We start from the raw sequence: 288,358 nt of genomic DNA, 5'->3' as shown, positions 1-288,358 counted from the left end.
ACCATATTTGAGCCCACAACACTGTCCATGTCTCTGACCTGTTCTGGATCAACATGTGACGCCAGATCTTCAGCGTTGTGTTTCTCACCGACTTGTTGTGTCTGTACATGTGAATCCAGAACCACAGGACTTCGTGACCACTGACAACTCTGTCTGTGCACGTGATTCCAGATCCACAACACTGTACCAACTATTAACCTGGTCTGTCTCTCCAGTGATAACAGTCTCACAGAACTGTATTTGCAACTATTTTGTGTTCTTTAGTTCAGTCCGGCAACAGCTGTGTATTAACCACTCACCTGCTCTCGACCTACCCGTGATTCCAGACCGACAACATTGTGGGCATCATTGATTAGGTCTCTCTTCACGTATGTCTGTGGACCCACACACAGTGGTTACCCATGTCCAGCTCTCTATCTGTACGTGATTCTTGAAAAAAAAAACAACTCTGTGCTTACCACTGACCTACTGTGCCTTTGCATGCCAGTCAAGGCCAACATCACTGTGATTAACACTGACTTGATATGGGTCTTTTGGTGACTCCAGACCAAAGTGCCATGTTTACCATTGACAAGTTCCATCTCTCCGTCTCTACGTAGAACTCATGACAAAGGCAGGAAAAGGGATTGGGATGTAAGGTAGGAATTCAATGAGCCAGGGTGGAAGCTTTTCAGAAACCGACAGAAAATTCCCAACAGGGTATGACTTGTTTGTTAACCGTTACAAGTGCAGTTGAGGAGAAGAATAGAAAGAGAGAGCTTAGTTGAACAATTACAGAAAGCCACTGTGCAGGAGAAATGAATTCAGACACTTCGATAATTGGAAGTCATACTGGTGGAGGTGGTATTTCTACAAACACATGATATACACCTAAACCACAGTGGCACCAGTATCCTTGGGTTGGGGTGGGGGGGGGGGGGCGGCGGTGGATTCGCAAATGGTCTTCGGAGGGTTTAAATCAATTCAACAGACGTTTGAGATCAGAGTCGATAGGTGCGATGCTGGATTCCACAGGTCAGGCAGCACCGGATAAGAAAGTGTCCACGTTCCGAACATCAGCTCTTCAACAGGAATGATGGGTGGCCTAAGGGCTGAGACATAAAAGGGTGCGTAAAGGGGCCGAGGGAAGATCGCCTGGAATGCGATAAGTACATGGACGTGGGGGGTGATGGTGATATTACAGGAGGATGGAGTCTAGATTAGAGTGGTGCTGAAAGAGCACAGCAAGTCAGACAGCATACGAGTAACAGAAAAATCGACGTTTCAGGCCAGAGCCCTTCATCAGGAATGGAGGATGGAGTGGCTAGGTGGGAAATAAGATGGACAAGGACAATTAAAGACAGCGGAAACACGTTGGAAGTTTGGATCTTGAATAGGATGGTCGGAGGTAAAATTGAGAAACTTGTGAAGTCTCCATTGATCCCGTGTGTCTGCAGAGTCTCATCGCGGAAAAGGAGGTGCTCTTCCGCCGGGCGTCTGGTGGCTAAAGGTTTGTGCTGGAGGAAGTCCAGGATTTCCATGTCCTTGGCGGAGTGGGAGGGCGTGTCAAAATGTTTGGCCACAGTGAGGTCATTGGTGGATATGTCGAAGAGGTAAGGATGGACAAATAAATTTGCGGACGATACGAAAGACAATGGAAATGTGGACAATACGTAAGGATGTTGCATTTTTAAGAGGGCCATAGGTAAGCTGGGCTGAGAGGTGGCAAATGCAGTTTAATGTGGAAAAGTGTGAGATGATTCACTTTGGAAGGATTAAAAGGAATAGAGCGTACTGGGTTCATGATAGCATTGACGAGCACAGAGATCTCGGTGTCCATGCGAATAGTTCCCTTCAAAGTTGACACCCAGGTTGATAGAGTTGGCAAAAAAGTGTACCGTGTGGTGCGTTTTATTGGTAGTGGTATTGTGTTTCGAAGCCACGAGGTCATATTGCAGCTGTACAAATCTCTGGTGCGAGCTGAAAACGTGTTGCTGGAAAAGCGCAGCAGGTCAGGCAGCATCCAAGGAGCAGGAGAATTGACGTTTCGGGCATGAACCCTTCTTCAGGAATGAAGAAAGTGTGCCAAGCAGGCGAAGATAAAAGGTAGGGAGGAGGGACTTGGGGGAGGGGCATTGGAAATGCGACAGGTGGAAGGAGGTAAAGGTGAGGGAGATAATGTGAGGGTGATAGGCCGGAGTGGGGGTGGGACGGAGAGGTCAGGAAGAAGATTGCAGGTTAGGAAGGTGGTGCTGAGTTCGAGGGTTGGGACTGAGACAAGGTGGGGGGAGGGGAAGTGATGAAACTGGAGAAATCTGAGTTCAGCCCTTGTGGTTACAGGGTTCCGAGGTGGAAGATGAGGCGCTCTTCCTCCAGCCGTCGTGTTGCTATGGTCTGGCAATGGAGGAGTCCAAGGATCTGTTTGTCCTTGGCGAAGTGGGAGTGGGAGTTGAAGTGTTGAGCGACAGGGTGGTTGGGTTGGTTGGTCCGGGTGTCCCAGAGGTGTTCCCTGAAATGTTCCGCAAATAGGCAGCCTGTCTCCCCAATATAGAGGAGACCACATCGGGTGCAGCAGATACAGAAAATGATGTGTGCGGAGGTGCAGGTGAATTTGTGGCAGATATGGAAGGATTCCTTGGGGCCTTGGAGAGAAGTAAGTGGGAAGGTGTGGGCGCAAGTTTTGCATTTCTTGCTGTTGCAGGGAAAGGTGCCAGGAGTGGAGGTTGGGTTGGTGAGGGGTATGAACCTGACAAGGGAGTCACGGAGGGAGTGGTCTTTTCGGAATGCTGATAGGGGAGGGGAGGGAAATATATGCCTGGGGGTGGGGTCCGTTTGGAGGTGGCGGAAATAACGACGGATGATACAATATATATGGAGGTTCTTCGAGTGGTAGGTGAGGACCAGTGGGGTTCTGTACTGGCGGCGATTGGAGAGGCGGGGCTCAAGGGAGGAGGAGCGAGAAGTGGAGGAGATGTGGTGGAGAGCATCGTCGATCACGTTTGGGGGAAATTGCGGTCTTTGAAGAAGGAGGTCATCTGGGTTGTTAGGTATTGGAACTGGTCCTCCTGGGAGCAAATGCGGCGGAGATGAAGGAATTGGGAATATGGGATGGCGTTTTTGCGGGGGCAGGGTGGGAGGAGTTGTAATCTAGGTAGCTGTGGGAGTCGGTCAGTTTATAGTAAATGTCCGTGTTGATTCGGTCGCCCGAGATAGAAATGGAGAGGTCTAGGAAGGGGAGGGAGGCGTCTGAGACGGTCCAGGTAAATTTGAGGTCGGTGTGGAAGGTGTTGGTAAAGTGGATGAACTGTTCAACCTCCTTTTGGGAGCACGAGGCAGCGCCGATTCTGGTGCGGCCGCATTTGCAAATTGCATACAGTTCTGGTTGCCACGTTATGCGAAGGATGGAGAAGCAATAAAAGCGTTGCAGTCGACGTTTACCAGATGTTGAAAAACTCCACGGAGAACGTCTGGCTGCTGCTTCAACCAATGCCTGCTGACGGAATACGAACACCCTTTTAGTGTGTTCTGCCCCTCAATGGTTCATTCACCTCCTGATGCAAGTCAACCCTGCTGTTAAGTGTCCTCCTTGTTTGCACAACGTGGATAGAATTGACACAAATTTTGTTTCTTTTTTGTGTTCCGCCAGCATGCAGGATAAATTTTGTCTCCTGATCGGAGCAAGTGTGACTCCCAATTTCCATCCCTGTCTTCGAGCTCAGAACGCGAAAAAACGGTGATTCTCAGTGTGATTAAACAGGGTGATGCCTAATTCCCCTCTGAGCGAAACATCACGTCTCCTAATCCTTCTCCAAAGAAAGGCTGCAGAATGATTAAGCGACTATGCCTACAGGCTGTGGTTTGTGTGTGATCGACCATAGAGTCAAAGAATGTAGGCGAGGCACTTCAGCCTAATTGAGTCGGCACCGTGGCATGCAAAACAAAAGCTACACTTGTCACACATTCCAAAACTTAACGCTTAGCGTTCAATGTTCGGGCACTTCATATGGTTGATGCAAGAGCTTTTCAAAGATCGCGAGGTTTCCCAGCTGAACGACACACCCAGCCAAATAATTCTAGATCCCACAATACTCCCGTTGAAGCATTTTCCCCTCAACGCCCTTCCAAAACTTTTGCCTTTCAATTTCAAATTATGCCACCTCGTTATTGACCTTCCGACTGAGGGGAGCTGCTTATTACTGCTCACTCTGTCCGTGGCCGTCAGAATCTTGCTCACCTCAAACATTTCTCCCCGCTCCCTTCTCTGCTTCAAAGCAAACAACCCGAGCAGATCTTGCTTTCCTTTGTTGCTCAACTGTTCCATAGAATATAAAACCGCACCGGGAGTACTCCTTCTGCCCATCATACAATTTTAACTAATTCTATCTGCCTGCACGAGGTTTGTATCCCTCTATACACTGTCCGTTCATGTGTCAATCTAAAAGCATGTTAAGCTTTGCTATGGTATCCATTTCTGTCACCTCCCATGGCAGTATGGTCCAATGACCTGCAGCTCTCATTTGAAAGAAAACAACTTTCCTCACATATTTCCATAAATTCCATTCACGTCACCTTAAATCTATTTACACCGGTATTTGACATATCCGCCCTTGTGGAAAAACATCTCCACCTGGCAAACTATCTTCACTTTTTTTTGGCATCTGACACGTCGTCCCTCCTCCTCCCATACTCTCACAGAAACGACCTAATTTTTTGCAGTCACTCATTGCAGCTAAATCTCTCCTATCCTGCCACACCTCTTTTGTAGCCTCCCCAAAGTATCAATATAATTCCTACGCTGTGGTCATCGGGACTGGACATAATCTTCCGATGGCTGTGTAACCAAAGGCCTGCACAGCAGCAAAGCTACGACAGTGACAATGCCATCGCGCTGTCGTGCCTTTTTTGTGAACGCTGCCCTCCTCACTGTCTCTATGTTAAATGAATGACCTGAATGGGAAACGAGCCTTGGAAATTCATTTTTCCTGCTGTCATTCAGTTTAATTCACGAGTCTGAGAAAGCAGTTTGCCAGGGCTCATTGGATTCACACCATGAAATGAAGCCTGAATTGAAAAGGTGACGGATCACTCCAATCGGAAACTCAAATATTTTCCAGCGTTGTTATTTTGTATCTTCTTCATCTCTGGCAAAAAAGGCATGCAGCACACTTGCAAGTGTGAGCATGCTCCTTCATTCCTTACTGAAACAATTTTAACCAAAGGGTACTTTACAGCAGTAACTTCTCTCTAAAACACATGGAATGATTGGATCGGGGAGACAGAAGAAAAGAGAAAAATATTTTTAATGTGGCCATTCGAGTTAGGAAGGTATCATCCATTGGGCTCACTGAGAGTCACAAAGCGAGAATAATACAGATTGATGTCTCTCGTTTCAAAGTGGATTTTTTTGGGGTCGCGACAGTGCACATTGCATGAAATGGTTCCTACTAATTGTTTGTGAAGACCAGACCTGTGTTTACTGCTGCGGCTCTGGCCTGATATTCATATACCGGTTTAGAACTAATCAGTTTGATCACACTGTGCAGATATTTAGGAAGAGGGACTGCAATGCTCCCGTGCGTTTGCCTCAGGAAGTGAGACGCGATCGGAAACTTTCATTGGCATAAAGGTGAACAGATCCGCTGGTCCGTAACTCAGTGACTTCATTATTCAGAGAGCTGTTGCAATTTGCAAACCGATGCCAGGGACAGAGGTGCAGGCAGATTCGATAGTAGGATTCAAAAGGGACTTCTATATTCATTTGAAGGGTATGAATTGAGAGGGATGTGGAGGCAGATTCGGAGAATAGTGCTAACTGTGCAGGTCTTACAGAAGCCGGGCCCGAAACAATAGATCGAATGGTCGCGCTGTGACCTGGAAAATTGTATGATTCTTATATGATGGACAGCTGACCAAGCCTTGTTCAAAGAGGGGTGGTTCAGACCAATCTCAAAGAAAGAGATAGACGTGGTTAATGTTCAGCAGTTTAGGGTGCAACAGACATCTTGAGGCGTGGCCAAGAGAGACAGATTTATTAATACAACATAGATCAACGAAGACTGGACTTAGAGGAATGCAATATCATGAAGTTTTCAAACTGCAACCACTGCAGATATCAGACCAAAAGACGGAGGAGCAGACGTAGGCTGTTCAGGCCATCGAATCTGTTCTGCCATTCACTGAGATCATGAGTGATCTCATCGTCCACAAATCCAATTTCCTGCCTTATCTCAATACTTCATCGATTCCACTGCGGATTGAAAAGTCTGTCTATCTCATCTTTGAACATACTGAATTTTTCAAGCTCGACAGCACTCTTGCGTAAAGAATTCCCTGGATTTGCAAGAATCCGATTGAAGAAACTCGGCCTCAACACTGTTTTAAATCGTTGCCACTTTGTTCTGAGATGAGGCCCTCTGATCCTAAACTCTGCGACAAGGGCAATCAAACTCACATCAGTTTAACAGTAAAGTCCTTCAAGAGTCATTCATTCTTCAATAAGCTCGCTTCGTACGCTTCGAAACCCCATCGTGATATCATCCAAAATAATGAACCTCTCCTGTGAAGTCAGTCCCTCCATAACTGGCATCAGTCCAATGAACTTTCAGTGGTCTGCTTTTGTTCAGATAACGTAATCGAGACTGTTCACAATATTCCAATTGTGCTGACTAGTGTTTTGTTCTTCCTTTAATGAAGCATCCTACTTTTTTTAAATCCAATGCATTTGAAATTAAAGTCCGGCAAACCCATGTATATAATAAAGCAAATCTGGTGAAGTGTTTGCAAATCCATCTGCTACAGAGATGTTATTGTGGTTCTGTTCGCCGAGCTGGAAATGTTTGCTGCAACGTTTCGTCCCCTGTCTAGGTGACATCCTCAGTGCTTGGGAGCCTCCTGTGAAGCGCTTCTGTGGTGTTTCCTCCGGTATTTATCGTGGCCAGTCCCTGCCGCTTCCGGTTGTCAGTTTCAGCTGTCCGTTTAGTGGCCGGTGTATTGGGTCCAGGTCGATGTGTTTGTTGGTGGAGTTTGTGGATGAGTTCCATGCATCTAGGAATTCCCTGCCTGTTCTTTGTTTGGCTTGCCCTATAATGGTAGTGTTGTCCCAGTCGAATTCATGTTGCTTGTCGTCTGCGTGTGTGGCTACTAAGGATAGCTGGTCGTTGCGTTTCGTGGCTAGTTGATGTTCATGGATGCGGATCGTTAGCTGTCTTCCTGTTTGCCCTATATAGTGTTTTGTGCAGTCCTTGCATGGGATTTTGTACACTACATTAGTTTTGCTCATGCTGGGTATCGGGTCCTTCGTTCTGGTGAGTTGTTGTCTGAGGGTGGCTGTTGGTTTGTGTGCTGTTATAAGTTCTAGTGGTCACAGTAGTCTGGCTGTCAGAGATGTTATAACACAACTTTGGAGCAGGTAGAATTTGAACCCTCCCTTGCACCACGACATCCCACGATCTCTGCATTGTCACGTTACAATCACAAATCTGAGAGGCCAGGGAATATCTCCTTGGCGATCAATATTTGCAATAAGAAAGAATGCATGCGTACAAATGTTTGGACAGACTGGGAATTACGAATGGTATCTTCCTGTGTGCATTAATATTTCGCTTCCATGATTACAGAAAAACGAAGGAATGATGTTGATGTGAATGAACACTCATGATCAACCCGAACGGCAGCAAAGAGTATAATGGCCACCGTTGAAAACAGTGTTTCGCTCGTTTGCTCACGAGAAGCTGTGCGAATTGCTGCAAGTCAGATTAACTGGAGTACTTGCAATTATCGTGATTTTCACAAACACTATGTTTCCACGCATTAAAAGCAGTGTAGCCCACATCATCACTACAGTTGTGAGAGGAAGGATGAAAAGATGGAAGCACAGATCCTCATTTTATGGTTTGAAAGACTGCGCTGCTGGTTTTCATCACTGACAGAATGATGACTGTCTCCTATTAGAATTCATTTTAAAATTAGATCACTAACTGACACAGGGAGTGAGGAATGGAAGCTTAAAACTGTCTCCTTCAAGTTTACAGTATATACCAAGCAGAGTTATTGGCCTGAGTAATTAGTGAGGTGAAGAAGATCAAAATAATTTAGTCATAGGAATTCAGGAACATAATTAGGCCATTTAGATTCGCGAACCTGCTCAGCCGTTCGTATAACCATATGCTATCCGTGGGATAATAACATATATTTGCCTTTAACCCATACGCCTTGACACTATTGCTCAATAAAAACGCGTCTATCTCAGATTTAAAAGTAACAATTGAATTATTATTCACCACCATTTGAGCACGAGCGTTCCTGAGGGCCACTACGCTTTGAATGCAGAAGAGCTTTCTATTATCTCTCCCGAATAACTTCACACTAATTTACAAAATGCTGTGGTCATCGCTAAGTGGAACCAGCAATTATTGCCTATTATTATTTGCCCTCACGAGAAGGTGGTGGAGAGCTGCATTCTTGATCTTTTGCAGTCTCTGTGCTGTTGGTTGACCCACAATACCCTCAGGAGGGAATTCTGTGATTCGTCCAAGCACATTCTTTACTTTTAATTCAACTGTGGATATAATTCCATATTCCGTCTGTGGTCAGCAAAGTTTTGGAAAGAATTCTGAGGGATAACATGTATGACTATTTTGCAAAGCATAGTGTGGTTAAAAGCAGTCAGCATGGTTTTGTGAGGGGCAGGTCATGCCTCACAAACATTACTGAGTTATTTGAGGAGGTGACGAGACAGGTTGTCGAACAGTGGATGTGGTGTAAATGGACTTCAGCAAGGCATTTGATAGGGTTCCACAGAGTTGGCTCGTTCAAAAGTCAGGAAGTATGGGATAAAGGGAAATGTGGATATCTGGATTCAGAATTGGCTGGCTGGCAGAAGATAGAGAATGTTTGTAGATGGAAGTATTCTCCCTGGAGGTCAGTGTTGTTTGGCGTCCCGCAGGTCTCTGTTCATGGGCCTTTGCCCTTTGCAGTTTTTGTAAATGACTTGAATGAGAAGGTTGAGAGGTGGGTTAGTAAATTTGCAGATGACACAAAGGTTGGAGGTGCTGTCGATAATATGGAGTACTACTGCAGGCTGCAGTAGACAGGATGCAGAGCTTGGCTGAAAAAGGGAAGTTGGAGTTCAACCTGGAAAAATGCGAAGTGATCATTTTGGAAGTTCGAACTCGAATACTGAATATAGGATTAAAGACAGGATTCTTGGCAGTGTGGTGGAGCAGAGGGATCTGGGTGTTCAAGTACGTAGATCCCTCAACATTACCACCCAAGTTGATAGGGTCGTTAAGAAAGCGTATGGTGTTTTGGCTTTCATAATCGGGGTATCGAGTTTAAGAGCCAAAAGGTTTTGCTGCAGCTCGACAAGTCCCTGGTGAGAACACACTTGGAATATTGTGTCCAGTTCTGGTCGCCCTACTATAGGAAAAATACAGATACTTTGGAGAGGGTGCAAAGAAGTTTTACCAGGATGTTGCCTGGACTGGAGGACTTGCCTTATGAAGAAAGTTTGAATAGGTTCGTACTTTTCTCTCTGGAGAGAAGTAGGAAGAGAGGAGACCAGATCGAGGTGTACAGCATAGCGAGTGGCATTTATAGAGTCAATAGCAAGAGACTGTTCCCCAGTGCAGGATTGACTGGTACGAGGAGTCATCGTTTAAAGGTATTAGAAGGAAGATATAAATGAGACGTTAGAGGTAGGTTCTTTGTGCAGACGGTTGTGAATGCATGGAATGCCTTGCCAGCTGTGGTGGTGGAAGCAGAGTCATGGGGACATTTAAGCGATGCTGGACATGCACGTGGATATCCGTGAGTTGATGGGTGTGTATGATAAGTTACTATATTTTACATTAGGATTAAATCTCGTCACAACATCGTGGTGAAAGGGCCTGTTCTGTACTGTACTTTTCTATGTTCTGTTTTCTATGTTCTATGTTATAGGTTACGTTTATCTCCCTGCCTTTCCCTGTCGACGCCCGGAAGACCTTGATTAGACCAGCTGTTCAACTTCAGGATTCGAAAGATTAAACACCGAATGTGTCTAATCACTTCTTTTGCCCTTGTAATGATCCCCTTCCAGGTCCTTGGTCTCCTTCCCGATGTCTTTGCAGAGTGAATGATTTTTTAGTTGGGGGTACTCCCAGAGATTTGGAGATCGGGTGCTATCCCTCGTAGCTAACTCTGTCAATGGATAACAGAAGCAAATCTAGAATGACAGAAGCCCTACTGTGTGGAAGCAGGCGATTCGGCCATCGTTTCCACAGCGACTGTCTGGAGACCATCCCATCCAGACCCACCACCATACTTTGTTCCTGTCACCTTGCATTCCCTACAGCCAATCCACATATCCTGAATAATTTTGGAGTGTGAGAAGAAAGTGAAATCCCCAGAGGCAACACACGCCAATGCAGGGTAAACGTTCAAACGGCCAGGCTCCCATGGGTGGAATCAAAACAAGTTTGTTGGCACTGTGAAGCCGCAGGGTTAGCCATTGATCAACTGTGCCACGCAATAACCTTGCACAGTTTATTGCACAAATATTTGGGAAAATAACAAAAATCTCCACAAGAGCAGAACAATGGAAGAATTCGAAATTATTGAATATAATTTGGAAATGTACACCTTGATGAATGTTTGTGAGGGGCAGATGATGATTCAACAGCCTTATGGAATTATTTGAGCAAGTGACAAAACACATTAATTGGGGATAGCAGTTGATGTCGAAATGAATTTTAGCATGGAGCTTGCTAATTCAGAAAGTAATGACACATGGGCTACAGGAAAATCTGGCTGCCGGAATACAGTTTTGGCTGTCCCACTAAAGAAATAGAGTGGTAGCAGATAGAAGGGTACAACATCAGTACAATATTGAGGTTCGAAGGGCCTGCACTGCGCTTTACTATTCTGACCTATGTTATATGTATAACGTTAAATGAAAGTGATGCAGGCTTGATAGCTGAAAAGTATCATTTCTTGTCTGTTCCTGAAAATACAGACACAAAGGTTATGTTTCCTACTTCAGTCATTTCTCTCACTCTCTCTCTTTCTCTCTCTCTCGGTTTCTGTCTCCCTGTCCCTTCATGAGGTAATATCAATCAGACTGGGTGAAGCATATGTTTACTTTCTGCCTTCCGTTATTAATGAGCTGTCAACGTAATACACACAAGATGCAGCCAACCACTTTTCATGACGTGTCCTTATTACTGACGGTGTACCTCTTGATCTTATAAGCTTGCGAACTGACTTTGGCCCGGAGATGTGAGACAGTCAGTGGAGAATGTCGAAGGCACCACTCTTGGCACTCGGTGTACTGATGCTTGAACAGTCCATTGCTTCTGACGCATTTTTCGAATCTCCTGAATTCGAAGTTCAGTATTTTTCCTCCCATTGCACCATTCGTAGGTATATGAGAAGGTCATTCATTCCCTCCATGCCGACATCACAGCAAACTGTTTCAGCAGTGAGTCATGGCCAAAACTCATTTCTTTCGTTGAAACATCATTCACTTTCACCAAATAAGATCAATGCTTTCCTGTTGTATCAGAATGATTTTCGCAATTTATTCATTAACAATCTTCTGCTGGTGCCAATTCCTGTCAGTCCTCCACACATCGATCATTGCCATCTCCTGACCACATCGACTCCCTCTTCTGTGTGTGATCACCTGGGCCATCCCCTTACTTTGACACTAGGCTTTTCAATATTCCAACTCTTAACCCTTCTATCAGAAATCTAAAGTTTGAATCCCAAAGATACGAGACTTGTTCCGGCATAGAATGCGACCATTTAGCTTTGATCTAATACCAGATCAAATGTTGATAGTACTTCGGACCATGGAATAATTAGTTCTTTGAAATTTATTCTTAAAGGAATCTACTACAAAAGAAGTAATTGTTTCGGCAACCGTAGAAGATATCAGTAAGTCTGCCGTTTGAATATGCTGGACAGTTTTGATCGCCTGACTTGAGAAGGTATACAATTGTTTAGGAGGCAATTCAGAGGAAGTTCAGTCAATTGAGACAAGGAGTGAAGATTTTGCTCATGAAGAAGATTGAAGCAGTTAAACCTCTCATCTCCCAGTAGTTAGAAGAATGGGTGGAGAGGAATTCGGAATCTGCAAAACAATAATTACGATTGATAAAATTGACGTAGAACGGATGAGTCTTCAGATCCGCTTATGAAGAAAGTTAAAACATTTAGAGCCTCTAATCTCCCAGTAGTTAGAAGAATGAGCAGAGATTAAATCGGAGTTTGAAAAATGCTAAGTACGATTGATAAAGTCGATGTAGAACAGATGGTTCTTCAGATCGGGCAATGTAGAAGGACGGGTACACGTTTTACAATGAAGGGTATAGATTGAAAGCAGAGATGAGGAAAAGTCACTTTTCTCAAGGTGTCCTCACTGACGCCGAATGCAGTTTATGTCGGGACATTAAGTAAAGATAAAGAGGATAGGACAGTTTTTCTTTACTGACAACGGGTTGAAGGGAGATTACTGGAATGTGGAGTTGGGGTTGAGGTAAGTTCACCCATGATTGCATTAAATTTGCGCAGGCTTGAGGGATTGACTACCTTTCTCCTTTTCCTAGTTCTTCTCCTCTCAAACAATATAGTTAACGCTGGGATCGATTTTTATAATGAGACACTGACATAATCCCTGCACCCTTCTCTCCAGCAACACCACTCTGTAGCATCCACAATACAGAAATGATTCAAACTGTTCCCTGAATGCTGTATCTAATTGGATCGCCTATGCCAAGTAGTACTCACAGATTTGATCATGTTTTTCTGTGTATATTCGAGCAATGTCCGAATTTTAAAAGCATTTATTTTTGAGTTATTTGATGGCAGCCTACCATCTCCCTCCCTTTCAGCACTACCAGACTTCCAAATGTCCAGTGCCTCTGTTTTCCACCAATTGCAGCTGGTTAAAACATTGGCTTAGGAACAATGAAGGTGAAAAGTTGTAAAAAGGTATTTCGATGATTTCAACGCAATTGGGGAAAAGAAAAATATGGTTTGTTGAAGCATCATGTTTTAAGGAAGCTGTTTGAGTTAATTGACAACATGAGTTGTAGACAAAGGGCAACCCCTGGACGTGGTTTAATTAAATTTCAAGAGGGCTTTATACAAGGTGTTCCACCGCGTAAATAGGATGTACATGTGCAAGGGCGGCATGGAGAGAAGAATGACGTGTTTGGTAGGAAGTAGACAGGAGCTAACTTGGGATTGGTTCAGCTTGAGACAGAAGGTTACAGGCTGGAACCTGAAATGTTTACTGTATTTCTAAATCGTTCAGACACAGAAATTGTGTGGACGGCAGAAAGATAGCCCGACAGAATAATACCTCAATAATCCAACTCTTCACATGAGTTAAGAATTGCGTTGAACCTAAATAAGTTTAGGAAACGCACTTTGGAAGAAGAATCAAGACAGGAGTGTAGTCGTGACTGCTGGGTCATGACGAGGCTCAAAGGAATAGATGTATGTTCGCATCCTTGTCCATATGTTTACAGTATAATTAAGAACGACCGTTTCCATTATCATTCGGGGCATAGACTTTAAAAGCAGAAGAATATGTTGGACCTGCACAGAATTTTAGTTTGGGAACAGCTGAAATTTTGCTTGTACGTCTGGTTACCACAATACAGGAAGGATGTGTTTTGTCTGGAGAAAAAGAGAACCTGGCAAGTTAAATTAAGTCTCGAGTTTCCACACGAGCAATTTCCCTACATCTGTGTTTTAATTCAGCAGTCCCTTATTCTCAAACTATGGCCTCCCGTTGTAGATACCGACGACGTGAGGAAACATCAGCTCGATCTTAACTTTGTCTTTCTTTTAGGCAGCTCACACAGACTCACAGAGTCATACACTTTAGTGAATTTTGTTTTGTGAACGTAGAAATAAATGCAAGAGGAGATATTCGATGCTTCAGTGTGACAGGGCATTGTTGATACGACATCTGGAGTGCAGAGCAGTAAACAAATTCAAATATGCAGATGACTCGAAACTTGGGAGAAATGAAAACTATGGGGAGAATATTGCAGAGATCCAAAAATACACTGGCAAATTGATGGAGTTTGCAGGGAAGAGGTTGATACATTTCAATACATGGAAGTGTGAGGTGATTCACTTAGTTGGAAGAATACTAAATGGTAAAATAAAAAGTGGGAGTGGGTGGTCGGAAGTTAAAGAGGGCCAGGCGCAAATGAACATGCTTGCATCTGCGGGCAAATAAAAGACCCAGGCTGGACAGAGGGTGCGAACGGCAAACAAAGAATAAATTAGGTAGGACTGCCCTCATTGCAGAGAAGACGGATGAGAGGATATCAGACGGATGGTTTCAAAATCATGACATAACACTAAATGGAGTACGTCGGGAGAAGGCTTTACTATTTATAAAAAGAACAAGAATGAGAGGGGCGTACAGTTAAAGTGGTGTGCAAATGAAACAGTACTGAAGTAAGGAAATTTTGTATTCACCCTGCGACGCTTAGGGGTCTGGAATGCATGGCTTGGAAGAAAAGGCAAGGCAGCTTCAATTAAAACCTTCAAGATGGAAGTTGGTTGTTTGTTGGGAAGGAAATAAATTGCAGATTTCTGAGGAAATAGCCTAAACATTTGCAACAGGTGACAGAACAGAACTGTAAACTGCGGGCCATATAGCATCGGGGGCGGCCTAAATAATATGGGGGATTCCGTGACATTGGAATTCGACCTTCTCCCTCTGGCTTCCACCGACCAGAGAGAGATATAAAAGACTCCATACTTCTTTACAGGGTATAAAAACGACTGTAAAAAAGCTGGTGGAAGGTGCTTGGTCAATGTGTGCACAGCACTTCAAGTGGAATCTGTCATGAGGCTGTGCCCGTTTGAACAACGCTGTTGGAAGAATCGGCGATCTCAGAGAAGCCATGGGGACCCTGACTTCATTTGATGATTGCGTTGACTGCGAAGGCTGTGTGGGGTCGGACTCCGAAACACCTTGTTCCTTGAGAGTTGTAAATTAAAACCAGCTGAATTGTAAACTACACCTTGTTCATGTCCCATTTGTTGCCACATGGACACGCCCGGGAAACGTCAGGACGTCTGGAAGTTGCAACATAGAGAGAGAAGGAAGTAGAGTTAACATTTTGAGTCTGGTTGAACTTCTATGTAGAGAGAAACGCAACTGTTCTTCCAGCAAATATGGACAGAGAGAAGAAGAGTGAGCAAGAGAGAGCGAGGGGGAGAGAGAGAGGGAGAGACAGAGACATAGACAGACACAGAGAGGGAAAACACAGAGGGAGAGGCATTGTTCAAATCAGGGGATGAAAAATAATCGCGAGTGCAGAGGAATGAGGTTGGTTTGAAATCAGTCATGATGGGGATTTCATTCAAAGTTACAGAACATTGAGAGACTTGTATAGAATGAACATGGCGATGACGTATCCGTGAGTAGGAGAGGCTGGGATGCTAGGGCACAGCTTGAAAGTAACAGTTCAACTCTCTTGATTTAAGACAGACTGTCTTCATCTAGAGGATGGTGACTCCGTAAATTCATTGCCTCAGAAGGCCGTGGAAGCCAGGTCATTGAGCGCATTTCAGTCAGGAATCGATAGGTTCTTGGTTGGTAAGACGATCAACGGTTATGTGGTCGGGGAGGGCTAGGTGGACGGCAGAAGCCAGGTGTTGAGAAATCTATCAGCTTTGATCAAATTTTGGAGCAGATTCAGGGGCAAAATGGTTACATTCTGTATCTATGTTTCACAAGCTTGTGATTTTGTGGAATAGAGCAGCAGGCTTGAATGGCCAAGTCGCTGATACTATCCCTTATGCCTGTATGTGCGGCTCGTCAATACAGACGCAGCTCAACGTTGTCAACTGTCAATGCTAATAAAAGGGTGCGAGTTGAGGATGAACAGCAAGAGAGTACCACACTGTTCGAGAGCTCACGCTGAGAAACGATCTCACTGTCAGCGGCTTTAAATAGTGGGAGCGCCGTTCTATCGGAGAGTCAGTGTAACGTGGATGGAACGGAGAGTCAAGAGGAATGACAATCCGCCATGAGCTGACATTACACTAAATACAGAAATATTAATTAGTCAGTAATGAAAGAGCACCAATCACTCTCTCGGAAAGGTTGCACTGACGTCTGCACTCACAACTGGAAAGACAGATCTGGTGGGGCACCGCACTGTGGCAGACTCAGTCCTGATGCAATCCTGAACTAACACACAGTCAGTCGAACGTGAGCGCTACGTGCAGGTGCGTTAGTCTGGAACAAACATTGCAGGGTCAGAAGCAGGAATTTGGGGATGGGCTGCTCTGCACCCCTCTCTGAGAAAAAAATTGGGAAGTGAGCAAGCGGTTGATCCTCAGGAGAAAAGGGCTCTGTACATCTCGCACAATGCTGCAGCCTTTGAATACATGTGAATAACTGTGTGTATGTGTGTGTGCGTGTGTGTGTGTGTGTGTGTGTTAGTGTGTGTGTGTTAGTGTGTGTGTGTGTGTGTGTGTGAGCGTTTAGAATAAAATGCTGTCCAAACATTTTATTAAAAGTCGATCAGAAATCCGTTTTAATGCACGGAGACGTTAGGGACATATATTATTTGATTTTATTTACTCGTCACATGTCGGCAAATCTGGCTGTCCAGCGTGTATTGCCCACCACTAGTTTCCACCCTAACACGGTGGCTGTGAATGTTTTCTTGAACAGCTGCTGTCCATGTTCTCGCGGTAGACTCACAGTGCTGTTTGGAAGGCCGTTCAGGAATGAGATCCAGTGACACAGAAGGAACGGTCTCATTGGATTGGGGCATCGTCACTCAGCTACCCATCAGATTATGGCCTCGTTTTAAACATAGACATAATAACTGAATTGCAGAAGTGACGGGACAGTGACATTTTATAACATCGAGATCGCTTTCGACCGATCATGAGCAAAACTGGAATAAATGGGAATCAAGAGGAAAATGCTCCCGTGGTTGGGCTCATACCTTGAAGACAGGCCAAGTGACGATGTTGTTGCAGGGCAGTAATCTCAGTTCCAGAACACCACGACATCTTTTCCTCATGATAGTGCCCATGGCTAAATTATCTTCTGGCACTCTATCATAATGACTTTAGTGGGGGAGTTGCTGATGCGTGTGCAATGTCCATCAACATTTGCATCCACGTAGGTACAGAAACAGTCCATTTTTAATTACAAGATCTGTACGATGCCGAGGCTAGGCTGACAAGAGGCAGCGCGAATGTGAGCACTGCTGATGCTGGAGATTAGAGACGAGAGTGGGTTTCTAGAAAAGCACAACGGGCCAGACAGCATCCGAGGAACAGGAAATTCGACGTTTCGAACAAAAGCCCTTCATTAGGAAGGGCCTTTGCATGAAAGTCTATTTTCATGCTCTTCGGATGTCGCCTGGACTACTGTGCTTTTACAGCAGCACATTCTCCACTGATAAATTGCAAGTCATATCCACGTCATACAAATGTCAAGTTATGAACCCTACCAAGAGCAGACAATCTAGTAATTGCCCCTTCTCATCCAATGGTGTTACAATCAATGAGTCACCACTATAACCATCCTGGGATTTACATTTGGCAAGGAACTAAACTGGTTTCACCACGTAAACACATTAGAATAGCAACAGGTCAGAGACTTGGAATGCTGTGCCGAATGCTGTGACGAAAACAACTCTACATAATCTCAAATTTACATGTCATGAGCTTTATGGATTACCGCCCACTTGTATGGATTATTGCAGCTGCAACAATACTTAAGAAGGTTTGCATCATTTAGGAAAAAGCACACTGCATGAATGGTATTATATTCCCAACGTTCCAATCGCTCCAACGCCCACACTCAGAAGCTTCACTGTGTACTTTATTCAGGATACCGTGGCGAAATTCTGCAGGGTTCCATCAGATCGCACTATGAAAACTCAGACCACTTTGCCCTCGAAGGAAAAGTCAGCAGATACATGGGAAAGCTTTACCTGCAAGTTCTCCTGCAAGCCACTCACATCCTGACTTCGAACATGAACAAAAAAAAGAAGTATACCACAGGCACAGGTCCGAAGCCCTCCAAATCGTTTCTGCACATTACGCCACAAATTAAACTAAATTTCATGCCTTCTGTCCTTAAACAGTCCGTATTCCTTTATTTCCGTAACCATCCAAATGCTTCTTAAATGTCGCCAACATGATTTTTCCATCACCTCATATGGCAGTGCGTTCCAGGCTCTGACCAATATCGCTGTGAATTTCTTCCCACGCACATCTCCATTGGTGAATACTGATACAAATTCTTCATTAAGCATCTCTCCACTTTCGGTGGCTTCATGTGTAATTTCAAACTTTATCCTTGCGTTAGTCAACTGTTTCCCTTGTTACACTCTTTCTTCTTATATATGCATGGAATGACTTGGGATTCTCTTTGGCTTTGCTTGATAAAGACATTTCGTGGCCCCTTTTAGACTTCCTAATACCACGTTTAGCATCGTTCCTAATTTTCTTTATATTCCCAATGTGATTCGTCAGTTTGTACCTGTATTTCCCGTATCATTGGTACCATGGCTGATCCGATGATCCCAACTTCTACTTTCCTGCCTTTCCCACGTCACCCTGGTTTCCCTGATGAATCAAAGTCTTACCATTTCTGCTGTAAATATACGTACTGACCCAGCCTCTACAGATCTCTGCTGCAAGGAATTCCCTAGGTTCACTATACTCTGAGAGAAGAACCTCCTTCGCATCTCTGTCTCCAATGGGTGAGCCCTTGTTGGGATTCTAGTTACGGATTCTCACACACGGGAAAACAAATCAGGTGGCAAAAGTAATTATTGCAGACGACAGGAAACTTTGTGGAGTTATGTACAACAGGGACCGATATGAATGGTTGTGGCAGGATACGGTTCAGTTAAAAAGGTAGGTGAAGAAAAGGCAAATAGAATTTAACTTGACATGTGTAAGATGATGCCTTTGTTTGGTCAAATGCAAGAAAGCTGTGATGCTAAGGGACAACTATATACAAAGGGAACTTGGTGCACGTCCAACGCTCCATGAAAGTGACAACAAAATTTGGTGAGGTCGGAAAGAAAGCAGCTGGCGTGTTTATCCTCATCATTCACAGGACTGAGAAGAAATATTTGCATGTCATGGTGTAATTATATGAAAGTTTTTAAAACGTTTGGCCATATTTGAAGTAGTATGTGTTGTTGACATTGCCACACGTTAGGCAGGATTTGGTGGGTTGGGAAAGCGTGCAAAAGCAGATTACCAACATGTTGCCTGTGTTTGTTGCTTTCAGAGTGTGTTTGCTATAAGGTGAGATTGAACAAACTTGGATTGTTTAGCTAGTGTCAATTGCGAAGGGATGACTGTGTAGATTTATATAAAATTCGGAGAGGCAAGAACAACGTGGATAGTCGAAATCTCTTTTTTCAGTGTAGAACAGTTAAATACAAGCGTGGACAAGAGTAGGGTGAGATGGGGCAAGTTTAAATGAGATGGGGAAGTAAGTGTTTTCTTTTTGCAACGAGGATGGAAGGTGCCTTGGTAACTAATGAAAGCAGAATTGTGAGCAAAGTCTTTAAGTGGCACCTCAGCAGAAACATGTGGATGGGGTGTACATCGAGTGGGGGTATTGATAGGGAGAACGAGAGAGAGAGAGATTGGTGAGAGTTGAGAGAGAGGGAGAGAGTGGGAGGAGGATCAAGAAAGAGCATGGGAAGGTAGAGACAGTGGGTGGGGCCAGTGAGAGACAGACAGAGAAGGAGACGGGTAGAGGGAGAGAGAGAAAGAAAGAGTGGAGAGAGGGACGGGGGTAGAGAGAGGGAGTGGGAGGGCGTTAAAGAGAGGCAGCGTTCAAGATGTGGATCGAGAGAGGGAGCAGAGAGTGAGAAGTGCGTCGAGAGAGAAATCGGGAGGGATCAGAGGGAGAGTTGGGGGTGTAGAGAGAGCGAGGGAGTGTGATATAGATATAAAGTGGGGTTATATAGACCAAGACTATGAGGGAGTAGACAGAGAGAAAGGAGAGACAATGAGGAAGTGGCGTGGAGAGAGAGGGAGTGGGGAGAGATAGTCGGGTGGGGGCAGACCGAGATTGGGTGTGGTACACAGAGACTGAGAGGTGGGTACAGAGAGAGAGCGGGGGGGGGGGGGGGGGGGGGAGGGGGGGGCTTGGGAGAGAGATTGGGGATGTTAGCATGAGAGAGAGAGAGTCGGAGTGTTTAGAGGGAGACAGTGGTAAAGTGAAAGAGAGCGCGGGATAGAGAGAGAATGCAAGGCAGTTCGAGGTAAGAGAGACAGAGAGAGAGGGATGGATGGAAACAAACAGAGTGGGAGAGAGTGGGAGAGAAGTATACAGAGAGTGGCAGAGAAGAGATAGTAGGAGGCGGGAGAGAGAGAATGAGGGTGCAGAGGGTACAGAAGCAGAGATGGGAGTGTGGTAGATAGAGGGAGACGAAGGGGAGAGAAGAGTGGGAGTTGTGTCGAGGGAGAGAGGCGAATGTACAGAGAGAGGGGGTATGGCGTAGTTGGAGAGAGAGTGGAAGGATGTACAGAGATAGAGAGTGGAAGGGGCAGAGAGACAGATAGAGAGTGGGAGGGGCTAGATCGAGAAAGAATGAGGGAGAGTCGAGTGGGAAGGTAAGCGGAAGAGAGAGAATGGGCGGGAAAAGAGGGAGAGATTGGGGTGGAGAAATAGTGAGAGAGCTGCGAGTAGATAGAGAGTGGGGAGGTGTAGAGAGAGGGAGGGAGGGGTACGGGTTTGAGAGCAAGAGCAAGCGAGAGAGACAGTAGGTTAGGGAGAGGTGAAAGGGTAGAAGAAGAGACAGAAACCTGGAGGGTTGTAAAGAGTGAAAGGGAGGAGGCAAAGAGTGAGAGTGGAAAAGCAATAGAGAGTGAGCGAAAGTGAATTACTATAGAGTCGGAGAGTGGCAAGGAGGCACAGAGAGAAAGACGCGGGTGCAGAGAGGGAGAGAAAGAGAGGAAGGTAGAAGGAGAGTGAGACAGATTGCGGGGCCTGGAGACAGTGTTCGGGCATGATAGACAGAGAGATAGATAGATTGGTAGAATGAGAGGGAGTGTCTTAGGGAGAGTATAGGAGGTGGTAGACGGAGAGAACACTGGAGGGGTTAGAGAGAGCGAGAGAGAGAGGGAAGGGTGCAGAGAGAGGAAGAGGATGGGGAAGAGAGAGAGAGAGGAAGTTAGAGTGAGTGTGGGAGAGTGGTCGAGAGAGAGTGGGTGAAGGGGAGAGATACATATTGTGGAAAGGGTGTAGAGCGAGAGTGGTGGTGTACAGAGAGAAAAGGAGGGTGCAGAGAGAGAGAGTGCAGGGAGTAGGGAGAGAGAGTGGGAGGAGAGAGAGGTAGAGGGCGAGTGGAATATCTTGCAGAGAATGAATGGGAGGTTTAGAGACAGTGAGATCGGAGAAGAGGGAGGGGTAGTGACTGAGGAGGAGCCGGTCGGGAGAAAGTGGGAGGGCAGAGAAGCGGAGAGTCTGCGAAAGTGTTATAGATAGATGGTAGAGAGAGAGAGAGCGCGAATGGGAGGGTTAAGAGAGAATTAGTCAGAGGGATGTAGAAAGATGGAGAGTGTGGCAGTGGGTACATGAAGGGAGAGTGGGACACTGATACGGGGAGGGATAGAGATAGAGTGGAGCGGTGTATAGGGAAAGAAGGAGGTAGATGGAGAGTTTAAGAGGTAGGAAGAGGGAGAGAGTGAGAGTGGGAGGGTTTAAACAGAGAGAGTGAGAAGCGGGTAGAGAGAGAGATAAAGAGTTAGTAGGGCTTAGGGTGGCATTTGACGTGGGGTAGAGAGAGAGTAGGAGGGGTATCTAAGGATAGAATGAGAGATTGGGAGGGGTGCCGAGAGAGAAGGAGGGGGTTAGAGAGAAAGAGATAGGTGGGGGGGGGGGGGGAGAAAGAAAAATAAAGGGACTTAGAGAGAGTGTGTGACGAGTATCGAGAGAGAGAGAGAGGCGAGTAGAGAGTGAGCCATAGAGAGGGAGGGGTAATGAGAGAGAGTGGGAGGGTTTGGAAGCATCGAAGGAGGGAAGTTCGAGAGAGGGGTAGATGTTAGCTAGAGGGAGGGGCTTAAGTAGAGAGCGTGAGGTGGCTAGAGACAGAGGGAGTGGAGGATTTCAGATAGAAAGTGAGAGAGAGAGAGGGAGTGAAGTCGATATAGAGACCGAGCAGGGTGTAGAGGGAGAGATTGGTGTGCATTGAGCGGGAGTGAGAGTGGGAGAGTCGAGAGAGTGGGAGGGAGAGAAAGAGAGAGAGAGTAGCAGGGGTGTACAGAGAGAATGAATGGTATTTGGCTAAAAAGAGTCAGTGGGGGCGAGGAGGGAAAATGATTGGGAGGCGGGGAGAGAGAGAGGAAGGTGGTGGAATGAGCGTGAGAGGGATTCGAATGAGAGAGTGGGACGGGGTGGAGACAGATTGAGTGGAGCACAGTGGAGAGATCGTGTGAGGGCCTAGAATGAGAGAATGGGGTTGTCGTGGGCGAATCAGAGGGAATGGTGTAGAGGGAGAAAGGGGAGACTGTGCAAGAGGTTCAGAGAAAGAGAGTGGGAGTAAGTTTGTGAGACCTAGAATGGGAGGGGTGATGAATGGTAGAGAGGGATGGGCCTACAAATAGAGGAGGGGTGAGAAAATGGGAAGGGGGTGGAGAGGGATAGAGTATGAATGGGAAACAAGAGTGTGAGGGGCGTTAACAGAGGGAGAACAAGGTAGGGAAAGAGAGACTGAGACAGTATGGGTCGGGTGAAGAGAGGGGGAAGAGACAGTGAGAGAGAGGGAAAGAGTGGGAGCAGGATAGAGAGAGACAGAGAGAGGGTGGGGAGGTAGAGACAACGAATAGTAAGGACGTAGACAGAGAGAGACAGATTGGGAGGGGGCAGAGGGAGATGGAGTGGGAGAGGGGTTGAGGGAGAGAGAGAGAGACAGGGGGATAGAGAATAGAATGGGAGTTGTTCGGAGAGACAGGGAGAGTGGGAGGGAGTTCAGTGAGAGAGTGCAAGGGAGGAGATAGAGAGGGACGGTGAGAGAGAACCTATAAGAGTGGATAGAGAGAGAGAGAGAGAGACAGTGGGATGGGTGATAGAGAGAGAGATTGACAGACATATTTGCTTACAGAGAGAGATAGTGGGAACAGGAATAGAGAGAAAAAGTTTAGGAGATGTTATAGAAAGAGAGTGGGAGGGTGAAACTGAGAGAGGGAATGATCGGAATAGTGGAGGGACAGGGAGAGTAGAAATGGTTAGAGAGACTGACAGAGTGAGCTGGGTAGAGAAAGAGGCTGATAGAATGTGGGGTACGCAGACAGTGAGGCAGAATCGGATGGGGGTACAGGGAGACAGAGAGAAAGAGGAAAATAGGAGGCTGGTAGAAAAAGAGAGTGGGAAGCTCATAGGTAGAAAGAGTGAAAGGGATTAGATAGATAGACAGAGGGACTAGAGATTGAGAGGGAATTCGAGAGAGAGTGGGGCGGCTGGAGGAAGAGAAATTGGGAATGTCGAAAGACAGAGAGAAATGGAAGAGGACAGAGAGGCAGTGGGTGTGTTGAGAGAGTAAATGTCGGGGAGCAGTGTCGAGCGAAAGAGAGTGACTGGGGCGTTGAGAGGGAGTGCATGAGAGAGTGAAGAGGGTAGACAAAGGGACAGGGAGGGGAGGAATGGGAAAGGGATCAAGTGCGATCCAGTATAAAGAGAGAGGGAAAGGTAGAGAGAGGGAATGGGAAGGAAATAGAGCGACAGAGAGCGAGTGAGAGGGGGTTAGAGAGAGGGAGAGAGAAGGAAGCAGTAAAGGGAGAGATTGGGAAGGTAGAGATTGTGGAGGGAGGCAAAGAGAGACAGACAGAGTAGGTGAAGCCTAGAGGGTGTGAGAGAGAAATAAAGATGAGTGGACGGGGGTAGAGAGAGAGTGATGGCGGGCGAGGAGTGTGGGAAGGGGAACAGAGAGAGAGAATACGCCGTTAGTGAGAGAGAGAGTGCGAGGGAGGAGACACGGAGATGGTAGGAAATAGAATCGGGAGCGTGAGGAATGAGATCTGGATAGAGATGAGAAGGAGCATGGGATGAGGGCACAGAGAGCGAAAGTGGGATGGGTAAAGAGTGAGAGAGTGGGAGAGTGGCAGAGAGTAGAGGATGGGAGTGGTTATAGAAGTAGAGTGACACAGAGTGGAGAGAGAGAAACGGTGGCGACAGAGAGATAGTGGGAGAAACAGATAGAGTGGGTTGGATCGAAAGTTAGTCAGTGGGAGGTGCAGAGTAGAGAGGGAGAGATTGAGGGAGAGGGTTAGATAGGGTGAGAGTACGTGTGTTGAGAGGAAGATTTGGAGGCGGGTTGACAGAGACAGGGAGACAGGGAGAGGTGTAGCAAGACTGAGAGAGGGAGTGGGAGGGCGAATAGGGAGAAAGGGCAACAAAGAGTTGGAGGGAGGTAGGGAGCTAGAGAGTGTGGGAGGAGGAGAGAGTCACAGAGTGGGTGAAGGGTAGAGGAATTGAGAGAGAGGTGATGGGGAGTGGACGGTGATGAGAGACAGGGAAAAGGTAGATAGATATTGACAGAAGGAGAGGAAAGTGGGAGAAAGTACAAAGGGAGATAATGCGCGGTTAGTGAGATAGTGTGTTAGGGACGAGACAGACAGAGAGAATGGACGGGGTAATGAAAGTGGGAGGGTGGTAGAGAGACAGAGAACGAGTTTGTGTTTGCAGAGAGAGAGATGGATAATGTGGGTTGATGGGGTTATAGAATGGGAAGTCAGAGAGAGAGTGGGAGAGAGGTAGAGAGAAAGACAGAAAGGCATCGGCACAGAGATAGAAATTGGGAGACAGGTAGTGGGGAGAGAGAGAGAAAGAGCAGCGTGGGACCTGGTAGATATAGAGAGAGAGGACGGGAGTACAGTGAAAGGTGTGTAGAGAGAGAGAGAGAGAGAGAGATTGGGGTTAGGGGAGAGATTGGGGTGTGTTGAAAGAGACAGAGGGGAAAATGAGGTTAGCGAGAGATAGAGTTGGGAGTAGACGAGAAAGCGTGAGCGATGTGAAAGACAGATAGGGCAGGGAGAGATAGAAAGGGGGGAATGTGGGGAGAGAGAGGGAGGGGAGGACAGAGAAACAATGGCAAGAGTCAGAAGAAAGAGACTGGCATGGATAAAGAGAGGGAATGAGACAGAGTGGGGGACAGTAAAGGCAGTGAGCGGTAAGAGAAAGAGAGAGAGTTGGACCGGGTGGACGGAAAGAGAGTGGATGAAATTATATATAGAGAGAGAGAGTCGGAGGAGATTCATTGAAAGCGTGGGGTGTGTAGAGAGACAGGGTGTAGAGAGTGAAAGTGGGAGGCGATTCGAGAGAGAGAGACAGTCAGAGATTGGGAGCGTTGTAGATTGACGGGGCGAGAGTGGTAGAGGGTATAGGGAGAGACAGGAGAGACATTGTGGGAGCGGGTTGAGAGAGAGTGGCTCTGGAGTATTTAGAGAGAGGGGAGGGAGAGAGATAGAGTGAGGGAGGTGTGCAGAGAGAGTGGAGGTTGCGAGAGCCTGGGAGGTGGGTCGAGAGAGGGAGACTGGGTGGGAGTCGGGGAGAGGGAGACAGAGAGAGTAGTATTGGAGTGAGACAAAGAGAGAGTGGTTGGTGCTGGAGGCAGATAGAGAATAGGAGGCATGGAGAGAGATAGAGAGTCGGCAGGGCAAGAGAGAGCATGAGATTTTGGGAGGGTGTTACATAGAAGGAGAGAAGAGTTCGGCGTGTACAGAGAGTGGGGAGTGGACAGAGATAGAGGGGTATAGAGGAAGACAGAGAGTGGGAGACGGTAACGTGAGTGTGAGTGGGGGTAGTGAGAAATCAAGAAAAGGAAGGAAAAGAGTTTGGGACGAGAAAGAGATGGAGAGGGAGCTGGTGGAGAGAGACTGAGGATGGGAGGTGAAAAAGAGAGAGGAGCGGGGCTGGAGAAAAAGAGGAGAAGCAGGGAGACAGAGAGTGGGCGTGGTTAGCCAGGAAGAGTGAGGATGCAGAGGGAGAATGAGTGGGAGGTAGGTAGACATAGAGATGGGTGGGCGGAGAGTGAGTGGGGGTTAGAGAGAGTAGATAGGACGGTGTGTGGAGAGAAAGTGGGACTCTTGCAGAAAGAGTGAGAGAGAGTGAGAGGCGAAAGACAGTGGGGGAGACAAAGAGACAAAGAAAGTGAGAGCTGGTGGAGAAAGACAGAGTGTGGGATGGGAGAAAGAGAGTGGGGCGGGGCTAGAGAAAAAGAGTGGGAGCAGGGAGAGAGTATGGGAAGGTTAACAGAGAGAGAGAGAGGAATGGAGTTGAGAGCGGGGTGTAGTGAGAGATTGTAAGTTAAACAGTGGGAGAGACAGAGAGAGACAGTCGGAGGAGTGTAGCGGGAGATGGGAGAGCGTAGGCGGCTGGTGTCGAGAGAGGGGAGAATGTGAGAGTGGACTATCTAGATAGAAGAGGAGAGAGGGAGCTGGGTAGGCAGAGAGTGGAGGGGTGAAGATAGAGAGCTGGGGAGGAGAGTAGAAGTTGTTCAGAGAGTGAGGGAGAGGTTTGGAGAGAGAAGAGTGGTGGGATAGAGCGAGAGTCGGACTGGGGTAGAGAAAGAATGTGGGTGCACATCGAGAGAGTGCGAGGGAGGTGAGAGAGAGAAGGGTTCGAGAGAGGAGAGATAGAGTAAATGTAGGAGGAGCAAGAGATAGACTGGAGGGTGTTGGTGTGAGAAGTGGAGTGTAGAAAGAGAGAGTGGGAGTCGAGTCGAGAAAGTGGCAGCGAGAGACATTAGGCGGGGTGCAGAGAGTCACAGCGAGAGATACGGTGGGAAAGGGACAGATAGACAGAGGCGCGAGAAAAAAACAATGGGGGGGTTGAAGACAGAGAGTGGCAAGGGTGTTTAGAAAGAGAGTTGGAGGGTTGTACAGAGAGAGGGAGAGAGACAGTGGGAAGGAGAGTGAGCGAGAGAGTTTGAGGACGATATAAAGAGACAGTGGAATGGACGCTAGTGACAGTGAGACTGGGAAGGTATCAGAGATTTAGAGATGGAGGAAGAGAGACAGAGACAGAAAGCGAGATCGGCAGAATGAGAAGAGAGTGGAACGTGGGTTGACAGAGAGAATGAGGTAGAGAAGAGTGAGGGCAGTTAAGGCGGACAGAGTGTGTGGGGTTTGAGTGCGAGATTGGTGTCAGTAGAGAGCGATTTAGGGAGAGTTAGATGGGGGAAGAGAGAGAGTGCGTGGTTGGGTACAGACAGATAGAGGGGGCAGCGTTAGATAAGAGCTGTAAATGTGTTGCTGGGAAAGCGTAACAGGTCAGGCAGCATCCAAGGAACAGGAGAATCGACGTTTCGGGCATAAGCCCTTCTTCAGGAATGAGTAAAATGTGCCCAGCAGGCTAAAATAAAAGGTAGGGAGGAGGGACTTGGGGGAGGGGCGTTGGAAATGCGATAGTTGGAAGGAGGTCAAGGTGAGGGAGATAGGCCGGAGTGGGGTGGGGGCGGAGAGGTCAGGAAGAAGATTGCAGGTGAGGAAGGTGGTGCTGAGTTCGAGGGATTTGACTGAGACGAGGTGGGGGGAGGGGAAATGTGGAAACTGGAGAAATTTGAGTTCATCCCTTGTGGTTGGAGGGTTCCTCGCTGGAAGATGAGGCGCTCTTCCTCCAACCGTCGTGTTGCTATGGTCTGGCGATAGAGGAGTACAAGGACCTGCACGTCCTTGGTGGAGTGGGAGGGGGAGTTGAAGTGTTGAGCCATGGGGTGGTTGGGTTGGTTGGTCCGGGTGTCCCAGAGAGGCGGGCAGAGTGAAGGAGTATGTGGGGAAGAGAGGAAGTGGGTGTGTAGAGAGGGAGAGTTGAAAGGGCTTGGATAGGGAGACTCGGAGGAGGCAGAGGGAGAGTGGGAGGGGGCTAGAGAGAGAGAGTGCAAATGGGTAGAAAAGAGAGAGTGGGGTCTAGAGAGGAGGGGTTCGAGACAGAGAGAGAGTGGAAATGGGTAGACAAACGGAGAGAGATTGGGATGTTGGAGAGAGAGAGTCAGTGGGGGCAAAGGGAGAATCGCAAGCAGGTAGAGAGAGTGGGAGGACGTCGACAGGGTTGATCGAAAGAGTTGAAGGATTCAGAGAAAGAGTGTGGTACGGGGCTATAGAGAGAGTGGGATGGAGATGGAGAGGGTGAGAGGGTGGTAAGGCAGAGACAAGGAGAAATAGGAGGGGGTAGAGAGAGTGTTTGGGAAGCCTTTAATGGGAGAGAGTCTGTCATGGACCAAGACAGAGTGGCAGGGAATAGATAGAGAGAAGAGAGGGAGATAGTGGGAACGGGGTAGACAGAGAGAGTCAGAGGTGGTAAAGAAAGAGATAGTGTGATGGAATACATCGAGAGAGCATTTGGGGTAGAGAGAGTGGGCGGGAGCTAAAGAGAGGAAGTGGGCGGGGTGTAGAGAGAGTGGGAGTGTGAAGAGAGAAAGAAAGCAAAAGAGAGTTCGAAGGGCTAAAAGAGAAAGAGTGAGAGATTTGGAAGAGGCTAGAGAGCGAGAGTAGGGGACTTAGAGGGTGAGAGGGGGAGAGACAGAGAGAGATGCTGGGAAGGGGTAGAGAGAGAGTTGGAGGGGTAGAGAGAGAGTGCAAAATGTGCTGAGAGAGATGGAGAGGAAGGGGCAGAGAGAGAGAGCAAGAGTGGGAAGTTGTGGAGAGAGAGATTCTGACGGGGGCAGAGAAAGAGAGAGACACTGCAAGTGTAGAGATAGAGAGAGAGTTGGAAGGGAGTAGGTAGTAAGATTCAGATATGGGGAAGAGAGAGAGAGAGATTGGGGCGTGGCTCCAGAGTGATTGGGAGGGGGTACAAAAGGAATGGGAGGGCGTAGAGAGAGAGAGAGAGAGGGAGTGTGGAAGAGTGAGATATGGCAGCGTTGTAGAAGTAGGGTGAGAGTGGGTTGCGGGTACAGAGGGGGAGTGGCAGAAATGAGAGGGAGTGCAAAGGTTGGAAAATGAGAGTGAAGAAGAAATAGGGAGGTGGGTCGAGAGCGAGGGTATGGGCGGTGCGTGGAGTGGGAGGCAAAGAGTGGAAGGGATGAGAGAGAGTGTGAAGGTACATAAGAAAGAGAGAGGGAGGTTGGTAGACAGAGGAAGTGTAGGAGGTGCATGGAGAGGAAGACAGAGAGAGTGGGAGGGAATAGAGAGAGAAAGACAGAGAGTGGAATGCAGACAGAGAGAACGAGAGAGTGATGGATTGGAGTGAGAACGAACGAGGTGCACAGAATGAGTGAGCGGTTGACCTTGGGTTTCTGAAGGGTAGAGAGGGAGTGTGTGGGTAGAGGTCGAGACAGAGAATGTCAGAGTGGGGCAGAGAGAGTGGGGGCGCGAGATAGAGAGAGTGGCAGATGGGTAGAGAGTGAGTGAGATTGCGAAGAGGTTAGAGAGAAAGAGTGAGGGTGGGGAGAGTGAGTGGGGGCGGAGAGTGACAGAGATAGAATGGGAGGGGAAGGAGAGAGTGGGAATCGTGTAGAGAGCGTGGTAAGAGTGTAGAGAAGAACAGACTGAATTTGGGAGGCAGGAGGGAGAGAGTCTGATGTTGGGAGGTTGAGGGTGATTTAATGATTTGGATCAGAATTTGGCTCGCTGAAAGAAGACAGAGCTCGGTGGTGGATGGAAAATGTTCATCCTCGACTTCAGTCACCAGTAGCGTACCGCAAGGATCTGTTTTGGGTCCACTGCTGTGTGTCATTTTTTTAAAAAACGACCTGGATTTAGAAGGATGGGTAATTAAATTCTCGGGTGACACTGAGGTCGGTGGAGATGTGGATATTCTGAAGGATATTGCAGCTTACAGAGGGACATAGTTCAGCTGAAGAGTTGGGCTGAGAGGTTGACAAAGGATTGCAATGCAGAAAAGCGTGAGATAATTCACTTGGAAGGAGCGACAGAGTGAAGAATGCAAGGCTAATGGTTCTTTTTAGTGTGGGTGAGCAAAGAGATCCCGGAAAGTTTCAACCCAAGTTTATAGGGTTGGTAAGAAGGGTCATGGTGCGTTCGCATTTATTGGCGGAAGGATTGAATTGCAGAGCCATGAAGTCATGCTGGAACTGTATAGAACTCTGGTGCCACCGCACTGAGAGTATTGCGCACAATTATGTTTATAGGGAGGATGTGGAAGTTTTGGAAATGGTTCAGAGGACATTTTACTATGATTTTGCCTGTTTTGGAGGGAAGGTCTAATGAGCAAAGGACAACAAACTTGAGGCTGTTGAGCATAAAGAGAAGGAGTTAAAGTGGTGGTTTAATTTAGACATACACGATGATCCGCAGATTAGGTATGATGGACATTGAGAGCCTTTTTTATCGGATGGTGATAGCGAGCACGAGTGCATATAGGTTTAAATTGCGAGGTGATAGATATAGGGCAGATATTGGAGATCTCTTCTTTACTCAGAGAGTAGTTGGGATATGGAACACACTGACTGCAATAGTACTAGACTCGTCAATTTCATGCGTATTTAATTGTTAATTGGATGAACATATAGATGAAAATGGAGAAGTGCAGTAAAGATAATGTTCAGATTGGTTTCACAGTTGGACACAACATTAAGGAACAAAGGGTCTGTACTGCGCTGTAATGTCTTATGTTCTACAACATACTGTGAAACAATCCCAACGCTGCTGTACTTGCAATGGCTTGTCAATCTACCGCAAGTCCGTCCTTCCAGCGAGAGCCTCCAAACAATCACCCACTCTGTTCCCCTTGCAACAGCTGTGAAACCATCCTGTCTCTGCTCTTGTCGAGATAACGCCTGTGACACTATCGCCACTCGGTTTTGCTAGCAATAGCCTGTAGCCGATCCCCAGTCTACTATCCAAGCAATGGCCTGAAAACCCATCCCACGCTGGTTCCGTAGCAATTGCCTGCGAACTCATCCTTCCTCTGTTTTCCTTGCAGCAGAATGTGAAACCCCACCCCCTGAATATTCTCCCAACAATGGCCTGTGAACACATACACACTGTTCTGCTCGAGGCAACCTGCGACCCTATTCCAACTCTATTTCCCTCAGAACGACCTCAGAAACTATTCCCACTCTGTTCCCCTAGCATTGACCTCTACTCTGTTCCCCAAGCAACGAATTATGAACGCTTATGTGAAGTCTGTTATTCCAGAAGGGGCTTTGGAGCAAACTCCCAGTGTGTTCTCCTGTCAACAGACTGTCACCCAATTCCTCCCTGTGACTCCATCGCCACTATGATTAATTTGGAACAGCCTGTCAGCCGATCGGCACGCCATTCCCCTAACAATGGCCAGTGAAACCATTCACAAGCTCATTGCAACGGACTGTGAGCTTATGCCAGAATGTTCTCCCAGCGATAGCCTGTGTATAAATCCCCATTCGCTCTTCCCAGCAATGGCCTGTGAACCCATCGTAACCCGGTTCTCCAAGGAATGACCTGTGCACTCAGCCTCGCTCTATTCCCATCTAAACGCCCATTGAACCCAGCCCAACTCTGCTCTCCGAGAAACGGACTGGTAACCTATCTTAAATCTGTTCCCCTCGCAAAAGCCTGAGAGCCCATCCCCGCCCTGATCCCCAAGCAACAGTCTTTGACACCATTTCCACTCTCTTTCCTTGGAAATGGCTTGTAAAACTTTTGCTATTTTGTTCGACAAGCAAGTGCCTGCAGACACATGCAACATCTGTTCTCCTCGCAACGGCCTGGAAATGCATCCCCAACATGTTTGACTATGAACGCTCTGTTAAAATGTTCCCACTCTGTTCTCCTAGCAACGGCCTGTGAACCCATCCACAACCTGTTCATCGAGGATCAGCCTGTGAATACATTCTCATTCTGTTCGCTTAGCAATGGGTTGTGATCCCATCCCTGCCCTTCTCACTGAGCAAGAGTATGTGACCACATTTTCGCTGTGTTCCCCTCGCAACAGGCTGTCACCCCTTCCTGGACCTGTTCCCATAGAAACAGCCTCTGAACCCATCATCACTCGATTATCCTAGCAATGACCTGTTAAATTACTACAACCACTTCTCCTGGGAACAGTGTCTCACTCCAACCCCACTCTGTTCCGTTAGTACCTCCCTGTCATCCAATCTCCAATCTATTCCACCAGCAGCGGCCTGTGAACCCCTTAGTTTGTGTTTCCCGAGCAATGGCATGAATCCTTTGCCACTATGTTCTAGCAGCAACCGTTTCTGATACATCCTCCCTCTGTTCTCCTCGCAATGGTGTGTGAACGAATCCCCACATTGTTCTTCTAAAAATAGCCTGTGGCCAAATTTCCACTCAGTTTCCGTACCTTTGGTCAATTCCAACTCTGAACGCCTAGCATTAGACTGTGAACCCATCCCCACATTGTTCACCCAGCAACATCCTGAGACCTCATTCCAACCCTGTTTCCCTGGCAACGATCTGAGAACCCAATGCCAGAAAATGAATCGAGCAAAGGGCTGTGGAACTGTTCCAACTCTGTTCTGCCGGACTTGGTTTGATAGCGTTTCGCAACTTTGCTCTCCGAGCAACGGCCACTGAACACATCCCCACTCTCTTTCCCTACCTTGCCCTGTGAACCCATCGTAACAGCATTTCCCTCGCAACACACTGAAAATCCAGTCCCATGCTGCTCTCCTTGTAATGGACTGTTCACCCGCCCCCACTCTGTTCACCCAGCAACTGTATATGAACCCAAATCCATGGAACGCTAATCAAGCATGAGGTAAGTGAGGATGAGTTTGTTTGGGAGGTAGAGAGAGAGAGCAAGAAGGAGAGTGAGTGGAGTAGATTTGGGGAGGGTGTGTAGCACCAGTGGTAAGAGCAAGAACAGAGTGAGGTAAACCCAACCCCTCAGCTCAGGCCGAGTCCCCTCCCCTTCTCTAAGTATCGAGACGGGCTGAGTCCGTCTTTCTCTTCTTCGACACAACGACAAATAAGAATATAGTTGACGCTGCTGTTTTGCCCTTTTTAATGAACATTTTATTATTTACAAATTGAAGTAATAGATACAGTCAGTGGGATGGTGTATTTCCGCACTGAATCCTGAGCTGAGCGAAACATTGAAATGTGTCCCTGTAACCCCCTGTGGGTTAAGGTTAGACAACCGAGCACTCACCTCAGTGTGTGACCATAGCGACCGTCTGCTTCATTGCAGAAGCATTGAATTGACAAGTGAGAATTCCTTAAGAATTGATGAATGAGGAAATCATATTTTTAGATGAACTTTGGGAAAGTGTTGCTGCATGGGGTAAAAAACGGCTAATTTAAACCTGTAACAGAGAAAGATTTACCCTGTGCATTATCCTGCGAAAATTCGAGAGGCCACGAACTATTTCAAAGTCACTATTTAAAGGGAAAGAATAACACATTTGCTTTTAAAATGCTAACAGAGAATAATTAATTAACAATTATTTACAGCTCCTTCCTCTAACCCATATTTTACTTTCCCTTATAAAATACTAAACCGATAAAACCCCGGAGTATCATGGACAACAAATTCCGATTTCAAAACCAGATGCGGCCGCACCAGAGTCTTATACAACTGCAACATGGCCTCAGTACTCCGGAACTCAATTCCTCTATCAATAAAAGCCAGTTCGCCATATGCCTTCTTCACCGCACTATTTACCTGGGTGGAAACTTTCAAAGCTCTGTGTACATGGACACCAAGATCCCTCTGCTCATCCACACTACCAAGTATCCGACCATTAGCCCAGTACCCCATATTTTTGTTACTCTTACCAAAGTGAATCACCTCACACTTAGCTACATTGAACTCCAATTGCCACCTTTCTGCCCAGTTCTGCAGCTTATCTATATCCCGCTGTAACCTGCCACATCCTTCCTCACTGTCTGCAACTCCTCCGACTTTCGTATCAACCGCAAACTTGCTCACCCAACCATCTAACCCCTCCTCCAGGTCATTTAGAAAAATGGCAAACAGCAATGGTCCCAAAACAGATCCTTGCGGAACACCGCTAGTGACGGCACTCCAAGATGAACCTTAGCCATCAACTACTACCCTCTGTCTTCTTCCAGCAAGCCAACTCCTAATCCAAACCTCCAACTCACCGTCAATGCCATACCTCCGTATTTTTTGCAGTAGTCTACCATGGGGAACCTTATCAAACGTCTTACTAAAATCCATATACACCACATCTACCGCTTTCCCCTCGTCCACCTCCTTAGTCACCATCTCAAATAATTCAATAAGGTTTGTGAGGCACGACCTGCCCTTCAGAAAACCATGCTGACTATCCTTGATCACATTATTGCTCTCCAGATGTTCATGAATCCTATCCCTTATAATTCTCTCTAAGATTTTGCCCACAAGAGAAGTGAGACTCAACGACCTATAGTTACTAGGGTTATCCCTACTCCCCTTCTTGAACAAGGGAACCACATTTGCTTGCCTCCAATCTTCTGGCACTACTCCTGTAGACAACGAGGACATAAAAATCAAGGGCAATGGCTCTGCAATCTCCTCCCTTGCTTCCCAGAGAATCCTAGGATAAATGCCATCAGGCCCAGGGAACTTATTTATTTTCACCATTTCCAGAATTTCCAACACCTCTTCTCTACTTACCTCAAAGCCATCCATTCTAATTAATTGTGACTCAGTATTCACATTGACAACAATGTTCTGTTCCTGATTGAATACTGACGAAAAGTATTCATTCCGTGTCTCCCCAATCTCTTCAGCCTCCCCACGCAACTTCCCACTACTATCCTTGACTGGACCTATTTCTACCCTAGTCATTCTTTTATTCCTGACATACCTATATAAGGCCTTAGGGTTTTCCCTAATCCACCAACTAAGGACATTTCATGTCCCCTCCTTGCTGCTCTCAGCTCTCTCTTCAGGTCCTTCCTGGCTACCTTATAACTCTCAATAGCCCCAATTGAACCGTCACGCCTCATCTTTACATAGGTCGCCCTCTTCCATTTAACAAGGGATTCCAATTCCTTATTAAACCACGACTCCCTCACACGACCCTTTCCTCCCTGTCTGTCGGGTCCATACTTATCAAGGACACTCAACAGTTGCTCCTTGAACAAGCTCCACATATCAATAACACCCTTGCCTTGAAGCTTACTTTTCCAAGCCACACATCCTAAGTCATGCCTCACCGCATCATAATTTCCCTGACCCCAGGTATAACTCTTGCCCTGTAGTGCACACTTATCCCTCTCCATCACTAGAGTAAAAGTCACCGAATTGTGGTCACTATCCCCAAAGTGCTCACTTACCTCTAATTCTAAAACCTGGCCTGGTTCATTACCCAGAACCAAATCCAGTATGGCCTCACCTCTTGTTGGCCTATCTACATATTGTGTCAGGAAACCCTCCTGCACACATTGGACAAACACTGACCCATCTAACGAGCTTGAGCTATAGCTTTCCCAATCAATATCAGGAAAGTTAAAGCCCCCATAACAACCACCCTATTACTTTCACTCTTCTCTTGAATCATCCTCGCAATCCTTTCTTCTACGTTTCTAGGACTATTAAGAGGCCTGTTAAAAACTCCTAACAGGGTGAGCTCACATTTCCTATTCCTAACCTCAGCCCAAACTACCTCAGATGGCGAGTCTTCATCCATCGTCCTTTCCACAGCTGTAATACTATCTTTGACAAGCAATGTCACACGTCCCCCTCTTTTACCCCCACCTCTGACCCTACTAAAACATTTAAAACCTGGGACCTGCAACAGCCAATCCTGTCCCTGTTCTACCCATGTCTCCGTAATAGCCACAACATCGAAGTCCCAGGTACCAACCCACGCTGCAAGTTCACCTACCTTATTTCGTATCCTTCTTGAATTGAAGTATACACACTTCAAGCCACTTTCCTGTTTACAGGCACCCTCCTTTGAAATTGATGCCATGTTCCTAACCTCCCTACACTCCAGGTCCTGCACCCTAAAGCTACAGTCTGGATTCCCATGTCCCTGCAGAGTTAGTTTAAACCCCCCAACAAGTGCACTCGCAAACCTCCCACCAAGGACCCTGGTGCCCCTCAGGTTCAGGTGCAGACCATCCTGTTTATAGAGGTCCCACCTTCCCCAGAAAGAACCCCAGTTATCCAAATACCGGAATTCCTCCCTCCTGCACCATTCTTGTAGCCACGCATTTAACTGTTCTCTCTCCCTATTCCTCGACTCTCTATAACAAACCAGAGACAACAACTCTGTTCGTTCTAACCTTGAGCTTCCAACCTCGCTCCCTGAAAGCCTGCCTAACACCCTCAGCGCTCCTCCTACCTATGTCATTGGTGCCAATGTGGACCACGAATTCGGGCTGCTCCCCCTCCCCCTCCCCCTTAAGGACCCGGAAAACACGATCAGAGACATCACGTACCCTTGCACCTGGGAGGCTACATACCAACGTGACTCTCTCTCGTTCCCACAAAACCGCCTATCTGTGCCCCGAACTATCGAGTCCCCAATTACTATTGCTCTGCTCTTCTCCACCCTTCCCTTCTGAGTAACGGGGACAGGCTCCGTGCCAGATGCCTGAGCCCCGTTACTTACCCCTGGTAAGTCGTCCTCCCCACAAGTATCCAAAACGGTATACTTGTTCTTGAGGGGAACGGCCGCAGGGGGTCCCTGCACTGTCTGCTTCCTCCCAGTCCCCCTCACTGTCACCCGTCTATCTGCCATCTTTGGAGATACCACTTCCCTAAAGCTCCGATCTATGACCCCCTCTGCCTCCCTAATGATCCTAAGTTCATCCAACTCCAGCTCCAGTTCCCTAACACGGTCTTGGAGGAGCTGGCGATGGGTGCACTTCCTGCAAGTGTAATCAGCAGGGACGTCCATGGCATCCCTCACCTCAAACATGTTGCAAGAGGAACATTGCACTGCCTTCACTGCCATCCCTCTGATAGTAACCTTTTTTAAAAACGAATCTTTAAGAGAGCTGTGTGTCTGGTAGTCTGTACGTGCTGATGGCTTGGCAATTTTCCCACAGCTGATCACGTTTTCCCGGTATTTTATCACTAAAGCATCAGACTATGTCACTGGTTGTTAATATTTTCAATATACTAAATTAAAACTGGATTGGTGTTTGGTATTTTGGGGATATAGATCAAATTGATTGTCCTAATTTGTATTTATTTTTTTCTCTGCAGGCAACCAGCTGCTGGACCAAAAGTTTACATTGCATCTTGTTCAGAACACTTGATGCTGTCAGATAGTTCTGCTAGTTTTTAACTTTATTAAAGATACAGTACATCAAATCTTCATAACAAAAGGGATATTTTCGCACATTCTTCAACTGCTGTCTGAACTTAGTCTGGACCATGGCATAAATCGCGATGTTTGTGCAGCAACTGAGAAGCTGCAGCGTAAAGGCCAATTCCAGCACAAAGTCATCGAAATGCACAGATTGATATCCAATATCATACAGTTTTAATGATGTATAGAATACATCATTAACATTGGCCATAACAGTATGAAATTGGCCGAGATGACAAACAGTAAAATGATGGATTTTTTTCCGATTTTTGCATTTTTCTGTCAGACTGAGATTTCCAACTGGTGTGAGCCCGGAGTCTGCTGCGGGCGCTGCTGGTCACGAAAGTGTGTTTGATGGTGAAAACATTGAGCAGCAGAATCAGGAGAAATGGGAGAGCCGGGGTTAGAATGTTATGAATGAACTCCATTGTGGCCCAGACAGGTGAGTACTTGACAGCGAGTGTTACAGCACAAAACGAGGGAGAGTTCCATAGCCAATACCGAGATGTGAACATAAAATACCAGAAAATGTCCTTTTCCCAGAACCATAGCCGCCGTTTTCTTACTGCAATATTTGTTTTTCAGCTTCTGGTAACAAATGGCCACGAATCGATCAAAGGGCAAAGAAACGGTGTACCAGACAGAACAGTCAGTGGCTGTAAAAAGCAGGACTGTTTTATTACACACGGGGATGGACCACACGAAATAAAACTGTTTCGGATAAACAATGGGAATGTGTCTCAATATCAGATCGAGGATAATGACCAATAGATCCGCCATTGCCATGGCCCCTAGGTAATGTCTGATACACGGAGACAATCCACAATCTTTATAAATCAGGACGTAGATCATCACTACATTAACTGTGAAAACGGCATACATACAAATTATACATCAACCTGGAGCCAACGTTATCAGTTTGATTGATAACGCAATGAGATGTGTCACTGCATTCAGAGATTTATTGAAATAAATGGATCTGAAATATCAAACAGGAAGGCCTGAAGTACTCACAAAAATATGAGGTGAAACGCAAGAAATCATCCCTCCCTAAACAGACACAGACACATCAATAAGAACAGAATGGTTTCCGGAACACTCCTACAGACTCGATCACTCGAGGGCAGACACAGGTCACTTCATCCCACTTCTAATACGGAAGGTGAGAATGTTGCTGTTCTGAAGTATTCTATCCCAGTTTATTGAAGGGAAACAGCGTTTGGAAATTTCTGGCTTTTCGTCTCAATTGTGGTCAATCGTTTGCCGTGAAGAAATGTAGATGCAGGGAAAACATATTCATTCCTTTACTTGACAGAGGGAATATCAAAACTGTGTTTCCTTCTCACTTGAAGGGGATCTCTTCCCTCAGGATCTTATCTTTTGTTAAATTAACCCATTTCGGAGGTTCAGAAATCTGAGCTGCCGGGAGTAAAATGTTCCAGAGAATGTCGGGTTTGGAACATTCCAAAGATTGTCATGCATGAAATGGTCCGGGGAATGTTGACTCCAGAATGCACCAGAGAATGCCGGGTGTAGAACGTTGCAGGGAATGTCGGTTATAGAATGTTCTGGGCAATGTCAATTCCAGAATGTTTCAGTGAATGCCCAGTCCAGAATGTTCCGGGGACTGATTGCCCTGGAGAATGGCAGGTATAAAATGTTCAACGGAATGTCCGGTCAAGAACGTTGCAGGGAATGTCGGATCGAGCAATGTCCGGGGAATGCCTGATATTGAATGTTTTGGAGGATGTTGGGTATAGAACGTTTCAGAAGAAGTCTACAAGGTATAGGATGTTCTGGGAATGTCAGTTAAGGAATCTTCCTGAGAATGTTGGGTATGGAATGATCCGGGAAATGCTGGCTATAGAATGTTCTGGGAAATGTTGAGGATGGAATAGTGCTGAAAATGTCACTTCTAGGATGTTCTAGAGAATGTCGGGTCTGGAATATTCCGGGGAATGTCTGCGACAGAATGTTCTGCAGAACGTTGGATATGGCATGTTCTGGAGTATGTCGGTGCTGAATGTTCTATAGGATGTCGGTTACAGAATGTTCCGGGGAATGTCGTTTACAGTATATGCTAGGAATATGAGTTATAGACTGTTATTGGAAGTGTCGGATGTAGAACGTTCTGGAGAATGACAGTTTCAGAATATTCCAGAGAAGGTTCGGTATAGAACGTTCCGGGGAGTGTCAGTTATTGATCATTGCAGAGAATGTCGGATATGGAATGTTCAGAGGAATTCCAGTTACAAATGTTTCAAGGAATGTCAAGTGTAGAAAATTCCAGAGACTGCAGTTTTTAAAATGCGCCGAAGAATATCGGGTATGCAATGATCTTGAGAATGTCAGCTGAAGAATGTTCCAGAATGTCATTTGTGGAATGTTCTGGACAATGCTGGGTATACAACGTTTCAGGCAATGCCAGTTACAGAGTGTTCTGGAGAAATTCGGGAATAGAACAATCCATGATTTTTGGGTATACAACGTTTTCGGGAAGTCAGGTGGAAAATTTTCCAGAAAATGCTGGGTATAGAATGTTCCAAGGAATGTTGGTTACAGAACGTTGCAGAGAATGTCGGGTGCACAAAGTTCTGGAGACTGTTGTTTGTCGAATGTTCTGGGTATATTTGTTTATACAATGTTCCGAACAATGTCGGGTGCAGAGGGTCCCAGTGAGTGTAGGGTATAGAATATGATAGATCTATAAATATCCATATCTCAGAAGCTCTTGTGCCCATTAATTTGGCGAGATCCGCTCAGCCGCAAGGCGGGAATCTGTCTTCAAGCTTAACTCAGCTGATAGTTTTAAACAAAATACAGTAAGATTCAGCCAATACCTTCATTATTTCATGCAACATCCTCTTGTATGGTCAGACACGAGCTATCCCTTATTCGGATAATTACCCAATCTTTGTTGTCAATTTTGTGTAACACTCCCAAATGTCTTGGACATTCAGTTCCCAATATTGGACACACTCTGGATGTAGGTTTGCTTGCTGAGCTGGCAAGTTCATTTTCATATGTTTCATCACCACACTAAGTAACGTAATCAGTGGGTCTCCGAATGAAGTACTGTTGGTGTAGCCTGCTTCGTATTTATATGTTTGGGTTTCCTTGGGTTGCTGGTGTCATTTCCTGTGGTGTTATCATTTCCTATAGAGATGTCATTTACTGTAGTTTTTTTCTCAGGAGCTAGTAAATGCGATTCAAGTCAATGTGTTCGTCCATGGAGTTCCGGTTGGAATGCCATGCTGATATGAATTCTCGTGCATGTCTCTGTTTGGCTTGTCCAAGGATGGATATGTTGTCCCAGTCGAAATGGTGTCCTTCCTCATCCGTATGTAAGGATATTAGCGACAGTGGGTCATGACTTTTTGTGGCCAATAAATGTTCACTTTGCTGGTGGCTCGTTTTCTTCCCGTTTGTCCAATGCGGTGTTTGTTACAGTTCTTACTAGGTACTTTGCAAATGGTATTAGTTTAACTTGTTGTGTGTATAGGGTCTTTCAAGTTCATTTGCGGCTGTTTTAGTGTGTTGTTGGGATTGTGGACGAACATGATGCCAAGGGGTCTGAGTCATCTGGCAGTCATTTCCGAAATGTTTTTGATGTAGGGGAGAGTGGCGAGGGTTTCTGGAGGTGTTTTTCTCTTTTCGTTTGATTTCTTCCAAATGAGGTAAAAACAATGATATCAGATGCTGGGAACCAGATTCTGGATTAGAGTGGTGCTTGTAAAGCACAGCAGTTCAGGCAGCATCCGACGAGCAGTAAAATCAACGTTTTGGGCAAAAGCACTTCATTAGGAATAAAAGGCAGATTTGCTACAGGGTGGAGAGGTATATGAGAGGAGGGTGGCAGTGGGGAGAAAGTAGCACAGAGTACAATGGATGGATAGGGATGGGGATGAAGGTGATATCTTAGAGTGGAGGATGGAGCGAATACATTGTATAGGCGTTCTTCTTCCTCTTTTTGCAGTTCTGATGTACTGCAGTGTGTTGTGGCCCTTTTGAACTGTGTCTTTTGTGTGTGTTGTGGTTGCAGACTACTGCGACTACTAGGACTCATAACAGCACACAAACCAACAGCCACTCTCAGACAACAACTCACCAGGACGAAGGACCCGATACCCAGCATGCACAAAACCAATGTAGTGTACAAAATCCAATGCAAGAACTGCACAAAACACTACATAGGACAAACAGAAAGACTGCTAACGGTCCGCAGCCATGAACATCAACTCGCCACGAAACGACATGACCAGCTATCCTTAGTAGTCACACACTCAGATAACAAGCAACATGAGGTCGACTGGGAGAACACTACTATTATAGGACAAGCCAAACCGAGAACAGCCAGGGAATTCCTAGAGGCATGGCACTCATCCATAGATTCAATCAATAAACGCATCGACCTGGACCCAATATACTGGCCACTGCAGCGGACAGCTGGAACTGACAACCGGAAGCAGCAGATTCAAATCACTGGCTGATCATCCTCAATCAGTGTCCTGTTCCTGCCTTATCTCCATAACCCTTGATTCCACTATCCTTTGAGAGCTCTTTCCAACTCCTTCTTAAACGAATCCAAAGAGTGGGCCTTCACTGCTTTCTGGGGAAGAGCATTCCAAACACCCACCACTCTCTGGGTGAAGAAGTTTCTCTTCATCTGTGTCCTAAATGGCCTACCCCTCATTTCTAAGCTGTGTCCTCTTGTTCGGGACTCACTCATCAGCGGAAACATGTTTCCTGCCTCCAGAGTGTCAAATCCTTTAATAATCTTATACGTCTCAATCAGATCCTCTCTCAGTCTCAAGGATATACAAGCCCAGTCGCTCCAATCTTTCAACATAAGATAGTTCCGCCATTCCAGGAGTTGACCTCATGAAGCTACGCTGCACTCACTCAATAGCCAGAATATCCTTCCTCAAAGTTAGAGACCAGAACTGCACACAATATTCGAGTTGCGGTCTCACCAGGGCCCCATACTGCTGCAGAAGAATCTCTTTGCTTCTATACTCAATCCCTCTTATTATGAAGGCCGGCATGCTATTCGCTTTCTTCACTACCTGCTGTACCTGCATGCTTGCCATCATTGACTGGTGTACAAGAATACCCAGATCTCTTTGTACTGCCCCTTTACCTAACTTGACACCATTTCATAACAGCCAGTGTCTCCATCCCTGCTTTCATATCAATCTGGTCAAGAGATCGATTTCTGCACCTGGCTCCTCCATTTCTCTGAATCGAAGGATGGCCACAATATCTCGCTTTTTTTTTCTGAGAGCATTTCTTTCATCTAATGCAATTTTAATATGTTTTTTTAACTATCATTGCGTCTCCTTCCTTTTTGCTGTTTGCTCTGTGGTGGGCATTTGAACAACTTATATGCCGTAGTTTTTATTTAAACAACAGATGTTGCCTCTCTTCCTTACATCTTTGTCATCTGCTTTTGCAATTCGCTGAAGTCATCTAACGCCTCAAACATTAATAGTAGACTAAAGGTCGGCTAGAAGAACACAGCAAGCCAGGCAGCATCAGAAGGTGGAGAAGTCGACGTTTTGGGTTAACTCTTCATCAGAACTGTGGGTGGGTGTAAATGGAGGTGCAGATAAAGGAGGTGGCGGGGTCAGGGTCTTAAATTGGGCAAAAAATAAGACAGGTAGAGGGTACCACATGGTTGGTCAATGGGAGAGGAAATGAAGCCTGCAGTGACTGGGAGGATTGCAGGGCATGGGAGGGGCTGGGAGCAAGTCGGGTGATGGGATGGGAGGTTATTTGAAATTGAAGAACTTGATTTTGAATCCTAAGGGCTGCAGAATGCCCAGGCGAAACATAAGGTGTTGTTCGTCCAATTTTCGTTATGGCTGCAGAAGAGGCCAAGGATCGTTGAGTCGGGAAGGGAGTGAGAAAGGGAATTAAACGTGTGGTGGCTGGGATCTTCGTCCGCCCCTGCCAGCCCAGCTGTGATGCTTGGGGAATTGTTCCCTAAGTTTACGTTTGATCTCCCGGATGGAGAGAAGACCACATCGAGAGCACCTGATGCAATTAACTTGTTCAAAAGGCATGTCAAACTCTGTTTCACATGGATGGACTGCTTGGAGTTCTGATGGAAGTGAGGAGTTGGTGTACGGGCAGGTTTTGTGTCTTGTCCGGTTGCTGGCGAAAGTCTTTGGTGATTCGGGAGGATTCATGTGCAGAGGTTTGAAAACCAATGACTGGGGAAGGGAATGATCCTTGTGGAAGGCAGAGAGGAGTGGGGAGGGGAATATGTTCTTGTTGGTGGGGTCTGATGGAAGTTGGCAAAAGGTTTTAAGGATGATGTCCTGGATGCGGTGATTGATGGATTCGTAGGTGAAGACAAGGGGTCTCTATGTTTATTGTGCTCAGAAAGTGGTGTTTCGGGCAGTGGAATGGGGAACCGAGTTGATGCAGGGAGGGCTATTACATTACAGAGGTAGAAAAAGCATGTTTTTTGAAATAAGTGGACATCTGGATTGATCGCAAGTAGAATGTCTCCTTGTCTGAGCAAATACAGCAGAGGCGGAGGATCTGGGAGAATGAGATCGAGTTCTTCCAGGATACTGGGTGGCAGAAGTTGTAATCCAAGTATTTAATGGGGGTCTGTAGGTTTGTAGTGAGCGTCCATTTAGAGATAGTCACCGAAGGTGAAAATGGAGTGGTCAAGAAAGTGGAGGGAGGTGTCCGAGATTGAACAAAAGAATTTAACGACAAGGTGGAAGTGGTGGATGAAGACGATGAACTGCTGCAGTTCTATCTGGGTGCAGGTTGCTGCGCCAATGCAATCATTGATGTAACCGCAGAAGAGCTTTGGCACAGTGCCTCTGTGTGTACTGAAGAGGGGCTGTTTGAAATACCCAACAAAGACATGCATAGCTACGTTCCAATCGAGTGCACATGGTCACCCCGTTGGATTTGGAGAAAATGGGAGGAATTGAAGGAATATTTACTGAGGGTGAGGAATAATTGGGTGGACGGAAGAGGGTATGGCTGGAGGGAGACTGGATGGTTCCTTTTGGAGAGGAAAAAATGAGTGCCTGGAGGCCATCCTAGGTAGTTTTTAACATGTATAAGGACTGCACCTCCATCATGAAGATAGTGTGCTAGGGGACGGGGAACTGGAATTCTGAAGAGATGGAGATTGTGGTGGGTGTCAAGAATTCAGGTGGGAAGTGACTGAACCAAGGCGGTGATGACAGAATCGAGACAGGACGAGATGATTTCGAAGGGACTATATAATGCTGAGACGATTGGTCAGCCAGGGCAGTTGGGCATTTGGATCTTAGGGAGCAGGTAGAACCAGGCAGTACGAGGGTGAGGCACAATGAGCTTGGAGGCGGTGGAAGGGAGATCAGCATCTGCAATAAGGGCACAAACAGGGTACGCAGGTTTGGCCTGATTGGTCAGTGTGGGATCGTGGTCAAAGGGGAGGCAGAATGTGTTATTGGAGAGTTAGCGTTCAGCCTCTGCGAAATAGAGAAACCTTCTCCAGACTACCACCTACGTTAGCATTTGTGATGGTTAACCGGGGTAATTGTGGAGCGAGTAGAGTGCTTCACGTTTGGAGGAGATGCATGTTGAGTGGATTCGGGTGGTGGAGAAAGTGAGGCTGATGTCACGTTGGACGTCTGCAAGGTAGAGTTCTGGGACAGGTACAAGGCCTTCAGGTGGTGATCAGGTGGAGAAAGAAGGTTGGAAGCGGGAGATGGGATCCTCCGAGGGAGATTCGGAGGTTTTGGCAAAGAAGAAGACATGGAAACAGAGGGCGAGAAAGAAGCGCTCCACGTCGAGACTGGTCCTGAATTCATAGAGGTGGAGGTAGGGGGTGCGAATATGAGTTTTTTCTTGAGGACAGACAGCTGGGCCACCGGGAATTCGAGGTTGTGTGGACAGCGAATTAGGTTGAGGGGCTCGCAGTGGCGTTTAGCGGGAGTCCAGGGTTTCCTGGTGGTGTGGGGGAAGGAAAAGGATGATTGCATATGGTAAGTGACTGTTGTATCTGCTGTAGTTAGGGGAGTTGGTGTGGATAGAAAAAGAGGATTGAGAGTGCGGTGGGTTGCCGAGTAGCAATGGTGCTCGGTGGATGATGTGAAGAGGGAGAAGTGGAGAGGTAAAGTGTATTGTGGGGGTGGAATGGGTGAGGAGGGAGAGCTGGTGTGCTGGCTGGCTGTAGGCAGGCTGTAGGACCCAGGCATGACACTGAGAAATGTAGACCGAGAAGTACTTGTACAGTGGGCAATGCCAGAGTTGGAGGTGGAAGCTGGAGGACCTCGAATCTGGTTGGAGTGCTGTTGTCAGCAGAATCAGGGGCAGTGTTGTTGGAGAGATCCGGAACTGAGACAGAGGTTTTGGGTGAGTATTTGGGGGTCCTAGTAAGTTGTTTGATGGCCTGGGTAACAAACCGGAAGGAGCGTCTGACCCGGAACTAGCTTTGGACTGGGCAGACCCAGTGCTGGATGGAGTCTCCACGTGGATAGTAGGCGCGGCACCAAAGTGGGGCGGGTCTGGAGGCGGCCGGAAGCAGGGCACAAATTTCGAACAGCGAGCAAGTTTTGTGAATGTAGGCGAGTGGAGCAGTGTTTCCCTAACTTCAGATTTTATTCCGATTGGAGGTGTTTGGAGCAGACATGTGGAGGACTTCTACTATATCACATTCAATGGAAAATCCACCAGTTGAACAAACGGAGGCATCTCATACATTCATGGCTCGTACGACTTCGGTTGACAACCGTAATTTCCAAAAAGAAAATCGTTTTGTATTAAGCCATCATGTAAAATTCAATGCATTATGATCACTATTTCTAAAAACTTCTTAACTGCAAGGTTTTCAAGGACTGGTAATAGAAACCGTCTCATACACGCTGATGAAAACCATTTTTAGAGCTTTAACATTCACTGAGGTTAACATCGTTTCAATATAACTTGACGCTGTCCATTATTGCTGCAAGACCCACAAACATGGTTTATCTAATTTCTTCTTTTATAATATGGCCAACATTGGTATTGCAATTTTAACTTTGACACATAACTCCCATCAACACTTGCTTCTCCTTGCTGTTTCTAAGCGCCACGTTTGCAGATTCTGTGGAACCTGAGACGTTTAATGACAGATTCAGCCAAGGTGAGGCGAATCTGGCGTTATCGGATCATCTCGTCACATTGTTCGTTCTTCTTCTGTGTCATTGTGACACTTTCACCAGATATCTCATTATACTGATGGAGTAGAGAAAGACAAAGATCTTTGTCCACTGCTATGCCTTTCTCCAGATGGCTGAGCCTGCTCTGACCTGAGTAGGAACCGAAGAGCAGGCTGGAGAAGTGTTGCTGTTGCTGTTCGGATTTTTAGTGAGATCACATACGAAGGAGTGTGCACAAATTTAGTCTCCTCACTGTAGCAAGGATATTGTTACTTCGGAAACTGCTCAGAGATTGGTCCCTCAACGCATTCCTGCAAAGAAGATGTTGGCTTACAAAGAAAGGATGATCATGTTGATCCAATAGCTGTTGGAGTTCACAAGAATGAAAGATGGTCTTAATTTTATGTGGAACACCAGAAGGAGTCAGCAACAAAAGCCAAATATACAACAAAGGTGAGAGAATCAGCAAATTAAATAATCAAGAGGAGGTGGAGAGTATTCAAGTGTACATTAACAAGTAGAGTAAATGGATAATAATTAGATACGTCTTATTTTTCAGGAAGAATGGAAGGCTGGATGTTCCTGCAATGGAGAGGGATTACAGAACTTAGTGATGCAATGTATACTTGAGAGTTCACCCTGACACGCTCAGACATCGGAAGTGTTGCTCCATTTCCCAGGTATTCTGTTCCCTGATATTCCCAGTTACCCCAATGCTCTCAGTACACACAGGATATTTTGATGTGGTTGGTTGACGGTCGGGAGTGGTGAGGGGAGCGTAGTTTGTGCTGTGTATCAAGGAAAGGGTCTCTATCTGAAATGCTGTCTTTTCATTCTACTTGGAGAGCCTAAGAAAATGGGATTGGCTGACTGCTTCTTAATGAAGAGGCTGTGGCTGCTGCCAGGACAGTGGGTATTCACCAACATGCTGGACTGTGCATGGGCACACTGTAACATGAATTGAGTGAGAGGTCATTCTGTTCCTGTACCGGGCCAAGTCTCCAGACCGCACAAGGACAAGTTGGGCTCGTCGTGTTGAAGGAGGTGACGTCGTTCTGTAATAAGCTTTACGTTAGTCAGGGTCCTCTCACAATCTGCTCCTGGATAATGTTTACCTTGGAAAGTTTTTCTTGGAAAATCCTGGGTGGATACGGCAGATCCTTTCCCCACAGACACTCAGTCCGTGGTTTCTGAGCCTCCCCTCTCTACATCCTGCCCTCCACTTTTTATTCATGTTATGGACCCAGATACTGTAACCACAGTCCCAATACAGCATCAAAAGTTGGATTTCCAAATTCTCAGGTCTACTGTAAAGTCTGAGGCAACTCATAGAACAACCTCCAGCAAACCGCCCCCAGCAGCTCCACTACAGCTGAAGGAGATAGCCCTTCAGCTGCGAGTTAGATTTATGGACATTTCCAATAGTACACGAGGGATTTCCTCGTGTTATTGGCCACGCGATCAACAAATGAGACAAACAGATGACTGGCACAGGCCAAGCTGAAACCCCCATGTCCAACATGGCATCCACGTCCTTTGGTAATGTGGCAACCCGAACTGTCCACAATATTTGAAAAGTGGTCGTACCAAAGTTTTTCCAACTCAAACATGACCTGCCAACTCTTGTACTCAATGCCCGATCCGATGAAAGACATCATGCCGTATGCCATCTTAACCACTTTGTAGAATTGAATACACAGATTCATCTGTACATCAATATTCCCAGCATTTTCCAATTCACTGTGTCGTTCAGTCTTGAACTGGATCTTCCAAAATGGATCACCTTCACTTTCCCGGATTCAACTCAATCTACCATTTGTCTGCCCAACTCTTCAATCTATTTATATTCTACTGTATTCTATGACAACCCCTTTCAATGTGCGTTACTCCTCAATCTGCAAATTGCTAATCAGACCACCGTTACCTTCCTCAAAAACATTTATGTGTATCACAAACAACAGTGTTATCAGCACGGATCCCTGTAGCACACCATTATCTCCATTTTGAGATACTACCATTCATTATTATTCTCTGTCTCCTGTTGCCCAGCAAGTTCTCTATCTATCCAGCTAGTATATTTGGGATCCCATGCGACTTCATCATCTCCATCAGCATACCATGGGGAATTTATCCAATGCCTTACAAACGTTCATGTATATTACATGCACACTCCTTTCCTCACCAATCAACTTTCTCACTTCCTCAAATAATTATATTAAGTTGGTAAGAGATTACCTTCCCTACACAAAACCATATCGCCTATCTCTGGTAAGCTTATTTTCTTCCAAATGGGAATAGATCGTAGGTCTCAGTATATTCTCCACCAGCTTTCCTACTGTTGACGTCAGGATCCCTGGATTATCCCTGCTATCCTTCTTACACAGCGGACATTAGCAATTTTCCAGTCCTTCGGGACAATGTTCAAAGATGCTGCAATAATATCTGTTTTCAAGGTCCCAGCAATTTCCTGTCTCACTTCCCTCAGGAACCTGTCATCGATACTACCCGGATCTGGGGAATTGTGCACCTTAATGGCTTTGCAAATGCAAACCAATTCCTCCATCCATATGCTAACTTGACGTAGAGTAATCAACCAGCTACTCAGGATGATACGATAGCACAGTTGTTAGTTCTGCTCCCTCGCAGCACTCGAGATCCAGATTCAATTCCCGCCTCGGGCGACTGAGTAGAGTTTGTGCATTGTCTGTGTGGGTTTTCTCCCACAGGCCAAAGATGTGCAGGTCAGGTGAATTGGCCATGCTAAATTGCCCGTAGTGTCAGGTGAAGGGATGAATGTATGGGTGGGTTGTGCTTCCGTGGGTAGGTGTGGACTTGTTGAGCCGAAGGGCCTTGCTTCCACACTGTAAGTAATCTAACCTCAACGTCCATCACGTCCCTCTCCTCGGTGAATAACAATGCCAATAATCATTTTCTCTGACTTCACGCATAGTTTTCCTCCTTTGTCCTTGAGTGGGACAACCCTTTCTCTAGATACCCTCTTGCTTCTTGTATAGGAATAAAAAATACTTCGGGATTTCCCGTAAACTTGTTTGCTAGAGATATGTTACGAGCACTTTCAACCCTCTTAATTCCAGTTTCAGGTTATTCCGACATTCCCAAAATTCTTCCAAAGCTTCACCTGTCTTGTGCTGCCTAGACTGTATGTACGCTTCCTTTTTCCGCTTAGCTTGCCTCACAATTTAACCTGTTATCCATAGTTTTTAAATGGAAAACAAAATCTCTTGAACTCTGATTCACCTCTCTTTAAAAGTCTCCCACATATCAAATGTGGATATGCTTTCAAACCGCTGAACCCAGTCAACATTCACCAGCTCCTTCTGAATGTGGTGGAGTTGGCCTTCCTTCCACTAAGCAATCTTATTTTATGACCACTCTCATCTTTTTCCATGCTTATTCCAAAACTTGGGAATTTTGATCACTTTTCCCAAAGTAATACACTAGTGAAATGTTAATCACCTAGCCAGGCACATTCAATTCCACCAGATCCAGTATGTATCATTCCCGAGTTGTACAATTAACATACTGCTCGAGAAAACCCTCCTGGATACCCCTTACAAATTCTTCTCCATCTACACTTCTAACACGAAGTGAATCCCAGTCACTGTTGGGCAAGGTAAAATCTTCCGTCACAATCTCCCTGTTGCTGCCACATCTTTCCATAATCTGTTTACATATTTGGACCTCAATATCCGCTCGCTGTTGGGAGGCCTGGAGTATAACCCGAACATTGTTACCGCACACTTCCTATTTCTGAGCTCTGCGCTTTTTGCGTTATTGTCTGAGCCGACCACATGCTCTCTTGCAGCACAGCGTGATATACTCTTTAATTAGTAATGCAAAAACTCCTCCACTTTAACTCCATCACTATCCCACCTGAGCCATCTATATCTGACGATATTTTGTTGCCAATCATGCCGTTCCCTCATCCAAGTTTCAGTGATAAGAATATCATCATACTCTCAAGTACTAATCCAAGTCCTAATTCATATGCCTTACCTACGACATTTCTTGCATTGACATAAATACACCTCAGGCCAACTTTGCGTTCCTCATCTCCTCCCTGTCTTGCATTCCACTTAGTCACTCTGACTTCATTAAGTTCCATAAAGGCTTTAGTTACTAACTCCATACTGTCCACGAATCTCCTCATTTGATTCCCATAAACAACGCCATTTTAGTTTAAACCGTCCCCAACAGCATTTGCAAAACCACCCCAAGGACATTGGTTCTCGTCCAGCCCAGGTGCAGACCGTCCAATTTGCAATTGTCGCTCCTCCCACAGAACTGGTCCCAATGATGCAAAACCTGAACTACTCCCTGCTGCACTATCCCTCAAGCCACGCATTTAACCTGCCTATTCTTTCATTTTCACTCTGAATTTGAGAAAGAGTCTTTAAGAAGTTGGCGGAGAGCTAACTTCTTTTAAAACTGCAGTCTCATCTTCAGTTGTTCTTGGTCCACCGCGTCCAATGGATGCCCAGGTTTGGAGGTATTCACTTCGTTTGAAATAACTTTTATCAGCTTCAAGCACACCACCGAACTGCCCAAAGTGCTGCCATAATAAATGTGCTCGGATCCCTAGAATGGGCAATAGATCAGACATTTCTCCCACCTGCCGTGTTTAAAGACATAGAATGAAGGGGAGAGATACATAGCGAGAGAGAGAGGGAGAGAGAGAGGGAGAGAGAGAAAAACACATGAGAGAGTGCCAGAGAGAGATGGACAATGATAGTGCAGGCTTGCAACATTGACAACACTTCAACTGGAATTCGTTTCCTGCACATTTCACTGGCACATTCCGACCCTGGGAAAGTGAGTTAGAAAATGATCTCAGCTTCCTTTCATCCCACCATTTCCTCCTCAATATCTCTTTGCGTCTCTCTCGATCAACCTTTCCAACTGTCGCCATATTTCAGGCAAAGTAGTTTCAATTTTCCAAATGACCTCTTCTGACCTGCATTATTCTTTCTTTCTATGATTCTATCTCGTCTCCCATCCTTTCTTTTATTTACTTCTGTCCCGACCGTTCTCACAATTCTATCGGTCTTTTTCTCACTTCATTCCATTCTTCTTCACCCTTCCCGTTACTCAGAAGGGAAGGGTGAAGAAGAGCAGAGCAGTAGTAATTCGGGACTCGATAGTTAGGGGCACAGATAGGCGGTTTTGTGGGAACGAGAGAGACTCACGTTTGGTATGTTGCCTCCCAGGTGCAAGGGTACGTGATGTCTCTGATCGTGTTTTCCGGGTCCTGGAGGGGGAGGGGGAGCAGCCCGCAGTCGTGGTCCATATTGGCACCAACGACATAGGTAGGAGGAGTGCCGAGGATGTTAGACAGGCTTTCAGGGAGCGAGGTTGGAAGCTCAGAGTTAGAACGAACAGAGTTGTTGTCTCTGGTTTGTAACCCGTGCCACGTGATAGAGATTCGAGGAATAGGGAAAGAGAACACTTAAATGCGTGGCTACAGGGATGGTGCAGGAGGGAGGGATTCCGGTTTTTGGATAACTGGGGTTCTTTCTGGGGACGGTGGGACCTCTATAAACAGGATGGTCTACACCTGAACCTCAGGGGCACCAGTATCCTTGGGGGGAGGTTTGCTAGTGCTCCTGGGGGGGGGGGGTGGGGGGTTTAAACTAACTCTGCAGGGGCATGGGAACCCAGATTGTAGCTTCAGGGTGCAGGGCCTGGAGTGTAGGGAGGTTAGGAACATGGCATCAATTTCCAAGGAGGGTGTCTGTAAACAGGAAAGTGGCTTGAAGTGTGTATACTTCAATGCAAGAAGTATACGAAATAAGGTAGGTGAACTTGCAGCGTGTGTTGGTACCTGGGACTTCGATGTTGTGGCTATTACGGAGACATGGGTAGAACAGGGACAGGATTGGCTATTGCAGGTTCCAGGATTTAAATGTTTTAGTAGGGTCAGAGGTGGGGGTAAAAGAGGGGGAGGTGTGGCATTGCTTGTCAATGATAGTATTACAGTGGTGGAAAGGACGATGGATGAGGACTTGCCGTCTGAGGTAGTTTGGGCTGAGGTTAGGAATAGGAAAGGTGAGGTCACCCTGTTAGGAGTCTTTTACAGGCCTTCTAATAGTCCTAGAATCATTGAAGAAAGGATAGGGAAGGTGATTCAGGAGATGAGTGACAGTAATAGGGTGGTTGTTATGGGGGACTTTAACTTTCCTGATATTGATTGGGAAAGCTATAGCTCAAGTTCGTTAGATGGGTCAGTGTTTGTTCAATGTGTGCAGGAGAGTTTCCTGACACAATATGTAGACAGGCCAACAAGAGGTGAGACCATACTGGATTTGGTTCTGGGTAACGAACCAGGCCAGGTGTTAGAATTAGAGGTAGGTGAGCACTTTGGGGATAGTGACCATAATTCGGTGATTTTTACTCTCGTGATGGAGAGGGATAAGTGTGTACTACAGGGCAAGAGTTATAGCTGGGGTCAGAGAAATTATGATGCGGTGAGGCATGACTTAGGATGTGTGGCTTGGAAAAGTAGAATCCAAGGCAAGAGTGTAAATGATATGTGGAGCTTGTTCAAGGAGCAACTATTGAGTGTCCTTGAGAATTATGTATCTGTCAGGCAGGGAGGAAAGAGTCGTGCGAGGGAGCCGTGGTTTAATAAGGAATTGGAATCCCTTGTTAAATGGAAGAGGGCGGCCTATCTCAAGATGAGACGTGAAGGTTCAATTGTGGCGATTGAGAGGTATAGGGTAGCCAGGAAGGACCTGAAGAGAGAGCTAAGAGCAGCAAGGAGGGGACATGAAAGGTCCTTAGTCGGTAGGATTAGGGAAAACCCTAAGGCTTTCTATAGGTATGTTAGGAATAAAAGAATGACTAGGGTAGGAATAGGTCCAGTCAAGGATAGTAGTGGGAAGTTGCGTGTGGAGGCGGAAGAGATTGGGGAGACACTGAATGAATACTTTTCTTCAGTATTTAATCAGGAACAGGGCATTGTCGTCGATGTGAATACTGAGTCACAAATAAGTAGAATGGATGGCTTTGAGGTATGTAGAGAAGAGGTGTTGGAAATCCTGGAAAAGATGAAAATAGATAAGTCCCCTGGGCCTGATGGCATTTATCCTAGGATTCTCTGGGAAGCAAGGGAGGAGATTGCAGAGTCATTGGCCTTGATGTTTATGTCCTCTTTGTCTACAGGAGTAGTGCCAGAAGACTGGAGGATAGCAAATGTGGTTCCCTTGTTCAAAAAGGGGAGTACGGATAACCCTAGTAATTATAGGCCGGTGAGTCTCACTTCTGTTGTGGGCAAAGTCTTAGAGAGAATTGTAAGGGATAGGATTTATGCACATCTGGATAGGAATAATGTGATCAAGGATAGTCAGCATGGTTTTGTGAAGGGCAGGTCGTGCCTCACAAACCTTATTGAATTCTTTGAAAAGGTGACGAAGGAGGTTGATGAGGGGAAAGCGGTAGATGTGGTATATATGGATTTTAGTAAGGCGTTTGATAAGGTTCCCCATGGTAGGCTACTGCAGAAAATACGGAGATATGGCATTGAGGTTGAGATGGAGGTTTGGATTAGGAATTGGCTGGATGGAAGAAGATAGAGGGTAGTAGTTGATGGCAAAGTTTCTTCATGGAGTGCCGTCACTAGCGGTGTTCCGCAAGGATCTGTTTTGGGACCATTGCTGTTTGTCATTTTTATAAATGACCTGGAAGAGGGGTTAGAAGTTTGGGTGAGCAAGTTTGCGGATGATACGAAAGTCGGAGGAGTTGTTGACAGTGAGGAAGGATGTGGCAGGTTACAGCAGGATATAGAGAAGCTGCAGAGCTGGGCAGAAAGGTGGCAAATGGAATTCAATGTAGCTAAGTGTGAGGTGATTCACTTTGGGAAGAATAACAAAAAGATGGGGTACTGGGCTAATGGTCGGATACTTGGTAGTGTGGATGAGCAGAGGGATCTTGGTGTCCATGTACACAGATCTCTGAAAGTTGCCACCCAGGTAAATAGTGCGGTGAGGAAGGCATATGGCGTACTGGCTTTTATTGGTAGAGGAATTGAGTTCCGGAGTCCTGAGGTCATGATGCAGTTGTATAAGACTCTGGTGCGGCCGCATCTGGAATATTGTGTGCAGTTTTGGTCGCCATACTATAGGAAGGATGTGGAGGCACTGGAACGGGTGCAGAGGAGGTTTACCAGGATGTTGCCTGGTATGGAAGGAAGATCGTATGAGGAAAGCCTGAGACAGTTGGGGCTGTTTTCATTAGAGAAAAGAAGGTTTAGGGGTGACTTGATTGAGGTGTACAAGATGATTAGGGGGTTAGATAGGGTTGACAGTGTGAACCTTTTCCCGCGTATGGAGTCAGGTATTACAAGGGGGCATAGCTTTAAATTAAGGGGGGGGGGTAGATATAGGACTGAAGTTAGGGGTAGGTTCTTCACTCAGTGAGTCGTAAGTTCATGGAATGCCCTGCCAGTAGCAGTGGTGGACTCTCCCTCTTTACGGGCATTTAAGCGGGCATTGGATAGGTATATGGAGGATAGTGGGTTAGTATAGGTTAGGTGGGCTTGGATCGGCGCAGCATCGAGGGCCAAAGGGCCTGTTCTGCGCTGTATTCTTCTATGTTCTATGTTCTATGTTCTCTTTGTTTCTGTCTTTCCGATCTGTCTCCATTTTTACCTCTCAATCTGTAACTCTGCCTTACTCTGATTTCACCTTCTGTCTCTTCTCACTCATTCGCTGCTTTTCTTGCATCTCTTTCTACCACTGTCTCTACATGTGTTCCAGTATTCTTTTCTATTTTTGATCTCCTTCTAATCGTTTGCGTCATTACCATTCTGTCCACTTCCTTCCCTCACTATCTTTGCCTTGCTTTATGCTCTCTCTCTGCATCTCTCTCTCACCCTGCCTGATCTATTTGTCCAGAGTGTTAAACAGTATTGATTCTTCGTTATTTTGTGGAATAAATGCTTCCAAATGGTTCTACCTTCTCGTTTCTCACCATCAGATTTTTACTTAAGTTGCAAGTAATGAGCTTTCACAGAATATGATACAGTCTGAATGGTTAAATATCCGACCACCACCAGATTATATCCTAAATATTGTAAAATAATGTGCGTTGTTTTTTCCAGATAATACCTGAAGAGAAGCTTCCCAGAGTCAAACATTGTGTCCATTATCGTTGGGAAAATGCAGACTTTTTTTCAAGCGATGTGACTGATTCTCGGTGAATCTTGCATTTGTAAAGCTACCCAGTTAACCCGGTCTTGTTCACTAGTTTGACTGTACTACAGCCTCCATCCTTTTTGTGGCATTCACTACATTTCTGGACGCTACTGTCTGAGCTCGATGTAAACACAGCGACGAGAGACATAGCGCAAAAGAGCCTTAAAAATATGCGTTCCGTGCAATAAATGCAGTTCTGAAGATCTTAAGATTTGGCACTTATCTCCTTGCACACGAAAAGGCTTTGTGGATCCAACAACACGATGGTGTAGAACAGAGGTGAAAAAGACAGTCTGTTTTCCGCTCGTAAATGAGATAGTACCATGGGGTCTGGAATCAGGCACAGATTTCCAATGACTTGTAAAGCAACATACATGAGGTGAAAAAGTTGTTTATTCCGAAAAGCACAGACTTTTGTTCTGGAATTGCTGTCTGGAATTAATGCAGAGAGAGATTGTAATAAAGTTTCTAAAAGAGGCATTTAATCGAGATTTGAACAGAATGGATATGCAAGGTGCTAGCGAAATCCAAGGAGATCGCCATTCAGTTATGAATCTCTTTTCAACAGCCAATTCAACAAGTTTTAATCAAACGCTCTCCTGCGGCACACCCAGCATTTTTGTGAGTTTGTGGACCATAGACAAAACGTACAGCAAGGCTTTGGGCTAAAAGCAGAACGTGAGAGCAACTACCCTTCACAGCATTGTGGTATTTGCCTGAGTGTGGCTTGAAGGATCACTGAAGTCAATGGAGACCATGGGACCCAATGGTTGCAATTGTATTTGTCACAGAGCAAAGCAGTAGTCACTCTGGAGCGATGATAATTTCAGCCCAGGATGTCCACAGAATGGTGCCCGCTGCAGAGTTACATTCTTATCCTTCCTCAATGATCTTGAACGCTTGATGTATAAAATGTCACACTTGCTTAAGAAAGGGTAAATCTAGCAATATCCGAGGAGCTGCAGAATCGACGTTTCAGGGAAAAGCCCTTTTGCCTGAAACGTCGATTGCCCAGCTCCTTTCATTATGCCTGAGCTGCTGTGGTATTCCAGCACCACACTCTCGACTCTAATCTCCACAGTCTGCAGTCTTCACTTTCTCCTCATCTCGCAAAATGCAGACCTGTTCGCTTGATATAAATAATGGGAAGACTGATGGGAGCCAAAGTACAAAATAAGTAAAAATATACATTATAAGGAAAATAGGTCCATACGAGAGAGTCTATATTCCTTTGCCAACGGCAGGTCATGCATGACAAAGATGATTCATATATTTGATGACGTCACATAGTCAGTATATGAGGGAGTACTGTGAATGTTGTTTCTTTGGAGTTTCAGAAAGTATTTGTTACACTGCCACGTGACATTTTTTTTTAGGAAATAACAAATATTTTGTATTGATTGTTCATTGGCAACATGAATTAAAAATTGCTAAAAGGGGGATGGGAGATGGTCGTTTGACATATCGGAGACAATCTGAAGTTACGTTCCCAGGGGATAACTTCCTGAATCCTTGTTATTTATTCTTACTTCGAAGAATCATTTAGAGATAGCTAATGAGGGTAAAATCCCCCAATTTGGAAATGACATTGATTTGGGTCAATCCTGAATTGTGACCATGCTCAGCAACTTCAGCGCGACGTTAAAATAATAAAATTCACGCAGCGTGTAAAACGTTTTTGAGGAGTTTTTTTTCGAAAATAGATTTCAAAAACTCACTTCAACATGCTGGGGTGGATACAATATTTCGTGGAAAAGTATCTGGTTGGAAAAGTAAGCGGGTCAGGCCGCATCCAAAGAGCAGGAGAGTCGACGTTTTGGGCATTAGTGCTTCAGCAGGAATTCCTGGCAAAGGCCTTATGTTCAAAACATCGACTCTCCTTCTCCTCAGATGCTTGCTTGACTGGTTTTGCTTTACGAGAACCACACTCTTCGTGTCTGCACTCCAGCATCATGCAGTCCTAACTTTCTGCTCGATACAGTATTACCAAGCACTTGTATTCAGTAACTGCAGGTACTGTGTGTTCTTATAAATGAAAAAATGGCTCTGATCATTTCAGTATCCTTTCAAGGGTATCAGTTGAAGATGTGGGGAGCACGGCTCTTGGCGCTTGTGCTTCCAGTGCTGGAACAGCCCACCGACCCTGAATGTGGATTAAGAGGACGCTTTCTTCATGGGGTAAGTAAATCTTTCAATTTCCAATCTGACGAGCCACTCCGAGAGACAGGAGGAATTGACGGACCTGAAACGTCATTTAGAGATATCTTCCAGTTTGTATCCACTTGTTTCTCGCAGTTCTCAAAGACCTCTGCATCTGAACGAAACACCCTCAGTTTGGGGTTCCTTCCAAATTTTTTTTTTACAAATCTCACTTTTGTACATTGGTTTCAGTTACCACCTTTTATCTGAAAATTTTCAAGTACATCTAAGTGTTTCTTACTAAGGGTAGTTCTGGTCAGGGTGTTCCTTGGTTATGACACACTGAGAACACAGAGATTAGTCTGTGGCTCCACCTCCCCAATCAGATCACAGGAAAATGATAGTGTACATTATCTGCCTGCATTCTTGTTCACAGACCACAGTAGACTACGGTGTACAGACCGTGTCGCTACTTCCCTTAACACATCACGCTGGAAGTACAGCGTACAGATCCGACCTCTATCTCCCCTGCTCAAACCATACTCGGAGCACAGTGCATACTTCCTGTCACATTTTCCTTTTCCCGTGCAGACTGGAAGCAACGTGCATAATGCCTGTCTACTTGCACTCTGGATTTGTTTTCCTTTCAGGGGTGACCTTTGAATGCGATAGAATTCCTGGAACCTGAAGACAGGGGTCTTGTTGGAACATGAGTACATAGTCCATAGTCCTGAAGAAGGGCTCATGCCGGAAACGTCGATTCTCCTGCTCCTTGGATGCTGCTTGACCTGCTGCGCTTTTCCAGCAACACATTTTCAGCTACATAGTCCATACCACGTGTTTCAAATTTTATAAATTTTGCATGGTCAGATGATGAGAATGGGGAATTTTCACTGTCGACTGTGACGTCACGACTCCAAAAACAGCTCCATTATTGACAGATAGTCGCAGTCTTCCAAACATGACTGTTTCTGCAAATTGTGTTAATTAAAATTACTTAATTTTTCTCTAACTGGTCTCAAAGTTTTATTCTGCCCTTTCAATAGTGGAGAGCTGTCTCTGTGCTCGCAATCAGGCAGACCCTGCTCCATCAGCACTTATTCTCCAATTGTGCCAAGACCACGCTTCCTTTGCACGGAATCTTCAATATTGCAGGAATCCCTTAGCTCTAAACCTCCAAGAGTGTGTAGCCCCCTCAGCAGTGACTCTCCAATTATCTGGCACTCGTTCAAATCTAACCCTCTGATACTTCAGAGCTCTGCCAGCACCGACATTATGAGAGGGTGGATAGGGTGTGGAGGGATTTGCTTTTGGTTGAAGTGATTACAATTTGACGAGGTAGCTGGACAGATAAGACAGGATAAACTATTTCCTGCGCGTAAATGACCAGCGAACCCGAGGATGTTGGGTCAGGCACTCAATAAAAGTGATTAGAAAATACAATGAACAGCGGCATGAGGGCTTTGGGCAGCACACTGACTCAGTTTCTAAATCTGCTGCCTCACAGCACCAGGGACCCGGGTCGGTTATTTACTTGGGGGTGACTGTCGATGTGGCGTTTGCACATTCTTCCCGTGTCTGCGTGGGTTTACTCCGGGTGCTCTGGTTTCCTCCCACAATCAAGAAGATGTGCAATTAGTTGAATTGGCCGTGCTAAATTGCCCATTGTTTTCAGGGGTAAATAGAGGATAATAGGGCAGGGGAATGGGTTTGGGTAGTTAACACTTCGGAGGCTCGCGGCGGACTTGTTGGGTTGAATGGCAAGTTTCAACACTATAGGGATCCTACTAAATAAAAGAAGTCAGAGAAAATCATTTTCTTGATAAGAGAGTTTTCTTCTGGATTGGAGTCTCATTGACTCTCGGTTGCCTTAAGATTCTCAATTCTCTAAAATAATGCCTGGCTTTGACTTTCACCTCACCTCTTGTGCTTCCCCTTATTTGTCGAAGTTTGCATCAACGCTGTCATGAATTTAAGGCTAATAACCAAGGCGAGTAATTCTGAATTGGTGACAAACTCTTACCTTCAAAGTGGTAACAGGAAATGTATCAGTTCCTGTCTACTTCTGAAGCAAGGGCCCATGACCAAGATTTCCGATCTTATATATTTTACGTAGAAGCTTCACAGTTCAATCAACACTATTTTCATTTCGGAGCAATCGTGTTAACTGGGTGGGGGTGGAAGGACACTGAGAGATAAATAAAAGTGTGGGGTTGGTACTAGGGTAACTAATTTGGAAGGTGACGCGATTGAAGCTGGGGATTTATTGTGAAATGTCGTTGGGGAGGGTGTAGTGGATAGATGGGAAGGAAGATGAACAGGAATAACATGTCAAGATGGCAGTGCTGAGTTGGAGCATTGGTTCCAGGATGAGGTGGAGGAAGGGTAACTTTGGAAACTAACGAATTCGATGTTGTTGTGTGGTTGAACGTCCCAAGGTGGAAAATGAGGCGTTCTTCTTCCGGATGTCAGGTAGTTTGTATTTCGTGGTGGAAGAGGCCCTGGGCTTGCTTGTCCTTGGAGGGGTATGAGGGGGTGTTGATGTGGTCGGCCACTGTTTGGTGGGTTTGTTTGGTGCATGTGTTCCTGAGATGTTCCCTAAAATGCTCCGGGAGATGCCGTCCTGTCACCAATTTAGTCGAGACCACATCATGAGCAATGGACAAAATAGTTGAGATGGATGGATGCGCAGGACAATCTCTGCTGGGTGTGAAAAGATCCTTTGGGTCCTTGAACGGAGTTGAGGGGGAAGGATTAACACCTCTTTTGGGGGCAAGTGAAGGTTCCACGTGTGGAGGGTGGGTTGGTGGGAGGCGACGACTTAACTTAGGAGTCACGGAAGAAATCGTCTCGTTGGAACGCAGATAGGGGCTGTTAAGGAAATATACCTCTGGAGGTGAGGTATGATTATAGGTGGCAGAGATTTAAAACTGACTAAAGATGGTTGTGTGTTTATGAAATGAGCTGTAAGAGGAAGTGATGGAGGCTGGTACAATTATAATATTTAAAACGTAACTTGATGAATACGTGAATAGGAGAGTTTGAAATGCAAATGAACCAAATGCTGGCAAATTGGATTAGATTAATTTAGTACATCTGGTTGTCATGGGCAAGTTGGAACGAAGGGACTTATTCTTTACCATACGTCTTTCTGACTCTGACTCGAAGTCTGAAGTCATTGACTTTGGAAGACAGATGCAAGAAGAATTAATACAGTAACAGGCAGGACCCTTAGGATCATTGATATGCAGACGAAACGTAGGATGCAAATCCATTGCCTGAAATTAGCAACAAAACTTATAACGAGGTAAAGAAGACATGCAAAGCGGTTGCCTTCATCAGTCAGGACGATGAAAGTAAATGTTGGCAAAGTATGCAGCAGCTGTAAAAATAAGTTACTTCCATCACACTTGATGCGTTGTGTGCAGCTTTGTTTGCTGTACCACAGGAAGGACATGGTTGCCTCTAAGAGAGTGTGCAAAAGCGTTACTAGGATGCTGCCTGGATTAGGGTGCATTTGCCATAAATAAACCTATGCCGGCTTCACGTGGGTGTCAGAGGTTAAGTCGTGACTTGATCGAGGTCGATAAAATTATGAATGGCATGAACATAGTAAATTGCACGGTCTTCTTCACGGTCTAGAAATATCAGAAACCAGGATTAAGATGAGAAGGATTAACTTTAATATGTGAAGCAAGATTATTTTTAAGTAAAGAATGATATGTGCCTTTAACACGTTGCCAGCTGGTGAGGAGGTGTTAGAAACAGACACGATAGCAACGCTTCAGAGTAATTTGGGCAGTAACATGAGTGCATAGGAAATGGAGGGTTTCTGACGCTGTTCAGATGAATGGGATCAGTTCTGAAACGCATTACATGTCTGCACAGATACGACGGGCCACGGGTCTGTTCCTTTGCAGTACTGCCTTGTGTTTGAAATCATAATGGAGGAACATGTAGATGTAAAAAGTGAGAGCGAGAATTTAAGCGGTCAATTAGAATCTGAGATGGAGGGGGGAGGAAGAAGAGACATGAAGAAAGACTGAGAGAGAGAGAGAGAGAGAGAGAGAGAGAGAGAGAAGAGTTAAAGGCTGTTTGAGAGGAAGTGATGAGAGGAGAGATGAATGATCGGTAGATCCTTTGCCAACATCTTTTAGAGTTCCAGCATCTTTTAGAGTGCAGAACACATAATGAACTGTTGGTTAACTTGCATTTACAGCTTTGCTGGAGGCGTCATGACCACATATTTGTTCATCATAAGGATGGATCAGTCTTTTATTAAATATGATAAAATAATCCTCTCTCAACTTGTCTGGAAATGAGGCAAACTCAAAATCGATACAGTATTGTTAGTAAAAACGACAGATTTGGCCCCAATAAAGTTTGCGTGGGACATTGATGTTACCCTCCTCCGATCATTTCTTTGTTTGAACCTCACTGTTAGATGTGATCAGCCATTTACATTGGCCCAAGCACATTGTGATTTGTGCCGTTCACTCCCCTCAGAGCATCCTTTATGTGGTGTTCAATTTCCACGATGTCAGATAGGTTGACCGAGGGAGGATACTAGGTGGAATGTCAGCAAGGGCCCCCGTTCCCAGGGCTGAGCGTACTTAGTGAAATCTTGCAGAGTTAGGAGTCAACAGTGAGTACGTCCACGGCCAGTCTTTTCGGACCGTGGACACCACTGCAATATCATCACTGGAGTTTGTGTCCTTCTAGTGTGGAAGGGATAGACCATGAAATGCTTCTAATCGAAGCTGCCACTTGGCGGAAAGCAATGGTTCTCCATGTTGACTGTGTTAGAGCTAAAGACATCAGTACGCTCCTGCCTTTTCCTAAAACCCCTCCTCTGCCTTTCTGTCAGTATGAACAAACACACAAATCACAACGAAAATTGAGTAACAACCAAGGGTCAGCAATCAATGTTTTAAGTTTTATTGCTGCAAGTCCGAATGTAATCATTTAACGGTGATTAAATTGATACAGTGGATCTGAACCTGAACAACAGGGAATACAGTCAGGATCAGTCGCAGGATCAGAGTGGCATAAATGTGGGACAATTCTCAATGTCTCAATCATTATTCCTTACAGCAAATTAAATCGTTGGGGCAAAACACAGTGAGGCGAACTTCTCCTGGACCACAGTGATTCTCTCTGCACACTGCGTTGTACGTTTCACAAAAGGAGTTAAAACCTGGGCAACAGAAAGTGAGACATTATTGATACAGCCATCGAGACGACCAATCCTGATGCCTGCTATCACTGATTTTCATGCAAATCAGAACGCTTTGCAATATTTCCTTTGTCTTGCTACCCAGGGGTAAGGAGAAGAGAACAATTGGATTACAGTAAATCAACGGCACAAGCCGAGAGAACTTTCATCCCAAAAGCTCTGTGCTGGTCGAAAGATAAAGTGTCCCATTCTAGCTCAACATTCCAGGACCCGGTGTGCATTGTTGCAGTTTCCAGAGTTCCTCATTCAGAATCAAATTCAATTTGTGTGCATCTCTTCTGGACTCTCTCTAGACCAATGATGCTCTCCCTGTAATGTACTAACCAGATTTCCACAACAACATCTTAACAGAACTCAGTGTTGATTCCTTACTTTCTCGACTACAACCTCGTCCAGGGAAGAACGCAATAAGAAAAATCCAGCATGTCATCTTTTCAAAGCTTATCGAACTGACCTGACACAGTCGGTTTCGGGAGTGAGGCACCATCGTCTCTGAGCAAAACATTGCAGGTTTCATAACCCACCTACAACAACCCCATCACCACCCCACAATCGCCGCCTCCCAGGCCGTGAATCCGTGTCTTTCCAAGCGACAGGTTATTATTTCTCTCCGAATTGTGTAAAATACTTTTCCCACAGCCGTGTTAGTAATGTCCAGAGATCAACAACAAAGGAAAAGGCTTTTTGGCCCAACACATCGTCCCAAACTGCATCACTATTCAACTCTAATTTTCCGGCACTTGGCCACTTTCGTTACATGAGTTTGCTTCACAAATGCACATCTGAATCCTTCTTTATGTCCTGAGGGTTTTATCTCTCCCAAACGTTGACGCAGTGATGTTCTGACCCCCACCACTCTCTGAATGAAAGCTTTTTTCCTCACATCTCCTTTAAACCTGCTGCCCGTTACCTATATCTTATGCTTCCTATTCATTGTTCCACCAATGAAGGAGTAAAGCATTTTTACTGTCTACCCTATCTCTGCCTCTCATAAATTTGCACATCTCGATCACGTCCCCTCTAAATATTCTTCTCTAAAAGGAAAAAAAAGCCGAGTCTGTCAAAACGCTACCCAATACCCAGTCCAGGCAATATTCTGAAAAATCCCCACAACCACTCGACACTCTCTTCAGTAAAATTACAAATTTTATATGATGTATATTCTCGAACCACACACGATATAATCACTCTAGACTGAACAATTATTTATGCTGTTTCAGCATCACGTTTCTTGAAGTTTGCAGTGCAGCTAATAAAGGCATTTATCATATGAAGCTTCTTAAAGACTTGATCTGCTTGTCCGGATATCTTATGAAGTCACTGAATATGTACACCAGTTTCCTTGTGATCATCAGTGCTTTCCCAGGGGCCTCACAATCTTTCTCTATTATCTTGATTTGCTGGGCCTCCCCAAATGCATCCCCTCGCACTGGTTTGATAGAATCCAATTTGTAACTAATCTGCCCATCATATCCATGTTAGTCATCGATATGAAAGGGCGTAGGTTTTGAAGAAATGAATGGCCTTTACCTGCTCTTCCATAAGCCTATTGAGATAAGCACCCACCTTGTTTTAAAGGCCTCGCAACCACGGAACCAGAAGCAATCATCGGCCCAGCCAGAATCGGAAAACACAGGAGAATAAACATTGTTCTTTGCATTTTCTCTCTGAGCTCGTCAAAGTCGCAATGAGCTGACTGGAGCACGGGTACTCTTTTTATAGAGTCAGCGGCCAATCCGCATTTCCTAACCATTAACAGAGAAAAGGGATTAATTCCACGCCCTGCATGTTAAAGTGAACGCGTGTCAAGCACTTTCATCACCACCCCGTCTATCCATAACATCATTTTCAAGGAACTGTATCCCTGAACTTGTTCAACAACAACCCCCAGATGTCCCACCACCAGTGTAGTTCCTGCCCTAACTTGGCTTACCAATATGCAATTAATTGCTTTTCCTAAATTGAGCTCCACCTGCCAAAACTAAAATTCCAAAGACCTGAAGCAGCTCTCGACCTAGTAGATGTTTATGGCTTTTTAAGGATTTTTTTGTCTTTGCTCATTGTACACCTGCTGCACAATGTGTACTGCACTGTTTGAAGAACCAATTTGATGAGATTTTGACGTTGAATATCAAAGAGTTTGACTACGGTCCCCACCAAAATAGAGTGACGTGTTGGATAATGCCCAAGGCCACCTCAGTTCCCGGAGCTCACTGAAGAGTGGCAGACAGGATGGCGACTAGAAGCAAGACTGTTCCTCTTCAGAGGTGAATGTTTAACGGAGTGTCCGTCCTCTCGATTTCGCTGTCAGTTTAGTTAGAACAAATCCCTTACATACACGACAATTTATCGATGGCAGAAATCTCTTGCTGGTCACATATGGATAGTTTTTCGCGCCACAGCAGTCACAAAGACTCAGGTACGTTCAGAGCGGAGATTGAGAAACACACTGCCTCCTCTCTTTGGCTTTCTGGTACTGGTACAGTCCATCATTGATGACGATGCAGGAGAGATTGAATCGCACTGCATTAAATCTCAGGCCATACCCAATTAGCAAACTACAGAATATTTCGTTGAAGCAGTATCAAGCCATTCTGTCTGTAAATCGGTAAAATATGGTGCTAGAGAAAGGCTCAGCAGGTCATGTCGATCTGAGGAACAAGAGATTGGACGTTATGAGTAGGAACTTATGCAGGAACCTTCGTTCTGTCTCTTCGGTCTATCCTGATTCTATATCAGATACTGGCGGCTGTGTGTCCTACCATCGTGTTTGTGTGATGATCCAAAACTCTTCCAAACGCAAAGGTGTCACTCTCATGTTTGAAGCTTTTCTGAATTTGGGTCTATGCTTTTTAACAACTTCTTTAATGGTTTACTCCAAGTATGAAACTCCTACACACCTCGCCCCGATAGGATGCCTTCTTTGTCACTTCTTATTTCACACCTTCATGATACCCTTCGCTGACATATAACTATATATGATTTCCAACTCCTCCATGGACTCGTCCTGTTTAATCTCGTTCAGTTGGCCATTCCTAAGAAATACCTGGGGTCCTTTAATTGCGGGCCTCCTGAACCACTGTGACATAATGCAGAATATAATAAGAAAGGAAAATTGAATCTTGGCTTTTACTGCAAACGGACTGCTTTATATAAAGACAAATTGTCATTACAATTATAAAGACTTCGTGAGACCAGATTTAGTGTTGTGTGTCCAAGTTCGGTTAGTTTTTTTGAAGATAGATGTGGTGGCACTGGAGGCAGTTCAGAGGCGATTCACCAGGTTGCTTCCACACTTGGGAAGGCTGTAATAAAAGGAGTGTAAGTAGTTTGGGCTTGAAATAGAACCTCATGATGGAGTTCAGAAGAATGAGTCGTAATCTGATTGAGATACTTTTAGTACAAAGGGAACTGCTAAAGTGGACATTGAACAAGATGATTCCTTTTTCGTGGTTTAGTTTCGACCAAGATACAGAGTCAAAAGATGTAGTTTTAAAAACCGAGATGAGAAATTACTGCTTCTTTCAGAGGATTGTGAGTCTGATGAGCTCACTTCCCCAAACGCAGTTGGGGGAAACTAGAATTAGAAAATATACGCGATTTATAATTGGAATTTGTTGCCAAGCGTGTTCATAGAGAAGCAAAGTGAGAATTATATAATTTCACCATTTCCAGCGCCATCTTAGATCAAGAGGTTTCTAATTATAACATCTTATATATAAAGAAGAAAAGTAAGGAAATATAATTAAAAGTTCATTACGAACGTCTTTCTTACAACAAAATACCAAAATTAACAAATAATGTCGGTAGTTCAACATTGAATTTCAAGGAGCAGTGATTACATTGTCTCTGATTGAAGGTTAGAAGTGTGGCACTGGAAAATTACAGCAGGTCAGGCAGCTTCAGAGAAGTAAGAGCGTCGATGTTCAAGGAAATAATCTTGTTCATGAATGAGACATTCCTGATGAAAGACTTATGCCTGAAACGTCGACATTTCTGTTCTTCGTTTGCGGCCTCATATGCTATGCTTTTCCATGACGACACTACTTGACTCTGATCTCCAGTATCTGCATTCCTCACTTTCTTTCTTATTGGAGGAGCTTATTTCCTGGCATTTGTGCACGGCGATTTTATCTTGCCACCTGTCAGCTCAAGCCTGTGTACTGTCCAGATTGTTTTGCGTTGAATATGGCCTGCTTCAGTAACTGAGGAGTCAGGGATGGTGCTGAACATCGTAAAATCATTGGCGAACACCAGCACTTCCGACCTCATGATGGGCGCCAACCAGGTCACAAGATTGGATCTCTGTCTCCTCTAACGAAGATGAGTTGCATTTGGGCCTGAACTCATTGGAATTTTTAAGAATAAGATAGCACTTTGTTGAAACATGAAAAATTATGAGGGACTTGAAAGCTACAAGTGGAAAGGTTAAGTTGGTTTGGGCCTGTGCTTAATAGCGGTAAGGTGAATGAGATGAATCCTTGTTGAAAAATGCAAGACTCTGAGGAGACTTGATAAGGTACATGCAGAGAGGTTGTTTTCACTTGTGGGAGAATCTGACCAGATGGTCATCATTTCAGAATAAGGACCTGATGGGCTGAAGAGCATCTTCCGCTGCTGTGTGAATATGTGAGTTTCTCCATGAGATATGAAAATAGAACAGAAATCCCGATGAATGCAAGGAGTTTCATTCACACCAATACAAAAAACTGAGTTCGAGCATCTCATTGGCAGCGATACAATCGAGGAGAAACTGCATTTCGCTGCAAGCACAGTTTCGTGCTGGTCACTTTCCCCAGTGGGATCTCACGAGTGTTGGATGCACTTCCCGTTGCATAAACCTAATTCTCTGTACACACTCTCAGTCTGGTGCTTCTGTTGTCATTGCCACAGTATAAGCGTAAACATAGGATAAGAGAGAAAATTATATTTAGAATGACAGAATGTTGTGCAATAGATAGATGCCGATTGGCCAGTTGTGCCCGCATTCCAGTTCGATTCCCTTGAATCATTCTCCTGACTTCACCTCCCAGTCCTGCCTGCAGAGCCAATCCTAATAACGACCATTCTCGCTCTTGAATGCACCCTTCAATAATGCACAGAACTTTACTTCTGAAACAGTCAGTCATAGTGATCTAAGCTACACGGAGTGGCAGGAGTGTGGGACACTCTCCTTCAACTTGACTCTCCTCCGCCGCCCGTTATGTAGAAACCAAAGCCCTGCCACGTAACAATGAAGTACATGCCATCCAGACACTGGCATGGAGGCAGAACAAAGAAGGTTCACTTGGGATGATCCCAGGTAGAGAGGGACTGTCAAATGAGATAAGGTTGAATAGTGTTCAGCCTGGTGTCATTGGAGTTTAGACTCTTAGTGACGCTTAATTGAAACGCACAATATTCCTACTGGACTTGACAATGTAAAAGTGCAGAGGTCGTTTGCCCTTTGAGGGGAGTTTGGGTTCGAGGGTATCGTCTTCGTGTAAGGAAGTTATTCATTTAAGAGAGAGATGAGAAGGGATTTCTTCAGTTAGAGGTGAGTGCGGTGTTCATTACCGCTGAAGACAATGCAGCTGGTTCATTTAAGTAGGCGTTCAATTCATAAGGGGACTAAGAATCTTGGGTAAAGAAAAGGAAGTAGTGTTAAGAATGATCAGATCAAACACGACCTATTTCAATGTTGGAGAACACTCGATCGGCTGAATGGCCTCATTCTCCCTCTGCCTCTTGCGATCTTATAGACAGAAACAGAAAAAAACAAAACGTCCTGCTTTTGCTCACATGTTAAACACAGAAATGAAATTTGATTAGTCAATGATAAATATTCAGATATTGAACTCAAGAGCACAGAGCCATGTCAAGTGTGGTTTGAAGTACAGCAGGAACGGCGATAGGAGGAATTCAGCATGAAATGTGACTGCTGAGAGCAAATCCACTTACGAAAGCTCCCATCATGTTCAGAAACTCCAGATCCTGAGGAGCAGACATGTCTAGAAGTGCTTTCAGGTAGCGACCGATTTCAGAGGTACAGAGGGGCTGATGAAACGAAGAGATATCAGTGATGTAATAAAGCCTATTAACGTAGGCAAGCATTATGGAATAGCAGCCTCATTCTTTCTCCATCGCTTCCATTTTAATCAATTCCTTGCATATACCAATACACTAAAGGCTGGATATTTTTGGTAAATATTTTGGAAATCTGAAGCAAACGCCAATGGAGAAACTGGGCAACTCTGGCAGAATCTATGGAGAGAGTTCAAGAGAGATAAAGCCAGCATTCACCTTTCATGCTAACCTGTCTTTCGTGAGAGTTACTTCAGAAATGGAACTAGAAATGTGACGAGTTTCTCTTTCACCTGGGACGCTGCCAGACCAGCTTCGGTATTTTTTTGCAACATTCTTTGCATTCTCTTTTCACATTGCAGTATATGCTCATCTCCAACCGTCATACATAGTTGCTTGTGTCTATCAGCACTGAAGCCCTCTGTGACCATCAATAACATGAATAGCAAAATAAATGTTATTACCAGCCAACACCGATCACGACCCAGTTTAAATGTGAGGCACAGGACTTCGAGAGTGGGTACTACATGAACAAACAGAAGATTAATTGTTTAATTTTAACTCAGCTACGGTGGGCATTGCCTCCCCTTCAGCGTGCTAAAGGGCCAGGCAACTGACTGTGCCAGTTGTGAATAGAGAAATGATAAATCCTTGTTACCATCTTCTTTCAAGTTATTTGTGGATCCCCCACCAAATGTCACTCACCATTACTGGCTAGGGTGGGAATCAAACTCTGAGCTCTGGTCCTGAATTTCTGCCTCACTGCATTCCAGGATCATTGGAACAGAAGATACCCCCTCAGCATGCAGTCAGCAGCCTTAACCTTGAGTACTACCTCGAACTCCTTTAGTTAACATGCTGCTATTTTTTTTCTCATTCATCAGCAGGTAGAAATAAGGATTGAGCTAATCGTCATGTGCTCCGAGAGAAACGAAACAACAATCCATACAGTGAGAGAAAGGAATGCAGTGATATTTAAATCCGTCAGATGAACAGTTCCAAATTGCTGGGCCATCTTTGTAGCAGCATGTCCATGAACGTCGAGGGCCCTCTGTTCCTGCACGGCCCTCAAATTTGTAACTTTGAGCATGTTTGTTCTATCCATCTTTCTTCCAGCGAAGTACATTACCTCACATTTCTCTGCACTCAAATTCATCCGCCAGGTCTCTGCCTATTTGAACAACTTAACAATGTCCCTCAACTGCATAGTCATAATTCACTATTCGCCTCTTGCTCGTTATCATTTCAAAATTTCAAAGTTTTGCCCTCTCACACATCTCCAAATCGTTTATTTTAATCTAGAATCCTAAAACTTATGTCTGTGGAGCAATCATTTTCAAATTCGGTCCAATATGAGAAACATCGTGTACAAAGTGCTCGAAACTACTTACAAAACTACGTTTCATACTCTCGGTCAGTACTGAGGGATCACTGCATTTCCGGGTATAGTCCTAAAGAAGAATGATGCCACCACATGGTCAAACGCAAGGTAGATGATATTGTCAGTGTATAAGCGCTGAGACAGCATCGCGTGTTCCGTACAATATGAGGCACTTATTGTCATAGCGTCACTATTGAGGGACCATCACACTTCAATCTGTTACCGCAGGAGGGGAATATTCAATCTGCGGCTTGGTGTTGAGGGCTCCCTGCATTGTCGGCAGGTCAGTCCTTCAGGAGCGGATGTTCTTGGATGGTCAGTGCTCAGGGAGTCCGAAATGTATGGAGAGTCAGCGCTCATCGAGCGCCATCCAGACAGGATTGCCTCAAGGAGGACTACACTGTCGGAGGGTCAGTACTGAGGGAATGCCGCATTGTAGAAAGAGACATTACTGTGGTGGCACCACAGTATCTGGGTTCAGCATTGAGGGAGCACCGCACAAACTCCACATTGAAAGATCCTGAAATGTCAATTGGGATAAAATGATATGTAGCAGATATTTGCAAAGATAGCACAACCCCGCCTTGGAATTTATAATTTGGTGTTGGTCTTTCTAGTCATTACAGAATGGAATATTTATGGGCATCAGCCAAGCCTGAGTGGTTTCATTTCGCAAGTGCAGTCAGAACCGCTGGTGAACTACAGAGCTTTTAATTAGCACATTTTTACGGAACGACTCAATGTCCAAATGCAGCAAGAACCGCACATACTTGAGATTTGGTCGAACGAATGGTAAAGGCTTTTTTGTGCCATGCCATCTTCAGAGTAAATTGCATCTCTAAACAGAATTTAATCAAATCACTACCCATAAGCGTTTAATGATGTTTCTATCGCTTAATGCCGCATTATCAACAGCTGGGAGGTGACAATTCATTGTGAGCTATCAGCAAGTCACAAACAAAATTCCCGGACATTCCATTGTAAAAAGAGGCTCTGTGTAATGGCAAAGCAGGACAATTCCCACAGTAACATGCAGTAGTATCACACAGCCATCCTTCTGTCAAAATAAGCTGCTTTCGCATTCTGCCGGCTTCCCATACACATTTCCACTTTATTCAATTGGTCGTTGTCCTATCGAATTAAAAAAACAATTAATCATTATTGATCTGTAGATGAAGGTTTGGTCGCTGAGAGAGAAGGTTCATTTTCAGATGTTTCATCACCATACGAGGTCACATCATCAGTGAGCCTTCGGATGAAGCACTGGTGGTGCAGCTCGATTACTATCTATATATTTGAGTTCCCTTGGATTGGTGATGCCATTTCCTGTGGTGGCGTCATTTGATATGGTGATGTCACCTCCGGTTCGATTTCTCAGTTGGTGGTAAGTGGGATCCATATCAATGTGTTTGTTAATATACTTCTGGCTAGAATGCCATGCTTCTAGGAATTCGCGTGCATGTCTCTGTTTGGCTTGTTCTAGGATGGATGTCTTATCCCAGTCGAAGTGGTGCACTTCCTCATCCATACGTAAGGATTCTAGTGAGAGTGGGTTATGTCTTTTTGTGGCTAGTTGATGTTAATGTATCCTGGTGGCAAGTTTTCTGCCTGCTTCTCAAATGTAGTGTTTGTTAGTTCTTGCAAGGTATTTTATAAATGACATTAGTTTTGCTTGTTGTCTGTACAGGGTCTTTCAAGGTCATTAGGTGCTGTTTTAGTCTGTTGTTTGGTTTGCGGGCTGCCTCGATGCCAAGGGGCCTGGGTTGTCTTGCAGTCATTTTCGAGATGTCTTTGATGTAGGGGAGCGTGGCTAAGGTTTCTGGAGGCGTTGTGTTTGCTTGTTTAGGTTTATTGCTGAGTAATAGGCGGACTGTGTTCTTTTTGAATACACTATATAAGTTATTTTCCCCTGTTGTGCGTAGTTTCTCTGTGCTGCAGTGTATGCTGGCTCGTTGAAGTAATGTTATAATCCATATCCGTTTGTGGATTTGCAATGATTGCTTCTGTAGTTCTATATTTGGTCTGTATGTGTTGCTTTCCTCTAGACGTTGGTTTGAAGTTCCCCATTGGCTGTTCGCTGTACTGCGACGTCTAGGAAAGACAGTTTATTGTTGTTTTCTTCCTATTTAGTGAATTTTATGCCAGTAAGGATATTATTGATGGTCTTGAAGTTTTCTCCAATTTGTTTTGTTTAGTGATGACAAAGGTGTCATCCAGGTAATGGACCCGAAGTTTGGGTTAGATCGTTGGCAGAGCTGTTTGTTCGATTCTCTGCATTACTGCCTCTACTAAGAACCCTGACATCGATGATCACATGGTCTTCTCTTGGTTAGTCTGTAAGTTTTGTTGTTGATTGTGAATGGCTGATAAGGCATTGGCTCACTAACTTGACGGTCCTGACCTTGCTGATGAAGCTGATGATGTTTGGTGTATGTGTCTTTGGTTGTTCGAATAATGTACTCAGTGTTTCCTTGGCCAGGTTGATGTTCCTGGATATGAACAGGGCTGTTACGTCAAAGGAAACCCTTATTTCATCATCTTTTACCTTGGTGTCTTCCGGAATTCTTGGATGGAATGGATGGAGTGACGTGGGCTACTAAGTGTTTTAGGCCAAGGTGCAGCTTCTTGGCTAATCTGTAAGTTGATCTTCCAAATAGCAAGACTATGAATGTGAGGGGCCTGAGGCTTCAACCGGAGGCTCACTAAAGATGTTATCTAGTATAGTGATGAAACGTCTGAACACGATCCTTCCAACTCAGCCAGCAAACCTACAACCAAAACCTCAACCTGAGCTGCAAATCTTCTCAGAACTCACTATTACTGGTCTGTTTTCGAGATATTTTTCATCCTAACACTGCAGAGAGACATGTTTCACACATCTTGACTTCTCATTGCTTGTGAAATAAAATGTGTACAAGTCGATATTTGATGCAAAATCAACTGAAGACAGAATCATTTTTATGGTATATGATGGTTGCTCAGCAATGTGAAAAAACAATGAGGCACCCAATGAGAAGTTGGATTTCATATACGATAAATACTTTGCATCTTCTTACTGTTTAATTCATTTGATATGAGATTAAATACATAGTTCAGCACTTTCTTCCACTGCTCTCTGAACTTAGTCTGGGTCACGTCATACATGCTAGTTTTTTGAAGCAACTCTGCAGCTGCACCACGAAGCCAATTCCATGTCCAAGAACAGGTATCTATATGGGTCTGTAAACAAAGAAATACACATGTCTCCACAGAGAGTAAAGCATCAACATTCTCCATAATAATAAACTTTTCCTGAGATGACAAGCAACAAACTGAATGAATTCCTTTAATTCTCCATCTCCGGGTATTTGGAACCCTTCTCACTGCTGCGAGCCCGAAGTATCCTGCAGTCTGTGCTGGCCACTAAGATGCTTCTGTTAGTCGAAGTGCTGTGAATTAGAATTAGAATAAAATGAACCCATGGTGATAAAATATGTTGCAGGAACTGGATTGTTGTCCATGCCAGAGAAATTATATAGCTACTTGGGACAACACAAATCAATCAATATGGAATTGACAATGAACAAGTGTGTGACAGTATAAAGTAGAACAGCGTGAATGTTGTACAGTGGGAGAGTCTTCAGCAACAGAGCATTTTCCCTATAAATGATAGGATTGGGCCTCAATATTGGATCAAAGATAATTACCAGTTTAACAGATGTTGAGATTGCCACGAGGTAGAAAGTGACATATGTCGAATTTTCCCCGAGAAAAAGAACTGGAAAAATCAAGATATTTATTTCTAGGGAGAAGGGATAATTGAGGCATCGGTATAGGATCATGGAGGGTACACAACTGTTTTAATATTTATGATTGCGCGTGGATTATTTGATGCTTTGAAAGCAATTAACCTGTTGCTCACTCGAATCATTCTCTATACAGTTGCTGTTTCGCACGAGTAGAAGTGGAGTTTGCAGATGAATTAGAGCTAGAAAGTTGTTTATGAGTAAAGATTTCGTTTGTAATAATAACTGGATATTCTGTGGAGCAGCTGTCGATCACAACCGCCTTCTGTTACCAGTAACTATATGATTAGTCATAACATGGCTGCACAGTTTGGCCCACTGAATACGCTCCACAGAAATGATCAGACCTCGGAAGCTGAGGAGCTCAACCCTTCCCTGCATTACATCCCACATTCACAAATTAAAGCAATTTATCTTCTTAGTAGCTGATGCTCTGAGTTGTGAGTTTCAATGACTAAAACAGAGACTGTCAGTAATGGGGTGCCAGACATCCTGTGCTACTTGGAGAAAGTGAGGACTGCACATGCTGGAGATCAGAGCTGAAAAATGTGTTGCTGGAAAAGTGCAGCAGGTCAGGCAGCATCCAAGGAGAAGGAGAATCGACGTTTCGGGCATAAGCCCTTCTTCAGGAATCCTGTGCTACTTGTAAACCAATAAACAAACATTATCCCAAAAAGGAAGCTCGAGAACCAACTCGTCTGATCCTATAAACCGAATTTACTGAATTGCTTTCCCAATTTTCTCATAGTTCATAACAGCCACGCTTGTTTCTTCTGTCTGAGACTGTGTGTAGCAGTGCGGCTGACATGAGAATTCTTCTTTTAATTTGAAAGTTTTAAACCAATGATTTATTATTGCTTTCCTGTAATTAGATTCTATTTACCATTAAGTACATTTTTCAGGAACATGAACCTCCTCCGTTTTGTCTGTCACCTTGGATCTAAAAAACACGATATTATCGGTATATTTTTTAAAAATCATGAACGTTTGTGGCGCACTCGGGAATGGCAAGGCTGGATTTCTCGCTCAGAAACCCAATGAAGTTTTCAAATAACTATCGAGAAAGTGGAATCTGAGGAAGGGAGTGAGGCAATGAAAAAGGAGCAAGGGGTCGGAAATTATTTGACTGAGATGAAAATTTTGAATCTCTGTTCTTTTAACTGCAGGCGTGTGCAAATCAGGAAAGTTTGCATTCAATTCAGAAAGTACCTTGTGATGTTTGATGTACCAAAGAAGCTGAAGTTGAAGCATGGACCAGGATAGTATGATGTGAATGTTTGTGTGTGGGCCAGTGTGCTATTGCATTAAAGAACAGAAAAATCCAACAACGTTTCAATTGGGGATTTCGACAGGAGGTTGGCGATAAAAGAGGTGAATATGGACATTGTTACAGAAGATTTATTAGGCAAGTTAAAAACGAGACGTCGTTGCCAGCAATTTGTGAAGCCCTGAAAGATACAGTGAGGAAGAAAACAGCATGGATTAACCAGAGATAATGAACAGGTAGAAAGATGCAGAAGGATGTGAGGGATTAAACTTTGCGAGGTCGAGCTTTCAAATTTTTAAACTTCCAAATTTCAGTATGAGTATTACAGGCTTGATAATAAGACTGTATTAACAACAAATTGCTGCGTGTCACGAAATTTCGTATCCACAAACGATGCGTAGTTGAAGCAAGTAAATTATGAGAGTATTCAATTTGTGAACAGAGTCAGTATCTTCAAGCGAACAGTTAATCAAAAATAAGAAAATCCAGAAAGAAGTGAATGTAAGTGTGAAAATTATTTAAGGGAATTGGACGCAATGCAATCCATAAAGACTGACAGAGAGAGAGAAAGAGAAAAAGAGATCGGAAGAAATTAACACTTGCACAGGAATTAACAACACTTCACACGAAGTGCATATTCGTGATTTTAATGAGAGTGTGCCATCATGGGTTGATCTGAGCATAACGGCACGATCCTATATTCGACAAGGACTGCATATCCATCAGTAGCACATCAAGGTGATACAACAGCGCATTGTTTGAATTCGAGAGTGACTGATCAGTTTTTGATGATATTCAGTTGATGGAAACTGGTATCTTTCGTGTGGCCAAGAGAGAAATGGACCAACATTTGCCAAAGACCCCCAAGGTGTTTTAAACTGCAGTAGGTTAAAGGTGAGCAGGAGATGGGCACTGTCATGGAGGTAACTGAGGGCAGGATTGGTTCAGTCATGGTCTTTGCTCGGGACTCCGTCAAGTATCAGTGGGAATGATGAGATTATATATAGTCTTGATCAGGCAAACACCCAGTGAGCAGGATCATGATATAGTAAACATGCTGCATGCTGGCCACAGCTCAGACATTTCATAGTTGTACTCAAATGCTTCCCAAAAGCACACTAACCCCTGTCAGATGCGACTGTAAATGACAAGTGTTTTCTTGCAGTGAAGCACGGTTTTCTCACTGACTGAGAAACTTACCCAGGATCCCAGTAATAGCAAGAACGGGACATTAATTTTTGTAGCATGTGACACACCTAATACACCCACAAATTTAAATGCACCCATTTATGATTCTCACAAATGTAGTTAAGGGCATAGAAAAAAAAAACGTTTTTCCAATGTTGCCACATTAGAAATAGTTGTTCAGAGGTCCTGATCGATTCCCAAAAAACCTTTGACATACCAATCGGGCCGTGCCATCTGCCGTGAGCTGCGGAATGCTGCCAGTTTAGTAGGTGACTCAGATCTCCCTGTAACATAATGACAAGACGTTTGGGAGTTATATCCTTATTGAGAGAAATAGAGAAGGCATTGGTGACATAATAAGACAGCCCACTGAGGCCGCTATTGACCTTTACCTCAGAGGGGGCAGTTTCAGTTTCAACCCCGTCATTTCTAAGCAACATTAAAAGCACTTCTGACCCAACATTTATAACAATGCACTCGGGATTCATGAAGATGTGGGATCTTGCTGCTAAAGCTGTACGGAAATGCGATCATTTAGGGAGGTGATCAAGTGATCACACATTCGTTGCTATCCATTAAGTATTTGCAGTCCATCCACATTGAAGAGATTTTTTATGCTATCAGATGAACCATTAACAGTTGTGAGATTTCGCCAAACATGCAGGTCACAGACAATATCCCTGATTGGTACATCAGCGCTGGAGCCCAGTATTTAAGCTGCATGCACAGTGTTCAGTAGTTAGTATCCAGAGGATGATCCATCGGAGACTTCTGAGTTGCTAATATAAAAAATGGTACATTTATAGTCAATTTTCTTCATATCAAATGAGATCAGCAAACCACTGAAGACATTGACAATTGGCAATCTTTGTTACAGTATCCTAAATCTAATACTTGAAACTCGTGCCTATATTGGTTCAGTACAGTTCTTGCGCCCTATACATTAATGCTGGCAGAGACAAAATCTCGGGAATACATCACGTGGGGGCAGATCAGAATAAAGCAAAGAAAAATTATAACCACTTTAGATCAGTTCCCATCTCTCACTTCGCTGCTCACCTTTCCTAACAAACAGATGCAAAATGTCATTGGCCAAGCCATTAATCCCATGCAGACACAAGTCATTGATGGTCGGATGATATCCAGACGGAGCTTTCAGATCCACGTGCAATTGGAAAATGTTGTCTGAAGATGAAGAGAATTGCACTGGTGAGGTGAGGTGAGTTGAGAATGAACACATTTCATGGAAGTTCAGTGTGTGTCTCAGAGTGACGTCAGTCATTGCTGGTCAGTGGAAATCCTTTGAAGACTCTACACTGGCTGGAAGTTCAAAGAATGTAGTCACGTTCCGTTGAAGCTAATCATCTCCCACCTCTGTTGACATCGTCCACAAATGTAAAAAGCATTGAAACTATCGGCCTAAGGAGGCTACTCAAACCTTCTAGAAGTTGCAAGATTCCATTAGACCATGGCTATCAATCCATCTCAATCTCCTTTTCCTACTATCTCACATAAGCCCTTTGATCTCAATTTCCTAAAATAGGTTACCTAAATCATTTTGTTAAATTAAAAAAGAAATATGTTTAATATTTCGGCTTCTAATGCTTTCTCTGACAGAGAATTCCACAGGCTGACCACATTCTTTGTCAAAATATTTCTCATTGTCTCAGTGCCAAATACTTAGCCAAATACCCTCAGACATTTACCTCCTGATTTTGGACTGTTCATCATTCGTAACACACTTCCTGTCCTCTTCTGTGTCCCAATAAAATTTCATAAGATTCGGTTTGATAATTCCTATGAAAGCCAGTGAACCGAGTCCTAACCAGTCAAATATTTCTTCATTTATCAGTTCTGCCATTCAATGAATCATTCTGGTAACCCTTCGTGGTACTGGTTAAGTTGCCATAACATCCTTCTCCAGATCTGGAAGAAACAACCACGCATAGCTTTCTGGAAAGGATCTCACCAAGTGTATTATGGGTGGAGTGTTTCTCACTTGGAGGGTAACTGCTGAGAAAGCTTTGGGTTGGGGGAGTGGCAGTGATGTGGGGTAACTGCATTGTTGGAATATCAGTTTTGATGGAGAGTTGCACTGTCAGAGAGTGAGTGATAAGGGAGTATTGCACTGTCGGGGGGCGTGGGGGCAGCGGGTCAGTGCTGCGGGAGCGACATAATTTCCAAAGATGAAGCAAAACAATTTTGCAAAATGGGCATGGGCAATAAAATAGATCAAACATATGACGATATTAGATAATTACTTTGGAAGAATTCGGAAATTCACTTCCTGCGGTAATGGCAACTCATGCGGAATAGCAAAAAGTTCAAAAACGGAGATTCGCAGGTGAAATGGCAGATGATAATGAGCTGGGACATTCATCAAATTTTGGCTTCCAACAACAAAATCAGTCCGTGAGGGACAGAAATTTGGGGAAAGAGAAATCCTCACGTGGTAAGGGAACAGTGGACTTCGGTTGAGATACTCAAGATAGCTTACAACCAAGTGGGATGGAAACCCATGTCGGGGAAATTGAAGTTAAAAAGCTCCGGTGTTTTCACTGCAATAAAGTCGTCGACTTGATGTCAGGAGGAAGTGCCAGATCTTTGAAAACCAATTATTTGCGAAGGTAAGGTTTACTCACATAAGTCAGGAATAACAGACAAAGAAGTTACAGTATTAAGAGATCCGGCATTATGTTAATATTTCACGTTGCGAGATGCGGAGGTATGTAATTCAGAATGATTATTGTCTGAAAATGTCACAGTAAGTTGAATTCATGGTGAGACAAAATGTGTTCCATTCTGTCTGATGAGGGTGGATTGTCCAATAAAAAATGGAGCACTGGTAACAGGCTACTGGAAAAAATCTTGACACCAGAAATACAATTTATCCTTGGTAATGATATAACTTGGTCACAGGAGGAGTGTTGCTTTTCGTTTTTGAAACACAAGTGTAAAATACGGGATCCGGTTTATTGCAGGAATTATACTCTGGGATTTATCCTGACTGTGTGGTAAAAGTCACAAAGTCACCAGTTGAAAAAGGAGGAGAAATCAAACAATACAGTTAAAAATGTTGAAACAAAATTGACAGACACCACGTTCAATCAAACGTTTGAGACAAAAATGAACCTGTGGATGACAAAGTGCATATCTTTAGCTGAGAGAATTTAACTGACTAAAGCAAAGGAAGGATGGAAATTTGAGTCAATTATCTGAAAAAGTGTGAACCGAAAAATAATCTGAATCTATCCCTGAATGTTACTGTTTTAAAATGATGCCTTGATGAGAAAATGGAGACCATCAGGTATCAGGCATATTAAAAATGAGCATAAATTCATCAAGTTGTATTACCAGTCTGTTACAGAAAGGAAGTGTTGAGGGTAGCGCATGAATTGCCAATAGAAATTCATTTTGGGATAAGGAAACTCAAGCTCAAATACAAAAGTATTTCTACTGTCCTGGATGCCAGAAGAATGCAGCTGAGACTTTGCCGTACTTTTGAAAAGCGCAAATAGTAATAATACCAGCTTTTTTTTTATATCCCCATGCCTGCAGTCATACCCATTTGAAATTATTTAACAACGGTCTTAATTGATTGTGTAATATTCCTACGTACAGCACGGATGTGCTCAATAGATTTCCTGAGAGCATTACATTGCATAAAATCGCATCTAAAAGGATTGTAGAAGAGTTGCTCAAATATTTAATGAGATACAGACTACCCACAGAGTTCTAATCTGATGAAGTGTCGGAAGTTACATGACAATTATTCAGGAAAATTTTGGACAGTTTAGGAATAAAGCAATTAAAATCCACTGCGTACTATCCAGAATAGCAGGGAGAAAGGTGACATCAGACGTGAATCACCACGTCAAAGGTTTGTACTCAACACTAGCCAGATGATTGGCACAAAAGAATTCTGTTTCTACGTTTTGCCATTGCAGATACACCAAATGAATCGACGACATTCAGTCCATTTCAAATCGTTTTTGGCATGAGATGAGAGGATGAAATAAATTAATTAAGGAGATATTGGTAAGTTAGAATTCAGAAATCACATATTTGGACTATGTGCCAATTTTAGGGAATGGTTAATTAGAGCTGTGGGGTTGGCGAGACAGCATTTGAAAATATCACCGTATATCATGAAACAGAAAGCAGACAAAAAATCAAAAACTCGCAAGTCTGCTGACGGAGATAAAGTGTTCGTGTTTCTTCCAATGATAGGTGAAAAATTAAAAACAAGTTTTAGTGGAGCTTATCAAGACGAAAGGAGATTGGGTGAGGTGAAATATTTGATAAGGGCTCCAGAGAAACCGAAATCTCCCAGTGTGTCATGTGAACATGCTCAAAAGTTATTTTGATGGGTAAGCAATGGAAAAAGAATATGTTTTACTGGATATAACAGAGGCCAGAGCCAAGTTCAGACGGTTCCGAATTTGGCATTCCGCAAATTAAATTGGACAGTGAGGAAAGTATCAAAACCCGGATTAAATTATTGAGTTACCTTGCAGAGGAAATTTGAAATGATCTGAAAGAGTTTCACTATTGCATGGGGATGTACGTGGAAATATATAGGAAATTAGTAATTTAATCATACATGATGTTGTTATAGGAAAGGCTGTTGTAAATAAGAAATATCCGAATAGTCTTAACACTCTAAAAATCTCACAGAGTGAAAACAAAATGCTTGAACATATTCTCCAAGACAACAAGATCAAAATGGTTTGCGCAGACTGGAGCTCACCTACAGTAATGGTGCAAAAACCCAGTTGGTATCCAATGGTTATTTGTGGACTACCACAAAATCCATGATTACAAAGTCTGATTCAGATCCGAATCCACGTTTGGAACATTGCATTCGTAGGATGGGAGAAGCAACTAATATTTCTTAGTTGGACTTACTCAGATGATACGCAGATAACCTTATCTGGAAGAGTGAAGAAAACGTTGGTTTGTGGAAGAGCAAGTGTTCTGTATCAATTTTAAGTGATGCCTTGTGGTATGAAAAGTGCACAAGTCACATTTCAAAGATTAATCAATGAAGCAATTCCTGGAATTTCCAGTTGTGTGGTGTATAGCGATGACCTGCTGATTTCTACTCAGACATGGAAGGATCATTTTCAGAATTTGTTGTTATTATTTGATCAACTTTGAGAGTTAGGCTTGTTGATAAGTATAGTGAAGAGTGAATTCTGCAAAGCCCAAGTTATGTTCCTGGGCTATATTAATGGACATGGACATATAGCCCGAACAAATATTGAAACAAATATTATTGGGCAGTTTCCATCGACAAAGAAAGCAGTACAACGATTTCTAGAATTGAATACGTTTTATCGGAAATTCGTACTAAATTTTAGTAGTCTGGCAATTTCAATCACGGAATTTATGAAGAAATGCGCAAAGTTTCAGTGGGCAACAGACTGTTAAAATGCATTTGGCATCCTGAAAGCTGTGTTAGCTAATTCCCAATATTAATCATCCCTAATTTTGGACTCTTCATGTGGACTGACTGGTTCCAAAGGCCCAACAAAGTCTGTTCTTTTTCAGGCAGCTGAGGAAATTTGGCATAATGGGGAATAAATGCCAACTTGTATAGGTGGATAAAAACAAGGACTGCATATGCTGAAACCAGAGTCTAAACTAGACTGGTGCTGGAAAAGCATATCAGGTCAGGCAGCATCCCTCACCTCCATCCAAGGCCCCAAAGGAGCCTTCCACATCCATCAAAGTTTTACCTGCACATCCACCAATATCATTTATTGTATCCGTTGTTCCCGATGCGGTCTCCTCTACATTGGGGAGACTGGACGCCTCCTTGCAGAGCGCTTTAGGAAACATCTCTGGGACACCCGCGCCAATCAACCACACCGCCCTGTGGCCCAACATTTCAACTCCCCCTCCCACACTGCCGAGTACATGGAGGTCCTGGGCCTCCTTCACCGCCCTCCCTCAACACCAGACGCCTGAAGGAAGAACGCCTCATCTTCCACCTCGGAGCGCTTCAACCCCAGGGCATCAATGTGGACTTCAACAGTTTCCTCATTTCCCCTTCCCCCACCTCACCCAAGATCCAACCTTCCAGCTCAGCACTGTCCCCACGACCTGCCTGTCTTCCTTTCCACCTATCCACTCTACCCTCCTCTATGACCTATTACCTTCAACCCCACCCCCATTCACCCATTGTACTCTTTGCTACCTTCCCCCATCCGTTCCTCTGACCTATACCTCCATCCCCACGCCCATTTATCCATTGTACATTATGTTACTTTCTCGCCACTCCACACCCCCTCTCATTCATCTCTCCACTCTGCAGGTACGCTGGCTCTATTCCTGATGAAGGGAGTTTGCCCGAAACGTTTAAAGTTGCATCACTGAGAGCATTCTGTCTGGAAGCATCACCATCTTGCATGGCAACTGCACCATTCAAGATCGGAGACGGTTACAGAGAGTGGTGAACTCGACCCAGGCAATCACAAAGGCCAACCTCTCAGCTATAGAATGTATCTACCAGGATAGGCCGCCAGCATTCTTAAAGATCCATCCCAACTTAGCAATTTTTTTTATATTCAACGGCTACCGTTGGGGTGAAGGTGCAGAAGCATGAACACACGCACAAGTCGGTTTCACAACAGTTTCTAACCTACTGTTGTTAGAATACCAAATGGACTCACAAACTTTTAACCTTTGCCGGTACTTGTGTTTTTTTTTTGCCGCTGTTTACCTGTTATTTACTCTCTATTCTCACTCTGTGATCTGCCTGTATTTTTCACAAGACAACGTTTTTCACTGTGACTCGGCGCTCGCGACAATAAATTGAATTCAATTCAATTCATTTTAATTCAATTTTGCAATGCCGTTCAAGAGGTCTACTGATGCAAGTGATGTAGGTTCGGGTGCTGTAATCTTACAAGACATCTCTTTGCATGTTATTCCCTCCTTCCTATAAGAATCTACATTTCAATTTTCATTTTTGCCAAGGGGTATATGGGCTGTTACTGAATTGGAAAAGGCCTTAGTTAGGTTGATGCACCAAATCGTGCAAATTTTCCTATACTTAAATTATTCTAAATTCTGCTTTTTTTCCGCTTCAAAAGTGGTAAGAGCAAAGAAAATGTCAGCACAGGAACAGGCTGCAAGCCCGTGACAATCCAGATCCTCTACCTAAACCTGTCACTTCTTTTTGAAGGATCTGCATCCCTCTGTTCTCTGCCCATTCGTATATGTATCTCGATACATCTTAAATCACACTGTCATGTCTGTCTCAACACCTCCGCTGTCACAGCGTTTCAGAAACCCTCCATGCTCTGCGTAAAGACTCTTCCACGCATAACACCCTTAACACTTTCCCTCCACCTTGAACTCGTAACCCCCAATAATTAAGGTCCCACCTCTGGGGAAGAAAAAGCTCCTTGCTCTCCACCTTCTCTATACCTATCATAATTTTGTAGACTTCAAGCAGATGCATTTAAAATAGCTCCGATGTTTTCACTGCAATAAAGTCGTCGACATTGGGTAAGGAAGAAGTGCCAGATCGTCGAAAACCATTTATGTTCAAGGTGAGGTTAACTCACATAAGTCAGGAACAGCCGATAGATGATACAGTATTAAGCGATACAGGATCAAGTTAATCTTTCATGTTGAGAGATGCTGACATGTGTAACTCAAAAGGATTATTGCCAGAAAATGTGGCAGTATGTGGAATTAATATTGAGACAAAAAAGTGTTCCAAGATGTACTGTGATGGTAGAGGGTCCAATTAAAAGTGGCAGGCGTATTGGAAAAAATCTCGACACCAGGAATACAATTCGTCCTTAGTAAGGAAATAGCTTGGTCATAGGCAGGAGTGCTACCCCCGTTGTTGAAACACCAGTGTAAAATACGACCAACAAAGGTTGTTGCAGGAAATATATTCTGGGAATTATCTGACTGTGTGGTAAAAAGGTCACAAAGTCACCAATTGAAAAATAAAACGAGGAGCAATCAAAGACTACTGATGAAGATGTTGAAATGGAATTGTCAGAAACCATGTTCGATCAAATGGTTGAGACAAAGCATGAACAGGTGTAGGACAAAGTGCATACTTTTAGCTTAGAGAATTTAACTGACTAAAATAACAGAAGGATGGAAATTTGTATTAATTATATGAAAAAAACGAAAAACACAAAACGATACTGAGTGTGTCCCTGAATGTTGCTATCTTTAAAATGATATCTGGATGAAAAAATGGAAACCATCACATGTTCAGGCATATGGATAATGGGTAGAAATTCATCAAGTTGCATAACCAGTGGGTTAGAGAAAGGAGGTGCTGTGACTATCGCATGAATTACCAGTAGAAAGTCATTTAGGGATAACCAAACTCAAACTAAAGTAGGATGGAAATATCTACTGACCTGGACGGCATAACAATGCAGTTGGATCTTGCCAGATATATCACACATTGGAAAAACGGAAATAGTAATAAAGTCAACATCTTTAATAGGGTAGCCCGCTGTCCTACCCTGTGGGGCACACTTAACAATGGTTATAATGGATTGTGTAAAATCCCTTTGTACAACAAAAAGAGGAAATTAGTATTTCTTACCAATAAGATGTGTCCACTAGATTTCCTGAGGCCATTCCATTGCACAATATCATACCTAAAAGGATGATAGAAGAATTGCTCAAATGTTTCATGACAGGCGGACTACCTACAGAGTTCCAATCAGATATACAATCACAATTATTCAGGGAAGTTATGGACAGTTTCGGAATGAAGCAATCCAGATGCAATCGTAATATGCAGAACTGCAGGGAGAAAGGTGGCATCAAAGTTGAAACAACATGTTAAAGGCGTGCACTCAACACTATCCAGATAATTGGAGCAAAAGAATTATGTCCTTTTTGCCAATACACATGCTCCAAATGAATTGAGCAATCTCAATCCAATTCTACTCGTTTTTGCCATGAGGTGAGAGGACCACTAAAGTTAATTAAGGAGAAATTTTTGAGGTAGACCACATTTTTCAACTACGTGCCAATTTTAGGATTGGTTAATTAGAGCAGTGGAATCGGCTAGACAACATTTGCAACTATCACAGTATATCATGAAACAGGAAGCAGACAAGAAATAAAAAAACTGGCAAGTTTGCTAATGGAAACAAAGTTTTAGTGTTGCTTCCGTTGTTGGGCGAACAGCAAAAAAGCAAGGATGAGTGAACGTCATCAAGTCGAAAGGAGACTGGGTGAGGTGAACTATTTGATAAGGACTCCAGACAGAACGAAACCTGTGTATCATGTGAACATGCACTGAAGTTATTTTGAAAGACAAGGAACGGAAAAACAGAATGTTTACTGAATACGGCAGAGACCAGAACCAAGTTCAGACGATTCGAAATTTGGCATTCCTCAAATTAAACTGGACAATGGGGAAGGTATCAAAAATTGGATAAAGTATTAAGTTGTCTTGCAGAGGAAAATTGAAATGATCTAAAAGAGTTATCACTAATGCACGTGGAGATACGTGGGAATAGACAGGAAAGTAGTAATTTAATGATGCATGATGTAGGTATAGGAAATGCTGCTCCAAATAAGAAACATTCTAATAGACTTAACATTCTAAAGATGTCACAGCTTGAAAAAAACGATTGAATACGTTCCCGAAGGCAACAAACTCAAAATGACTTGCAGGGACTCGAGCTTACCGACAGTAATGATATGAAAAGCTAGTTGGTATTCGCCGGTTATGTGTGGACTATCGCAAAGTCAATGATTACAAAGTCTGGACAAAAGCAAATTACTGCGGATGCTGGAATCTGAAACCAAAAGAGAAAATGCTGGAAAAACTCAGCAGGCCTGGCAGCATCTGTAAGGAGAGAAAAGAGCTGACGTCATTATTAAATATGAACTTGTGACTGCTCTTGTGTGTATTATTATTTTAATTTGTGGCTATGCATGCATATAAGTGTGTACGTTCATGTGTACTTTAAGCGATTATATTCCTAGCTGTTTCTAATACTGGAGATATACTGGACATTGTGCATTATAGGTCAAAAACAGCAACCATACATATACAAAGCTGGCTTCATTTTTAAAACCCCTTCAAAATTGGTTTATACTCCATTATACACATACACATTGCACTGACTATCCAAAAGCAAACATGAACAAATACATTCAGATTCAGTCTGTGATACTCAAACCACTGAACGTCTCTGATTATCACTCGAGTCTTGAAAATGGATCAGCGATCACGTTTTGATCGACCTGCCACATGCATAATATTGAAATTGGATGGCTGTAAGAACAAGCTGCATCTAAACACTCTGTCATTTTTGTCCTTAAATTTCTCCACAAATTTCAATGTGTTTTGATCAGTGTGTACGATTGTCTCAGGTGCATTGCTGGTACTATAAACACTGTTGTCGTGCCATTAGCAAGCTTAAAGTCTCTTGGTCAACCATCGAATATTTTGCTGATGAGCATTAAATTTGCCTGGAGAAATACCCAGTGGATCCTTCTAAACTTCTCATCATCTTCCTGCGGCAGCACAGCACTCATACCCACATCACTGGTATCCATTTGTTTCATCAGATGTGGCTAATACCATGACAGCTGTTAACAGGTTTCAGGCTGTCAAAGGCCTTCTGACCATCCGCTGTCCACTGAAACTTCTTGCCTTTCTTTCGTAATTTAGCGAGTGGAGCAGCTACACTACTAAAATTCGGCACAATGAGTGAGAATTAGAATTTGTTCCACGAGTGACTAAAAATTACGAGGTCATCAATGTACTCAACACATTTGGGTAATCCGGCAGTGACCTTATTAATTAGTCTCTGAACTGTGGCCAGAGCTCTGCAAATGATGATCCTGCTGCCGGATCTGATGTTGGTGTCCTCAATCAGCCGTTTCCTCACGCGATGGAGGTCTGCACTCGTGCACGGATGATGCCGGATCTCTTTCATCATCGACAACTCCTGAGCTATTGGTCGTGGTCAACCTTCTTTTGGGAGTCCCCTGGACCGCGCGCATCATCTGGAACTGCAGCTAATGGCACTAGTTGGCGACGTGACATGGATACGGGCATGAAATACAACATCAGCCAGCCACAAGAGATCTGCAGAGAAAATATCTACTTAACTTTGCAAGGGCATTCAGTAATGTCAAACGGGAAGCAATAACTCTTACCACGTTGGTTGCACCAGGAAGATTGTCACCATCCCTCGTCTGTTCCCGATGACATGAAAGTGGTAGCAACGTCAAATAGCTCCAATACCGACCAATTTCTTGCTTTAAACAGTGCCAGTCAAGGTTACATCATTGCTGACCACCAACCTCAGATCCGGCAGCAAGATCATCATTCGCAGAGCTATGGTTGTTTCCAGTTTCTCATATGGTTCTGAGATACTTACAACTGGAGCTGAACTACCAATGCTGTCTGATTAAGATCAAGTGAATACGCTGGGAAGAACGCCATAAGAACACCAGTATCCTCAATTCGGCCATTTTCGCCAGCATCAAGGCACTGATCACACTTGATCAGCTACAATGCTCTGGACACCTCATCCACTTGACCGACACTGGACGCCTTAAGCTGCTATTTACTTTTGGTTTCAAAACGACAGCAGTGCCACAGATGAACAGAGGAAAGGCTTCCACCATACTCTCAAGGCCTCACTAGTGAAGTGTGGTATTCCCAAAGACACTTGGGAACGCTCGGTCCAAGACTATACAAAGTGGAAGAAGTGCATCCAAACAGGCATTAAACACTTCGCTAGTGACGACTGGTGGGAGTGGAAGCCAGGTGACAACAGTCTTAATAACACACTGCCACACAAATGCCACAGCCATTCCTTGGCGTGACGATCCCAAGTGTAACAATACTGTGAAATTCTGTGCAGCCAGGTATGGACTCACCTGGAGAGTGGAAGCCAGTCATCCCCAATGGTGATGATCTACCCACCTCATTTGGATCAATGTGTGCAATGGCCATTGGTTGCTCAATCTCCCTTTTGAGAAATTTCAGAAAGATTTATGGGATTTTTTTAAAACTGGCACCAGAGAAACAGCAGATCATCCTGAAGTCTCACTCAAGCCCACATACATGCCTGTTTGTGCCCACGTCATTCACCTGGAACAATTGCTTGCTTATACTTTCTCAGTCTACTTTACTACAGAGCCAGTTGTAGTTACCCAAAACTGGCTATTGCTGCTATTTTCCCCTGGGAGGCAATCTTTGCCTGGTGGTGTCCAAAACGCTATACCTGACTGAGAGAAGGACGACACCTGTATTCCCTGCCTACTTCTTCTGACAGTCACCCAGGAATTCATTGCCTCCTGGCATTGTTAGTGAACCTATAGCTTATGGACTGCAACGTTTCAAAACGACAACCCACATCACACTCCATAGAGCACGGAGGGATGGGCCATAAATGCTGGCCAGCCAGGGTTGCCCAAATCCTGCAAATGAATTAATATTCTAACTTATTTAACTTGAGATGTGAACACTTCTTTGAAGATACTATCTATCACGCTGTCTGCCTCCCATCTACCCCTCAGCATGCACATCAGCTGTTTCAACCAGCTTGTGAGAATCTGCAAACGGGCACGCCTCCTGCAGCATAGTAGTCAGAGGCACTCGATTGCTCCTTTATCTCCCCCATCTGACAGTAGGATAATTCGGTTCAACTGCATCCAATATCTTTCCTTGGAAAATTACCAGACTCAGGAGATCTCTGATTTCGTCGCTGCTCACTCTCCTCGGTAAATCCCACTCTTCAACTAAGCCCACACTTGAGCGACCAGCAACAAGTAAGAAGAATGTTTGATTCCGCCGTTCTCCTCGCCCTGCCCTGCCAAGCTCAGTCGTATGATTCTAAAAGGCGGACTCATGCTTTAGAAAACTTGTATGCCATTTTAAATCTAAGCTCCGATATCTGCAGTCCTCACTTTCTCCTCCCCATTGTACGCTTTGACGTTGGGCATCATTTTTCCTGTTCGTCACCTGAAATTCTTTTTGGCAATTTCATTTGTGTTGCTAAATGTATGAAGTAACACCCTGTGCATATTGACCTAAACTTTACTGGATTGGGTGAAATTAAATGAAGTTAAAAAATGAGAAGAAAAAGACGAAGACTGGTAAATAAACTGTACAGCAGAATCCTTATTAAATGCCAAGTGATCGAGGCGGGAAAGTCCACAGTTCTTTGAATTTGGTAGCACAAATTGATAATGTAGACAAGAGGGTATGCGACATTATTAGTTAATCAGTCCAGGTATCGAGTACATACTTTGCAAATCATGTTGGAACTGCATACAATATTAGTTTGGCGATATTTAGAAGACGCCTTGCAAAGAGTATAGAAGCATTTTACCAGGATGTTGTCTGGTCTGCAGATATTCGTAATGAAGGAAGATTGGGCAACGTTGGTTTCTTTCACTTGAATGTCGAACGATGAATGGCAAACTGAATGAAGACAACATAATTATTAGTTACGCGAAGGGAATGGATAGTCAGTGATTTTCTTAAACACACAGGTTAGCAACATTATTTACTAGCTGGACAGGTTGAAGTAAAAAAGTGGTAAGTTTAAACGACACCTGAGAGGTTTTTTTGTTTTCCATAGACGGATGTGGAGGCAGGTACAAACGCAAAGATCCAGAGGAATATTGACAGATATATGAGCAGCGGGGAATAGAGGGATACTGACCACATAGAAGCGAAACGATGTAATGGGACAAAGAGTATTATGCTTCTGCGTAGTTTTCCTGGGTGCACAGGCCTTTTCTGTATGGACCATTCCGTGGTAATGATATGATGAGGGAAAGGATCTCTGAACATAAAACTTCTTTTGTGTTTTGTTGAAGGAAATGATAGGTGAAGAACACAGGACGTAGAACATAGAACAGCACAGCACAGTACAGGCTCTTTCGCCCACGCTGTTGCGCCTTAATTTAAGATCAAACGAAACTACATGCCCCCAATTCACTTCCATCAATGTGCTTGTTCAGCAGTCGCTTAAATATTCCTACTGTTTCTGACTCTACTACCACCGCTGGCAATCCATTCCATGCACCAAAAACTCATTGCCGAAAGAACCAACATTTGACATCTCCCCGATACCCTGTTCACATCACCTTCGAAATAGGACAGCACGTGGCAGCCATTTCTATCCGCAGGACGCGTCTCGAGCTTTCCACTCTAAGTATTCCTCTCATTACATTGCACACCTCTATCAATTCATCTCTCTTCCTTCTTCACTCAATAGTGAAAAGCCCCAGATCACTCAACTTCCCTTCAGAAGACAAGCCCTTCAATCCAGGCAGCGACCTAGTAAATCTCCGCTGCACACTCTCGATAAAACCTACATTCTTCCGATGATGAGGTGACCAGAACTGAACACAACATTCTTAATGTGGTCTAACGAAGCTTTTATAAAGCTGCAGCAAAGCCTCGCTGCTCCGAAACTCAATCCCCCTGTTAATTAAAGCCAAAACACCATAAGCCTTTTTAATGAACCTATCTGCTTGTACAGCAACATGTGTCCGTGGACCCCAAGATCCCGCTGTTCCTCCACAATGCCAAAGATTCTGTCTTTCTCCCACATTCAGCATTCAAATTCGACGTTCCAAAATTAATCACTTTACGGTCATTCCGTTGAACTCTATCTGCCACTTCTCAGCCAAGCTTTACATCTGTGAATGTCTCGTTTTCGCCTGAAACAGCCTTCAACATTATCTACAATACCAACAACGTTTGTGACATCGGCACTTACTAACGCAACCTTCAATTTCCTCATCCGAGTCATCTATAAAAATGACAAAGAGCAGAAACTCAAGAACAGATCCTTGCAGATCACCACTGGTCACCGACCTCCAAGCAGAATATCTCCCATCTACTACCAGTCGCTGCCTTCTTTTGGCCAACCAATTCTGTATCCAGACAGACACGCTTCCGTTTATCCCATACCTCCTAATTTTCTAAATGAACCTAACGTGGTAAACAATATCAAATGCCGACTGAAATACATATACAAGGCATACGCTGCTCGACATTTATGAACTTGTCTCATCACATTCTCAAAGAAATCCATAAGGCTTCTGAGGCATCATCTGCCCCTCACACGCCGTTTTGACTGTCTATAATCAAGTTCTGTTTTTCCAAGTAGTCATAAACCCTATCACACAGAATCTTATCCAGTAACCTACTTAACAGCGACGTAAGACTAATTGGTGTGTAATTCGCAGGGATTTTCCCCTTCCCTTTCTTGAATACAGGAACAAATTCGCCTCCCCCAATCATCTGGTACGATTCCCATGGAGACCGAGGATGCAAAGGTCATTACCAATGGCACCACAATCTCACATTAACCTTGGATCTACCAGGTCCGGCTCTGGGGATTAATCTACCTATATGCTTCCCAAAATATACAGCATATTCACCTTCTTAATATCAAGCCTTTTCTAACCTTCAAGCCTTCAAGCCTTCGAGTCTTGCTCCTTCAAAATGAATCACCTCACACCTTTCTCCATTAAAGTGAATTTTCCACGGCTTAGTCCAGATCTACGTTTTATCTAGGTTCCTCTGTAACCTGCAATACCCTTCACCACTATTCACCTTATCCAACGCTTTACTGAAATCCAGATACACAACATCAATCGTTTTACACTTAGGCAATTGTTTGGTCACCTTCTCAAAGAAGGCAATAAGATTTATGAGGCACTATCTACACTTCACAAGTTATTCCTTTCTACATTATTATAAATCCTATCTAAAATAATCCTGTCCAACATTTTACACGCAAACGAAGTAAGGCTTACTGGTCGATGACGATGAGGATTGTTTCTACTCCCCTTCTTGAATAGGGGACCACGTCTGCTATTTTTCCGTCTTCTAGCACTCTTCGTGGAGAAAATGATAACATAAATATCGAAGTCAAAGATTCTGCAATCTTCTCCCGTTCTTCCCAGAGAATCCTCGGATAAATATCAAACCGCCCAGGGGACTTATTTATTTTCACACTTTCCAGAAATGCTAACACCTCCTCCTTATGAACATCAATTCTAACTTGTCTGATAGCTTGTATGTCAGCATTCTCCTCGACAGCATTGTAATGTTCCAGTGTAAATACTGACGTAAAAAATTCATTTCGTGCTTCTGCTCTCTCCTCACACTCCACGCTCAACTTCCCACTAGCGTCTCTGACTGGCCCCAAAGTTAATCTAGCCATTCTTTTATTCCTGGCCTATCTCTTGGAATCGTTAGTGTTTTCCTTGATTTTACCAGCCGAAGATTCCTCATTTCCCCTCCAGGCCCTTCCTAACTCTCTGTTTTTGTCCTTGATGGCTAACTTGTAACTCTGAAGTGCCGTAACAAGCCTTCACGTCTATCTCTAGAGAAGCCTTCGTCTTCATTATGACAACACAATTTCTCTCCACGATACCTGATAGGCCTGACACTCTCTCTGGTCTTTCTGGTATTCCTCACGTAAGTGTAGAATGAAGTTGCATTTTCCCGCAATTGTCCCACCAAGGCTTGCCCGTGCCTTCTCCGAGCTCACTTCTGTCAAGTTTTGATTTCATTGCGAGGTACCCTGTAACCTTTTTAAGCTTTGCCAGTGCCTTCTTCCTCAATATTAAGTAAATTTCCTCCTTCCTCTTAACGAGAAGCTCCTCTTCACGTGCGAACCAAAGCTGAGTCACCTTACCATTCTTTGCCTGTCTCAGAAGGACAATGTTATTGAACACTCACAATAAGGGTTTCTTAAACGGTCTCCACATTTCTGTTTTGTATATCACATAGAATGTTCCTAATTAGTATTCCACAGATCCTGTCTTATAAGAGAATAATTTCACATCCCCCATTATGCTCCTTCCCATACTGTCTGCTCCTAGTCTACTCCACAGCTATTGTAAAGGCGAGTCAGTTGTGGCCACTTTCACCGAAATGCTCTGCCACCGAGAGATCTGAGACCTGGCTGGCTCGTTGCCAAGAACCAAATCCAATATGGCCACCCCTTGTCCACATATCGACACGTTGAGTCAAGAATCCTTCCAGACACACCTGCAAAAATCGGTTCCATCGAGACCATCAGCACGAAGGAGATTCCAAGCAATATTAGGGAAGTTGAAGTCACCCATAACAACAACTCTTTTTCAGCTGCATTTTTCCTGTTTCTGCTATCCAATCTCTTCTTTCATCCCTCTGGTCCCATTGGGAGGGACTGTAGAAAACACATAATAAAGTGACTGCTCCTTTCTTCTTACTGATGTCCACCCATGCTGATTCAGTCGACAACCAGCCCCAACAGCATTCTCATCTGCAATTAGCAATGCTACTTCCCTGCTATTTTACACCTCTCCTTGATTTAAAAATACTAAACCGTGCAACATCCAGCAATCATTCCCTACCCCCACTCATCAACACCCCCCCCCCCCCCCCCCCCCCCCCCGTGAAATCCATGTCTCTGTAATGGCCACAATATTGTATTTCCAAGTAATTATCCATGCCCTATTTTCATCACTCTTACTCCTGACATTCCTTGAATTGGAGCAGGCGCACTTTTACCCAGCTTTTTTTTCCCTATCAGTTGCGTATCCTTCCTAACAGACTCTCTGCATTCTATTTCTGCCCGTTCAACATCTATCCTCTCCTCTGATATGTTGCTATGATTATCATCTGCCTGCCAAACGAGTTTCAACCGTCCAGACGTTCTATGGTAAATCTCCTACCCAGGGTATTGGTGTCCCTCCAGTTTAAGGGCTACACGTCTTTGTTGTACAGGTCTAAACTTACCCAGAAGGTACTACAATCACCTACCTATCTGAAGATGTCCTTCCTGCACCAGCCCTGTAACCACTGTTCAGCTGCAGTTGCTCCCTGTTCCTCGCCTCAATAGCACGTGACACTGGTAGTAATCATGAGATTACCTTTCTGCTCCGCCTGCTTTTTAACTTCAAGCCTAACTCCCTGAAATCACTTATTAGTTCCTCATCCTTTTTTTCCGAGCTATGTCACTGGTGCCATTGTGCACCACGACCTCTGCCAGCTCAACCTCCCCGTCCAGATTCTTCTCGACTCGATCAGAGACATCCAATTTCCTGGGAGGTAGACGACAGTGAGTAATTACCGCAAACTAATAGACAGAAATACCACAATCATTGTGGAAAAGCGGAACTTTTATTTGACACAGACATAGGATACATGCTGAAAGATGGAGTTTTATTTTACTGGGCACAGTGATCAAAGTGCCCCGACGATCGTTGTTTCTGTGACAGTCCTGTGATTTTAAGAGAGATCCATTCTTTCCTGTTGCTATTGCCGCGAGGTCTTGTACAGTCGTGCTAGTTTTTTTGGTTCAGACCGTCAGTTCCTAAACGGCCTGGAGTTATCACTTGGTATTCTTCTTTTTTAAGGTTAGACAAATTGAGCAAGAGTATGAAGGGAGTGTGGACAACCTTGGTTGATCTTCTCTTGAAGGTCAAAGATGGCTGGCACACTGACAGAAGACTCAAAATTATTAGCTGCGTGAATGGAACGGATGGTCAGAGTTTCTTTTTACACCCCCATGCTCAGTTTAGAGTTGGCTTCAGTTATTGCGGAAGTTTATGCTGCTACTCAACTGAAAAACTGGCGTTCTCTGCTGGAGGAATGTCTTAAATAGCGAGGCGTCTTCTTAACAATTCAAAGGGGCTGATAGTTTCTTTCTTCTGGACTGGAGAGAGACAACACGTGGCCAACTGTGTATTTATAAGATGCTATCGAAATTGTAAAGTTGATGATTAGTATTTGAAAGTGTATTATTTGGTTCGTATTCGAATTGAGTTAAATGTATGTCATTCATTTTTTTTTTTTTGCATCGTTACTGTGTATCAAGAATTAAGGCTGTTTTATTTACAGCCTACTGTTAGTCAAATCGAATCACAATATGAACACAGCATCTTGTACTGGCCTTTATAAAATATAGAATTTTACGATCGATACTATTGTGATGGATAAGGCCAGAACCACACTAAACATTTCAAACATGTGGTCCGGAAGCTAACATTTTTAGTGGTTTTAAATAGGCGTACAGTGAATATTGCAGTTCGTCAAACCTCTCAGTTATAAGCAGAACATAATTTATTTACAGTGTTCCAAATGAAACGCAAGCAAATGAAAACAAAGTTTAGAATGACAACTATTTGCCAGGTCGAGCAACATGATATACCTTACAACTTAACAAAGAGCACATCTGATATCCTGCGAAATCAGTTTAACACATGCTTTGGCAAAGAAAAGTAAAATAAAACACAGATTCTTACAGGAGAGAGAGTTCGCAGAGAGGATCAACCAGTAACCATTAGCTGAAATATTGAGTCTCTCATTTTTTCCAGCAGCTTGTTGGGGTCCCCAGCAAAAACTAAACTAAACCAGAAAAAAGAGTAGAGCTGAAAATGTGTTGCTGGAAAAGCGCATCAGGTCAAGCAGCATCCAAGGAGCATGAGAATCGACGTTTCGGGCATGAGCCTTTCTTCAGGAATTGTACCCTCATGCCCGAAACGTCGATTATCCTGCTCCTTGGATGCTGCCTGACCTGCTGCGCTTTTCTAGCAACACATTTTCAGCTATGATCTCCAGCATCTGCAGTCCTAATTTTCTCCGAGAATAAAATGTACCCAAACCGGGATGTTTGATTTTCATTGTAAAAGCTTTGTTTTTTTTTAGAAAACGTTACAAGCATTTTCTCTTATCGTTTCCATGCACAGTATCTGTTCGGCATATTCAAAGTACGTATAATCTTTGATTCCCTTCACAGTCAAGAAATTGCCAGCCTCTGTCTTAACTGTATACAACGACGTGGTCTCCACGGCCTTCTGTATCTATGAATTCCATTGATTCACCATGCTCTGCTTATATCCGATCTGAACGGTCTTTCTTTACTCTCAGGCTGTGCCCTCGGGTACTAGTGTCTCCCGCAAATGGGAACATCCGCCCTCCATCTACTCTATTCAAGGCCTTCAGCATTCTGTAAATTTCATCGACATCCATGCTCATCCATTCAGTTTCAACCCAGAGTCGTCAAACGTGATGAAAGATATTAAGTCTTTCATTCCAGAGATTATTCTTGTAAGCCTCATCTTGATACACATCAGGGCCAAAACATCGTTCCTTACATATGAGTCTCAAAATTGCTCACAATATTCTGAACGTGGTCGGGCTCGCGCCTTTTAAAGCACGAGCAGGACATCCCTGCTTTTATATTCGAGTCATTTCGAAATAGATGCCAACATTGTACTTTCCTACCTAACCAGCCACTCAACCTTCGAGATTATCTGAATAAAAACCGCAAGAACTGCGTTCACTGTAAACCAGAAGCAAAAACAGTCATTGCTGGAAAAGCTCAGTAGGTCTGGCAGCATCTGTGAAGACACATCAGAATGAACATTTCGTGTCCGGTGATGATGCACAGAACTGATGGTAGCTTGGAAAACATAAGATAGGGTGGTATCCCGAGCAAAGAGTTAAAATTAGAGGGGACCACAGCCCACAGTGGGAGAACAGCATTTGGACAGACAAAGGAGTAGATAACGATCTTGCCAAGGAGACTGCCAGTGACATGCAGCGTGGAATGGCAGCATATATAATACCGAAGTCTGTTGTTTGGGGGAGGGAGCAAGGACATGGGAGAGATCAGACCCTAAAATTATTGAACTCGACATTGAGACTGGAGCGCTGCAAGGTCCCGAGCAGACAAATGAGGTATTTGCCTTCCAGCTTACGCCGATGTTCTCTGGAACACTACAGCAGGTCTGATTCAGTAATGTTGGTCAGGGAACAGGGTCATGAATTGAAGTGGTAGGCTATTGGAAGCTCAGGGTCTTTTTTGTGGGCAGAATGTCAGTGTTCTGTGAAACAGTCACTTAGTCTCTGTTCCATTTTCCTAATCTCTAGGAGACCACATTGAGCAGTGAGTTTGGTAAACTGGAGTAGATCTAATTTCCACCATACTTCAATTTCATCCGGTCTACCTCTGACCCCTCCCCTCTCTTCCTCGCTACCTCTGTTTCCATTTCGAAAGTAACTGTTTACTGATACGCACCGACTCCAAAAACTATCTGAACTGTACATGCTAACACCTTTCTTTCTGCAAAGACTCCACTCCATTCTCTCAGTTCCTCTGTCTCCGTCAAATATATTCCGGTGAGGCCAACTTCGACAAGTGACCCTCCCAAATGTCGACCTTCTTCCTCAAAAGAAGACTTGTTCGACATCGGCATTCAACCGGATCGAAGACATCTTCTACACTTCTGCCCTCATCCATTCTCTTCCCTCCGACAACAGGGACATGGAAGTAACTACCATCCAACCAGTATCCTCAATCAGACTCCATTTTAACTACCTCCAGTGAGATACTAACACCAGATGCATGTTCTATACCCCTTCTTTCCCAATCTACTGCAGGGACCGTTCGCTTTTGGACACGCTGGTCCACTCTTCCTTCACTCCCAACATTCTTAACACATGGTGGTATCACCAGCCTATTTACCTCCCCCTTTCTCTCCGTCCAAGGGAGAAAGTTTACTGCCCAGATGAAACAGCACTTCACCTGCACTTCAAGCAATCTAATTTACTTCATTCCACATTGGAAAATCAAAGCACAAACTGGGCGACGTCTCCACAGACCATGTACGATCTGCCCGCAAGAAAAATCACCCTTGCTTCCAGTTACTTGCCTCATGAACACAACTCGCTGTTCCTTGGCCAGCATCTCTGCCTTCAGTCTGTCGCAGTGTTCAAGTGAAGCTCAATGCAAACTGATAGAACAACACCACTTTTGGGAGCACTGCAGTGCTCCAGATTCAATATGGATTCCAATAATGATAGGGACTGAACATAGACCCCAACCCACATTTTAGGACTAACAACCAGATAGTCTGCCATTGCAAACTACGTTTTGTTAGCTACGAAATGTCTCCATTAACTGCTTTTTACTCCCCTTAGCCGAATCGATAGCTAACTCTTTGTTAGCCCCACTGCTCTTCTCTCTCTTTGGGTTCTATCACCATGTATCGTTTACTACTTGCACCATTTCTCCACACTACCGTCTGCATATAAACTGACATTTAACCTGTAACCATCAGTTTTGAGAACGGGTCACCGGACCCAAAATTATAACACTGATTCATCTTCAGAATGCTGCCAGAACTGACGAACTTTACCTGCAACGTCTGTTTTCGTACCTTAGGAGAATCCTGGACTAGTTCCTTTGCACTCAGATTTCTGAATTGTGGCCCATTTAGAAATTCGTTGATGCCTGCACTCTTCCTACCGAAGTACATGATCTCACAATTTCCCATGATGTCATCCATCTGCCACTCCAAACCTGTCTAAATCCTTCTCCAGACTCCCCGGATTCTCAATACTACCTTCCCCTCCACCTATCTCTGCATCATCTGAAACTTTAGCCAGAATGCCCACAGTTCCTTAATTGCGATCACTAATGTAGGCAATGAAAGCTCGTGTACCCAACATTGACCCTTGCAGAACCCCACCAGTCAGCGTTTGCCACGCTGAGAAGGATCCTTTCATTCCAACTCTCTGCCTTATGCCAATAACCTATCCATGTTAGTACATTGCCTGTCACCTCATGTGCTGTTGTCTCACTCTACAGCCTCCTGTGTGGTAAATTGTCAAAGTCTTTCTGGAAGCTCGAGGAGATAACAGCCATTAGCTCTCCTTTGTCTCACCTGCTCGTTATCTCCTCAATGAATTCTAGCAGCTGACTGTTCCCTAATTACCACGCACTTCCAGATATTGAGACATTTCGGCCTTCACAATGGACTCCAAAATCTTACCAACGACAAAGCTCTTGCCAAACGGCCTTATTTTGCCATCTTTTGCCTTATGCCCTTCTTAATCATGTGCATGCATTAACTATTTTGCAGATTTCTTGGACCTCCCTGAATGCAGTGACTCCTGCAAGATTACCACTTACACCGTCTCCACAGCCACCTGATGTTCGTGAAACCAAATAAACCCGCTGGACTATAACCTTGTGTTGTTTGGTTTTTAAACTTTTCAACCCCAATCCAAGACCGGCTCCTCCAAACCTTCACTTAAACCTCCATTAGCTGTTTATCTATCTTGTTCAGACTCCATGGTATAGTCCAGTTGGCCGGAAGGTTTGACCACCTTTCGACCTTTCAGTTTTTCTGGCAACTGCTACTTGATAATGGCCACTATTCCCACCTCTGCCACCGGCCCTCTGGGAATTTTGGAACGTTACTCTAATCTTCCAATGCGAAGACTGACGCAAAGAAGTTGTTCAGTTTCTCCACAATTTCTATGAACCACAACACCGTTTCTATAACGTCTTTTCCCAGCCGTTCAAAGTCCATTTCTTTCATCTTGACATGCTTTTCCTGTTTATCTTCCTTCCCACCCTATCCACTACCCCCTCTCCAACGACATTTCACAATAAATTCCCACCTGCTTCCAAATGTCGCCTTCCAACTAAGTAACCCTAGTAACAACCCCACACAATTACTTAACTCTCATTGTCTTTCCAACCCCCGCCCAGTTTACACGTTTGCTACTAAATGCAAATGATGTTGATTGAACTGTGAATTTTCTCTGTAAAATATATAAGATCGGAAATCTTGGTCATGGGCCCTTGCTTCAGAGGTAAACAGGAAGTGATACATTTCCGGTGAAAGGGTATCACTTTGAAGGTAAGAGTTTGTCATCAATTCAGAATCACTCGCCTTGGTAATTAGCCTGAAATTCATGACAGCTTTGATCCAAACATCGACAAATAAGGGGAAGCACAAGAGGTGAGGGGAAGGTCAAAGCTAGGGATCATTTTAGAGAGTTTTGGAATTGAGAATTTTAAGGCAACCGAGAGTCAATGAGACTCCAATCCAGAAGAAAACTCCGTTTTTAAGAAATGGATTCATTTCTGACTTCTGTTATTTAGTAGAATCCCTACACTGTGGAAACATGCTATTCAACCCAACATGTCCACCCCGAATTTCCGAAGTGTTACCCATCCAAACCCATTCCCCTGCCCTGTTAACGTCTTATTACCCCCGAAAACTATGGGCAATTTAGCACGGCCAATTCAACTAATTGCACACGTAGACACGGGAAGAATGTGCAAACGCCACATTGACAGTCAGCCCCAAGTAAAGAATCGACCGGGTCCCTGATGCTGTGAGGCAGCAGATTTAGAAACTGTGTCAGTGTGCTGCCCAAAGCCATCATGCCGCTGTTCATTGTATTTTCTAATCACTTTTATTGAGTGCCTGACCCAACATCCTTGAGTTCTCTGGTCATTTACGAGCAGGAAATAATTTATCCTGTCTTATCTGTCCAGCTACCTCGTCAAATTGTAATCACTTCAACCAAAAGCAAATCCCTCCACACCCTATCCACCCTCTCATAATGTCGTTGCTGGCAGAGCTCTGAAGTATCAAAGGGTCAGTTTTGAACGAGTGTCAGACTATTGAAGAGACACTGCTGAGGGATCTACACACTCTTGGAGTGTTCATGCTAAGGGTTTACTGCAATATGAGGATCCGTGCAAAGGAAGCGTCGTCTTGGTAAAATTGGAGAATCAGTGCTGAGGGAGCAGGGTCTGCCTGATTGCGAGCACAGAGACAGCTCTCCGCTATTGAAAGCCCAGAATAAAATGTTGAGACGAGTTAGAGATAAATTAAGTAATTGTAATTAACACAATTCAATGAATTCATGTTAGGAAGACTGCGACTATCTGTCAATAGGGGAGCTGTTGTTGGAGTCGTGTCGTCACAGTCGACAGTGACAATTCCCCACTCTTTCATCATCTGATAATGCAGCATTTATAAAATTTGAAAAAATTGTTATGGACTAGGTACTCATCTTCCGACAAGCCCCCTGTCTTCAGGTTCCAGGAATTCGGTCGCATCCAAAGGTCACCCCTGAAAGAAATGCAAATCCAGAGTATAAGTAGACAGGCATTATGCACGTTGCTCCCAGTCTGTTCAGGAAAAGGGAAATGTGACAGGAAGTATGCACTGTTCTCCCAGTATGGTCTGAGCAGGGGAGATAGAGATTGGGTCTGTACATTGTACTCCCAACGTGATGCGTTAAGGGAGGTAGCGACATGGTCTGTACACCGTAGTCTACTGTGGTCTGTTATCGAGAATGCAGGCAGGGAATGTACACTAACATTCTTCTGTGATCTGATTGGGGAGGTGGAGCCACAGACTCACCTCTGTGTTCTCGATGTATCATAACCAAGGAACACCCTGACCAGAACTACGCTTAGTAACAAAAGCTTAAATGTACGTGAAAAGTTTAAGATAAATGGAAAACATTCTGCGGTAACTGAAACCCATGTACAAAAGTGAGATTTTAAAAACAAATTTGGAAGGAACCCCAAACTGAGGGTGTTTCGTTCAGATGCAGAGGTCTTTGAGAACAGCGAGAAGCAAGTGGATTCAAACTGGGAGATATCTCTGAATGACGTTTCAGGCCCGTCAATTCCTCCTGTTTCTCGGAGTGGCTCGTCAGATTGGAAACTGAAAGATTTACTTACCCCATAAAGAAAGCGTCCTCTTCATCCACATTCAGGATCGGTGGGCTGTTACTGCACTGGAAGCACAAGCGCAAAAAGTCGTGCTCCCCACATCTTCAGCTGATACCCTTGGAGGGATACTGAAATTATCAGAGCCATTTTTTCATTTATAGGAACACACAGTACCTGCAGTTACTGAATACAGGTGCTTGGCAATACTCTATCGAGCAGGAAGTTAGGACTGCATGATGCTGGAGATCAGACACGAAGAGTGTGGTTCTCGAAAAGCAAAGCCAGTCAAGCAAGCATCTGAGGAGCAAGAGACTCGATGTTTCGAGCATAAGGCCTTTATCAGGAATTCCTGCGAAGGACTAATTCCCAAAACGTCGACTCTCCTCCTCCTTGGATGCGAGCTGACCCGCTTACCTTTCCAGCCATATACTTTTCGATGAAGTATTGCAACTACTCCAGCATGTTGAAGTCAGATTCCGAACTTTTTTTTAGAGAAAACTCCTCAAAAACATTTTGCACCCTGCGTGAATTTTATTATTTGAACGGCACTCTGAAGTTGCTTAGCATGCTCGCAATTCATGATTGACCCAAATCAATGTCATTTCCAAATTGAGGGATTTTACGCTCATTAGCTATCTCTAAATGATTTTTCGAAGTAAGAAAAAATAACAAGGATTCAGGAAGTTATCCCCTGGGAATGTAACTTCACATTGTCTCCAATATGCGAAACGACCACCTCCCATCCCCTCTGTTTTCAATCTTTTCGCAATTTTTAATTCATGTTGCCAATGACCAATCAATACAAAACATTTGTTATTTGCTAAACAAAATGTCACGTGGCAGTGTAACAAATACTTTCTGAAACTCCAAAGAAACAACATTCACAGTACTCCCTCATATACTGACTATGTGACGTCATCGAATACCTGAATCAGTTTTTTCAGGCATGACCTGCCGTTGGCAAAGGAATATAGACTCTCTCGTATGGACCTATTTTCCTTCCAATGTATATTTGAACTTATTTTGTACTTTGGCTCCTATCAGTCTTCCCATTATTTATATCAAGCGAACAGGTCAGCATTTTGCGAGATGAGGAGAAAGTGAAGACTGCAGACTGTGGAGATTAGAGTCGAGAGTGTGGTGCTGGAATACCACAGCAGCTCAGGCATAATCAAAGGAGCTGGAGAATCGACGTTTCAGGCAAAAGGGCTTTTCCCTGAACCGTCGATTCTCCAGCTCCTCGGAGATTGCTAGATTAACTCTTTCTTAAGCAAGTGTGATATTTTACACATCAAGCGTTCAAAGTCATTGAGGAAGGATAAGAATTCAACTGTGCAGAGGACACCATTCTGTGGACATCCTGGTCTGAAATGATCATCGCTCCAAAGTGACTATTCCTTTGCTCTGTTACAAATGCAATTGCAACCATTGGGTCCCATGTTCTCCATTGACTTCAGTGATCCTCGAAGCCACACTCAAACAAATACTACCATGCTGTGAAGGGTAATTGCTCTCACGTTCTGCTTTTAGCCCAAAGCCTTCCTGTATGTTTGGCATATGGCCCACAAACTCACAAAAATGTTGGGTGTGCCGCAGGAGGCTGCTTGATCAAAACTTTTTGAATTTGCTGTTTGAAGGAGATTCATAACTGAATGGCAACCTCCTTGGATTTCGCTAGTACCTTTCCTATCCATGCTGTTCAAATCTCCATTAAATGCCTCGTTCAAAAACTTTAATACAATCTATCTCCGCCTTAAAATCAGACAGCAATTCTAGAACAAAAGTCTATGCATTGAGGAATAAACAACGTTTTCACCTCAAATATGTTGCTTTTCAAGTCATTTGAAATCTGTGCCTGATTTACGAGCGGGAAACAGTCTGTCTTTCTCACCTCTGTTCAACATCATCGTGTGGTTGGACCCACTAAGCCTTTTCGTGAGCAATGAGAAATGTGCCACATCTTCATATCTTCAGAACTGCGTTGATTGCAAGGAGCCCATGCTTTTAAAGCTCTTTTGCGCTATGTTTCTCTTCGCTGTGTTTACATCCAGCTTAGACAGTAGCGTCCAGAAATGTAGTGAATACCACAAAAAGGATGGAGGCTGTAGTACAGTCAAACTAGTGAACAAGAGCGGGTTAACTGGGTAGCTTTACAAATGCAAGATTCACCGAGAATCAGTCACATCGCTTGAAAAAAAAAGTCTGCGGTTTCCCAACGATAACGGACACAATATTTGACTCTGGGAAGCTTCTCTTCAGGTATTATCTAGAAAAACAACACACTTTATTTTACAATATTTAGGATATAATTTGGTGATGGTCGGATATTCAACCATTCAGATCTATGTATTGTCCCCACAGATAAACAGTGAGCTGCTGCAACTTAAGTAAAAATATAATGGTGAGCAACGAGAAGGAAGAATCACTTGGAAACATGTATTCCACAAAACAACCAAGAATCAATACTGTTTAACACTCTGGACAAATAAATCAGTCAGGGTGAGAGAGAGATGCAGAGTGATAGCATGAAGCAAGCCAGAGATGGTGAGGGAAGAAAGAGGGCAGAGTGGTAATGACTCAAACGATTAGAATGAGATCAAGAAGCGAAAAGAACACTGGAGAACATATAGAGACAGTAGTAGAAAGAGATGCAGAAAGGCAGCGAATGAGTGAGAAGAGACAGAAGGTGAAATCAGAGTGAGGCGGAACTACAAATTGAGAGGTAAAAATGGAGACAGATAGAAAGGAGGGAAAGGAAGAGAGAAAAGAGTGAAGTGAGAAAAAGACAGATAGAATTGTGAGAACGGTTGGGACCGAAGTAAATAAAAGAAAGGATGAGGGACCGAGATGGAATCATAGATAGAAAAAATAATGCAGTAGGGAAGAGGCCGTTTAGAAAATCGAAACTACATTGCCTGAACTTTGGCGACAATTGGAAATGTTGATCGAGAGAGATCTTAGGGAGGAAATGGTGGGATGAAAGGAAGCTGAGATCATTTTCTATCTCACTTTCCCAGGGTCGTAATGTGCCAGTGTAATGTGCAGGCAAAGAATTCCAGTTGAAATGTAGTCAATGTTGCAAGCCTGCACTATCATTGTCCATCTCTCTCTGGCACTCCCTCATGTTTTTTTTCTCTCTCTCCCTCTCTCTCTCTCCCTCTCTCTCTCGCTCTGTATCTCTCCCCTTCATTCTATGTCTTTAAACACGGCAGATGCGAGAAATGTCTGATCTATTGCCCCATTCTAGGGATCCGAGCATATTTATTCTGGCAGCTGCTGTGCAGCACTTTGGGCAATTCGGTGGTGTTCTCGAAGCTGATAAAAGTTATTTCTAACGAAGTGAACAGCTCCAAACCTGGGCATTCATGGGACGCTGTGGACAAAGAACAACCGACGATGAGACTGCACTTTTACAAGAAGTTAGCTCACCGCCAACTTCTCAAAGACACTTCCTCAAATTCAGAGTGGACATGAAAGAATAGGCAGGTTAAATGCGTGGCTTGAGGGATAGTGCAGCAGGGAGGAGTTCAGATTTTGGGTCCTTGGGACCAGTTCTGTGGGAGGAGCGACAAATACAAACTGGACGGTCTACACCTGGGCCGGACTAGAACCAATGTCCTTGCGAGTGGTTTTGCAAATGCTGTTGGGGAGAGTTTAAATGAATGCGACATTGTTTATGGGAATCAAATGGGGAGATTCGTGGTCAGTATGGAGGTACTAACGAAACCCTGTACGGAACTGAATGAGGTCAGAGTGACTAAGTGGAATGCAAAACAGGGAGGAGATGAGGAACGCAAAGGTAGCCTGAGGTGTTTTGTTTTCAATGCAAGAAATGTTGGAAGTAAGGCATATGAACTTAGGACTTGGATTAGTACCTGGAAGTATGATGATATTCCTATAGCTGAAACTTGGTTGAGAGAAAGGCATGATTGGCAGCAAAATATCGCCAGATATAGATGGCTCAGGTGGGATAGAGATGGAGTTAAAAGGGGAGGAGTGGTTGCATTACTAATCAAAGAGTATATCACGCTGTGCTGCAAGACAGCATATGGAAGGCTCAGACAGTAACGCAAAAAAAGCAGAGCTCAGAAATATGAAGGGTGCGGTAACAATGCTCGGGTTATACTGCAGGCCTCCCAATACCGAGACTGAATAGAGGTACAAATATGTAAACAGATTATGTAAGAATGTAGTCGCGACAGGGCGATGGTGACAGGAGATATTACCTTACCCAAGATTGACTAAGATTCACTTCGTGTGAGAAGTGTAGATGGAGAAGAATTTGCAATGAGTATCCAGGAGGGTTTTCTAGAGCAATATGTAAGTTGTCCAACTCGGGTAGGGTACATACTGGATCTGGTGCTATTGAATGTGCCTGATTAGATGATCAACATTTCAGTCGTGTATTACTTTGGGAATACTGATCACGATTCCCAAGTTTTAGAATAGTCATGGAAAAAGACGAGAGTAGTTGTAAAGTAAGATTGCTAAGTGGGAGGGAGGCCAACTCCACCAAATTCAGAAGGAGCTGGTGAATATTGACTGGGTTCAGCAGTGTGAAGGCATATCCACATTTGAAATGTGGGAGACTTTTAAAGAGAGGTGGGTCAGAGTTCAGGAGATTTTTCTTTCCATTTAAAAACATGGATGACAGTTTAAATTGTGAGACAAGCTAAATGGAAAAAGGAAGCATACATATGGTCTAGGTGGCACAAGACACATGAAGCTTGGGAAGTATTTCGGCAATGTAGGAATAACCTGAAACGTGGAATTAAGAGAGCTGAAAGTGGTCATGACATATTTTTAGCAAACAGTGTTGAGTAAAACCACAAAGCATTTATTATTCCTATACAAAAAGCAAGAGGGTATCTAGAGAAAGGGTTATCCCATTCAAGGACAAAGGAGGACAATTATGCGTGAAGTCAGAGGAAATGAGTGAGGTATTTAATGAGTATTAGCATTTGTACTCACCGAGGAGAGGGATGCGATGGATGTTGAGGTTAGGGATCGATGTTTGATTACCCTACGTCAAGTTACCGTATGGATGGAGGAATTGCTGTGTATTCTCAAAGGCATTAAGAATACCTTTGAGAATCATAGATAGAATAAATAATGCAGTAGGGAAGAGGCCGTTTAGAAAATCGAAACTACATTGCCTGAACTTTGGCGACAATTGGAAATGTTGATCGAGAGAGATGCAACGAGATCTTAGGGATCAATTCCCCAGATCCGGGTAGTATCGATGACAGGTTACTGAGGGAAGTGAGAGAGGAAATTGCTGGGGCCATTTAAACAGATATTATTGCAGCATCCTTGAACAATGTCCAGAAGGACGGGAAGATTGCTAATGCTGTCCGCTGTGTAAGAAGGATAGCAGGGATAATCCAGGGATCCTGACGTCAGCAGTAGGAAAGGTGGTGGAGAAGATACTGAGACCTATGATCTATTCCCATTTGGAAGAAAATTAGCTTACCAGTGATAGGCGACATGGTTTTGAAAAGGGAAGTTCACTTAATAGAATTATTTGAGGAAGTGACAAAGTTGATCGATGAGGGAAGGGCTGTGCATGTAATAAACATGGACTTTTGTAAGGCATTGGATAAATTCACCCTGGTAGGCTGATGGAGATGATGAAGTCGCACGGGGTCCAAAGTATACTAGCTAGTTGGGCAGAGAACTTGCTGGGCAACAGAAGACAAAGTATAGTAGTGGATGGGAGTTTCTCAAAATGGAGAAAATGGTGTGCCACAGGGTTTCGTGCTGATAACACTGTTGTTTGAAATACACATAAATGTTTTGGAGGAAGGTAACGGTGGTCTGATTAGCAATTTGCAGATGACACTAAGATTGTTGGAGTAACACAAATTGAAAGGGACTGTCAGAGAATACAGCAGAATGTGGATAGATTGTAGAGTTGGGCAGGCAAATGGCAGATAGAGTTCAATCCGGGAAAGTAAAAGTCATGCATTTTGGAAGATCCAATTCAAGACTGAATTGCACACTGAATCGGAAAATGCTGGGAATATTGATGTACAGAGAAATCTGTGTGTTCAATTCTATAGAGTGGTTAAGATGGCATATGGCATGATGTCTTTCATTGGAGTAGGGCATTGAGCATAAGAGTTGGCGAGTCATGTTTAAGTTATATAAAACTTTGGTTCGACCACATTTGAAATACTATATACATTTCTGGTTGCCACATTGGCAAAGGACGTGGATGCTTTGGTGAGTGTGTAGAGGAGTTGTAGCAAGATGTTGCTGGGCATGGAGGTTGTCAGCTATGAAGTGTTTGAAGAAACCGAGATTATTTTCATCAGAAAGCAAACATTCCAAAACTACTGTGTTAAGAGCTCTCCGCAAGAGCAACAAGGAAGAACGTATCTCTCTTAATCTCACAGTACAGTCACATACCCAATGATTCTCGAGTCACTTTGGTCACTGTGCCGAGTAGAATAAAACTCCGTCTTCTGCATGTCTTCAGCGTCTATTTCAAAGAAAAGTTCACATTTTTCAGAATGATTGTAAAATTTTAGTCAATTAGTTTGAGTTAATTAGTCACTCAAGGCTGCCTCCTAGATGTCAAGAAATGGGATGTCTTGGCATGTTGGCACCAGAGACATTGCTGCAAAAAGGGATGAGGATCAAAATGGTGATTTTGGGGAATTGGGTTGGAAGCTAAAAAGCAGGATGAGTAGGATAGTCATCACAGGATAACTACCAGAGCCAGGTGCTAGTGAGGCGAGGAAGAGGGAGCGAGTGCAAATAAACACATGATTGCAGCGCTGGTGCAGGAGGGAGAGCTTGAGTTACGTTGATCATGGGAGTGCCTTCTGGGAAAGGTGAGTCCGATACACAAAGAATGGTTTGCCCTTAAACTGAATGGCAACTGAAACTAAACAATATCCTGTGCAGAAGACTTGCTGTAACACTTCGTGAGGGTTTAAACTAATTTAGCTGTGACTGGGAATCGGGGCGATGTATCAGATGAGAGGATAGTTGTTGAACGAGCCGAAATAGAATGCAGAGTGTCTGTCAGGAAGAATGCAGAATTTATAGGACAAAGAGAAGGATTTAAGTGTGTATGTTTCAATGCAAGTAGTGTTGGGAATAACAGTGATGAACTTAGAGCATGGATCAATACTTGGAACTACGATGTTGTGGCCATAACAGCGACTCGGATTTCGCAGGGCATGAATAGTTGCTGGATGTTCAAGGAGATATTTTAAAAAGAACAAAGAGAGGTGTAAAACAGATGGAGGAGTAGCATTCTTACTTAGAGTGGGCATCAGAGCTGCAGAAAAGTTGTTTCTTGAGGAGGTTTTGTATAATGAATGCTTATCGGTAGAGGTCAGTAACAGCAAAGGAGTTTTCCCTTTAATGGGTGTTTTCTGCAGACCCAAAATAGCAGAAGAGAGACGGAAGTACTGATTGGACAGCTAATCTTGGAAAGTTGCAGACGTATCAGTTATTTTTATGGGAACTTCAACTTCCTAATATCGATTGGAAACTCCTTCGTGAAGATGATCGAGATTGAGTCAATTCTGTCAGTGTCCAGGAAGGATTCCTGAATCAATGTGGCGTTAAGACAAATGGGGAGACGCCATATTGGTTTTGATTCTCAGCAACGAGCCAGGCCAGGTCTCAGGTCTCTTGTTGGGCGACCAGTTAGTTGACAGTGACCACAATTGCCTGATCTCTACGATAACCATGTGGAGGGCTAGGAACAGACAGTATTGGAAATACTAAAATTATATTCTTATTAGACAGACACTATGAAGTATAAATTAGGAGCAATTCTTCTCCGTGAAATGCACAACAGAAATGTGGAAGCATTTTACGGAACACGTGTTGCGAATGTTGGATAACATTTTCCTGCACAGACAGGCAAGGACTTGGCAGGTGAAGGAGCCTTGGGTGACTAGAAAAGAGATGCTCCTCGTCAAGGCGAATGTAGAGCTTAGTTAATGGTGAGGTAGAAAGTTCTGGCAAAGCCTTGGACAATCAAGGTGCACCTGGCAATGAAACAATTGGATAGAGGAGAGCTCAGAGGAAGCATGAAAAAGCCTTGGCGTGAAGGCTAAGGGAAATCCCAAAGGCATTGTAAACATAGGTAAGGAATAATGGAATCATCGGAGAGAGTGTAGGGATGATCAGGGATATTGGAAGGAACTTGTGTCTGGAATATCTTGTGAAGAGAATGAAGAAGGAATATGTAAACATGGGACGTGAAGACTCAGTTAGGCGCATGCTAGTTATAAGTTAGCCACAAGGACCTAACGAGAGAGCTGAGAAGAGCTAGGAGAGGACATGAAATGTCGTTGGAAGGTATAGCAAAGAAAACCCCAAAGCTTTCGACAGGTATGTCAGGCTTTCAATGATGACGAAAGTAAGATTCGGTTCAGTCAAGGACAATAGTGGGACATTTTGTGTGGTGAAGCGCTAAATGAATATTTTTCGGCAGTGTTCACACTGGAAAATGACGACGTTGTCGTGGAGATCACTGACGTACAGGCTATTAGACTAGACGGGATTGAGATGCGTAAGGAGGAGATGTTAGTAATTCTGGAAACTGTGAAAATAGATACATCCCAGGGGGAATGGGATTTATCATCAGATTCTCTGGGAAGCTCGGGAGGAGACTGCAGAATCTTTGGCTTGGATCTTTATGTTTTCATTGTCTACAGGAATTGTGCTGGAAGACTAGAGAATAGCAAATGTTGCCTCCTAGTTCAATAGGACGAGTAAGGACAACCCTAGTAATTATACGCCAGTGTGTCTTATTTCAGATGTGGGTAAAGTGTTTGAAAAGGTTAGGATTTTCAATAATCTAGAAATGAATGATTTGAGTTGGGATGGTCTACAACGTTTTGTGAAGTGTAGGTTGTGCTTCATATTCTGTACTTTGAGAGGGCGACCAAACAGGTGGATGAGGGTAAAGTGGTTGATAAGGCGCATATGGATTTCAGTCAAGCGTTTGATAACGTTCTACAGAGTAGGCTACTGCAGAAAACACGGAGACATGGAACTGAGGGCGAGTTAGCGGTTTGGATCAGAAATTGGCGAGCTGAAAGAAGACAGTGAATGGTGGTTGATGGAAAATATCCATCCTGGGGGTCGGTTACTCGTGCTGTCCCGCAAGTATCTGTTTTGGGGCAACTGCCGTTTGTCATGATATTGTTAAGTTACCCGTATGAGGGCGTAGAAGGATGGGTTAGTAAATTTGCATATGACATTAAGGTCGGTAAAATTGTGGTTCGTGCTGAAGGGTATTGCAGTTTACAGAGGGACATAGAAAAGCTGCGGATTTGCACTGAGAGTTGGCAAATGGAATTTAGTACAGAAAATTGTGAGGTGATTCACTTTGTAAGGTTTAAAAGGAATAGAGAGTACTGGGATAACAATAAGATTCTTTTTAGTGTGGATGTACAGAGAGATCTCAGTGTCCATGTGCATAGATCCCTTTAATTTGCCACCGAGTTTGATAGGAGTGTTTCGAGGTCATACAGTGTTTTGGCTTTAATTGGTAGAGGGTTTAGTACAGGGAGGCCAGCAATAAAAGCAATTAAAGGCATAAGCCCTTCTCCCAGCAATACATTTTTCAGCTCTGATCTCCAGCATCTGCAGTCCTCACTTTCTCCTGATTCCTGAAGAAAGACTTATGCCCGAAACGTCGATTCTCCTGCTCCTTTGATGTTGCCTGACCTACTGCGCTTTGCCAGCAAGACATTTTTTCTGCTTATCTGAATAGGATTATGGAAAGCAGTTGAAGGCCATTCGTCATTTAAGAATCTACTGTCTCTCAGTTCGACGACTCTATTATAGAATTGATGAGCTGATTAGTGGCAAATGGGGTTCTACCAAGTATGTGCGAGGGTAGGCCCAACAACGCAAGGTCAGAGGAAATGATTGGAGTGCCCCTTGGGAAAGCATCATACCGACTGAGGAGAAAAAAAATATGGGCTATCCAAAGCTATTGAAAGTACCTGGAATGCCCAAGGATTGAGGTAAGAAAATAAGGAAGGAAAATGAGACATATGATGCATGCTGAAATAATGATTGCCCTTTTGTAGAGACAAAGCAGGATCAGTATTAAAACTTTGAGGGCAGTGCAGGAACAGAGGGACATTGTTTTACATGGACACGGTTCTCGAAAGATGGCCCTGAAATTTGGAAGAGTTGGTAAAACAGATTAAAAGATCACTGCATTCCTTTCTCCGACTGCATGGAAATTTTCTTTTTTTTCCCCGGAACACATGGCTATCCACTCCCCTCTTATTTATCCCCGCTGATGAATGAGAAAGAAAGTAGTTCAAGGTAATACACATAATGTTAAGGCTTCTGACTGCATGTTCAAGGAGTCCCTTCTGTTCCACTGATCCAACAATGCAGTGTAGTAGGAATTCCAGACCGGAATTCAAAGGTTGATTCCGACCTCGGCCAGCAATAGTGATTGACGTGTATCGTGACGTCCACAAACAGCTTGACAGAAGATTGTAACACGCCCACATCATTTCTCTATGAATGATGGGTACAGTCAGTTGTCTGTCCATTTAGCATGTTGAAGGTGGAGGTAATGTCCACCGTATCTGTGTGATGAATAACCACTGAATCGTCTGTTTGTTCATGCCTCATATTGTGGCTGAACAGTGGTAAGTGGAGGGTGGCAATACCATTGATTTTAATACTCATGTCACTGATGGTCACAGAGCGCTTCACTGCTGATGGACTCGAGCAACTGTCGGTTATGATAGGAGGAGTTGATATCTCTTTAGGTGAAAAGAGAGCTCGCGGAATGCGAGAAAACCCCACGATTGTCTGGCAGCATCGCAAGTGCAAGAGAAAAACTGATCATGATTCGAGTTTAAATTTTGAAGGGACTCTGATGGAAGTCAGATTGGCCTGTACGTGCACGCTGTTTTAATCTCTTTCTATCGCATTCCATAGTTTCTGCAAGATCTGCTCGGTTTCTCCATTGGCGTTTGCCTTGATAGATGGATATCTCGATAGACAGATAACTCGATGGATAGATAGCTCGAAGGATAGATAGCTCGACCGATAGATAGATAGATAGATAGATAGATAGATAGATAGATAGATAGATAGATAGATAGATAGATAGATAGATAGATAGATAGATAGATAGATAGATAGATAGATAGATAGATAGATAGATAGATAGATAGATAGACAGACAGACAGACAGACAGACAGATAGATAGATAGATAGATAGATAGATAGATAGATAGATAGATAGATAGATAGATAGATAGATAGATAGATAGATAGATAGATAGATAGATAGATAGATAGATAGATAGATAGATAGATAGATAGATAGATAGATAGACAGATAGACAGATAGACAGATAGATAGATAGATAGATAGATAGATAGATAGATAGATAGATAGATAGATAGATAGATAGATAGATAGATAGATAGATAGATAGATAGATAGATAGATAGATAGATAGATAGATAGATAGATAGATAGATAGATAGATAGATAGATAGATAGATAGATAGATAGATAGATAGATAGATAGATAGATAGATAGATAGATAGATAGATAGATAGATAGATAGATAGATAGATAGATAGATAGATGGATGGATGGAAGGATGGATGGATAGATCGGTAGTTAGACAGACAGATATATATATATATTAATATATATATATATATATATATATATAGAGAGAGAGAGAGAGAGAGAGAGAGAAATAACTGAGTTCACGTTTCCAGTTTGGCCTGGCACGTTTTCAGAAATAGAACTCGAATGTGAGCAGTCTGTCTCATGCATCTTGGGCGCAGGCAGATCAGGTTGGGTTTTCTACAACAGTCTCCATGCTCAACATTCCCATAGAAAGTCAATCTGAAATCGTACCATCAGCAGTGAGTGACTGTCTCATTATCAGTGACATGATCTTCCATTGAGCTCTTTACAGATGTGACCATACATGTCACTGGCCGTCGTTCATTGAAGGAGTAATGCAAATTTGAATTTCGACCCTTGATTTCTATCACTAATGCAGTGAATAATGTGGTGGAAAACTAGACTTCTTGCCTGTGCAGTCATTCTCATTAGTTTTATGTTCACCAGACTCGAAACACCCTTCCAAAAACATTGGTCATCTCTATTCATCCTGCCTCATGCATTACCGTAGATTTAGTCACCATGTATTTAATCTACCAAGTTTTTGCCTACAGGCTTAGATTTTCTATACCGTTCTGACAATATTTCTCTTATTCTCAACACTTGTCTTTCCTATTTTTTCTTCATATCACTCACCTTCGTATGTTCACTTTCGTAATTCATGTCAGTGAAACAAATTGTGAATAATGAAGTAGTTACACGGAAAGTTATGTCCGAAAAATATAACTAAAAGCATGAGAGAATGGGATTGAAATTATAAATCAGCACGCACCAGTCTCAGACGTTAAAAAATGCCTCCTATCATTACAGAGAGAAATGAGACGTCGGTACAGACACTGAGAGCAATGGGACTGCAGGATTAATGAACAGATATGAAGACACACAGGGAAAAAGATAAGGATCTCTAGTGCATATGTTTTAACAAAAAAACCTGTTCAGATCCAGGATTCTAATATTGTGGCGATCCTGACGCGTTTGCTGGTACTGATATTGCAACAATGAGAAAAACGCAATTTCCTTTGCATTTTGACATTGATAATGCATTTACAAGATCCGTAAGTGACAGGCAAGAGTCCACCTGACTGACTTTTAACACGTTGCAACTGGCAAGTATCTGGGAAGATATACCCTTCAATATAGTCTGCATTTTGAAAACCCTCAAGAAGGGAAATAAAAAAGGGTCGAATAAATTCCATGAAATCATAAGTGACTGGGCGTTGATCACAAGTCTGTCCGTCACTTGCTGTACAGTCATTAGCTAAGCTTAACGTGGCAATGAATGGAATTAATACTTAATTTATTTGCTTTGTCAATGCTGAAGACCGTCTGGCAGTGTTGCATAAAATACATTTCCTTTGTTCGGTAAAGTGTTATCTTGAATTTCAAAGGTTTCTCCCACCACTGTAGTTTCAATGGAATCGTCGATGCTAAAATAAACCTTTGTATGTTGAGTGAATGTTATGCTCATTTCACTCCAACAATACGCTTAGGAGGGGCATGGGTAGTGCGGAATGCAAGCATCTGCTCTCCTTAGTCGAATGTTTAATAACAAGGCAGTATAAATTTAAACTTGATAGACAGGGGACTGAGAGGGAATCCGAGGAATACAAGTATTCACCGTAGGGAGGGGTGAGTTGTGAGGGAGAAAAATGAAAGTCACTGTCTGGGAGGGTAGATTACATCTTCACATCGCTCATGCAATTTGGGCACTGCTCGATGGCAAGCATTTATTGCTCATCCGTAGGTGCAAATTTGAAAAGGCAGTGGTGTGCTCGCCAAGCTGAGACTCTTTTCCTTAGAGCGTAAGAGACAGAGGGGGTATCTTATTGAAGTGCATTAGACGTGAGATGCATGGATATGATGAATGCACTCAGTGTTTTTACCAAAGATGTGGGGATTCGATGACTGATGGGCATCACTTTAATGTTAGAGGGGAAAGAGTAAAGTGGAACCTGAGCGTCAACTCTTTTATATGAAGCTGGTACGCAGATGGAAAGACCTGCTGGAGGAAAGAATTGCGATGTGTGCATTAAAACCATTTAGAAGGTATTTGTTCAAATACCCAAAGAGGAAATGTTCAGTAGAATATGGACCAAGTGCAGGAACATGGGGTCAGTTTGGCGGAACATTTTGTTCGGCATGGGCCACTTTGAGCCAGAGAGCCTGACTCCGTGCTGTAGAGATTTATGACTCTTTGAGTCAGGAGGTGAGTTACTTGCTAAAAGATTCCTGGCCTCCTGTATGTCCTTATGTGGCAAGTCCAGTTCAGTTTCTGGTCATTGGTAATCCCAAGGATTATATCATTGAATGACACATTGATTGTTACACGTTTGAATTGCAATTGGCTGTGGTGAGATTTTCTCGTGTTGGCGATCGCTAAGCCAATCGTTTGTGTTGCTGTACGTTATTTTCCACTTGACAACCCAAGCTTGGATATTGTGCATAGATTTTCGCATTTGAAAATGGCCTGCCTCAGTATCTGAAGAATCGTAAATTGCCCTGAACATTATGCAATCGTTGCCGATACACTACACCCACCCCCACCCACCCCACTCTTGTCATTATGATGATCACCATTTTAATCCCGGATATGGGAATATTGTCTGATGAGAACAGATTTTAAAAGGGTTGATGCCATACTTTTTGAAGTTCTGAAGAATAGAACATTCGTAGAGGACTTGACAGTGCAAATATACAGATATTCTTTTTTCCTGTTCCAGAGAATGTAGTTAGAGATGGGCATCCTCTATTAATAAGAATGCGGTAGATTTTAAGGCATCTGATATTTCTGTGTGATTTTATCAGACCTTCCAATGAGAAATGAACGCAGTCCAGAAGTGGTAATGGATGCAATGCATTTTATTCACAGCAATGCAGGTAGTAGTGAACAAGCTGCTCTCGGGCCTGCACATTGACTCAATGGTTAGCACAGCTGCTTCACATCGGCGGACATCCGGGTTTGTTTGCAGGCTCTGGCGATTTTCTGTGTCGGGTGTGGCATTTCTCTTCGTGACTGCCAGGATTTCCTCCAGATGGTCTCATTTCTTCCCATAATTTAAAAGTGTGCAGATTGGTTGAATTGACCATGCTAATTTGCCTACAGTGTGCAGGGATGTGTAGGTTACTTGCATTAATCAGAAGTTAATGCAGAGTAGTAAGGGAAATGGCTGGCTCTGGGTGGGTTACTTTTCGGAGGATTGGTGTGGACTTGTTGGTCAAAGGCCTATTTGCAGACTGTAAGAATTCTACGATTCTACGAATTGTGCTTTGACAGAGACACAATCGAGAACAGACTGCATTTAGTATCAAGCAGAGCTTCATGCTGTTCAGTCCGATCAAATAGTACCTCACAAGATCTTGTAATACTCCAAGATCAAGAAACCATTCACTTGAACCACAGTGTCGGTGCAAACACACAGTCTATAGCTGCCGTTATCTTTGCCACAGCCAAACTGTAATCCTGGTCAAAATTGATGAAGAAAGTGACAGAATGTCGTGGCACAGGAGGAGTCCGATCAGCCAGTGGTGACTTTATTAAGGTTCGATTCCCTTGATCGAAATCTGCTGCCTCTACCTCTCATCGCTTCTATCTAAATAACCGTTCAATGTTCTTCTTGAATGCCACATTCACTGATGCACAATAGTTCATCACAGAGCTTTGCAGTTTGACTATGCTGAGTTATATACTGGGGAAGGATTGTGGTTAAATCTCTTTAACACCCGCTATCCTCTCTTCTTGTTATGAAGACAGCAGCATCCTGCAACGTAGCCATTAAGTACTCATTACCCTGACACTGGGATTGCAGTCAGTACAGGGCTGGTCTCAAGACTGCACGGACAGTGTTATAAGGAGTGGTTGAGTAACGTTGGACCTGGTCTAGTCCGTGTTTAGAAGACTGAGATGGCACCTTAATGTTACACACACGATTATTGGGGCACTTGAGAGAATGGGTGTGAATACATTATTTCTCCGTGTGGTTGAGGCAAGCAGAAAAGTGCCAAAACTGAGGTTTAGATCTCAACTATTGCAGAGAAAGATGTAAAAGCCTTCCTCTTTAGACTGGTGTGATTCTATTATGTTCTTTAGCACAGATGGCTCTGAAAGCTGATTCATTAATTTATTTTTTAATTATTAAGGGGAGGAATGGTTGTTGGGAGAAGGCAGGAAACGGGTGTTGAAAATAATTAAACCAGCTACGAACTCATTGCGTGTCAGAGCAGACGCGATGGCTTGAATAGACTACTTCGCATTTATCTAATGCTGTCTTATGGACAGAACGCAAAAAAAAATAGAACGTACTGAGACGTCTCACATAGAATACACAAAAACAAAAGACTGAGTCGCCAATGAAGCGCATCATCAGATTTTTGAGAGAAGAGTGCAGCGCATTGCTCAAAGAAATTTGCGTTTGATGGATAGAGGGATTGAAGATGGGAAAAATCGGAAATGATTTTGATGCTGAAAATGACATTGCCCATGGTGATCACATCATATTCAGGTTTCAGATCCCTGGACGTGTGTTCAGACAGTTAGAGTTCGCAGCGTTGAAAACATAAGTTGATAAGACTGAATGACTTCATCATTTAACCAACAGACAAACTACTTTTATCTATCCCTTGCATATCTCAGTAGAATTACGGCTAAATATTTTGGCCATGGAAATCTGAGGAAAACTCCGATAGGAAGTCTCATTATTTCTAGCAGCATCGGTGGTGAACGAGAAAGAGAGAGAGAGAGAGATAGCGACATAGATAGATAGATAGATAGATAGACAGACAGACAGACAGACAGACAGACAGACAGACAGACAGACAGACAGATAGATAGATAGATAGATAGACAGACAGACAGACAGACAGACAGACAGATAGACAGATAGACAGATAGATAGATAGATAGATAGACAGACAGACAGACAGACAGACAGACAGATAGACAGATAGACAGATAGACAGATAGACAGATAGATAGATAGACAGATAGATAGATAGATAGATAGATAGATAGATAGATAGATAGATAGATAGATAGATAGATAGATAGATAGATAGATAGATAGATAGATAGATAGATAGATAGATAGATAGATAGATAGATAGATAGATAGATAGATAGATAGATAGATAGATAGATAGATAGATAGATAGATAGATAGATAGATCGGGTACAATCTGATCTCCAATATCAATCGTCCTTGCTTTCTCCGAATTGATACACGTCATCATAACTCAATGAAAAACTGAAACCTCAGAATCGAACTTGCTAATCTAAGTTGTCAAAACTCAAAGCCAAACTCGCAATCTATGTTTCGAATGTGTGGTGTCCTCACACTTGAACTTCCTAGCGTCTGTAACAACGCTGACTAATAAAGAACATGGAAGGCTCATGAAATCTAATATAAACAAGAAAATGAAACCGAGACCCATGAATCAGTTATGTTTGAATCTGGTTGACGGAAAAAAATACTAATTAAAACCACGTATGATATCAAAGAGCAGAGTTTTGTTAACCAGTGGAAACTGAACAGGTAGTTGGAAAAAATGGTAATTTTGTACAGTCTCCTTTCCGCTTTGCGATGGTTGTAAATCACACGTCTTTGGTCAATTGCTTGAGGAAATATTGTTCTTCCATGAACTGCTGACGTAACTCAGCCCTGATAATTATGTTTTTGTCCCTTATGGCATTTCCAGAGATTGCTTCAGTTCATCTTTCTTTTTAAGTCGAATGTTCCTCGTTACAAACTGTGCTCATTCCAGCAATCCGCAATCCGTCCGTGCGTTGAACTCTAGGTTCTGATTTTCATACCCTGCTCTTAACGTTCTGTTGGACATCTAATTGATTGCGGTGGAATCTAACCGAAGGAAGGTGCTCACATTTCATATCAATGCGACTTGGAAAGACCTCAATAGGAACAATGTGAAGCGAACTGTTCTCCAAATAACCTGGTTAGATCATCCGCCGTATAAAGTGCTTGTTCAAGTTCGCATGTACCTGGATACACTACACACTCAGAGAAAATTCACGATTTGTACTTCAATATACTTCGGTTAGATGAGACTGAAATGGTTGTGCACGCATGATTCTCAATTGACCGTTTTTATTTCAGCGACACTGGTACAGGTATGTTTTCGTCAGTTGAGACATCCTTGGAGTAATTCTTCTCCCCCGCCATTTTAATTAAAGTGTGTGAAGTTTGAACAATATGTATCAAATGATATCTTGCAAGAAGAGGTGAGTCACAAATGGCTCATATGCATAACACAGAGATCCATCTGAGTCCGGAAAATCTTGCATGCAATTCTTGGGATTCTGGTTCTGCTTGAAATATTTTTCTATCCTATGAGTGACCGTAAACATTTTCATGGAGCGGTAAAAATACAAATAGTGTGCATTTGAACAAAAATGTAATTTATGAATTTCGAAATATATCTAGCGGTCCTTTACTGTCAATTTATCACCATACATGATATCCTGTGCTAACAGCATTATGCATGTCCCTAAGATTCATAAATTTCAGCATGTCCAATGAACGTCACATGACCAAAACAGCCAAAACAAATTCAATAAGAAAATAAATCTCACTTTTCTAGCAGCATGACCATACACACCACGATAACACACATAACGCTTATAAGATGCTAACTTACTTTGCCTGCACTGTTGTCTATAAATTGAGCACAGACAACATTTCAATAGATTGCATCTCAGCAAGAAATCAACATAAATATTGAAAATCGAAATATCACAACTTCCATAGATTCATATTTCAGAACAACCCACGGATCACATCTTGAGAAATGTTGCCAGAAAGGATGGTAACAGGCAACAAGGTATTTTCTCTTCAAATATTATGCAGATCCTTTTGGCTGGGAACGAACTCAAGCAGAACCTAAATTCCAAGTTCAATTTTTTACGAGTACAGAACAGCTTAATGTCAAGCACCCCTGGCTGCTGTGGAAGGCCAAGCAGAAAATTTCTGGAACATTGACACACACTTCAAATACTTCTCTGGGCACAGAGGTAGGGCCAGAAAATAGGAGGACGGCCAATGTGTGTCCGATTGTTGAGAGGGTGTAGAGATGAAACATGAAATTACAGACTGGTGAGTCTCACTCAGTGGTAGGGAAACAATTGAAAAAATTCTGAAGAAGCAAATTAATGCTCACTTGGACAGGCATGGATAAGTTAGAGATAGTCAACGTGCCTCCGTCAGAGGAAGGTTTTGCCTAATAAATTTGTTCGAATTCCTTTCTTGAATTGTGATCACGAGTTTAGTCGACAGAACTTCGGTTGATGCAGTCCACATGGGCTTTAGCAAAATTTTTGTAAATGTGCCAATTGGGAGAATAATTGAGAAAGTTTAAATACATCGAATTGAGGGAGATTTGGCTAGGGTGAACATAAAATGGTCTAATAGGAAAGAAAGTGTCGTTGCAGAAGCCTGTTCCACTGACTGGAGGCTGGGTCAAGCGGTGTATCACAATGATATGTACTGGGAACTTTATTATTTGTTACATTCAGATTGAAACAAGTGGGGTACGGAGATCAGGCAAATTTGCTGACGACACGAAGATTGTTAAATTGGTTAAGACTGAAGAAAAAGATCGAGCTTAAAGAAAGGGGTTTGGTCATTTGGTAAAACCAATGACAGATGATATTTAACCCTGTTAAGTACGAGGTGATGCACTTTGGATTCCTGTCACATATTCAAAAAAAAAACACGGCGTTTTTTTTACAACGGAAAGAATAAGAACACATTAGAACTTGGTGCAGTGTATTGGTTGACTAGGAGGGTATGCTGATGTTTTGTAAGTGGATACGGTCATAAGATTCCATGGAGGCTCTGACATTTGTCAAGAACCCTTGACAAATTGGAGAAGATGCGAGTGAGAAGGCAGGCCTTATTAAATATCTTGTCAATCATATCTAAGATATGGCAGAGACAGCGAATTAAATCATGCAATGTAATAAAAGGCGTTGATATTATTCACGTTCAGGCAGCAGGTTTGTTAGTTTTATACAGAGTAGGCGAATTGCCTGGTCTTGTAAATATGTGTTTCTGGATGGCGCCATTAATCACAGTATTTTCAAGCAGAATGGAAATTAATTGATTTGGGGACGTAGGTTTAGCGTGGAAGACTAGGTCGGGAGTCACATTTGGGGGATTTCAGAGCCATGAAGGATTATACAGAACTACAAGGGGGCATAGCTTTAAATTAAGGGAGGGGGGGTAGGCATAGGACAGATGTTAGGGGTAGGTTCTTTACTCAGCGAGTCGTGAGTTCATGGAATGCCCTGCCAGTAGCAGTGGTGGACTCTCCCTCATTATGGGCATTTAAGCGGGCATTGGATAGGCATATGGAGGATAGTGGGCTAGTGTAGGTTAGGTGGGCTTGCGTCGGCGCAACATCGAGGGCCGAAGGGCCTTTACTGCGCTGTATTCTTCTATGTTCTATATTCTATTTTCTGTAAGGAATCGAAAGCAGTTTCACGATCATCATTACACTCAGAATTTAAAATGCTAATTGAATTCATATTCCAGCATTTTACAGTGCAGCGTGTTATCTTGGGCTTCAAAGGCATTCATGGGCATCAATGTGTAGCGATATCATCGCTCGGCTAGTTTCCACCCCTATCCCATACCTCCCAACTCCAACCCTGATAGCTGACAGTTGTGTCTGATCCAATTGTCTCCTTGAAGTACAGTTTGCCTAGCGAATTTTCCCGCTTTATCAAAGGTTCAAGATAGAAGCATAGAATCCCGACAGTGTGGAAACAGACCAATCGGCCCATCGAGCACAGATCATCCCTCCGAAAAGCTCCACACCCAGACCCACCCACATACCCTATTCTAATAACCACGGTAATCCAACTAGCCTGCAAATCCCCGATCATTATCATTAAGTTAGCCAACTTACCTGTCGAACATTGGACAGTGGAAGGAAACTGGAGCATCTGGAGGAAATACTCACAGATGCACAGAGAATGTGCAAACTCTACACTGAGAGTCACCCACGGGTCCAATCGAACCCCAGTCTCTGGCGTTGTGACGCAGCACTCCGAATGAGAGTGTTAGTTTTAGAATTTATTACGAGCCAAATAAATACTTAAATAAAGCTGCTTTAAATTGCATGACTATTTGCAGAGAATGGCAGCAGACTGAACGAATTAGTATAAATGAACCTGTTCATACTTTGAAACGGCATTGGAGCAGCATTGACACTGACCTGTAAAAAGGTTATTACAGAGCTCCCACGGTGCTTCCAATTTGACAGGCATTGTGAATGCATGTCAGTCGTGCTGAGGCTTTGGATGAGTGCTTATTTTTCTATGGCTCCGACGGTTTTGTCATTATATCTCTCGACTAACAAGACGTATTTGAGTATTTGCAGCACGTGTCCAATTGACTATCGTCATTGAACGTGTGATTTTGTCAGGTTTTGAGATTTCATAGCTTCATTTGTCAGTGTATATGTGAAGTCTCCATGCGGTATTTTGGATTCGTAAATTCAAACATTTCCAGGGATCTTACTAGTCTGTGTGTCACTGTTTACTTCGGTTAACAGCTTGTGTGCCTGCATTTACAGGAGCCCCAGCGAATTGTGGCAATACCTGCACAGGATGTAGCATAATACATCAGTAAAAGCAGAGAAAACCAAAGGGCAATATCGATAGAAAAAGTAATGCCTCGCCATTGTTTCAGAACTAATTTGTTCCAGATAAGATGTGGCGGTATTTACAGTACATATCTCAGGGGAAATCTGCCCGTTGAAGCTCAGAAGCACACCATACAAAAGAAGATTGCGACCCATCAAGTCTGTACTACTAAATTAAAACTACCACCAAATTCTAGTACGACTTTCCGCCCACTATATTCCGAGTTATCCCAATTCCAGGTCTCCTCCAATTACTTTTATGAAGTCTTTGCGCATTTCCACCTCAACTTTCCACATAGATCGATATAGTCGAGACGCCACCATTGTCTAGGTGAAAAGGATTGTGTCTCATGTCACTCTAAAACTTCTGCCTTTATTTAAATTCATACCTATTGTCAATGACCATTCAAATAATGGAAAAGCTGCATTCTATTCACTGTCTTTCTTCACTGCATAATGTTGTACAGCTGTATCAGGTCTGCCTTAACTTTTTGAAAGAAACCAACACAACCTTATCCACCTTTGCGTCATAACTGAAATGTTCCTTCCCTGACAACATTGTGATACAGCGCCCACGCACCCACTAAATGTTCAGTAAACCGTTCCCTGTAGAGTGATGACCAGAACTACTGGAGAGTTTAGCTGCATCCAAAACAAAGTTTGTCGCTCCAATTTGAGCTCCAACAAAAAAATGACTGTTCTTATAATCTGAGCCATGACTGAAAACGATAAACGTCATATATGCCTTTTTAAATATCCTATTGTCCTGTCCTGTTGCCTTCTGGAATACTTTGAGCTTTCTACGTCTTGCCTTTCGTTCAATATTCTCCTTAAAATTTCCTTCTTGCAAACTATCTCACCTTGCATTTTACTATATTAAATAACGTGCGTAATTTACCTGCCCATTTGATCAATTCATATCATTGCTCACTGTCAAAGATCGTAAAGATTATCTATCATCTTATTGAATGGCAGAGCAGGCTCGAAGGGAAGATGGCGTCCTCCTGCTCCTAGTTGTTACGCTGTCATGTGATGATAACCATTGGACTTTTATCTTTAAATTTGTCATGTATAAGCTTGTTCATCTTGTTTTCTATTCACCCTGTCCATGGGCTGGAAATGTGTTTGCCCACATTTCATAATATTGTGGTGAGAATTATCCTAGGGGGTTTGCCAAAAGACCTAAACATGAATAAGATGCATCATTGCTCTTCCCAGTGTACTTTGTTTTCCCGACAGTGGGAAAACTGCAGGCAGCTCTGGTCTCCATATCATCCTTCTGAAAACAATTACTAGAGAACAATACATTATTGAGTTCGCCATTTCACTCTGATGCACGACAATTGGTGTCTTCCACTAATTCACTTGCGTGGACGTTACTGTGCACTGATCTTTTCATCACACAATACCAGCTTAAATTCAACGGCTTTATTTGGATGCACTGGCTTTCGAAACGCTGCTCCTCCATCAACCACCTGATGAAGGAGCAGCGCTCAGAAAGCTTGTTCTTCCAAATAAAACTTTTGGACGATAATCTGGTGTGTGAATTTTAATTTTGTTCACACCAGTCCAATACTGCCACCTCCAAAATGTGATCTTATTGTAGTATACTTTGGTTAAATAACACTTGGAGCTCGACGTTCATTTCTTTCCACAAAGAACCATGAACGGATGGCAACGTACATTTGCCTGAATTTAACATTTGTGATGAGACTGTATTTGAAGCATTGTGCATCGTGCCAAACTTCACAGTTTTTTGACAAATCATGCCTCAAGCAACACTTTGCATGATTTGACTTCAGTACGCCGTTTAGACTATATCTGTTGTGATGTGGTCTGTTAAGGTCTCAAAATGTCTTGATGATACCAGATCTGTAGATTCCTGTTACCTGACTGCTAAAGCGATTGAATTTGTCTTTTTTTTTCCTCTTAGTGTCTTCACTTATTTTTATTTTCTGGAATTGACTAAACCAGTGTGACACAAATAGTATTCGCTCAAAGCATAATTCGGAAGCAGCTATTCTCCTTGATGAGCAAAAAGCGTTCATAATAACGAAGTAGGTACAACTATCACACCTCTATCTGTATTTGACTGATGTAAACGTAAATTTATCTGATGTAGCCATACCCTAATGCTGGAGAGATGACATACGGTTTTCTTTTAATAAGGAGCAGAGTGGAAAAACAAAAATATCATATACAATTCCCTTCAACGCTACTCACAGTACCATTTCGAAATGCAATTACTTGAATTCGGTTTTCAGTTATTCAGTTTGACGCAACGAATGCAGTTACAATACAGTTATTGTATTCCGGTAGCATGGATAACTGCAGTTGCTATTTGTGTCTCTTCCTCGTCATTGCCACACACGCTTTTATCCTCAAGCACCCACCGATTCCTCTTTCTTCCATTCATCACTTCAACCATGAACTTTCATTTGAAGTAGGTTTTGGTTTGCTCACTTGAGTTGATGAAGCATCACAATAACATTCAAATCCTCATTATCTTGAGACAATTTCTCATGCACTGGTGTGTTTGAGCTGAATTGACAGTAGGAAAATGCCTTGAAGCATGGGTTTGACTGATGTGCATTGGATGTGCATTGCGTAAAAGTAACCTCTTTTTTGCACAGATGCTGCCTGACCTGCTGAGATTTCTCCAGCAGTTCCCTTTTTTTAAAATCAATCTGATTTTTTTTAAAGCCTCGCAGTTCTTTTGGATTTTTATTTGATTGGTATCACAAAACGTTAGCGGGAGTGATGCTGGAAGAAACGCATAAAACGCACTCTCGCACAACGCTATTGAAAGCAACAACTCGAAGCTCTTTTTGGTTGGTAAAACTAGACTTCCAAATGGAGGTGAAGTGGAGATCATGGAAATCATGCACATTAGCAAGCTAGGTGCTATACTCATTTCATTTATGGGAATGGCCTCAAACATGTGGCAATGGATTTACTTCGACTTCAGCGAATTGGCAAAGACAGAGGGAGAGACAGATTGTCAGTGATTGTGGATGCACATACCAAATGGCAGAGATAGTATTCAAGAATTCATGTTGGTAGGTATAATAGACTGACAGGATGGGAATATTTGATAGGTTCTTAATCCCAAAAGGTTCACAGATTGTGGTGCAAGAGTGACAGTAGGACCGAAACTGTATGGAGGCAGATTTGTGAAATCGGCTCTGCAGACCCAGTGACTAACGGCCAGCAAATGAGTTTTGTCCATCTTGAAGCAGGCATCAAAGGTTTCATAGAGGGATTGGTCGCCGGGGGCGAATCAACTGTCAGGTGTTCTGCAGCAATGGACAAGACTACAATGATGGCTTTGTGGTCTTACCGCTAAACTGCGAATTCGGAGACCCAAAGAATTTTCTGGGGACCCGAAAGCAAAATGCACAGCAGTTGGTGGAATTGAATTAAGAGTCATGCAACCAACGTCAATGATTACAAAAACCAATCAGGTTCATTAATGCCCTATAGGGAGGTTACCGCCATCGTGCACTAGTCCAGTCTACATAAGACTCCATATCTACGGCCAATGATTCTTAATTGTCCTCTGGCAATCAGAAATGTTTTAACAAAATTTGACCTATGCAGCAATGTTCATAGCCCAAGAATTGATTTAAACGAAACATACTTTGATAGCAGTATTATCATGAAAAAAAAAGCTGAAAGAACGTGAGCAATGTATGTAAAAGCCTTCCACTTGTCGGTCCCCTTCCAAGTTACGAACATGAACGCACTGATACATTCATTCTTGCCGAGTCAAAGGACCGGTCCTCCATATAAACAGCGCCGACACCATATTGCTTTTAAATCATAATGGCAACCAGATTTCAGGTTGGGAAAAAAATAGGTCTGGAGACGCTGCAGATTTAGAGTTGAAAGGGGAAGTTGTAAAAACGTGCAACATGTCAAGCAGCATCCGAGGAGCAGGAGAGTCTGATCCTGGCATGCCTACATCCACAGAACATTCTAAATAATTCTCCTTCAGATTGTGATACTCAGCCGCCCACGTAAATTCAATAATGTTGATCTGCTTAATAATAATTGGACGAATGGAACTTGGATAATTTGATTTCGCACATACATCCACCCACTTCCCACACAAAACACCCCAGTCCCTCACATAAACATTGGAGTTAATGTTTTGTTTATGAAAATAAAAGGACATAAATTCGTTAGAGCAGTGTGTTCTTGACATCTCAACTTGTCACACAATTGATTAAGGTCATGACTAATCATGTTAGACTGCATCCTTGCCACCACAGTAGCATTTCATGGGCGTCATTGCAGCCGTTGGAGTCAATTTTGAATCATTCTGGGAACACAGCTCTTCAATAGTTTTGCCTTGGTAGGCATCGTAAATTGTTATGAACTGGCTCAGGACTGATGGACTCCCTTCAAGCTCTAATGTTTCTTTTTCTTATTTCAACACCATTCAAGACGGAACCCTTTAATAGTGAAATTGTATTTTCATTATTTTTATTGTATTTTTACTCTCATGTACAAGGGACAATAGAATCGAAATCAATTTTAAAGCAGACAAGCAACGCAAATATGTGCCCAGTCATCAAATGCATCCATTCACAAGGAAAACTGGCTCAAATCCACCTTCAGTTGCTTTGTTAACGAATGAACTAACCTGCTTACGTGCTTTGCACACAAAACGCATCATGCTATTTTATTTTATTCTTCATTACACCAACGTAATTATCACAATATACCACGTGAACTTTACAAGAAACGAATTTTATCTGGATCAACCTGAAATAAAAACAAACAAGACTCAGTACAACCCATGGACAAAACCAACGTCATCTACAACATTGAATGCAAGGACTGCCACAAACACTACGTTGGACAAACAGGAAGAAGGTAGCCAACAGGATACACGAACACCAGCGAGCCACAAAAAGACACCACCCTCTCTCCCTCGTAGCCCTACACACGGATGAAAAAAAACACAATTTCGACTGGGACATCACATCTATCCTGGGACAGGCTAAGCAAAGACATGCTAGAGAATTCCTAGAGGCCTGGCACTCCAACCACAATGCCATAAACAAACACATAGATCTCGATGCCATCTATCAAACCCTCAGAAAACGAACAGGAAATGACATCACCACAAACCCCAGGAACGCCATCCAGGACAAACATATATATAGAAAGCAGGAGACAACAGCTTCGCTTCACTTGGAGGTCGCCACTAATGATGATACCTAGCCAGGTAATGAAACGTCTGGATATCAAATCTACAGCTCAGCGAGAAAACCTACACCCTTAACCTCAACCTGTGCTACAAACCTTGCAAAAAGACATTCCTTCCGTTATGACTAAACCTTTCAGCCAGTCAATTGAAAAAGTTAAATTTTAGATTAAACATTATCTTTCTCTGAAAATATCCAAGTTCTTCCGATCCTGTCAGCATCATGTAGAATTACCATGTATGTGGCATACTCAACCTGAGACGTTATACCATCCAAATCGATGTTACATTCAACAGTGTTTACACACACGAGGAGTTTTCTGTTGAAATCATTTTTTAAATATTTCTCTCTTTCTGTTCTCATCACTTTCGGTACTGATTTCACCTTTGACTTCGTGCAATTCTCTTCTCACAACCAAAGATTCGCACCCAGAAGGCATATTTCCCACCTTCAATCCAAACTAAAAAAAAGGCGACATATTCATGGAACAACCTGAACTCCGGCTTCTAATTCAAATGAAATATAGGGTTAAATCTGCAATGTGTTGGTATTTGACTGAGAGGAAATTTGGCACAAGAGCTCAAGCAAAACATCGAACATTCACTTCTGTCCGAATGAAAAAGTACATACACTGGAGATTTGCAAAAACAATGTGCGAATATCATAGTTTCAATTTAAAATGAACATCTGTTTAGTTACTAATTTTATGATTTATTCAGGTAAGTTTAAAAATATCGAATTTAGAATCATATAAATTAAAATTAAGAGTGATATCGATATTGTCACACCGTGAAAAGGAGGGACAAAGTGAAATAAGATTGAAAGTATTGACCAAGTCGGTTCCAGCTGGTTGACACATATTGTCGGATGGATATAGTATCAAGCAAAATTTTAAAAATGATGTCACTGTTCTACCGAGCTTCGATCGCTGAATTTCCCCAGTGCCAATATGATGGGTGCACAATAGGGCAGAAACTCAACTAAACTCTCCACATTAGTAAAGTGGCTCTAAGATAGGTCTGATGATCGGAATTCTGCTGCGAGGAAATTACCTCGTCACTCTTTAAAGTATTTGTTCATTGAGGGAATGAGTAAGATGGCAAGTGCATTGCTGATGCTAAAACCGTGGGCTGATTCTAAATATTTCGACCAGCATACTTTTGTAATGTTTGCAGAAAGAGAATCAGCACATCTCATTACTCACTCTGCTAGCAGTAATCAACAGCACTTCAGAAGACAAACCCCAGGCAACGCTATCGTCATCATGGAAACAGGCCTCAAATTATGGCATGATCGGCATGGCAATGATAACCCAAAATCCCGCCCACTTCCCGGTGAATAAGGGAATACGCTTGACCACGTGGAGAATGCGACTGCAACTTCCCATGTAATGCCACAGAATATGAAATTCAATGAAATAAAAAGGCCTTCTAACCTCTCAATGATTCAGTAATTTGCATCGCACAATTAATTGAAAAACAGAAGTGAAGGGATATTTCAGGATATTTTTCAACTCTTCTCTGAACTTTGATTGAATTACAGCATAAACGCAAGTATTGGTACAGCACCCTGAGATTTGTAACATGAAGCTCAATTCAAGTACAAAGTAAGGTATATATACAGTCTTAAACCCAAAGTTATAAATTCGCCTCCACAAACAGAACATCATAAGCAATGCTCGTAAGAGGATGAAAGTTCCTGAAATGAAAAATAGGAAAAGAGCGGATTTTCTTCGGCTCTCTCCCACTGAATCCCTTTGAGAATTGTTAGTTCTATGAGCCTGGAACCTATTGCGGGCGTGGCTGCTCATTAAAACCTGATTGATGCTAAGAACATTGAGCAGCAGAATCAGTACAAATGGAAGCGCCATTGACAGAACATGTTGCAAGAACTCGATTCCTGTCCAGACCCGAGACAATTGAACTTCCAGTGCCATGATACAAAACCAGGGGTTGTTCCACATTCTATAGAAACCTGTTAACATGAAATACCAGCAGACATTTTTTAAGCAGCACAGCAATCCAATTGTTCCAAGAACCACATGTGCATTCTCCACGGTGCAGTATTTACTTTTCCACTTCCAAAAGCAAATGCTCACAAATCGGTCAAATGTGAAAGCGACAGTAAACCAGACAGATGCATCTGTGGCTGCATATAACAGTACAGCATGTATATTACACATGGGAATCGTCTCCATGAAAGGAAAATGCTCTCTGTAGACAAATACAATGTGTCTTAACACCAAGTCAAAGAGAATGACAAGTAAGTCCATCACTGCCATGGCAACCATGTATCTTGTGACACATTTGGTGAGACCACACTTTTTCTGATTCAGTATCACAATCGTCAGTATGTTAACTGTGAAGGAGAGAATGAACAGAGAATTTGTGCATCAGTATTGCATCAACTTTGACTGAACACTTCATGAGATGTGGAGACATGCGACTCTCCTTTTTCTACATAGAAAAGTTGATCAGGAGAGATAAAACGTTGGAATCATCTACTTCGTTTGAAAACAGGACGCATTTGTTATTTTTAAATCAAACTGAATACTCAAATTGTTTAAACATAGTTTCACGGCATTTAAAATTCTTCTTTCCTTCTATTGCTTGCTCCATAAATTCTCCACCTCTAAAGAATACCTTACTATTGGACAGTGAGGACGATACAAACAATTGCTTCAGATGGACAGAGCAGTAGCAAGTGTTATTTACCAAGACAAATATGCTGTGACAATGCCATTACTTGAAAAGGCTAGTTTGCCCTTGTTTTCTTTTTCTGAAGAGAGTTAGTAAAGTCATTCGTGTCGAATTGTCTAGTTTCACAATGGAAGGGGAGCGGCTAATTCTCTCAACTCAGTTTTGTCAGGTTTGTTTTAGCTGTAGCAGTCAAAAGACATGTTACTCCAGGAAAGTTACAAATGTCAGTAAATAATTTATCTGGCTTTCTTCTGAGATGTCTCTCTCTCGAAGATACTCCCTCCTGCCTGTAAGAATCGGTGTTCGAAATTGACCTCTTTTTATGGCATGTTACTTTACTGGAACAGTTAATTGGTAATAGTTAGTGTGTCGGATCGATTAAGTTTTCCAATCGTTAAGTTATTCTGTTCCTTGTGTTGTGCTTATGTTTCAACTGTATTGTTGAACAATATTCTATTTGACTTGAAGCCAAATAGTTTGACCAGCTGCATCACACCTGGAACACCTACATCACATAAGTGTTTAAAATAAGAAAAAGAAAGGATCCAGGTTAGCATCTTAAAAATATTTTGAGGGGTACTATTCATTTCCAAAACAATGCAGTAATGCAATTTGGAAGAAGGAAGAAGCAGAAGAAGAACGAATGACAATAAACTTTTGTTCTGATGAACATAGGAATCTTGCGGTGCTTGTCCATGGATACGTGCTCCTGCTGGCACCATGGAATAATGCATTGACCATCGTCCCTGATTGAAAGAACACGAGAAGCATCCAATAACAAAAATATGATCAACACAGATGGCATTTGTCAAATGTATCATTATAAGTAAACGATTTCAGCTACCCCATGCCAAGTTTATTTATATGCACAGATTACAGTAATCCCCAAAAATGTCGCAGAATAGGTTTAAGGTGTTGTTACGAAACTGTAAAGGATTTTGTTTCGGTAATAATGTTCAATATGTAGGGAAAGGAACTATTAACACTTCAAACTAGAAGTGAGAGCAACAGAAACCTTAATATTAAAATTAAAGTTTGACCAGGTTAAAAAAAAAAGGTGCATATGTGGGAACACAAAGCTGATAAGTGACCTGAATTTAATCGAAGTTCTAAAGGGGAAGTACAGACGTTTTGTGGGAAAATCAGCTTCGCAATTATTGTAACTGAGATTATCGCCAGGAGATCATTTGAATAAACTTCACTGTTTTGCAAACAATTTGCCCCAGCAGTTTTATGCACAATGAATTGTGATGCCACACGGCAGTACAGAGATGGGAGAAGGCAGCATTCATTTTGACCAAGATATCACATGGAAGCCAGCTCACCATCGAAGTCTTCATCTATGATCTGAAACACTTGTTCAGGTGCACATTTTCATCGTGGTGTGGGTGGATTTCGCATGGTTTGTGACAGGGAAACATCGGAATGTTTTCCGTTGTTACAAAACACTTGGAGGAGGAGCATTAAGTTTGTATGTTTTTACACAGATAATTAATGGTGAGATAGCATATTAGAAATCATATCAGTAAAGGAAAAACACGTGGCATTTCGAAGGGACACATAGTTTAAGGAGCATGAATAATAAACATATTATTCCACAAAACCGTGTAAGTCGAACCTTATTCTGTTGCAATTGAATATAAAAGGACAAAATAGACAAGGAAACACAAGATACACTAATGTCCAGACCGATATCATGCTAATCTGCAGTTTTATTTTTGGTCAGATTATGACCAATTGTGGCCAAATTCCAACCTATCGTTCTCAGAGTAATATTGACTGCTCAAACCCATTGAATTCATTGCCCTCAGATCTGAGTTCTTCAACACTAATTTTGCAACACTTGCATATTGATTCTGCTGGAGTCGTGTTCCTGCTGGCACCATGGAATAATGCATTGACCATGATCCCCGATTGACAGAACACGAGAAGCATCCAATAACAAAAAATATGATCAACAGAGATGGCATTTGTCAAAGGTGTCATTATAAGTAAACGATTTCAGCTACCCCGTGCCAGGTTTATTTATATGCACAGATTACAGCAATCCCAAAAAAAGCCCCGCCAGCAAGGAAAATTGTTGGTAAAACCAGCAAATTATAGGATGAGAAAATAGCAGATTCCGGGCAGTAACATCATTACTACAAATTAGATCATGAGTGAGGAAATCGAACCAATTGATAAGAGAAAATTTTCATTCCTGCAGGAATCCAAAAATTAATAATAAGCCTCACAGCGCCAGGGGTTCGGGTTCGATTTCAGCCTCTGGCGACTGTCTATGTGGATTTTGCACATTCTCACCCTGTCTTCGTGGGTTTTCTCCGGATCTTCTGTTTCCTCTCACAGGTCAAACATTTGCAGGTTAGTTGAATTGGCCATGCGAAATTGCCCTTAATGTTCAGGTGTGTGGAGGTTAAGTGCATTAGTCAAGGGAAACGTAAAGTGATAAGGTCGAAGAATGAGTCGAGTTTGGATACTCTTGTCAGGGTCCATGTAGACTTGTTGAGCCAAATGGTCTGCTCCCACATTGTCCGGATTCTATGATCCAATGTTTCTAAGATAGTACACGGATTCAGGAGACTGTAGACTAGTTACTGACAGGCGAGACAATTGGGAAGAAAATTTGTTGCAAAATTCTAAGAGGATGCATTTGTAAAGAGATTAAGGAAAAGCACTTCGTGATATTGGTTAACATTCGCAGTCGAACAGGACCACAATTCGATAAGCAACGACAAGTGTTTTGTTAAAAGTGGTGAGACAATGGATAAGACTACTTACAAAGCAGGATTTTTTTTCATAAATAAAAGACACAGCACAGAAGCACGGAAAGCAGCCGTAATTTACTAATGTTTCAATTAAAGTGACCATATTTTAATTTAGTTTGTAAGGCTTGACAATTTATTTTGTCTACTGCATCATTGTGTCAAATATGGCCCATATAATCTGCACCCACTTCTCAGAAAATATTTTAACATTTCTGCCAAAATCAAAGTTAGAGTGTCAAGCAATCAACAATCAAGCTTATGAGGCTTTGTTAGACGCTTGATATTATTATAATACTGGTAAACTCCATTTAAACCGTTATATGTTGGAGAAACAATTATCCCATAACTGGAAAGACTTTGTCTTTCTTGTTTCTCAGTACACAACCATTCGTTATGTGCGTAATTGAGGTTTTTTAATGAAATAATAATCGGTATATTTCAAGTAAGGTATTTTCACCAACATCAAGGTCTCTGTTTGGCTTCCATTTTCCTGCTTACATTAATAGCAATACTAAATTAGTTAACTCCCATCTTTTACTAGTATAAAATAAACAAAACGATTATTATAAATTATCTCCAGTTTAACCACTACATTTGACGTTCGAGTTGTCTATATTGGCCAAGCGGAGTTGCTCAATCTCGCTCCTTCTGCTTGAAAGTCCTCGTTAATCGACTGATATTAAATTAGCTAAGTTGCTGAAGCGTTAGAGCCCAATTGTGACATATAATTTTAATGTAAAGCATGCTTCTCCTGCTGTGCACAGAGATAGACAAACATTGATCAAACTCTAGCATTTCTTGCATTAATAACTTCTCCCTCGGATTTAAAAAAAAAACATATTTTAGAAAGCTCCGCTTTCTTTTTGTGCGCTGACATTTTTTTGGAAGCTGTAGAATTCCCAAGCTTATTGATGTGTTCTCTTCCCCCTTTTCACGGATGGTTTGATGGTTATGCCTTGTTTTCTGAAAACGCTAAAATCATTGGAGTTTCCATTAGTTTTGGAAAAAAAATCCTTCTCTTTCAGTCGAGTGTGAGAAGTTGTGGTTGTAAGATATCTACCTCAGAAAAAAATTGAGTTCTGCTGAATCAATAAATGCTGATAATAGTGAGAAGAATGCACAGTAGTTGAAGAGAAAGACGCAGAATTGCAACTTCGAGACACATATGTTTCTGCTTCAAAACTGGCGAAGAGAAATATACATCACACTCATTTGCTTGTGCTCCCAATACAATGCTGAAGGTTAAATTTGATATATATTGTTAAATGACTACCTACAGCTACGGACATTTCAGTTGTATTTTATGTTTCCATAACAGTAGGCTTAACTGAACAATTTTAGTTGAATTTGGCATTATAATTTTACGATGCGACTGCCAAACTGGTAACATGATTTGAAATAGCATAAGATAATTGAAATACTGCGTGATGAGAAGTCAGGCCCTTTTTTGACACGAGACTAAAGAGACGCAAAAAGTAGGTTTTAAATTGAGACTTAGAATGGCGAACGTTAGTGTAAACATTGGCTCTTTTGCATTGGCTTGCACAGATTTTTTTTCCACTGAAGCGCACCACCTGAATAAGATTTTAATTAGAATGAAATGATGGGGCAGACCATGGAAGGGATTGTTAATAGAATGGGTATGGTGTATTGCTAGTATCCCACCATCTAAGGCAAGACAACCGCATTCCAGCCCCACTTCTTCCAATGGAACATAACAATATCTACAAGCGGTTGATTAGGAATATCTGGATAAGTATTCAGAAACAATCTAATGGTTTGAGGGTTCACTCTTGGATATACATTCAAGAGCAATGTTGAGTCTGCAAATAGTGATGAACATTTTAAACAAGAATAGAAATCACTGGATTGGGATAGCTCAGATTTCTTTTTTATTTTTATTTATTCTATTAAACTCATATCACCGTTTAATTAAAGTAAGTAGTTGGATAGCGTTACTCACCAGGGACACCAATAAGAGCCAGTAGTGGATAATATCCTGCTTGGATAATCCGAAGTCTGTGATAGATGTGCCATCTTATCAATAGTTTGTCATTGCGTGTGGAAAGCATGTAAAGCGCATACTACAAGCTCCTGTTCATTTCTGTAACATTCCGACTTCTAATTATCGCAGTCATGTCCACTGTTGGCAGATTCCAATTGACTGTTCTTGAAATGATGTAATGTTCCAACTTATTACAGACAGATTCCGCACTCTCCCTGTCTGCACATTCAAAGATCCCTGCTTGCTCCAAATGACCATACAGTGCAAATGATACTTTATAAATAGAATTTGTAAAGATCCGGTGTAGCAATTAATATTCTTTGAAGTTGACGCGAAAGCCTCCAGAGAGACTTTTGTCTCATTAGATGTTGTAAATTCTTACTGTTATTTCGTAAACAGTTTCAGTTAACCCATTGGACGTCAACACCCATTAAACCACAGTTGTATTGTCCAACTTTATGAACAGTTTGAATGACATCTGTGGAGTATTTGCTGTAAAGGACTTTTTTTACACGGTGGCATATTAGCTTATTTGTCAGCACTGCTGCCTCACAGCGCCATGGATCTGAATAAGATTATAGTTTTTAGTGGCTATGTGGAGTTTTCATATTCTACCTGTGTCTGTGAGGGTTTCTGCTGGTGATCTGTTTTTCTCTGACAGTTCAAAAATCTGAAGATTAGGTGAGTTAGCCATGTTAAATGCGAGGTCAGAGCGCAAGTGTTTTGGACTGGGTCTGGTAGGGAGGTTTTGAGGGGGTCAGTGTTCGCGATTGGCCGAATGGCCTCCTTTGTAACGGCCGATGAATAAGTTGACAAGATGGTCGCTAGGTTAATTTTAGTTAACTCAAATGTCCTAAACGGTTTGACAGGTACTTGCTGACGATATTCACAGTCAGATTGTCGTCTCCATATTGATAGACTGGATAAGGATTGATTACACTAGGAAATAAAAGTGAGAAACGTTCATCAGCTTTCTGTAAGTCGACGTTTCAAAACATGCAAGCATTCTAATAAGGAGCACTTTTGTAAGGCTTAGACTCACCACTGTCATTTAGTAAAATTTGTAAGTAGTATGCTGATCCTGGAAAGGCAAGCAACAAATTATTGCGAAAAGGTTAGCTGCATTCATTGAGTAAATGCTTACAGGCATTAAAGAAAATCTCAATGTGTTATTTGGAAAGATAATGTAATAAATATTGTAAACACGACTGTAAACAAAGGCATTTGCCAGATTGTTTTAAAAGAGGTCACGACTGAGACAGATAAAAGGTTAATACTCAAGTGCAGATGTAGATAATTTAACAAGTTCTTACGTGCAAATATTATGGCAATAGTTGAAAAGAAAGATTACCAAATACAGAATGATGATGTGGTTGGTTTTGAAATCTAAACTTGTTTCATTAATGGCATGATAATTTGATAAATCATTGAATTCCACATTCATCGGTGAAATTCAAATAGATGTTCCTTATGAATAAAAAGCAATTAGTTAGGAAAAGTGTTCAGAGTAGAAAAAGTAAAGAATTATTTAAAGATGAAATTTTAGTTTATAATCAAATTACAGCATGTAAGTAGCCCATTAGGCAAGTAAGGTTGGTTGGAAGTGAGAAAGACCATTGTTTGATCTCTCAGGTTGAACTCAAAAGGTCTTGTTCACAATCTGTCAGCTGTGTCATGGTAAGTATGTATTGGATTTCAGTGCAATGTCTGTATTACAACTAGTAGAAAATAATACCCTGACTAATCTTCCATTGAAAAGTAAGTACATAATTTGGAAGAATGATGAGATAAATCACCTCTTCAGGTTTTTGTAATCAATGTCGTGCAGCTGGTAAATTTCTGAAAAGGAATAAAACTAAAAGAAGAAATGTGAAATCCCAAAGATAGATGATGGAGATATCTAGTAGATATCATGAGATGACAGGAGGACCTATGGACGTACATGAATTTGTCCGTGATGTATCGTGTTTTACTGGATGGACGCATAGATTAATGGAACGTGACTCACGATGACATCAATCTGCATGTAATTATTGTAACATGAAGGATATTAAAATGTAGCATTTCGCTCGGGAACTCAGACGGAATTGATCTCTCATCCTAGCTGTATTTAAGAGGGCAAATATGAAAGCCTCACTTGGAGTGGTCTCCAGCCTTTCCTACGTGTATGGCATTGAAACACTGAACAAGGTTCTTTAGTTTTGAGCAACACAGGACTATTGCCTTTTCAGAGCCATCTGCCCATTAGGCGGCCATATTCTTTCTGCCTGTTCAATTCTCACCTGTTGTATGGCCAGTTCGTTGATCGTACTGTTCACATCACACTCAGTATCACAGATGTTCTGCAGTAAATTTAACGATTACTCCAAATCGAAAACGCAGTTAGCCGGTAACTGTTGCTTCATGCATGTACTTTACACATTATCAACACCAATATCAATGAATTGCAACACAACATAGGAGGGGATTTTCACGAGTGCTAGCTCTATTGCCGTGTGTCCTCTCAGACATTTTTTTCAAAGTCCCTGAATATTTTAGCTTGAGAGCAATTCAGAACAAACATAACTGACATGTAGTTATCGACTAATCACCGATCCAGAGGTTACACTGATGTTTTCTATCAATGTTGCAGGCCTGTGAAAGTATCATTGAATTTTGTAGGACAGAAGGAGATCATTTGACACATCGTTTCTGTGCCATGCCCAGAAAGAGCAACCCAGCTCATTCCATGATCTATCCTGGTCTCCGGAGCCTTCTAAACAATCCAATTTCAAGTATTGTTTCAGCTAACTTTGTAACTTCATTTGGGATCCACCTTCAAGAGTTTCCAAGCGACACAATCGAACTTCTAATAACTCTCTAAGGAAAGTAGTTTTTATTTATCTCTCTCATTTCACTATCTCGCTTGCTGACAACCGTGAAATCGTGATCTTGACTTACAAACATTACAACTCGTGGAAGTAGGGCATCTTATTTATGCTGAAATAAATGTGCATAATTTTGCAGTCCACAGTTAGGTCAGCAGTTAATCGTATCTGTTTCAAGGAGAATGTATACAATTTATTTCATATTTTCCTGTGTCTAACTCCTCATGTCATTCTCCTAGACTTCTTTTGCACTCTCACCACACTTTTTCACTTTACAGTTAATAACATATCCAGGCAGAACACAATGCGTTATGAATGTGGTCGAATCAAAGTTTCGCAGAGGTGAGGCATTACCTCTTTGATTTTTTTACTCTGTATGTATGTTTCTAAATTCAACGATCCTACAAGCGTTCTTAAGAGCTGTTCCAACTTGATTGGAGTCCTTTACATATACGTGCACTTCAACCCCAAGATCGCTCTTTTCCTGTACTTACTTAAACGTTGCACTATTAATAAAGTGCTCTTTCTCTCTATTTCTTTGTGAGAAACGCATTACCTCACATTCCTCTCCATGTCCGTTGTTCTGCCAATTATCTGCCTTTTTGGCTTACATGCCAATTTCGCTCTGAAGTCATTTAGCATTATCTCACCACTTGACTATTCTCTTTAGATTAGTACAGTATGAAAATCTGGAAATTTTGCCCTCAGTACCGGTCTCTAAATCATTTATGTAATCGACAAAAAGGATCCTGAACTGATCAGAGGATGCAACACTTTTCCTTCGAAACCAATCTGAGAAATAACAACCTAAAACCGACCTGTGCTTCCGAGCTTTTTGTCAACGTCCTTTTCGCCAATGACCGATCAAGTTTATTCAAATTTGCTAAAACAAACTGGCCAATTGGAAACTTATCTAATGTTTTCGACTGCACTCATCCATTGCCAGTGTCACCTTACTGAACGGAAGTTAAGAGGACTTGCGAACAAATCGTTTTTAAACCAAACCCGTGTCGAGATACGAAAGTTACTAACTATATGGCACGAAAGATAGAAACGCTTATAACATTTAAGAGTCATTTAGTTTTGCAATTGCTACCTTAAGACATGTAAGACAATAGGACATGTGCTGGAAAATGTAATTGCTTCTGACCAGTGCAAACACGGTGCGCTCTATAGTTTTTTCTCTGTGTGGTTGATCTCTATAATATATGACAAAGAAGGATCTTCTTTTCATCTTGCTGAACGCGCACTGGTTAATGGTGGGGTTCTTAGTAAGGTGCAGGAGCAGAGGGATCTTGTGGTCTATGTTCATAGCTCTTTGAAAGTTGCCACTCAGGTAGATAGAGCTTGTAAGAAGACCTATGGTGTATTAGCGTTCATGAGCAGAGGGAGTGAATTCAAGAGTCGTGAAGTCATGTTACAGCTGTACAGGACCTTGGTTAGGCCACATTTGGAGTACTGTGTGCAGTTCTGGTCGCCTCACTTTAGGAAAGATGTGGAAGCTTTGGAGAGGGAGCAAAGAAGATTTGCCAGGATGTTGCCTGGAATGGAGAATAGGTCGTACGAGGATAGGTTGAGAGTGCTAGGCCTTTTCTCATTGGAACAGCGAAGGATGAGGGGTGACTTGATAGAGGTTTATAAGATGATCAGAGGAATAGATAGAGTAGACAGTCAGAAACTTTTTCCCCGGGTACAACAGAGTGTTACAAGGGGACATAAATTTAAGGTGAAGGGTGGAAGGTATAGGGGAGATGTCGGGGTGGGTTCTTTACCCAGAGAGTGGTGGGGGCATGGAATGTGCTGCCTGTGGGAGTGGTAGAGTCAGAATCTTTGGTGACCTTTAAGCGGCAATTGGATAGGTACATGGATGGGTGCTTAAGCTAGGACAAATGTTCGGCACAACATCGTGGGCCGAAGGGCCTGTTCTGTGCTGTATTGTTCGATGTTCTATGTTCTATGTTCTATGTTGTCAAGATGACACCTTTTGAAAAATATTGCTTTTTTTCAACACGATATGAAAAACTGCTTAATTTCCATCAATATTTAAATTTCATTACCATTCTATGATATGATGCTTTGGAGAGTTCGTGATTTCAGAACAAGAAAGGCATATTTAAAAAATACTGTTATGCCTTCAGGAAGGGTGCCCTGAGATCAATTTTGAAAGTTCAAACATCATTAAAGTAACAAACAATTTTGATTTTCGGATTTCGTCTCTTACACGATTCAAATTCTTTAGAACTTTTGTCAATGGATGTCTAGAAGCTAATATTAATGAGGAGGAAACTGCAGGTTAGACAGATGCAAGTAAAGTCGATGATTGGAGATGCATCTTTGAGCTTAAGTAAGGAAGCGTTATGACTTTGGTTTTGATGACACATTTTTTATTGTAAGTTACATTCTGACAAGTACCATGCGCTCATAGAATGTAAGTTATTTTCAAATTAATGTTATTCAAAGTAATTATAAAGCCCTATTTAACCGTTTGGCGTTTATGTAAAAAGCTGAGCTTGGAATCAGGCTATTCACTCAGTCATGCCTGTGCTGGCAGTCAGTCTAAATATCCACCAACACACTGGGTCGTGGTTAGCACTGCTACCTCACAACGCCACGGACCCAGGTTCCAGGCGAGCCTCGGACAACTGTCTATGTCGTGTTTGCACATTTTCCCCGGCTCTTTGTGGGTTTTCGCTGGGTGCTCCAGTTTCCTCCCACCATGCAAGATGTGCAAGTCAGATGAATTGTTTATGCTAAATTGTCCATTGTGTTGCACGGTGTATAGGTTAGGTACATTAGTCAGGAGTAAATATTGCTTTGGCGTGGGTTATACTGTGAGGAATTAGTGTGGACTTGTTGGGCCGAAGGGTCTGTTTCCACACTGTAGAGATTCTATTCTTTCCTCCATTTTGCTGAATTTCATTTTCCTTTCAGGTCATGGTTCCAATTTTTCTGCATGTTGGTATTGAATCCTTCTCACAATATAATCTGGATTACAATGACTATTCTCAGCAGAATTGTTTCATGATAACGTTTCTAATTCTTCTGTCAGTCACCTTAAGTTTGTGTCGTCTGTTTATGATCCCTTCGGCCACTGAAAGCAATTGCCCTTTACTTAATTTGGCCTCACACGTCATGATTTTAAACTCCTTTGTCAAAGCTCTGTTTAGCTTTTACTGCTGGAAGGAAACCAATGCAAATTCCCAAATATAACAAAATGCTTATGATGTAAATCAGAAACACAGTGCTGGACAGACCCATCAGGTTTCGCAGCATTTGCGATGTACAATTGGACTTAAAACGAGGACGGCCTTTCTTTTTTTCACAGATGTGGCCAGATCGACTCATATTTTCCCCAGTTTTTTTGTGTTTTTACACCAAATTCCTCAAACCCTCTCTCATTACAACCATTCTGGAAACCAATCTAAACAATCTCTTCCACATCTGCTTCAATGCCTTTATACTTCCTGAAAAGTAATGTGCAGTTGGAGCTGCGCTAATTGCTGCATGTGTTTGGTACCTTTAGATCTATGCCTCAATTTGTACATCTTGTGCTCTGAACCATTATATAATGTTGAAAGATATGTACATGAAGATCTCCAATTCTTGAGTATTGCATTGCTTTAGCTTGCATTCTGATCGAGAAAATCATATTCCCTTCACTGGTCTGCGTTGAATTTCATCCATGTTTATTAATTTCATAAGCTTGTCTGTGTTCTCTTGAGTCTACTACTGTCTTCCTTTCCGTTAAATACATTTTGAACTTTCCAGATTTGACGTGTTTTCAGTGTTCTTGTAAATGTGAACATTTGATTAAACTACCGAGACGTCCTATTTCAGTTGACTGTCGAAGTCAGGTTACAATCATGTTCGCATCAGTTTTTTTTTTCAATCAGTTACGAGAAAAAAAATACTGTTCAGTGTTAACAGACAGTCTTAAGCAATGAAGCAAATATAGAAAATGCTGGAGATGCTCATCAGCCTCTGTGCAGAGAGAAATAGTTAACAATTTGAAATATCTTTCGGGTTCATTGTTCATTTCAAAGGCCAACATCTGCAGTGTTATGTCTTAATTTGAGCTTTAACCAGTAGCAAGAAAGAAATATGATTTTCTAACTTAGTACTCCGTACTCTAAGCTTGCCCTTTCTAAACGAAAACAGTCCCATAGACACATAAGCAGATGCACAAACAACATACATCTTACAGGTAGGGAAGGAACGAGGAAGCCCATGAAGTGCGCAAGAATTCCTGCATTGACTACAGGCATGTAAAAGTTGTTTTCTTCCGTTTCCCTTCGAGATCGTTTGAGGCTGTGGACTCTACAATTCTCACTTTTCCTTTCATTGCTTTTGGTTTCAATCTTTCAATATCTCTGAAGGTAACTTTTCCCCTTTCAAATTCAAGAAGAGAGTTTACAGAAATGAAGAGAGAGGGTATGTAGCTCTCAGAGTTTTCTTATTTTCTTGTTTCTCAGAAGGGAGAGAGAGAGATTTATTTCCTTTCGCCACAGGTCCCCCAACTCTTATGCACAATGCACTGACAAATTAAGGCAAGCATTGCATATGCTCTTTATCTGTGACTCCAAGTCCAAGGAATTATAAACAAGAATTCCAGGATCAGTTTGTTCAGCAACAATCGCCAGAACTGATAATTAAGTGTACACGTCCTGCTTTTATTTGCCTTTCCAAAATGCAGCACTTTACCTTATCCAAATTAAACTCCATAGAAAAATAACATTGTAGAAATAGGCCATTTGGCCCAACAAGTTCACACCGACACTTCAAAGAGAAACTCGCCAAGACTAATTCCATAAATTTACCCCTGACTTCGTGTGACGATTTCACCTAGCTGGCACATCTTTGGATTTTGCAAGGAATCCGGCATACCCGGAGAAAACCCATCCTAACACGGGGACAATGTGCAAACTCCATACAGACAGTCGCCCGATTCCTTGGAGATATGAGGCAGCAGTGGTAATCAGTGAGCCACCGTGCCATCCATCGGCCATCCCTTCGCTGATTGAAACATCTGGTCAAGAAACCTCTCTGCTCTGATGTAAATTTCTTCCGGACACCTTCAATTTTGTTTTCATTTGCAAACGTAATAATTATTCTGCCAATATTCACATCCAAATAATTTGTATAAATGATGAAAAGTATTTTGCCAAGCGTCGATCCTTATGTGAGTTCACTAGTTATCGGCATCTACTTTGAAAAGTATCCCTTCACCACCACATTCTGTCTCCTAGCTTCTTACCAATTTTTAATCCAAATAGCTATTTCCCCCTTTTTACTATGTGATCTAACTTGCTAAACAGACTATCATGAGGAACCTTGTCGAACACCTTCCTGAAATCCATCGAGATCGTGTCCACTGCTATGCCCTCAACAATCCTCTTTGTTGCTTCTTCAAAAATCTCAATTAATGAAACGCGATTTGCCACGCACAAAGTCATGTTGACGATCTCTCATCAGTTCTTGTCTTTTGAAACACATGTAAATTCTGCCAGTCAGGATTCCCTCCAATAATTTAATCACCGCCTCCGTCACACTGATTGGTCTATCCCTTTTTGGTTTTTCCTTGCCACCTCATTTAAAAGGTGGCATAATGTCAACCTAGGTCCAGTTTTACAGCACTTTACCTGTGGTTATCAATGATGCAAATATCCTAGCAAGGGTCCCAGCAAACTCTTCCTTAGTTTCCAACAGAACTCCAGGCTACACCTGGTGAGGTGGCGGGGATTTATTCACCTTTATAGATTTTAAGTCGAACTGCGCCCCAACCTCTGTAATATCGGCATGTTTTAGGATTTTGTAACTTAATTCCCCAAGTTCGGAATTCTCCATATCCCTCTGCATAATAAAATCGTAAGGCAAAATACTCGTTTAGTATGTTCCCTATCTCTTGTGGTTACACAAATATACATCCTTGCTGATCTTTAAGGGGCCCTATTCTCTCCTAGTTACCTTTGTTTTCCTTTATGTATGTGTACAATCCCTTTGGATTTTCTGTAACCCTAATTATGAAAATTGTCTCATGTTCCATTTTGCCCTCCTGATTTCCCTTTTATGTATACTTATACCGTCTTCATAAACTTCTGGACATTCAAACAATCTCTGCTGGATGAACCTGACATATGTTTTCTTCTTTTTCCTGAGCAAAATCTCAGTTTCGCTATTCATCCAACATTCCCTGCAACTATCGGTCTTGTCATTCACCCAGCAAGAACGTACTGTCTCTGGTCGTTAATTCAGTTTTGTAAGTTTGTGCGAGTAAAAAATTGAATTATTGTTGGGAATATTATTAATTGAACATATCATACCTCTGATTGTATCAGAACTTCCTTGATATTCAAAATCAGTGCCGTTATAAAACCGATTATCCTGCATCTATTAAGAAATTAACACATTGTGGCAATACTTTGGTTTTCGATTCTTTGTCAGAAACGGTTCAGAATTTGATTTAAATTCACAGTCCTCCGAATTGAACTCATGCATTCGTGATTAGAACTTGCTCATCAATGCACCAACAGTCTTTAGCATTGTGGCATCGGCTCCTCCTCTGGCAAGGTTTTGTTTTTATATTTTTCACATTATGAATTAACATAAAGATTTAAGACAAGTTTTCATTGAAAACGTCTAATGCATTGTTTACATATCAATGTAAGTCAACAACCGCTGGTCACAGTTCGATTGAAATGATGTTTTGATATCTTTGATAGATTGTCGTCTCACAATTAATAAAACTTTGGGATAGGTCATTACTTTTCCTCCCCAAGGATATATCATCGCTTATTCTGATACTATCGGCCTTATTTCGCACTGAAATTTCATGCAATTTCATCATGAGATGCCTCTGACACAGGCCATCTGAAGCAATCAAGAAAATCTTCCCTACATGGTTTGACTTTTGATCACAATCAAATGGTTACGATGTCCCTTGCCAAGACATGTGCAATTGCAGATTCTTTAATATGCTCAATGAAGCCAGTCTTTGTGATTATTAATATATTGGGTCCCAGTTTTCATGTCTCCAGGGCTGCATGCCTGCGTTTGAAGCTTTTGCTTAAGGAATCGGTGAGAATATTTAAATAGAGTTTATGAACTTGTTCATTCCTGGATGAGGAAACTGCCCACATGTGATTTGCCTTACATTCTCCCCACGACTGTGCATTTTATTTTTACAAATTAACAGGTGAATGGGCAAAGCAAGTGTGGGTTATTCCAAATCCAATTGAAGGAAGATGCACATTGTTGTGCTTTTCGATGTTATAAAGTTAAACACGGTGGATGAGAAACGAGATTCGAGGGTTCCCGCAGATAGTTCTTTGAAATTTCACGTGTAGTTGCCGAAAATAATACAAGTTTAAAATCACACAACATCAGGTCATAGTCCAACTGGTTCATTTGGAAGCACTAGCTTTCTGAGCGCTGCTCCTTCATCAACTGGTTGTGGAGAGCAATATTGTAAGACACAAAACGTACGCAAAGGTTTACGGTGTGATGGAAGTGCAATTATATATTGAAAATGACAAGATTGCTTGTTACGTCTTTTAGATTGACCATGTTGGTTTCAGTTCTTTGATATGTAAATCGCAATATATGTGCACACACGAATTTACAGAATCTTACATGGATTCATGCAGTTTTGAACAAAGTAAACTGTACTTCTGTAAGTACAAATTCACCCACAAAACTGTATGTGTATGTGTGCATGTGGGTGTGTGTTTGCCGGGGATTATGAGTGTCTGTGGGAGAATGTGTGCATGTGAGTGTGAAGGGGTCTAAGTCTGTAAGAGGGTGTGTTTGGTGGTGCATGTGTGAGCGTATGAGAGAAGGTCTGCCTGCCTCTGTGTGTCTCGAGGAAGGTGTGCATGTGTTTGTGTGCGTGTACCTGTGTGTGTTTTTTGTGTATCCGCCTATTTGTGTGTTTTTATAGTGCAATGGGGTCACCTATAGTGTGACATGAACCCAAGTTCCCGTTTGATGCATCCTTATGGGTACTGAACTTGGTTATCATCCTCTGCTTGCCCACTTTTCGTTGTTGCCGCCTTGGAGGACGGTGACCTGAAGGTCCGAGGTCGAATGTCCCGGACCGCTGAAGTGTTCCCCGAATAGGTGGGAACACTCCTATCTGCTAATTATTGTGTCGTGTCCATTTATCCATTGCAGTTGACTTTGCTTGGTCTCGCCAATGGACCATGCCTCAGACTATCCTTATCTGTGGCGTATGAGACAGACAACGTTTGCATAATCGCATGTGTACCTGCATGGTGGGCGGTGTCTCCAAGCGTAATGGTGGTATTCTTGTCAACATTCTGAGAGGTCTTGCAGCGTCTACCGTGACAAAGTTGTTTGGTATTGTCGGGAAAGCCGGACAGTTTGCTGCGACCAATGATCTGTTTGAGATTTGGTAGTTGTTTAAAGGCAAGAAGTGCATGTATGGGGAAGGTCTTGGCGAGATACTCAGCCTCATTGATCATATGTTGCAAGCTGCGAAGACGAATGCATAGTTTTTGGGCTCTTGGAATATATTGGAAAACGAATGTAAACCTGTCTGTTGCAGCTCGTGTCTGTCTCCTGTGGAGGACATTACTGTTCCTCGCTGTGGCACTTCGGAACTGATGATAGATGAGTTGAGCATCGTTCCCCGTTTTCATGAGGGCATCTCACCACCCCCACCCCACCTGAGTACTTCCAAGTGCCGGTTAATTTCCGCCTCTCTGAACAGACCCTATGTTCGCAAAGAGCTTGTCAATAGGGGATTTTTATTTCAATATATTTCGGGTGGAAGCTGAAGAAGAGTTGCATCATGAGGCTATCTGTGGGTTTGCAGTAGAGTGATGTGCAGTAGAGTTTTCTTGAGAATGTAACTTTTAAAAAATCTTTGCCATTTATATGTGAAATAACGAAACGAACATGGCCATTCTAAAAAGTGAGAAACTTAATAAACAATCCAGGCAGTTTTTCAATATGTAATTTCAGTTACAACATACTATAAACTTTTGCCATAGATTGTATGTCTTACAATCTTATTCTCCACCACCGTATGATGAAGGAGCAGCCCTCCGAAAGCTAAGTGCTTCCAAATAAACCTGTTTGTCTATAACGTGGTGTTGTGTGATTTTTAACTTTGTACACCCCAGTCCAATACTGGCGTCTCCAAATCATGGAAACATTCAAGAGTGCTCATGGAATTCCTACCTTCCTATCAAAACGGCGGGTGTATAATGATACGTATGTTACTCGGCAATCAGGCATCACCTGTAGTATTGTGAACAGATTTGAGCACCACAACTCCGGAAAAATATTTTCGTGCTGGAAAGAGTTCGATACACGGGGCGGCACGGTGGCACAGTGGTTAGCACTGCTGCCTCACAGCGCCAGAGACCTGGGTTCAATTCCCGACTCAGGCGACTGACTGTGTGGAGTTTGCACATTCTCCCCGTGTCTGCGTGGGTTTCCTCCGGGTGCTCCGGTTTCCTCCCACAGTCCAAAGATGTGCGGGTCAGGTGAATTGGCTATGCTAAATTTCCCATAGTGTTAGTTTAAAGGGTAAATTTAGGGGTATGGGTGGGTTGCGCTTCGGCGGGTCGGTGTGGACCTGTTGGGCCGAAGGGCCTGTTTCCACACTGTAAGTAATCTAAGGTTACAAAAATAATACCAGATCTTCAGGCGTTAATAGAAGAAGAGAAGCCTTTTTTTATTTTTGGAGTTGTCTAATCGACATCTTCACGGTATTAGCAGTAAAAGCCAGATTTGATAAAGATAAGCTCTTTCCACTGGTTTAAGATTATAGAATCCGGGGGCAAAGTCTAAGTAAGCAAAATCTCAGCAGGTCTGGGCGTATCGGTGGACAGAAAACAGAATTAACATTTCGGGTCCACTGCTTCTTCTGTCTTTGATTTGAATTTTGAAATTCCGCAGTCATTTCAATTGTTTGGAAGTATCTAAGAATTAAGTCTGGGCCTTTCAACAGAGATGCTCGAAAGAAATTTGACAAACATTAAGGCGTGAAGGCTGGGACTTCTAATCCATAGACTGGAGTCGATTCTCATTCAACTGTTTACTATAAACCTGAACCACACGGTCATTTATTAAACTAACATGTCATGCATATGGAGTTAGGATACATGAATGCATTGAACAGGATCAAGGGAATGAATGGCCTAATCGTGTTCCAATATCAGGAAAGAAATAGAAAGACTTCACCATGGACATTAGTCTCTATGTGATGACTTAGTCTCTGGGCTGGAATCTTAACTCTTGCACTGCTGATTCATTGACGACATTGTCACCAACTATTCAATGTCACTATCAGGTACACCCGCTTCTGACTTCGCCAGTGCAAACAGATAATACAACAGAGGACAGAAATAGGAAATGAAAGGAATCAATGAAAATATGTTCAAGGTCATTCTACACACGTCGGGGTATTTCGTGTCTTTACGTCCTTTATGACACTTTGTGACAGATGCAAAGAGTTGCAAGTCTTTTGAAGGATAATTGTTTGATTTTCTTGCTTTGGCTTTTATCAATATTATATGATACATTCTTATATAGAATTTGAATCAAGACAGTACAGCTTAATAAGAAATGTTTCAAATCACCGTAATGACTGTAAGAAATTCAATTAGGTTTCTTGTGCCACAGAGTTATGAAATCATGCTCTATTCAAACACACACTTTATTCGAACTCACCCATGCGACTATGCTCCCAACCTAAAATACTCCCACCTGCCTGATCTTGGCCTATATCCTTCCAAACGTTACTTTTTTCACCAACTTATCGAAATGCATTTCAAATTCTCTGACAGTTCATTCCACACACGATCCACTCTTCTCCTTAATAACTTGCCTCATAATTTTGAACTCCCCCACTCTCGGAAACGGGTGCACTCTGTCTCCCTGCCCTGCTGTGTCTGACTCTGCTCTGTCGACATGCTTATCCCTGTCTGACTGTGTGCCGTGTACCTGCTCCTTTCTGTCTGGCTGTGATATCTACATCTGATCCTCCCTGTCCAACTTTGCTGCCTCTTCCTATTCGTCCATGTGGCTGCGTGTTCTGTACCCGACGATTAAGTGCCTGTTACAGTAGAATATTGTTAACATCGGATTTCATCGATAGTTTCTCTCCTGAATGCAAAGACAGTTTCGTCTTGATACCGTATCAAACCTGCCTCTTTAGCAACTTCGCTTCACAAGACTCACCCCTATGGACTTTAAGAAGAAGCACAGATAAATTACCCAATCGGCACTTCAAGCTGAAAGTTTTGGCATTTCTTTTTTTTTGCATTGATGTGGCAGGCTGTCCTATTATTGAGGGTCGAGATATTTGTGGGTCGTCCTCAGTACTCGACCACTATTCATGACCGACATAGCAGGACTCCCCTCCCTCCCTCCCCTCCCCACTCCCCTCACTCCCTCCCCTCCCCCACTCTCCTCCCCCACTCTCCTCACTCCCACCCCACTCCCCTCCCTCACTCTCCTCACTCACTCCCTCCCCACCCCCACTCCCCCACTCTTAAATCTGATCTGAGTGTTGCGAGACCTCTTACCTCTGCCCATCACTTGCTGCTTACAGTGGTTGCCACTCATGTAGTGCTATGTTAATCTTCATGTCGCCAGGGTCCAGTTTGATCCACAAGGTTCCCACATCTGCGGGAATTTCTTCTGGACCACAGGTAAGTGTTAATGACTTATTTAGGAAGGAGGATCTGGCACATAACAAAGATTCCCGGCAATGAGAAATCAGATCGCAAATTAAACCATGTAAAACTATATTCTCCAAATCACTGACATTCCCAAATATTCAAGAGAATAAAAGTTGAACTTCAGGCTGGGGCAACTGGTTCAGGCGGGAGAGCATCGTGTTTCAATGAACTAAATTAAGGCTAAAGTGAATTTCGTTGAAACAAATAGATGTAAGTTTAATATTAAATGACAGATTTAATCAGTCAGCATGGAAACAGACCCTTCAGCAAAACTAGTCCATGCTGACACGAAACCCAAACTAAACTAATCACACCTGCTTCATTTTGGTTCATATTCCTGCAAACAGCTCTTCTTAATGATCCTTTACAAACACCTCTCAAACACTACAACTGGACCTACGTCCACCAGTTCCTCTGCAAATACATGCCACACACAATCCACTCTCTGCTTACAAAAAAATGCCCCCATGTTATTTTTTTAACTTTCTCCTCCCACCTTAAAAATGTACATTTAATCTTTAATCACTCCACCCGATGGGTAAAAGGCCACTACAATTCATGTTATCTATTCTCCTCATCATATTATGAACCTCTATATGGTCGCCACTCATGCTTCTCTGCTCCAGACAAAAGAAAAATACAAGTTCCTGGTTTATCCAGCTTCTTCTTCTAACTCAAATCCTCCCATACCTTAAACATCCGAATAATACTTTACTGAGCCCTCTCCAGCTTAGTAGTACCTTTTGTATAACAGGGATACCAGGACTGTATTTCAAAGGAAGCATCACCAAAGTCCTGTACGAACACTGAAAGGTGTGAGAAATGAAAACAAGCAAGCCTTGTTCAACAACTGCAGCTCTATGTGATGCATACTTCAAAGTATTTTGAACGAATTGAACGCTCTATTCTACAGCACTGCCAAAGGGTCAATTATTAATTGTGTAAGTCTTGCCTTTTGTTGCTTTAACAAAATTCAATAGCCCGCATTTCTCCAAATTATATTCCATTTGCCTCTTTTCAGCCCAATGACTCAATGAATCACAATCTCTTCATAATTTTACATAACCTATTGACTGTCCGCTATACAACCAATCCTGATGTAAACTATAAACTTACTAAACATGCTTTCTATATTCGCATTAAATACTTATACAAATGACAAACATAAGTGCACACAATACTGATCCTTGTCAGACCTTGCAGGTCACAGGCCTCCAGTCTGGAAAAAAAATCCTCCACCACCATTGTCTGTCTCCTGTGGTTAAGCCAATTTTGGATCCAATGACAAGCTAACACTGAACCTCTGGTGTTCCATCTTTACCAATTAGGTGGAACCTTTTCAATGTCTTTACTAAATTCCAAGTTAGCAAGGTCTATCGCTTTGCCTTCGTCAATCTTCTTGGTTACTTACTCAGGGGCTCTATCAAGTTTGTGAGACACGATTTTCCTTGACCAAAACTATCCTAACTACCCCGAATCATTCTTTATCGCTCCAAATGTGTATAAATTCTGTCTTTCAGAATCACCTGCAGCAACGTGCCAAGCACAATACTCAAACATACAGTAAAAAGTTCCCAGCCGTCTCTTTACACCCCCTCAGAAACAAAGGCAAGACATTACCCACTTCGCAATCATTCAGCAGCTTACTCGTACTGATAGACGTTACACGTATATGTGCAAGGGATCGCACAATTTCTTCCCCAAATTCACAGGGGTCCTCTGATACACCAGTTCTGATCCCAGAGACTTATTCACTTTTCTATTTTCAAAGTTTGTGAGAAGATTTGTAGCTCGGGTGCTCGTTGTTGTGATTCTGTTCACCGAGCCGGGAATTTGTGTTGCAGACGTTTCGTCCCGTGTCTAGGTGACATCCTCAGTGCTTGGGAGCCTCCAGTGAAGCGCTTCTGTGATCTTCCCTCCGCCATTTGTAGTGGTTTGAATCTGCCGCTTCCGGTTGTCAGTTCCAGCTGTCCGTTGCAGTGGTCGGTATATTGGGTCCAGGTCGATGTGCTTATTGATTGAATCTGTGGGTGAGTGTCATGCCTCTAGGAATTCCCTGGCTGTTCTCTGTTTGGCTTGTCCAATAATAGTAGTGTTTTCCCAGTCAAATTCATGTTGCTTGTCATCTGCGTGTGTGGTTACTAAGGATAGCTGGTCGTATCGTTTCGTGGCTAGTTGGTGATAGACCGGAAGCGGCAGATTCAAACCACTACAACTGGTGGCGGAAAGATCACAGAAGCTCTTCACAGGAGGCTCCCAAGCACTGAGGATGTAACCTCAGTGACACAAATTCCCAGCTCGGCGAACAGAACCACAACAACTTTTCTATTTCTTAAGACCACCAGCGCTTGTGCCAGTCTGCAGAATTATGTCAAGGTCACGTCATTGTTTTGTAAGACCAACAAGTCTCGAGCCGACCAAAGACCGCCTTTCACCGAGTTGATAGCTCTCTAAGGACAGGAGTTGCTTGTCACTCTAATCCAGAATTTAATATTCCTGCCACAAGGGAAATTCGCGCGGAAAAGGAACAGGTCGAGATCTGGACCAGTGGGTAACCTTTGGATCTTCAGGGGGCACAACGAATGATGTTAGCCTGAAAATGTGTAGTCTTCCTCCATTCGTTCTTTCCAGCCGGACGGGCAATTCTCTACTTGCTAGAAGCCGGGAAAGCAGTAACTTTGGCTTGGGCCCCTTTTGCAGATTTCCAGGCGTAACCATTGTGGCAGGGGTTGTTGCAGCTCCGCCAGCGGCCGATGGCCTTCGAAGTGGGACAATTCCTCTCGATATGCCCCAATTCCTGACAGAGTTGATGTTACATGCCATCTAACTCGCACAGTACACAATTCCTCATGAAGCACTGTCAAAGTTAATGAAGACCTGGCACTGGAAGGAATTGGTGTATGTCAAACTTGCCTTTTTCAAGCCCAGCGGGATGGATTCAATCCCTGACCTCACCTCGCTCAGCAACTGGATTGTGTGAAGAGGAGTTCGCTGGCAATAAAGGACAGGACCTTCAGGATCATGATCCTCTGTAATGTGCCCTCCAAAGGGTCGATTGACGATAGGTCCCACCCTCAGGGAGCCTATTCTCTAGGGCCTGGTGAATCGCCCACTCAGACCATAGGGAAAGCACACCTTCCATTTTGAGAGCCATGATAATGGTGAGCGGGCTGACAACACCAGCTATTGCAAGCCTCTATTTTAATTTGTGAGTGGTGTGTACGTTACTCCCCAGGCCCTTGGTTAGGAACCTGAAGTGTTAAAGAGCTAAAGTTGTGGTTGAATCAGGACTGTCAACCACTTCAGCATATGAATGCAAGGACCCGGCGTCGGCCACCATGGTGTCGGTGTTACCATGTAAACAGTTATGGCTCCCTCTCATGACATATAAATTAGCAGCAGAGCACAAGAAGGCAGCAACACAATAATTCTGGTCAAGGCTGAGCCCATACAGCAGCACCCACCTTTTCTCAGGAGCAGCACTACCACACTGGCTCCGGCTCAGCTCCACTCTTCTCCTCCAAGTTGTTCCTATTCCTCCCAACAGGCTTAAAATTCCTTGCTGCATTCCCATCAATGTCTCTCAGTTCGGTAGGAGCAACACTCCGACTGTACCTGAAAATGATTTTAGTTCATCATTTCTCTTTGTGCCTAATAATCACGCTGTTCCAGAATGTTGTCACACACTTACTCCAGAGAGACTTTAACCGGGGCATCCTTTTTTTTCAGGGTTAGGGAAATTACCACTGTTTCACAAGAGGCGCCTTTTATTCTGGATTTTACTGAGACAACGGGTGAGGTTTCAGGTGCTGGAATGATCATGCAAGTATAAACACGTAATATTCAGAGCAAATTGGTAACATTGATTCAATCTTGCGTCAGTGACAGCCAAAAATGTAAGATATTTAGGGATTTCTGGGCAATGGATTCATATAGGTCTGCAGGGTGGATCAGGCCCTTTCGCTGAACTTGCCCATGTCACCATTTTTTTAATACTTTAAACCGGTTCCATTTGACAGCATTTGATCGATATCCCTCGATAATTATTCAATCCATGTACCTGTCTAAAAGTTTCTTCAATGACAAAGTTCCTATTGCTTATATCACTACCTCTGGCAGCCCGTTTCAGACATTCCACACCTACCGTGTAAAACAATTGCCTCTCTATACACTTTGAAATCTCTCCTCGGTCATCTTAAACCTATGCCATTTTGTTTTAAAGTCGACCACCATGGCGAAAAGCTGTCCGCTATTTACCTTATCTGAGCAATTCGTAATTTTTCGTATCTTTCCAAGTTCACCCGTCAGTCTCTTGGCCGCTTGTGAAAAAAGTCGCAGCCTCTCCTTCCAATGCAAATCTTGCAATCCAGGTAGCATCCTGGTGAATCTTTTCTACACGCTTTATATTTTGATAATATCCTTCCCTTTGCATGGCGACCAGAACTGCACGCATTATTACAAATGTGGCCTCACCAACATGTTCTATAGCTGTAATAAGATCTTCCAACTCCTGTGGTCTGACCAATAAAAGCATATATCCTGAACGAAACTTTGAATTGAATGCATGTCAATTTCCTGGGCTGGATGTCACCGTCGAAAGAACGGACAACGGAGAGCTACAAACCTGCGCATACAGAAAACTGACGAACACTGACCAAATACTTAACTACATGAGGAGAATCACCTACACAACATATTCAAGAAGAACGGATTCTCAAAAAACACAGGCCGTAGATTCCTTAAGAACAAACCACGACAAGCAGAACAAACACAGCCAGAAACCCTAACCACCTAACTGTACATCAAAGAAGTTTCAGAAATGACAGCCAGACTACTGAGACCCCTCAGAATGCTAGTAGCACACAAACCCATCAACACTCTCAAACAAAAACTAACAAACTTAAAAGAGTCAGTATAACCTATGGACAAAACCAACGTCATCTACAAAATTCCATGCAAGGACTGCCACAACCACTACGTAGGACCAGCAGGAAGAAAGTTGGCCAACAGGATACACGAACACCAGCTAGCCACAAAAAGATACGACCCTCTCTCCCTCGTAGCCCTACACACGGAGGAAAAAAAACCGCCATTTCGACTGGGACCACATATCTATCCTGGGACAGGCTAAGCAAAGACATGCCAGAGAATTCCTAGAGGCCTGGCTCTCCAACCACAACGCCATAAAAATAACACATAGATCTACATACCATCTATCAACCCCTCAGAAAACGAACAGGAAATGACATCACCACAAACCCCAGGAACCCCATCCAAATAGAAAGCAGGAGACAACAGCTTCGCTTCACTTGGAGGTCGCCACTGATGAGGTTACCTAGCCAGGTAATGAAACGTCTGGATATCAAACCTGCAGCTCAGCGAGCAAACCTACACCATAAAGGCCCAATTCTCTCCCAGGTATTCTTTCTGCCCTTCATGTACTTGTAAACCCTCTTTGGATTCTCCTTTCCCTTATCTGCCAAAATCCAACCCGTGTCCCTTTGTTAAGACTCCAAAAGTCATATTCATCGAGATGTACAGCATGGAAACAGACCCTTCCGACCAACCTGTCCATGCCAACCAGATACCCAAACCCCATCTAGTCCCACCTGCCAGCATTTGGCCCATATTCCTCCAAACCCTTCCTATTCATATCCCCATCCTAATGCCTCTTAAATGTTGCAATTGTAACAGCCTCCACCACATCCTCATTCCATACAGGTATCACTCTCTGCGTGAAAAGGTTGACCCTTAGGTATCTTCTGTATGTTTTCCCTCTCACCCTAAACCTATGCCCTCTAGTTCTGGACTCCCCCACTCGAAGGAAAAATACTTTGTCTATTTATCCTATCCATGCCCCTCATAATTTTGTAAACCTCTATAAGATCACTCCTCAGCCTCCGATGCTCCAGGGAAAATAGCCCCGGCCTGTTCAGCCTCTCCCTAATCCTCCAAAACTGGCAACATTCTTGTAAATATTTTCTGAACCCTTTCAAGTTTCACAACATCTTTCCGATAGGAAGGAGACCAGAATTGCACGCAATATTCCAACAGTTGCCTAACCAATGTCCTGTACAGCCCCAACATGACCCCCCCAACTCCTGTACTCAATACTCTGCCAATTAAAGTAAAGCATACCAAACGCCTTCTTCACGATACTATCAACCTGCAACCCCACTTTCAAGGAGCTATGAACCTGCACTCCAAGGCCTCTTTATTGAGCAACACTCCCTAGGACCATACTATAAAGTGTATAAGTCCTGCTAAGATTCGCTTTCCCAAAATGCAGCACCTCGCATTTATCTGAATTAAACTCCATCTGCCACTCCTCAGTCCTTTGGCCCATCTGGTCCAGATCCTGATGTAATGTGAGGTAACCCCCCTCGCTTTCCACTACAGCTCCAATTTTGGTGTCATCTGCAAACTTACTAACTGTATCTCTTATGCTCGCATCCAAATCATTGATGTAAATGACAAAAGGTAGAGGACCCAACACCGATCCTTGTGGCACTCCACTCGTCACAGGCCTCCAGTCTGAAAAACAACCCTCCACCACCACCCTCTGTCTTCTACCTTTCAGCCAGTTCTTTATCCAAATGGCTGGTTTAGATTAGATTACATTACAGTGTGGAAACAGGCCCTTCGGCCCAACAAGTCCACACCGACCCGCCGAAGCGAAACCCACCCATACCCCTACATTTACCCCTTACCTAACACTACGGGCAATTTTAGCATGGCCAATTCACCTGACCCTGCACATCTTTGGACTGTGGGAGGAAACCGGAGCACCCGGAGCAAACCCACGCAGACACGGGGAGAACGTGCAAACTCCACACAGTCAGTCGCCTGAGGCGGGAATTGAACGCGGGTCTCAGGCGCTGTGAGGCAGCAGTGCTAACCACTGTGCCACCGTGCCGCCAAAGGTTCTCCCTGTATTCCATGAGATCTAACCTTGCTAATCTCTGTTAAGTATACTAACACCTCTATCCTCCTCAAGGAATTCACTTGACCCCAGCTGGCTCATTATGTAATATCCTTGCTTCTTTTCCAAGACCAAAGTCACAATAACTCTCGCCATTCAACGTTGCTGACTCCTGCTAACATACACCTTCATTCTAACAGGAATATGCTGACCCTGTAGCCTCACTTCTGAATGTCTCCCACTTATCAGACCTTTGTAAGTTCATGTCTAAGACCACCAAAATTTAACTTGCCCTAATTTAGAACTTAAACTTATGGACCTGACCTGTTATTTTGGATTGCTATTTTTAAACTCATGGAAATATGCTCACTGGTCTGAAACTTGTCCACTCCTAAGAGGTTTTGTCCCTTCCCTTGCAGGACCATCTACAAACTGGATGAGAACTGCTTCCTGAGCGCATTTAGCACATTTCTCCCCCTCCAAGTCCCAGTCGATGTTAGGAAAATTAAAATCCATGACAATTACAACCTTATCATTTCTCGCTCCCTGCGATCTCCTTACCTGTTTTGTCTTCAATCTCCCGCTGACTATTGGTTGGAGGGATGGGGGGCGGGGGGTGAGGGGGCGTTCCAAGTGCAATGCGTTCAAAGTAATCTCTCCTCAAATTTACTTTTCACTGCCATCTATACAGACTCAGTGAATGAAATGTCAAAAAATTATTCTCTCAGTGAGGCCATCATGTTCTGCCCAATGAAACACACAACTCCACATCTGTTCTTGTCTCCCTTTTCGTACTTCCTATAGCATTGGTTAATCTGAATATTGAGTTCCCAGTCCTGTCTCTCTGTCAGCCATGTTTCTGTGTAGGTTATAATATCCCAGTCGCACATATCGGTCCATGCCCCGAGTCTATTTGCTTTACTTTTCAGGTCTCTTGTAATGATACGAACCCGACGTCCCCTGATTCCTGCCATGCTGTTGCCTGCCCTGTATAATACTCGGATTACCAGCACTGACTTTAATATGAAACTTGTTGTCATTGACCCTTGTACGATCCTCAACTTTCTCTTTTGTTGCTCCAATTGTTTCGATCCCAACTCCCTGCCTGACACGTTTAAACACTCCCGAGTGGCTCAAACAAACATTATGCGAGGATGTTTGTCCCTCTCCATTTCGGTTGCAACTTCTCCGTGTAGAACATGTCACTTCTGCCGTTGAAGGTATCCTAATGACCCAAGAAACTGAATCCCTGTCACCTGCACCAGCTCTCAAGCCTCACATTTATCTCTTAAGTTCTCCTACTCTTACTCTTGCTAACACTTGGCACCGGATGCAGACCAGCAATTATTACACTTGAGGTGCATTTCAACCTTCTGCCTAACTCCCTCTGAGCATTCTTCATAACCTCATCCCCTTTTTCAGCCTCCCCCTTAAGATTTCCGTGCAATTGCTCAGATACATTCTTGACCATGACACCAGGGAGATAACACTGCCTCCTGGAATCTCAATTGCTGCCACAGAAACGTCCGGTTGTGCCCCTGTCCAGCGAGTCCCCGACTATTTATTCTCATTGACACTTTGCCTAACCCTGGTGTACAGCAGAGCGAGTAGTGATATCACATCTAAGCCGCTCTTATGGTACTCCCTTGAGATGCTATTCCAACCAACTCTATACCCGTTCGAGAGAGGAAAGGCCACAAGAGACTTCTGCCCTCCCTGCCTTTTCTTTCCTGGCAGTTAACCATCAACCTGACTAAACTTACAGTGTGATCACCTCCATGGTCTTCGTGTTAATCTCACTTTCTTCCCAGTGTATGCCCCTCGCTGTGTCTAACTGCCTCTCCAACTGATCAATGCGCTCTGTAAGGTTCTGCAGAAGTAACCAGTGGGACTCAAGACTGCTCTCTGATGTCCCATGACTCTCAAGAGAACACTACAACCCAGCTGCCATAGCTACCCGTTTACAGTAAGGGGAAAACGGAGTCTAACCGTACCCTTACCTTGTTGCTGAGTGCCCCTCCTCACTGAAGCCTGATATTCACCAAACCCCACAATTAAAAGTCTAGTACATTTCACCTGCAAAGTAGTCCATCAGAAAATGGCTGCTCCAAAAATGGTCGTTTCGAATTAGTTGTCTGCAAGGAACCTGTCAATTTCTTTTATATATTTCGTAATTATGAATTGATGCATCAGGTGACTGACAACTTTTTAGAAGATGTGAAACCTAATTCTTTTTTATGTCGCAATTCCTTAAAGGCCTCTCTTTCCATACGTCCCATTGGGAACCTGTTCACTTACCTCAAGTGAATTTTTGTCCTTGTCCGTTGATTTATCTCGACTAATTTAATAATAGCTGAAATGAGATTTTTCACGGCAGTTTTGATTCGAGCTCTGAACTTAGACTGATTTATGACATATGTAAAAGTGTTTGTTCAGCAATTTGCATTAGACAGCATGAATCCATTTCTTGAAACATATATAACGAATCATAATCAAAGAAAGTTTCGACGTTACAATAAAATAAAATATGTCAGCCATAGACGTATGAAACTTCTGGATATGGTGTTGAGCAATATCACAGATCTCTTCCTGCTCTCAATTTCTGGGTCAGAGTGTTTCGCTCTTTTGCTTTGAAGCTTCAGTACGCGACAGGTACGATGAACTACTGTAATGTTTTTGATTGTCAGGGCATTGAAGATTAGAATAAAAGCGAATGGGAGAAACGGTGTTGAAAGTGCATCAAACCAAACAAATACAATCTGTGTATCATAGCTATTCATCTGAGAACAGAAACACGGCACATCGTCAATTATTTCAAAAGGTTCTTATGTAAAATAGAAAGGAATGTTTTTTTTGAGCAGAACGGAATACCTATTGTAGCCAGAAGAATATCTGCAGTTCTTACGGTACAATGTTTCGTTTTCAGATTCTCGCAACGACTCATCACAAATCTAAGAAAGATAAATGCAACAGTGAACCACACTGAGCAGTCTCTGACTGTAAACTTCAGGACACTGTGCAAGCTATGACAAGAGTGATGTCCAACGGAAAGTAATAGCAATTAATCTCGAAGAAGAATGACCTCTGTGATAATGACCATCAGATCCGCCAAAGCTATGGCCACCTGACGGTGAGTAGTGCATTTGAATCGTCCACATTTTCCCTTATGCAGGGTCACGATCGACACTAAATTAACAGTAAAAGAAAAGATGAATTTGTGACCTGGCATTAATGAGTAACTACTCCACATGTGAGAAATCGAATTGGAAAACTGATTTACAGACTTTGAAACGTTACAGAGCCTGTAAACAGAAAATGCTTTTCTGAGTTTAAGCAAACACTGCCAGTAATCCTGACCCTCTGAGACTGCCCGATATTCTGTGCTTTTCCTGCAGCGCACTCTTGACTGTGATCTCCAGCAGCTGCAATCCTCAATTTCTTCTGCCAGTATATAGAATATATGTCACCCGCCTCCAACACACTCCATCCACCTGGACACCCCGTGCTGGCCTATTACTCACCCTCGATCTCTTCGTAACCAACTGCTGCACAGACATTGTCTGCCTCAAACTCTCTACCCTCTACTCCAACGCCTCACCCTCACAACGCGCAGCCCTCCACTTTCTCTGCTCCAATGCCAAACTCACCCACAAACCAGCAGATAAAGGGGGTGCAGTGGTAGTTTGGCGCACTGACCTCTACACCACTGAAGCCAGGTGCCAACTCGAAGACACCTCCTCCTACCGTCCAATCGACCGTGACCACCCCATCACCAAAACATCATCTCCCAAACCATACGCAATCTCATCGCCTCCGGAGATCTCCCACCCACAGCTTCCAACCTCATAGTCCGGGAACCCCATCCCGGCCGATTCTGCCTCCTTCCCAAAATCCACAGGACAGACCACACCGGCTCAACCCATTGCCTCAGCCTGCTCCTGCCCCACCGAACTCATCTCCACCTACGTTGATACTGTCCTATCCCTCCTAGTCCAGGCACTCCTCACATACGTACGAGACACAACCCACATCCTCCATCTCCTCCAAGGCCTTCATTTCCCCGGCCCCCAATGCCTCAGCTTCACTATGGACCTCTAATCCCTCTACACTTCCATCCGCCATGACCAGGGCCTCGACGTCCTCCGTTTCTTCCTATCCCGATGTGCCCACCGGTACCCTTCCACTGACACTCTCATTCGTTTGGCTGAACTGGTCGTCAGCCTTAACAATTTCTCCTTTGAATCCTCCCATTTACTCTAGATGAAAGGGGTAGTTATGGGCACACGCATGGACCCCTGCTATGCCCGTCCCTTTGTTGGCAACGTAGAACAGTCCATCTTGCTTACCTACACTGACACCACTCCCCACCCCTTCCTCCGCTACTATAAGGACTGCATTGGCGCCACCTCTTGCTCCTGCGAGAAGGTTGAGAAGCTCATTAACTTCACCAACACATTCCACCCGACCTTAAATTCATGTGGACCATCTCTAACACGTCCCTCCCCTTCCTGGACCTCTCCACCTCCATCAATGACAACCGATTTAACACTGACATTTATTAAAACATACCGACTCCCACAGCTACCTGGACTACACTACTTCCACCCTACTCCAGGTAAAATGTTATCCCGTATTCCCAATTCCTGCACCTCCACTGTATCTGCTCCCAGGAGTACCAGTTCCACGACAGAACACACTAGATGGATTCCTTCTTAAAATACAGTAATTTCCCTTCTCACATGATTGAAGACGACCTCCAACGCATCTTATCCACACCGCGCACCTCCACCCTCAAACCCGACCCTTCCAACCACAACAAGACTGGAACCCCCAGTCCTCACCTTCAACCCTACCATCCTCCGCATAAACTGCATCATCCACCAACATTTTCAACTCCAAACGGACCCAACCACCAGGGAAATATTTCCCTCCCCACCCCTTTCTGCTTTTGGCAAAGACCGTTCCCTCCGTGACTACCTGGTCTGGTCCACATCCCCAACAACCCACCCTCCCCCCGGCACCTTCCCCTGCCATAGCAGGAAATGCCAAACCTGCACCCACACCTGCCTCCTCACCTCCATCCAAGGCCCCAACGGAGCCCTCCACATCCATCAAAGTTTTACCTGCACATCCACCAATGTCATTTATTGTATCCGTTGCTCCCGATGCGGTCTCCTTTACATTTTGGAGACAAGACGCCATGTCTCAGAGCACTTTATGGAACATCTCCAGGACACCCATACCAATCAAACCCACCACGCCATGGCTGAACATTTCAACTCCTCCTCCCACTCTGCCGAGGCCATGCAGGTGCTGAGCCTCCACCACCGCCGCTCCCTCACCACCCGATGCCTAGAGGATAGACACCTCATCTTCCACCTCAGAACACTTCAACCCCAGGGAATCAATGTGGACGTCACCATTTTCCTAATTTCCCCTCCCCTCACCTTACCATAGTTCAAACCTGCCAGCTCAGCACCGTCCTCATGCTCTGTCCTACCTGCCAATGTTCTGTCTCACCTGTCCGCTCCACCACCTCTCCGACCGATCACCTTCATCCCCATCTCCATCCATCTATTCTACTCTTGGCCACCTTGTCCCCAGGCCCACCCCTTCCATTTATCTCTCCAATACGGAGGCTCCCTGCCTCATTTCTGATGAAGGGCATTTGCACGAAACGTCGATTTTCCTGCTCCTCGGATGCTGCCTGACCTGCTGTGCTTTTCCAGCATCGCTCTAATCTAGACTGTGATCTCCTTCATCTGCAATCCTCACTTTCCCCTCATGGTCCTGAGCGCTGTGATATTGTAAATGCCTTTGTACTGATGTGCTAGGCTCCCTCATCATTGAGGACAGAAATAATTGTTGAATGTCTTCTTCTGTTATTTTGGTGATGTTTCGCCGCCATTCACAACTGGATGTGACAGGCCTGCAGAGTTTAGAATTAATCCGGTGGCACTTAGAATGTTGAGTTCTGTTGAGTTGTGTTATGCTTGGCACGCAAATGGACTTGTTGTGCAGATTCAGCAGATGAATATCTCATTCATAGTTACAACCAGTGTTTTTTTTTTTTCATGGATCCATCAGACATGATCAAATCATGTTTGATACCTTTGCTTAATTACTAGAGCTGTACGGTGAGATATGTTGCAGCTTGAGTTTGGTATTTGCGTTTGAAACAGGATTCTGCAGCTGTTGATTGCCTCTTGAATGCTCAGTTTGAGGGGCAACATCTGTTCAGAATCTTCTCTATTTAGCACGGTGATAGTGTCACACAAATTATTGTAATGTATCCTCAAACTGAAGGCATAACTTCTTCTCCTGCTTGACTGTTGTGTGGACAGTCTGTGTTAATGTTTTTGACAGATGCATCTATGTCACATAGATTGGCGAGGATGACGTCAAGTATAAATTTCCCTCACTGTCGGTGGCCTCACCACCTGCTAAAATCCAGCAGAAATATCCTTTAGTGTTCAAACAATCGTGCTGCTGCAGTTCTGCTTGAAAACTTAAATGTTCCACTGACAGATATATTCTGCGCACTTGAAGTCATCTGTGCTCCCTCGAAGTGTTATTCAACATAGAGCAGTGTTGATAAATTAGCTGAGGGAGGATGGGGTGTGGTAATCCGTAGGAGGATCCTTGACCACGTTTAACATGAAAGCATGAGGCACCATGGAATCCGGAATCAATTCTGAGTAGTCACAGGGGAAGTCCCTGCCGACTGTAAAGCACTGTGCCGCAATCTCCGTTGGCTCTTTCCTGCTGGTGGGACAAGGTATATCCAGGAATGGTCATGTTCGTGTCTGGGACATTGTACGATAAGATTCCACGAGTACCACGTGTTAGACTGTTGGCCGACCAACCTTTCAGTTCTGTCCTTTTTTGCACGAGGCCCCAGATATTAAGTAAGGACGATTTTCATGGCCAACATAGCTATGTTTTTGTAGTCTCATCTCTGGTACTTGCGTTGTTGCCATTTGGTCCAATTTTCTTTTCCAGGCTTCTTTGCGATTGGAATAACTGATTGATTTGCTGTGCCATTTCAATGGGCAGTTTAGAGTCACCGATATTGCTGTCGACGCAGAGCAACATGTTGACCAGACCAAATAGCACAATACGTAATAGAAGAAGTATGAGACCATTTGTTCCATTAAGTTTTCACCGTGCTTAGACTTTAGATGTAATGTTTCCTATCCCCATTCTCCTGCTTTTGCCCACCAAACCTTGATCTCCATGCTCATCAAGAACGAATCAATTCCATTTTAGAACATAAAACCTGGAACAATAAAGCGCAGAACAGGCCATTCGGCCCTCGATGTTGGCCAAACTCTGACCTAATCCATGCCTATCTCCCGACACTATCCCGTCATCACCCATTTCCTTATCCAAAGACTGTATAATTGCCCCTAATGTGGCTGACTTAACTACATTGGCTGGCAAGGCATTGCACGCCCTTACCATTGCTTCTGACATCTGTCTTAAATCTCACACCCTTCAATTTGCAGATAAGCCCCCTCGTACAAGACGAAGTCATCATCTGAGGAAAATAACTCTCACTGTCTACCCTATCTAACTCTCTGGCCATCTTGTATGTCTCTATTAAGTCCCCTCATAGCTTCCTTCTCTCCAATAAGTATAGAACCAAGTCCCTCAGCCGTTCCACATAAGACCTTTCCTGCAGATCAGGCCACATCCTGGTCAATCTCCTCTATACCTTTTTCAGCGTTTCCTTATGCCATTTGTACTGGATCTACCATAACTGTACACTGTATTCCAAGTGTGGCTGGCATGCTGTTTTCTACAGTTGCAGCATGACATCACAACTCAGGAAGTAAATCCCTCTACCAGTAACACCGAACACACTGTATTCCTGCTCAACCGTACTATCAACCTGAGTGGCAACTTGCAGAGATCTATGTACATGGACACCAAGATCCCTCTGCACATACACGCTACCAACAATCTTTCCATTGGCCTAGTATTCTGCCTTCTTGTTATTCTTCCCAAAGTAAATCAAAATTACCTGCATTGAGCTCCGTTTGCCATCTCTCTGCCTAATTCTGCAGTTTATGCAAATGCTCCTGCAACGTTCTACGGTCGACCACACTGTGCATCAATCATCCGACTTCATTGACATCTTAAAACTTACTAACCTATCCACCTATGCCTGCTCCGAGTCATTTATTATAATGGCAAACACTAATGGTCATAAAACAGATCCTTGTGGCACACCACCAATGATAGCAATCAAGACTGAATATTTTCCATCAACCACCACTCGCTGCCTTCTTACAGAAAGGTAGATTCTAATCAAAATTGCTAAATCACCCTCAATCCCATGCCTCTGCATGTTTTCCAAAAGCCTACCGTGTGGAATCTTATTGAAGGCTTTACTGATGTCTACGTACACCACATCAACTATCCAACCCTCATTCACGTTCTTGGTCACCTTTTCAAAAAATTCAATGACGTTTGTGAGACACGATTTTAGATACACGTAATGAGTTGCCATTCACATCCTTCTGTGACAATGATTTTCACAGATTAACCACCATCTTGCTGAAGAAGCTCTTCCATATCTCAGGTGTAAATTATCATCTGTTTGTCTTGAGTCATTACTCTCAGCTCGTAATCTCTCTGGCTTGTGGAAACATCTTCTGCACGTCTGCACACCCAGGCTTCTCAGTGTTCTCTCAGTTTCAAAGAGACCTCACGTCCATCCCTCGGAAGGATATGAAGGACAGATCTATAGTCCTCACATGCTCCTCATATAACAATATATTCATCACCAGGATCATTGTTGTAAACCTTAGCTGGATTACCCATGCTTGATGCAACTTTTCAGGGGGAGGGTAGAAAGCTGGGTCTGGGCGCAGTGCTCTTTTGAGAGTCGGTGTCACATCGATGGCCGAGCGGTCAGCTTTCAAACAATAGGAATTCTATTATTCTCTGTGGAAATCCTTCCAATGCTAACACATCTTGCCTTTGATGTGGGGTTCACAACTGCTTGCCATATTTGAAATGTGGTCACGCCAGAGCCTTATGCAGCCTCAGCAGTATAACTGTTATACAAATGGAATTTGGTCTAATTGGTGTTGCATGATTACGACAGTCAAAATGAACAAAACTAAAAATCATATATGTAACTGCATTGGATGTACTATGAACCGATGCATATACGCATAAGCATCATCCATAACAAAGTGGAAGATATATTTACACTTGATGAAAAAGCGGAAGAGCAGCAGAAGATTCACACCAGATGTGTGGAAATCTATTTTATTTTGCCAGAGTGTCGTGGCAAATGAGAACCCATTGCTTATCAGGCTAATAAACTTCGAAACCCTCATCACATTTCAGAAGCATTCAAGAGTGCACTTCCAATGTCACTTCCTTGTCATGGAAAATGGATTAAAATAGACGGTCGGTTTTGCCTGGCGTGTAAGGGGTTGACGAAACGGTTTTTCAGTGTGATTTTGATTTCTATGACTGGACAACTGCATTGTGTTATGATTCCAGCTGATAACAATATTGGACAATACTGATCCCAGAATGAAATCCGATTTATTTAAGCATATATTTTGTTGTTATTGGCAGAGATAAAGTGATAATCGTGGCAGAAAAAAGTCACATATGCTTCAGCATTTCCCCATTTTGTTAAGCATGCCTTCTCTGAGGTTTCATTTATCCTTTTCCAGGCGAAAAAGAAATGTATATTTTCTTCTCCTGAAGAGCTCCTGCAAACTATCTCGATTTTCATTTCTGCAGCTTGTTCTTTTTAGGGAACACCAACCTTATATACACAACACTAGAATGAATGATAACAAAAACAAAATGCTGACATTTGAAATTATGAGTGAAATTTAAGCAGAAACTCTCAGGTCATACAATATCTGGGGATGGAGAAACAGAATTAATGCTTCGTGCCCGATATGATTGTTCTTTAGAACAACATAAACAAAGCTTTCATGAAACCTCAATATGGTCACTGCTCTCGAACGCGTGGTGGACTGAGGTAATGTTTTGGATAGTCTCGCAAACGAGATTTTTAAAATCAAACAAACCAGATAGATTACCAACGCCGCACGCTACAAACTCAAAATTCTAGCTAATAATGATGTTAACAAACGGATTAATATATTTAACCTGGTCTTCAATTTTACTGGTACAAAACCTTCTGTAACAAACCAACGTTTCCATGCCAACAACATCACTGCGTGTGTACGTATGTCGAAATGAGCATTCCGAAAGAAATGAAGTAATTCACAAAGTTCAATAGCCCCACTAGTTACTTTACCTGTTCAGTGCAGCTTTTTTACAATATCTGAAAGTGAGTGATTGTCTGCAAAGGCGGCTGTAAATCAGTAGAATTCCGATTTGCAGAGAAGCTTTTGCCACCATGCACTTATTCTTCGTGAACAGTTCAGTCTTGGTCACACAGGCAAATGTCAGTGAAATTGCAACAACAATACGTGCAGCGTGTCAACGTAAGGAGCATCGCAAAACTCGAAAAACGTTTCGATCTACATGTGCATTTATTCTACCAAAATATTCTCCAAATTCGCATTGAATGATGCAATTTTGAGTCCAGAAGAATGAGAACCATCCTCCTTGCCATATCCTCCTGTTTCACTTTGTGTTGGACAAGCTAATTGTGGATGACGAAATTAATTCTTCAAAGTTCACTGGGAGAAATTTAGCCAGAGAAGTTTGAGCATTAAAAATGTTTAATTGATCCGATGTAGAAAAGGAGCAAACCTGGACCTTACTAATATTCATGGGTCAATCGCAAGAAAATCTGTTGTACTTGACACCGGAAAGCATGAGGCAACTGCAGCAATTCTGTAAGTGCGCTAAGATTTAATTCAATCGTACGTAAATATTGCACAAGCATAAATGTAATTGTGTCAGACAGCTTGTGAGCTGGATATAAAGACCGTTTTAAAATAAATGAAACAGAATAATTCTGATGCGTTTCTTTACAACATTGAACTAAAATAAACTGCAACGAGAACCCAGTATATGTGTAATGGCAACCATTACAATAAATGTAAGTTGTTCTTCAGAACAAAAAAAAAACAGAAACGATCAGCTCAGAAGGAAAAGCACACAACCGCAATGGTTATTTTTACTTACCATGAACTCCAGTGACAACAACCAATGTGTCAAACGTTTTGTCAATCAAAGCAAATATTTCTCCCATCTTATCAACGTAATAAAATGTCACTTTGTGCTGCGAGAAATTTCCTGGAAGTCAATTGTGATATGGTGAATTCACTGAGCCTTTCATTTAGATACCATTGAAATCTCCATACGTTACCTCTAATTATAACTACATCATTTCACACATTTGATGTACATATTACGAAAGATACGTCAAATGAGTTTGTGTTGTGACAGAATAAGTTTAAACACCGCAGCTGAATCGGTAAACACGAGATTCTGAACAAATACGATCACATTGATTCGCTCTTCTCAAATTGAATGATGTTATTTTTTGACAACATCGTAACATTTAAGCATTAATTATTCCATCGATAGATTGGTTCGTTTTTCTTCGTGGAATTCACTCTGCTGTGTCCATTACAAACTTGAATTGTAAAAGTAACTGCTGCACTTCTCTGGCTGCTCTACTGCACAAGTGGATCGGTACACTTTCATTAAAAATAACCATGCAACTAAATATTGAAAGAAAAATTGGAAGTCCTCTAAGTTTCATAGCTCTTGCAATTAGTACAACACAGTACATGAAATGAAACCCTAAATATATAGTGCACATAAACCAAATTCAGAATCTGTGCACAATATTGCACCTCGAGTGACGGCTTCTTAATTGTCAACAGCATATCATAGAGCAACTCACATGATCGGGCACATAAACATAACTCAGCTCTTCTAACCACTCCAGTGCATCAGATCAATCTATCAAATTTAGCTGATATATACTTCCAGTCGATCACATGCAGACGACAAAGTGAAGAATTATCAACCAACTAACCAACTCAACATAATTCAAATTCATAGCATCATACAGCGTGGAAACTGTCTCTTTGGCTCAACTTATCCGTGCCGACAAAGTTTCCCAACCTAAACGAGTCCGATTTGCCTGCATTTCGCCCATTACGCTTGAACATCTCCTATTCATGTCGCAGTCCGAATCTGTTTCAATGTTGTAACTGTTCTGCAACTAACTCTTTCTGTGGCAGTTCGTTCCATATATGAATATCTGTCCGTGTGACAAAGTTGCCTTGCGAGTTCCTTTTAAATCTTACTCATCTCACCTTAAAATTATGCCTGCCAGTTCACAAATCATCCAGCCAAGGGGAGAAAACTTTATTACTATTCAGCTTTTCTATGTCCGCAATGAACCATTTATAGTTATTGTATAATTCAGATGCCTAAAACTGAAAGAAGAACTTTTAGTTATATGCACGTGAAAACACAATTGGCCGAGTGGTAGGAAACAGATGGTTATGGTTGAGAGGCGGTTTTCCAACTGGACGTCTCTGACCAGTGGGTTTCGACACTGCTCAATGTTGGAGCATTAGCTATTTATGATATATATGAATGATTTATTCGTGAATGTACAAAGGTTGATCGTTAAATTCACTAATGATACGAAATTGGCAGGATGGTAAATGATAAGGAGAATAATCTTAGACTACATGAGGTTATAGATCGGATGGCCAGATGGGTTGACTTAGGGCAAATTAAATTCATTCTGGAAAAATATGAGGTGATATTCCTGGGCAAGAAAAAGCGGCGATGGGAATACATGATGAAGGGAAGGAAATTGCAGGCACAAGAGGCATATTCCTGTTCCTCTGTAACAGATTAAGAGGTTGAATGAATGAAGCCTCTGCACCTGCTACCGGCTTAAGAGGCTGAATACAATCCGACTATTACTGTATAAATAGTCCAAGTGGCAGAGGTAACTCCTCCTGTTCCCCTGTAGCAGATTCGATAGGCCGAATGACCACCTACTGTTCCCTGTATCAGGCTCGAGAAGGTGAATGACAACCTCCTGTTCCATGTACCAGATTCGAAAGGATGAATGACTATGTCCTGTTCCATGTACCAGGCTCGAGACACTGAATGATCTCCTCCAGCTCATTTGCAACCGGGACAGAATTGAATGAGCTACCCATAATTCACTGAACAGGTTCGACAGGCTGAATTTATTTCTACAATTCCCTGGGTAACAGGTTCAAGAGGTTAATTGAACTCCACATTTTCCTGTGGACCAGACTCGGCAAGCTGAATGCCCTCCTCCTGTTCGCATGTAACAGGGTTGAGACGTCGAATGAATGCTTCCTCTTCCTGAGTGACAGTCTGGAGAGGTGTCTGCCTCCTTCAGCAGACTCAAAAGGTTGACTGACCAGATTGTGTGACAGGCTCCAAAGGGTAAATGGCATCCTTCTCTAGGGTGTTACAGGCTCCATATAGTAAATGAAATCGCGCCCTCAGCAGCAACATGTCTCCAGCGGGTAAATTATCGTCACTGTATTTCAATAAAAGACACGAGATGTGGAATGACGTCACAATGTTTCTAAAGGTTCTGAATGACCTATTCCTGACCTGACTGAACAGACTCGAGAGGCTGATGACGTCGTTCTGTGCCTGTTGAACAGATTCGAAAATCTGAATGGTCTCCTCCTGTGGCCTATCACATGTTTGAGAGTCGAAATGGGCCCCTGTTGTTCGTATACAACACATTCGAGAGACTGAATGACCTCCTGTGGTTATACTGTATGTTGTATGATCATACTAAGTGCATTTAAAAGTTAGTATGGCTAATTTGATTAATTTGTTTGTGACATTACGCACCTTTGTCAAGGCAAAAGTATAGAAATGTTTTCTAACGATATTTTAGTTATTACTTAAAGATACAAGTGTTCATGGTCGTGAATAAACCATGATGCTATGATTGATGAAAGGAACACAGAGAAGGGAGGATAAACACAGCAGCGCACGTAACTGTAGGTAGAGTAACAGAGATGTATTTTAGGGATAGAATAATGTATTCTGATTAGCCCCTAATCAGTATTCATTATGTGGTCTTAATAGGGACCGATGGTTTCTACTTCCTCTGACAAATCTGGTAATGAGGGCTAAGGCTTTTGGTGAGAGGCAATTGATCAAATCGAATAATTTAGGAGATACAAAGAAACATCCTGTCATCACCTCATGTTGAAGATAAGACATAAATTCAATTAATAAATCTGGAATGTAAAGCTCATTTCATTAATAATGACCACGGAACAATCGTCAACTGCACCATAAATCTTTTTCGTTATCCACGTATTTCAGCGAGGTAACTCTGCTCTCTTTGACTTCACTCGTGTGCATTTACGTTCGGAATCAACTATCGTGGCTCAAAAATACCGACCTTTGGAACACCTCAATCATCTTAAACAATGTCAAAAATCCCAAAAATATACTTAATAAGTGGGTAAATCATGAAGTATGAATGTATGCAAGCTAACAATATTAAAAAAATGATTGTGAAGGTTTTTACTTGTAGAAGAATGTACGAGAGAGGCAAGATTGGGTGTTGGACTGCTGGAAAATCAAAGTTGTTGAGGGAATGATGAGATATATGTACAGTGGAGAAACCGAATAGAAAATTTCATCCATTTTCATAATGGAAGACACCCCAGCAAAATTCCACAACTTCAAGATAATCAGATAGTAAGCAGAGCGGATATCATTAAGGAGAATCAGCTGTGAAACCTCAAAGATCTGAAGGTGGAGAAATCACTTAAATCATCAGATCAGATTGATGAAGAGAATGTGGGGTGGACAGGGTGGAGAAGACGTCGTTTGCTACACTTGCCTTCCTTGGTCAGACCATTGAGTACAGACGTTGGGGCGTCATATTGTTGCTGTATTGGACATTGGTGTGGCGACTTTTAGAATACTACACCCAATTCTGCTTGCCCTTCTCTGGGAATGATGTTACGACACATGATGGCCTGCAGTAAAGGTTTCTCAGAATGTTACTGGGGCGGGAGGATTTGTGTTACATGGAGTGGATGAATAGGCTGGGGCGCTTTAGATTGACGGATCACTTTATTATTTTTATTTTGTTTGATGTTGTTTTATTTTATCTATCACTGTCACATGCACCTAGGTAGAGTGAAACTTTTTTTTTTGTTTGCAATGCAGGCACATCTCCAAGGAGTCTATCTCTGTCCTGTATTCCGTCTCGTCATTGTTTGTGATTCGATTCACAATGATGGTGGCGTCAGGAAACTTGTAGGTGGATTTTGGACCTGGTTTAATCACGCAGTCATCAGTACACAAAAAATATAGTAAAGGTCTGAGGACTCAGCCTTTCAGGGTGGTGGTGTTCAGGATTATCGATAAGGTCTTGTTGCCTATTTTCACTCATTGTGATCTTGGGCCTAGGAAGTCGAGCGTCCAGTTGCCAAAGGAATGTCAGAGACCGACGTCTCTCAGGTTGGAGATTAGTTTGGTTGGAGTTCTGGTGTTGAAGGTGGAGCTGTAGTCAATAATAAGGAGACAGAGGTTTGTCTCCTACTTATCCAGATTTTTGAAGGATCAGTATGGGGACAGAGTGACCGTGTTCGCTGCAGACCAGTTCTGAAAGTCGTTAAATTTCATGGCATCAAGACACGCTGGGAGAATAGAGTTGACTGAGCCATAACTAACCTTTTGAAGCACTTCATCATTATGGAGATCAGAGCCACCCAGTAGTATTGATTGAGATATGTTGCATGAGCTTCGTTTCGCACGGGGATGCTGATGGTCTCCTTGAACCAAGTGGGAATTTCAGATCATGGTAAGGACAGTTTAAAGGTGTCAGCGATTTCTCCCACCAGTTAGTACGCACAGGATCTCAGTGCACGGCCCGGGACACAATCTGGGCCAGTCGATTTAAGTAGTTTCACTCTTAAAAACGCAAATTTGGCCTCTGGAACAAGTGACCAAAGGAACAAGTATACCTGAGATTGCAGGGGCAGGTGACATAATTCCTCTGAATAGCTCAAAACGCGAGTAAAATGCGTTCAGAGCCTCAAAGAGGGATGGAATTTGAGCACGATTTTGCTCTGTTTCGCTTTGTAGCCCATTATGCCACTTCAGCCTTCCCATAATTGCATGTCCGTGTGATTAATTTGGGCCTTTCGCTTCGACTGTTTTTGAATTATGACGTCTGTCTTTACAGAGGTCGTATCTGGCGTTCCTGGAATCGTCAGGATCATCTGATATGAACACCAATCACCTGAACTTTGGTACACATTGGGGTTCCCGGTTCATCCATGGTTTCCAGTTGTGGCATATTCGAATTAACTATTGTGGCAGCAACCTTCTACATATGTGTCAGTTAAACCTGTAACGGCACAGACAACAAAATAAAAGTAAAAGTCACGATTGAAACTGGAAACTTTCTCTCTTTCCTTCCATCCTTCGGACATTGTAACCAGTAAGCCATTTTGTGTCATGTCATTTTTTGCTGAGGGGTATGTTTCTTTGGGCCTGTAGCAAGAATTTTCGGCACAGCATCTTTAAGTTGGATTTGTTGTGGATAGGTTATTTTCTGTTCCTTGTGTTTAATTCGGTAAATTTGCAAATGAATTTTGTTTGTTTAGAACTTGACAGCCGAATCAAATAATTCATTGCAGGAATATCCACGATAAACTTAGTTAAAACAAAAACCAATGTTATGGACTGGGCTACATACTCAAAATATTCTGAGGGAGAAAACACATGAAATACGTCCATGGAGACATTTGAGCGACTGTGGGCAAGCTAGGAAAACGAGATTCCGACAAAGTAAGTTTCATAAAAATAAAGGAATGAACTAGTCTAAGACTGCTGGTAGCTAGAAAGACAAAGATCAAGGTTGGAAACATAAATTGATACGAGCCCAGAAATACATGCGTCAAAAATCACAGATTGGTGTACCTGCTGCATGGCATTACAGAGATTGTGGGAATTGAACCCGTTGGAAACGTTTGCATTCATAGTGAACAATACAACTGACCTGCTGGATTGTGTGTTAAGTATTAAGAATAATGGAGTAACGTGCACGTTGCCTGTGAGACTGGAGGCCCATGCAGTAACAACAAGAACATACAGCTGATGGAATGAATACAGATAGAGAATGTTTTCAATCTGTAGGTGGTTAAAATGAAGGAAGGTGGATTCCACGGAAAGGATACAGAGGTAATAACGTTTATATTTAGATTTACAGTTGATTTAGATTTTATTGCCACGTATACACACGTACGGAGAGCAGTGAAAAGTGTGTAATGTCACCATACACAGCGCCATCTCAGTACAAATTACCCAGTCACAGAAATAGAATAAAAAAGAAGCAAGTTAAACCGTTCAGCACTACAGTTTGTTTACATAATAGCAGAAACATAAAACAATAAACTTAGCATATCAAATATACCTCCTTTCTTGATCTATGGTTTTACAGCCTGGAAGTTTTTACCGTAGTTGAAAGGATATAATATGAAACAAAAAATTCCGTGCAGTGAGGGTTTGAGGACATGAGCCTGGAGTTGGTTATTGAAGCAAGGAGATAAAGGGAGCAGAGGTATAGAAAGGGGTATATAAACATGGAGGATTTCGTCGAGCGGGAATTGTACGGGGAGGAAATTGTTGAATCTCACCTCCAGATACCGTCTGACTGTTTCTTCAGTTGTCTTTTATCCATTGTTTCATGCTCTTCATTAGTTTTTGTTATTGTCAATTTCCTAAGACATAAAGGACTCTTGTGCAGAAAAAAACGCTGAACATTGATATGCTTGGCCTCATATCTCAATCCTTATTTAATTGGCGGAGTTCATCAAATCATAATCTTACATGTCATTAGTTTTTTTTTCTGTTGCATTGACTAGATTACTTACAGTGTGGAAACAGGCCCTTCGGCCAAACAAGTCCACACCGACCCTCCGAAGAGCAACCCTCCCAACTATTCCCCTACATTTACCCCTTCACCTAACACTACAGGCAATTTAGCATAGCCAATTCACCGAACCTGCACTGTGGGAGGAAAACAGAGAACCCGGAGGAAACCCACACACACACGGGGAGAATGTGCAAACTCCCACAGTTGCCTGAGGTGGAAATTGAACCCGGCTCTCTCGAACTGTGAGGCAGCAGTGCTAACCACTGTGCCACCATGCCGCCCCACTGAATACTTGCAAACAGGTCCTTTGCACCCTAAAAACCAAACAATACAACTTTATGGACCTCTATAAATTGCATTACAGTCAAGAAGATGAAACAATTACACATAAAAATTATTCTAATACAGAGCTTACGTTTAGACAATTTCTGTATCTCGAATATAGGGGGCAGCTGAAGGATATAATTCTTGACACGGTAGAACAACCAAATACTGTAGCATATCTAATCAAACATGGAAGTCTGACTTGAATACCAAATGTACCTCTTTCCAACTTATGATTATGGAGCTAATCATCATGTAATGTCGTGATCAAATTTGCAATTCCATGTTGCACTTCTCTGTCAAATGAGATGAGGAAGCGTCGCATGATTTCAGACTTCAAAGATCTGCATTAATTTTGTTATTATATTAGAAAAATGACTGAACATACATCTTGATTTTTGTGTCAATAAATTCCACCAACCATCATATGATATTTCCGTATTTCAGGAGAGATGCAGATATGCCACAGGCTAATAAATGTAGGAAGCACCAAGATGTCGAAGAATGTTTCCGAGATTGAAAGTATTGTAGGTTCCAAAGCAGGTAACAGAAGTATTGAAGACTATTTTTAAGCGGTGATTCTTAAGATGTAGTTACTGTTGCTTGGATTCTGACGCTTGACAAGGCGAGAGAAGGCAGTTGTGACTTTCAGAAATTGTGAATTAAGGAGCATTTCGCTGCAATAGGAAAATATCGATTTAGAGAATGCTGTACCTGTCAGATAATGCTTTGGATAGCAGAAAGTTATGACAGCTGAATAAGGGTTCCGTTACAAGGAGTGTCGAAATCATGGAGAATGCTTATTATGTAACAGCACTTTAAAATCAAGGCGAGTCCAGAAACAATGCCATTCACCCAGCAATCATAATTGTCATAAGTTAAACAATGGCAGATAAACCAATCGGCGTTGAAACCTTTAGTAGAGAGGGCAGAACAAAATAATATTGGATTTAAGTGACTTGAAGGATTGGCTGGAGCCGTGAAGTCTTCAGACTGATTTCGGGCGAAACTCTTCTCAGTCTCAAATAATAATATCTGTTTGGGAACACCTGGAGAGAGTTTCAGGGAATGGATGGTATATGGACGTACAAACGTTCCTTGCCACGGATACCAGGTGTTTCCTGTAGACACTTCGCCGTGGTGTGTGGAGGTTATCGAGCATTATCTGAGTGAGAACCTTAATTATTTGAAACAGTGTTATTGCCTTTGGCGGAAAAAGAATTTCCAGCATCTACAGTGCCTTTTGTCTGGATGAACCGAAATCTTCTGATATTTCTAGATGTGAACAGTTGTGAATCCAGCCATTGGAATTGGAGAAGATGTTGTGGAACCTGTTTTTTTTTTACATTTTGCTCGAGAGAAAGCTGCGACTGGTTTCTTCAATGTTCCGAGGTCAGCACTTATCCTGGTTTCATTTCAAATCTGGCCTTTCACTTTTACAGTGAACTTTCACTTGTTAGCCAAATATAATTTCTTGACCTTGATTCCCTTCAATGTGGCGAACACGTATCCATATTTGAAACTTTCCGTTGTCCCCTTCTGACTGATAGCTTTTTACAATTGCTCGCAACTCTATCAATTTCTTTCTCCCAAAATCGTTTCGTCTGCTCTCTCAAGAAAGCGCATTTAATATTTCAATAGGAGGGAACGATAGAGTCAGATATGATGCATCTACACAGATGTATGTACGGGGCAGTGAGCAAAGGAATACATATCCTCAGAAAATATGCCATAGGTTGAGGTAGAGGAATTGGATTGGTGCAGGTTTGGAGGGCTGAAGGGCCTGTTCCTGTGCTATAAATTTCTTTTTTATTTGTATTTTGAGTCACGTAGCTTTTCTTCAGATTGAATACGTGCTAACAGTCTTGGTGAAAAGTGCTTGGATTCGAATCGTGAACTCTGCTTTTTTTCCAAAGATGTGTTGAGACATCCTGATTTTCTGCTGCAATTTCTGGCTTTGTTTGAAATGGTGATTGAGCATGGGATCCGTTAAAATAAAAATTAATGAACCTATCCAAGACAAGCCAGAGGTTTCCATTGCATTGGATCAAGTTCTCGTTTGTGATTTGGAAATTGTCAATAGGTAACAGTTTTCAGTGACTAACGCACTCATAAGTTTAACGTCATCTTGCTTGCAATTGTGACTGAAAGGTCCACGTGGTATTGGAAAAAGAATGAAACAAACAAGCATAGAATTGCGTCCTGAGCTGAAATGACATTCTCGAGCTCAGATGTGCCATTAAGACGCTGGCCTCCGTCGATAATTAACATCCATAACTTAATTAAATATAATGGCCTCATGACACCAGTACGGAATAAATTCTCAAATGCACTAATTAGTGTTGAAAGTTTGGTGTTAGAACTCTGAAAATGTACAGCTCAACCTGATAACTGGTTTGTACCTTCGAACATGCAAAAATACATACACACATTCACACACACACACACACACACACACACACACACACACACACACACACACACACACACACACACACACACACACACACACACACACACACACACACACACACACACAAACACACACACACACACACACACACACTAAACATTATTTGTCCTTGTGGAATCTTCGGACAAAAACACAAACCAGAGAGAACCTTTTTACTCATTTGTACATTCAGTAAAAACAATCATATAGATCAGACGGTCTGTGGCTTTTCTTGCAACAAGTTTGGAGTTGCGGGCACGATGTCGGCAAAACACGAAAAAGGTTGAAAAGGTTGCTGCAACGAGTCCAGTGCGTTCTCACATACTTGCGTCGCTCATATCCACATGCTTCTAACTTTTTTCTCCAAATTCACATTTTTACACATGATTCACATCTGTCGCCCATTATATTTCGAAATATCCCATGTATTTTACTTTCTTTAATTTCTGCCTTCTTTTCATCTCATTGTTTTCAGAAACAGTTAATTGCTGAAACGTTATAAACTCAAATTTACTGTGAATCTCACTCAAATAACGTCGTCTCTCAGGATTGCAGGCCCTTGACCATCTGCTCTGATGTTCGTTGTCTGCACCACAGTCAGTTCTCTCTCGAACGATCTTCACTTCATCGAATCTCTTTCGCAATCTCCTCTCTCTTCTCTTTCAATCTACCGTTAACTGTATCTCGCTCAATTGTATTTCTCTCCCCCAAAACCCAACTCTTTTTCACTCTGGAAGGATAGATTGAGATCATTTTTGGGAAAAAGAGAAAGAGGCTGCCGGACGGATTCAGGGAAAAAGGGACAATGTCTGTCAGACACAGAAAGTAAGAAATACCAGCAAGGGGATGTGTGAGAGAGGGTCAATGCAGGGAAACCGAGACGACGTCAAAAACATACAAGAAAGCAGATTTGAGACAGAAGATGAGAGACCAATTTCACCAAAGAAAGCAAACTGAAATATAAATGAAAGAAAATGTATGATTCCTGCCATCTCTCTTTGAATTTTCACAATCCGTCTCTCACATCAAGTCCAAAACCATGCTCTTGCGCTCTTGCAAGGGTGGTTGGCGAGTGACACACACACACACACACACACACACACACACACACACACACACACACACACACACACACACACACACACACACACACACACACACACACACACACACACACACACACACACACACACACACACACACACACACACACCTTGGATGGCAACATGGTTAATGAGTGCATCTTTTTGAGGCATTCCTTTAAATACCCTGAGGCCTGTATTTCAACTCAGCACACCCTCCAAACCAGAATTTCGGATTCTTCATGAAACTCCCAGATTTTTCCATCTGGACCCCACGTCCCTCAGGTATGCAACAAAGCAGAAGTTTTCTTTGAATCATTCTCATTGGCTAGAGAGTCCAGTAGTTAAATAGTTCACCCCAGAGGAGCCTCGCACCTTCTCATTCCACTCTACTATCTATTTCTGAGAGAAAACACAATGAGTGCATTTTCAATCCTACAGTTAGTTTGAAGTTTACTTTTCAAACTTGCGACTCATTTCAACGGGACTGAATCAGGTTGAAGTGTTCACGGTGGAGATTATCGTTCAACTTCGCCAACGGCCATTTTGAGTGCCAGCAGCAGCGGAGGTAAGACGAACCCGGAAGACTGCAGTTAAGGTAAGGCAGATTATAAAAATTATTTACCGGTAGCGGGCAGCGGTGCTTTCTCTTTCACAGAAGGAGCGGGAGTAGCGGAGGAAGTGACGAGGACCAAAGGGGCAGCCGGGAAGGAAAGCAGTGACCATATATATCAGCAAGGTGGCTAGTGTCTCCCACCCGCCCCTCCTCCTCTAACCTAGTTAATAAGGTAAGGTTCATTCTAAACTTCCTCTATTGAATATAAGTTTGTTATTAATTTTATAGCAACTTGAACTAAGTTTTATGTTTTAGTACTGAGTGCGTGTTCAGATAAGTCGGGTATGGATGCTAGGGCAGTTGCTTGCTCCTCCTGCAGAATGTGGCAGGTGGGAGACATGGCACACGTCTCCACTGGCTACATCTGCGGGAAGTGCACCCAAATCCAGCTCCTTGAAAACCGTGTTAGGGAATTGGAACTGGAGCTGGATGAACTGCGGATCATTCGGAAGGCTGAGGGGGTAATTGAGAGGAGTTACCGGGAGTTGGTCACTCCTAAGGCTCAGGACAAGGATAGATGTGTTACAGTTAGGGGGAGGAAAGGGGACAGACAGACAGTGCAGACATCCCCTGTGGACATTCCCCTCAACAATAAGTATACCGTTTTGGTTACTGCTCGGGGGGATGACCTACCAGAGGAAAGCCATAGTCGTCAGTTCTCTGGCAGTGTGGCAAAGAAGGGAAGGGGGCAGAATAGAAAAGTACTCGCAGTAGGGGACTCGATTGTTAGGGGAATCGACAGGAGATTTTATGGTCAGGATCGGGATTCCCGGAAGGTATATTGCATCCCAGGTGCCAGGGTCCGGGAAGTCTCCGATCGGGTGTACAAGGTCCTAAAAGGGGAGGGCGAACAGCCAGAAATCGTGTTAATTTTGGCACTAATGATATAGCCAGGAAAATGATTGAGGATATAAAAAGTGATTTCAGGGAGTTAGGATGGAAGCTGCAAAGCAGGAAGAACAGAGTAGTGTTCTCTAGTTTACTACCGGTGCCACGAGATAGCGAGGTGAGGAACAGGGAGCGGGCGCAGCCTAACACGTGGCTGCGCAGCTGGTGCAGGAGGGAGGGCTTCAAATATGTAGATAATTGGGATGCCTTCTGGGGAAGGTGGGACCTGTGCAAGAACGACGGGTTGCATCTGAACTGGAAGGGGACCAATGTCCTGGGTGGAAGGTTCGCTCGAGTAGTTCAAGAGGGTTTAAACTAGTATGGCGGGTGGGGGGGGGAGGGGGGGGGAACCTGAGCTGTATACTGGAGGTGAGAGTTGATGCAGATGAGGCAATAGCAAGAGGTAGACCAGCTAGTGGGAAGGATTTTCCTGGGAAGGAACCAAGGGATCAGTTAAAGTGTGTTTGCTTTAACGCAAGGAGTATCAGGAATAAAAGTGATGAACTTTTGCATGGATCAGTACTGGTGCTATGATCTTGTAGCCATAATAGAGACATGGGTTTCTCAGGGGCAGGAATGGTTGCGGATGTTCCAGAGTTTAGAGCATTTCAAAAGAATAAGGAGGGGGGGGGGTGAGAGGAGGGGGTGTAGCACTACTAATCAGAGAAGGTATCACAGCTACAGAAGCTTCCATTGGCGAGGAAGATCTGCCTACCGAGTCAGCATGGGTGGAAATTAGGAACAGCAAGGGAGCAGTCACCACCTTAGGGGTTTACTACAGCCCCCAATAGCAGCAGGGAGATTGATGAAAGCATGGGTCGGCAGATTTTGGAAAAGTGTGGACGTTGTCGGGTTGTTGTAATATTTAACTTTCCCAATATTGATTGGAACCTCCTTCGAGCAGAAGATTTGAATGGAGCTGTTTTTGTAAGGTGTGTTCAGGAGGGTTTCGTAACTCTGTACGTTGACAGGCCGACGAGGGGAGAGGCCATTCTGGACTTGGTGCTCGGAAAGGAGCCGGGGCAGGTATCGGATCTTGTGGTGGGAGACCATTTTGGCGATAGTGACCACAACTGCCTCACACATTTTTAATTGGGGAAGAGGAAACTATGATGCGATTAGAGTTAGGAAGCATGGACTGGGAACCATTGTTCCATGGTCAGGGCAATGTGGACATGTGGAGACTGTTTAAGGAACAGTTGTTGCAAGTGATGAATACATATATCCCTCTGAGACAGGCAAGAAATGGTAAGATAAAGGAAACTTGGATGACGAGAGCGGTGGAGCTTCTCATCAAAAGGAAAAAGATAGCTTATATAAGGTGGAGGAAGCTAGGGTCAAGCTCAGCTCGAAAGGATTACAGGCAGGCGAGGAAGGAGCTCAAAACTGGTCTGAGAAGAGCCAGGAGGGGGCACGAGAAAGGCTTGGCAGAATGGATTAGGGAGAACACAAAGGCATTTGACACTTATGTAAGGAATAAGGGACTGGTCAAAGAAAGATTAGGGCCGATCAGGGATAGCATAGGGAATTTGTGTGTGGAGTCTGAGGAGGTAGGGGAAGACCTAAATGAGTTTTTTGCTTCTGTCTTTACGAAGAAAGTAACTAGGTAGTGAATGAAACCTTTGAAGAGCAGATGTGCATTATGGAATGGATAGAGATAGAGGAAGCTGATGTGCTGAACATTTTGTCAAATATTAAGATTGACAAGTCGCCAGGCCCGGACCAGATTTGAACTCGGCTGCTTTCGGTAATGATAAATGCGACTGCTTCGCCACTTGCGAAGATCTTTCCATCCTCTCTCTCCACTGGAGTCGTACCTGAGGACTGGAGAGAGGCAAATGTAATTCCTCTCTTCAAGAAAGGAAATAGGGAAATTCCCCGGCAATTACAGACCAGTAAGTCTCACGTCTGTCGTCTGCAAGGAGTTAGAAAGGATTATGAGGGATAGGATTTATGACCATCTGGAAGAGCATGGCTTGATTAAATGTCATCAACACGGCTTTGTGAGCGGCAGGTCATGCCTCACAAACCTTATCGAGTTCTTTGAGGATGTGACTAGAAACGTTGATGAGGGTCGAGCTGTGGATGTGGTGTATATGGACATCAGCAAGGCATTTGATAAGGTTCCCAATGGTAACCTCATTCAGAAGGTCAGGAGGAATGGGATACAGGGGAACTTAGCTCTCTGGATACAGAATTGGCTGGCCAACAGAAGACAGCGAGCGGTAGTAGAAGGAAAATATTCTGTCTGGAAGTCAATGGTGAGTGGTGTTCCACAGGGCTCTGTCCTTGGACCTCTACTGTTTGTAATTTTTATTAATGACTTCGATGAGGAGATTGAAGGATGGGTCAGCAAGTTTGCAGACGACACAAAGGTTGGAGGTGTCGTTGATAGTATAGAGGGATGTTGTAGGCTGCAGCGGGACATTGATAGAATGCAGAGATGGGCTGAGATGGGCAAATGGTTTTTAACCTGGATAAATGCGAGGTGATGCATTTTGGAAGATCGAATTTGAAAGCTGAGTACAGGATTAAGGATAGGATTCTTGGCAGTGTGGAGGAAAAGAGGGATTTTGGTGTGCAGGTACATAGATCCCTTAAAGTGACCACCCAAGTGGACAGGATTGTTAAGAAAACATATGGTGTTTTGGCTTTTATTAACGGGGGATTGAGTTTAAGAGTCGTGAGATCTTGTTGCAGCTCTACAAAACTTTGGTTAGACCGCACTTGGAATACTGCGTCCAATTCTGGTCGCCCTATTATAGAAAAGATGTGGATGCTTTGGAGAAGGTTCAGAGGAGGTTTACCAGGATGCTACCCGGACTAGAGGGCTTATCTTATGAAGAGAGGCTGACTGAGCTCGGACGTTTTTCATTGGAGAAAAGGAGGAGGAGAGGGGACCTAATTGAGATATACAAGATATTGAGAGGCATAGATAGAGTTGATAGCCAGAGACTATTTCCCAGGGCAGAAATGGCTAATACGAGGAATCATAGTTTTAAGCGGGTTGGAGGAAAGTATAGACGGGATGTCAGAGGCGGGTTCTTTTCACAGAGAGTTGTCAGAGCATGGAATGCGTTGCCAGCAGCAGTTGTGGAAGCAAGGTCAATGGGGACATTTAAGAGACTGCTGGACATGCATATGGTCACAGAAATTTGAGGGTGCATACATGAGGATCAATGGTCGGCACAACATCGTGGGCTGAAGGGCCTGTTCTGTGCTGTACTGTTCTATGTCCTAAGGTAAGCACTGTCGGCATATTGGTGCGTTTTCACGAGAAAGATAAAAAACAGGAGTCCTGGGTCCTGAGTCCTGTGCTTAGCAGCCCAATCAACATTCATTCGCAGCTCCTTCCCAATGCAGGGTGGGAAACGTCTCTCTAAAGGATACTCTGCCTTCTCCAAGCCAATTACAGCAGTTTTATGCATTTTGCATTGTAAGTATTTACATGCACCATTGATGTTATTGTTAGCCACATTTCCTTAGTCTACACATTCAATGCTGTGAACACACAATCAATTTTGGACAACACGACTGGCACCCCTCAGTCCTCCCATGAACTTTTCAGTTATGATTTGTCTTTTGGGTATTGCAAGGGATCTCATTTACTCCAATTCGTTCAATGTGGAATGCACATGGAATTAGCTGTCAATAGAAGTGGTTGAGTCAGATATATTAACAATATTTAAAATTTATTTGGACCATGACATGAACATGAAATATTTAGAATAATATGGGCTAAATGCAGGGACGGGGGTTAGCGTTGACCGACAGGTAGGAATCCATGATTCGGTAATTCTTTGTCTTCTCATATATTTGCCAGTAACCTGGATGTTTACTTACTCCTAAGGACTCCTCTGAACACCGTGTTGTAATTTATATTCCGCATTAAATTTAATTCGGTAGATTTCAATGATTGGTAATCGCAACTAAGTTAATAAAGATTTTTGTTAAGATTGGCTCGAGCAAAAAGCGACCTTAGTCTGTGGCAAGGTTGATGAACTGGGGACAGATTCTCATTCACGTGGCCCTGAGAGGGGCAAACACCCACAGTCTGTCTGTCTTGAAGCTGCAGTTAACGACTTCTGCCGTTTTGTTTGGTTAATTCAGTGGATAAGGGTATCGCTGGTTAGGCCAGCATTTATTGCCGATCCCTCATAACCCAAAGGGCAGTTAATAGTCAAGTTCCTTGCTGTGGGTCAGAAATCACCTGCAGGCCATACCCGTTAAGGTTGACTGTTTCCTGTTCTGAAGGACATCTGTGAACCGGATGCGATTTTCCAACAGCTGACTCAGAATCCGAGATTTTTGTGGAACTCAAATTCGACCATCTGTCGTGACACGACTCAAAACGGGATCCCTGGAATTTAACTGGGGACTTTGCATTACCAATCCTCCAATAATCTCATTGGAGCATCGCTGCATCTGCACATGCTTTATGTTGCTTTTAAACAGAATTTTGTTTCTTGGACAAACGCTTCCGCCCCTGAGCTAAACAAAGTATCTTTACTGAATAAGACAATATCTATTGTAGTTCCATTTGTGAGGGCGAAGTTCAATCAGTTTCACTGTTTAACCAAATCATTAAGACAACGTTATTTGGATTCTGATTGTACACCAGTACATGAATTCGCTCCAACTTTTATCTTATAATTTATCTTTGTCATCTTTCCTTTGATGTCTTGGTGCACAGATGTATTCGGCAAATTCACAAATCTGTTCGGCAAATTTACAGGCATAGAAATCTGTTTGCTGATATGTTAAACTGCAATTGTTTCTGTCGCTACTGTTATAATGACTGTGATTTATGACTTTTCTCTACCCCTTCCCAAGCTGCGGTTCTCTGTTAGAGTTTATGCGTTGATAGCAATTGCTCGTTTTGTCCCAGTTTACACAATATATGCACATATATATAGACAATCGTTATCTTTTTCCACTTCATGTCTTGATGTTGGCTTATAGGTTTACATTTCTGACGCATAATTCCCTAATAATTTCAGATCATTGCAGAACAAATCTTTCCTTTCGACATTTTACTAAGCAACAAACTGGGCACTGTGGTTAATGCTCAGGTACATGTTTCTTTCTTAAGAGTATTCTTTATCAAAATGTCTTTGTGTTCAAAGTTCCTGGATGTAGAAATTTGATTAAATTATTCTCATTTAGACAATTTTATGACTCCCACGGGATCTTTCACTATCATATCCAATCACTCTGTGTGGAGACAAAAGACTTCCTACGAAAGTGCTATATCTAGCTGCTAATTCGCTTTCCGCCACTTTATGTCAATTAAAAGGTACTGCGCATCCATTTCATGTCAGCTTTAAACATAGGCCGCTCCAACAGTCAGAGACGCAAGGTTGTGCAACATTTGCAATGTCTGAAGGAATACATTTGTTAATGGAATTGTAGAGGAGTGCACAGCATCAACCTTAAAGTATGACAAAACATGAGACGGAAACCAATTTGCTCTCCTTACTTGATGGATGCATTTGCTGCGTGACTTGTTTTCCCACTTTAACCCAGGAGGTTAGTTTTGTCGACTAAAAACCTAGCACACCTTTCTCCCCCTGCCAAAACTGGAAAATTGTCCAGAACTAAGAGTTCAAGCCAGAGACAGAAAACGTTCAAAATTTGCATATTTAATACAAAATGGGAGAATAGTGGGGACTAAAACAAAGAACTGCCTGTTATGTAATATAAAGTAGGGCAAATGAAGTCTGGGATAAGCTTTCGCTTTCGGCAAAAATCTCTTTGAAAATTAATTTTGAGTTAGACAGTGACAAAAGCTCCTTTTTGTCTGAGATTTTTTTTGTTTTCCAGGAACACATGGAGAATTAAGAACAATGGAATCCTATCTCTTTTAATATAGTGTGGAAAAATCGAAAGAGCTTCAATTTATTGAGAAACTGACTGAATTTACGGTTTTCAGTTCACATGCAGAGATCTGTTTCCCAGCAGTCACGGAGCAGCTAATAATATCTCATTGACATTTATGTCATATCTCATCGGAGGAAACATGGCCATCTTAGTGTTCGGAACAATTCACACTTGAATAATCTCACATCGTACAGACAGCTCCGTGTTTAGCATTTGCCCGCAGCTCAACAGAAAATGCGTTATTTTTCTTTAAATCCTACTGAGAGGTTGCCTACTATCACTGGAGTTCACAGTGGGTGTCTGAAAGTAAGATTCGTGTACAATGCGTATTGTAAGATAATCTTTAGAGCATTGTACGTCAGTTCATAATCATTCCATTTCCTGTACTCAGGATTCATCCTCCTTTTCGGTATGTAAGGTACCATATTTCCCTGTTCAGTATTCTATCCAATCTATTACAAGAATTATATTACACCATTTTAATTCTGAATACTTCACGTATAAGAAACGTTTTCCAAAACATTTGCAACATTTGGATCACTTTTACAGTATTCCACAGACAAATGTAGGACAACCACGCGCTGCACACACAAAATAAACCCGAATAGCAATAAGGATAGTTAGTACAGGCAGCAATTTTATTTGCTTCGTCACAATAATCTTACCAGATCTTAAGGGCTGCTTTCTCAGTAGAGAGAGAAGCGACCGGCGGTGATTGAATCTGATGACCAGCAGAGCTAAGGCGAAGTAAGAGGTTGAAAAAGAAAGCTTCATGGTAACCATAAATGGGTGATGGGAACTAAACACATGTTGATACCTTTACGCTGTTTTGTAACCGACAATCCATCTAACCTATCGAAACCGATGCCCCAGCGTCTTAATTAATATTTAGATCAAAGAGAGCGAGATTTCGATTTGGTTGATGTCTGTTTCCTCGATCTCATTCAATAAACACACATCACGTACGCCATCTCTGTTTGGGAATGAGACTGCTATGGAAATCTACTTCAACATTTACTCAACAAAATGTCATGGATACATACCTGGAGTGCCTGTGCGTCGGTTTCGTCCCCTTACTTAGGAAAGGATGGCCTGGCACTGGAGGGGTGCAGATATGGTTCACTCGGTTGATTTGAATTGTGGAATTTGGCTTATGAGGACTGGCTAAGTAGATAAGGATTAAATTCATTGGAATTCAGAATAGAAATCGGGGGCTCTGATAGTAAAATATGAAATTATGAAGGGAATCAATAAAATAGAAATAGATAAGAACTTTCCACTGGTGGTTAAAACTATGTTAAGACGGCTTAGCCTGAAGATTCGAGGAAAAATGTTTGGAAAATAACTGAGAAGGAACTTCTTCGCCCAGAACTGTGTTCACCGAAGGAACTCCTTGCCCATGGAAGGAGTTGATGCCACTTCAGTAATCACTTTTAAAGCTAAGCTGGATCCTTTTTTGAAAAATAACGGAATTAAAGGATAATGTGAAAACGAGGGTAAGTGCAGTTGAGTCCACGAAAAGATTAACAATGATCTTATTGGGCGTTGGAGCAGGCTCTAAGGGCTGGATTGTCTATTACTGCACCTGGTTCTTGTGTCCTTATGTTCCGTACCTCCCAATATTCAGAATTGCAACACGTGCAATGTGAAATGGATAAGCAAATGAAATTGATTAAATGGATTCCAGTACCGAGAATGTAACTGATTTCCTCCCTCATCCAAATGTTTGATGCACGTTTTTTTCTCCTTTATTTGGACAATCGGTTTCTCGCAATGTTGGGGTTATGGAGACAAGACAAAACTGTGAAGATAAGAAATGTCAGGTCAATTCATAGAATAGCGGAGCAGAATTGATGGTCTGGATGGCAAATTCAGCTGCTGTGGCTTTTGCTGTCATGGTGAAAGAGAAAGCAGGTTGGAGAAGTTAGAATTCAACAAATAAAGACAATAACATCTGCTACAAAACAAAGTAAGTGTGATCAAAATAGTCCATGCATAATTTTTACATAACACAACAAAGCAGGGCATGCTACGTTTCAAGAAACGCATTGAAATTGTAATTTATCTGTCAGCAATTTTATTTTACTTTTAGTCCTATTTCCCAATTGGCCTCAGTATTATTGGACAGAAAGAGCTTATCATACTTTTCAGCGCTTTTCTGTATTTCCTCAGCGTTATTACATAAATGAACGGGTTCTGTAAACAAATCAAAAATTTCAGCAAAGTCCCCACTTCAACAGAGATATATCGCGGATCATTGTATTCGCCTCTGTAATAAGTGGTGTTTGTAATTCTAGTTGACACAAAGCTCACTGAAGCCGTCAACCAAAACAAGATGAAACAGCTTGAAACAGAGAACAATAAAATGATGGATTTCATGCGGTTCTCAATCTCTGGATCACTGCATTTTTTATTTCTGTAACCTCTGAGGGCTTGGCGGATTCTATTGGCCAGGAGAATAGATCGTATGGTCAAACAATTAAACAGGAGAATCAGTGAAAAAGGAAACCAAACGACCCAGGTGCTGTGAAACCAGACGAAAGCTATACCTGGTGGTGAGAAGAAAAATTCTTCACTTGACTGACATCCCCACTGCACTCCGTTAATTAGTTGTTGGGTTTTATATGCAAACAAAGTTGGAATATTCTTGAGAAAACTGACAAAAGTGAACGTTGTTATTACCACGACAGCATTTCTTGGGGTGCAGAAACTTCGTTTAAAGTTCTGGTCACAGAGAAATGCAAAACGGTCAAACGTGAAGGAAACTGTGAACCAAACAGATAAGTCAACGCTGGAAATCATCGTGTATAAAATCGTCTTGCACACTGGAGTACGTGCCAAGAATGAAAATGGAAAATGAAAACTGAAAATGCGATATAAGGTTACGTCGATGAAAATAACCATTAAATCTGCTGACGCCATGGCTATCATGTAGACCAACGTACACTTTGTAACACCACAGTACCTTCGAGGCAGAATTATAAGTGTCATCACATTTGCTGCAAGGAGAAGAGAACAGATTCGACACGTTTTAACAACTCATTGCCATTTATTAAGAAAGCACTTGCCGTGAATGATTGATTGCATGTCCTGAGTATCAGTATGAAAACAAAGCTACACGATGGACCTTATTATTGGGATATTGCATGGGAAGTGATACATTTTATATATCCCGTTACTATTTTATAAATGCCATAGGTATCTTAAATACCATTATCACCGCTGTCTGAACTGCAAAGGGTAATACAGAAATCGACTAAAACATTTGTGCAGTAATTTCAATAAAAAATATTGCAACAGGAGTAATTGTATTATATTAAGGTCGATGGAACATGATCGAATAGAATGTTTTCGCACTTGACAAGCGGGTCTAGAACGCTTATTCTGAGGAGAACATGACTTTTCTGCATTGTAGTAGGGAAAATAAAATAATCAATATCAATTACTAATTCATAGGTCACAACACAACATTTTAGAGTCCAACCGGTTTATTTGAAATCACAAGCTTTTAGGAGCACTGAGATTTAGACAGGTGAAGTCACCTGAAAATAACCTGGTGCAGTTTGACTTCTGAGTTTGTCCATCCCAGTCCAACACCAATACCTCCACATCATCGCAATTGTCAAGAAACAGACAATTAGAACTTACCAGTTATACCGATGGTTGCAATAATCGGGTAGTAAATCTCTTTTACCAGCATTATTGCAGGATTTTCCATTTTTTCTGTGAATTCTGTATGAACAGGAAGGCGCTAACTGGTGGATATCATAGCTAATAGACGACTAGCTTATTTATGCACGAACCAATCCACCAAGGAGATAATTAGTTTATTTACAATTAGCATTTGTTACACTTGTTTACCAAGTACAGACTGACGGGTTATGTTTACGTGCATGACAAACCAGATATCAAAGGAAAATTCGCATTGATATTCTTATTCTTTTTTTTCTGTAAAACAGGTAGGTTCATAAAGTTTGGGTTGGTCAGGATGTCAGATTTAAGCAGCCTCGTTTGCTTAATTTTCTGAACATGAATGAGATACAATGATTCAATTCCAGCAGAGCGGGTGAGGAAATAAAATCTGCCACATGCACGATGAAACTAGTATTGTAGAAACGTTGTTAACAGATCATTTTGGGGATGAATACAGCTATTGCTCACACAAAAATGAAGGGTACTACTGTCCTTAATATTGTAGTACCATATTCACAATATTAGAAACATAGAAACACAGACAGTGACTGGAGGAATAGAGTAGTCGGCCTTTCGAGCACGCGCCACCATTCAACAAGACTCACTAACTCATTCCAACCCTCTCCCTATATCCCCTTGAATATATCTGATGAACTGGCATGAAAAAGAATCTTGTGTCAGAGAATTCCATCGGTTCACAACTCTGTGAATGAAGAAATTCTTCTTTATCTCAAACCTGTCTAGAATACTCCTTATTAGGCTCTGACGCCTCGTTCTGCACTTCGCCAGCATCAGGAACATTCTCCCGTCATCTAGCGTGTCTCGCCCCATGAGCAAGTCAAATGTTCCTGTGGCCATGGCCCGCCATCCTTTTAAGTTCCATTGAATACAAGCTCAATCCAAACAAGCTTTCCTCACCTTCTTTCACTGACAAATGAAAGCCACCCGCCAACTGAAAGAACAACAAATCAACTTTTTTCCCTGGGCCCAGCAAACACACGGAAGCAATGTCGATTTCACCAGTTTCCTCATTTCCCTTTCCCTCCACTTCATCCCAGATCGAACCTTCCAAGTCAGCAAAGCCTTTTTAACCTCAGCAAACTGCCCATCCTCCTTCTCAGCCATCAAGATCATTCTTACCACCAACGTTTCGAATCACTTCCCACCTGCATCCATCGACCGCCATGCAACCAAACGTCCACCCAGCCGCACGCCACGCCTCCATTTATGTCTCAGCCACTCCCTCCGAAACATTCCTGAAGAAGGGCTTATGAAACGTCGAATCTCCCACTCATCAGACGTTGTCTGATCTGTTGTACGTATTTCTAGCGGCGCACATTTTGACTTTTTTCACATGTCAATCTTGCCATCTTCAGAATCAGTCTGGTGAACCATTGGTGGACGCCCTCAATAGCTCATTGGATGCTGCCTGACCTGCTGCGCTTTTCCAGCAACACATTTTCAGGCTTGCAATAAGGCCAGAATTCCATGAGGTTTCATGACTGCCTTCTTACCTCCATACTAACCTTTAGCGACCATTCCACCATGATACTCAGGTCTCGTTGCTCATCGCCCTTCCCTAAACAGTTACCATTCTGATAATATTCTGCCTTCCAATATCCAAAATGCATAACCTGACATTTATCAACATTATGGTACATTTGCCAATTATTTTCCCATTCAGCCAGTTTGTCCACGTCACTGTGCAGGCTCTGACCATCCTCCTTACAATGCACACATCCAAATATCTTGGTATCATTCAATTGCTCTGGTGCTTTCCTAAATGTCCTCATCTGATAAAATAAGATTTTATCGATTTTAATTTGTAATGTCTGATCAGGCAATTAGTAATCTTCAAAGAGCTCATAAAATGGTGTTTCCTGTTAATAGTTTCAAGTATTAAGTGAAATTTTTGCAATCCTATATCGAATAGATCGCAAACAAAAAAAGGGATCAATAAATTAACATGAAGAGAAATGAGCACAATAATCTGAAAATATATTTGCAAAATTCCTTCAGGAGAACAGAATTTGATGAATGGCAATAATAGAATCATTCAGGTAGCATTCAATATATGACTATTTCAGCAACATTCTAACTTTGAAATCATGCCCAAATTGTGGATTGTTGAGTCTCGATCATAATGTTCTCAGAAGATATTTATTTCTACCTGAACACAATCGCTATAATTATTGAGAATATGAGTCACGAGTAAAGAATTCTGGGCTATCCGAGATGTGTAAAAACAGACTTGATAAAGAGCAAGTAATCATCGCTGTGTTAAAATTAGAATCACTGTACCTGGTCAGGAAAACAATATTTTATGGAATTAAAGAATGGGGATATAAAGATTCCAAGATGTGTGTAACATTCAAAGAGTTGAAGAGAAAAAAAAATCATGCTGTAACAAATTGTGGATTAATGGAAGATAGACCCAGTAAGGTCTAATGGGCGAGGCCAGATTCTATCAAAGCTTTTTAAGGGTGTATCCCAGAACCCACCGTTGCTAGTTGTTTTAAGGAGATGTGTCGCTGATAGTTAAGGAGGGGTGCAGCTTGAAACAAAACAGAATTTATTAACAAGATTACCAAATAAAACACAAACAAAAGAGAACACAATACAGAATAGCAATTCATTTAAAACCCAACACATTATGCCAACTTAATGATGTTGCCCCCCCAATACTTACCACAAAACCCATAAACAGCCTTTGGCACAAAGGTTAATATAAAACATAGGGTCTGACAGGAGAGAAATCGTTTCGGGCGTGGGGCATAGTCAGCATGGACTTGCTTCTGTTGGTTCAAACTGTTTCCGATTTCCTGACTGCTTTTGGTGAATAGTCAAACTGCCAAAAACGCAATCCAACCAGAGTAAGGCTGGGCTGGGAGAATGGACCACTTCTCTTTAAGTTTACAGGTCTTTGTTTAAACTTGAAAGCCTTTTTTTTCTGAGGCAGTAGCTGTTAGCTATAATCCAACTCGTCATAAAAACTGTCGAAACGCATAACTTTCGTAACCTGTGCCTTGCACGGCCCCTCTAAAAGAAAAAAAGGACAACATCACCTTGTTAAAGGGGAAGCATCGTCCCAAAGGGAAGTGTTGTTTTGTCAATGTAAGTCATCCGACAGTAGGGTTCTAAAGTACAGAAAATTTGATCATACACTGTGCATTTGGGACATAGAAGTATTAGTCTGAAATGTATGATGCAGGATTGGGCATTTGACAGAAGACACGAAAATTATTAGTCATTTTGATAGTAATGCAGCATATTGTGAATAAAAAACCAAACAGAAGGAATAGATCAGTAGGCTTGGGAGCATCAATGAAGACAATTCAGAGCTAATGTTTCTGGCCCCGTGACACTTCCTCAGGACCGAGAACATTGTGCACACAAGCCAAAAGCAAAGAAATGGTCAGCTTGCAGAAATCAGGATGTGCCTTCACTTTAGGGAATTATGAGAAAATATATTTGGGCATAAATCACTGCATGAGATTAGGTTAAATTCATGGCAGGAAATCGAAAAAGGGAAAGAAGAGCAGGGATTTTCAACAGCCAACATTCACAAGTCTTTGATAACGTCAGGAGAGGGCAACAAAGTGATCACGTGTGATACTATCCTATTGACAAAAACCTTTTGCGCACACGTTTTCAAAGTGCATTACGAGCAAACTGATTTACCTTATAACGAGCAAGACCAAAAAGTAAACTATGTTATGCACATTTGGGTGTACTGTACCTTTAAGAGAGTTGAAACAAGCAGTGGCAGCCCAAAGCGTTCTGAATAATGTACAATGTAACATGTGTTCCAGACATTCGGTTAGACTGGGTAGCTGGTTGGATGGAGACAAAGAAGCAGATTTGAATTAGTCCAATCAGTTTATGTTATACCCAAAAATACCAAACTCCAAACTAATTTGAATTTAGTCCTTTGACAATCTTTAAATTCAATGACGCAACCAGTGGCTTTCTGAGTATAAGTCCAGGGAAAGTTGAACAGTTGAGAGGATAACTGCCATGCCACCAGCAGGTAAAGAGAGTGTCCAGTGAATAGCTCTCTGAGAGGTACCTTTATCCATCATCACCCTGTAAAACAGAAGCCACAAGAAGAAGAAAAGAAGACAGGAGTACACAGCAGAACTGAAGTCTGCTTTGTTTTGAGATAAGAGGGTTTGCTTTGTAAATTTTCAACAGGTATTTTATCGGAGTAGTTTTGTAGAATAGGAAAATGAAAGATAGATCATAGGAAGGAGTTCTAAAGAGTTGTAGGTGAATTATTATCTGTTATATTTTACGAAATAAAGTTGTTAACCTTTACTTTAAATATTTCTCGACCTCTCGAATTTTCACTGATTACTGCATGGAACAAATCTTCACTGTGTCGCTGTTTCAAATTAATGAGGAGAAATTAAATCATATCGTAACAATTTGGGGGCTCATACGGCATTTAAACTGGTTTAGACAGATCTGAATATATTTTGGGGGTGCAAACATCCCAGAAGATTTAAACATTTGTACATTAGTGCACTATAATTTAAATAATTCATAGATAGAAAATCCGTTTAATTTGGGTGCCTTGTGGTTGATTAAATTAGAATTTATAGAAATGGCTCTTAGAATTGATAAAGCGTTTCTGGGATTTGAAGACGATTTTCAAATTTGACAAGAAAATTTAGTAGGAAAGAAAAACGCCATACTTTTAAAATTAAGAAATAATTTATCGTTGGTTAAACCAATGACAAAAGTTAAGCTGAAATTGTATGGGAGTTTTTCAAACACTTAAGTGTGTCAGAGAAACAGACAGAGCAGTAAATATAGAAAGGTTGAAATTACAATTGAGAAAAGTGGAGTTAGAAGATAAGCAAAGAGAGAGAGAGGAAAAACAAAGCGAAAGAGAGAGGGAAGAAAGGGTGAAAGAAAGAGAAAGAGAGAGAGAAGAAAAGGAGAGAGAAAGAGGAAGAGAAATCGAGAAGAGAGAAATACGAAGAGAGAGAAGGTTCTCAGCTCAGCGAAGAGAGAGAGAAGAAAGGGAGGGACAAAAAGACAGAAATTGAACTTGACAAGTTGCGTGTTAGTCAACAAAGCTTACTGGATGGAGATTAAAAGAGAAGTTAGCGATATATATATGACAAAACTCTGCTACATTTTGGTTAGAAAGATGCCGAAGCCTTTTTCATTTCACTTGAAATATTGACAATGCAGATGGAATGGTGCGAGGATTTATGGGTATTACTCATTCAGTCTTAACTGGTGGGCAGAGCCAGTGAGGTGTTTGCTGCATGCTACACGAAATGTCAAGAGATTATGAAGAGGTTAAGCAGGCTATTTCAAGTGCTTATGATTTGTTTTGAGAAGCATCTGGACAGCGGCTTGTAAACACAAAGACAGAATCAGCTCAGACTTACGTTGAGTCCAAAAGAATTAAACATAATCATTTTGATAGATGAGTACGTGCTTTGAAAATAGATAAGTCGTTTGAGGCACCTAGAGAGAGTATTCTGCTGAACGAGCTTAAAAACTCACTTCCAGAGATAGTAAGAATTTACTTGTAGTGACATAAATTTCAGGAAGTAAAAAGGGCAACAGAATTAGCAACTAAGCACATGCCGGTACATAAGATAAGCTTCCGGCCGGAATTTCGTCCTGTGAAGGTTAGATGTTGGGAGAAGGTGAGATCCTACACGACGAAGCCATGAGTAAAGAGCATTTACAAGATTTTACAACGCTGTACAAAACAGAAGCCCAAGAGGATGAAAAGGAGTTGAAAGGCCTCAGGTGTTTTCACTGCAATTAAGTGAGACACAGAAAATGGATTGCTGGTGGTTTCAGAAGAGTACTGTGAACAGGTGTTTTCACTGCCAGAAAGGTGGCCATATACAGTCACAGTGCTGGTCGTTGAAAAACTGTGCTGTGGGAAATGATGTTGGAACAGAAGCTAAGCCAGTGGCATTAATGAAGGTAATAAAGGAAAACGCAATAAGAGCTGAGGAGGTATAGAGAGTGTAGTGCACAGCCTAGGTAGGAAGTTAGTACCTGATCTCTCCAAAGAATTCAAATCTGGGTAAAGATTACTCAGAAAGAACAGGGGGAGAAAGTTTAGAAGTAATAATTTTGAGCGACACAGGATCTAACCAGTTGCTGATTGTAAGGGATGAGCGAATATGCACCCTTTCTGGTCTGCTGCCTGGAAGTGTGGTAATTTGTGGGATAGACGGAAAGAAATTTGGTGTTTTGCTCTGTAAGATCAGGTTGGATTGATAACTTAAGACTGGGAAATTTGCAGTGCGAGTGATTGAAAGACTATCAGCTCTAAGAATTCAATTTGTTCTTGGGAATGATTTGGCAGGGTCCAAACTGGGAGTGATACTCAATGTTCTGGAAAAGCCTAAGAAAGACCAAGAAACTGATGAGTTAAAACGGAAATACTCTGGTATTTCCCCACCTGTGTGGTAAGCAGAGCCCAGTATTATAAGTTAGAGCACGATGCAAACAGCAAAGAGTAAGACGAAGGAGTTGATGTTCAGTTAGCGAAGACCCTGTTTGACGTAATAGTGTAGGGAAACCTTGAACAGGCAGAGGGACAGACAGATGTGTTTGCTCCTGAAAGACTAAGAGATTTGCAACAGCAAGACAAGACAATAAACAAAAAATCATGTGGGTGCGTACTCTGGAAAGGAGGCAGGGAATATTCCGGAGCGTTATTATCTGAAAGATAGAATCCTAAGGTGGAAGTGGAGTCCATGGTAGGTTTCTGCAGAGGAAAAATGGGCTGAAGGCCACCAGGTCGTGTCGCTTTTAGCATGCAGACCGGAGATACATGCTCTGTCTGCAAATACGAGGTTACGTTGGGGCACGAAAGACGCAGAATAAGGTCCAAAACATTTTCAATTGGCCTGGAATGCACAAGGATGAGGATTATTTTTGCCGAACGTGTCATGCATGCCAAATGGTCGTGAAGTCACAGGCTATAAAAGTGCAGCACCTTTGTTGTCATTTCTGAATTTGAAGAACATTTCATGTGGATTATAATTGATTGTGTTGGTCCATTACCCGGAGCCAAAAGTGGAAATCGACCAGATTTCCGGCGGCAATTCTATTACGGACTAACAATTCCAAAAGAATAGTAGAGGAGTGAGTGGCTTTCTTCACAGGATATCGGCCACCCAGAGAGATTCAGTTGGACAAATGACAAAATTTCTGCCAGGTCAATTAAGGAGGTTAATAATAGCTTAAGTATACATCACTTTCAGTCTACTGCGTATCATCCTGACTCCCAAGGGACTTGAGAAAGGTGGCATCATATATTGAAGAACATGTTGACAGCATACTGTCAGGATAACCCACATGATTGGGATAAAGGTATCCCATTCGTATTCTTTGACATTAGAGGTACCCAAACGAATCTACTCAGTTCACTCCCTTTGAGTTAATATTCGGTCATGAAGTGAGAGGTCGTTTGAAATGAACCAACGTCGGAGACTTCACACTTCCATTATGTTTCCAAGGTAAGCGAGAGATTGAATAGAATAGGTGAGTTAGCTGAACAGCACCTAAAGAGGGCACAGTATAGAATGAAACAGGTGGTAGATAAGGTCTCTGACACTCGGATGATTTCCTGAGCAGATACCTTGCTAGTACTGTTACCTGTGATAGGAAATCGCTTCAAAGCCAGGTTAAGTTGTCAATATCAAAATGAGAAGAAGTTCAATAAGATAAACTATCCAATCAAGATGTCAGATAGAAAACAAAGGTAGCCGGTATATCATGTGAACATGCTGAAAAAAAAGTTATGCCAGAGAGAAACAACTGGAAATAAAAAACAAGTGTACAGTACTGCACCACAAAGTGAGGAATCAAGTCCAGATGATGTGCCTCAGAATGGATTTTATAAATGAAGAAGAGCTACCTGTCTTAGGACGATAGAGTACATTCAAGAGATTTGTCATTGCAGTATTAGGACATATGTAACAATCAGATGAGGAGGACCTATGATATTGTACACGAAGTAGATGTAGGGAATACTTCTCCAATAAATCAACATCGCTATTGGCTTAATCCTTTCAAAGCCAGAGAGGGCCAGATGGAGGAGTGTGTCATGTTCGACGAGGAAATCGTTGAACCACAGCCACAGCCAGTGGAATGTATCGATCGTCTCTGTTTCCAAAGATCACGGGACTCACTGATTCTGCGTGGATTATCAGAAGATCAATGCCGCTACAAAATCGGACTAGATTGAATGACTGTATCAAGAGGTTCGGACAATTCAGTTACATCACGAAGTTGGACGTAAAGCGTGGTTACTGGAAGGTACCTTTATCAGAGAGGTCGAATGGAATTTCTGCGTTTATAACTACAATTGAGCTATATCAGTTTACATTGATGCCCTTTGAAAGTAAGTACGCACTCACCACATTAAAAAGACACGTCAACAGAGTTGTGGCTGGGTTAACAAACTGTGCAGTCTATTTGGACGATGTATTGATCTTTCGTATTACCTTAATTGGTTGTCTGCTTACAGAACATGAAGTAGGCAGTTTAAGACGGCAGCTTAAAATGTGTTGCTGGAAAAGCACAGCAGGTCTGGTAGCATCCAAGGAGCAGGAGAATAGACGCATTAGGCATGAGGCCTTCTTCAGGAATGAGGAAAGTGTGTCCAGCAGGCTAAGATAAAAGGTAGGGAGGAGGGACTTGGGGGAGGGGCGTTGGAAATGCGATAGGTAGAAGGAGGTCAAGGTGAGGGTGACAGGCCGGAGTGGGGGTGGGGGCGGAGAGGTCAGGAAGAAAATTTCAGGTTAGGAAGGCTGTGCTGAGTTCGAGGGATTTGGCTGAGACAAGGTTGGGGGAGGGGAAATGAGGAAACTGGAGAAATCTGAGTTCATCCTTTGTGGTTGGAAGGTTCCTAGGCGGAAAATGAGGCGCTCTTCCTCCAACCGTCGTGTTGCTATGGTCTGGCGATGGAGGAGTCCAAGGACCTGCAGGTCCTTGGTGGAGTGGGAGGGGGAGTTGAAGTGTTGAGCCACGGGGTGGTTGGGTTGGTTGGTCCGGGTGTCCCAGAGGTGTTCTCTGAAGACGGCAGTTCATCACCACCCTATCACGAGAAACTATGAATGGGCAACAATTGCCACCAAGCCAGAGACACAGACGTTTCAAATGTGCTACGTCTGTTAACTAGATTCCTTTACGAATATCGTTGCTATGGATCCAAATAATTTGAAAATTGCGTGCTATTTTACTCTCTTTCCTATCGGCAAGATGTTGTGAAATTTGAAATGGCGTGGAAAAGATTTACAAACTTGTTGCAAACATTGGAGGATTTGAACTGTAGGGAAAGGCTAAATAGGCAGGGGCTGTTTTTCCTGGCGTGTTGGTGGCTGAAAGCTGAGCCCATAGAGGTTTAAAAAGTTAAGAAGTGCTTGGATAGGATAAATAGACAAGTTTTTCGCTGGGATGGGGAAGTTGGGAATTAGAGGGCATTGGTTTTGGGGAGAGAGGAAGAATTCAGAAAAACCTCAGGGCAGCCTTTTCATGCAGAGGTTGTTGTTTGCATGGAATGAGTTGTCAGATGAAGTGGTAGAAGCTGGTACAATTAGAACATTTAAAAGACATCTGGACGGGTTAATGAATAGGAAGGGTTCAGAGGGCTATGGGCCAAGTGCAGGCAAAATGGGATGTGATTAGGTTATGATATCTGGTCGGCATGGACAAGGTGACCGAAGGTGACCGAAGGGTCTGTTTCTGTGTTTTACACCTCCAAGAATCTTTGACACTATGACTGGAATATGAAAAAGTGCTTATTGTCCAATGGTTGGAGGATATCTCGAATGTTCCTTCATCTACTGATTTTATTATTTCATGATTTTCTCTCGCAAATTCGTTTTTGGCTGAATCAAAAATAATTAGGTTTAGGTTTAGGTGTAGCCAAACGCAGTGATATGGGAGGACAGCGAAATGTGTGCAACGTCTGGGCGGCACGGTGGCACAGTGGTTAGCACTGCTGTCTCACAGCGCGAGAGACCTGGGTTCAATTCCCGCCTCAGGCGACTGACTGTGTGGAGTTTGCACGTTCTCCCCGTGTCTGAGTGGGTTTCCTCCGGGTGCTCCGGTTTCCTCCCACAGACCAAAGATGTGCAGGTCAGGTGAATTGGCAATGCTAAATTGCCCATAGTATAGGTAAGGGGTACATGTAGGGGCATGGGTGGGTTGCGCTTCGGCGGGGCGGTGTGGACTTGTTGGGGCGAAGGGCGTGTTTCCACACTGTAAGTAATCTAATTTCGTCACCGTGCACGGCACTATCTTCGGCAGAAAAGTACCTCAGTGCAAAATCTACTGCAAAGTAAAGTAGAAAAGTTAAAACGTGCAAAATCCTTGCCTTTTTCTGTGATAAACCTTGCGTCTCCATCGAGGCCAATACCAGCAGGATGCGGATGCAATACGTGGATTGGCTGACTAGAGTGGAGGCTATATACCGGATTTGGTGCTTGGCAATGAACCAACCAGGTGTCAGATTTCTCGGTGGGTGAGCATTTCGCTGATAGTGATTGGAATGACGTTTCCTGTATTCCTGGCGAGCGTTAAGAGCAGGTTGTATGGGAAATTATTTAACTGAGGGTAGGGAATCACAATGCTATTTTAAAGAAACTGGGACGCTAAAAGTGGGAAGAGATGTTCTCTGGTCAATGCAGGACAGAAGTATAAAGGTTGTTTAGGAAGCAGTTGCTCATTGTGCTGGGCAGTTTTGTCCCACTTAAGGAAGGACGGGGTGGTAGGTTGAAAGAACCCTGGGTGATCAGGCATGTGGAACATATTGTCAAGAGTGAAATGGAAGCATATTTTAGCTTGAGGAGTCAAGGATTAGACAGAGCCTTAGAGGGTTATAATTTGGCCAGAAAGGAACTGAAGAATGGAATGAAGACAGCTGGGGATGGGTGGCATTAAAAAAAAGTTTTAACAGGAAGGATTAAGGAAAACGTTAAAGTATTCTACGCTTCTGTGAGGAAAAGGAGGATGGTCGGAATGAGGGTATGGCTGATCAAGGATGGTGAAGAAAACTTGTGCCTGTAGTCGGAGCAGGTAGGGGACATCTGGACTGAATAATTTGCTTCGGTGTTGAGTCCTGAGAGTGATCTTGTCTTTTATGAGGATACCGTGACACGGACGGATATGCCAGAACAGGTTCGTGTTCGGAAGGAGGATGTGATGAACGTTTTGAAAAAATGTCACCCCAGTTAACAGAGCGGATATATCCGAAGTTATGCCAGGAAGTGAGGAAAGAAATTGTTGCACCTTTGAAGACGACCTTTGCGTCTGCACTATCTACTGATTGAAGGGTAACTAATATTATTCCTTTGTTCAAATAAAGGAATAGGGATAATCCTGGGAAATAACGATCCGTCAGTCTTATGTCAGTTGTGGGCAAATTATTGGAGAGGATTCTGAGAGACAGGACTTATGATTACTTAGAAAAACATAGTCCACACGGACTTGTGAGTGACAGGTCATGCCTCCGAAACCTTATTGAATTGTTTGTGGATGTGAAAAAATATGTTCCTGAAGGTATAGCAGTCGATGTGGTGTACAAGGGTTCCAGCAATGCATTTGTAGTCTCATTCAGAAAGTCAGGAGGCATGAGGTATGGGGAAATCTGGCAGTCTGGATAATGAATTGTTTGGCCAATAGAGGAGAGCATGAGCTCCTAGGTCTAAAGTATTCAGTCTGGAGCTTGGTGACTGGTGGTCTTCCACAGGGATAGATTATGGGACCTTTACTCTCTTTGATTTTTATAAATGATTTGGATGAGCAATTGGAAGTGTGGATGAGTAAGATTGCTAATGACACGAGGGTTGGTGGAGTTATGGATAGTGTGGAGGGCTGTTACTGGTTGCAATGGGAACTTTGAGAGGAAGACGACTACCACCAGGGCAGCAAGGTAGTTCAGGGATTAGAACTGAGTTCGATTCCAGCCTTAGAGATTGTCTGTGTGGAGTTTTCACATTCTCCCTGTGTCTGCGTGGGTTTCCGGCGGGTGCTCCGGTTTCCTCCCACAATGCAAAGATTTGCAGTTGAAGTTAATTCGCCGTGCTAAATTCTCCAGTGTTCAAGGATGTGTAACTTGTGAGCATTAGTCAGAGGTTAAATGTAGTGAAATGAGTCTGCGGGTTACTCTTCAGAGGGACGGTGTCAACTTGTTGGGCCAAATGGTCTGATCTGCACTGTAGGGATTCGATGATTTTGGGATGCAGACCAGATGGAATTCAAACCGGAAACGTGTGAAGTCATTCATTTGGAAGGACGAATTCGAGTGCAGATTACAATATTTAAAACAGGACCCTTGGCAGTGTGAAGGAACCGAGCAATCTTGGAGTCCATGTCCATAGAGTCCTCAAAGATGTCACCCAAGTTGATAGGGTAGTTAAGAAGGCACAAGTAATGTTGGCTTTCATTCATAAACGAATTGAGTTTGTGAGCCACGAGGTTATGCTGCAGTTCGACAGAGCTCTCATTAGAACACACTTGGAATATCGTTTCCAGTTCTGGTTGTGTCATAATGGGGAATATGTGGAACCTTTAGATAGGGTGCAGAGGAGATTTACCACGATGCTGCCTGGACAGCAGGGCATGTTATGAGAAGAAAGGTTAAGGGAGAGAGGGCTTTTCTCATTGCAGTAAGGAAGGATGCGAGGAAACTTGAAAGAGGAGTGCAAGATGTTGAGAGGCAGAGATAGAATGCATACCCAGATACATTTTCCCACGGTGACAATGTCTATCACGTGGACCATGCTGTAATGGAAATTGGAGGAAGGATGAGGGGAGATGTCAGAGGTAGTTTCTTTACACAGAGATTGGTGGATGCGTCAAATTCAATGCCAGAATTGGAAGTAGAGTCAGGTACCTTACGTACATTCAACTGTCTCTCGGATAGGCACATGGAAAATAATACAATAAAGGTTCTGCCGGTTAATGTGATGTTTGAATGTGATAAAACGCCGGCACAAAATCGAGGGCTGAAGAGTTTGAACTTCCATAAGACTGCACTGACTGTAATCGTATGTATAAATTATTCGATGTGTAATGTTATCATTATCTTTGGAAATATTCATAAGAATCGTAGATTGAAGTTCAGAAGGCCAAAAGTGCCATCAGGAGTTTGGGCAGGAAGATAATGGTCTGTAAACCCTGTTGAAGCAATAGCATTCCATTCAGACAACAAATAAAATTTATTGATTTACTAAAGCAGATGAATCGCTGAATTCACTATCTCAATTACTTCAACAATAGCCCATATTCTACAGTAGAGGGACCAAACAACTATGGTCGCAGCCAGGGTAACGACTGCACCATTGAAGCTTCAGTCTGGCAAAAACCCGAGTTCTGATGAGCTTCCGTACTGGCCCCTCAGGAAGTGGCGAGTATTTAATTAATTAGATTTAATTTTTAAAACTCAATACATTCAAGGGAGGTCGGTTTAGATGGCGAAATGGCAAATAGAACACAGTGGACACAAAAGTAAAAAAAAACTCGTGCCAGTTAAACTAACTTCTTTTTGAGGAAACATATTTAAGATGTTACAATTGGATACTCTAGTTCAAATTAATCATTCGTAGTCGACATGGTTTGCCAAAGGAAAATCATGTGTCTTTTAATTAGTGGTTGGTAACTTTTTGTGCGAAAAGGAGAACGATTAGTTTTATTGAAGTTAGTTTTCCAGACGATATTTTATGATATACCGCTTCGAAGGACAGTGCTGAAAACAAAGAGACTCGGGTGTGACATGTAACATATTGACATTGGTATAGATTGGCGGAAAAACAAAATGTAGAGAGCTTGCAAAGTTAGATCTTTTACAGGTTGGAAAATGTGTGCCAAAACGATCAGTCCTGAGAGTGCAAATTAGATGCATTGACAAATGCGATTGCAAATTTACTTCGACAAAATGATATACCAAACAGCATAAGCAGCAACTGATAGAAATAGCTAACCGATCTCACAATCAATGGATCACATCTGAGATCTGATCCCCTGATACATCCAGTTGATTATAGTGGTGGAGAATTAAATAACTCAAGAGAGAAGCGGACTCCACAACTATTTCTGTTCCCAATGATGGAAGAACACAACGAATCAATGCAAAAATATATGTCTAAAGCATTCGTAATACTTTCATAGCTAGTGACATTAGGAGATGTTTGGCGGCACTGAACAATTCAGAAGCGATGGGCGTTTGCAACATTCCCGCAATAGAACAGAACTGTCTCCAGAAAACTGCTGCTCTTTCCAGCGCAGGCATCTATCAAATAATGTCGAACATTTCACAGATACCTCCTGTGTGGAAACAAAATCAGAACAAATACATTATGGTCGGCTACCACCCGTTAAGCCCTCTTTCAATCATTGGTAAAGTGATGAAAGTTGTCATCAGCAGTGTTATCAAGCGGAATCTGCTCAGATATAAGCTGTGTAAAGATGGCCACCGTGCATCCCGCCAGAACTATTGAGCTGCTAACCTAATTTCAAACATGCACAAAGAAGCTGAATTCCACAGGTAACGGGAAAGTGACAGAACTTGACACCAACACAGCATTCTATGGGGTCTGGCATCAAGCTCTTCCATGGATAAAAAAAAACTGTGATGAATGCGCAAAGGGGGCAAACCCTCTGCTAGTTAGTGATATACCGGCCCGTAGGAAGATGACTGTCATTGTTGGATGTCAATGCATTTAGCTCCAGGCCATCGCTGCAGCATTTCATCAGGGTAATGCCTGGATCCAACAATCTTCAGCTCCTTCATCAACGATTTTCCCTCTATCATAATGTCAGAAGTGGTGTGTTCAGCCACGATTGCACAATGTTCAGCGTATTCACAACTTCTGAGATACTGAAGCAGTCGAATTTAAAATGCAACAAGATCTGGCTAATGAGCAGCCTGAGCCTGATAGCTAGCCAATAATATTCGTGCCTCTCAAATGCCAGGCAAAGAGCATCTCCATAATTTTATCATGTTATTGCTTTTCATACCCATCCCGTCTTTTTATTGTCAAGCTGGAAGCGATTCACGTGTTCTTTAAGGTCTGATCAAATTGAATACACGAAGACACAGACATATTTCTGAAAGGAAAATACATTTACTGAGTCCGCTTCATATATATGCGAAATAAGATGTGAATGTATCATCTAACTTAATGTATATATCCAACAAGAGAGTTACAGTACCTTTAACACATTGAGTACTCTAGACTGACGGCTGGCAGACAGAGCTCTGTTTTATTTTCCACAGCACCTGTCCACGAACCCCGTCTGATGAGATAGTGAACAGTCCCATTGGCGGGGCTCAGTCCTTGATATTGATATTATTCTAAATTTGTGGTTATGGGCTGAATTTTCATTTCAGTACTTTTCAGTTTTCGGTGTCTCCAAGCTCACTACTTTAAAATGTTTCTGGCAGACCATCAAGATGTTATGCAGTTACCTCGCAGCCAAAACAAAATTATTTTACACCAGATGGATTGTCATGTATTTTCCCACATTGTGTGAATTGTGCATTGACATGTCCAAATAACCCTTAACAATTAACCAGTGTGTTCTGATTTGAGAGTATTATTCTTGAGCCGAACATTCCTTCTCTCAATGATCATTTTCGATCTGACTAATCTTGTTTGTGTATCAGCAGAGTATATGAATGGGCGAGTTCCTTTCCATACCTTCAGCAGGGGAATGGTCCCTCGCCACCTGACATAACTTTTGTTTGGTGAGTAGAAGACAGGAGACATTCACTAAGCTGAATCTCTTCTGAGACCTCAATAGCTTCTGAGGCCGCTAAGAAACCTTGATCTGTGAGACCTGGTCTGACTCATTCAGGCCGCATTATAAAACTCCAACGCCTCCACAGTATTTTGTTCAATTGTACTTCAGTAACCGGATCTGAACGTCTACATTGCAACGTCTCTTTTAAAAAAAAAAGGCCAGGACAACAGAACTCCTTAAATTGACAGCACCGTCACACGTTCCCATTGAATAAAAAGGAGGCTTCATTTTTGAAACCCTTAGACCAACTCTGCCAGTACACAACAAAAAGTGTACGTTACACAGATTTCAAGCTTCAAACATTCTTTCCTACAGTATATTTCTGCCTATTACACTCTCCACTGAACAGCTTCATCTTTCATCACCAGAGATGTGACAACGCATCGGTAATTATGCTTTATCTTCCTGGATTTGTATGGCTGCAAAAATATCTCCATCGAAATAGTCTGGAACTTCGGCCCTTACATTGTTCGAGACGTTTTAAGAAGTGATGCTCAGACATATTGCTGACATTATAATTTATTAAATGTTGTCAAGCCAGCACTAAACACAAGATTTCTGGCTGAACTGTGGACCGTTTTTGTTGCTGAGCACCCAAATTTCTGGACGAAAACCCCACTAGGTATTTCTCGACGTCTTCTTGAAAGAGTACAGCACTGGTACAGACAACACATGCATCCATAGTCACCGAGGGAAACATTCAGTAATTAGTTGTGCATTACACTGTGCCCAACTTGAATAAAACTTTTAGAGAGTCCGTTGACTCTTGAAATATTCTGAAGTTGTTCAATAAGTTAGTCAGTGGAGCAACTGCACTGCAATAATGCAGTCCGAACTTGTAATAAAACCCAGTCAATCAAGGAATCATAGTACTTCCCTCCCCGTCGATGGTATAAGAAACATTCTAGTAATCTTTGTCTGCATATCGCGTGAGACATCGATCAATGATCAATGACACGTCACAGGAGTGTGATTTGGACTGTTTAAAACTCACTCTCAGGCAGGTAGATAACTCGGTCTGGAAGAAAGTGATGCTGGAAAACAGAGTTAAATAATGTCGTGCTGGAAAAACACAATCGGACAGTTAGCATTAGAAGAGCAAGAGAGTCGACGTTTCGAGCATAAGCTCCTCTGCATCATCTTTTCGAGAATTGGCCCTTCACCAAGACTGCCTTCTGACGTTGGTCGAACAATTTTGATAGATGCTGCAAATGTTCATTCCAAGTGTGACTAAATATCACCAAGTCGCCGATGTACACCACTCATTTGGCTAATCCAGAAATGACGTTAATGGTTAGACTTTGAAATGCGTTTGGAGATTGTTCATACCGAATAGCATGAGTTTAATTGCCATTCGGTGTTACAAAAGCCAAAATGTTCTTTGCTCTTTGAAATAATGATGCCTGTCATTAACCTTACAGTATGCCAAATTTAGAAATATGAATTGCTTTTCCCACCTTATCAGTGCGGTCTTCCAAACGTGAAATCAGATACAAATCAGAATTTGTAACTGTGATCGTTCACACATAATCGTTGGGTATAACCTAGCTCTGGCATTACTAACATGGGTGACGTCCAGTCGCTGCAAATCACTGCTATTATGTTGTCTTTGAGCATACATGCACTCTCGTTTTGAACCTTTACTAACTTTAGAAGGTTACGTTGATAAGGATATTGCTTAATTGGAGCATGTCCTATATCAAGTGTCATTCGGTTCTATTTGCCAGAATATTCCCACATTACTAACCATGTTATTCTAATAACTCTTTAAGATCATTTCAGATTTCATCTGGAAGAGAACTCCATAATTTATTCCAATTGCTTTGAGAACTTCCTCATTGCCCAACTTAATTTGTTGCATGTCCAATTCAGAATGCGCTGAACCTGGTTCTTCACTCTGTGTTATATCCAGAAATATATCCCCATTCCCAATCGAAAATACTGTTTGAGCATACCCAAATGATGTCCACTGCAACATTTCTGTCTTTCTTGCGTTCTTATAAAATAGCTCACCTCACCCAATCTTCTTTCGATTTGATCGGTTCCATTAAATATTGTTGTTAAGGATTCACCGATCACTGGAAATTGCACTCTCACTTTATCTCCTCTATCAAAATGGATATTTTTGATTTCTTTCGGTTTCCTATTTTATCACGTGCTGTGCTAATTTGAAATGATGTAAAGTCAACTCACCCACTCTGTTTAAACTTTGCGTAGTTCTGCTTTTTTGTTGAATGTGTGGGAAATTTCCCAACTACTTTCGTTTTATCATCTTTTGGGGCTATTTCTCCATGTCCAATAACATGGCTCAGGAAGAGGACTTGGGCTTTTGCAAATTCACTTTTCGTTACGTTTTACCACCAAGTCTGCCTTCCAAAGTTGATCAAACAAGTCCGATAAATGCTTTAATGTTCCTTCCATGAGTGACTAAAAACCACCAGGTAATCAATATACATAACACAATTGGGCAACCCAGCAATGATCTTATTAGTCAATCTCTAAAGCGTGGCTGGAGCGTTTTACCGACCAAATAGCAAGACTTTGACCTGATATTGTCCATTTCACGTTACCAAGGCCGAAATTACCTTTTTTTTTGTCTCTGACAGAGGTACTTGCCAGTAGCTTCTGAACAAGTCTAACTTATATCTGTTGCGTGTCCCACTTGTTCGACACAGTCCTCCAACCGTGGAATTGGATATGCATCAGTCTTTCTATCAGAGTTGAATTTGTGGTAGTCCACACATAACCATTGGGTACCATCTGGCTTTCGCACCATGACCACGAGTGAGCTCCAGTCACTATAACTCACTTCACTTTTGCCATCTTGGAGGATGCACTGTATTTCCTTCTGGAAATCTGCCAGCTTTCGAGGATTATTCCACAAAGGATATTGCTTAATCGTAGCATCATTTTCTATATATACATCATGCCTAATTAAGTTTCTACTTCCCAGTTCATTTCTGCATATCTCTCCATGTGATAGCAATAACACTTTCAGGTCATTTAGATTTTTTGTGGACAGTAACTCAATAATTTATCCCAATCTTTGACAACTTGCTCATTGTTCAATTTGGTTTGAGGACTGTGCAATTCAGAATTCTCTGAACATTTTTCTCCTTCTGTAATGTAATCATTAACACCTTCTTCACTTGCTTACCTTCCAGATCAAAATACCTTTTAAACATATTCGCACGACACAGATTTCTTCCTGTCTGGAGTACTTATCAAGTAGTTCATTTCACTCAATTTCTTCTCGATTTGATACGATCGACATAACATTCTTTTTAAAGGATCACCTGAAAGTGGAAATAACACCAGTATATTAGTGGTGTTACTTCCTGCAGCTTGCTCTTATTCACGTTTTGTAAAACTTCGGCAGTCAGCGCATCCACATCCAGAAAGTTTTCGACGGTGGAATCAAACAGAACTATCCCAAGCTTTGGCTACCCAAGCAAATCAAAACCTGAAATAAAGATACGAGCATCTACTACTCGCTGTTAAAAATCCCGTCAAGAACCCCTAATCTGTCATGGCCGAGGTCAGACCACTCAAAACAATCTTAAACAGGCAGTTCAGAATATCGTTTTGCAATGTGTTTCGTTAAGTGTACAGTGAAAATCGCCTGGGTGAAGTTAGCGAGGTGGACTAACTGGTTTAAAACAGGCAAAACATCTATTCATAATGACACAGGAGGAACAGAATAAAGAACCCCTACGGAACACATTCTGTCCAAACTGTCACAACAGACCAATAAGCAAACCCCCTTTAAAACACAGTACAAAAACGATCAAATGCTTACAGGTTGAAATTAGAAGTGCAGAATAGAGAGTTTCCATACAACTTATTGTTTAACGCCCAACCAGTTCTGGATTGAACGAAATTGCTCAGCTACAGATCTGACCGCTCCCCTCTCATTCTACAGGTTACTTCTAAATCCTGACCACTTTGGTCTGAAGTCTCACCTGTGTACATAGATGAAAAAAATGCCCCTAAAAATCATGTTCATTTCCGTACCAAACCAATTAGACCGGAGCCCGGACTGAGTTATTATCAGTCTGAAAAAACTCAAGGGCAGAGTATCGTTGAGACAAGGAACAGCTTCTTTTGAAATACAAAGGACTTGCTTTATCATACGACCTAGTATAGCAGTCGTACTTCTGAATGCTATATCCCTTGAATCGCGAACCAATAAAGCAAGACACGCTCCCATATCTCTTTGAACTACAATTTCTTACCCTACCCCTCTTTGCACGTACAAGTTAACATCACACGCGCGAATTAATCGTGCAAACAAATCTGGCACAATCTTCTCATCCAACCTCGGGCCAGATTGCCACATTCTGGTGCAGCTTTTCAGTTTCCCCTTTGCTTTACTTCACCATTTCAACAGAATTCACTGTCTTAACCTACTTCTCCACATCCGTGTTCACAGTGCTTTTCTTAAACCATTAACTGTGCGACATTATTACAGTGAACATATCTGAGCCTTTTCTCTTCACTTTACACCTCATGGGTTTTCTTTTGTTTACTTTGCAGTAGCGTATTTTTATTATCTTCAATTAGATCTCTTTTTTACCAGAACACCTGAGGATGTCTATTTTCCTGACTTTCTATCTCTAACACGTCGAAATTGATGTTGAAAGACCAAACATTCAATTCTCACAGAATTATCTAAGTTCAGTATGAAAAAAAAATCCCTTCTATCCAACAATCCACACCTAAGCTCCGTAGAACCATTCTGCTTAAAACCTATATTCAACCCTGATTAAGCACCTAACCTGGTCATCCCTGAACGCCATGGGAAATTTAGCATTGCCAATTGATTTGGTGCGTACATCTTTGGATTTTGAGAGGAAACTGGGACACCAGGAGGGAATCCACATTGAGACACGGACAATGTTCAATCTCCACACAGACAGTTGTCCCTGGCACAGTAAGGCAGCAGTGCAAACCACTGAATCCTTTGTTTTATGAATCAGCAAATAAACATCAGCAATTTCAATTGGGTAATCTTGCAGTCTTAACTGACTGCTCTTCCACGTGAGTTCTCACTACTTTGGGAAATGAGTTATTCTTCCATACTACTCGTCTCTCAAAGAAATCTTATTTTCAATCTTGTCTACCTATCCAAATTACTTTATATCGTCATTTCACACTTAACGTACATTTAGTCAGGGTCCATCCTTAGGTTCCTGAAACGTTGTCTGTAGGCTTCTGGCACCAGCCCATATGCAGTTAAGATAGCATTTTTCACTTCATTACACTCCAAAATATCTTCCCTTATAGTGAGGCAAATACTCCACTCTGTCTGACTCACACCTTTATGTGGAACATCAATACCCACATGGTTACCGCTCACATCATCTGTTTCTCCACTTTCTCAAATGAATAGAAAACGGCTTCTACATCCTTCTCATTGTATATCTGAAGTGTCTGGTCACGTTTGAATAGATATACACTAAGTTTGTTGGGGACAATGGATTTACTTTGCATCACTATCCTCCTCACTAAGCTGAACTTTTACATTCACCTCCGTCTTTTTAGAGTCGACCTTGCTCTCTATTTCCCACCTTCTGAAGTTCAAACCCTTTCTCCTTATGCTTTTGTTCGCTGTATATCTCCCTTGCTCCTGCAAAGCCCTCTTTCTCTGCTTATAATCACAATTTAAGCTGTATAATTTCCTTTTCTCTTTATGTTTGACTCGAATTCAAGCTGTTTCGTTTACAGCTGAACTTTGGCCATTTCCAAAAACGATGATGATATTGTCGGCGATATTCAATGCTGTGCAGATGCTAGAATCACCTCCGCTTTCCTCGTAGATACAGACAACCTGGGCTCCAGCTTGTTTGCCAGTTCAAAAATCTTTGCTTTGCTTACGTGTTTGAAACTCCCCAAAGTAACTTATTCCACGGCCAGAAAATTCATAACGAATGAATGAGCAATTGCAACACAACGCACACACTGTTTAAACCAGCCGAGTTCAACATCCGACATTAAACACTCGAACAAACATCACTCACAGCCTTTGCATCCAACAATCCTGAACCCAAGTTGGAGTTCAGGATTTTGATCCCGACTAGCTACCCTGTTTGTTATGGACCAACCAGACCTCTCACCATGTTTTAAAGCTATAGTCGAGATTTTTCTTATTTCAAGGGCAGACTTAAAGTATCTGTTACTGACGAATGCGGCTGGTCAAAGTAGTCGACGTCAGACAAAACACAATTTGTTTGAATAATATAGTTAAAACGCAAACAACGAAAATATAACTTAGAATATCTTAACTCTGTTAGACACTAAACAACATAATATATCCAGTAATTACTTCCAATTAACTCTTCTGATGTCATAACAGTCGATAAACTCTCCCCCTGGCAAACGAGGAAACTTCAGAAACAACTTCTCACATATTGTTCTCCAATTCACGTGGAATAGACATGAATGCAAAATTCAGTGAGAGTGGATGCCAGGTTACATTCACTGAGGCTATTAACTCTTTTGTGACCCCAATAGCTTCTGATGACAATCAGAAACCTTAATCTGTCACCACGCCTAACCCCGCCCCCCGCCTAGTTCCGTCACCACGCCTAACCCCGCCCCCACGACGAAATCCGTCACCACGCCTAACCCCGCTCCCACGCCGATATTCGTCACCACGTCTAACCCCGCCCCCACATCGATCTCCGTCCCCGCCCCCAGGCCTAATCCCGCCCCCACACCCAGCTCCCGCCCTACACCAGGTCCTAGCTCCCAGTCCTGTCGTGTTTTCACCATCCCTCCAGACCTACCCCTCTCTGAGGATGAAAGATCAGTCCTCAGCAGAGGCCTCACCTTCATTCCCCTACGCTCTCGGATTAATGAGTTCAACACGCGGTGTGACATTGAACAATTCTTCCGCCGCCTTCACCTCCGTGCCTACTTCTTCAACCAAGACTCTCACCCATCCTCATCCTCTGACAACCCTTTCTCCCGCCTCCAACACACCCCATCCATCTGGACACCCCGTGCTGGCCTCCTACCTGCCCTCGACCTCTTCATAGCCAACTGCCGCCGCGATATTAACCGCCACCTGAACTCCCCCACCCCTCTCACGCACTCTAACCTCTCACCCTCGGAACGCGCAGCCCTCCACTCCCTCCGTCGCAACCCCAACCTCACTATCAAACCAGCAGACAAGGGATGCACGGTAGTAGTTTGGCGCACCGATCTTTACACCACTGAGGCCAAATACCAGCTCGCAGATACCTCCTCCTACTGCCCCCTTGACCATGACCCCATCCCCCACCACCAAACCATCAGCTCCCCAACCGTCCATAACCTCATCACCTCGGGGGATATCCCATCCACCGCCTCCAACCTCATAGTCCCACAACTCCGCACCGCCCGCTTCTACCTCCTGCCCAAAATCCACAAACCTGACTGCCCCGGCCGACCCATTGTGTCAGCCTGCTCCTGCCGCACCGAACTCATCTCTGCATACCTCAACACGGTCCTGTCCCCCTTAGTCCAAGAACTCCCCACCTACGTTCGGGACACCGCCCATGCCTTCGACCTCCTCCATGATTTTCGCTTCCCCGGTCCCCAACGCCTTATCTTCACCATGGACCTCCAGTCTCTGTACACCTCCATCCCCCATCACGAAGGACTCAAAGCCCTCCGCTTCTTCCTTTCCCGCCGTACCGACCAGTACCCTTCCACTGACACCCTCCTTCGACTGACTGAACTGGTCCTCACCCTGAACAACTTCTCTTTCCAATCCTCCCACTTCGTCCAAACCAAAGGAGTAGCCATGGGTCCCAGCTATGCCTGTCTCTTCGTAGGATATGTGGAACAGTCCGTTTTGCGCAACTACACAGGCCCCACCCCCCACCTTTTCCTCCGCTACATCGATGACTGTATCGGCGCCGCCTCGTGCTCCCACGAGGAGGTTGAATAGTTCATCCACTTCACCAACACCTTCCACCCCGACCTCAAATTCACCTGAACAGTCTCAGATTTCTCCCTCCCCTTCCTCGACCTGTCTATTTCTATCTCAGGCGACCGAATCAACACGGACATCTACTACGAACCGACCGACTCCCACAGCTACCTGGACTACACCTCCCACCCTGCCCCCTGTAAAAACGCCATCCCATTCTCCCAATTCCTTCGTCTCCGCCGCATCTGCTCCCAGGATGATCAGTTCTATAAACGTACAACCCAGATGGCCTCCTTCTTCAAGGACCGCAATTTCCCCCCCACCCTCCGAAGTTTTCGACAATGCCCTCCACATCTCTTCCACTTTCAGCTCCTCCGCCCTTGAGCCCCGCCCCTCCCACCGCCACCAGGACAGAACCCCACTGGTCCTCACCTACCACCCCACCAATCTCCATGTACAGTGTATCATCCGCCGTCATTTCCGCCACCTCCAAACGAACCCCACCACCAACAATATATTTCCCTCCCCTCCCCTATCAGCATTCCGTAAAGACCACTCCCTCCGTGACTCCCTCGTCAGATCCACACCCCCCAACAACCCAACCTCCACTCCCGGCACCTTCCCCTGCACCCGCAGGAGGTGCAAGACTTGCGCTCACACCTCCCCCATCACCTCCCTCCAAGGCCCCAAAGGAAACTTCCATATCCGCCACAAATTCACCTGCACCTCCACACACATCATCTATTGCATCCTCTGCACCTGATGTGGCCTCCTCTACATTGGGGAGACAGGCCGCCTACTTGCGGAGCGTTTCAGAGAACACCTCTGGAACACTCAGACCAACCAACCCAACCACCATGTGGCTCAACACTTCAACTCCCCCTCCCACTCCACCAAGGATATGCAGGTCTTTGGACTCCTCCATCGCCAGACCACAACAACACGACAGTTGGAGAAAGAGCGCCTCATCTTCCGCCTAGGAACCCTCCAACCACAAGGGAGGAACTCGGATTTCACCAGTTTCCTCATTTCCCCTCACCCCATCTTGCCTCAGTCAAATCCATCTAACTCAGCACCGCCTTCCTAACCTGCAATCTTCTTCCTGACCTCTCCGTCCCCACCCCAGTCTGACCTATAACCCTCACCTTGACCTCTTTCCACCTATCACATTTCCGACGCCCCTCCCCCAAGTCCCTCCTCCCTACCTTTTATCTTAGCCTGCTGGACACACTTTCCTCATTCCTGAAGAATGGCTTATGCCCGAAACGTCGATTCCCCTGTTCACTGGATGCTGCCTGACCTGCTGCGCTGTTCCAGCAACACATTTTCAGCTCTGATCTCCAGTATCTGCAGACCTCACTTTCTCCTCAAACAACCACCTGATCAAGGAGCAGCGCTCCGACTGCTGGTGTTTCCAAATAAACCTGTTGAATTAAAACCTGGTGTTGTGTGATTTTTAACTTTATGCTCAAAACGTCATCTGTCCTGCTCGTCGGATGCTGCCTGATCTGCTGTGCTTTTCCAGCGTCACACTTGTGGACTTTGCATTTAAAGAAAGCCTCCCAAGCTGTTTACTCAAGTGGCACCCAGCAACCAGATTGAAACATTGATCTTCCAATCTCGCTTCCAGTAAACGGACAATATAACCTTATAAAAGAGATAGAATCGTCACCGGTAAACACAACGGGCGTACGGATTCCTGTTGGAATGGCTATTGCATCATCCTGTTTAGTTTTACACAAAAACGTAGGACTGAATGGAGGTGGAGAATTTGGAACGGAAAAGCGACGGATGTGGTCATCCTCAACTAAGGAAGATAATGTACAGAATCTCTTAAACTCACATATCTCAATACTTGGAAATTGAAAGGCAGTTTTCTTATAGAAAACCATTTAGTCACTCAGTTGAGAAGTAATTTATTTGAAAGAAACTTTTAGACATATATTTTAAGTGATATCCGCTGACAAACTAGAACAAAGTTAAAACCTTCTCTTGCGTATTTGTGTTTACTTTTCCCTTGGCAGCTTAGAAATATTAAACATATCGCTGGCGAGAGGACTCCACTGTACCCTGGCTTGTATCATTTCCTTTTTTAACAATTCCGGTCCGAACTACACGTTATGTCTCAGTCTCTTAAAAACAGTGTTAAACCTGTCCACGTTTCCAGAGAAATGGGTGATATGCTGGCTTCTTTACATCTGGTCTAAAGGTCGATGGCCAACGTGCAGAAAACATTGTCTTTTTGCTCTCATTTCCATATCTTTGTAAAGTAAGCTTTATTGGAAATTGTTATTCAGCAATCGGATGAGTGACCAAATGGAAGTTACGGTTTTATGGGGAAAATTCGTCACCCATTAATAGGGGTGTGTGTGTGTGTGTGTGTGTGTGTGTGTGTGTGTGTGTGTGTGTGTGTGTGTGTGTGTGTGTGTGTGTGTGTGTGTGTGTGTGTGTGTGTGTGTGTGTGTGTGTGTGTGTGTGTGTGTGTGTGTGTGTGTGTGTGTGTGTGTGTGTGTGTGTGTGTGTGTGTGTGTACGGATGTAAATATGTGTATTTTTGTTTTTACACACTCGTATAAAATGGCATGTCCTGCAAGGACTTAAAACATAGTGTGTCTTTCAAGTGGGCCTTTTTTTTATGATATTCACAAGAAAGATATATTCTGGAACGTAATTTACAATTTCTGTTACGTTTTGCCACGTTTATATTATAAATGTTTCACCCAATATTTTCAGCGGATATTTTAAACCAGTCTTTAACTCCTGCCTGAATTTACTTTGTGTCCCAGCATAAATAAACGGGTTCATACAGGAACTTAATAGCAGAAGCATAAATCCGGTCTCTTGGAGAATAAACGTAGAATCACTGACATTGGAACCTGTCAAATAAGTAGCATGCGCAATTTGGACATTCAGGATCGTCACAAAGTAAAGCAAATTTAACAGTATGAAATTACCCGAGATGGCAAACAGTAAAATAATGGACTTCCTCCGTTTCTCTATCTCTGGGTCAATCTGATTCAGTACATTTTTCTGGGTGCAGAATCTTCTACGTGCCCTATTGGCTATCAGAATGTGCCTCACCATCAATACATTAAGTAGTAAAATGAGAATAAATGGGAGAAAAGGATTTAAAATGGATCGTATCCAGTCATATGCAGTCCAGGCTGGTGATGTATAGTATATTGCTTTTATGACACAGAACCACGGTACCCCATTAATTATGTACTGTGGTTCAAATTGAAAATATTTGAAGATATTTTTCAGAATGGCCAATGCAGACACGATTCCTGTTACCCGCGCTGTCACGTTTATTGTACAGTATTTTGTTTTCAACTTCTGACAGGAGATAGCCACAAAACGATCAAAGGTGAAAGCAACAGTTAACCAGACAGAGCTATCAATTGCGATAAAAATTAAGACAGTTCGCACAGCGCACACTGGCGTTACAGACAAGTAACTGAATGGGAAGTAGACAGAAGCAATCCTGTTTAATATTACAGCATTGATCATGACGAGGATATCTGTCACCGCCATGGACAGCAGATAATAAGTAACACATTCGGAGAGACCACATCTTCTTCGATACAGAACCATTACCACTGCTACATTAGCTGGAATAGAGAGGGATGAAAATATGGATGGAAGGAAAGAGTAAAATCGTTACTGAATCGGCTGCATTTTCTATGATACATCGTGATCTCAATGCTTGTAACTGTCAAAGAATATTGAAAGCTTTGCTTTATCCAGTGGAAAAGTATTGCCAGATTGTAGCACACTGATCAAGGTTAAGTTTATAACGTATCAGTACGAGTACATTGAAAAATATTCATTTGAAACCTAACAGACGCAATGAACAAAAAACTCGACTGAATCTCCACTCCAACACAGGAAAACTAAATCCACCAGAAAAAATAACACAGCAGTAACAAGAGAAAATTTCTAAAAAGTACGTTTGTAGATCAATGCTGAAACATCAAAGTTGTGCAGAGAAAAATGTATTCAGCAAAGATTTTAACGCGCTTAGGATGCAATGTGACATTACTAGAATTAACTCAAAGTGTTCACTCATTTAAAGTTGATTGTCGATATTCATAAAGAGCTGGAAATGTGTTGCTGGAAAAGCGCAGCAGGTCAGGCAGCATCCAGGGAACAAGAGAATCGACGTTTCGGGCATAAGCCCTTCTTCAGGATTCCTGAAGAAGGGCTTATGCCCGAAACGTCGATTCTCCTGTTCCCTGGATGCTGCCTGACCTGCTGCGCTTTTCCAGCAACACATTTCCAGCTCTGATCTCCAGCATCTGCAGCCCTCACATTCTCCTCAAAGATATTCATAAAGAACCCGCTATACTTTGCAAATGACCAAATATGATGCCAAAACGTCTGCTCTTCAGTCACCTGAATAAGCACTGAGGGGAACAAGCATAAAAAAGGAACATCACGTAGTGCGTGTTGATAAACAGATGTTCTTGGTGGACCCAAGGAGGTGCAAAAGAAAATGCTCAACGTCAATCTTGTTTTATTAGCTAAACTGAGATGAGATCTTTCGATTTTTTGGCAACAGCGTTTGACTTTGGGAATGCTGCATAAATAATTATTATTCATGACATTTATTCTGTAAAAAAGTTGCAAAGACTGCAAGCATTTCTTTGCCTGTGCATGACTCCAACCTCTTCAGCTAATATGAGTATCGGATAATCCGTTTCGATTGCACCAATGCAACTCTCAGGTGATGAGATCACACTAGCAGAATAATCTCTCGATCTTTCCATGTTACCTCGCCACTACTACCATAAAACGAAGTGCAGATCTTGCTCATTGCTGATGTAGGTCATTGGTGTTAAATGTGAGCTATTTTCTGCAATGGATATTTGTAATTAAACATTACAAATTACACATTAGATATTCCACCAGTTCTGATGTTTCATCTAATATGAGGAGAATGGTGATGATGTGAAAAGACTTCCCCTGTGGTAGTGACAGAGGAAATCAAACAATCAATTGTCATATACTTAGGCACATCAGAAACTGCTAACACTGAAGTGTAACAGTGTCCTGTGAATTGGGAGAAACATTGAACTCTTCAGTCATTTTCAACTGTAGCAACACTTCTTGTGTCAATAGCTCAGTGACTGAGACAATTCACTTTGGGAAATTCGTTCATTTATTTTGCTGGAATTATTCATTGGCGAAAGCCAATCGATTTTGAATCAGTTGTTGACATTGTTTCCCACTGTGAAGATCAATCGCACTGTCGTCCTAAAAAATATTATCATCACAATTTGATAATTCAACCAGAGCACAATAAAACTTCAGCGAGATTACTCAACAGAATACATATTCACACATATGATATTTCTACACTAAAATAGTTATTTCTTTGACCATAACGCACTTCTGTTGATCATGTATAACCAGCAGCTTAACACAACACAACTGGATTTATACAATGGTGATTATGGACAACTACACTTATCGAATCATGTCCAAGGCCACAAAAGAGCTTGTTTTTGTGGTTCTAAGTTTGTGAGATGATTTGTAGCTCGGGTGCTCGTTGTCACTTTACACTGCAGCACGCGAAGTGTAAATGGCGGAATGGATATTATTTACAAAGTTTAGATTGTTAACTGATGCATAAGTACATTTTAACTTTAGAAATACCAATTTAACTTGTCAGACGTGAACAACGGATCTACTTCGGGGAGAAATTATGTTTGGTGTGACATATTGCTACATTTGTGTTATGTGGATTGTCCAGTAATGCAACAAAAATGTTGCACAACATTGTCAAAACAGAACATCATATTGTTTAATGTTCAGACGTAGCAACGATGAATGGAAAATAAAACATCAAATATGATAAAGAAAACATCCAACATGGAGAAGCGTTACCTTTGAATTGAAAATAAAATTGATGGAGCTAAGAACTGAATGAAAGAACTGCTAACGCTAGACAGTGTCTTACCTGGAACCCCGATGGCAGCAATAACTGGGTAATAGATGGCAAACACAAGATCTGTCAATAGTGCATGCATTTCGGACAGAAGCTCTGAAAGGATTTTGCAATTTATTCAAAATTATACTTTATATATCACATGTCATTCTTCAGGGAGGTAATTAGCGTTTGATATAATGAAGTAATCAAAGTTAAAGCAAAAAAAAAGGAATTATTGCAGTTGTTGATCAGACAGATTTTATGTTTTGCACGATGTGCCTTTCTTTCATGAGATCGACAAGTTTCTGAAGTAAAATATACAGAAGTAACACACGCATCTCGGTTACATTACTTAAGTTGAAGAAGCAGTGAATTGATGTGATTATTCGACTAAGCTGGGGCTTTGGACGACGGACTGTCTTGAGAAGGAGGGCGTCGAATATTTTGGTGGTCGTATTTGCTCGTAACCTAGAAAACAAAATTCTGAACTGGGAGAACTGGCTATTCCCGTGCCACTTGTTTTGTAAAAAAAACTAGGCTCTTCCTCGAGGCCTTGACACCTCTGCCTTCATGACCGCTGTCTAAAATAAGAACCAAGGACAATATCACATTGTTAGAGTGATAGCATCGTCACGCATTTTGGCGGACAGGTTTCCTAATTCCGCAAGGGACAGTTTCAGCTAGATTGGCCAGGGGAGGGGTGGAATCTTCAACAGCAGGGAGACAAGTACGAGGCCTAAAGGAGATAAAGTAATCAGAGTTAGTAAATTGAAGATACATATCAGTCTGGAACGCGAAAGGGAGCAAGGAATGTTCGATTAATTTTCATATATTTTAATGAAAGATGAGTGCCAGATAAGGCTGATTAACTCTGGGCGTGAATCGTTACGTGGGACTGGGATATCATCGCCGTTAAACAAACATGGCTAAGGCAGGGGCATGAGTAGCAGCTTGTTGTGCAAAGGTATAGTAGGTTGAGGTGTTATCGATGTGGTGGTAGTACTGAAATAGACATTTCATTTTTGATTAAGGCGACGATCACAGCAGTAATCAGAGATGAAATTTCTGAAGGTTCATCCAGTAAGTCTTTGTGGGTGGAACTAAGCAATAAGCACGTTATGCTGACGGTATAGGTGAAGGTCTATGACCCCTCAAGAGGGGCCTCTTGGTTCGAGATCTGTCAAAGGAATCAATGGAATGCGGTCTGTACAAAAGCACGTGTCATTCGTTTATTGATTAAGGTACCTTGACGCAATTCTATCCAGCAACACAGAGATTAAAGCTTCTGTGTTCCATGGTGAAGTTCCACAATTACATTCGAAAATTACACATTATTTATATGCATTTTATAAGAGATAGTACAGCCTGAATTAGAAGAAAGACCAAACACATATAATAAGGTGACATGATTTGCAGCACATTAAACCAATGATATTTCCTGGGAAAGGGTTCTTATTTACGTCAATCATCATGCCATTATAGCTGTTCAAGGTCAATTAATGTGTGCGGTATTCATTTGATGAAAACTCTATTGTCCTCTTATCTTTTGATTTCAGCTTAATTCTGCAAATCAGCAGTACAGGTTCACAGAGTTCAATCACTATTCTCAACCATTTTGTTACATTCTTTTATATTTAAAAGCCATTTTGTTATTAGTAAATAATCTACGTTTACTTGTTGCTTCTAATAATAACCTAAATTCAAATTTCAAATCCTCATAGGGATTGTACGAGTGGGCACCAATTAGTCAACGGGAATTTGAAAAATAAACATGCAGAGAGATTAGGGAAACTTGCAGGAGCAACTTGGTTTTCATAGTACGGGATTTTAATTTTCATCACAGAGAATGGGACCAACCGAGCGTTATGGGCTCAGATGGGGTGGAATTTGTTTAGTACGTTCAGGACTGCCGGAGCGTTAAGGGTTGAGATTGGGTGTAATTTGTTAAGCAGTGTTCCTCAAGCAGTGTGTAGAGGATCCTACTCAGGAAGTGGCAAACTTAGACCTACTCTTGAGGGAAAGGGACACAACAGGTGATTGAAGTGACAGTGTGGGGAGCACTTTGGGATCAGTGACTACAGTTTTATTAATTTTGAAATATCGATGAACAGAGGCAAAATTGTTTCACAGGTTCAAGTTCTCAATTGAGGCAAGGCTAATTTTGTTGGAATTAAGCAGGAGCTTGCAATATTTGATTGAAGGAATTTATTTCTGGGCAAACGATTCTCTGGCAAGTGGGAAGCATTTAAAAGTGAGATACTTAGAGTTGATCTTCGATATGTTTATGTAAGGGTGAATGGCAAAGTTGCAGGAATAGGGAACCCTGAATGGCAAATGTTATTGAGGTTTTGACCAGAAATACAGAAGGTGGCACAGCTAAGTTAACGGTAGCTGGGATAAAAAAAAAAAATCCATGGATTTATACAGGGAATAATGGAGTTTACTGAAGAAGGAAATCAGTAGGACTAAAAGGGACACCTGATAGCCTTGACTGAGAAAATTAAGGTGAATCTAAGCAGGCATTTTAAGTAAATTCAAGTGATAAGAATAAGTTGAGACAGAATAGTTCCAAGGTGAAAGAATAGCAAAGATGATTCTCGACAGGAGCGAGAGTGACATGACAGTTGTTATGTTGAACTTTAGCTGTCCAAATGCTGACTAGCAATACTATACTCCATTTACTTTAGATGGGTCACTTGTTGTAATGTATGCAGAAGGGCTTCCTAACACAGTATGTAGACAGGCCAAGAAGGAGCGAGGCCGCATTTGATTTGATGCTGGGTAATGAAGATGGACAGGTGTTAGATTTGGAGGCAGCTGAGCATCTTGGTGACAGTGACCACAATTCTGTTATGTTTAGTTTAGCGATGGAAAGGGATTGGTACAGTCACATGTTTAGCTGGGGCAAAAGCAAATATGATGCAATCAGGCAAGATTTAGGATGCATAGTATGGAGAAGGAAACTGCAGGAATGGGTAAATTTGAAATTTGGAGCTTATTCAACGAACAGACACCAGGTGTCCTTCACAAGTATGTGCCTGTCAGGTAGGAAGGGCGGAGTCGAGCGAGGAAGCTGTGATTTACTGAAGAAGTTGAAGTTCTTGTCAAGAATAAGAAGAAGGCTTATGTTAGGATGATTTGGAGATGCCGGTGTTGGACTGGGGTGTACAACCTGTTGGACTATAATCTGGTGTTGTGTGATTTTTAACGATGTTAGGATGAGATGTAAAGGTTCAGTTCTGGCGATTGGAAGTTGTAATTTAGCCAGGAAAGACCTAAAGACGGAGCTAACAAGAGACAGACGGGACATGAGAACTCATTGGTAGATAAGATCAAGGACAATCAAATGGAGATCTATTGGCATACCAGGCATAAAGGAATGACGTTAGTAAGATGAGGGCTAATCAAGGATAGCAGTGCGAAGTTGTGAGTGGAGTCAGAGGAGACAGGGGAACCACTAAATGAATTGAAGGAAGCCACACTGGAAAAGAAAATTGTCGAGGAGACTACTGATTTACAGGATACGAGAATAGATGGGATTGAGCTTCACAATTACGACGGTGATAGCGATTCTGGAGCATGTGAAAATAGATACTTCCCCTGGTCCGGATGGGTTTTATCCAAGGATTCTCTGGGAAGCCAGGGAGAAGATTAGTCTTTGATTTTATTTCGTCATTGTCTACAGGAATAGTGCCAAGTGACTCAAGGATAGCAAATGTTGTCCCCTTGTTCAAGAACGAGAACGGAGACAACACCAGTAATTATAAAACATTGAGCCTTACTTCAGTTGTAAGTGTTGGAAAAAGGTAATAAGAGATAGGATTTATAATTATCAAGAAATGAATAACTTGATTAGGGATAGTTAATACGGTTTATTAAGGGTATGTCGTGACTCACAAACCTTATTGAGTTCTTTGAGAAGGCGAGCAAAGAGATGGATGAGTGTAAAGCTGTTGATGTGGTGTATATGGATTTTGTAAGACCTTTGATGAGGTTCGCCACAGTAGGCTATTGTACAAAATGCGGAAGCATGGGATCGAGGGTGATTTAGCGGTTTGCACCAGAAATAGGCGAGCTGAAAGCAGACACAATGAGATGGTTGATGGGAAATGCTCATCCTCGAGTTCAGTTCCACGTGGTGTACCGCAAGGTTCTGTTTTGGGGTCACCGCTGTTTGCCATTTTTTAAATGACCTTGTTGAAGGAGAAGAAGGATGATTAGTAAATTTGCGGATGATACTTAGGTCGGTAGAGTTGTGGATAGTGCTGAAGGATGTTGCAGTTCAAAGAGGGACAAGGAGAAACTACAGAATTGGGCTGAGAGGTATGAAATGTAACGTCATGCGTAAAATTATGAGGTTCTTCCCTTTAGAAGGAGCAACAGGAATAAGGAGTACTGGGCTAAAAGTAAGATTTTTGGTAGTGTAGATGAACAGAGAGTTCTCAGTGTTCATTAACGTAGAACCCTGGAAGTTACCACCCAGATTGATCTGGTTGGTAAGACGACATACGATGTGTTGCTTTTATGAGTGGAGAGATCGAATTTCGGAACCATTAGGTCATGCTACACCTGTACAAAACTCTGTTGTGGCCACGTTTGTAATATTGCGGACAATTCTAGCCTCCACATTACATGGAGGATATGAAACTTTGGAAAGGGTTCAGAGGGGATTTACTGGGATGTTACCTGGTAAGGCGGGCAGTTCTTACGAGGAAAGGCTAAAAGACTTCAGGCAGTTTCTGTAAGAGAGAAGAAGATTGAGAGGTGGATTATTTGAGGCATATAAGAAACTCGGAGGCTCAGGTAGGGTGGACAGTGAGCTTAATTCTCCTGGAATATTGATGGTGAGCACGAGGGGACATAATATTTAAGTGAGGAGTGGTAGATATCGGACGGTGTGAGAGCATTTTCAACACTTTGAGGGAAGTAGGGGCGTGGAACAGCCTGTCAGCAAGAGTCGTAGACTCGACAACGTGAATGGTATTCATATGGTTAATGAATAGACATATGGAATAGTGTAGGTTAAATGGGCTTCAGATCGGTTTCTCAGGTCGGCGCAACATCGAGGTCTGAAGGACCTGTCCGGCAACGTAATGTTGTGTATTGTATGTTCTACGTTAAAAGGAAGACTCAAGGACGAATGTAGACGTGTGTGTGTAGAAGTACCGGAGATCACCCGACGTTCTCAATAAAAACGTCCTCTCGGCGACAGAAAACCTGTTTTTGTTAGTTTGGTATAACACTCATTATATTGGGCTTTTTAAACTAACTGGCTGTCTTCAACAAGAGTGTATTACCCCTCGAGGCTGTTTGTAGCAGTATATACTTCAGCACGTGCGCTCTTCAGATATGTATGCGTTGGGATGTAAACTACAGCTAGGTCAGAGAGTTAGCCACCAGAGTTAGCATGTAGTGCAGATTGCACTTCACTATTAAACAGTCTCGGTCCAGGGAACAGTAACTAGTAAAGTTCGTCATGTTTAAGTACCAAGACGTGTGGATCAGAGGGACCTTTGCCTTGTCCACGCACACCATGCAGTGAATCTGGTGCTTTGAGAAAACCCTAGGTTGTAAACCAAGTTGAGGTGAAGGAGGAGTGAGCTATTTCTCTTGGCGAGACGAGTCTTGATTTATGTCCTTCCAGCGGGGGAGGGGATCTTCAGTCTCACCTGTTGGACAGCGCTTCTCCAACTTTTCATGGATAAATGGCTGGTTCTTGTCAAGCCTGTGAGTCGGAGTGGATGGTTTGCTGTTCCAGAAGGGAAATGCGTGTACCTGATGTGATCCCCGGCATTGGTTTTGGCTTTGGTCTCTCTTGGAGTCTTGTTGTCGGTGTGGTCAGACCTCAATGTTGGGTCTCCATATCATTGTTAGGGCGTCGGGTCCATTCCATGAATCAGGTCCCCGATCGACTATGGGTGGGGCCTTGTCGCTTTTGTCGTTCCTTACAATGTCCTCGTACGGCCCAAATAAGATTTTCACAGCCGAAATGCAATTAGCCAACTTTTGTACTCAAAACACGGAAAAATGAGCGCAAGCCTGTCACATCCTTTATTTACCAACTTAGTCGTTTGTGTTGCACTTGCAGGACCTGCCACCACAAGATCCCTCTGCATATCAATAATAATAAGGGTCGTTCTATTTGGTTCTCTGCCGCTTGACTTCAAAGATGCGTCACTTCAAATTTTTCTGGAGTTAAATACATCTGCCATTCCTCCTCTCAAATTTTCAATTGATCTATATCATACTGCATCATTTCACAACTTTCGTCACTATTATAACTTCATCCATTCTCATGTTGTCAGCAAACGTACTTATCAGACCACCTACACTTTCACCCAAACCATTTACACATACGTGTACGCATATTATATGCATATATGGGGCACACCTGCACACATGTACATATACACATATACATACACAAATACACATAGCAACACACACACACAACAGACAAAATATGTCCTCGCCCAGATCCTTGCTGGAAAACAAATGGTCATAACTTTCTATTCAAAGAAATGAAACTTCAACAATTGCATTCTGTCTTCAATGACAACTCCAATATTGCATCCAACTTGCAAACTCACAGACGATTGCATGTGACTTGATCTGGACCAGCCTACCACGGGACGTTTCGTTGAAAGAGCATAGATCATAGAACAATATAGCACAGTACAGGCCCTGCGGCTCTCAACGTTATGATAGAATTTTATCCTACTCTAAAATCAAACTGAGTTCATTTAACTATCTGCCATTTAACTAACTACTAAGATCCCTCGGAATCCGAGTAGCACACAAACCCACCAACACTCTCAAATAAAAGCTAACAAACTTGAAAGACCCAGTACAACCCATGGCCAAAACCAACGTCATCTATAAAATTCTTTGCAAGGACTGCCACAAACACTACGCAGGACAAACAGGAAGAAAGTTAGCCAACAGGATACATGAACACCAGCTAGCCACAAAAATTCACGAACCCCCTCCCTCATAGCCCTACACACGGATAAAAAAAAAACACCATTTCGACTGGGACAACACATCTATCCTGGGACAGACTAAGCAAATAAATGCCAGAGAATTCCTAGAGGCTTGGCACTCCAACCACAACGCCATAAACAAGCACATAGATCTAGATGCCATCTATCAACCCCTGAGAAAACGAACAGGAAATGACATCACCACAAACCCCAGGAACCCTACCCAGGAGAAAGATATAAATAGAAAGCAGGAGACAACAGCTTTCGCCACTGATGATGTTAACTAGCCAGGTAATGAAACGTCTGGATATCAAACCTACAGCTCAGCGAGCAAACCTACACCCTATATCTGCCATGTGCCTAGTCAAAATTCGCTTAACATTCCCTAATGTATCTCACGCGACTATCACTGTCGGCAATGCATTCCACGCATCCAACAATCTCTGTGTGAAGAACCTATCTCTGAGTCTCCCCTAAACATCCCTCCAAATACCTTAAAATTATGCCCCTTCCTGATAGATATTTGGGAAAAAGTCTCTGGCTATCCACTTTCTGTACACCTCTCAACATTTTGTCCATCTCTATTTAGTCACACCTCATTTTTATTCTCTTAAATAACAGAATCCCTGGCTCTCTCAAACTTTCTTCATAAGAAATGCTGTCCCATCTAAGTAGCAACTTGGTAAAACTCGCCTAAACCATCTTTAAAAGTTTCCTGTAATGAGACGATCAGAAATGAACACAACATTGCAAGTGTGGTGTTACTAAGGCTCGATAGAGCTGCCACAAACCTCATGTCTCTTACACTCATCCATCTGCTAATCAAAGCCACCACACTTTACGTCTTCGTAAGAAATGTATCAAACCTGGGTTGTAACTTTGAGCGATCAACGGATTCATACCTCAGAATTACTCTGTTCCTCCACACAGCCTATAATCCGGCCCTTTAAACCCTCATTTGTGTTTCTCTGGAAGGACCGTATTTTCTCAGAACATAATGATAATTATGAAGAGGTAAGAAGAGAGCGTTAGTGAGGAAACGGGAGACACTGAGCATGAACGGAAGATTTTTGCGAATGCATCAGCCTTGTCTTTTTCACTGATGTGCTGGACACATCTATCATTGTGGATTGTAACGTTTATGGAGCCTCATCCTGCAGTGAGCTGACTAATCATCGATCACCATTCATAACAGGATGTAGAAGTACTGCAGAATTTAAATCTGATCAGTTGGTTGTGGGATGGCTTAGATCTGTCTACACTTGCGGCTTACGCCATTTCTTATGTGCATTCTTCTGTTTGGTAGCTTCATGAGATTGACACCTCATTTTTCGGATTTGCCTGATTGTCTCCTGACATGCCCTCCTGCACACTCTATTGAACCTGACTTCATGGCAATGTTTGAGTAGGGGTTATGGCAGGCCATGAGATTGCAGATTGTGCTGGAGTGCAGTTCTGCTGCTGTTGATGGCCCACAGCGCCTCATACTGAGTCTTGAGCTGCTAGATTGTTTCAATGTCTGTCCTTTTTTAGTACATTGATCGTGCCACACAACGCGATGGAGGTTATTCTTAATGTGAAGGCGTGACCTCGTCTCCACAATGGCACGACTTTTACCGATACTGTCATACACCAGATGCTACTGCAGCCGACAGATCAGAAAGGATGAGATCAATTACATTATTCCATTTTGTTTGTTCCTTCACTTCCTGCCGCAGACACAGTCTCGCAGTTATATCATTAAGGAACCGAACAGCTCAAAGGATAATGCTGCTGCAAAGCCACTCTTAGTAGGGGCATTGAAATCCCCCACCCAAGATTGCATTTTACACATTTGCCACACTAAGTGCTTTCTCCAAATGTTGTTCCACATGGGGGAGTACTGATTCATCAGCCGAAGGAGGAAGACGTGTTATTCAGTAAGGTTGCCTTGCACATGATTAACCTGAGGCGATGAGACTTCCTGGGCTTCAGAGTCGACGTCACGGACTCCCAGGGCAATTCCCTACAGACTTAATGTCACTACTCCGCCACCTCTTCTGGGTCTGTCCTGCCATAAGCCAGGACATATCGAAGGATGATAATGGTTGTGGTCTGGGGGTGTTATCTCTAAGTTATGATTCCGTAAGGATGACTATGTCAGGCTGCTGCTCGACTCGTACGTGAGACAGTTCTCCCAATTTCGGCACGAGACCCCAGATATGAGTAAGTGGTGTTTGCAATGTCGACAGGAGTGTTTGTGTTTCTGCCGCTTTCTTTTATAGTTCCAAGATCGATGCCAGGTCGACCATCCGGTTTTAGTTCATTTCTGTGGCTTTCTAGACATTGATACAACCCAGTGACTTGCTCGACCATTTCAGAGGGCAGCTGAGAGTCAAACACATAACTATGGCTCTGGAGTCGCATGTAGGCCAGACCAAGAGATCCGATGTCCTTCCCGACAGGACATTAATAAGCCAGATGCAGTTTTCCGCCAAGTGATATTGGTTTCATTATCATCAGCCGGCTCTGTATTCCAGGGTTTTTTTAAAAATTGAATTCAAATGCTACCATCTGCCATGGTGGGCTTCGAGCCCACCTCACAATAATTCGTAATGTGTTCCTGCAATAATCGGCCAGCGATAATACCATTCGGCTATCTCTCCCCAGCTTGCTATACGCAGGATGTGTTGAACTGGAAACAGTGCAAAATAACATTACAAGGCGTATACCAGGACTCAAGGGTCTGAGTTGTTGGGAAAGGTTGCACAAGCTAGGATGTATTCTGCAGAGCATAGGAGCTTGAAGGGTGGTGGGTAGGGTAGGATCTTAGAGGAATGCAGAAGATCATGAGAGGAGTCGATCGTGTGAACACTCTTAGTCCTTTACCCGGGATTGTGGAATCAAGGACGAGGGGACATCAATTTGAGATCCGAAGTTTAAGAATGCAAGGGAACCTGAGGTTCAACCTCTTTACACAGATGGTGGCATGTATATGGAATGATTGGAAGTTGTTGAGGCGGGTAAATTAACAACATTTAAAAGGCTTTTAGACACAGATATGGTTAGACTTTTTTTTAAGAAAAGCTACAGGCCAAATTCAGGGAAATAGTGTAAACTTTCATGGACAAACTGTCAGCATGGAGGAGTTTGGGTCAAAGGACATTGCTCCGTCCTGTTGGACACTGTGACTATTAAACCCGCTTTATAGCTTTATTAAAACATTCAGAGTTGGAAACTATCTGTTCGCAATAAAATATCATTGGTGTTTTTGAAATAAAATTGTCAAGGAAATATATGACAAGCCAATGGCGTTGGCGCTTTAAGTTATACGTTGCAATTAAGAAAATGTTAAGGTCATCGAAAGAAAGAAAATAGAGAAATCAAAATCCAGTTGAGAATATCAAGTACGAAGGAGAAATAACAGTTCATCAAGGAAATATGGATACCAGTGCAAATGTGTTGCATAAGCGTAATGAACAGTGACTTCCGAATCTAACAAAAAATATAGGTTATATCCTGCTGGGGATGAAACATCCTTCACGCTGTAAACTGTTGTATTACTGTTATTGGTTTGGTCATTTCGCTGCCAACATCTTCATGATCAGTTTAACATGACAAGAGAGAACTGACAAATATTTTTCCTTATTATAAGGAACGATCTACCATTCAAAACACAGAGATAAGCCTGGGCTCTTCTGGTAGACACTTAGGTTTGTCTGTCAATTTGACCATACAACTTTGTCTGACGCTGAGATCTTCCTGAGAGAGGAACATTTTACCAATCATTATGCCGCACTTGTGGTTTTAACCGGTTATATTGTTTTGCTTTTGAATAGAGTTTTAAGCCAGACAGAGCGAGCTACAAAAGAAGAATGCATACACCTTGGGACGCCTTGTGTGTGTTTCTTTAAATTTGGAACAATACAAGCAACCAGGATGATTGTGGCCAGCTTTCAGAGACCAGAATTTCCAGCTTCCTTTTTAATTTTTAAGTTTAGTTTGAAGAATTACTTTTGAAGTCGCAACACGGCAGAAGTGGTTGGAAGTTTGAAGAAGCAAAATATATATTTTTTCCCTCGCTCAGTTACAGGTAGAATCTGTGGTTTTGTCCACTGCTGGTTTGCAAATCTATTTTTCTGAATTCGTCTTCTTGTCAAGTAGTGCGTTAACGGGATGGGATTATACTGGCATGTTAATAAGTAAAAGTTAATGTATCTATCATTCTATTACGTTTCTCAATGGAATTGAGTTAATCTAAATACGTCTTTATTTTGTTTTACTTTATCTATAGTGTATAAAGAAATTTTGCTTTGTTAAGGTTGACTAGTTTGGCCAATTGAGTTGCATTTGAACACAGAACATGGCATTTGCCTTTAAATAAGAAAAATTGATAATATCGAGGCTACTTTCTTGAAATATTTTCATGGTGTCGGAAGCACCATGCAAACTCTCCTCAGCACTGACAACATTAATAATGATTTGTATGATACATTAGGTTGTGACACCAGAAGGTTGTGTCACAGTTGCCAAAGGATTACCAAAGACGTGTTGAGATAGTGGTGATTCCGCAATGTTGAGAGGCTTTGATTGGTCTTGGGATCACAAGGCAAAACAGTCAAACCAGATGTCACAGAGGAGCTTCAGCAACAATTAATTTTCAAGGTGATAAACGGTGAAAACTTAGACTGCTGGAGATCAGAGCAGAGACGTTGGACTCTGTAGCGCCAATATATAAGCCAATTACTTTTGCAGCAGGACAGTTTAAGTCGCTGATACTGCTGGCAAAAAATCGCTTTGATTGTTCATGCCATTTCAGTAACTGAATTCATCAGCAAAAATGCGAAGCAATACATGGTTATAATGTTGTCAAATGATTACTGACTGGAATTATTCTGTTCCTTGAAGTATCAGCAGTATCTGATCCCAATATCGGTATAATGCAGTTAATATGCACTAAATAAAACGCAGTGGATTAACACTTACACCATCATAGTACTTCAAATCCTTTTTCACTGAACGAAATTCAGCAAGATAAATGCACAGACAGAGCTTGCGGAAGTTATAAGAATAAAAAGAACTGATCTGCACAACGTTTCATCCAATCAGGATATTTATTTTGATTTTAGTCTACTTGGTGTTTTGTTTTAAACTTGGAAATGAAATAGATGGTCTGAACAAAATGAACATACTCAATGAAAAACTGCAGCCATAGAGAGCTTCGAATCCACATCTCTTCAGAGGCAACAACCAAAACCCTGCTCTAGAGACTGATCAGCTACGTTAACACAACTCTTCCTTCCTTCATGAAGAATTGGACAGCCACAGCCACCCCAGGATAACACGAGCATCTGTTTTGGGCCAGGCTAGACCTCCTGACAATTTTTTTTAAGAAGGGAGCTCAGACACTAGCGTTTCCTTAATTGAGTTGCAGATGTGAAGTAGATATTCCAGGTGTGATGCCAAATCAGACTTCCATTCAACAGTACGGATGAAACACAAGCAAAAGAGAATGGAATTTACAGTAAGTTAAATTTTGAAAACGTAACTGACCGGACACAACACATTCACTCAGTAACTGCTCCAATCCAGTTACATCCCATAATCACACTCCTTGTCAAGAAGTTTAATTTAAACGCAGATTCTTACAGGCAAAAGAAATGAAAATCATACACAGAGATTTCAGAGGAAGTCAAGCAGGAATAATTTGCTGAAGCTTGTAGAATTCCTGTAATCCAGCATTTTGTGGCAGCCACAGATAAACCATAATGGAAAAAGAAACTTAACCTAGGAGAACTGGCCACTCCCTTGTTGTCGTTAATCCGGGCGCTTCCTCGGGTCCTTGCACCACTGCCTTTACAACTGCTTTTTAAAAGAAAATGTCAAAGAACAAAACAATCTTTCAACAGTGACAGCATCACCACACCTTCTGCATTAAAGAATAACGAACTTTAATATGTAAAGACAGCTGCATTTTAAACCGCATAGTCTTAGGCTGCTAGCACACAAAAATACATACACATTACATTGACTATAACCATGCAAACGTTCATTACTACATTCCATTTCAGTGCGTTTACTCTTGCCACTGGGTCGATAATTACTCTTATTCGTCCTGTCACAAGTATAATTTTCAAACTGAACAGCTGCAATAATAAGCTCCTTTGAAATATATTGGATTTTTGCTCTTACATTTCTCCAAAACTTTTCATGTATTATGATCAGTACATATGATCGTCTCAGACCCATTACTGTGAGGATGTGTGGCGCTTGCAAAGCAAAGCAGGTCGAGCAGCATTGGAGGAGCAGGAGACACGACGTTTTCGGCATAAATGGTTTATCAGTAATGGAGAAGGGTTTCAGGCTGAGAGATCAAGAGAAGGGTGTTGGGACTGGGGACAAGGTATTTGGAAGGCGATTGGTAGATGAAGGTGATGCTGATGTTGACAGGTTAGTGTGGAAGGTGGAGTGGATTTGTGGGAATGAAGAATGATAGGTCGGACACTTCACGAGAGCGTTGTTGAGTTGGAAGGTTGCATCTAAGGTAAGGTGGGGGTAGATGAGGATACTGGTGAAATCGACATTGATGTTTTGTGGTTGTAGGGTCCAAGTGTAAGATGAGGGGCTCCTACCTTCAGCCTCTGGTGGCTTGGATTTGGTGGTGGACGAGGTGCAGGACTTGCATGTCCTCTGCCGATTGGGAGGGGGAGTTGAAGTGGTCGGCCACAGTGCAGTGTGGTTGTTGGGCGCGTGTGTGGTCGAGATGGTATTTAAACTTGGCGTCCTGTCTCCTCAGTGTCGAGGAGACATTTATGACATTCATAAATGAATATCCAATTTCCTGGAGAAATGTCGAACAGCTCTTTCTGCCTTGTCTTTGTCTTCTTGTAAGAGTAGTAACACTGGAAGCCACCTCACTCACATTCATAACCAACTTGAATAATTTTGCGTAATTAAATGTGGTGAGTCGAGCGTCAGTGGCTAACACAGCTTTTAGGCTGTCTTGCAGTTTGCTGTCCAGTGAATCTTCACACATTTCTTCAGTTCTTCAGTGAGCAGAGCAGCCATCCTACTAAACTTCGGCATGAATTTCCAACAAAACCTACTTAATCCCAAGAATCATAATACTGCTCTCGTCATGGACGTATGGAAAATATCCCAATGATGTTAGTTTTCACATTCAATAGGACCACATATCCATGTCTGATAATATGGCCCAGGAATGTGTCTTGAACTGTTTCACACTTACCGCAGGTTTATCACCAATCTTGCCTTCTGCAGTCGTTCAATCTATTTCGATAATTACTCAACATTTTTCTTCCTTGTGTGATTAAACGCCACCGGGTCGTCAATGTACACCACACAATTGTGTAATCCAGGAAAGACTTGATTAGCTAACCTTTGAAATGTGGCTGGGGCATTTTTCACACCAAGTGGCATGAGTTTAAATTGATATAGTCCATTCAGTGTCACGAAAGCTGAAACAGTCTTCACTCTTTTAAATAAATGTTTCTGCCAGAATCGTCTGAGCAAGTCTAACCGAGCGACATACATCGCTTTTCCCATCTTCACAATACAGTCATACAAACGTGGAGTCGGATATGAATCAGAATTCGTAACTGTGTTGACTGTGCGATTGTCAACGCATAACTGTTGGGTACCGTCTGGTGTTAGCACCATTACTATGGGTGAACTCCAGTCACTGAAACTCACTTCGATTATGTTGTCTTTGAGCGTGCGTTTAATCTCTTCTGAACCCGAGCTAACGTTACAAATGTTAAGTCCAGAAGGATGTTGCTTAAGCGGAGCAGCATGTTCTATATCGACACGATACAGAATTACATGAGCACTGCCCAACGAATTTCCACATATCCCTCATGTGATAGCAACAAATCTTTAGAGAGTCATTTGAGAATCCTCACGGAGGTAACTTAATAACTTATGCCATTTTTTGACAAATTCCTCATTGACGAATTCAATTTGAAGTATGACCAATAGAGAATACTCTGAACTTGGTTCTTCAGTCTATGTTGCGGCCAGTAACACATTCTGCTTTTGTTCTCCTTCACTCTTAAAATGTGTTTTGAGCATATTGCCGTCGCACATTCCGAGTCATTTCAGTCTGTTTGCAGGCCTTATCAAATAGCTCACACCTCTTAATCGTTGTTGTACTTAATAATGTTCACAAAACCTTACGTTTAAAGGTTGACGGAACTTGAACTAAGAAATCTTGATTTCTGATAGCAAAATTGTGACTTTTGATCTTTTGCAAATTCCTTTATTCATCATAAACTGTAACATTTTGAAATGCTGTCTCGTCAACTCCCGCGCATTGTTTGACCTTTCTCTAAAATTTGACTCATAATACAAATATATGTCTCTGAATTCTGACTCATCAATTTCTCCATAATTTATTTCATGCTCCTATCACGTCAGGCCCAATCAGTAATTCAAATTCAGTAAATTCGTTTGATTCATTTGGTGCATGTCAATGGCAAAAAACGTACAAACTGAATCCCTTCATCCCAAATATCTGGACAGCCATAATGAGAAACATTAACATGTCCTTGAACGTCTGAGGTCTTCTTTTTAGCCTCCCCCGTGATGCGGGATGGTCGGCAGTAGATTACAATTGTTTTATTCCTAAGCTGCCCATAACAAGAGGTGAGGCCATACTGGATTTGGTTCTGGGTAACGAACCAGGCCAGGTGTTAGAATTAGAGGTAGGTGAGCACTTTGGGGACAGTGACCACAATTCGGTGACTTTTACTCCAGTGATGGAGAGGGATAAGTGTGCACTGCAGGGCAAGAGTTATATCTGGGGGCAGGGAAATTATGATGCGGTGAGGCATGACTTAGGGTGCGTGGCTTGGAAAAGTAGGCTTCAATGCAAGGGCATAATTGATATGTGGAGCTTGTTCAAGGAGCAACTATTGAGTATCCTTGATAAGTATGTACCTGTCAGGCAGGGAAGAAAGGGTCGTGTGAGGGAGCCATGATTTAATAAGGAATTGGAATCCCTTTTTAAATTGAAGAGAGTGGCCTATGTAAAGATGAGGCGTGAAGGTTCAATTGGGGCGATTGAGAGTGAAAAGGTAGCCAGGAAGGACCTGAAGAGAGAGCTAAGAGCAGCAAGGAGGGGACATGAAAGGTCCTTAATTGGTAGGATTACGGGAAAACCCTAAGGCTTTCTATCGGTATGCCAGAAATAAAACAATGACTAGGGTAGGAATAGATCCAGTCAAGGGTAGTAGTGGGAAGTTGCGTGTGGAGGCTGAAGAGATTGGGGACACACTGAATGAATACTTTTCGTCAGTATTCACTCAGGAACAGGACATTGTTGCCGATGTGAATACTGTGTCACAATTAAGTAGAATGTATGGCTTTGAGGTATGTAGGGAAGAGGTGTTGGAAATTCTGGAAAAGGTGAAAATAGATAAGTCCCCTGGGCCTGATGGCATTTATCCTAGGATTCTCTGGGAAGCAAGGGAGGAGATTACTGAGCCATTGGACTTGATTTTTATATCCTCGTTGTCTACAGGAGTAGTGCCTGAAGACTGGAGGCTAGCAAATGTGGTTCTCTTGTTCAAAAAGGGGAGTAGGGATAGCCCTAGTAACTATAGGCCGGTGAGTCTCACTTCTGTTGTGGGCAAAGTCTTAGAGAGAATTGTAAGGGACAGGATTTATTAACATCTGGATAGGAATAATGTGATCAAGGATAGTCAGCATGGTTTTGTGAAGGGCAGGTCGTGCCTCACAAACCTTATTGAATTCTTTGAGAAGGTGACTAAGGAGGTGGACGAGGGTCAAGCGGTAGATGTGGTGTATATGGAATTTAGTAAGGCGTTTGATAAGGTTCCCCATGGTAGGCTACTTCAAAAAATACGGATGTCTGGCATACAGGGTGAGTTGGAGGTTTGGATTAGGAATTAGCTGGCTGGAAGAAGACAGAGGGTAGTAGTTGATGGCAAAGGTTAATCTTGGAGTGCCGTTACTAGCGGTGTTCCGCAAGGATCTGTTTTGGAACCATTGCTGTTTGTCATTTTTATAAATGACCTGGAGAAGGGGCTAGAAGGTTGGGTGAGCAAGTTTGCGGATGATACGAAAGTCGGAGGAGTTGTTGACAGTGAGGACGGATGTGGCAGGTTACAGCGGGATATGGATAAGCTGCAGAACTGGGCAGAAAGGTGGCAAATGGAGTTCAATGTAGCTAATTGTGAGGTGATTCACTTTGGTAAGAGTAACAAAAAGATGGGGTACTGGGCTAATGGTCGGATACTTGGTAGTGTGGATGAGCAGAGGGATCTTGGTGTCCATGTACACAGATCTTTGAAAGTTGCCACCCAGGTAAATAGTGCGGTGAAGAAGGCATATGGCGTACTGGCTTTTATTGGTAGAGGAATTTAGTTCCGGAGTCCTGAGATCATGTTGCAGTTGTATAAGACTCTGGAGTATTGTGTGCAGTTTTGGTCGCCATACTATAGGAAGGATGTGGAGGCACTGGAACGGGTGCAGAGGAGGTTTACCAGGATGTTGCCTGGTATGGTAGGAAGATCGTATGAGGAAAGGCTGAGGCACTTGGGGTTGTTTTCATTGGAGAAAAGAAGGTTTATGGTTGACTTGATAGAGGTGTACAAGATGATTAGGGGTTTAGATAGGGTTGACCATGAGAACCTTTTTCCACGTATGGAGTCAGCTATTACGAGGGGGCATAGCTTTAAATTAAGGGGGGGGGGTGGGGTAGGTATAGGACAGATGTTGGGGATAGGTCTTTTACTCAGCGAGTCGTGAGTTCATGGAATGCCCTGCCAGTAGCAGTGGTGGACTCTCCCTCTTTATGGAAATTTAAACGGGCATTGGATAGGCATATGGAGGATAGTGGGCTAGTGTAGGTTAAGTGGGCTTGGATCGGCGCAACATCGAGGGCCAAAGGGCCTGTACTGCGCTGTACTCTTCTATGTTCTATGTTCTATAACTTCCTTGAATAATGTTGATGCAAAATCTGACACTTGATCTCATTGTGTCCCTGTGTGTAATCCATATCTCGAAAAGTATATTGAACAACTCTTCTACAATCATATTAGCTGTGATCTTGCGTATGGAATAGCCTCTGGAAATCTCTGAGCACATCCATTATTGTTTACAAATAATGATTCTCACTTTTGTTTTAGGTAGTGGTTCTGTGCCATTAATGTAAAGCTTTGTAAAACGTTCCTGTAATGCATGAATGATTTTTGAAGGTGCTACTTTTATTAGTTTTCCAATTACCTTACATATATGACATGTTTACCAAATTTCACCCACATCCTAATGATGTCCAGACCAGTAGAAATGTGTTTGTACTTTAGTTTGAGATTTTATTGCATCTAAACTAACCTCCCACAACACCTCCGTTCCATAAGCAACTGTTAATCCAACTTCATTAATACCTACCATTTCTCAAATGCCTCAGTATGTTATGTTTTCTATTTGCTCATCAAGCTTTCATTTTTAAGGCATTAACATTCAGGCATACACTCACATGCATCTTCCTTGTACTCTTGTTGATACAATTGTTTCAGTTTTTTGTCTTTTTTGTAGTAACTGTTAATTTCTCTGAGCTGGTAATATCGACTTTAGCTTCCATCTGTTTTTGTTTCATCTCATTTATTTGATCAACTATGGTCTTTGGTAATTCTACCTCAACTTCTTTATCTGTGTTCTTTGAATTCTCCTCCTGTTTTAAGTGATGGCTTTGTGACATTGTTATCACTCAGTCAGGAAACATCCTAGTATATTTGTTTCATTACCTCAGTTGTCTGATTTTGCACTGCATATTCAACGGCAGCAGACGTCAATTCTCCCGGTTACCCAGCTATATTATTCGCAAGAACAAGTTGTATTTCTGGCATGGAAAGATTTTCCTACCAACAGTTCTCCACGTTCCACTGGACACTCTACCCTTTCTTTTCTGTCATGGACGAGAAAAAGCCTTTCAAAACATTTCCTGAAGGAAGCCAGACTCGAAAATTTCTAGTTGTTTTAAGCAGGTGTGCAGTGGATATTCCAGGTGTGATGCAACTGGCTCAACCACTCACTTTTACACCAAACCGTATTTATTTAGACATGCACAAAACAAAGCCAAATTTGGAATCATAGCACTTTGTAGAAGCTTCATTGACTCTATTGCGACATAACGATGCTATTCCAAATACTTGCAACATTCCCATAAACACCCCCTTGGCCAAATAGCGGTAAAATTCAACACAGGTTTTTACAGGAGAGATAAGTGATTGAGAGAAAATATCAGCATGGAGCTGTTTGTTTGACAAGCAAGCTGAAAAAAATACTGTTTGCTTTCTGAATCCAAACAAACCAAACTCCAAGATCTGCTTTTGGAACTGACCACTCCCCTCTCACTGTGCAAGTTTTTTTTTAACTTGAAAGCATTTGCCTGAGACAGTATCTGTTGGCTTTAATTAAACTGGTCATAAAAACCATCCAAATTAGATACATCGAAACCTATATGTTCACGGCCCCTTTGCAATGGACGGACAGCCTGATCTTGTTAAAGGAGCTACATCGTCATACTACTTAACGAACACTTATTCTCTCGATATGACCTCCACGTACTTGCACTTTTCGGCAATAGTCCTTCGGAGTTGCATATCTCCGCATCTCTCATCATCAATGTTTGACAAGATCCGCATCTGTTAATACTGAGACTTCTTCACCTGCTGCTTCTGGCTTCTGCGAGTAAACCTCACCTCTGCAAACAAATGATTTATGACATTCTAGCGCTTCCTCCTGCCCCAACCCCCGACCTGGTTGTACATTCTAATGCAGATATTTTGTCTCCACTGCGCCTTCCTTTATCACTTAAATCAAATTCACAGTCTTATCCTTGTTTTCTACATCCGTCCTCCCAGTGTTTTTTTCCAAACTAACATCACTGAAAATTCCATTCGCCTATTTATGTATGATGTATTTTAATACTATTGTCCACCCATCAAAATTGGTTTGATCCTTTCAAACTCAATGTATTTTTAACGAGGGTCCTTCGTTCGATTCCTGAAAACTTATCTGGACATATCTGGCAGAATCTCTTATTACATTTAAGATGCCTTTCCTCACGCCCTCAGAGTTATCGGACACCTCCTCAGATATTGCTTTATACACCTCACTAGCTCTACCTCGCAGTTTTGTTTGGATCAATAAAACCCATATGGTCTCTGGCCACTTCAGTCAATTTGCCACCTTCTCAAACCAGATGAAGAAGGCTTCCACATCCTTTTCGAAGAACATCAGGACTGCAGATGCTGGAGACAAGAGTCGGAGAGGGTGGTGTTGGAAAAACACAGATGGTCAGGCAGCAACTGAGGTGCAGGAGAGTCGACGTTTCGGGCACAATCCTTTTGTGAGGAATGAGGCTTGAGTGCCAAGGAGTTTAAGAGAAAAATGGGAGGAGGTTGGTTCGGGGAACGTAACTGGGAATACAATATGTAAATGAGGGTCGAGTGAAAGTGATAATTCTGAAAGGAGGCTGGAGCAGATATATGAGAAGGAGGATTGACATGCAGGACCATTCAAGTTGGTGGTGCCGAGTTGGGAGGCTGGGACTTGTATAATTTGAAGAGGAGGTGTAATGGGGAAGCTTTTGAAATCCACATTGATCCAATGTGGTGGAAGAATCCCAAGATGCAAGACGAGGCACTCTTTCTCCAGGTGTCAGGAGGCCAGGGCTTGGTGGTGGATGATGCCCAGAAGTTGCATGTTCTTGTTGGAGCAGGTGGTGTGTAGTGGGATAAATCTGTTCAAGTTCTTTGGTGCAGTTGTCACAGAGATGTTCTCTGAATCTATCTGCACGTTGGTGTCCTGCCCCCGCCCAGTGTAGCGGAGGCCAAATCGGGTGCAACGGATGCAGTGGATGGCATTGTTGGAACTACAGGTAAATTTCTGTCGGATATGGAAAGATCCTTTTGGACATCGGACGGAAGTGAAGAGGGTTATGTGGGAACAGTTCTTGCACTTCTTTCGATTGCATGGGAAGATGATGGGAGGGGATATTGGTTTGTGGGCTTCGAAGTGACAAGGGAGTCGCGGAGGGATGGTGTTTCTGAATCCAGATAGGGTCGGCGAGGAAAATATATCTGTGGTGGTGGGATCTGTTTGTATGTGGAGGAAATGACGGGGGATAGTGCGTTGCATCCGAAAGTAGGTGGGGTGGAAGGAGAGGACCAGTGGTGTTCTGTCGTGCTTTCCGTTTGAAGGGCGGGGTTCAAGGGCGGAAGTATGGGACGTGGAGGAGATGCATTGCAAGGCAGACATTCTTCTCATTAAAGTTATGAGATTGCTGGATATTTTTAAACAGTTCCCCAATAGACCTTTGGCTGCGATGTGTTTGCTCTCCTCCTCATTATCTTCCTTACTAAGCCTATGTTCTATCTTCACCTCCATCTTTTTAAGCTGACTTTCCTGTCTCAGTGACAATTTCTGAAATTCAAACTCTGTCTCTTTGTCCCATACAACTCTCTCTTTCTCTCTGTATCTCTTTCTCCCTTTCTTCTGCTCGGGCTTTCCTTTCCTTCTCTTTTGTTCTGGTGAAGCGATTCTTTCGCTTCATATTTGGTCTGCTCAGACGATCCGTTCCGATTGCTTTTCTTTGCAATTCAAACTGTTTCAGTTTCCTTTCGTGTTCAAGCTGCTTCACCTCCAATTAAATTCTAGCAATTTACGAAGATTCACAAGACATTTCCTGCAATTTTAAATGCAGAATCATTTCTGTAATTCCCATCCCTTTTTCTCACAGCTGAAGACAACACGAAGATTTGCCTTCCTTTTCGCCATAATAGTGAATATTGTGGAATAAATTCAATGCAAGGCTTAGAAATGAGTAAGTTAGTAATATAACAAGCTTCAACCGGAGAATCAGCAAATGGAGCACACGCTGCCATCATGACAGTCAAAAATTAAAATGATCGGTTCTGTTCGAGTTTTGCATGTTTATTTTCTGCACAACGTGTTTTCACTGGTAGGTCTTCTTGAGTCTGATGATTACGTTTTTAGCTATGGAGTACATAAAAAATGTACATCTGTTGTTGAATTTTCTGACTCAAACATTATTCTGGTGTGTAGAATATCGAAATAACAAGAAAAGAATGACAAGGAAATTTGGTAAGGCTTTGAACATTTCAAAAGTAGGAGTCAACTCTGCTGTTGAGAAATACCTTCTGCTTCTTCAAAACGGCGGATTTATAATGGCTCTATCGAAGGTTAGGGATTGAACAGATTAACGAATTTTGGTCGTATCAGCCAACGAAGAGGAACACAACTTGCTGTCACAGGAGTATTCTTCACTATCTTTGGAGTTTCTGACTGATTCGCTTCACATATGAGAAAAACATGATATCGATCACACTGGAACAACGAGGTGCTAGGAGTTCTATCAACTGTTAATATTTTCGGTCACTCAGCACATGATAGTTCTGAGCCAAGTAGATAACTTTTTATCTGAGTCTAGCATTGCTGAAAAACATCCCAACTAACATGAAACATGGTTGTCCATTTGAACAGAATGATACTGATTATTTCCCGTAATACAATGCTACAAAAAAACTGGGAAAGTAAGGAATCAAAATAACGTATCAACAAAAGAAACACATTCTTGAAAGCCACAGGCTAAACGTTAGTGTACACGAACCACCAGATTACGCAAATCCCGAGTTCTTGAAGGACGTGTTCACAGAGAAAGTGGATGAATTGGTGATTATTTAAAATTGATAACCATATCTGCAAGCTGGTAACTTGCAAATTCACTGGTTCATAAATGAGTAGGACGGAGAAAGAAGAGGCGTTCGACTCATGCCAGATGTTAGTTAAAAAGCCATACCCCAGTTGCAAAGATTGTGAACACAGGTAACGTCAGAAAAGAACTAGATTGGAAAGATACAACATTTACTTTTATTGAGCATGGATCTGATAAAGTGATGGAAAGCAGAATATGAGCACAGAACGAATTATTTTCTTTCCTTCAAGGTATCTTTGTGTGCTACAAAACATGTTAAGTCACTTTAAATACACGACATTTCCTGTTCAGAGTCAAATTTGTTCGTACATTTTCTTAATGTACAATAATCGGTTTTGACAGCCGTGACGAAATGCCACACCCTTACTCAGGTTTATGCACCCAGCCTTTCCCTGATCACAGTAATACACAATGTGGAATGCTAACGCACTAAGTTCACTAGATCCCAGATTTTCTTCCGTACCAAGGTTAATTACTACTTTTCTTTGCATGATGTTTGATCTAAAATGGAACACCTCTTGTTGTCACATCAGTTCAAGACCACCAGTAAATGATGGTTTTTGCTCATTTTTGCTTTTCTCTACACAATATGTTCTCACTGATGGCCTCTTCTTCAGTCTGCTCAGCCAAGGTGGTGTTCAGATGAACTAGGTTGTTAGAGGACAATTCGAATGACAAAACATGCGGATGTCAGACAGGTAGAAAGAAGAAGAAAAAGACAGGAAACTTTGGGAGGCTCTTGAACAATTTCGGAATAGGAAAGTTTGTCACATGTTTGATTTGGATCTTCAATCTCCTTCTCCAAAAATATCTCGTACACATTCCAAGAACTAGTCTTCAACACCATTAGTGCAAATTAGATTTCTCCAGTGAACATGTCACATGAAGTCTCCTTTTTTACTGCATTAGCCTAGTTGCATGAATCATGATTTGCCCAGCTTAAACTGTAGTCAACTATGTGCCCTGTTGTGGACCACAGCACGACCCTCAAAATATTTCAACAAAGTAGCCGGGTCACGAATTTTGCTAGCTGGTTTAAGCGGGTTTATGGTGGAAATTACAGGAGTGATTTAGCTGGTGAATCCACTTAGTTTTAAACGAAATAGAATTTATTTACACGATTACACGAAAGCCGGCACAACATCTGCCTTCTTCACAGCCCTATTAAATTGGGTGGCAACTTTGAAGGATCGATGCATGTGGACACCAAAATCTTACTGTTCCTTCGCATTGACAAGAATCTTGTCTTTAACCCTGAAACCTGCATTCAAATTCTACCTTCCAAAATGAATCACTTCACATTTTTCCAGGTTGAATTCCACCTGCCTCTATCTCAGCCCATCTCTGCATCCTGCCAATGTCCCATTTACAATGTACAACAGACCTGGACATTATCCACGATTCCACCCGCCTCCGTGTCATCGGTCAAATTATTAACCCACGTTTCCACTTCATTTGTAAATATTACAAAGAGCAGAGATCTCAGAACAGATCCCCGTGGAACTCCAGTTAAATCACTCCTCCTGTAATTTCCACTATAATCCCGCTGGATCACCAAGCTCCAGTCTGAACACTTTCCATTGGATTCCAAAGTCTGCCTTCTATCGGCAAGCCAATTCCCTATCTAGACAGTCACGTTTCCCTGTATCCAATGCCTCATTACTAGCTGAATGAGTTTACCATGGGGAACATTTCAAACGCCTTGATAACTCCTTTCTCACCACATCCACTAATTTACCTTCATCAATGTGTTTTCTCAATCTTCAAAAAATGCAACAAGACTCATGGGGCATGACCTACCTCTCACAAAGCCATGCTGGCTATCTCTAATCAAACTATGCTTTTCCAAATAGTCATAAATCTTGTATCTCAGAATTACGTATAATAATTTGCCTATCATCTATGTAAGCCTGAATGGTCTGTAATTCGCAGGAGTATTCCTAATCTGTTTCTTGAACAAGTAGATAATATTTGCCACCCTCCAATCAACTGGTTCTAATCCAGTGGACAGAGGGCAGAAGGGACATCAGCAAAGTGCATCAACCTCTTCCCTGACTTCTTGTCGTAAACTGGATACATCGCACTTGGTCCGGGGAGCTTATGTGTTTCAAAATTTCCTGCAAAGTCTGCTTCTTAATAGCAATGATTTCGAATGCATCAGGCTGTTTCACATTGTCCTCACAAGCGACAATGCCCGTCTCACGAATGAATACTGAAGCAAGGTCTTCATTACGGACTTCTCCTACCTCCTCTGACAACAGATACGACATCCATCCGCTATCCCTGATCGGCCCTCCTCTCAGTCTGGCCATCCTCTTGTTCCTCCATAAGTGTAGAATGCATTGATATTTTCGTTAACCGACCCCCCAAGGCTTTTTCATTCCTTTTTCTAGAACCCGTAAATCTATTTTATTAGTTGCATCCTTGATAAGTTGTAAACCTCTAGAACCCTGTTTAATTATTGCTTCCTCGACATTAAGGAACCTTCTTTCTTCCTCTGACCAAATGTTGCACATCTCTCGTCATCTTATGTTCCTTTGCCCGACCATCTCTAATTTACATCAGTAGGAGAAACATATCTGTCACTCGCAGCAAGTACTCCCTGTTCCACAGTTTCAGCCGAATAGCTTTGTAATTCACTATCTCTAATTAAATACTTTTCAATACCGTATGCTCGTATCCCTCTCAATAACTACAGTAAAGGCAGGGAGCTGTGATCAGTATCATCAATATATTATTTTGTTCAGTATTTCGATAGAGTTACATTTAAGACAGGGAGAAAGTGAGGACTGCAGATGCTGGAGATCAGAGCTGAAAAACGTGTTGCTGGAAAATCGCAGCAGGTCAGGCAACATCCAAGGAGCAGGAGAATCGACGTTTTGGGCATGAGCCCTTCTTCAAGAATGAGGAAGGTGTGCCAAGAAGGCTAAGATAAAAGGTATGGAGGAGGGAATTATGGGAGGGGCATTGGGAATGTGATAAGTGGAAGGAGGTTAAGGTGAAGGTGATAGGCCGGAGAAGGGGTGGGGCGGAAGACCGCAATTTTCCCTCAGACGTGGATGACGATTTTCTCCACCCCATCTCCACCACTTCCCGCTCCTCCGACCTTGAACCCCGCCCCTCCAATCGCCACCAGGACAGAACCCCACTGTTCCTCACCTAGCACCCCACCAACCTCCAGATACATTGTATCATCCTTCGTCATTTCCACCACCTCCAAACAGACCCCACCACCAAGGATATATTTCCATCCCTTCGCCTTTCAGCGTTCTGGAAATACTACTCCATCCACGACTCCCTGAAACCTTCTTCCACCTGCCACATTCCCAACGCCCCTCCCCCAAGTCCCTCCTCCCTATCTTTTATCTTAGCCTGCTTGGCACACCCTCCTCATTCCTGAAGAAGGGCCTATGCCCGAAACGTCGACTCTCCTGCTCCTTGGGCGGCACGGTGGCACAGTGGTTAACACTGCTGCCTCACAGCGCCAGAGACCCAGGTTCAATTCCCGCCTCAGGCGACTGACTGTGTGGATTTTGCAAGTTCTCCCCGTGTCTGTGTGGGTTTCCTCTGGGTGCTCCAGTTTCCTCCCACAGTCCAAAGATGTGCAGGTTAGGTGAATTGGCCACGCTAAATTGGCAGTAGAATTAGGTAAGGGGTAATAGGTAGGGGTATGGGTGGTTTGTGCTTCGGCGGGTCGGTGTGGATTGTTGGGCCGAAGGGCCTGTTTCCACACAGTAATGTAATCTAATCTAATCTAATCCCTCGTCAGGTCCACACCCCCAACAACCCAACCTCCACTCCCAGCACCTTCCCCTGCAAACACAAGAAATGCAAAACTTGCGCCCATACTTCCCATCAAGCCCCAAGGGATCCTTAAATATCCGTCACAAATTCACCTGCACCTCCACACACATCAGTTACTGCATCCGCTGCACCCAACGTGGCCTCCTCTACATTGGGAAGACAGGCCGCCTACTTGCCGAACATTTCAGAGAACACCTCTGGGACACCCGGACCAACCAACCCAACCACCCCGTGGCTCAAAACTTCAACTCCCCCTCCCCCTCCACCAAGGACACGCAAGTCCTTGGCCTCCTCCATCGCCAGACCATGGCAACACGACGCCTGGAGGAAGAGGGCCTCATCTTCCACCTAGGAACCCTCCAACCACAACGGATGAACGCAGATTTCTCCAGCTTCCTCATTTCCCGTACCCCCACCTTATTTCAGTCCCAAACCTCGGCCTCAGCACCGCCTTCTGGACCTGAAATCATCTTCCCCACCTCTCCACCTCCAAATCCTCTCCGGCCTATCACCCTCACCTGAAACCTCCTTCCACCTACCGCATTCCCAACGCCCCTCCCTCTAGTCCCTCCCCCCTACCTTTTATCTTAGCCTGCTTGGCACACCCTCCTCATTCCTGAAGAAGGGCCTATGCCCGAAACGTCGATTCTCCTGCTCCTTGGATGCTGCCTGACCTGCTGCGCTTTTCCAGCAACACATTTTTCAGCTTACCCTTAAGACAGTTTTATTTTATTTTTGTTTTTTTTCTGCATTTTACTTCCAGTGAAGGAATAAAATGTTTTGTTTCATACCTGATCGTTTGACCTGTCGAGTTCCATCCATAACACAACGTCTTACACGTAGATTTAAAATGCGTAATTAGGTTATGGTCTCGGTTGTCTTCAGTTCCAGAATGCTATCAAACTTAGCAATGCATTTACTGATTTTACAAACCGGTATAATCTCAACACTCAGCCTCTGAAGATCCAGAATTAAAGGTACTCCCATATCCAGCCGCTCTCTATATCAAAAACACTCCAGTCCTTGGAAAATCATTGTAAACATTTGGCTGTACCTTTTCTAGTTTCCCAACAGTATTCCTACAGCAGAGAGATGAGAACTGTGTGCAGTACTCAAAAAGTGGCCTCAGCGATGTTTTGCACATCGTAACATGACATGTCATTTCCTTTACTCAAGGTTCTGACTTATAAACGCAAGCTTTCCAAACTCCTTGACCACCGTCGTGTCTACCTCAGACGCCACTTTCGAAGAATTCTGAAACTACACACTTAGGTCTGTCGGCGTCATCAGAACTCCTCGGGGTCATGTAAGACATGTCCCGGTCTCACTTATAAAATGCAACACCTTGCATTTACAGAGGCTAAGGTATATCTGTCAGTTCGCCGTGTATTGGCGGCGAGCATGAAACATTATTGGCATATTTTGTTTCTGGAGTGTGAAAAATGTATCGTTGCTTTGCAGAAAAAAACAGACCAAAACAAAATCTGCCTCACTTTGCTGAAGCCACAGATGAGTTCATGTGATTGAACATTTTCTGATCGGCATAGAAATTACGACTAAACTTTTCGGTCACAAATTCACGTAATGAATTAATCTTGTATATTTCAGACCAGAAGTGTTCTGTCTGCCTCTACTAATACTTACAGTTGATTAATACTTGCATTTTATTTCAGCCTTATAAGCCACGACTTCTGCTACATCCAGGTGGATGCCACCACCAGAGACATGTTTCCTTCTCTCTTGTCAGCCTTCCACAAGAGCCACTCCCAGCACAACTGTCACAGCGTCACGACACTGTCCCTTATAACCACAGAAAGTGTAATGCCTGCCTGTTGACCTCCCCCTCCTCAGTATGTGTTGGCCCAAGCACATTTTCCAGGTGAAGCACTATCTCTATCTACCCACTTATTGTTTCTACTAACCCTGTTCCCCGATCCGGTCATTACCTGCACTTCACTCAGTACAGTATTCTGTATTTGCTACTCACAATGTGGTGTGCTCTACATTGCAGAAATAAAGAATAGCGTGGGCGGCTGCTTCCGAGATGACAAATATTCTGCGCGATATTTCTGTTGCCTAGCAATTCAATGCAGCACATTGTTGACTGATCAACTTCTCTGTTATAAGCTTACTGCCGTTCTTCATCGAAGTTCAGCCTAAGGTGGAAGAAGACAACCTCATTTCCTGCTTTGGAACAATGCAACTTTCTGGGCTCAATGAAGAATTCCACAATTTTAGTGGTTGAACAAATTCTTCACGTTTTCCTCCTCCTGGACACACCAGGCCTTGTTATCACGAAGTCTACAATTATGCATACACCGATTTTAATAAAAAAAACCACCATTAGCTGTTAAACATTTTCTTGCAGCGTGATCGTTATCCACTTTCTTTTCTGCCCAACAGTTTTGCACACTCTCTATCTCTATCTTGCCACCTATTGTTTCTTCTAAACCTGTTCCCCTACCCTGTCTTCTACTGAAAACTATTTCCCTAGCTGCTGTAACGACGTGAAATCCGATGCGCTCTGCTCATCGAAAACACCTAGAAAAGCTCGCCTTGCATCGTAATCTGCTTAATGTGAGTGAGTTAAAGAAAGTCCCTGAGTTCCACTCTTTATGAAAAGAAATTTCGATTTAATTTCCTAATTCTAACAGTGGACACTGAATTGAATCCATTGAGAAACCAGAGGCCCCTTTTTGCCAACTTACCGCAATCGGATCCCAACTGTGTTAAAATCCTACTTGCATTACACAGTTAATAGACATTAAATTATCTTGGAGTCTCAAAGTCCACCAAGTCTCTCAGCAGTCGTCAGCATCTGCTGTTTCCTTCCGTCATACAAATCGTTCTGCCTCCTCCTCGGGGCTTCTTTTGAATCTTTATTGCTGTAGTCTTTCTATAACGATCTTGTTACATCTGAAAGCGGGTGCCTTCTGAGAGATCACCTTTCAGACGACAACTGCTTTGCAAATCGATATTCGTTGTCTATGACTAATTTTCAACGTGCCTTTCCTAGTTGAAGCCTAAAAGTTCATACCTTCTGAATGATGCAATTTTATCAATATTATAAAAATCAAATGCAATACGTTTTTGGTGTCCTGAGCATACATTAAAATAATTGGTTAAATTTCAAATCCGGTGCCTTCACATCAAAACTCAACTCCAAGCTGATTCTTGCATAATATCAATTCTCAACACACTCTCAAATGTCATCTAATAACAGACACATGTGCCGTTGCAGTCTCTCATCTCAGGAAAGACACAATCTCTCATAAATTGACCATGCGCTGTTCCGAGATAGCAACACAACTATCAGGTAATTAGAAGGGTCACTGAATCCAATACATTAACTCTGATTTCTCTCAACAGGTTCTGATAGACCTCCTCAGTCCTTACAGCAATTTTTGCTGATACTTCTCATTTCCAACATCGGCAGGTCTTTCAGACTATTTTTACACATTACATCTTATTTCTACATTTTGTTTTGTTTCATTTTTTTTTAATCTCCCAAATTCTGTACGGTTTTGAAGTCATCTTTAAGAGTGAGTGTTGCTTACAAAGACACAATTAAGTGCCTATGCACATATAAAAAAGATACAAGTCAACGCTTTGAAACTGTTTTCTCAGCCCATTACAATGCACGTCGTACTTCCTTTTGCAGTTTTAGTGTAAGTGAAATATCTGTCAGCTAATTTGAAAGGCGCTTAATGGAGAAATGCATCATTTTGAACTGGAGTCACTTATGTTCCAGAGTTGATAACGTGGTGAGATTTCCTCTTTTAAAAGACTTATTTAGCCATGCGGTAATTTATGTGAAATTTTAAATACTCATCGTCATTTTTCATTTACGTTCCGTGTATGTTTTTTTCTAAAAAATCAGCTTGCGTAATTAATGCCAGGCAAAGAAATTGCTTGGATTGGCCTGTAATTCGACACGGTATTTCTTTATATTCAATGGAGAATGTTGCTGGAGTCAGATTTCACAGAATCCCTCCATGATGGAAGCAGGGAATTCCGCCCATCGATTCTACACGGTCCCTGCAATTCCCAAGTCTACTCCACCTACCTGCACATCCTTGGACACAATGGGCAATGGAGAATGGCCAATCCGCTTAACCTGCAAGATTTTGCAATGTGGGATGAACCGAGAGCACCAGGAGAAAGCCCGCGCAGACACATTGCCATTGTGCACACTCCACATAGACAGTTCCCCAAGGCTAGCAATGAAGACGTGTCCCTGATGCTGTGAGGCAGCAATGCTGACGACGGAGCCACTGTGCCGCCCCGAAACATCTGGATTAATTACATTTATCTTTTTAACTTATCCTTGCACAATCTCTGACAGTCTGTCTTGATATGTCTCACTGATTTGTTTTCATATTTTCTTTTCCTTTATCTGATACATGGTCATCCATTTGATGCCCTTGAAATTACTCTCCACTCTAAGAAATTGTTTCTGCCATCCTCGCAATTCACTTCTTTTGTTGTAATACAATCTTAAAATGAATTTGATAGGCGTCATTGATTCACATTTTCGATTGAGTTTTACTTTTTTCAAGGTATGTACGTCTAATGCAGACTGTGTTTATTGTTTTTAAATGCAAACCATTTCTGTGCACCCTCAAAATAATTAACAAATTATTTTATAATTTCTAATTTGGTAAGAGAACCTATTTGGCTAAGGATTGGGACACAGATAAACTCAATATCATATCTTTAAACCATTTTCTGAACTGAGATGTCACCATTTCTTATTATAAAACATTAAGTCATCTCATGAAGTGAATTAAAATAATTTCTGGGATTTACGTATAAATAAACCGAAATATGAAACCCATTCAAAAAGATGAAAGACTTACCAGTAATTACACTGTAATGTAATATAATCTAATTTAGATTAGATTACGTTACAGTACAGTGTGGAAACAGGCCCTTCGGCCCAACAACTCCACACCGACCCGCCGAAGCGCAACCCACCCATTCCCCTACATTTACCCCTATACCGAACACTACGGACAATTTAGCATGGCCAATTCACCTGACCTGCACATCTTTGGACTGTGGGAGGAAACCGGAGCACCCGGTGGAAACCCCCGCAGACACGGGGAGATTGTGCAAACTCCACACAGTCAGTCGCCTGAGCGGGAATTGAACCCGGGTCTCTGGTGCTGTGAGGCAGCAGTGCTAACCACTGTGCCACCATGCCACCCAAAATATTTGATCAGTATATTATTGCAACTGCATGACACAGCAATCTTTTGCTGTAAATTCTGTGTCTTATGGCCCTGATTCACAGCTGCTTGATGAAGGAGCATGCGTCCAAAAGCTAGTGTTCCCAAGTAAACCTGTTGGACTATAAAATGGTGTTGTGTGATTTTTAACTTTGTCCAGCCCAGTCCAACACCGGCTCCTCCATATCATGGCAGTCAAATCTGTTAGTCCATTTTCTCAATTGATCACAAACAAATTTGACAGCCATCGCTAAATTCCACACCCTTATGCTGATTTATGCACCTAGTCTTAAAGATAAAAATGATCACATTCATACATTATGTGGAGTGCTAAAACATTAACGTGACTGTATCCCAGATTTTACGCTGTATCAAGGTTAATGATAATTATTTTCTCAGTGCATAATGCTTGACTTAAAATAGACAAATAAGTGAAATAGAATTCACAACAATTTTAGATGTCATTCAAAAAAACAGCAAGGAACAGCATTCATTACCACAATTCTTAATATTTTTTCTCCTTTTTCCCACAATGGCGAACACTTTCGAGTAAATTCAATTCAAGACTTACAAATGGCGATGTTGACAATACTATACATTTTAAAAATGGAAACCAACAAAGGGAGCGCATCCTGTCGTCACTCCAGACAATGATAGGTAAAATGATTTTTTCTGTTCGGCATTTTCTTCTCTACACGATATTTTATCACTGGCGAAGTCTTCCTGAGACTGCTGAGTAGATTGTGAGCCATGGCGGAGACCAGATGAATGATACTTTTGGAAGACAATTTGATGAATACATCATGTATAAGTAAGACAGACAAAAGTAACAAGAAGAAAGTGCCAGGAAAATATGGGAGGCACTTGAACAATTACGGAAAAGGACAATTTTGTTACATTTTCAATGTAGATTTTCAATTAACTTTTCCAAAAATATCTCGTCTAAATTGCAAGAAGTAGTCTTCTTCATGATTAATGCTGGTTAGATTCCTCCAGTCTGCATGTACTTTGAAGTGCCCCCTTTTCTGACTGCATTACCAAATTATGGTCAGATGCACGGCAGATGCAGTTTAATGTGGATAAATGTATGGTTATCCACTTTGGTGGCAAAAACAAGAAGGCAGATTACTACCTAAATGGAATCAATTTAGGTAAAGGGGCAGTACAGAGAGATCTGGGTGTTCTTGTACACCAGTCAATGAAGGTAAGCATGCAAGTACAGCAGGTAATGAAGAAGGCTAATAGCATGCTGGCATTCATAACAAGAGGGATTGAGTATAGAAGCAAAGAGGCTCTTCTTCAGCAGTACAGGACGCTGGTGAGACCCCACCTGGAGTACTGTGTGCAGTTCTGGTCTCCAAATTTGAGGAGAGACATTCTGGCTATTGAGGGAGTGCAGTGTAGGTTCACGAGGTCAATTCCTGGAATGGCGGGATTACCTTACACTGAAAGACTGGAGCGACTGGGCTTGTATACCCTTGAGTTTAGAAGACTGAGAGGGGATCTGATTGAGACATATAAGATTATTAAAGGATTGGACACTCTGGAGGCAGGAAACATGATTCCGCTGATTGGTGAGTGCCAAACCAGAGGACACAGCTTAAAAATACAGGGTAGACCATTTAGGACAGAGATGAGGAGAAACGTCTTCACCCAGAGAGTGGTGGCTGTGTGGAATACTCTGCCCCAGAGGGCAGTGGAGGCCCAGTCTCTGGATTCATTTAAGAAAGAGTTGGATAGAGCTCTCAAGGATTGTGGAATCAATGATTATGGAGATAAGGCAGGAAGAGGATACTGATTAAGGATGATCAGACATGATCATGTTGAATGGTGGTGCAGGCTCTAGGGGCAGAATGGCCTACTCCTGCACCTATTGTCTATTAAACAATTTACCTGCGAAGGTAAGATTTACATGTGTAGGCCAGGAGAGCAGGTAAAGATGATCCGGTATTCTGACATTTTGAATCAAATCCATCTTTGATTTTGACAGGTGACGAGATATACAAATCTGAAGGACTATTGCCAGAAAAAGTGCTGGTGCATGGAATCCATAGTGAGACGGTAAGTGGTCAGTTATGCATAGTGAGGTTATAGTTTTCAGTGAAAAGTCAAGTAGTTGATGTAGGAACATTGGAAGAACTCTCAGTTCCAAGGAATATAATTTGTCCTTGCTGACGATAAGGAAGTTCACAGGTAGGAGTGCTGCCAACATTGGTGGAAAAGCCAGTGGAAAAAAAAATAGGCGATTGAGTTATTATAAGAAGGAGATCTTGGGGATTTTTCCAATCACAAATTCAAAAAGCCATCATTTGAAATGCGAGGAGGAATCAATTAACACATAGGAGAAACTTGTCGTAGAATTTTCAGATGCTACGTTTGATTGAATGGATGGGACAAAACAAGAACACGAAGCAGAAAAAAAATCAAAAACCCACATTTTTGCTCGCGGAGTTAACGTTTTATTGTTATTTCCAGTGATATGTGAACATTCAGAAGCGAGGTTTAGTGGATCTTATCAAGTCGAAATGAAATTGAGTGACGTGAGCGACTTGTTAAGGACTCGTGGCAGAAATAAATCTCAGAGGATGTCACGTGAATGCGGTCAAAATTTATTTTGACTGAGAAGAAAAGCAAAAGGAGATTGTGTTACTGCTAGCAAGACACAGTTGAAACTCAAGTTCAGAGAATTCGGAATTAGACAGTCTTCAAATTTAATTGAACAATAAGGAATTTGGCAAAAATTGTGAAATATCATTGAGTTACTTTCCAGAGGGAAATCGAAATGGCATGGAAGAGTTATTGCTATCTCTTGTGGGAAAATGTGGGAATATGCTGGGAAGTGCTAATCGAATTTTGCATGATCTAGATAGAGGAAATACTGTTCCAATTAAACAACAAGTTTGTAGTGGACGTAACCCCATGAAGTTGGCACAATTTAAAAAAAAAATGAAGACATGCTCCAAGACAACATCATCGAAGTGAGTTGCATTGATTGGAGCTCACACATGGCAGTGGTGCCAAACCCAGACCGCATGAATGTTATGTAAATCTTGTATGCCAAGTCAATGCAGTTACAAAGGATGATTCATATTCGATTCCACATTTGGTTTACTTTATTGAACAAGTGGGACAAGCAACTCATATTTCTAAGAGGATGCTGGTAGGTACCACTATCAGAAAGAGCAAAGACAAATGTGACTTTTGTAACACAGAATGTACTGCATCAATTTGTCATGAAGAGTGAGCAGCCACATTTCAAAGACAAACCAATAAAATAATTTTTGGATTAACCAATTGCGTGGTATACATCAAGGAACTGGTTACTTTTAGGCAAAACTGGAAGGACCATTTGCAGTATTCAACAGAGGTGTCCATTTGAATTTGGGAGTTAGGCATTGCGAGAAACAGGCAAAGAGTGAATTGGCCAATACCCAAGACACGTTTCTGGGGCCTTGTTACCAGGCATGACAATTTGATCAAAGTAATTAGGAAGGTTGCGATGCCAGTAACGAAGACAGATGTTGTACGATTCCTGGGATTGAGTGTGTTTATCAGAAATTTGTACTGAACTTTAGCGGTGCGGCTGCTGCACTCATTGCCTTGCCAAAAACATGCAAGAAGTTTCAGTGGATGGTAGAATGTCAGAAGCCATTTGACAGTCTGAAAACTGTGTGACTCACTGCCCCAGTATGAGCCAAATCTAATTATGCAAAGGCATTCAAGGTGGTTATCGTTGTGAGTCATGTGGGTGTTGGTGCTGTACCCTTACAAGAAGATGACGAGAAGATAGAAAGGCCGATCTGACATTTCTCCATGAAAATGAACACTCATCTGCAGAAATTTTCGAAACTTGACGAGGAGGCTTTGAGCTTGGTGTTGGCCTTGCAACATTTCAATGTTAATAATGACGATAACGTGTCTGACACAGTCATATATACGGATTATGATCTGGTCAAGTTTTCTCAAAACTTTAGGGACAAAAACCCAGAGTGTTTAGGTTGAGATTATGGTAGCAGCCATTCAATCTAAACATCGTGCATGTTGCAAGACGACAAAACGTTATTGCTGGTACGTTGTGGAACGTTGTGTGAATAAAAATCAAATGTGTTTGATGGCAGGAGTAAACACTCTGAAATAGAATATAGTCGTAAATGTTTGCATGGTTATACTCAACGTAATTACACGTACGTCACGTACCAGCAGAGTAAGACTGATGTTTTTACAAATGAAGCCATTTATGTATATTGACGATTCGTTTTTGGTGTCACATTTAAAATATTATTTTGTCGTGTCGTTTTATTTTAAAAGAGTTTGTAAAAGCAGAGGCGCAGTAATATTTCAGAAAGAGGCTAGTTTAACAATGGCAGGGGAGTAGCCAGTTCTCCCAGTTCGGGTATATTCGAGATTAGTTTATTTCCAGCAGAAAAGCTGCTGGTGGCAGCAGCAGAAGCTATTGCAGCTATTCCAAGTTAGATGTTTGCTGGCTGGCATTCTGTCTAAAATCTGTTTGGAAGATGTTTCCTGTTGTCTGTAAGAAACTGTGTCTGAATTTGCAGTTTCTCAAGGGGTGTGTTTATGGTATGTTACAGACATTTCAACAGTTTGTTCGTTATGGGGCGGTATGGTGGCTCAGTGTTTAGCACTGCTGCCTCACAGAACCATTGACCCAGGTTCGACTCTTGCCTTGGGCAACTGTCTGTGTTGACTTTGCATAATCTCCCCGTTTTTTCCGGTGTGCTCCGGTTTCCTCACACAACCCAAAGTTGTGAAGACTCGGTGAATTGACCACGATCAATTGCCCATGGTGTTCAGGGATGAATAGGCTAGGTACATTAGTCAGCGGTAAATGTACAGTAATAGGGGAATATGTCTGGTTGGGATTCTCTTCAGAGTGGCAGCATGGGCTTCCTGGGCCAAAGAAACTATTTGCACACTGCCGGGATTGTATGATCAAGTTGCTGCATCAAGTTCGATTAGCTTTCAAAGAGCTACGTTATATTAAACTCTACGTTTTCAATCTGAATATGATCCTTCACAGAAACATTCGTTACATGGCCAGCCTCATTGTACTGCTTCTATTTCTGTGCCCGCTTCTATTCGGTCAGTAGGAAAACATTCCCCAATACCAGTTCCAGTCTCGCTTCCACTTCCGATGGGCTATGCTGCATATAAGATTTAATTTGAAGTAAATGCAACTGGCGCAGCTAAAAGCAGCTCCCCGCCTAAACCCCAGCTGGAAGGGAGCCCCATCAATACGGAGAAAGTTAAAACCATCCATGACAACAACAGTGTTATTTTCGCTTATTTCCACAATCTGACTGCATATGTCTTCCTTTGTTTCCAGCTGTCAGCGTGGCGGTCTGCTGTACAATCCCAAAATTGTGGTTGAATTATTTCAACTGCTGATTTCTAACCATGAAGCCCCACTTAAGATCATTCCATGGTGGTCTCCCTTAACTCAGTAGTGGTATGCTCCTTCACCAGTAACGCAACTGTCTTCCCACTTCTGATTCCTCCTTTGTTTCATCTAAAATATCGATAAAACAGAAGCTGTGAGTGCCTTCCCTCTTTCAAAAATATCTTTGTGATAGCAACGCCATTGTATTTGCATGTATGAGGCGAGACTCTTAGTTCATCCAGTTTGTCTGGGAGACGTGTTGCATCAAAGCAAATATATTATAAGCCTTCAATTGAACTGAGATTCGCAAACTTCCTCTGACTGCTCGTCAAATTAGCTATATTAGCCTTGCCTCAAGCTCTTCTCCAGTCTCTATACGTACTGACCTGAACCTTAGCTTCCTGCCTGACCGTTCCCACCAGACCAGTTTAAACCTACCGAGTGACAGTATGAAACCTCTCTGACAGTATTTTGATGCCCATCTAGTTTCGGTGAAAGTCATCTTTGTTGTACACATCCCACCATCTCTGAAAGGCATCCTAGTGATTTACAAATGTTAAGTTAAATCCCTCCCAATCACGCACCTGTTCATCAATCATGTGCTCAATGTACGACCTCTCCGTTCCAGGCCTCAGTCCCAGGTGTGTGAGGGTGCTGCTCTTTTTAAAAAGTTTATATTGTCCTTTTTTTTCAGAGGGATCATAAAGTCATGGTATCCGACATGTCTGAGCGTATGTAAGTTAAGAAACTTTTAAGTTTAAAAAGCATTTGCATAATTTGAAGGGAGTGGCCAGTTCTCAATCTCAGATATCTCTATTTTGTTTTGTTTTTAACTGTCCGGCTGTTCAGAGCTGTTTGTCTTTTTAGCCTGGGAGATCAAAAGGAACAGATACATTGGAAGAAGGTTCCATGCAAAATCTCTCCGCCATCTCTCTGTCCTGAATGTGTCTGATTTTACCTTTTAGCCAAGGGAGTGTGAATGGGTACTTGTGCAGATGTTTCGAACAGCATCATTAGGTTGGGATAGTCTGTAGCCTGGTAGTTTAAGTTATTCTATATTCTGCTCTCTTTTGTCTGTGTTTTATTTCTTCCTCTGTAAATACATTCTGTTTCGTTTCTAACTGAGGGGTTTTGACCAGCTGCATCATGCCGGGAATATCCACAACACGCCTGCATAAAACAACTAGATATGTTAGGGCTTAGGCTTCCTTCTTGAAATGCTCTGAGGGGACTGGCCTTGTTCAAACCAAATGGAAAGAAGAGTAATCCTGAGATTACCACCCAGAGTTTTAGTTTCCTACCTGACTCTCTAGATTGTCTTTACAGGTCTTCCTACTTATGTCATTTGCGCCAATGTAGGCAATGACCACTATCTCGCTGCCCTCCCATTTTACGATGCACCGAAGTCCTATTTGCATCTTTTTGCACCAACACAGCAACGAATTTCAAAGTTATAAATAAAGGTAAATAATCTGTCAAAGTAGGATTTATTCTGGAATTTGCCTTGTGTTGACATTTGCTACGGTATTAATAGTTTCAAAGGTTTAAATATATTGACATCCCATAAATTCCTTCTGTAACGTGTTTAAAAACTTTAACCACTCTATCTCACATACTAAGCTTCTTTTTTCACTCAAGCACGATCTGTTCCATTAGTTGCTATTGCGGGAAGATAGCTGCATGAATGTGTTTTCCTCCAATAAGGGTTATACGAAGTACAAATGATGATCAGAAATAATTGTGTCTCCAGTGGCGAACATCAGATATAAATAGGTACACCGTTTTCCTTATTTCAGAAGCCAGAAGAAAGCAATTCAGTCTTCTGATTGAAAATGCATGCTCCTGCAAAATCGCTGATATTTTTAATCTATTACTCTGCCCTTGCAGCTTTCGGAGTATCAGGTAAGTTACGAGAATACAGTATATTTGACATATTGATATTTAAACTTGTGTTCGCAAAAAGAAATTCTCAGTTGTTTGATAAACTTGTAAATTAATCTTTGGAACAATGGAATAAGTTTACATCTTTTTTTTGTTCATGCATTCAAAAAGAAAGTAGCTCACTCTCCGAGACAGTGAGCAATGGCAATCAATGGTATTCATTCTCGTTTCGAAGGATCTGCTTAAAATCCCAATCTGGTTCCCTCAGATATTTAGTACAGTTCTATTCGCACTCATATCTCTTTTTGTATTTCACTCGATTCCTTTATGAGCACATTTCATTTCTAGACTTTGTTTTGTAAATTTTTGTGAGATATATGTCAGTATGCATTACCTAGCCCCCCGATTGCCTTCATGTATTAAGTTGAAAGTTTAAATCAGTGCAGTTCATTTTATGATACACACCGAAATGTTATGAGGGAAGGAGTTACAGAATATTGACATGGCAGCCCTGAAGGACAGGTAATATGTTTCCAAGTCTCGGTGATGATTAGCTTGCAGTGGACCTTACAGGTGCCACTTTTCCCAGTGATATGCTGTCTTTGTTCTTCTTTCGGGTAGTGGTCAGGATTTAGAGGATTCTCTCACAGCAGTACTTGTGAATTTCTGCAGTGCGTATGGTCTACTTACAGACATGCTCTATATTCTATTACTCTATACTTCTAAGCTGAAAAATGCGTTGCTGGAAAAGCGCAGCAGGTCAGGCAGCATCCAAGCAGCAGGAGAATCGACGTTTCGGGCATAAACCCTTCTTCAGGAATCATGCCCGAAACGTCGATTCTCCTGCTCCTTGGATGCTGCCTGACTTGCTGCACGTTTCCAGTAACACATTTTTCAGCTCTGATCTCCAGCATCTGCAGTCCTCACTTTCTCCTACTCAAAACATCAAGTCAACGTTGCATTGCACATGTCTGCCTTGCAGAAAATGTGCAAGTATTGGAATTTATCGAATCAGCTCCTCAATCATGCACAATATTGTTTCTTTTCAGCTGGCAATTCCGTGGCACTTTTGTGGCACGAGCATTTGCCACTTACCAGTCCTAAAGCAAATCTATGTGTTTTAGAATCTGATGAGCTGTAGATGACATTGAACTTTGGGCATTCATAATGTCCCAATTCTGGCTTTAAGTTGGTGGAAAGAACGTTTACCTCTGAGCCGAAGAGGTGAGTTTCTTGTTTCTAAGTCTATTGTTATTGTTTACTATGATCAGATATGACTCAAACTGCTTTCTGTAACCATTGTAGCATCGTTACTCTGTCTACTTGGATCTGAAAAGGAGTTCAATTCCTTATGTTTGTATCTCATAGGAAGTTTCAAAACATAAAGTCCCTGAAATAGTTCGCATCCTGGGTTCAATTATTATTTGTGACAGACATTCTTGGCAAGAAACCTTTAAAATTGCATGAATAAAATACGTATTTTCATGTTTAAATCCAGCATATATAGACCAAATTTTGTTATATCGCTTCGCCGAATTAACAGTGTCATTTTTTCTATTTCCTCTGTCTGCCTGTATGACGCTGTCTCTGATTGTACGACTGTCCCGCTCACACTCGTTTTCTTTGGCACTTTGTCTCTTACAGCCAATTTGGTGACGATAGTGTTACTTTCCCGAGGAAGATGTGGCCTTTCAGGATGCATCACCCGATACCTTGTATCTATGGCAGCAATGGATCTCCTTGTTATTGTCGTTGCAGTGATTTTAAGTCGGCTTTTGGCAATTTATTTTCCAGCTAGTTTACTGAATACCACAACAGGATGCCGTCTGATAATTCTTCTCATCTACTGTTCCCGAAACTGCTCTGTCTGGTTGACTGTTGCTTTCACCTTTGATCGGTTCATAACCATTTGCTACCAGAAGCTGAAAACGAGATACTGCACAGAAAAAGTAGCATCTGTAGTTATAGGAATAGTGTGTTTGCTGTGCTGTTTGATAAACATTCCATTTTGTTTCATCCATGAGCCCTTATATATAATTGATAAAATAGGCTGGTACTGCAGCATAAAAGATGTCTATTACACTTCAGTTGCATGGAGATTGTTTGAAACGTTTGACCGCATTCAAACACCATGCCTCCCTTTCCTCCTTATTTTGCTGCTTAATGCAGTAACTGTCAGACACATTATAGTTGCCACGAAAGCCCGCAGGAGACTCCGATCCAACAACAATGAAATGAGTAAACATGACACAGAAATGTAGAGCAGGAGAAAGTCAATCATTTTATTATTTGCTATTTCAGGCAGTTTCCTCCTTTTATGGATGTTGTACATTTTACATTTTCTACGTGTGCAAATTTCAGGCGACAGCTATTCGATCGGTTCCAATCTAAATGACACAAAATTTATCCTGCAGGAAAGCGCATATATGCTACAACTCTTAAGTTCATGCACAAATACTTGTATTTATGCAGTGGCACAGACGAAATTCAGAGGTCAATTGAAAGATACTTTCACATACTTATTTAAGGTTATTACAAAATGTAATAAACAGTGATTGCAGCTGAATAACTTGATGTGACTGTAACACTTCAATGAACCCACAGACAGCACCATAAATCTGTAGCGCAGCAACTATGACATGTGTATCATCACGATGCCCAGGCTTGTTAATTTATACCAATTACAGACAAATCAACCTACTGCGTTAAATCTTCGTGGCAGCCAATTGTGAAGAAATTGTTTCTCAACACTTAGTCTCTGCTCCCTGGCCCAAAACATCACGACAAGGAGATTTCCTTTTGAAACGGAATTGATTGACGCCTGTTTAAATTCTGAATGAGAGGATACTCTTTTGTCTCTGTCATAACTAGTGACCAACAGTAGGTGGTTTTTTTGCTAAATTGCGTAAATGCACATTTGCTCACCAAGATTGCTTCTTTTAAAAAACGTCAGAAATAAAACAAAAGCTTACTGTTCTGTCTTGATATTCTTGGGGCTTCATGTCAAAGAAACTAAAGAGAAACTGTTCGCATTATAACTCGTATGCACGCATCTGTCAAGCAACATGTGTTAAGGTCGACATTAAAATTCCAATTAATGCAATATTCGCTAATAATAAAAAATAAATTCCAGGTATTGAGACATTTTCTCATTTTCCCCTTATTATATGGAGGTGCCCGTGGTAGAGTCTAGTGAACAAAGTCAAAAACCACGTGACACCGCGTTATGGAAAGCACAAGCAATCACATAAATGCACATGCGCACACATAAAACGTCAGAAAAAGAAAATAACTTTAAGATTCTATCTTTACTTTATTGAGGCTTAATATGTGTGAAATACGAGAGAAAATGATCGACATATACGTCGTGCGCACATATCTGCCAAGTGTCATGTTAAGGTCGATATTAAAGATCCATTGATAGAACATTCGCTAATAATAATAAACAAATTAACATTTCCAGCTCCCGAGACACTTTCTCATTTTCCCCTTAATATGTGGAGGTGCTGGTGGTGGACTTTGGTGGACCAAGCCAAATATCACATGACACAGGGTTATAGTCCAACTGGTTTATTTAAAACCCTAAGCTTTGGGAGCTAAATGTCTGAGGAAGGAGTGGGATCTCTGAAAGCTTGCAATTTCAAATAATCCGGTTGGACGAAAACCCGGTGTCTAAGGATATTTGACTTTCCCTTTAATAACCATTAGTCAGCTGTGTCACCAAAAATTAATTATGTTTTGGAATTTGACGCAACCAACAAAAAGAGTAAAAATGTGCAACATTTCCCAATCCATTAATGTCATTAGGAGCTTAGACACATTTCAAATACTTGTTTGGCAACATTTGTTCAGCAGGAGGAGAAACCCTCGTAGGTTTCTTGACATGAAGTGAGGTGTTGTCTCGAATACACTGAAAGCTTTCTCTCACCATCGTATTTTTTCAAAAACTCTTCCGACAGATACTATGGCAAAGTACAGAAATATTTGTATTACCTTACCTTCTAACTCAATGAGGCTGTGATATTTGCACTTCGTGGACTCCAATCGATTGCAGCAGTCCATTTCTTCAATTTTGGAGGTTTTGAATTGAGGAAGGGTTTGGGAAGTCCAAAGTAATAATATAAAACAGCTGACTGTAGCTGCTGGTGGTCAAACAACACAGTCCAAGTTTATGAAAACAGAAAATCCACAGGGTAGTGTCATAGAGTCATAGAGATGTACAGCATGGAAACAACCCCTTCGGTCCAACCTGTCCATGCCGACCAGATATCCCAACCCAATCTAGTCCCACCTGACAGCACCTGGCCCATATCACTCCAAACCCTTCCTATTCATATACCCATCCAAATGCCTCTTATCGAAACATATTTAGATGTAATGAATGATCGTCCTTCCATTAAAGTAGGAATCGTTGCTTCTAGCGACACAACGTGACAGCCAAAGTGGTAGCACTTACTAGAAAAAAGTTGATAATCGAGAGTACAAGACCGGCGGAGTAGGATACTCCAAGGGGAGCTCCTCTGCTATTTTCTGTTCCCTTCTTTTGTTTCCCCCCATTTTTTCCCTTTGGGTCTCTGGGCGGCTCTCAGCCTGCCTTAGCAGCCTGGTATCTCAGCAGGTCATGGCGGTCCCTGCCTGCTCTGTCAGCGGTTCATAGTGGTCCGAGCCTCGTCGCTCATTAGCTCATGGTGGTCCCGGCTTCGTCTCCCAGCGGCTTAAGGGGGTCCCAGCTTTCTCTCTCAGCAGCTCATGGCGGTCTTAACCTGTGATTTTAGGGGCTCACGGAAGTTCCAGCCTGTCGTCTCGGCGGCTCATAGCGTTCCCAGCCTATTATCAGCGGTTCATGGCGTCTCTCAGCCTGGAGTTTGGGCGGCTCATGGCTGGGTGGTGTTCAGCGGCTCATGGTTACTCTCAGCCTGGTCTCTCGGCAGAATATCAGCTGATCTCTAAGCGTTTTATGGCAGTATCTCTTCTGCAGTTTCAGTAGCAGTGACGGTTATGTGTCGGGTTGGTGTTGAGGACAGACAGCTGATCGAGATAAGCGCAGGAGTCATCAAAGACTGTTGAACGTTCAACTTATTCCTTTATCATTCTCGTTGAAACTAGGATATTTTAATTTAAACTATTGTCGATTCCTTTACCTTTCTTATGTTCTATGAAGTAATACTTAGCTGTTTAATTATTGTTTCTCTTACTACTTTTTTACCTGAGTTTCCTTTTTTGATTCATGGTAATTGGTAACGAAAATGGCGTCATCTGTTACAACATGAGATAATTTTCACGGTTACCTTGTAATTCTATGCTTGATTACAAGTGATATCAATATCTAAAAAGATGAAATGTTCAGCACGAATTAGAACATGAATCGTTTGCAACTGTAAGTATGACATGCTCTTTCAAGATTCGAAGAATTATTTCAGTTTTGACAGTGAAATTGCACTTAAAGTGAGGGCAATACTCACAGGTCACGGTAGTGCTGATTCAAAATTTGTTCATTCAAAAAAAGCGTCTTCAGAATTTCGGTCATGGAATCAAAGGGCATCAAGACAGGCAGGATAGTGGCGTTGTCACTACAGCCAAATCATCCCAGATCTTATCAAATTCGGGAACTGGTGCAGTGGGCCAGGCAGCTTACAGCTTTTTTTTTTCAACTCATCCAGTTGCATTTTATTCTGAGTAGTTTCACAAATAAAAAAAGATAATTTTCCCAAATGTGCCGGAGTTAGATATTGGGAAAATCAACCATCTTTCATTCAAAATTGCCACTTATTCACAAACAATGGAGTAAAATGTTGTTGGGGTGTCTGGAATTGTGGGTTTGACATTATAATGAGATCAGCAATGATTTTACCGAAAGACGGTGCAAGCTAGAGTTACGTTGCTTCCAACTCCCTCATATCCATTTGTTTGTGAATCATTTTATCTTATTTTATCCTAACAAGTGGTCTCCCCCTTTCCAATTTATTAATGGATTCAATGCACACATCTTTTCGCTATTTCTCAACAAGTTATTTGTTCCCTCATCTACCGGCTTTTATTTATTTATTGTCCCACGGTATATTGGCTGGAGACAAGTGGGAGTCACTCCTCTGAACTGAGAGTAATCTAGTGCCCTGGTGTCAGCTATATAGGGTTGTGACCAGGGAACAGTTCAAAAGCAGAGTTCACCATCAGAAATGCCGAGGTAAAAGAAAAAGTGAAGGGGAGTGTAGAGATCAAATCAAAATAGAATTGGAGGAAGAAATAAAGCACTCCACATCTCGCTGTGCACTCTTCTCATTGCAGTGAGGACATTGCATTCTCCTTGTACAAGGACACCCCCTCCCGGCATTTGTCAACAATTGAGAAAGTATGATCGCTGGCATTCGATATAATTTATCGCCATCTAATTGGAATTTCGAATGACTTTTAAAATTTGGATATGGTTCATTGCGAGTCTGGGTATTCATGTTCCGAACTCATTATTCTCTCAAACAACAACAGGAAAATATTTGATGCTCAACACAAATAAACTACAGAACAAAATACTTTTTAACCATATAATCAAAAACTCCCAGAGCCTATCAGCACAAATTAATTTCAAAGGTAAGTTTTCTCTTCTTTTTTCCCATTAGAACTTTCGGGGTTGACACAGCTCATGGGGTCGTACTGATAAAACAAATCCCTATAATGTGTCCAAAAACAAAACTTTCCTATTTCAAATACAAAATTTGTTTCTACACAATGTATAATTATATCCACACTGTTCCACCGAAAATTGCCAGCGTTTGTTCAGAATAAACAAAAACACAATGAAAAACTTCATAGAATGCTGCAATATAGAAGAAGGTCAAATTAACGCTCATGTCTAATTCAGCTCTCGAATTACCGATCCAGATAGTGACAATATCCAGTCTTATCTCCGTATTCGTCTACCGTCAATATGCTATTACAAGTTAAGATCAGGTTATCGGGTAATTGCAATTACTCGAGTAATTATCGAGTAATTCCCTCTCACGTTGGAGAGAGGGAAGACTCAGGTGTCAAATCGGAAAGAGTGAGAGGTAAGATTGATATGCAGGAAATATCAAATAAACATTTGTTATGGCACTATTGTTGCGATTAATCTCAACGTTTATTAGCTCTAAATGCAGAGAGCATCTTTTATTCTTTCCGTATGACTTCAAACATTGAGAACAAGACGTGTGAGAGTAACCAGTTGATATATTTGCTTAGGTATCTCTATCAATGCTGCGTTGTTTACAGGTAGATGTTTGTTTTATTTATTTCATTCAATTGTCTAATCTCGGACTTCTATTTCTGGATTCATACTGATGAATACCTCATTGGTTTCACGTAAAGTTAAGAAGCAACAACAGCGGAAAAATACAGACTGAGTTCCATTGGAAACAAGCATTATTTAAAGAATATTGATGGAATTTCTAAATAAGAAGACACTTCTGGAGCATTACTCGCAAGAGATGTTCCAAATGTTTCTAAGTTCAAAATTCTATTTTGCATGTGCGGCGGACAGTATCAATGAAGCATCTCAAACGAGGTCAATATTCCACTGAATGGCAATTTGATTGAGTTTTTAATGGACTGAAGTAAAAGAAATCTCAGACTTTTAAATGCACCCATGTTTACATTTTATAATATGAATGTTTTCAAGCTCTTGCGTTTCTAATAATGCTTCTAAGATCTTGCGAACGGTGGAAAATGTGTGACAATGCTACTCCTTTAATATGTTTATGTTGCCCTTGTATTTTTTTCAGCCGGTCGTAAAGACACACGTTCCGAAATGTCTGGAGATGATCTACTTGAAAAGCTTTCAAGTTCCAAACAAAGCACTTGTACAATGAAAGGGGAGTGGCCAGTTCTACCAGATAAACCTTTCTGTGGTTTGATTTCGTTTTGCCAAGCAGTAAGTTGTGAAGCTGCTGGACGCAAAGAAACAGGACCATGCTAATGTTCCCTGTCTTTGACATCTCTCCTGCAAGACGTGTTTTGATTTTTCCTTTTTTTGCTATTGGATGTTTACGGAGATCTTTGCAAGTATTTGGGAAAGCATCATTAAGTCGGATAACCTGTTGGGTTCTCGAATAGCTTACTTCTATATTCTGTACTCTTTTGTTCGTGTTTCATTCTGAAAACTTGCAAATGACTTCCGTTTGGTGTAAAACTGAGTGGATTGGTCAGCTGCATACTCTTGCAATATTCACTTAACGTCTGCTTACTACAACTAGGAGGGTTAAGGTCGGGGCTATTTTCTTGAAGTGCTTCGAGGGGCTCAGGCCTGGTCCAAAATACGCGCCTTTTGTTGCGTTCTATACAACTGCACTAATGTTAAAGACACAGCAGGTAAAGTACATGAAGCAAGCTTCCACTACCAGTTGTTACAAATTATCACATAAAATATTATGTCGGTTGGAGAATGAATACTGTCCTAAAGTACTGGAGAGAATTCAAGTTCTTTTTGTAAAAAATGATAATTCGCAGCATTCTCGTTCAGCCAAAGATCAACAAAGAAATGCATCTGGCCCACTGTCGTAAAATACAAACCAATGTGGTGAGTATGATTTGCATTTTATTTCAGGATTATTACCAAACACTTCTGCCACCTCCAGCGGGATGCCACCACCAGACATATACTTCGTTCTCTCTTGTCAGCCTTCCACAAGAAACATTCCCTCTAGCAAACCCTGGTCTACTTCTCATTCACTCCCAATACCACCCTCCACCATGTTGTGACATCTTCGCCTGCAACCACAGGGGATGTAATGCTTTCCCGATTACTTGCACCCTCCTCAGTATCTATCTGGAACATACCTTCCAGAAGAAGCATGGGTTTATCTGCACTTCACTCAGTATATGAGTATAGTCTTCTGTATTTGCTGCTCAAAGTTGTGTGCTCTATCTTGCAGAAATATTCTGCTTCGTTGACCACAAAAGTTTTGTCCACGGAGCAAAATCTCTGTGTTTTCCATTACCTGCCCCTTCAAAACGTCACATTCTTCGTTTGCCAAGATTTCTGTTGCATGCTTACTGAAATGCTTCAGTGAAGTTCAGCAAAAGTTGGAAGAACAGCACCTAATTTCCTCCTCGGTCAGTCTGCAGACTGCAATGCTCCATGTAGAGTTCAACAATTTTAGGGCATGGACAAACTCCCCACGTTTCCTCCGCCATCACACACCAGGCCTTGTTTTAATATAGTTACCAGAATGCACAACCCATTTTTAGACATGAGTAATCCCCATTAGAAGCTGTGCATTTTCAGGAGGTTATTGTCATCCATTTATTTGTCTGTTCAACAGGTTTGCTTTCTCTCTAGTCTCGATAGCTTCACCAATTGTGTACTCATGACCCCCTCCCGTTTCTCTACCTTCTATACGTAAATCTTTTTCCTAGCTTTCATCAGTTCTTTGGAGATTCACTGGATCCAAAGCGTCAACCCTGATTTGTGTCCACCTATGCTGCCAGACGTGGTGAGTTTTTCAAGCAATATCTGTTGTTGTTTATGATTTGCAGCTTCAGACGTTCTTTCAGTAATTTGGTGGTATGTTGCATCTCAGTCCTGCATTTTCTTCTCTTTGATGTTTCCAAAATCTCACAAATTCTCAATGGCTTGACCTCATTCTTGTCGTGTGAGCGTTCCTAACCAAGAGACCATTAATTGCCTATCTAGAAAAAAATGATATAAACCACCTCTTTGAAACTTTGTTCTCAGTCCACTTTGATTCATGTCTCAGTTCGTTTTGCAGGTTTAGTACAAGTGAAATGTTTGCCAGGCAATGCAAAGGTCTTAATGGAGAAGTGCATCACTTGGAACTGAGTAGAGAATGGGAGGTGGGATGGACAGGTTATGTCAGGGGTCGAGGCTGTAACTGGGATGAGGTGGGAGATCGGGATATTTCTAAGCGGGCGATGTGAATGGTGAGACCATAAGTTTGTAAGCTCCCGATGTCGTAGATGAGGTGTTCTCTTTCCACTTTGCGTGAGGTCTTATTATGATGGTGGAGGAAGCCCAAGGTCGTCATGTCTTTGGGAGAGTTGAAAGAGGTGTTGAAATGAATGTCTTCTAATGATTGTTCTTGTCTATGTTCCCGACACTGATTTGCCTGCTTGACTATCATTTTCTCTTTTGATCACTCACTAACCATTTATTGCCAGGAGCAGGTAAGGAAATACTGCACACAAAGAGTAACACCTGTAATTATAAAAATAGTCTGTATATAGTGCTGTTTGATCGAAATTCCTCTTTATTTCGTGTGTGGACCATTTCATATTCTTAATAGCGTCAGCTAGTCATGAAACATAAAAGAGATTGAACAGATACTCAACTTCAGTAGCAACTATTCAATCACCCACAAAGGGATGTCATTTAAATCAGCCACAAGACACTGCAGCACCCAGGAATTCCAACAAGGCGAGGACAAATACCTATGCAATGTATTCAGGAACAACAGATATCCTGTAAGTGCAGTCCTTCGATTCCTGCACAACAGACTTAAACTGGCTGACTCAACACGCCCAGAGACACTAACTACCTTACCATCCATCAAAGACTTCTCAGAGATGATGGCCAGAATACTCCAGACCCGAGGCATCATGCTCGCCCACAAAGCTACCATCGCACTGAAACAGTTACTGATGAATTTAAAGGACCACATACCCACAACCAGCAGAACGAACGTTATCCATTAAATGTCCTGCAAAGTCTACAAAAAACATTACAGTGGACAAACTGACAGGACAGTACCCACCAGGATACATGTGCGCCAACGATTTAACAAAACAGGACCAACTGTCACAAGTATCCACACACAGAGACGAAGAGGTACATTGGCTTGACTGGGGCAATACATCCATCCTTGGACAGATTAAATAAAGACACATGGAGAAATTCCTCAAGGCCCGGCATTCAAACCGGAAATCATTTAATAAACATATAGTTTTGCGCCCCATCTGCCAAATTCTCAGACACAGTACCGGAAATGATATCACTTACCACAACAAAGTAAGACACACAACTAGAAAGCGGGAGAGAACAACCTCAGCAGTGTCCAGCTTATGGTATGGCGGCACGGTGGCACATTGGGAAGCACTGCTGTCTCACAGCGCCAGAGACGCGGGTTCAATTGGCGCCTCTCTGTATGGAGATTGTACAATCTCCCCGTGTCTGCGTTGGTTTCCTCCTACAATCCAAAAATGTGCAGGTTAGGTGAATTGGTCATGCAAAATTGCCCGTAGTAAATATATGGGAATGGGTCTGGGTGGGTTGCGCTTCGGCGGGTTGGTGTGGACTTGTTGGGCCGAAGGGCCTGATTCCACACTGTGAGTAACCTAACACATATTACTGAGAATGGTGACGAAACATCTCAGGGAGCAAATTTCCAAACTGTACAAAGACATCGGTTGCATGGAAACTAGTTAACATTTTTGACCACTTTCAACCTCCATATCTACCATTCCTCCTTATTTAGCTCCTTATTGTAGTGACTGTCAGACACATTAGAGCACATTGGACTTCCACCCCACAGCAAGGAAATTAGTTCAGGCGACACAAAATGGAAGATCAGGAGAATATTCATCGCTACAGCCAGTTTCGACCAGTCGTGGCTGACGTGCAAGTACATTTTATACTTGTGCAAATGTCAGGTGGCAGCTTTTCGATGAGTTTCAATCCCAATAACCCAATTCTTTCATCTGCAGGAAAACTGGTTCATACTGCAACTCGTAAGTTCATGCACGACTACGTGTATTTATGCAATGTCAAAAAACACAATTCAGAGGGGAGTTGAAAGATGCTTTCAATTACTTCTCCAAGCTTAGAAGGAAATGTCAAAAACAGTGAGCCGAGTTGAATAACTGGATGTGACTTCAGCATTTCAGCAAAGCACGCACAGCAATATGATTCTGCAGCTCAGAAATTCTGACGTGCATTACCATTGACAGAAAAAGCAACACACAACTCTGCTTTATCTGTTCATGGCAGCCACCTGTGAGAGAGATTGTTTCTCAAGGTTTCACCTCTTCTATCAGCAGCAAAAAAACTCACAATAAGAAGATTTGCTTTTGAAATGGATTTGAATGATGCATGTGTAAAATCTAGATGGGAAGATATCTATGGCTTCTGTTAAAATCATTAAGATTTTTTTGTTTTGAAATTGTGCACAAATGTACACATGCACACCAAGATTGTCCCTTATACTAAACATAGAGAAGAAAAGAGGTACCCCCAGTTAAGATTCTGTCCTGACGTTCTTGGGGGCTTCATATCTCTGAAATATGGGAGAAAAGGTTCATATTGTACAAATCAGCTTTGTAACATGAAACTAGTTATGCTACCGAATTTGACACAACTAAAAAAAAAGTAAAAATATGTATTTTTTCAAACTAATCCTTCAATGTCATGCATATGAGTGCCCATATGTGACAGTTTTTCATTGGCAGAATTTGACCACCAGATAAATCTTTCTAGTTTTCATGACAGGAAGGCAGATTACAACCTAAATGGAATCAATTAGGTAAAGGGTCAGTACAAAGGGATCTGGGTGTTCTGGTACACCAGTCAATTAAAGTAAACATGCAGGTACAGTAGGTAGTGAAGAAGGCTAATAGCATGCTGGCATTCATAACAAGAGGGATTGAGTGAAGAAGCAAATAAGTTTTTCTGCAGATGTACAGAACACTGATGAGACCACACCAGGAGTATTGTGTGCAGTTCTGGTCTCCAAATTTCAGGAAAGACATTCTGACTATTGAGGGAGTGCAGCGTAGGTTCACGAGGTCAATTCCTGGAATGGCGGGACTACCTTACTCTGAAAGACTAGAGCGACTGGGCTTGTATACCCTTGAGTTTAAAAGACTGAGAGGTGATCTGATTGAGGCATATAAGATCATTAAAGGATTGGACACTCTGGAGGCAGGAAACATGTTTCCGCTGATGGGTGAGTGCTGAACCAGAGGACACAGCTTAAAAATACGGGGTAGGCCATTTAGGACAGAGATGAGGTGAAACTTCATCACCCAGAGAGTGGTGGCTGTGTGGAATGCTCTGCCCCAGACGACAGTGGAGGTCCAGGCTCTGGATTCATTTAAGAAACGGTTGGATAGAGCTTTCAAGGATAGTGGAGTCAAGGGTTATGGAGATAAGGCAGGAATAGGATACAGATTAAGGATGAGCAGCCATGATCATATTGAATGGTGTTGCAGGCTCGAAAGGCTGAATGGCCTACTCCTGCACCTATTGTCTATTGTCTATTGAAGCCGTGTATTGCTTTGCATGCACTGGAAACTTTCCTTCAACATATTAAACTGTGAAGACAAAGTCTCTGCAGATCTCAGAGCAAAACACATAATCATTTGTATCACACTACATTCTACCTCAGTTAAGACGTATCATTTCCACATCATGAATCTAACCGACGGCAGCAGTCCACTTTTTCCAAATTTGCTCGCAGAAGTTTTTGGGTTGGGGAAGGGGTTGGGAAGTCGGAATAAACAAAATTAAATCAGATGACTGTAGTTACTGGAGTTCAAACAACTCAGTCCAATGTTGTCAAAACAGAAAATCCTCAGGGTACTTTGATGAGACCAAGCACATAGCAAACTTCCATAATCAGATATGACCAATTAATAGACAAATTATCGTTTCAGTTAACGAATGGAAACAGTCGTCAAGTACTAAAGAGGACTCGATTTTTTAAAAAAAAATAAATACTATTTGGGAAGATTCTCGTCCAGTCGCTGTTCAAAACAAATGCATCTAATTTCCTCTTTAAAATACTGACCGATATACTGAGTATGACTTGTTCTTTTATTTCAGGATTAGTGACCACAATTTCTGCCTCCTCTGGGTGATGTAAAAACCAGTCACATACATAATTCTCGCTTGCCAGTATTCCGCAGATACCATTCCATCCAGGCCACCCTGGCCCAGCCCTCATTCACTTTCAACATCGCCTCCTGTAGCGACATGGCACTTTACCCTGCAACCACAGAAGTTGCAACATTTGCCCTATATTTGGTGTCCAGGCCAATGAAAGCAAGCTTGCTGTATGCCTTCATGACCACCTTATTTGTGCGATTTAGCACTGTACGCGATCTGGAGACCATTGCACCCAAAACCCTCTCCATGTCAATGTGGCTAAGAGTTCTGCCATTTATTCAAGAATTAAAGAGCTGAACTTGATCTTACAAAATGCATCAAATTACAATTTCCGGGTTAAGCTCGATTTCTCGACCTAATTCTGCAATCTGTCTATCTGCCAGTATATCCTTTGACAATTCTGACAGTTATCTTCACCTAAGACAATGTTTGTGTCATCCGCAAACTTACTAATCAGACCTCCCACCTGCATTTACTTTCAAATCATTTATACGGATCAGAAAGAACAAAGATCATAGAACTGATATCAGCACAATACCTCGAGTAACCTATCTCTGTTCTGAAAACTACGTTACCATCACAACTCTCTGTTTTCTAGATCCAAGTCAGTTCATCTATCCAGCACACCCCAGAACCGACGAGAATCTCCATTTTGTTCCAACCTCCCATAGGTATAATATCAAATTGACTTATAAATGTCCATTTGGAAACGATCCGGTGCCCTTCCCTCATCACACACTCTTGTCTCCACCTCTAGAAAACAAAATCAAGTCGGTGAGAGATGATGTTTTCGGCAGTAACCCATGTTGGCTATCACTAAGAAGTCAATTTGCCTCCAAGTGTGAATGTTACTGGTCACTTAGTCTCTGCTTCAACAGCTCCCACGGCGCTGACATTTGCCTCACCAATGACAGAAAAATTACGCAAATGATCTTTGTTTCCCTTCTTAAACAAAGGAAGAAAACATTTGTTACACAAACGTGTTCTGTACCTCATTATTCGTCATGTCCTTTTCTGTGTAGATTACTGCTCCAAAGAGTTCATTAAGGATCTCACCCGGTTACTGCGGTTCTGCACATGACCTCATTCTTTTTTGTTGTGCCGACTTAGTCTTTCCTCTCTCTCTCTCTCTCTCTCTCTCTCTATATATATATATATATATATATATACAGAACAATTGCTTCGTTCAGGATACGCATGTCCCTGTGAAAAAGAAGGACAAGAATGATAGGAATTTGGAACGTTGGATAGCAATTTATCAGATTGGTAAAAAAAAGGAAGGATATATATATATATATATATCCTTCCTTTTTTTTACCAATCTGATAAATTGCTATCCAACGTTCCAAATTCCTATCATTCTTGTCCTTCTTTTTCACAGGGACATGCGTATCCTGAACGAAGCAATTGTTCTGTGAATGACTCCCAAAAGTCAGATGTGCATTTGCTCACAAACAGCTGCTCTCAATCCACAATCTCTGATTATTGCTTAATTCGATTTCAGCTAGCCTTGCCCCTAATATAACACCTTCATCCGAGGTCCACTCTTGACCTTCTCCATAAGAATCCAATACCTTATGGCCACTATTCCCGCAATGATCGCCCACTGAAACTTTGCTCATCTTGCCTCGCTGCAAAATAAATTGATGACGTCCTCCCTCAACACAGCTGTGATATGCTCCTTCACCAGTAGTGCAGTGTTTCTCCTTACTAACATGCTGCTCTGGTTCCAGCCCATATGTCCCTACCACACTAATTTAAATACCCCCGAATGCCACTGTCAAACATCCCCGACAGGATTTTCGTGCACATCCATTTTAGAAGCAAGCAGTCCTTCATCTAAAACTGCAGTTTAATTTCTAAAAATGTGAGATTCTGCATTTTGGAAAGGCAAATTAGCGCAGGACGTATACATGTAACAGCAAGGTCCTGGATTGTTACTTGAACATAGAGGCTAGGGAGTGCGGGTTCTTGAAAGTGGAGTCTGCGGTAGATAGGATGGTGAAGAAGGCGTTTAGTATGTTTTCCTTTAATGTTCATTGCATTAAGGAAAGGAGTTGGCACGTCCTGTTGCGGCTGTTCAGGACATTGGTTAGGCCACTTTTTAAATATTGTGTGCAATTCGGATCTCCCTCCTGTGCAAAGGATGTTGTGAAAATTGGAAGGGTTCAGAAAAGATCTAGCAGGGTGCTGGCAGGGCTGGAGTTGTTGCGCTGCAGTGAGAGGCTGAATAGACCGAGGCTGTTTTCCTTGGAGCGTCAGTGGCTGAAGGGTGACTTTATAGAGGTTTATCAAATTATTAGAAGCACGGATAGGATGAACAGAGGAGTTCCTTTCCATGGGTTATTGGAGTCCAGAACTAGAGAGCATAGTTTTGCGGTGAGAAGGAATCGTTTCGAAGTGACCAAAGTCACTAAACGGCTGGTGTGAGTATGGGAAGAGCTGCCAGAGGAACTGGAGTAAGCTGGTAGGATTACAACATTACAAAGGCACCTGGATGGCTACATGAGTAGGAAGAAGGTTTTTAGGGATGGAATTCTCCATGGCTACATGAATGTAGGACTCATGTTCTCTGGCAGACATCGCAATGATCCGTATATCTTAAGCTAGCCAACTTCAACAGACACACACCGGTTAATTTACCATTGTTTTTAATGTACAATGTGTCTGTTCATACGCTGCATTGTACGTAGCACGGGACGTAATCCTGAGATTATTACCGGAGAGTTCCTGCATTTTAGATCTAACTCTCTGAATTGTTATTGCAGGTCGTCCCACCTATGTCAGTCTTCCCAAAGTGGACAATGACTTCTGTCTGTCTGCCCGCCCAGTTTAGGATGCCCCAGAGTCTCATTCGTATTTCTTTCAAAACCACCACAACAACAAATTTCAGGGTTTAATATATTGCTTATCAAACTACATGTCTTCTTGAAATTTGTCTTGGGCTAGTATTAACTATGCTTTGTAACAGTTTGAAATGTGTAAATCCTTTGATATCCACATGATTTCGTTTTGTTACGTGTTTAATCCCTGAAACTAATTTATCTCACTTACTGAGCTTTTTTGTCTTCTTTTTAAGCACGGTCTATTGCCTTCTTTGTTCTTAACGTGAAAGTGGCTGCATTTATTTGTGTTATTTTTATAAGGACTGAACCAGGTACAAAAGTTGATCTGAAATAATTGTGTCTCTAGTGGTGTTGATAAGATATAAATAGGTGCATCACAATTCTTACTTCAGACGCCAGAAGGGAGCAATTCATTATTCTAATTGAAAATGCATGCTCCTGCAAAGTCGCCAATATTTTTAATTTATTACTCTGCCCTTGCAGCTTTCGGAGTTCCAGGTAAATTATGAGTATACTTGGCATAGTGTTCGCAGAATAGCTGTGAATTTATTATATTCTGAGATAGTCGATAAAATTCTTGTTTAATCAGTACAGCATTTTAATAAGACTATACATTTTTGTATTTTCAACTCTGAAGTTAGGTGACTCACCGAAATAGAAAACAAAGACCATCAATGACTTTCATTCTGTTTTCGACGGTTTTTATTTGCAGTCACAACATGGTTCCCGAAGATGTTGTTTGCAGAAGTGTTCGCATGTACATCTACTTTCTGTAACTTACTTGATTCCTTCATGAAGATTTTTTATTTCTGAACATTTTTTCGATACTTTCCTGGAACATGGGAACAGTTAGATGGTTCAACATGTATTATCCAACCCTAGATTCCCTTTAGAAGGTGTTGGTTAAGTTGTCGTTTTGAACCACTGCAGTTCATCTTAAGCAAGTACACCGAAATGTAGTGCGGGAAGTAGTTGCAGGATAGTGACACAACAACACTAAAGGAGCGACATTATGTTTCCATGTCAGGGTAATGAGAAGCTTGCAGGTGCTGCTATTCACAATGATCTGGTGTCCTTGACTTTCTTTCAGACAGTGGTGATGGGTTTAGACGGTACTGTCTCACGGCACTTTGTTGATTTCTGCAGTGCATCTTGTAGATGTTACAGACCAGCTAAGGTCTATTACTACCAGAGATAGTTAATATTCCTTGAAATGGTGACAGTAAAATTAGCAACATGTTTTTCCTGAGATGCAGTCAAGTTTGTTGTCGGAACTGCTAACATCCAGTAACCATTGAATTAAATACTTACTGTATTGCACAGTATGTGCAGGATTGGGGATCCATCAAATGTGTCATAGAAACATGTTCATTGTTATCTCTTTTGAGAAGTCAAATGCCTGGCAGTTGAGAAGCACGAAAATTTGTTCCTTAAAACTCGCCCTGCAGTTCAATGGTGTCTGATTAAGAACCCGATGATCCGTTAACGATATTGATGTTTTTGCAATGATAAGTCAATGGCGCCAGATCTAGCTTTAACTTGGAGAATAGATCGTTGATGTATCAGCAGAAGAGGACTGTTTCTTGGTTGTATAGTTATTGTCATCGTTAACCATATTCAGATATTGCTCAGAATGCTTCTGTAACAATTTGCGCATAATTACTCCACCTATTTGGTTTTGAAATGCGGTTAAATTCCTTACATTTCTATATCATCAGAAGTGTAAAGTTTCTCAAATATTTTATACTATGGGGTTAATTATTATTTGTGTCAGGCATTGTTGTTATTGGGTAAAAAGACTAATTTTCTTAATTGAATCCAATGTAACTGATACAAATCTCATGCTATCCCTTCGTCAAACTTATATTTGTTGTTTCTTATGCCTGCTTGTGTCTCCTTCTCTCTCCCTCTCACTCTCAGTCTCTTTCTCTCACATTCTCACCCTTACAGCCAACCTGGTGACTATAGTGATACTGTCCCGAGGAAGATGTGGTCTCTCAGGATGCATCACTCGATACCTTGTGACTATGGCAGGAATAGACTTGGTTATTATTATCGTTGCAGTGGTTTTTAGTCGGCTTCTGGCAATTTACTTTCCAGCTAGTTTACTGAATACCACACTGGGATGTCGTCCGCTAATTCTTCTGACTTATGCTTCCCGAAACTGTTCTGTCTGGTTGACTGTCGCTTTCACCTTTGATCGGTTCCTATCCATTTGTTACCAGGAGCAGAAAAAGAAGTACTGCTCAGAAAAAGTATCCTCTGCAGCCATAGGAATAATCTGTTTGATTTGTTGTTTGATAATCGTTCCATTTTACTTCTTATACGAGCCTTTATATATCCTTAATGGCAAAGGCTGGTACTGCAACATAAAAGCGAATACTTACACATCGGTTGCATGGAGATTGTTTGACACCTTTGACCGCATTCAAACGCCATGTCTTACTCCATCATCTTACTCTTTGCCATCTCCGGCAGTTTCCTTTTGTTGTGGCTAACGTACATTGTATATTTTCTACTTGTGCAAATTTCAGGTGACAGCTACTCAATAGGTTCCAATCCCAACGACCCCAAATTTATTCTTCAGGAAAGCGGGTACATGTTACAACTGTTAAGTTCATGCACAAATACGTGTATTTATGCAGTCACGCAGACAAAATTCAGAGGACAATTGAAAGATTCGATTAAATACTTCTCCAAGCTTATTATAAAATGTCATAAACAGTGATCCCGGCTCAATAATTAGATGTTACTTTAACAGTTCAGTGAATCAACACACAATTACATGAATCTGTAGCTCAGTAATTCTGAAATGTGTATCAGCACGATCCCCAAACTGTTAATTCATGCCAATGACAGACAAATCGACCTTTATCCCCGTGTTATATATTGATGGCAGCCACTTGTGGAAGAGACGATTTGCCAGACTCAAAGCCTAAGCCATATAAAATGGATTGTATGATGTATGTGTAAACTCTGAATGGGAAGATATCGATAGTCTCTGATAAAAATCAATATTATAGGCCAGGCCAGACGCCAGCAAAATAACTTAAGAAGGTATTCTGGATCCTAACCCTTTATGTTTAAGGCAGATTTGAAGTGGACGTTGCAAGTGTGGTGCAGCTGGTCCAACCACTTGGCTTAAAGGAAAACAAAAATTACTAAAAGCTACAATTGAAACACGAGCAACAGAAAACTAAATTAACTTTACTATTGGAAACTTGACTGACCGAATGGACCAAATTAAGTAAGGAGCTGTCTAATTCCTGTAACATTCCAATAGCAGAGCCCTTGGCAAACATTAAGTTCAAACGCAGATTCTTACAGACAGGAGAGATTTTAGATAGGCATGTCAGTCAGTAAACATCCCCTGAAGCTTGAAACATTTCGCTACGGCACCAGCTTCTAACTTTTCCAACCAAAACTAAGTACAATAAAACCTAATTTGGGAGAATTGGCCACACCCATAGCATTATCAAAGTAGGCCTTTCAGGATATCTGCTATTGCCACCTCTCTTGAGAAACAAAGGGAAAAATAGCATTTTAAAGTAACAGACTCCTTTATAAAAGAACCATCATTACACAAAGACAGCTTCATTATAATCATCTTAGTCTTACTCTGTTAGTACACTAAAATATATATACACTACATTGAATATAACCATGAAAACCTGTACTTCTACGTTCTATTTCTTTTTTGTTTACACCTTCCACTGAACACCTTCATTTTTTTCATCAAAATCTTGACAATGTGTCAGCAATTACGCTTTCTCGTCCTACCACATATACAATCTTGAAATTGAAATGCTTAAATAATAAGCTCAATTTAAACAGTATGAATTTCTTGCCCTTAATTTTTTCCAAAAACATTTATGGGTTATGATCGGTATGTATGATTGTTTAAGACACATTGCTCGCAAAATAAATATTGAACTGCTGTGAAGCCAATACCAAGCTCAAGGTGTCATTCTCAATTTCCGAATATTTCTACTAATGAATGTTCAATTTCCTGGAGAAATAGCGAAAGTTCTTTTTATCTTCTCGTCGTCGTTCGGTAAGAGCACAACATCAGCATGCAGATCCTCGCCTCATTAACTACTTTCAAAGGCTTTGTGTAATTCGGTGTGGCTAATAATGGAGCAGTGGGTACCACCGCTTTCACGCTGTCAAATGACTTTTGACAGTTTGCTGTCTACTGAAACACCGTGCATGTTTTCAGTAATTCAGTGAATGGAGCAACCATACTGCTAAAATTCGTGTCTAATTTCCCGTAAAACACACCCTCTCCCAAGATTCGTAGTATTTCTCCCTTCATCGATCGTATGGGAAATTCCCCAATATCCTTTATTTTCACATTTTATGGGGCCATCGCTCTGTATCTGGTTACGTAAGCCAGAAATGGGTTTATCACCAAGCCTGCCTCGCGATGTCGATCGAAAACTTCAAATAAATGCTGCAAATATTCCTTCTGTACGTGACAAAAAATAATCACCAGATCATCAATGCATAACACACAATTGGATAAATCAGAAATGAGTTTATTGCTGAGTCTTCGAACTGTGGCTGGCACGTATTTCATTCCAGCTGTCATGAATTTAAATTGATATAGTCTATTGAGTGTTGTGCAAGACGAAATGAAAGTTACTCTTCCTGTTAAATGTCCCTTCCAGTATGCTGTGAGTAAGTCCAACTTGGAAATATCCGTTGCTCATATCAGCTCGTCAGTGCATTTTCCAAACGAATATTATTCAGACTTTGAGATTACATTGACTTTGCGAGAGATTACACATTACCTCTTTGTACTGTCTATTTCTGACACGATTCCTAACGGTAAGCTCCAGGTACAACAACTCACTTGCATCATGCCATCTTAGAGCATGCATTCATTCTCTTCTCTTGCAAGCTTAGAAGATGAATTTTACAAGGATGCTGTTTAATTGAAACAACATTTCCAATATCTACGTCATGCATATTAAGATTAGTACTTCCCAGCTTATTTACATATATCTCCCCATACAAAAGCGATAATTCTTTCAGGTCCTTTTGGTTTTCCACTTGATGGTAACTCACTGCTTAATCCGTTGTTGTTTTTTTATTCATAAAATTCCTCATTTTCCAATTTAGTTTGATGAATGTGCAATTCAGAATGCTTTAAACTTGATTCTTCACTGTGTGTTGTAACCAGTAACACGAAGTCCTTTTGATTTCCTACCAAGGCCAACCACCTTTTGATCATATTCACCTGATACAGTTGGTGGGACTTATTTCTGTCCAGAATCCTTCTGCTATAGTTCATCTTACTCAACCGGTTTCTGATCTGACGAGGTGCACTTAACCTGGCTTTCGCAGTTGCACCGTCACTGGGAGTAACACAAAGACTTTGCTATCGTCAGCAATATGTGAGCTTTTGATTTCTTATTTGCTCCAGCTTTCATGGTGTGCTGCGATATTATTAAATGCTGTCTCGTCAGCCATTTAACTGCCATTTTAAAAAAATAACCTATATTCCGAACACTTGGTCTCTGAATCGCGATTCATCAACTTCTCCTGAATCAACTTTTGCCGTAATCTGACATCGTGCCCAAAAACTAATTCAAACAGAGTGAATTTAATCAATTCATTTGGTGCACCTCTAATGACACAAAAACACAAGCCGAATTCCCTTAATCCAATCACCTGGATAATTTTGAGTATAAGCCCACCACATGGTCTTTAATGTCTGATGCCACTTTTCCTGCATTCCCTGCTATTCTGGATGGCGTGCACTGGATTTGAATTGTTCTGATGCGAAGGATTTCATAACTTCCTTGAATAATTTTGTTGTACATTTTCAGTCTTTACCTAATGGTAGCTCTGTGGGTCATGTATATCTGGTGAAAAATTGGAACAACCCCTTTACAATGCTTTCAGCTGAGGTAATGCAGGATAGAATGGCCTCTGCAAATCTACTCGAGGCGTCCATTATTGTGAACAGATACTGATGCCCACTATTTTTTAAGGTACGCATCCTCAGCAAACACTTCAGACCCTTGAGTTACATGTCAAGGATTGACATGTTCCCGCATCTCCTTAAACTGTAACTACGTGTTTTTTACGAAGATCTGACATTTCCTCAGTAACCAACTTCCCATTAGGTTGTACATTCTGCTGCTGCTTTTCAATCTCAAATGTGCTTTCCTTTATCATTTTAACAAAATTCCCGAACTGTACTCTTTTCCTAATCTGTCTTCGCAGACTTTCTCTCGCCCACCAAAAAAGTGACTTTATATTGTCCAATTTATTGCAGTAAAAACTCTGGAGCTTTTCAACTTCTCTCTACCCTTCATGGCTTTCCTTTAGATCCCGATAGTAAGCAATTATTTTCACCAGGATCTACTTTCCCCTTACGATGTGAGGATTTGTGGTATCCCAAACTTCTATCCCTCTGTGATTGAAATTCATGTTGGAAGCCAAACTTTGGTGTATGAACCATTTCATATTCATCAGTCATTCCAGTTGCTAATCATTTTAACTCTCTCTGCTTCCATCTGGTTCTCACTATCTCAAGAATCTCAAAATCTCAGATTTTGAGTGCGAGCAGCAGCTGAGGTTAAACGAACCCGGAAGACTGCAGCTAAGGTAAGACGGTTTGTTTTAAAATCACCTACTGGTAGCGGGCAGCGGTGTTTTTTTTTCTTCACAGAAGGAGCGGGAGCAGCAGGGGGAAGTGACGACGACCTGAGGGGCAGTGGGAGGGAAAGCAGTGAGTATATAAATCAGGAAGGCGGCTAATGCCGAGACTCTACCACTGTAGTGTCTCCCACCCGCCCTCCTCCTCTAACCTTGTAAATAAGGACTCTGGTTTGTTAAGGGAAATATTCTCTATTTCTTTATCAGTGACTGGTTAAAAATTTACTTTTTTGATTTATCTATTAATTGATTTTTAGAAAAAGAATGCAGCAGAGAGGTTTCAGAAAGTATTTTAACTCAAATTAATAGAAAGTAATAAAGTAATCAACTAAGCAGAGATGGCTGGGCAGGTGATGTGCTGTAGCTGTATGATGTGGGAGCTGGCTGATCCCATTGTGAACGGCAGTGACCACATCTGCAGCAAGTGTTGGTTGCTGGAAGAACTCCGAATCAGAGTTGATGATATGGAATCTGAGCTTCAAACACTGCGGCACATCCGGGAGGGGGAGAGTTACCTGGACGCTTTGTTTCAGGAGGCAGTCACACCTGGGAGATTAAGTAATTCACATTCAGTCAGTGATCAGGGACATCAGAGTGTGACTGTAAGTGAGGCAGGTAGGGGGAACCTGAATTCAGGAGTGCAAGTGCCTCAGCCCTTGACCTTGTCCAACAGTTATGAGATTCTTGCTCCCTGTACGGATGAGGGAAAGGGCTGTGGACGGGATGAGCCAGCTGACCACGGCACCATGGTGCAGAAGGCCATTCAAGAGGGGGGAGCAAAAAGACAAGTAGTTGTTTTATAGGATTCGATAATTAGGGGGACAGATAGTATCCTATGCAAGCCGAATCGGGAGTGTCGCATGGCGTGTTGCCTGCCCGGTGCAAGGGTGCGGGACATCTCCGACCGGCTTGAAAGGATATTGGAGCAGGAGGGGAAGGATCCAATTGTTGTGGTCCACGTTAGGACTAATAACACAGGCAAAGCTAGGGTTGGAGGACCAGTTTGGGGATTATCAAGCACTAGGAAGGAAATTGAAGTACAGGTCCTCAAGGGTCATAATCTCCGGATTACTGCCCGAGCCACGTGCCATTTGGCATGGGGATAAGAAAATTAGGGAAGTAAACACGTGGCTAAGGGATTGTGTGGGAAAGGGGGATTCCACTTCATGGAGCATTGGCATCAGTTTTGGAACTGGGGGGATCTGTACCGTTGGGACGGTCTCCACCTGAACCGATCAGGTACCAATCTTCTAGCGAAGAGGATAAATAGGGTGGTCAGTAGGACTTTAAACTTCTGAGTTGGTGGGAAGGGAAAGTGAAAGCGACAGGGAGTATGGAGTTAAATAGAAAGATAAGCAGCAGGATAGCATGTGTGCAGGTGGATTTAAACTTGAGGCAGATTAGGAATGCAACAAAAAGAAGGATAATTTAGGACATCTTATGACTTCCAATATCTCTAATGATAAGAAAGTTAGCATTAAGGCACTTTACCTGAATGCTCGTAGCATTCGTAACAAAGCAGATGAACTAATGGCACAGATTATCCTGAATAATTATGATGTGGTAGGCATCACATAGTCATGTTGCAGGGGGGTCAGGGCTGGCAGTTAACATCCAAGGATTTTCAACTTATCGAAAAGACAGGGAGGTGGGCAGAGGGGATGGGGTGGCCTTGTTAGTTAAGAACAAAATTAAATCTATGGCACTGAATGACATAGCGTCGGATGATGTGGAGTCTTTGTGGGAGGAATTTAGGAACGACAAAGGCAAAAAAATCCATAATGTTAGTTATGTACAGACCTCCTAACAGTGGTCAGGACCAGGGGCGCAACATGTACCGGGAAATAGAGAAGGCATGTCAGAAAGTCAAGGTCACGGTGATCATGGGGGACTTGAATATGAAGGTGGACTGGATAAATAATGTTGCCAGTGGATCCAAAGAAAGGGAATTCATGGAATGCTTACAGGATGGCTTTTTGGAACAGCTTGTCATGGAGCCCACAAGGGAGCAGGCTATTCTGGACCTAGTGCTATGTAATGAAGCAGACTTTATAAAAAATCTTAAAGTAAGGGAACAGTTAGGAAGCAGCAAACATAATATGGTAGAGTTCAGTCTGCAGTTTGAAAGAGAGAAGGCAAAATCGGGCGTAATGGTGTTACAGTTAAATAAAAGTAATTATGAGGGCATGAGTGAGGAACTGACGAAAATAGACTGGAAGCAAACCCTAGCGGGAAAGACAGTAGAACAAAAATGACAGGGGTTTGTGGGTATAATTGAGACACTGTACAGACGTACATCCCCAAGAAAAGAAAGATTATCTTGAGAAGGCTTAGACAGCCATGCCTGACAAAGGAAATCAGGAAATGTATTAAAGAAAAAGAGAGATCCTATAAATTGGCCAAGAGAACTTAATAAGTACTTTGCGTCAATCTTCACAGTGGAAGACATAAATAATATCCCAACAATTAAAGGGAGTCAGGGGTCTGAGTTGAGTATGGTTGCCATTACAAAAGAGAAAGTGCTAGAAAAGCTAAAAGGTCTTAAAATTGATAACAGTCCTGGTCCCAATGCGCTACATCCAAGAGTTCTGAGGGAGGTGGCTGAGGAAATAGCAGAGGCGTTGGTTGAGATCTTTCAAAAGTCACTGGAGTCAGGGAAAGTCCCAGATGATTGGAAGATCGCTGTTGTCACCCCCTTGTTTAAGAAAGGAACAAGACAAAAGATGGAAAATTATAGGCCAATTAGCCTAACCTCGGTTGTTGGTAAAATTCTAGAATCCATCATTAAGGATGAGGTTTCTAAATTCTTGGAAGAGCAGGGTCGGATTAGAACAAGTCAACATGGATTTAGTAAGGGGAGGTCGTGCCTGACAAACCTGTTGGAATTCTTTGAAGAGGTGACAAGTAGGTTAGACCAGAGAAAACCAGTGGATGTGGTCTATCTAGACTTCCAAAAGGCCTTTGATAAGGTACCACACGGGAGGCTGCTGAGCAAGGTGAGGACCCATGGTGTTCGAGGTGAGCTACTAGTATGGATTGAGGATTGGCTGTCTGACAGAAGGCAGAGAGTTGGGATAAAGGGTTCTTTTTTGGAATGGCAGCCGGTGACAAGCGGTGTCCTGCAGGGTTCAGTGTTGGGGCCACAGCTGTTCACGTTATATATTAATGATCTGGATGAAGGGACTAGGGACATTCTAGCGAAGTTTGCCGATGATACGAAGTTAGGTGGACAGGCAGGTAGTTCTGAGGAAGTGGGGAGGCTGCAGAAGGATCTAGACAGTTTGGGAGAGTGGTCCAGGAAATGGCTGATGGAATTCAATGTGAGCAAATGCGAGGTCTTGCACTTTGGAAAAAAGAATACAAGCATGGACTACTTTCTAAACGGTGAGAAAATTCATAAAGCCAAAGTACAAAGGGATCTGGGAGTGCTAGTCGAGGATTCTCTAAAGGTAAACATGCAGGTTGAGTCCGTGATTAAAAAAGCGAATGCAATGTCATTTATCTCAAGAGGGTTGGAATATAAAAGCACCGTTGTGCTACTGAGACTTTATAAAACTCTGGTTAGGCCCCATTTGGAGTACTGTGTCCAGTTTTGGTCCCCACACCTCAGGAAGGATATACTGGCACTGGAGCGTCCAGCGGAGATTCACACGGATGATCCCTGGAATGGTAGGTCTAACATATGAGGAACGGCTGAGGATCCTGGGATTGTATTCATTGGAGTTGAGAAGATCAAGGAGAGATCGAATAGAAACTTACAAGATAATACATGGCTTGGAAAGGGTGGACGTGAGGAAATTATTTCCATTAGGCGAGGAAACTAGGACCCGTGGACATAGCCTTAGAATTGATGGGGATAAATTCAGAACAGAAATGCGGAGACATTTCTTCAGCCAGAGAGTGGTGGGCCAGTGGAATTCATTGCGCAGAGTGCAGTGGAGGCCGAGATGCTAAATGTCTTCAAGGCAGAGATTGCTAAATTCTTGATGTCACAAGGAATTAAGGGCTACAGGGAGAATGCGGGTAAGTGGAGTTGAAATGCCCATCAGCCATGATAGTGGCAGAGTGGACTCGATGGGCCGAATGGCCTTACTTCCACTCCTATGACTTATGGTCTAACCACTGAAAATTATCGTCTACGCACGTCATATGATTGACCTATTTTTAATGCCCTTATCCACTTTTCAAAATTACTGTGTTTGAACCTTTCAAACGCAATGTACGTTTGACCAGGGTCACTGGTTAGACTATTTAAACATTGTCTGTGGGCCTCTGACACATGGTCCTATGCACTTAAGATGGTTTTCTTCATGTCCTCACGTCCCCAGATACCTCCACGGACCGTGATGCAAACACCTCACCAGCGCGACCTGACAGCTTTGTTTCGATCAACAGAATCCATGTGGTCTCTGGTCACTTCAGTTATTTAGCCACCTTCTGAAATGAGACGAACAAGTATTCTATCCCATCTCTTACATTTGTAAGATGTTTGGAATTTTGAAACAGATCGCTACCAGAAATTTGATTGCGATGTGTTTGGCCACCTTTACTACCTTCTTCACTAAGCCTATCTTTTACATTTATCTCCTTTCTTTTAGGTCGACATTCCAATGAAAGTGCATTTTTCTGACTTTAAACCTCCCTCTGTCGCTTTCTCCTCTCTCATTTTCCCCTTCTTCTGTTTTTCTCCCTTTCTTTGCTCTCTTTCTCTAGTTCTTCTCCGCGGGCCTTTCTCTACTTCACTTTTTTTTTGTTTCGCGAAAGCGATACTATGCATTTCCTTCTATTTTTGCTGGAAAACTCATCATTCTTCTCCTGCCTCTGCTTTTCAACGTCATTCAAACTCTTTGATTTTCTTTCCATGTTTAAGCTGCGTCATCTGCAATTGAATTCTAGCTTTTTCTAAATATTCTGATATTATTTCCATCAAATTTAACTGCCAAGCTGTTGCTGTAATTAGCTCGTTGTTCCTCACAGATGAAGACACCTCCAACTCCAGCTTGTCTGCTATTTTCATCAGGTTTGACTTGCTCTTTTTTTTCAAAACATCCAAAGTCACTTCTTCCACCACCAGAAAATCCCAAGTGACTGAACAACGGTTTATTACACCGAGTGATTTTTAAACCAACAGAATTCAAACCCGAAACTGAAGGCATTAAAAGACACCATTCGCTGGCTTTAAGTCCCACAACCCTAACCCAATTTGGAATTATTGAATTAATCACGAAAAGAGCCCCAAATCCGTTGTGATCCAGGACAAAACTTGCCAAAAACATTTTAAAAAGGAAACCGAGATCTTAAATTCTTATTATTTTAAAGGCTGATATAAATGCATATTCCACGTGTGATGCAGCTGTACAAAACGTTCGCCTTTGAGCAAAAGGGAATTTATTTAAACAGTCCAGTTGAAACACACATAAAAGAAAGCAGAGTTTAAATAACTTACCTAATGGAAACTTAACTGAACAAATCTCGTTCCTCAAACATTCAATTAAAAAACACTCCTTGGCAAAGTGTAAACTCAAACGCAGGTTCTTACAGGCAGGAGACATTTCAGAGAGAAAAGTCATTCGGGAACTATCTGCTGTAGCTTGAAATCTTTCTTGACGGCAACAGTGTCTGCTCCAGCAACAGCAAATGCTTATCAGTGTCACAAGCAAACCAAAGTAGAAAAAAATCCTCAACTGGGAGAATTGGGTACTCCACTGCCTTTGACAACGTAGAAGTGTCAGCGCCTCTGCAATGACAACCTCTCTTGAAAGCAATATGTCAAAATATCCTTTGTGAAAGTGAAAACATCGTCATATCAGTGAC

The 288,358-nt window shown here is 42.5% G+C and overlaps 1 protein-coding gene and 1 pseudogene across 1 annotated transcript; one reads left to right on the top strand and one right to left on the bottom strand.

Annotated features, from left to right (window-relative positions):
* Positions 1–71,396: 71,396 nt before the first annotated feature.
* LOC148138177 (uncharacterized) lies at positions 71,397–220,199 on the bottom strand. The gene is made up of 6 exons (XM_087981868.1): positions 220,130–220,199; positions 216,888–217,778; positions 215,841–215,975; positions 76,813–76,879; positions 72,743–72,860; positions 71,397–71,486 (listed from the first exon to the last, which is right to left on the bottom strand). The coding sequence occupies exons 1-6, from the start codon at positions 220,197–220,199 to the stop codon at positions 71,397–71,399; spliced, it is 1,371 nt and encodes a 456-aa protein (XP_087837994.1).
* A 38,911-nt stretch (positions 220,200–259,110) lies between these two features.
* On the top strand, positions 259,111–264,146 carry LOC148138176 (putative G protein-coupled receptor 139; annotated as a pseudogene).
* The last annotated feature ends 24,212 nt before the right edge of the window (positions 264,147–288,358 follow it).

This window comes from Chiloscyllium plagiosum, unplaced genomic scaffold (genome assembly GCF_037043375.1).
Source record: "Chiloscyllium plagiosum isolate Xiang-an unplaced genomic scaffold, Cpla_swu_hap1 HiC_scaffold_41, whole genome shotgun sequence".
Lineage (NCBI taxonomy): Eukaryota > Metazoa > Chordata > Chondrichthyes > Orectolobiformes > Hemiscylliidae > Chiloscyllium > Chiloscyllium plagiosum.
This window is presented reverse-complemented; position numbering and strand designations above follow the sequence as displayed.

Coding starts and splice junctions, on each gene's coding strand:
- LOC148138177 (XM_087981868.1), bottom strand. CDS start 220,199: ATGCATGCACTATTGACAGATCTTGTGTTTGCCATCTATTACCCAGTT. Junction 76,880..215,840: donor TACGCCCGTTGTGTTTACCG/GTGACGATTCTA, acceptor ATTATGTTACAG/GGAGATCTGAGTCACCTACT. Junction 71,487..72,742: donor AGCAAGGTCAGGACCGTCAA/GTTAGTGAGCCA, acceptor TTAATTCGATAG/GACAACGACCAATTGAATAA.